The 257,723-nt window shown below is 46.1% G+C and overlaps 1 protein-coding gene across 1 annotated transcript; it reads right to left on the reverse strand.

Annotated features, from left to right (window-relative positions):
• Nucleotides 1-67,875: 67,875 nt before the first annotated feature.
• On the reverse strand, nucleotides 67,876-243,421 carry MICOS10 (mitochondrial contact site and cristae organizing system subunit 10). Its single transcript, XM_086921571.1, has 4 exons — nucleotides 243,269-243,421; nucleotides 91,141-91,188; nucleotides 77,632-77,741; nucleotides 67,876-68,066 (listed from the first exon to the last, which is right to left on the reverse strand). The coding sequence occupies exons 1-4, from the start codon at nucleotides 243,390-243,392 to the stop codon at nucleotides 68,040-68,042; spliced, it is 309 nt and encodes a 102-aa protein (XP_086777697.1). The 5' UTR covers nucleotides 243,393-243,421; the 3' UTR covers nucleotides 67,876-68,039.
• Nucleotides 243,422-257,723: the final 14,302 nt, after the last annotated feature.

The raw sequence follows: 257,723 nt of genomic DNA on the forward strand, positions 1-257,723 counted from the left end.
TTGTGACAAGAGAAGGAAAATTACTTCCTCCACCAAAAACTCCTGCATCATACATGATGACAAAATATGGCTATCATACTTGTATATGGTTGGAGAATATAGTAAAAGTGATGGAGTGTTGGCATTTCCAGAAACAGGTTCATTTAGTTCAGCTGTGTTTAAGAATTTGAGGGAGAAAATGATGAGAGTCGAACCAAGACCTAGACCTACTCAGTTTGAGGCTTTAATGGAATGGAAAGATGAAATGTATGCTAGAGAGGAAGAAGGGTTTAGAAGCTTGAATGGTAAACGTGGGAATTTTAAAGGTTATTAGGGATCAACGCATAAGAGTAGAATGAAAAGATGGAGAATAGCAGATATGTGGGATGGAATGTATCCGGTATGGACTGTAGATGAGATGGTTGGAAGAAACTGTACAGAAAAGATACATAATCAGGTTTCGGAAAGAAGTATGTATGGAATGAGTGATACGGAGGATGAGGTGCTGGAATGCATATTGAATAAAAGACCTCCCCCATATCAATCAATTTCTAGAGAAATACCAAATCCACGGCCAATAGAGGTTAGTATTGTAGAAACCCCAAAAAGATATCTAGAAGAAAGACAAAATTTAGAAAAATCTGAATGTGTATAGAATGAAAAGGCAAGCACATCAGAATTAGAAAAAACAACAAAAGAATTAGCGGAAACAATTAAAGAGTTAACTAAGCATGTAGAAGCTGTGACAGTACCTGTAACAATAGGTCCTGTAATCCCGGTTTTTGAAAATCAGAAAAAAGATGATAATTTACTGGTTGTTCCTCTAAATGTAAGTACTTATCAAAGCAGGGAAAGGATTTATCCTGATTTGAATGAAACTAGGAATACTGTTAGAACTTTACCACCTAATTTTACAAATAATCGGAGTCCAGTATATAATATTCCTATGGGTGCATAATCAGCGACTGTAACTCCGAAGAAAAGTTTCATTGATTTAGATATAATAAAAACTCCAGTTGGTCCATCAGTTGAATAATTAAATGATTGGTTTAAAAACTTACAACACAAAGATACAGAACCAAAGGTTTTAGATGTAGCAAAATTAAAAATAGATATGGAAGAATTAATATTAGGGACTATTGGAATAGAAAAATTAAAGACCTATCAAGATGAGGAGTTGACTTTCTTGAATTAAAGTATAACATGGAGAGCTAGGAATCTTCATACCAGATTAGAAGAGCTTGCAAATGATTTAGACATAGAATTTTCTAAGATAAACACGCTACAGAAACCATATAGAGTATATTTTATAAAAAAGGATATTGATAATATGAATACTGCAGGGAAATTAACCCATATAAAGGAATTAATTGTAATGCTGGGAAAATGGGGAGATTTGGATCGATGGAGAGTCAAATGGATGAAAAAGAAGGAAGACTTTAATAATAAAAACTTGTTAGCATTTCCGGTTAGAGAAAAAGGACTAATAGTAGCAAAAGAATACCTAGGAGAGAGATACCAGGAGGAGGATATTTTTATGTTCCATGGAGTAGACAAGATATTTTGTCGATTACAAATAATTTTCCAAGAATGCGAGAAAAAACAGTTGAATGGTACAGGCAAGTGGATAGATTTGTGAAAGTATCAAAAGTGTTGTGGGAAGATTTAGATAGCTTGTTTGACATAGTTGTACCTGCAGATTTGTGGATGGAATGTACAATTACTGCAGATTGGCCGAAAGAAGAATGTCTGAGAGATGCTAAAACAGGTGCACCAGCTCCAGAAGTTATGAGAAAATATGATCAAGTTATTACCTTTTTGAAAAATAAAATCCCGCCAAAAGAGACTGATTGGCTAAAGATGGATAGAACTACTCAAGAACCAAAAGAATCAGTAAATGCATATTTTGAAAGATTGTTGTTAGTTTTCAAACAATATAGTGGATATGAGAACCTAAGAAAAAAGGATACAAGTCATTTTGTATACAGATTTGTGTTTGGTTTAAGACCTGAAATAGTTGACATGATTAGACATCATATGATGTGCTGGCAATCTATTTCGGTAGATGAGGTCCTGAGATATGCGAAATATTGTAGTGATGACATTGACGCTATACAGTAAAAACTAAAAGAAAAAGCAATGTGGGCACAGGTAAAGGTTGCAGAACAACAAGAAGCACAAATTACTAATAATGGGGTCAAACGAAATTTGAAAATAATTTGAATAAAGAAAAAGGGAAAATGAATCTTGAGGAGGCTAAAAAGAAATGGCCATGTCATAATTGCGGAAAGATAGGGCATTGGAAAAACGAGTGTAAATTGCCACCAAGGGTTGACCAAGAATATAAATCATTGAATCCGCAGGTGCAGAATGAGGTAAATAAGCAAATTGCACTGCAGCAGCAGGTAGTCACTCAACCGAATCAGGTGCCATTACCACCTCTTCCGCAGAGTGTTAATCGTCAAAGATACAGTACAGAGACAGGATTCTACAAAGGAGAACAGGTAAAAGATCACCATGTGTGACTGCTGTTCCCCAGTACTGGTTATGATCGGATGGAAATGAATCAGATGAGAGTTTCTGATGGTGCCTAGGAGAGGAAGTGGAGTGCGTGCTTGGCGCAACTCTGGAAGTAGATCAATCTGGTCCTTTTGTGAATAGTAAAGTGAATGGTGTAAATGTTACCTTTCTAGTGGACACAGATGCTACTTGTTCTACAGTTAGATCAGTAGAAATTGAAAATCTTCCCCTCTCTGGTGAAGTAATCCAAGTTGTAGGTGTGGCAAATAGACAGATTAAAGCTCCATTAACACAACCAGTAGAAGCAAAAATAGGTCATTTTAAAGACATGCATAGTTTTGTAGTATGTGACAGCAGTCCTGTAAATCTACTTGGAAGAGACATATAATGTAAAATGAACTGTGCCTTGAGACCCTTCCGGGTGAGTAGCGCGCTATACAAGTGTCATGATTGATTGATTGTTCCTCAGATGGCATAGCTTTCCAAACAGCAGATGATGATAGTATGTGTAAAATTACAATGTCCATAATTGAGTCAGAAAAAAGTGAAACTTTTCCATTGTTTAATAAAGAAAATATCCCGAGTGAGTTAAAAGAAACAGTCAAAGAAGAGGTGTGGGATTTCACTGGAGAAGAAATAGGGCTAATGAAAGATGTAAATCTTGTAAAAATCACTGTAAAAGAAGATGCTGTATATCTAAACATTCCACAGTATAAATTGACACTGGAAATAATTGAAGGGGTAACTCTAGTGATTAACAAGATGATTGAACAAGGGATTCTTAGAGAAATAATGAGCAGTCCATGTAATTCACCTATTATGTGACTGAAAAACCCAAATGGTACATTTAGAATTGTACAGTATTTGAGAAAGGTAAATAAAATAGTTGTTCCAAGTTGTCAGATTGTGCCAAATCCAGCAGTGATATTATATCAAATTCCACATGATGCCGAATGGTATACTGTTATTGATCTATGCAATGCATTCTTTACAGTTCCATTACATCCAGATACCCAACCGATTTTCGCATTCCGGTTTGGAGAGAGTATTTTGGCTTGGTGCCGAATTCCTCAAGGGTATACTGAAAGTCCCTCGATTTTCAATCAGTTATTAAAAAAGTAATTGGAGGATTTTAACATGCCAGGAAAGTCAGTATTGGTCCAGTATATTGATGACCTGTTAGTGGCATCAAAAACAAAAGAAAGTTGCATTTCTGATACTATTGAACTGATGAATCATCAAGCAGAAGGAGGACATAATGTGTCCCCATCAAAACTACAAGTACAATATTTACGTCATAAAATTGTAAAAGGAGTAAGAAAAGTGACCTCAGAAAGAATAAAAATCATAAGGGGAATGAGTCCATCTAAAACACAAAAACAAGTAAGAATGATTTGGGGCATGGTAGGTTACTGTCGTCAATGGATTAGTGGATTTCCACTGATTGCAAAACCATTACAGAGGTTGACAAAAAGTGATGTAAAAGACCTTATTGTGCTAAATGATGAAGAAATGGAAGCATTAGAAAAATTGAAAACGAGTTTATGCGAAGCACCAGCATTAGGCATGCCTGACTATGAAAAAGAATTTGAACTATATTGTAGTGAAAGAGAAGGATGTGCATTATCAGTTTTGATTCATAGACATAGGAGAATGAGAAGACCCATTGCATATTTTTCAGCAGTATTAGATCCAGTAGCAAGAGCATTGCCTGGGTGTCTGAAAGCTGTTGCAGCCACAAGTATGAGTCTTGAACAAAGTGAAGGAATTGTGATGGGGTATCCGGTCAAAGCCTATGTACCGCATTCTGTGGAGATACTTTTGACCCATACCAAGACACAATACATGACAAATAATCGCTTAAAGTATGGAAAAGTGATTTTGGGTGCAGACAATGTGACAATTGCAAGGTATGTATATGTGAATCCTTCAACCTTGTTACCAGATGCTTTGGATGTGGAAGTGAAAGATGAGGTTGATCACAAATGTTTGGATGTGCTTGAGTACTGTTCCAAATCAAGACACAATATTAAAGATGAACCTTTGGAATAATCAGATTATGTTTTCTTTGTTGATGGTTCCCGTTTAAGAACAGATGAAGGAATTTTGAGTGCTGCATATGCTGTATGTACTGTAGCAGATGTCATTGAAGAAATTCAGCATCCTGCCTGAAAGGAGTATGTTCAACTCAAGTAGCTGAATTGATTGCTTTGATTCAAGCATGCAAATTGGGTGAGAATGTCCTAATTACCATTGTGACTGATAGTCAATATGGGTTCGGAGTGGTACACGATTATGGGCAACTGTGGTATCAGAGAGGGTATATGACTTCTGCTGGATCACCTATACGGAATGGTAAATTTGTGAAAATGTTCCTTAAGGCGATACAGCTGCCTAAAAGTATTGCATGGTAAAATGTGCCACACATAAGAATGGAGATGATTATGTGACGGAGGGCAATCGCTTTGTGGACGCAATTGCTCAATATTGTGCCAAAAACAATGCTTCAATCAATCGGGAAAGGGAAAAAGAACATGTTTCAAATTCTTTAATGCTTACTAACATTGTTGAAACTTGGCAGGAAGTGAAACAATTTCAGGATGAGGCAGATGATGAGGAAAAAGATAGATGGATAAAATCAGGTTGCAGACAAAGAGAAGAAGATGAAGTTTGGGTTTACAAAGATGAGAGACCAGTAATGCCAGATAGCATGATTTCAAATATGGCCTGAATGTACCATGGTCATGCGCATGTAGGGAGAGATGCTATGATCCGTATGTTCAAACAAACTTGGTACAATCCGAAGTTCAGAATAATAGCTGAAAGCTTGTGCCAACGTTGTTTGGTTTGTCAACAATTTAATCCAGGAAGAAAAACTGTTGTGAGTTTGGGAACCATAGGACGGGAGGGTGGTACTTTCACACAAATGCAATTAGACTTTATAGAGATGCCTCCATGCAACAAGTTGAGGTGCGTTCTAGTGATCATCTGCCTATTTTCGAGATGGGTTTAGGCTTTCCCAACAAGACGAAGCGATGCAGTGACTGTTGCAAAACTTTTATACGAGTGATTCCGAGATTTGGATTTCTAGTAACGATTGAATCAGATAGAGGGAGATATTGCCAGAACAAATTAATACAACTAATTTGTGAGGCATTGGATATTCAACAGAAATTGCATTGTGGCTACAGACCAGAGGCATCTGGGGTAGTTGAACAAGTAAATGGAACAATTTAAAACAGACTTAGGAAAATGTGTCTAGCAACTGGATTGAAATGGCCTGATGCTTTGCCACTTATTTTAATGACCATAAGAAGCATTCTAGACTGAAAGACTGGTTTAAGTCCACATGAAATACTGATGGGAGGAGTAATGAGACAAGCATTTGTACCTGTTAACAAATTGCTAACAATAAATGATGATATCATACTGGATTACCATTGAGGACTTTCTGACACGGTTAATTATGTGTTTCACCAGGTTGGAACTGATGCATGTACAAAAGAGAAAAATCCAACTCATGATTTAAGTCCTGGAGATTGGGTCCGGATAAAAGTACACATAAGGAGAAACTGCTTTGTTCCTAGTTGGAACAAACCGAGGCAAGTGATTCTGGTCAGCACAACTGCAGTGAAATGTGCTGGTGTTAAGAGGTGGGTGCACGCCAGCCATACAATACGTGTGCCAGAACATGAGAATCCACAATTGCAAGAAGCAGAGTCTAGTTCAGATTCTGATGCGTAGGAAACTGTTGAAAAGGTTCCAGATAAGAAAGATCGACCTGTGAGGAGCCATCTGGAAATATCTGATACAAGTTCAGCATCAGAGGCAGAGACTGAAATAATTGAAATTCCAGATTCTGAAGATCGACCCGTAAGTCGACATCTGGAAAAAAGAGAAACCAGTTTGGACATTAAAAAAAAAAAAGAACAGAGCAAAACTGGTAAAAGAAAAAGTTCTAAAAGTCAAGAAGAAAGTTCTGAAAAGAGGAATATTGATCTTGAAACTGGAGAAAAGGAATTAACTCACGATGAGGATGAGATTCCAAGTACCAGTTATAAAGAAATTCCTTGCAAAAGAACTGAATTGATTGAAAAAGGACACGATTCAGAAACTGAAAATGAAACAATAAAGTTAACAATACGAGGAAATAAAGAATTCTGAAACGGAGTCAGATGAAAGTGATGGAGAAAGCACTTTAAGAAAAAGTTCAAGAAAAAAGAGCTTGGAAAGTAGAAAGAAACACAAATGAACCAGTGTGTAAAAGGTTCAAGAAATGAGATGTTTGGCCTACAGAAATTAAAGGACTAAAGTTCAAATTGATAAATGTAAATGGAACAACACAAGAACAAGTAAATTAAATTTCTAGTCAAGAAGGCCCAAAAGAGAAAAACAAAGACATTTTGCAAAGACCCAATAGAATAAGGAGACCAAATCAGAAATATAAGTCACCTGAATGGATCTAGATGCCATTATCTGACATACCTGAAATTGAAAGTAATCAGGAGAATCAAAGAGATTCTGGAGAATGAGAGAAATTAAAAGTACTGTAAAAAAATTATTGATGACAAGGTTAAAGAGAAATTTAAGTGGCAAATGGAAAGAAAAGGCCAATTGGAATAAAAGAAAAAAAATACTTTTTGAGTATACATATTTTGAAAGTACACATATTAGTGCGGGAAAGTGGCAAAGAGACATTGCAAGTGACTAAAAAGACATTGTTTGAAAAAAAAATGCTTACTAATAATTCATCCAAGTGTGGGATAATATGTAGATGGTGTAGAATGTGTTTATTCTGTACGGCTTTATTAATGCTTACATGGAGTATTCTAGCACTATTGATTCCATTTCATTCAAGTTTTGAACGCTCATATGAAGATAAAAGTGATAATAATAGTAAGAAGATACATGATGTAGAATTAGTAGACAAAACAGAATTACATAAAGACAGATCTATTAATGATTTTTCAAAAAATGTCTTTTCTAGATTATTGAAAGAGTATGTAGAAACTATGGATGTACAAGACTGCTACGTTTGTATGCAGTTGCCAGCATCTGTATCAGAGGGTGTGACCTATCATCACGTTCCTTTGACGTGTGGAATGACTTGTAGTGTTATTGCTAGTTTGTTTTACCAAACAGGTAAATCAGAATATTACTATTCGGATGCAGATTAAATATTTGCTACAAGTTCCTGAAGTAAATAGAATGAACAAAGTGAAACCTAATAAAGTTTTGGGAGAATTCTTCTTAGAAGTTGATGAATTGACACTAGAATATGCATATTTAAATAACCTTACATGTAGATTGAAGAAGGTAGAAAAAGTATTTTTAGAAATGGCAGAAGACAGAAGACTAGTTTATCAAAGAAAAGCTACTGAAAGTAAACTGAAACCATCTAAATTTAATTTTGATGAAGAAAATTTTGTAAAAGGAGATACAAATGTTGCATTGGGAATTGACTTTCCTCAACAAGGAAAATTATGCATTAGGTGACACAATACAGCATATGACAATGATTTTGTGGGCGCAAGTAATTGCAAAGACACTTACAGAATCATTGGGGGATGAGGATTTAAAGGGGGGAAAGATCCTGTATTTCCTGGTTTCTATTTCATTTACGGAAACAAAGCTTATTATAGATTACCAGACCATTGGTACGGAACTGGTTATGTAGGTTTGGTCTTTCCTAAACATTTTCATGTAGATAGAGGTACTAATGGAGTTCATGAAATAGGTAAACCATTAACACGTAGAAGGAGAGAAAGTTTCCTAGAAATTGTAGGTGATATTTTTTGGTGCACTGATACCAGCAGTGGGTATATCCTTTAATGAATACAAAATTTGGAAATTGTCAACGAAAGTAGATCGTTTATCAACAAGTACAGCAGGAGGATTCCTGTTGGTAAATACAGAAATGGTTGCTATGAGGGCTATGGTAATGCAAAATAGACTTGCTCTTGATATTTTATTGGATAAAGAAGGAGGAGTCTGTGGAATATATATATTCCTGATAAAAGTCTGAATATACAAAAGTATATTTAAAATATCACTGATTTGCATAAAGAAATTATCCCACTGAGGGTTGATGGTGTTCTAGAGAAACTTGGTAAGAGTTTTTCTAATGTAAATAAGTGGTTTGCTGAAATAAGTAGTTCACTAATTGGGAAAATACTAATACCAGCAACAATAATAGTAATGATAGTAATAATGATAAGATTAGTGCATGTCTGTACTAGAAGAAAAAGAGCTAAAGAAAACTAAAAAGAAATGTAGAAATGAGAATTCGAAGAGAACAAGAAATGGGTGAAATTGAACTTGATTAATTAGATCATAAACTAATGGAAGATTCAAGAGGACAAATAATGAGATACTAAGGTCTAAAACTGAAAAAGCCTGAAACATGTTCTTAAAGAAACTTTAGGTGGGATGATTGTGTGGTGATAAAATTACCAAAGGGGGGAAGTTGATGGAGCAGGGGTGAGACAAAAATTGTTGTGTACACCCTGTGAAGTTACACTCGCATAACTATAATCAATCTAATCATTTGAAACATGAATATTTAATCAACAAAATCCCATTTAGACATCAATATTACACGTGGGTACTAATTGCTGACTGCAAAGACTAATTTATTAACAATTATGAACAAGCCATACTAATATACTGTCATAATACGAAAACAGCATGTTTGTTTGCCTTTATAAAATGTGTATGTCTTATCGTGGCAAAAAGAAAATAAACGCATTTGGTAAGTAAATAAAGCTACATGTTCGCCTCTGCTAGGTAATTTACTAATAGGGAATATTAGAGTGGTGGGAAGTAAAAAGGAAGAGCCTATCATTTTATATTTTAACATTCTATTGTGTTTGTTTTTGCACTAGTTCTCCTTGAGGCCTACGTGGCTAGGGCGCTGTAAATGGCTGCTGACTGCAATGTTAGCATTGGCCTGAAAGAAAGAGCCTTTACGCATACACGCGAAAGAAATGGTTGGATCAGCGGTGTGCTTGGTACACTGAGCGAACGATGTCAAGGTCAGCCTGACCCAAGAGTGCAAGAGGATGCCAAGAGTTGTTTGCATCTGAGACTGTGGGAAATGGAAGATTCGGAAGATAATGTTTCAAAGGAAATAACGGACAAGTTTAAACGGAGATGACATCTATGGGAACGGGTGTAAATGACTGTGCATTTTGGAAAACCGGTTCTGCCATGGATAGATGAGGTGATTGTTGTCACCCCACTAATGGACCAATCAGAATGAACTATGGACCCTAAAAAGTTTCAATTTTAGTCAGGTAGTTAGTGAAAAATGGTATAAAAGATCGAGTTCGAAAAGGGTAAGGGGGCTTGCTCCTTGGAAATTATTTTGCACCATGACATGCTGTCGGTTTGAACTATTTTATAGTGCTAGAGACATTGAAATATTTTTGGACTTTAACTTTTGGAGCAATAAAGATGACTGAATGCAGAGATTTTGTTTTGAGGCGTTGAGAAGAATAGAGAGGCAGATTGAGACTCGTGCAACTGTTATTTTTTTATAATAGAGCTAGGTAATAGGATTTCTAATTTTCATTTTTCTTTAACATGTATTAAATAAATGGCTAAATTCTTACTTGTCTGAATAAACTAAGATTTCCGTTTCCTAAATGAATAGATAAAGCTAAATCTAATTTTAAACTCGAGTTGTGGTTTTATTTTATTAAAAATTGTCATGACAGAATAAAATGCTAATGTTATAGGAATCACTATGATTAAGCTGGTCTTGATCTCCATCAACTAACTTTTACTAGATGATCTATTGACAAACTAGTGGAGTACCTTGGTGTAGGGTTTTTCCAGGTAACATGTTAGCATATATTGAATAAAAATAAATGTATATAATATATAAAGTCTAAATCCTAGGTACCCCGCTAGCCAGCAGCTCTACCTCATTGTCACTGATTCAGGTGTAATGTGTATGTGTGTATGACTCACGGTGTTATGGGCCCCACCGATGAGTAAATAGTGGTTACATCAGAGTTAAGTGGATTGTGTATTAATGGATGTTAGAGAGCCGCGCTGTATCACCACCATGTCCCCCTTTGTGTTAGTATAGTGATCTGTTTATTGCTGTTTTGGTACTGCAGAAAGGCTTTACACATTGCCCACATTGCCCTAAGTTAAGCCTTTATGCTCTGTGCCATAGCTACCAGCACATTGAGCTTAGGTTAATTTAGTGACTTTCAGGGTTCACTCTGACAAGGGTTGGGATTATTCCTGCTAATCCAATTTCTTACACTCCATATGCTGAAGCAGAGGCGCATCCAATATACTGAGCCAGGGGTGGTTCTATATCCAGGTGCAGGAACCGTCCCTCTATAATGACGTGGGAGTGGATGCTTTGGCAAGAGCAGAGAGCCAACCCTCTATCCTGAGGCCACAGCTGATCCTTTGTCTTGAGATGGAAGCCGACCTTGTGTCCTAAGGCTGCAGATGAACCTATATCTTGAGGCAGAGATGACCTTGTGTCCTGCGGGTGCAGCGGTTCCTATGCCTTGTGGGGGGTGATGACGTTGTGTCCGAGGCTGCAATTGACCTTATATTTTCAGGTGGGACCCGACCTTGGGACCTTAGCCCGCAGCTGAGTCTATGTCTTGAGGCAGGACCAGGCCCGTTGCGCGAGGTGGGAGCAGACCTACTGTCCTGAGGCAGAAGCGACCTTCTTTCATGAGGCTGGAGTGGGCCTTGTGTCCTGAGGTGGGAAGTGACCTTTGTCTCGAGGCATTAGGTGACTATAGGCCTTAAGGCAGACTCAAGCCTGGGATGGGAGCCACCCTTATGTCCTTAAGCAGAGACAGGTGGGAGCTGGTCCTCCGTCCTATGGCAGGATCGAGCCCTTCGTCCTGTGGAAAAATCTGGGCCCTCTATCGTGTGGAAGGAGTTAGAGCGCTCCTTGTGTGGGGAGCCGGTTTTCTGTTCTATGGTGAGAGATGGGTCTCAATCCTTTGGAAGGAGTTGGACCTGTTGTGGGAGCGGACCCTTTGTCCTGTAGTGTGGGCCTACCATCTGTCCTGTGGAGGGGGCCTACCCTTTGTCCTGTGATGGGGACCTACCATCTGTCCTGTGGAGGGGGCCTACCCTTTGTCCTGTGGTGGGGGCCTACCATCTGTCCTGTGGAGGGGGTCTACCCTTTGTCCTGTGGTGGGGGCCTACCCACTGTCCTGTGGCGGAGGCCTACCATCTGTCCTGTAGTGGCGGCCTACCCTTTGTCCTGTTATGGGGGCCTACTATCTGCCCTATGGTGGGGGAATACCATCTGTCCTGTGGTGAGGGCCTACCATCGTCCTGTGGTGAGGGCCTACCATCCGTCCTGTGGTGGGGGCCTACCCTCTGTCCTGTGGTGGGGGCCTACCCTCTGTCCTGTGGCGGGGGCCTACCCTTTGTCCTGTAGTGGAGGCCTACCCTTTGTCCTGTGGTGGGGGACTACATCTGTCCTGTGGTGGGGGACTACATCTGTCCTGTGGTGGGGGACTACCATCTGTCCTGTGGTGGGGGACTACCATCTGTCCTGTGGTGGGGGACTACCATCCGTCCTGTGGTGCGGGCCTACCATCCGTCCTGTGGTGGGGGACTACCATCTGTCCTGTGGTGAGGGCCTACCATCCGTCCTGTGGTGAGGGCCTACCATCCGTCCTGTGGTGAGGGCCTACCATCCGTCCTGTGGTGAGGGCCTACCATCCGTCCTGTGGTGGGGGCCTACCCTTTGTCCTGTGGTGGAGGCTTGCCCTCTGTCCTGTGGCGAGGGCCTACCCTTTGTCCTGTAGTGGAGGCCTACCATCTGTCCTGTGGTGGGGGCCTACCATCTGTCCTGTGGTGGGGGCCTACCCTCTGTCCTGTGGCGGGGGCCTACCCTCTAATCTGTGGTTGGAGCCAGTACTATATTCCAGGAGAGAATATCCCTCTCTTCTAAGATAGAAGCCCTGAATACTGTCTTCCTGATTTCTTCTCCCTATCGGAGAGTTATCAGTGCATCCCTCGGGACATATGGATTGCTTCCAGATGAGGCAATGACACGAATATAGCATTCCTTGCTGCTCCAGTCACACCCACCAACTATCTGAAAAGAAACATCAAGAGTGCACCAGTGGTCTGATGGGAACCGCGCGCCCTGTGCTCTGCTCCGACAGTCTCCGTCCTCTTCTGCGAAACAGCTACACAGAAAATTGTTCCCCTCTGTGGAAAAAAACGAATGGTAAATTGTGAACACTACCATCCCCCAACGAGGGCCGCTACCTGGCCGGTTTTATTCCGGCATGGCCGGCATTTTAAAGATTCTACCGAGACAAAAATTTGAAAAAAAAATCACCTAGAGCCCTTATTTTGTCAGCTTATCGACTCATACTTTAAACAAGAAATGTTGGAAGAAAACACTTTAAATGTGATGGACAGCTACTCTAATTACCCCAGGCTGATCATTGAAGTTACCAAAGACAGGATTGCCAAATTAAGAATGAACACAGACGACTTCATAGAATCTTCTACTCAAGATTCATGACGGGGCCTTTTCAGAATCTTAAAACGTGGACAGATCGCCGCGCCGGCCTTTCACTTTGGGGGGAAAATTGTAACCCTACCCTCCCACACCCCCAACCCGCTTCGCACATAGGAGGAACTCGCCTTAGTTAGTTTAGGACTTTTCTAAGGGCTGTGCGTCGCTCTGTTTGCACTGCAGAAATCGCATCCTGAGCCCCGCATGTGAGAGACAGTGACTTCACCACTAGGACCCCACAAATTCTGACTTGTTTAACCCAGTGACTTGACTCGTTGTTGTGCTGCACGGATTTAAGCCTCAGATATTCTTTCACCCTCTGCACTAGTGCAGCACAGACAGCATCCCGAGGAAACCTCGCATCTTCTGTACTGCGAAATTGAGTGTTTTATTTGTTAAGAAATGACGTGCAGGGCCTCGAAAATGTTCTTCAGAAGCCTCCCAAGCTTCTGAAAGGGGAGTTGGGGAGGGGAGGCGGGGGGAGCAAGCTGCTTAATCTTCAACCACCTCGTGGGCCTTCCCTTTCATCACCCTTCACTTATTAACTCTTTAACACACTCTTGCATGTTCTGTTTCACCTTTGCCTATCCCTTTCTCACGGTTTTCTTGTCTTTCCCGTTTTTCGATCCCCTTCTGACCTTTCTCTGCTTTCTGTGGCTCAAAGGTTGAAAATAAAAAGAAAAAGAAATCTCAAGTACTCAAACGTACAGGGGAAAAAAAAGATCACAAAATGCTTTCACAAAAAGGAGTGCCTGTACCCACTTCCTGCAACCACCGGCACAAATTAAGCGTCAGCACTCTACCATTGATTGTATTAGATGAAGTGTGCGGTCTCATTTACTCTAAAATCGAACTGGCCCATTTATCTTTGCCCAGTTGCACACTCACAGACTATGACACCCGCCATCACTATTCCTCCATGTCTAATTTTTTAACACTTCGTTCCCCTCGGGGTGGTGGGGTATCGATGTATTGAAAGAAAGTAATCGCTCTTCTTTTGGGGAACAATAAAAAGAACGTAAACACAACCAACCGGGAAATATACCAGCCAACTGCATTTCTACCTGCTCTTGTTGAAAATCATAGAGCAGAACCTAGCTAAGTGGTCGTCACTAAACTAGACAGCACATGGACACTGGATTAATCTCATGCTGGGTTCCAGACAAGATATAATAGGGAGGCAGTACTGGTGGCTACCCTCGACAGACTGAGGGCTAGAAGGGAGACCAGGATGGGTTGGCTGGCCGGTTGCTGTTAAGTCCATTGGCTGCGTTGGACACAGAGGATTATGAAAGCTTTGGTGGCTGGAGAGGTACAACCATATTGATTACAATAGGTCCATATCTTTTTATTATGCAATAAGTTGCACTAATAAGTCGCTGGGAGTATCACCTATTGTGTTGAATTTACAAATGCCATGGTCATACACACTCTGCATGAAACACATGCATGTTTTGTCCCCATATCTCTAAAGGGTCCATGCATTCAAAAGTGAGAGGCATACATACATGTAGAGGGTGTGGTCACGCTGGCGTTTAAAATGGCCATGTAGCGTGGGGCTCCAGAACTAGACCCCGCCACAAATAGGGTAATCTGCCGCCATCCCTGCTCATGGCTGGGCGCTACAGCCAGCTTAGACCCTGAGAAGTCCCCCGCAACTCATGCTGGGTGCGGTGACTGTCTGATGATCCACCCCCGACACATGGCCGCAAGGTTTGCCACCCCACCCCACACCTTCAAGCCCTGATGGTGACAGGGGCTGCTGGTGAGCCTGAGGTCGTGATGGGTGGCTGTGGCCTGATGGGTAGGGGGATCTGTGGGACTGGCTGGCCCCGCTGTGGGGAGTGCTGAGACCCAGGGCGATGGCCACTGGGCTATGGGGCCAGGAGAGGCAGCCTAAGGCCTACAATGCGATGGAGGCCAGCCCCTCGCAGGCTCTGCCACATCGGCAACCATGCAGAAGGAACACAGAGTACCAGCTGTGCAATCTCACCGCTGCCTCCCTCTGTGCCTTCAGCTACAATTCGGGCCTTCTGCTCCAGTCCATGCTGTGATTCCTTGTGGCCAGACTACGCTGGAGGAATAATGAGTACAGGCTGCTCAGTCTCCTGCGCCTTCAGATAGGATTCGAGCCTTCTGCCCCAGCCCATATTGTGAACCCTTACGGCAGGACTGCACCCCCTCCTGTGCTGCTTTGCCAATCTAGAGATGGTTGGGTTGCCAGCACCCCCAGCGAGATTGGCACCTGCCCACTGTGGCCTACAAGACAAGCCTAACCCCTGGCCCCTCAAAGTGACCGTACAATTTATCACAAGGAAAGGGGACCGAAAACAGGCCAAGTTGTACTTTGTACACAAGAAGGCAAAACGCAGAACTGCATTGGGTGCAGATAATGAAAATGAAACTCCATAAGGCTCCACAAGAGGAGGAGATGAGGTACCATTGCAAGAGCTATGCAGCGGGATGCAATCAATTGAAAACAAGATTGGTTACATAGCCTCTAGACTCAACAGGCTTACTGAAAGGCTGGTCAGACAGAATGTGTGACTGAGCAGTACGGAACAGCGCATTTCTGATTTTGAAGATGCCACTGGCACAAATGCAGATCAGCTGAACAAAATGGAGAAACTGTTGTCCCAAGTGGTAGAAAAAAATGAAGACTTAGAAGCCTGCTCGTGTCGTAATAACATACAGATTTCTAGGATGGCCGAGACCACTGACATTGGCTGCCCGACACGTTTGTGTAACAGCTATTCATCAAGCTCTTCGGTGTGAGGGTTTGGGGGGTAGAGAGAAAGTTTTTCTCAACCTTCTGTTTAAGGGCGCATGGGTCCCTCAGACAGCATCCACCTCCTGGTGCCCCCACCATGGCCTCTGATAGCTCGCCTGCTCAACTTTTACTATTGTGACAAAGCCCTTTGCCTAGCCCGAGAGAATGGGCCACTTCAATACCAGGGTTTCACCAGGTCTGTCTTTCCAAAAATCACACAATCAGTGCAGAAGGCCAGTAGAAAGTTCACAGATGTGAAAAAACGACTGTGAAACAAGGGAATAAAACAGCATATTCTGCCCAGCGCGCTGAAGTTAGCCATGTACGACCAAACTAAGGTCTTTACTAACATCGTGGATACCAGTTCCTTTTGCAAAAAACACTCCAAACAGAAAATCAGGCTTGGGGGCTGAAGCAGCAGCCAGATCTAACCCTGGCAGAGACAACAATGGGACTACCACCTGACCCTGGCACTAAGAAACAGATAACATAGAATCTTCCAGGAACGCCCAGAATATGAACTGATTGATGTTTGTAAGTTGCCCACCCGGGCACTTGAAGGCCCCCGTTTATGTGGTAATCTTTAAGGACACTTGTCAAACTAGTGGGAATGGCTTAGCAGAGCGCTGCTCTGCATGATCTCGACATATTAATAGGGAATCAACACTGAAAGTTGCAGTATTCAGCAAGGGGGGATGGGAAAAGGTTTCAGTTCTGATTTTATTTTAAGTTTCGAAAGAAGCGGTCACCTAGATCACACCATATATGACACACGTAGCCCTGTTTCCCTGGATGACTGATACCTTCCTCACTACCATGACATGATTGAGACAGCTCACAAAAAACCTGACATTACTGTCCTGAACACTCGAGGCATCAACAATCCACGTAAAGGTAAAATGGTGTAATAACAAAGAAGGTAGATTTACAGTGCTAGAGGGCCAGAAATGAATACTACTTAATACCTACAGACCAAACATAGATGAGCCTGGGTTCTTCCACTCTGTTAATTTAACCCTACAACATGCAGGCACTGCTTCAGTTTTCTGGGGCAGGGACCTTAACTTGGTCCTCCACCATGATAGGGACTGTACTGGTGCCAGAGGTAGAGCAAAAACATGCTCTACCAAAACATTGGTGGAAATCCTGGACAATAACGATCTGGTGGCTGCATGGCAAACATGACATACTCATGCTCGGGTGTACATCTTTTATTCAGCCCCCCCAGGAGTCCCAATCCCAAGGACTACTGGCACGTCACTGGATCGGCCACGCTGTGGATCACTGATGTTACACATCTTCCACATACCTTATTTGACCACTACTGTTAAATTGATACTTCCCATGCTCTCCCATAGTGTCAGCTGCCCCCTTTGCAGATTCTACAGTGAAGGCCTAACCGATGAGCTCTTCAGGGGTGAAACGCGCAAGGCAATTGAGCTTAAATGAAAGATACGTTTTCACGTAGTCCACACTGTAGGAGGCATTCAAGGTATACACTGGAGGCATGGCAATCTCCAAGCAAGCAGGCATCGTAAAAACCATTCTCCCACAACTCTCTAAAATCGAGCGCAAACTCTGACAGTTCGATTCGGCCAACAGTTTATCAATCACACCTCCCCCCCCCCCTTACCAACAAGAACACCACAGTTTATTACAGCAATACAGGGGATTTTCATATAGTGAGGTTACTGAAAGGTTGTACACAACATCCACTACTCACCTCCATACCGAAATAGGGGACACACTCTTCACCATTGACACCATATAGTGGGAATTTTTCCATTACCATCTAGAAGAATACCGCACTGCCACTCAAGCTAATCTTAAAAATATTGCTATGGCATGGTTCGGCCCGGGAATCCAACACTTCCTAAGTGCTACTATTACACTTGAGAAATGTCTGCCTGCCATTGAAAGCCTAGAGGGCCACAAGGTGCCTGGGCTGACTAGTGAATTTTACAAAAGGGTCAAAACCCTTCTGGCCACCTGCCGCCAAGATGTCTATACTGAAGTGCACAGACTGTGACCCTCACTCTGCTACACAAAGTGGTGACTATCTCTGATCAATCTTGACAATAAGATATTAGCAAAAGGGATTGCCACCAGACTTTCTCTACTTATGGAACACCTGTTCTCTTTTGCCCATTCCAGATTTGTGCCCAACAGATCCATGTCCATCAATCTCCGCACCATAGTCACAGTGCTCGACCAGATAGCTCCAAATGTGCCGGCTGCAGCAGTCCTTGATGCAGAAAAGGCCTTTGACTTCTTAGAGTGGCCTTTTCTCTTTCAAATATTAGCGAAGGTGGAAATCCCCGGTGACTTCATTGCACTCATCAAGCTCCTTTATACGGAACCAGCTGCTCATATCTTGATTAACGGCACACAGACAGACCCCATACCAATTCATAGAGACACCAGACAGGGATGCCCACTGCTACCCCTATTAATCATGCGAGCCATGGATCCCTTTGCAAGTCTTTGCAGGAGCGCCATTCACATAGAGGATTGGTATTCCACACAAAACACCTCTCACTATCCATGTATGTCGATGATATCTTGCTGCTTGTAAGAAACACAGCAATCAATCTCTAGCTTCTTCATTCACAACATAATTCGATTTGGACCGATCATTAATTGGTCAAAGCCGGATATCCTCACCCATACTGACTGCACAACACTGACACAGTTAGACTTCCCTATAGGCTGAGTTACCAACACGGTAATATACCTGGGCAGGATTCTAAACCAAAACAAAAACTCTATATTGCAGCAAGACTATGGCCAGTAATGGAGCGGCTGGAGATGCAGGTGGGAAGGCTGGATTAAACTTCCCCCATCACTTTGGGGTAGGATAGCCATTATGAAGATGGATGTCCTAATCCAAATTTTTTACATCTTTTCGAAAATTCCCATTCCACTCCTCAAGACCTTCTTTAATACATGTCGTGGCCTCCTGATTAAACTAATCTGGACTGTAAAACAACCCTGCATTCGTTGGAACATACTAACACTGCCATAATACAAGGGAGGACTTGACGTGTCAGACTTGGAACTTTATAATCTAGTGGAGCAATGCCACTGTGCGACTAAGCAGGGGATACACTGCTCAAAACCCTGTACCCCAGTTGGCCTTTCCACAAATCCCCAAGAAATAAAAACTCCAGGAAACCAGTTGGGGCTGGCGGAGATTTAGCCGCCGGCTTAGTTATTCCACACTACTCACCGACAGTTCCCCTCCTGTGTAATCCGATACCACCACTCACGACAGACAAATTATTACAGTGTACCCCAACACAGTGGGGACGGAGGAACTGGGAGATCTGTACCCCAACACAGGTTTGCGACACCAGAGCAGCTTTCACATAGCAACACACCTCGCACCCTAGACCGATTTTTATACCTGAGGTTGCGACACGCAGCCCAGACCGCCTGACTGGGTCTCCTGATGAACCTAAAGACCCCCCCCCCCTCTAACCCAGGTTATACATATGGCAGACACCGCCAACTTGGTGTCCCGACTGTTTAAGGTATGTGCCACCTCTCCCACTGATGCCCAGGAACGCCTGCGGAATGCATGGACCAGAGATACGGGAACAGAAACCACTGCGCCTCAATGGACCCCCTGTTGCCTGCAAATCAAACTGGTTTCAATGAATCAAACACAAAGATATCCATTTAACATTTCTGCATCAGCTCTACTTCACACCTGGTCGAGGTGCAAGAATGGACCACTCCAGATCACAGATGCACAAGATGCTTTCGGGAACAGGCCGATTTCATACACCTGGAATGGGAATGCCCCGACAAAGTCCAAGTGGGGGGGAAGTGACAGGTATACTCGCAGGTATATTGATGTACCGTTCGATCTTACTCCGCTCATAGCCCTCTTGTGCTTCATAAAATCATTACCAAAAGGAGTACCCAGATACACAGCAATTGGTTTGCTTCTGGCAAAAAGGATTGCGCTGTGATGGGGAGGCATGGGTGTCCCACGCAAACAAGACTGGATAAAGGATCTAATACAATGTAATATTCGAGGAGGCGTTTATCCAACCCTGCAGCTCTCGACTTCAAGACCTAAAGATATCTGGGGACCTCTGAAAGCCTACTTGGCCCAGTGTATGAACTTAGACATGCAGATTTCAGATGCTATTGCCTCTCCAGAGTCTACCTCGCTGGCTGCGAAGCACAGAAGCCCCCCTACTTAAGGATACATTTTGCAACCCAGCTCTTGAGATCTGATGCCACTTTTCGTAGTGCCAAGATATGAGGACTAACACTAAAAGTTGTACTCTTGTTTACTGAGTGCCCTGTGACATTTGTCCCTCATATGTTGTGGGACTATGCTGCCCGGGAAAGTGTAAGCAAGTTGCTATAATGTGTTTTGTTGTAGTGTTTTGTGACCGCCATGTACCGCAATGCAAGTCTGCATAGTGCTGGCCTGTTTGAGCTTTAGAACATATCAATAATAATAACAACAACAAATACCAGCCATACATTGTGCTGGCTTAAATCTAAAGGTACACACTTCAGCAAGCGGGTGAAGGTGTGGATGTAATACGTCAAGGTTTCTCACCTATAGGTGATTGGCTCATAGGAAGAGAGGGGTAACATGTCCCTGTAGTCACACTCTGAGCATAATATAAATGTACAACAAGGCTATAAGTACCTCTCGGTGTCACAAAGTCAAGTGAAAGCATTACCTGCTCAAAAGGTAGGAAGATATCCATTACTACTACAAGGGTACCACAACATCTCACCTATTCAGGGCCATCCACCACATTCCTGATCGTAATCACCCTGGTTTCATTGTGTCTGCTGAGTTGGTTTCTGCACCCTCCTTGCAGGAGTGTGACAGCATAGCATAATGCGTGGGGTGCATAGTGTCGGGCTGATGGGACATTGGTTCCCTTTCGTGTTTCATCTGTATTTAGAATTGGCATCCGCGGGGGAACCATTGGGTATTCTCCCAACCTTGATCGTGTGCACATGTTCCTTATTATTACCTACATCGTGGCTTATCAAAAATATCTAAAGCTGTTTTGTTTTTCTATAACTTGAACTCCATGGTCTTTGAAGGTGTGATGAAGAACAGGGATCATTCCCAAACAGTACAAGCATTAGAAATGCAATAGGTCTCGCAGCATTAGAGTTAGTGCTTTTAGAATTGTTTATGGGTTTTTTTGTAAATCTTTAGCATGAGGTTGAGGGTGAGTGAGGGTGAGTGAGGGTGAGGGGTTGAGGGTGAGTGAGGGTGAGGCTGAGGGGTTGAGGGTGAGGGTGAGTGAGGGTGAGTGAGGGGTTGAGGGTGAGGGGTTGAGGGTGAGTGAGGGTGAGTGAGGGTGAGGGTGAGTGAGGGTGAGGGGTTGAGGGTGAGGGGTTGAGGGTGAGGGGTTGAGGGTGAGGGGTTGAGGGTGAGGGGTTGAGGGTGAGGGGTTGAGGGTGAGGGGTTGAGGGTGAGGGGTTGAGGGTGAGGGGTTGAGGGTGAGTGAGGGTGAGTGAGGGGTTGAGGGTGAGGTGTTGAGGGTGAGTGAGGGTGAGGGTGAGGGTGAGTGAGGGTGAGGGTGAGTGAGGGGTTTTGGGTGAGTGAGGGGGAGTAGTTGAGGCTGAGTGAGGGTGAGTCAGAGTGAGGGTGAGTGAGGGGTTGAAGGTGAGGGGTTGAGGGTGAGTGAGGGTGAGGGGTTGAGGGTGAGTGAGGGTGAGTGAGGGTGAGGGGTTGAGGGTGAGTGAGGATGAGTGAGAGTGAGGGTGAGTGAGGGTGAGTGAGGGGGAGTAGTTGAGGCTGAGTGAGGGTGAGTCAGAGTGAGGGTGAGTGAGGGTGAGGGGTTGAGGGTGAGTGAGGGTGAGTGAGGGTGAGTGAGGGTGAGGGGTTGAGGGTGAGTGAGGATGAGTGAGAGTGAGGGTGAGTGAGGGGTTGAGGGTGAGGGGTTGAGGGTGAGTGAGGGGTTGAGGGGGAGGGGTCGAGGGGGAGGGGTTGAGGGTGAGTGAGGGTGAGTGAGTGAGAGTGAGGGGTTGAGGGTGAGTGAGTGAGGGTGAGTGAGGGTGAGGGTTTGAGGGTGAGGGGTTGAGGGTGAGTGGGTGAGGGGTTGAGGGTGAGGGGTTGAGGGTGAGGGTGAGTGAGGGTGAGGGGTTGAGGGTGAGTGAGGGGTTGAGGGTGAGGGGTTGAGGGTGAGTGAGGTTTTGGTTCCCCAGTCCTGCCCTGACAATCAACACTTTACTTTGGGACAGAAGATCTGTTCGAAGTCTCCTCTGGGTGGGGTGATGAACAGCTGCTTGGCTACACAAAAACACACCCGAAAGAAGCAGTATTCAAATATTCCTGGAATTTCGCGATTCTGTAGCAAATACCAGGATAAATAAAACTGCCAAAATGCCAACATTTCCCAGAGAACCTCCTGATTACAGCAAAATGTAACTTTGTATTATGTGGGTAGACTTCAAAAGCCACACAAATTAAAAGAGCAGACTAACTTGCACAACAGCCGGTAACAGCATTTCACCCGAGCTTACATGCGTGAAGAGATATTTACAAACAAGGAGGCAGATCAAGAAAGAAGAGAAACACCTGACCTCTTCAAAAGAGCTGGACAAAGCAGAACTGATGGAACATAAAGAAATTACTGTGGAAATAGTAAAAGGCGCTTTAGGCGGAGATGTGCAAATTACAACGTTAAAATTATCAGAACTTGACCTCGTGTGAGTGTGTACCACGACAATCTGAGTAGGTCCAAAAATGTTTCTCCTACTAGGAAAATTCAGAAATTAGGATTTTGTCTACGATTAGCAAACTTTTTTTAATTTCTCAGAGTCCCATTGGCTACAGACAAAAATGTCCGAAAAATCAATGTTTTTCACACACGCCACAAACCAAAATTCTGCTTATGTTCGCTGGTGAACAATCTGCGGGTTTACAGGTAGGGTTAACATGCATCTTAAATTATTTTCTCTTACTCCAGGTTGCAGGAAAAAGTGCTCTTCGTAAGAGCCCCATGGAGGCCCGGTGACTGGTTTCTCCACCAGCACCACCACTGGCACCTCACTCTGCATCGGTCGGTTTTTGGCACCACTGTCCTGTGCATTGTTCAAAAGCTGCAGTTTGGAGCCCCAAGTGTCCACACTAAAATTGTGCTTCCACAACCAGGAAAGCGTTAACTGGGAAAACTAATGATAAAAGGGGACAGTAATAAATCGCAGTACCTTGCAAAACTGCGTCTCGATTCCAGGAAATGTACTAAGCAGCCAAGCGCTTTAGTTAGAGTTCCGAGATAAACCAGGCGCTAGAATCTACCAGTACAAATGCACTAGCAGGGAGGGGAGGAGGCGGCAATGTGGCAGGAGACTTTAGAAACCAACTCAGCCCTGTGCTTTACCTCATAGTAAAGCAAAAAGCAAACAGCAAAAAATGCGTGAGCAAACGCAGTTCAACCTCAAATCCGAACAAGAAAGGGTGGAGGGGGCAGGGGAGGAGGGGTCCGGGGAGGAGGGAAGGGCCAGAGGGACTTGATGGGAGTGGTGGGGAGGAGGGGGAGGGTATAGAGAGAGAGAGGAGGAGAGACAGGACAGGGGGAAGCAGCAGAGACACGGCGGGTAAAATAAACAAATAACACGGCGGGCAGGGGAGGGGGCGGAGAGGGGAGAGGAGAAATGCGACACGGAGGGAAGGGGAGGGGGCGGAGCGGGGAGGGGGCGGAGAGGGGAGAGGTGCGACACGGCGTTAGACGGAAGGAAGAGAGGGGAGGGGGAGGAGAAAGAGAAATGCGACACGGCGGGAGGGGGCGGAGCGGGGGAGAGGGTGTGTGTGTGTTGTTAGGAGACGGACGTGCACGCGCACGCGCTTTTAAGGTCAATGCGCATGCGCATAAGCTCAATGCGCATGCGCATTGACCTTAAAAGTCACGGGCACTGCAAGGAATCGCCACGATTCCTTGCAGTGCAGATAAAGAGTGGATAACTCGCAATAGTCTCGCTTGCTCGATGCGCATGCGCATCGACAGGCGAGACCTAATAAAGGAGTTTGGAAAAATGCAGCATACATAGCGGTAATTTGACAACTAGAATCCCTTGACGCGAAACCTCCCATAAGTTTTTAGATCGGTTCAAGAGCTTTCACTGTAACATTGGATTATAAACATAATACACACACCTCTCCCATCATGGTCATATGGACTATTTACTTTTCCTCTGGGTAATGTCAAACATCTAGGCCTGTAGCATCATCCCATGGAGTTAATCTGATTCCATGGTGTGTCGTTGTTAAGGCTGACCAGATGTGCTTTAAGTCTGCATGCAGAGTGTTTTTCCTTTGTTAGTAGTTTTTTATTGCATTAGTATTCTGGGTTACTTTTTTAATAGTCCAATAAAGATTATTCTCGGAATATACAGCTGTTAGAAAGTGACATCATTCTTGTGGTGTTTTAAAAAAAAAAGTTATTCCGTTGTTCTACAATTCTGAGTGTAATCTTTCTAGATGTCATCACTACATACTTCGGGCCGCAGGGACATGTAACCAGACGGCTGACATTAGTGGGATTGCAGTTCATGCGACTGTGTTGTTTCCATTGATGTTGAAGGCCCAAGGTTTTTGACGAGTATAGAAACTACACAGTGCATTGGCTACATAAGAAATGTCCCATTACAGGTGGCAAGTTCCAGAGGGTGTCAGTCTCAGAAAGGGTAGTTTGTCATTGCTTTGGGTGTTCCAATATATCTCGCAAACTTGTATTCCTTTAAAATGAAAACATAGATTTCTCAAACTGTAATCTGTGTGAGTTGAGGATACTTCAGTGTCTGTTTACAATTCTTGCTATTATGAGTGCTTATGCAGATCAACTGTGTAAGCGGTCTTCTTTCCTTGTCTTCTATTAGAGAAGACAGTGCTCTACCTTTTAAATGGCGCACTGTCACTGCCCCTCCCGAGGGCTGCTTTGACTCTGCGCCCACGTCTCTAATATGGCGCAGGTGCAGAGTCAAAGGAATTCCCTCATTTGCATAGGGCACGCCCCTATGCAAATGAGGGAACGCCCGCTGAAGGTACCGCTGGGGCTTAAAGGGCACCAGCGCTATCAGTATTATAGAAGGGCACTCATTGTAATACGGCCCTAGGTCTTTTTTTTTTCATTGTAAGGATTCCAAAGCATTTATTCCCTCTAGGTATTAGATACTGGGACCGTAGGTTACTGATGTCCATTGCCTCAAGGTCCTTTATGACTGCATGTTTAAATGCCAATAATTCTGGAGGTATGGTAGTAAATGGGGCGAGGTGAAGGAAGGTTTCTTCCTCAAGTATGTGTATCCAGGTTCCCTATTGCAATAGGGATTTCTGAGAGGAATGCCTTTACTCGGATTTGCTTAAAGAGCTCAGGAAGCTTGCATTTCAGCTTACATGTGTCAGTATGGTTAGTAGGTATGAACCCTAATCCTTTATCAGGATGGTTGTCTCGTCAGGTGATAAAGAGGGGTAAGATTCACCACCAGGTTCATACTGCTGGTTCCTGGTTGGTTCTCTTTCATTTTGCTTCTTTTTGGTACTCCCACTGTGTCTTCCCAATGGACCTTACAATCCCTCCTCATGCCCCTCCACCGTCCTCTACTTAATTATAAATAATAAAAAAGGAAAATGCTACTTACCAGTATGCATCTGTTATTGGCATGTAGAGCTGCAGAGTTGTACACTTAGCATTAGATCGCCACCTGGTGTTGGGCTCGGATGATTGCACGTTGTTGTCGTCTTGGAACAAGTCTTTGTAGTCACGAGATAGGTGACTCCTCCCTTGGACGATAGTGCGCATGGGCATCGGCTCCATACTTAAGATTGTTTTTCGCCATGATGGGAAATTATGGATTTAGTAGAAGTAAAGAAAAGGATGTCCATGCGTGTGCATCTAAGTAAGATAAAACTGGAACTGATACAGGTCCCAGGGAGGTGGGAGGGCGTGTACGACTCTGCAGCTCTACATGCCAAGAACAGATGCATACTGGTAAGTAGCATTTTCCGTTCGAGGCATATGAGCTGCAGATTGTACACTTAGCATCAATTGTGCAGCAGTGTCTCCCCTACTGGTGGTCACCTGTATCCGTTGCAATAGTTTGAAAGAGTTTTAAGGACAGCTTGGCCTACTGCAGCTTCCTGCTTGGCTTGCACATCAACACTGTACTGTTTAGTGAAGGTGTGTGTTGTAGACCATGTTGCTGCCTTGCATATGTCCTCTAGAGGTATGTTTCCTAAGAAAGCCATAGAGGCTCCTAGTTTGCGTGTGGAGTGCACTCTAGGAAGAACTGTTAATGTACGTTTTGCTTTTTGATAGCATATTTGTATACATTTTACAATCCACCCTGCAATTCCACCTTTAGAGATTGGGTTGCCTTTATGAGGTGGAGAGACAGACACAAACAGTTGTTTTGTTTTTCAAAAAGACTTAGTTCTAGCTATATAGTAGAGAAGAGCTCTTTTAACATCTAGTGTGTGTAAAGCCCTTTCTGCTACAGTCTGGGTTTTGGAAAAACACAGGTAACTCTACAGATTGGTTTAAATGAAAAGGAGTAATGACTTTTGGAAGGAATTTATGATTTGTTCTTAGAACCACTTTATTACGATGTATTTGTAAAAATGGTTCTTGTATTGTGAAAGCTTGTATCTCACTTACTCTTCTAAGAGAGGTAATAGCAATAAGGAAAGCTGTTTTCCACGAGAGGAATTGCAGTTCAAATTTATGAAAAGGCTTGAAAGGGGGTCCCATGAGTCTTGTAAGAACAACGTTTAGGTTCCACACTGGAGAAGGTGGCAACCTAGGTGGGATGATTCTTTTTAATACTTCCATAAATGCTTCAATTGCAGGTACTCTGAAAAGAAACAGATGTTGTCTGTTTTGTAAATATGCTGCAATTGCTGCAAGGTGCAGGTGTATGGATGAATATGCCAAGTTACACCATTGTAAATGTAAAAGGTAGCAATTGAGGAGCATGTTTGATGACCCCTTTAATCATGGGAAGAATTTGAACAATCCTTTGCGATTGTTCAAATGTGTCTAAGAGAAAGTCTTCCTCTGCCTCATCAGAATGCATAGTGACCCCATGGCAAATGGCAGCTCTGTTCAACAGGTGACCAAACCCAATGTTATCTTCTGGGGGAGAAGGTTTTGATGGGTATGACTGTATGTCAGGAATATCTGGCACATCCTGTGGGTTTGGGTACTCCCAGTCTGTATCATCTATAGGGTATGGAAAAGGCTCATCTGGGTCTATCCCTCTACATAAACTATACTCCTCATCATTTTGAGGTGATTGTGAGGACAAAAGAGGAGAATGTGAAGGAGATACAAGTGGTGAGTTGTTAAGAGGAACAGGTGATGAAGGAGAAGGAAGTACAGGAGAAGAAGGGTGCATAGGAGATGTGGCAGAGTCCTTCTTCTTGGCAGGAACTACAGGTGTGGGTGTTGCATCTGCCTTCCTCTTCTTGTGTGGTGTAGTGGATACATGACCTGTCTTTGGGTCAATGTAGATCTTCTTTTGCAGAGGATCTGGTTGGAAAAGGTCTTCTCCTTGTGTAACCTTTGTCGGCGCCGATTTTTTCGGTTCCGGATGAGGTTGCGGTCTGTCTTTAGCCTTAGGAGGTGTTACAATGTCCTTTGGCGTAGTTTTCGGCACCGTAGGTGTTGTTTTTGGTGTCGTAGGCTGTTTCGAGGGCTTAGGCGCATCTGAATCAGGCCTTGTCGGTTTCGGTGCCGAAGACGATGGCTTCGAAGTGGAAGCTGGTCTTGTCGGCTTCGAGGCGTTGGACGCTGGCTTCCTACCCTTTTCTTTAGAAGTCGACGGTTTTGGAGTCGATACTTCTTTCGGTTTCGGTGCCGAGGGAGCTTGTGGGATCGGCACGTGCGGCTTGCTCTGTACTGAGCTACCGGAAGGCTTAGTTATTTTCTTCGGAGCCGGGCTCGATGGCGGGGCTGTCAAAGTGGTTTTTCGGTCACAGCTGGGCCCCGGAGGCGGAGTGTTGACCTTTGCCTTCGATCTGGGTGCTGTGTGTGGTGCAAGGCCAGTAGTACTCACGCGCTGACCTGATGGTATGGAGTCATCTGAGTTGTCTGCCTCTGGTACGATCTGGAGATCATCTGAATCTTCTTCGGGAACGAGCCGAACCTCCTCGAAGATATCCACCGGTTCTGGAGCTGATCTCTGCATGTCGTGTCGACGGGCCCTCCGATCTCAGATGGTTTTCTTGGATCGAAAGGACACGCAGGCTGTACAGCTGGATTCGTCGTGTTCTGGCGATAAGCACAGGTTGCAGACCTCGTGGTGGTCACTGTGTGGAAACACTGCTCCACACCTGGGGCATCTCTTAAATGGCGTCATTTCCATGAGGTGTAGGCCTCACAGCGTGGATAGGCCCAACGGCCTGCATCGACGACCCAAATCGAGCTGATGGAGTTGAAACGATGTTAGTCGATATTGAAAGTAGTTTGGTAAGTTTTTAGTACGTTTTTTGCGCTTCGAAGTGCTTGAAAAGTCTATTTCTAGCCGGAGCGGAAAACATTCACCCGAACCCAGTGGCGGAAAAAAACAATCTAAGGATGGAGCCGATGCCCATGCGCACTATCGTCCAAGGGAGGAGTCACCTATCTTGTGACTACAAAGACTTCTTCCAAGACGACAACAGCATGCAATCATCCGAGCCCAACACCAGGTGGCGATCTAATGCTAAGTGTACAATCTGCAGCTCATATGCCTCGAACAAAACTATTTCCTTGGAAAAAGAGTGGGAGCTGGCCCATATGTATTCAGACAATAATACATTCGGGGTAGGATGGAGTTGAAGAACACACTATCATCATTTTTACCAAGTCTACTGCTGCCTTTTGTTTATGGGCTGTTCTTGAGTCCTAACTAAACTAACCCTCGGAATCTGAGCAGGAGAACCATGTACCTTGATTTTATGTGGCCTTTCGTAAATGCTTTCTCCTGAATCTTGTTAATGTAATCCTCTTATGTGTAGGGATATACTTTCTGGCTAAACTTTATGATATATTTATGTAACCTGTTCATTTTATTGTACGTCAGGAATCCTTAAAACCTGGCAATCTCTATTTAATCTAGTTTTCTTTTACCCCAGCCCCCACACACACACACTATCCCAACCTCCCTATTACCCCAGAGTATGGTTGCCTACAACTGGACTTTAACATTGTCCTTGCTGGCTTTGATATCTATCAGCATTGCGCCTGATTGAGGTTTGGCTGTACGGATTATGAGATCCGCAAGTCTTGTAAACAACACCAAGGAACTAAAGACCAGTCCTTTTAAAACGGTTTGTCTTCTAAAAACAACGTGTGGTACATTGCTCATGGGTAGGCCTACTAGTGCTACACAGGCTCTTAAATATTATGTCAGTGGCTCCTTGACCTTCTTTACCTGTTTTTTCTTCGTATCTGAAAATAAATAAAACTCCATTCTGTGCAAGTGCTTGAGTGAAGTTTGTTTTGCTTGTAAGGGGCGGTGAAGATAAAAATAGAGATGCATCTCTTCTGAGAAACCAGACTTAATTGTTCCACCATGGCACCTGCAATAATTTCGATCTTCAAATTTAGGGAACCTTCACTTAGATTAAGGTTACATTTAACCGGTTTTGCAGCACCCACCACCCCAACCCTCCCACAGCTGTGCGCTGCTCAAAATACAGAAACACTAGACCCCGGCCTCTAAATGTAATTTGAAAAAAAAGGAGGAGAAAGCTTAGGTAAACGGGATATCAGCATCCTATCTGACTTTATTCATAAATACACAAAAACAGAACTTTGTATCCATTCATCACCTATACTACCCACTGTGCAGCACGGTGGAGTGGCCTATGGGTGGGTAAACAGATTGCTGTTTAAGACCCTCACCCAGTCTATTAGTGGCATGCTTCATCATCACATTTGATGGTTCCTATAAACCAGGATGGGCTCCTCCATATTCCAGGGAGCACTTACAATATTATAAAAGGAGATCCAGCATTTTTCAGCCTATCAAAGTGGCCTCTCAGGGTCCAAGCCTTTCCCCAGGACCTACCTATTTCCCCACAATAAAGTTTTGCTGGGGTAACAATTACAGCTTCTGTGAGGTAAACAGTCATGTTCTTGCGCTTCAGGGTACATTTCAGAACTATGAAGAGCTAGAATATCTGCCTATTCCTTATTGAAATCTAACAGTAAACCATTCCCGCCAAGCTTCCAGCCATTAGGCACGTCCTACAAATATTTCTTTAATGCGGTCTTGATGGTTAGTGCTAATAACTCTCAGTGAGGGACTTCAAGCCATGCTAATGTCAATATCTCAAGATATTCTAGAAATAAGATATCCGAGGTGAATATATAGCATCTTATGGTAGCAGCTGAAACATTTTACTAAGTTTAGGGAAACCGAATGCGTACAACCATCACTGTCCACAACAGAAGCTATATCTCCCTCAGATCACGAAAGTCAGATTAGATTAAAAAGGTCATCCCTGGCCGTTCACCCTCACCATATATCCAGACTCTGGCATATTTACTAGGTATTTCATTTTACGATCCAGCATGTTCTCAAGTTTCTCGAATTTGCAGTTTATGCCCACAAGCAGCAGACTGTCTTCAGTAGCAACAGAGTGTTTCAAGTCTCGGGAGGCCCTGCTTCAGTGTCGACGCTACCCGGAAGGTATTTAAGGATCCCAGACTGCTTGGCAACATACGAACCTCCAATATAGAACACAAAGACCTGCCATAATGTTCTATAGCTTACTACAGTGCCCAAGCTCGATTGTAAATATTCAACAATATCAGCCTCAATGATGGGTCCAGGAGGGTCTCCAACAGGACATGTTAAATGCAGGTCCATTGTAGCCTGGAGGACAGAAGACGTTCACCCACCCTTTGGGCCTACTCCAACACAAGGATGCAAACACTCAGAAGTGCATTCTCATACAAAAGTATATAGTGGAGCACATCAAATGCATAGTTGAGTAAAAGGTGTATTCTTTCACAATGAGGTATCTATGCCACCGTGTGTCTGCTATGTTGCAGTCTAACATTATCTGGTGGATCATAGGTTCAAAGGTGGACCAGCTCTTGGGCACTGCCCTCGATCTGCATAACTCAACATTTGCTTTTATGTTGAAGTTGACTCCTGGTATGACGGTGCATGGATAAAGTCTCACAGGTGGTCTATAGGTCTGCCTAGAACTACAGTTAACCAGTGTCCGGGCCATGTGCAATGAAAAAGGAAAGGATGTCCAACCATTCTATTATGCCTTGCACTACTGGACCTCCCTACAGGATTCCGAACTCTAATCAAGCTGATTTGGGGTGCCATCTTAATCTATTTTGCCACCCCTTGGTATGCATGCCATAAGAGGCAAACACGCATTTCCCTCCCAACCTGACAGATCAAACCTTTCCCAGGAGTAAGAACAGGTGCTTTCCTTGTTGGAATACCACATCAATATAACTTCTCTACAGGTAGAGGTAGGCTGCCTCTATTCAAACGTCTGGGAGTCGATTAGTCCTTTAACGTTCTAGGTTAACAGCTTCAAGGATCCCACTGTCAGCATTTAAGACTCGAGTTAGAGCACAATCACTATCAGAACAGGTCTCTGGCTTTTAGGCTAAATCGGGTCAACCGTTTTCTTCCAAGCCCTAGCCCCTGTTGCAACCACCTTATTAAATTAAAGGTATGCTAATCTAGACCCTCTCCTGATAGAGCACTATAGAGTCAAAAATCATTAATTTAATCCTCTTCCATCTAGGGCTCATGATCAAGATCCACAAATACTCCCCTGTACCATCCAAGAAAATGTCAGTAAGAGAGAGGTTGACTCTTTAAAGAGAGGTTCCTAAATTCAAAGAAAATCTACACTTTCTTCTAAACCACAATGATGCGGCTTCAGAACATCATGGTACAATACTTTCATGCTGGGCTTCATGCAAAATCTTACATAATGCATATCTACTTCACACAACAGATGAAAGTATTGAGCCATATGATGGTTAAAGGCACAGCAATTTCTTTATCAATCTCCCTTCAACCCTCCTTCCATAATGGTGGATGAGCCTTCCAGTCAACTGCTGGGTATTGGCTTCCACAGGTCATAATCAGGAAAGCCAGTAACAACAGCCATTGTATGTGGCTTTAGGAAGAGGCATTAGTTATACTGCTTCATACATGGTCGTTGGTCAAAGTATCTCTCAAAGTATCTCCTAAATCAATATTCTGGACCTACAGAAAGGCATTCAGGTTTTATCCTGAGTTGAGTTTGCTGAAGAAAAGAAAAACCAATCTACCCATTTTTACAAAATGGAAGCAAGAGGACACTATCATTACTAACTTCTACTTCACAAGGATAAGGTGTTCTGTATTTTCCTTCATTGAGCTCACCCCACACAAAGCTTTTTGCAGTTTTAAACAAGTACAACAGCTACAGTGTGCTTCTTGACTGGGAGGATGGTTCCTTTCTGAATTGGTGGGTGAGGATTTTCTATGCTTTTCATACATTAAAATTTGTCTACTTCATCCTCATTCGGATTTGATCACATGAAACTCTAAAGCCAATCTGGAAATCATAGGAGCTTTCAGGAAGCTCACCAAGAGATCCCTGTGCACAAGCAAATTTATTTCAGTCATTGGGCTTAGACTCTGCGTTTTTAACCTACTGACTTGTACAGTTAACCATACCATGATTTTAATTGCAAATCTATTTTTCTGTAGTAGAAGGGGACAGAATGAACAAGTTACTTGCCTTCGGTTTACGGTGGATACGGTCTTAGCACAGATTACCCTGTAGAAGATGCCCAAGCACCAGATGTATCTAAAAGATTTACGAAGCAATGGTTCTGCACGCCAGAAGTTGATGTCACACACAGTGGTGGTTCCTCCTAAAGGGCAAAAGAGTGTCGCGCCATCTGCTGCAAGCACATCAAGTAAATTCTAATTAATTAAATGGTAGCTATCAGTTATAGTGTGAGGGCGGGCTGATTCCTGCAGACTGCAGGATGACTGATGCCACTGTGGAGTGCGCATGTCAGATTGTCCAGCTGTCTTGCGTTCCAGCCTGACATGCGCACTTCAGATCCAGCAATCCCAGTGCTGTGAAACAGCCAGAGGATTGCAGGCACAGGCCCCTAGCCTCAAAGTGAACGCTGAGTAAGCCTGTTCCAACCAATCCTGGAGCTGCTCTCATGCTGAAAACATGAGAGCAGCTCCGGAATTGGTTAGATTCGTTTAACACTTGCCAGAAAGTCAACCACCTTCCGTCCCTTTCGTGCTCATTACTCTCAGGATCCTGCTGGGAAACAAGAGACACAGGACAGAGGGCCAGCGGCACCCCCGTGAGTTTTTTTTCAGCATCGCATCAGGCCCCGCCACATTTTAATGTTATCTGCTGCACCTGGTCACGCAACTCCACACCCAACTTTGTTCCACACCCTCAAGTGACAAATGGAGCTACGTATAAGCACCACCCCTGTGCACTGACATCAGTTTCTTTCTTGATTCTCTCTGCCACCTTGGATGCAGAGCCCAATATTAATCAATGATGTCAGTGTGCAGATTCCTAAATTGAGACCATTTTAGAATGGAAAGAAGACTATTCCACAGAATGAGGGGATGGTCGGGCAGTGAGGAGTCTGCAGTAAGATAGAGTATCCATCTGGAAAAAAGCTGTACTGAAGGTAAGTTCTTTTGGAACCGGGGTTTGCCACTATGTCCGAAGGGCCCAGGTCTACGCTTACTACTCCAGTTTAGGTACAATTCTCACTAACAACATGAAACAGCTAGAATGTGGAGTAAGAAGGGTTCTTCCGATGGATACTCCTAACTGCATATTCTTCACCAGAATAGATTACCAAAGCAGTATCATCACAAGGTGGTGGATGGAAAATCTAAGATCAAAAAATCCTGCAGAACCAAACAAGCAAATGCCCATCACATCAGACTAGGATGTCAGTAGAGCTTTGTGAATGTGTGTACTGACACGAGCGTCACAGTCTTACAGATGTGAAAGTCAGGCATTCTGTGTGCCTGGGCAGTGGTAGCAGACTTGGCCCTGTAGGAATGGGCCCTCAACCCCTATGGTGGATGCTTCTTGGACAGATTTTGGTGCAGAGGACTATCTACCTCAACAAAGTCAATTTTTGTACTGCATAGCCTTTCTTTGTTTAGAGAGAACCCTACAAAGAGCCGATCGCCTACCCAATAGTCGTTGGTGCGATCCATGCAGAAACTCAACTCTTGTAGGGGCCCAGTTGAGGTTTCTACTTCTGTTTCAAGGGGTGAGGTGGGGCAAAGAAGGTTGAGAAAGTGATGGGTTGTCCAGCATAAAAAGCAGTAACAACTTTAGGCAAAACGCCACAGTGGTCCGCATTACCAGTTTGTCTGAAAAGAAAAAGGTAGTGTAAGATGGCTGCATTGAGAGCGCTTAGAGTTCACTCATGCTATGAGCCGAGGTCAACATGATCAGAAACAGTCTTCAAATTCCAGAGACAAAATGGTCAAATGTGCTCAGGTTCAAATGCTGTGCATATGAGGACCAAATTAAGATCACACTGTGGCATAACAGTTTGGGAGGAAACAAATGAGGCAAACCTTTTAGAAACCTCATCACAACAGTGATTTGAAGGAAAGGCCAACAAATAACTTAACAGTGCCTATAGTAATTCCTGGGTGGGTCAATATATCCAACAGCTTGTCCTGTAACAGGCTGGCATTGAGGGCGCCACATAAGACTACAAAGTTATCCCAGCACTTAGAATAGACTGACTTTGTAGAGGGGCACCGTGCGGCAAGGATGACATCCACAATCTAGTGAACCAGAAAGATGGAATACAGTCAACTGCAATGCTCACTCTCAACCCAGAATGCACAAGCTCAGGAGCAGGATCCGAAGGCAAATGCTCATGCCCAAAAGTTCTAGGTACCACAATCTCCTTGACCAATCCAGAACCAGTATGATGACTAAGGCCTGGTTGCTCCTGATCTTCAGAACTCAAGTCAGGAGATGCAGACACAGAAAGGCATACAGAAGTCCGGTGTTCCACTATCTGGAATGCATCTCCGAGCGAAAGTCTTCTTGGCAACTTCAGCGCACAAAAGGTTTTACATTGCACATTCTTGGTGGTGGCAAAAAGATTAAGCCAGGGTTCTTCCCATTGCTGTAAGATACCTTGCACCACCCAAGGGTGTTACCACCATTCTTGATTTGACAGATGAGCTAGTCCGCCCTGGCATTTAAAGATCCCACCAGGTGTTTCACAACCACGGAAATGACCTGGCGCTCTAGCCAGCTACAGAGATAAAGTGCCTCCTAGCATTGACCCAGGATCCTATTATGCATTTCTTTTTGAAGGAACACATGGTGGTTGCGTTCTCCTGGAGTACCTGAACCAGTCTCCCTTTCATGGAAAGTAGGAAGGCCTCCAAAGCCAGGAGAATGGCCTGCCACTCCTACAGGGTGATGTGGAGGCAGGTCTCTACTGGAAACCTCTTATCTCCACCTTTCATAGATTCATAGATTACCTCCCCATACTACCAGAGATGCACCTGTCACCACTGTGAGCTCTGACAGGGCCAGGGAAAGAAGTCTGCCACTAGCATGGCTTTGTCCCCCTATCTCTAGCATCTTGTCACAAGTGTTCGCCAAGCTAAACAATATCACTAAAGAAGCGAAAAGCCCAGACCCGCTCTTGGTCATATTGGGCTACTCTAAAAGAATTGAGGAAAAACCTCAGACACTTGGTTGACATGGGACTTATAGTCACGAAGAGAGTAGCTGCTATGCATTGTTCCTGAGGACCTCCACCCCTTCTTTCCCAATGGTCTAGAGACATGATATTTTTATAACGCACAAACTGAAGCATACAGCGAGCTGCTTCCCCCTAGAAATCGTCTGGCTAATAACGTAACAGGACAAGATAGAAATGTTGGTGTTCGCCAGTCCCGGTCTGGAATGCCCACTGTGTCCTCATGTCTGCGCTGTTATATAACGATGTCTCGCACTTACTGTGATCATGCATAATTCTTGCCTACTTTTAGTTTTTTTTTTAAGTTTATTTTTATTGCGTTTTCCAAATAAAACAAAACATAAAACAAATCATGAATACACAATACACTGCATAGCATTCCACATTGGCCATGTAGGGTAAGTATATAAGAAAGTGACTGTCGCGGTTGAATCTACACATAAGTTTGAGCGGACTATGCGCCAAGAGAAATCAGCGGAGTTTGTACAGTTCTCATGGTCACACATACTTGGAACAAACAGTACATCAGTCAAGGCTCTGTCCTTGGTCCTTCGAACGACGGAGTCCCACCCTCTTCGTCTCCCTCCACCTCCAGACCATAATATTTAATCCATGGGGCCCATAATCTCCGGAATGTTTTACGACAGCTCCAGGCCTTGTATGTCACCCGTTCCGCAACCATGTACAAGTCAAGACTTGTCCTCCATTCGTAAATGGTAGGTATTTGTGGAGCCCCCCAGTATTTAGCTATATCCCGATTGGCTACTACCATCCCCAGGTTAGCTAGAACAAGTTTGCGCCCTGGGTTGTCTACCTCTGTCGGAATTCCCAAAAGGAGTAACCGTGGCTCCAGGTCTATTTAGACTTCCAATATATGATTGAGCTCCCCCACAATCGATCCCCAATAGGCCTGTATCTCATTGCACCCCCAAAGGTTATGTATAAACGTCCCAGGTTCAGTGTGACATAGAGACCCTCCGGACGCTCGGTTCTTCCTATTGTATGCAATTTGGCTCTGTCAAAATACGCACAGTGTAATATTTTGTAATGGAGGAGACATAAACTTAATTTAATTACTACTTCACATGGCTGCATGAGAGCAGCCTCCCAATCTATATCCTCCAACCCAACGGCGACCTTCTCCCATTTTGCATGAAGTGGACCCAGTCTATTGGGCATGTTATTAAGTAATGTTTTGTAGGTAAATGAAATCGCTTTAGCAGGGATTTCCTCCTGGAGAAGATGACCTTCTAGTGGGGCACATTCCTGTAGCGTCGCCCCATCTAACCCCTCCGCCACCCAAGCATGTTGCAAACGGAGATACACATATGTCTGAGTGTCATGTAGTTGATATACAGCTTAGAGCGTGCGGAAAGAGGCCAACCCACCATGATCCAGGACGTCACCTATTTTAGAGATACCTATTAGGTCCCAGTGTCTAAAGCCACTCACCCTTCCAATCTTTTAGCCTAGTACCCTCCCACAGTGGGGTTTCTATGGTGCACTTCTGATCCCACTTCAATTGCCGCTCTGCGCTCCTCCACGCCTCCAGCATCCTCTGGGTCGCTTGGAGCAGTCTACTACATCCCTTACCTCCATAAAGATAGTGAAGATGGGTATGGTCTCTAAACTGTAGCCTTTCGAGCCTATATGTCGGAAGATCCCCAGATGCATGGATCCACTCATTAATGGTAATAAGATGGGCCGCACTATAATATGACCTAATGTCTGGTAGATCCAAACCCCCCTTATAGGAATTCCGCTGCAGTGTTGGAAGTGTAATGCGTGGATGGGCCCCATCCCAAAGGAGTAAGAGTAGATCACTATCAATGCCTTTAAATATCATATCCGGAATCTTAATGTGAGTATTTTGCAATACATAAAGCAACTGCGGGAGCGTTACCATTTTAAACATGGCAGCCATTCCCATAATGGTTAAGGGAAGCTTCCGCCATCTCCTAATGTCCTCTTGAAAGTTTGAGAAGACCCACCTAATGTTGCGAACCAGGCTGGTGTTAACATCCATAGTAATGTAAAGACCAAGGTAGGGGAATCCTTCTATGGACCAGTGCAAGCAGCTAGGGAAAGTTTCGAATAAACCCCCCCCCCCCAACCGGGTATAGGGTAGACTTGGTCCAGTTAATCCTATATCCCGTATGGTGCCTTTAGTCTTCAACGATTCGAGGGATTGTTTCCATCGGATTAGTCACATACAGTAAAATATCATCCACATACAACGATTTGCGTTCCTCCTCTATCTGTCTGGAATCATCCACGAATCCACCCAACCCCGGGAAGGCTCTAACGACACAGGCTAGGGGGGTTCCAAAATAAGGGCAAACAATATGGGGGAGAATGGGCATTCCTGCCAAATCCCCCGTTGGATCGGCCAGGTGTCTGAAAGAGCACCATTGACCCTAACGCACAAGTTACTACTTGTGTAACAATATATCTGTAAGAAACATTAGTTAGTGATAGATTCCTTACCTTAGAATATCCCCAGGTGTCTGACTGGATCTGGAAAGCTTTCGTCAGCAGTACCCCTGCGTGTCGATAGGCATCGTCGAACGGCTCTGCGTGCGTTGTTGGCGCCGTATTCGCCAAGATGACGTCAATGGAGCTACTTGGACTCACCAACGCGCGCGCTGGCGTCAGTTTTGTACACAACTTTCCGCGACAGGAACGCAGAGCCATGTAAGATACTGACGACTGGTGCATAGGAAGTAGGGCCCGAAAGGATGACCTTAACCCTAGAAATCCGTTAGCAGAACAGGGAGGATGGGTGGGGCGGTAATGAATCTATCACTAACTATTGTCTCTTACAGATATATCGTTACATAAGTAGCAACTTGTGCATCTGAAAGAGACACGTTAGTGATAGATTCCTTACCTTAGAATAGATACCCCAGCAATACCAACCCTGGTGGTGGGTCTGCGAATAAGATTACACCAGAAAGTCACAGAGCAGCCAAAGAAGCAGTCTCTTCGGACCCGACTGTAAAGGCAATAATGCTTCGTAAAAGTGTGCAGTGAAGCCCACGTGACTGCCTGACAGATTTCTTGCAGGGGGACACCACGTCCCAAAGCCATAGTGGCTGCTGTTGCCCTGGTAGAATGGGCACGCAGCCCCAGCTGAGGTTCCTTTTTACAAAAACAACAAAATGGATAAGGGTCTCAGGGGAATTGATTAATGACTAAAAGCACCTCTGCTCCCCAATTACAGTCAAACAACTAATAAGAGGTGGTTAGTCAGTATTGAAAGAACGGAGAAGTGCTGAATGCTACTAAGGTGCAGGGACCCAATTCAAATAGTTTGCCCACCACCTGGCTAGAATGTAGAGTCCATCGGCCCACCCTTATTGGCGGAAGTTCGTCATCTGGAGCTCAAGGAGAACTAGATCTAGGACCACTGTGTTGAGCCAGCTTGCTCTACTGGGTACCTGTTTCATGCTCCTAAAGGCTCTTGCCAAGGTGGATGTATCAAACCATGTGAACTCAAGTGAAGTGCAGTGCTCAAGTGTGTGAAAAAAAGTTTAAAATGGCTATCTGGACAAAAAATATGTTTAATGGAGATTGTCCAAATGTCATATTTTAAAATAACCTGATAGTGTGTGAAATATTACTATCTCCTGGCTATGGCTAATGTGGTCAACATGTTTCAGCCGTACTGGTCACCTGACCCGGCTTTCTTCAGGACCTAGATATTAATTATACGCTACTGCAGGAAAAAGCACGTAACTAGTGCTATAGAGAACTATGTGAACTACAAAGAAATAAGTGAAACTGTGGCATTTGCCACCCTACCAGACACGCATTTGTACGTGCTTTCAGGTAAGAGCTACCTCTTATTTCCCAGCTTTATGTGGGAGAAAAACCTCCTTTTTATCCATAGAATAACAGGCTTCGATACACAAGACAACCCTGCGGGAGATAGTCCTCTTGTGAAAAGCCCAGCCTTTCTTGGCGCCTGCATAGCCAACAAAGAGCTGATCATCCACACACAGTGCTTGAGTGCGATTCAGGTAAAAGGAGAACGCACGTTTTGGGTCCAGACGGTGGAGCCTCTCTTCCTCTCTGGAAGGATGCAGAAAGAAAGTAGGCAAGATGATAGTCTGCCCGATGTGGAAGGCAGTGACAACCTTTGGCAAGAAGGCAGGACGAGTGCGAAGCACAACCTTGTCTGGGTGAACCGACAGAAAGGAAGGCTTACAAGAAAGAGCCTGAAGCTCACTCACTCTCCTGGTAGAGGTGATAGTCACAAGGAAGGCAGTTTTCAAAGTCAGAAGACGTAAAGGACAATTGTGAAGTGGCTCAAAGGAAGCGCACATGAGATAAGTCAAAACAAGATTTAAGTCCCACTGAGGCAATATGAAAGGAACAGGAGGGAACATATGCGGAATGCCTTTTAAGAATCTCGGTACAATAGGGGACTTGAAAAGAGAAGGCTGATCTGGAAGCCTCAGACAGGCTGAAATGGCCGAAAGAAAGAAGGACAGAAAGGGGTCCACAGTCTTGGCTGTGCACCATGCCACAAATGTGTTCCACCTGCAGGCGTATACAGATTTAGTGGAGGGACGCCTGGCTGCCAGAATGACATCACAGACTTCGGGAGGCAAGTCAAATGGAATCAACTGTCGCCGCTCAACCTCCACGCATGCAGGTGGAGGCTGGGCAGGTTCAGGTGGAGATCCGTCCCCTGCTGCTGCGACCGAAGACCCTCCTGCAGAGGCAGTCGGATCAGGGGATCCAGGCTCATACTGAGTAGCTCGAGATAAAAAACTCTTCAAGCCCAGTCCGGAGCCACAAGGATGACTTGGGCCCAATCGCGCCTGATCTTCTTCAGTACTCTGGACAGCAGTGGTATAGGCGGAAAGGAGTAGAACAGACCGCAACTCCACTCGTGACAAAATGTGTCGCCGAGCGAGTGCCGCCTTGGAAATTCCATCGCGCAGAACTGATGACATTGCTCATTCTCTTCGGTGGCAAATAGATGTAACCAAGGCTCTCCCCACTGTTGAAAGAGACCTTGTGCCACCACTGAGTGGAGACGCCATTCATGATCCATCAGACACCAGCGGCTGAGTTCATCTGCCCTGGCGTTCAAAGAACCCGCCAGGTGTTGAACCGTCAAGGAAATGCCGTGACGTTCCAGCCATGTCCAGAGGTGCAGAGCCTCCCGACATAGGTTCCACGACCCCACTCTGCCCTGCAGGAAGGATCGCCCGAAGCTCCAGAAGGTTGATATGGAGCCGGGACTCCGCCGGAGACCAGAGGCCTCTGATCTCCGCCTCCCCCATGTGGCCGCCCCATCCGAGGAGGGAGGAATCCGTCACCACTGTGTGCTCAGGTTGGGGAAGGGAGAGGGATCTGCCGCTGACCCAATGCGGATTCGTGAGCCACCACTGCAATTGTCGTGCAGTGCCCTCCGAGATCTGGACGTAGTCGGACAGGTTCCCCTGATGCTGCGCCCACTGGAACTTTAGGTCCCACTGCAGAGCCCGCATATGCCACCTGGCATGGTTGGTCAGCAGGATGCAGGAGGCCATGAGTCCCAGCAGCTTCAAGGTCTTCTTGACCGAAACCCAGGACAAGGGCTGAAAGAACGGAATCATAGCCCAAACGACCAGGGCTCGCTGTTCGAGAGGATAAACCCGAAACTGCGCCGTGTCCAGAACGGATCCGATGAAGAGGAGCTTCTGGGAGGTAATAAGGTGTGACTTCCAGAAAGTGCAGGTCGGCCGTAGTCTGGAAGTGGGAGACCACTGTGTGGGGCGAGCCCGCTTGTTATGTTATGTTATGTTATGTTATAAAATATTTTATTACGCGCTCTGCTACTACAGAGTATCCTGGCGCGATATGTAGGCACTAAACTGACCCAGTCCAAAAAGAAAGAAGCAGAGAACTAGATACTAAGATTAAAAAGATGGGTTTTTAGCCCTTTCTTAAATCCTGCCAATGTGGTTGCTGATCGCAGAGAGAACGGCAAGGCATTCCAGGCCCGTGCTGTTTGGACTGAAATTGACTGACCGCCCAGTCTCGCATATCTGATTTTAGGTATGGACATCAGACGAAGATTGGCCGATCGAAGAGCACGATGAGGCGTGTAAAAGGAAAACCTCTTGTGCAAATATTGTGGGCCTTGCTGATGCAGGGCCCGAAAGGCCAGAACCAATGATTTAAACATAATGCGATGCGCCACAGGGAGCCAGTGGAGTTCACGAAGATGGGCACGCGCACTAGTTCTTCGAGGAAGATGGAACAGAAGTCGTACGGCCGCATTCTGTATAACCTGCATTCGCTTGACAAGGTATTTGGGGAGACCACTATAGAGAGCATTGGCATAGTCAAGCCTAGACAGAATAAGAGCACGCAGAACAGTCTCCTTCGCCTCCCTATGGAGAAGTGGAAGGAATCGCTTGAGTGACTTTAAGGTGGCAAAACAGGTTGCAGTAAGTTTTTTTAGATGGGCTTCAAACTTAAGATCCTGCCCAAACCAGACCCCCAGGTTTTTAGCCGGGCCTCCATGGTAGCTAGGGCATGCAAAATCTGTCGGCCAGATAAGCTCTCTGAAATTGGCCGGAAAATTGCCATAGAATAGTAGCTCAGACTTGTCCTCGTTGCATTTAAGCTGGGCTGAGACAAGCCAACGGAAGACATTGGTCAGACAGGAACGGACTGTCTGAGCGTCTAAGCAGTCCTTAGGCCAGGTGAACAACAGCTGCGTGTCGTCAGCGTATGACATTATTTTGGCTCCCCACTGCTCAGCCAGATAAATCAGCGGAGTCATGTAAACATTGAACAACAGTGGGCTCAACGTCGAGCCCTGTGGTACCCCGGTGGTGAGCCTCTTGGGTGATGAAGAGAAAGGAGGCAACCATACCTGCTGCGACCGCTCAGACAGAAAAGAGGACAGCCAGGCCAGAACCGCACCCGACAGCCCCACCTCTGCCAGCCTAGTCAGCAGCTGGGCATGGGGCACCGTGTCGAAGGCGGCAGATAAGTCTAGCAAAACCAGGACCGCTCTGCCGCCTCCGTCAAGACACTCCCTAATGGCCTCTGAGACTTCCACCAGAGCCGTTTCAGTGCTGAAAGCAGCCCTGAACCCTGATTGAGCCGGGTGCAGGGCGTGAGAGGACTCGATGAAAGCATTCAATTGCCTAAAAACTACTTTTTCGGTCACTTTTGCTAGTGCCGGGAGCAGAGATATCGGACGATAGCTAGCGGTAGACAGGGGGTCCAGGCTAGGTTTCTTCAGCAGGGGAAGAAGCTTTGCCTGTTTCCAACAAAGAGGCACTGAGGCAGAGGCCAGAGACATGTTAACAACCTGGGTAACCTCCTGATACACCAGACTGGCCGCTCCAACCAGAACCCTAGCAGGGCACGGGTCAGAGGGTGAGCCAGACTTTAGCGACTCCAAAATGGACAACACGTCAGCTTGCTGAGCAGGCTCAAAAGTGGAAAATTGACTAACATGTTGCTCCGCATCCATAGCAGTATTAGGTGGAGAGGGCAGAGGAGGACTGTCAGAGTTTAAAAGCTCCTCTTGAATTTTTTTGATCTTATTATCAAAGAAACATGAAAGTTCCTCACACCACAAGTCGGAGGCCGGGAGAGCTGGGGAGACAGCGCATGGTGAGAGGAAGCTCTGAACAATGGCAAAGACTTCTCTGGCATTGTTGTCCGCCTTCTCAATCCTTCCTGAAAAGTAGCGACTTTTAGCGGCCTTGATTTCAGCATAGTAAACTTTCTGCGCCTTCCGCAGCTTGCTCTTAAGTTCGGGGCAGAACTCAAGGCGCCAGGCTCGCTCCAGCTTCTTGCACCCTAATTTAAGTTCTCTAAGCGCATGAGAGAACCAGGGTTTGGAGGGAGACGACCTCGACCGCCTGCTACCGCTCTTGTTAGTCTGTAGAGCGGCACTTTGTTCAACCCAAGCATTGAATGATTCCACCGCAGAATCCAAATTCAATGGCAGGGTCGGCCGGTGGGACGTGAGAGAGTCCGAAAAGGTAGACAGATTTATTCTCTGGGCATGAGAATGAGGGGCAGAAAAATTCTTCGGACCTTTTGACTTTATGGGCCAGGTGAACAGAATTAAGGCATGGTCTGACCAAGTGACCCACCTAGGGGGTAGCATAGAGATCTCAAAGTTGGAGCAGACTAGGTCCAACCAGTGGCCAGCCGCATGGGTGGGGAAGGTCACCCATTGTGTAAGATGCGCCAGCGAGAAGACTTCCGCCAAGCCGATCGATTCTGGTAGGTCCATCGCGTCCATATGAATATTAAAGTCCCCCAGAATAAGATATCGAGAGAATTTAAGGGCGCGGGGGACGATAACCTCCTCAATATTACCGGCAAAACAGCCCGCATAGCTGGGTGGGCGGTAAAGCAAAGTACCTCCCAAGGTGAAGTGGGGGGAGAGGATCACAGCGAAGTGTAACATTTCGGTATCGCCAAGTGAATCGGGCGGTTCACTCACCAAAGTCCAGTGGTCTCGGTAGATTACAGCCAGACCGCCACCTCTACCCTTCGGACGGTCCAACCTGGTGATCTTGAAGCCGCGTGGTATAGCTAGTTCAACCACCGGCATGCATGACTCAGAAAGCCAAGTTGAACAACCAGTCGTTGAGATAGGGGAAGACTGAAACCCCTGACCTGCGCAGATGAGCTGCGACCACCGCAATCACTTTCGTGACCACCCGAGAGGCGCTGGTAAGGCCAAAGGGGAGCACGGTGAACTGAAAATGCTCCTGGCCCACCGTGAATCTCAGGTAGCGCCGATGGGCCAGCAGGACGGGAATATGAAAATAAGCGTCCTGCAGGTCCAGTGCCACCATCCAGTCTTGTGGGTCGAAAGCAGTCAAGACCATAGCCAGAGGGAGCATTTTGAACTTCTCCTTCCAGGGGAAGCAATTGACGCTCCGAAGGTCTAAGATGGGACGCAGACTTTTGTCCTTCTTTGGAACCAAGAAGTAGTGGGAGTGACAACCACGACCTACTTCTAGCGTCGGAACGTGCTCAATGGCCCCCTTGGCCAAGAGGGCCGTAACTTTCTGCTGGAGGAATGTCAAATGATCCCCAGACATGCGGTGGAACGGAGGTGGCATGACTGGGGGGCTAGACTCGAAGGGGAGGGGGTAACCCCTTCGAACAATCTCCAGAACCCACCTGTCTAATGTAATGGTGCGCCAGTGGGGGAGGTGATGACGACTCTTGCCCCCACTGGCATCTGGTGGGCCTAAAACACCGGACAAGGAACGTGGCGAGGCACTGGCAGCGGGGGTGTTGGTAGACTGACCTGCACGCTGGCCCCGTGACCCACCTCTGCGAGCCCCATGTCCCCGGCTGCGCTGGGACTGTTGCTGCTGTGAACAGGTTTGTACGCCTCTTCCGGAGCTTCGAAAGGAACGAAAGTTAGAAGCGGAAGGAGTACGTGCAGCCGAAAGGCCTAAGGACTTGGCGTGGCCCGAGAGTCCTTGAAACGCTTTAAAGTGGAATCCGCCTGAACACCAAAGAGGCTGGTGCCATCGAAGGGCATTTCCATCAATGTATTCTGGACATCCGCAAAAAAGCCAGTCGTCCTCAACTAGGCATGACGACGTAGCGCCACCGTTGAGGAAATCGCTCTACCCAGCGAATCAGCGGTATCAAGACCACAACGTATAGTGAACTTGGCCGCATCTCTCCCCTCCATAAGAGCTCGGGAGAGAACAGTCCGGGCCACCTCCGGACACTGAGGTAGCAGATGCTCAACCACATCCCATACAAAATGGGAATAGCCGCCCAAGAGACAGGCAGTGTTCAAAGACCGCAGTCCAGAACTTGTTGAAGAATAAATCTTCTTGCCAACTATATTGGGCCGGGACCAAGTGCCCAGAAACACATCAGTAAGTGAATCATTAAACAGCAACAGCTGTTCTGTAGAAGAAGAAGCTGGCTGAAGCACTTCAGTCAGTAGGTTGGTCCTGACAGCCACTGTAGGGAGCTCGAGGCCAAGATCCTCGGCCACCCTACGTAGCACAATGGAAAATGTACCACTCTCCTCCATAGTAGCTGAAGGGGATGGTGAACCAGGTGCCGGAGTGTAATTCGGACCACCGGCCTCCGCCTCCTCATCCCAGTCTGGGACAGACTCTCACTGTGCAGCGAGAGGGTCTTCAAACCCTTCCGACTCCTCCCCTTCCTCCACAAGTGGACGAGGACGTGGGTGAATAAAAGGGTAAAAGTCCCCCATCGGCGTCGGGATTGGCGGCGGGAGACATCCCTCAGGCACCGTGCAGACGTCGGAAAAGAAGTCCATGCCGGCGTCGTCTGCCAGCATCGGCGTCTATGTCAGCAGGGGCCTTACGGGGTCCACCAGCAAGAACCGCGAGCCTCTGCTGGAGCCATTGAGGCCTCTGGACGTCTACGACGTCGAGGCCAAAGCCGGCGACGTCGAGGAATGCGGAACAGTGGGACCTCCAGGCGATCCGACGGGCCGAAAATACATTGCCATTGCAGACACAGACGCTTGCAATTTGGCCGGAGTCGCCAATGGACCCGAGAAAGGTAGGTAAGCCAATGGTAACTGCTCAGACTCATTTGGAGCCGCAGGGGCGGTGCCACCTACCCACTCAGCCGTGTCCCGCGACCAGCGAGGGGAGGACGAAGAGCGGAGACGCTTCTTAGACTTTTTGCGCTTCACCTTACCTGACTCAGAGTGCGAAGACTTCGAATGATGGTGCTTGGTCTGCGACCGGGCCCTCGACCTCCCATGGTACCGGGAACGACATGGGGCCGACTCCCGGGCCTCCAGCCACTTTTGGGACTGCTCTGCAAAGTTTTCTGGGCCATGGCCCGGCAGTGGGGCACAACTAGGTGTCGTGATCACGCCCCAGGCAGAAGAGACACTCACGGTGCGGGTCCGTCAGCGACATCGTGCGCGGACAGGCCTCGCAAAGCTTGAAACCGGGCATCCCTATGCACCAGGAGTAAGTTTACTTACAAATATGTATCAAAGAAATACTTTAGTTAACAAATGACGGGGTACCGCTCTTTCTGGATCTGCGATTGCCGGCGCGGAAAAAGAAAGAACGGACGTCAGCGCGCGTGTCTAAGTAGCTCCAGTGACGTCATCTCGGCGAATACAAAGCCAACGACGCACGCAGAGCCGTACGACGCCTATCGATGCGCAGGGGTACTGACGAAAGCTTTCCGGATTCAGTCTGACTCCTGGGGATATTCTAAGGTACGGAATCTATCACTAATGTGTCTCTTTCAGATCCTGGCCTCAGGCGCATTGTATAACAAAGCCACACCTTCCTGAAATCCCGGGCCAAAACCACATTTCTCTAAAGTGTGTCTCATATGAAGGGCAAATGGATGGTGTCAAACACTTTTTCTCCGTCCAGAGAGAGCAGCAGGTGAGCTTCCTCTCGGTCTCTGACCTCATCCATCCACTTGGATACTCTTCGTAGGTTGTAAGGTGTGGCACGTTTCGGCATGAAGCCCGTCTGGTCTCCATGTATCAGGAAAGAGATAACGGATACAAGGCGTGTCGCCAAGATAGTGGCCAGGATCTTAGTTTCTATATTTAACAGCGAAATGGGTCGATATGACCCACACTCATCCGGGGGTTTCCCCTCTTTAGGAAGCACCACCACCGTTGCTAGTCTAAGATCTGCCGGAAGTGCCCCATTCTCTTTAGAGGCCATAAACATCTTAAGTGTGGAGCCAGCAGAGCACTATACTCTTAAAAGAAATTCGCCCGGAAGGCCATAAGCACCCGGGTTTTCCCTGCTTTTAGTCGACCAATGGCCTCTGTGACCTCTGCCAGAGTGATATACTCATCAAACCTCTCCCTCTCATCAGGGGAAAGACAGGGGAGCTCAACCTCCTCAAGGTATTGAGCTATTTGTGTCTTGGTGGCTTGTGTCTAGTTTGCTTAAAGCTTTGAGTAGTATCGAGCAAATGACTCCACAATATCCTGTGGCGCGGTATAAATACTGCCCATTTCTTTGATAGATGAGACCCAACTCTACTCTTGTTCCTTCTTGCACCAACCACGCTAACAGTTTACCCGCTTGGTCTCCAGTCCCATACAGTCTAGTTGGACTGCGAGTTGATACGCCCGAGTCTCTTTGGTAACGAGCACCTGGTTTTCCCTTTTATTAATGTCAATTTGACGGAGGGTATTTTCACTCGAGGGAGGAGCACCCCCTTTTTCAAGTTCTATCAGCCTGCTTTCCAACACCAGTGTCTCCTGAAGTTCCTGTCTTTTTTTGTGGGCTATAATATTTTGGGCTCCATCACGTATCGCAGTCTTGAAAGCCTCCCAGAGAGTGACTGACGATTGCACGGAGCCTTCATTTTCTTTAAAGTAGAGATCAGTGTCAACCCCAATTTCTTTAGCAACCGTTTCATCCTTCAATGCCCAAGCGTTCAGTCTCCATGTCGTGCCCTGACTTCTCAGTTTTCCCCCCACCCGCAGATATAGTGGTGAATGGTCTGAGATGCCCCTGGCTAAGTATTCCATCTCCTTGAATTTGTCAATCTCACCAGCTGGGGCAAAAAGATAGTCTAACCTAGAAAACACCCAGTGTGCCCCAGAAAAGTAGGAGTATGCACGTGTAGATGGATGGTGGCACCTCCAAAAGGTCAGTGAGCCCCAGGTCCGCCTGGAACCTAGCCAATACAGTGGCCTCCTGTTCCCTCGGTTGCGTCGGTGTACGATCCACGGCAAGATCGCTCACATCATTGAAGTCGCCTCTTATGAGATGTGTAACGGGCCAGATTACAGCAGGAGGTCGGACAACATATCCAGCGCACGCTGCTGGAGGCGTGGGGGGAGCATAAACACTGACAATTAGCCAACATTTGTGATTCCAAGTACCCTGGACCACTACATATGTGCCCTCTGGGTCCTACCAACGTCGAGTGACCCGGAAGGGGGGTGACTGATGAGAATTGCTACTCCCCTCAACCCTCTGGTGAATCCTGCATGTGCCAAAGTGATATATTGCCCCCTATCCAGGAAAGAGCAGTGTGGTCCCACGAGATGAATTTCCTCTAGTAGTATGATGTCCGGTTTAAGCCTTTTAATATAGTTCCAAACTAACCCTCTATTGATTTTATTTCCTAGTCCATTTACGTTCCATAACAGCACGGAGTACCCATCGATAGCCATTGTGTAAGATAAGCTAGAGCTTCCCGCTCCCATCTAGGCCCCCCCAACACCGCCTGTGCAATGCCCGTTCACTTAAATGTCAGTATTCATGCAAATTTTCCAAACAGAAGTAACCTCCCCTCCACCCAAAAACGCATTCCAGAACAGTTAAGTGTCGATTGTGTCTCCCTCCCCACACTCTGCAGGTACCCCCACCACCCCCAAGCTTATCAACATGACAACACTGGTGCAAGTAAACCACCCAGAGTTCTGTAGCCCTCCCCCCTCACTCAACAATATAACACTACAAAAATAACAACCCACTGTATACTTCCCTCTCTCGAATGTCCCCTATGCCTCAGGAATAATACAGCGTCTCTAGGAGGGCGTCTGGCCCCAACTCATCATTCCTCCTCGCCATTATTTAAAGGCTGCAACGGTCGAGAGTCCCCACCCAGAGGGCCCGGGCCTGAAGCCTCCAGCTGTTGAATATTCTCCAAAAGAGGGTGTGTATTGTCTGAAATCTGGGAGTCATGCTTCTCTGATTGGTCAGTCTCTATGGCCCACTGGACATCTGAGAAGTTCTCGACACACATTCCAGGGCTGTGTCATCATTTCTGGTCCCTGATCCTAAGAGATCTCCCCGGCGTACCCCTGATAGATGTCTAGTGTTTGAGCATTCGTCTGTCGCTTTACTGGAGGCCGCTCCCAGCCGGGGCTTGGTTGCTTAGTAGCGGGCAGGAGAGCAGGGGAAGGCGACCCACGCATTGGTTGAGGCCGTTCCTCAATCCAGGACCATGCCTCTTCTGGTGTCTGGAAGAAATGCGTAGTGCCGCGACAGATAACTAAGTTTAACAGGAAATAGCAACATATACTGGATCCCAAGGGCACGAAGTTTCACTTTTAAGGGGTCAAAGGTGCGGCGTAGTTTTTGAACATCTCACGAATAATCAGGGAACACCATCGCTCTTGTGTTCTCCTATTTGATTTCACCCTTCTTCCTTAACTCCCTGGAGTATTAGATCCCTGTCCTGAAAATTCAATTATCGAGCTATCTGCGGCCGAGGGGAGGACCCCGGCTGCGGTCGGACCCCAGGCATCCTATGCGCACTTTCTATAACAAAGCACGAGGAGAATTGTGTCTCTGGAAGGGCATCTTTAAGAAAGGTCAATAGGAAATGTCCCGGGTCGGAGTGCTCCGTGTTTTTTGGAATACCTATAAATCGCAGGTTGTTTCTGCAGCCCAGTTTTCAGCGTCATCTGCTCTCCAGGCCACATCCTTCATTGTCGCCATAAGTTCAGTCACCTCTTTTCGCGTGGTCTGTGAGGTGTCCTCGAGCTCCGAGACACTTTGTTCAACTTCGGTCACTCTCCCACCAGCACCCACAGGCTACGATGATGGCTGCAGCAGCCTCAAGGCTCCCCCACTCACCAACGCGGGGAGTCTTACACTCCTCAGGCCTCCTCCTCTCCGTCGGTTTCAGAGGGGTCCCGCTAGGCAGCCACCAGCCTCAGGGTATGCCACTGTGTTGAAGGGGCAGTGCACGGTCTCTCTCCCCCCCCCCCACCGCGGCCAAAGTGGTGTGCGCTCGATTGTTTTGCGCCCCTCACCACCGCTCCGCGTTGCAAGTGGGCAGGAGACTCAAGGAGCCGGGCCCCCAGCATGCAGGCTCCCATCACACGCCAGGTAGCACCTGCAGGCTTCAGCAGTGGTCCCCGCGGCCGCAGAGCTCTGTCTATTGCCAGGCGAAGGGAGGTCCTCTCTCTTCTGACAACTGCCTCCCAAGTCCCATCAGCGCCACTGCGTCAACAGCGGGATTCATCGGGGCAGCCACAAATCGCCAGCCGTGCCGCCGCGGTAGGGGGTCAAGGCAGATTGCGGTGCTAGTCTCGCCTACCGCAGGCCAGATTCGCCCAAGTTCGCCACTGGCACACCGGACGAGGGCTCCACAGCTCCAGCCCACAGCCTTCGTCAGTCTGCCCCGGCCACCATCTTGGTAGCCGCGCACCGACAGTCACACCGAAGAGGTCTCAATTTCTGCCGGTCGGGCACACCACCGCTTGCCCCTGCCCCCGACCACTGGCACGGTGTTGAAAAAGAGGAACAGGATTTTGGCAGGATTTTGTTTGGGGCCAGCAGAGCTTGCAGAAAGCGCAGCTACCCGGTCATGCTGTTGGCCACACCCCCCTTGTCTTACTTTTAGTTGTGTTTAGTTTGTAATTAATTGTGGTCTTCATTTTTGTTTTATGGTAAGTGTACAATATTGTTGAATGCATTCTTTTTTGTGATTCATCATTTTCATTATATGTAATATGATTTTTGGATGTATGGCGTATGTCATTTCAATGAGAAATAAAAAAATAAATAAAAAAAATGTCAGACACCTTAGCAATTGATTTAGGGTTGGTTCGGAGTATCACTTTGTCCTCAGTGAACTGGAGAAAGCGTTCTCTGATCTCCCTGAATCTCTTCCACTCTCCTAGCGGATGTCAAAGCCAAGTGTACTGCTATCTCCCATGAAACAAATTTTAAGTCCTTTATGTATCGGCATATGGAAGGCTGTGGATTTTAACCAGCCTTGCCTTCTTAGCACAGTGTCTCCTGCCAACTGGAGAAAACCTGTTTTTGAAGCATTGATCACCAAATCAATAATTAAAGGTCAGTGTGAGAAGGTGGGTTGGTATATGCGGTCCCCTAATTAAAATGGGCACCTTGTACCGGTCCACACGACCCTTATGATGTATGAGGTCAAAGATAACCTTATTGAAAGCTACCCTAGTGGTAGCTATGGAGAGCAGCCTTTAGGCTTAATCTTGAAGGAATGTAAAGCAGCTTGTTTTACCAGAATATCACCTCCTAAATGACTAAAGGAAAGGAGAACCACACAGTGTTTAAATAAAAATATGTATTTATTAATATAACCCTCTCTACTAGTCTCTATGTGAGACTAGGGCATAAAGCACACAATACTGAATCAATAGAACATTTGTAAATAGCACAATACACAGCGGACTCCAGGGGGAGACAGAACCATATACTATAAAAATGGTATAACAACGACGACGGCTGGACAGTGCTTAGAGCACGTAGAATGGCTGGGACCCCATGGAACCACCCAGAGGAGTGACACAGGGAGCCCATGGAGGACGGGTGCAGTGAGGAAACACAGGCGCGTGCTCCGTACAACTCTATGGAAAAGTCGTGGTTGCAAATTTCAAAGTTTAAGAACACGTTTAAGAGGACTTCAAGAAAACCCTTTGGAACATAGGAGCTTTTAAGGCCAACCCACCAGTGAGTACCGAGGTACCCGTGTTACCTGTCCCAGAAGAGACGGGTGCATAGGTGTCAAGTGGTGTCGGAAACTTTTGTCGTTTTCAATGGAAAGTTGCAAAGTAGTACTGCTGCCAGGAAGGTGTAGAGTGTCCGGTGGAATTCAAGCCTGGATTCAAGTTGAGAGGAACCTGAAAGCAGAGGGGACAGAGTCTGGGTCACTTCAGGTGACCAGGGGCTCGGAAGTCGAATGCCCACTGATGTCGAGTGCTTCAGATGAGATGAAGGGTTGCTGGACTCTGCAGCCACGGGGACCAGGAGATTTCCAGGATGACCATGAACCGGAAGGGAGCTGTCCTACGAAGGATGTCGAGAGCCAAAGGGTCGATGTTCGGCTGGAGCACCAACAAGCCTTGGCAACTGCAACCCCGCAATCAGAGGAAACAGGTTACGGTGTGGACCAGTAAGGTCCAGGGGGACTCTCCTAGCAATGGGGAGTCAGGGCACATCTGGAGCAACCAGGAAAGCCCAAGAATTAACAAGGTGACCCATGCCAGTACCCACAGGCCAACGGACCAAGGATCGCAAGGAGACCTCAAGCAAGTCTGCAAAGCACCAGCCCACAGGACACTCAGAGTGGAGGCCGGTAATCTTTGGTGCAAATACTGCTCAGGGTCAGGACTACACAAAGTACAGGCTCAGGAATCATCACTAAGCATATGCAACGGACGGTCTCCACAAGGGATACTGATCTCAGAATCGCTGAGAGGGCAGATCGACCTCAGGGACCTTCAGGAACCCACCTCCTGTGTTGCTGAAATCTTCGGAGTCCTCAGGAGCTTTGGAGAAGCAAACCGGGTAGATGCCTTTAGGTGCCTGCTTTTGCAGGGGGAGTAACCCCTTTACTCCAAGGAAGATTCTTCAGTCGTCGACCGTCGTGCAGCCAGTCGAAGTAATTGGTTTCTTCTTAGCAGAATTTTATCCAGGTAAAATCTAAAGTCCTGTAGTCAGGTAACCCACAGGCTGGACTATGGACAGGGGTGACCCACGTATGTCCCTTTAGAAGGGTAGAATCATACCTCCCACATCAGTTACTGATGTGGAGGTATGATTCCAATGTGTTTTGACACCAAACACGACATGTTTCTAAGCAGCCGCTTTAAAGTTAGCATTTACCGTAAGGTTATAATGCACTTAAACATATATGTCTGGCTGCATCACAGACAACCCCGGACAATGGTCTCCGAAGGCTGCAGAGGGGCTCTGCTCATGCAGGGGCAAACTCATGTAAAACCCAGCACCCTGCCTTCAGGATTGAGAAGGCCTGCCATAGGGGTGACTGATAAGTATTTAGTGGAGTGATTTAGAGAGATATAGTGAACCTATATCTCAATACGTGGTGCAAGCACCATCTTACAAAGTCTGCAGTAGCAGGCCTGTCGTGTCAATTTAGATGACCTCTCAGGGGTGGCATAATACATGCTGCAGCCCATGGGAGGCCCCAGTGGTACCTATGCCCTGGCTACATGGTGTACCATATACTAGGGACTGATAAGGGTACCCCATTATTCAATCTGGAGTGTACCTAAAGTAGATGAATTGCAATTAAAGGGAGAACGCAGATAGACTGAGTCCTGGATAGCAGGATACCAATCAGACTAGGCCAAAAACAGTGAGACACAGCCGATTTGCAACAGTGAAACACAGCTCAATTAGGAAGGATCTCAAACCCAACAGTTTTTTTTAAATTTCTTTTAACAGTGTGTGACTATAAATACCCTTTCCCTCCCGGTTTGAAGGCTCATGGGGCATTATCTGGGTGATATACGAGTACGTGAACAGCCTAAACTTTGGAGGCTTCTTTATCTGTCACTAAACGTCTTTTGAAGGAGAGATATATTTAACAGATACTCTCAGTAATACTTACTATATGGATAAGCACACCAGGCGGTCCTTAGATATAGAGTGTGTGTTTTATGTTTTGTGTGTGTATGTTTTTGTATTGTTCCATCTCAACGGCATAACAGCACTGATTACCAATTATAACGGATAAAGATAAGAAAAATATATCACAGAAATATATCACTTTTCTTTACAGGTCAACACCACACATGGTGCAGTTTGGATGTGTTATGTTATTTTAACTTTGTTTTTATTCTTCCAGATACCTACTGGGGTATAGTATACTGTGCATGTTAAATATATGTGCACAACTTAGTAAGGGTTATATGTAAATAAACAGTTGTTTTGATTTGAGTGTAGAAGGGATCTCTTCTAGGTCCTGATGAGAAGCCAGGGGAGGGCTTCGAAACATGTCAACACAGGAGACCCTGCTCATTAAAGCATGTATCTCCATTTCATTCCCCACTTTTAACGATACCAGCTCAAAGGAAAATTTAAATTATTTTTTTCCACTGAGCCAGGTATTTTTTAATGTTTTACCTTTCACCATTTACTCACTTCTGACCCTTCCACTCACACTCCTACTCCTACACCACACATAGTATTGTTTTTCATAACCAGTGCTCCCACGTAGTCGTAGGTCACAGCACGCCCCGTCCCGCCAGGTGGCGGGAAGACCTTGATGATGAAGCATGCCACTAGGGGACCTTTTGGTGGGTGAGGGGTATTTAAACAAAGCTGTGTGCTTTCCACCATTGTAGGAGACACATGTAGTCTGGAGGAACACTTCTATACTTTCCCATAAGGGTGGATCCTTTTGTTTTGACAATAGGTCTCTCTCGTTCTCCTGCTTGATTCATTTACCATGGTCAGGCTAGGAATCCCAGATACATTAAAATAGTAGTATACAGTGTAAAATATATAACAAACCGTATATAATGTAAAATTAACATAGGCCTGAAACAGCATAGTATGCTTAGTAACATATTCACTTCATTTGTAAGGACCCAAACTTCAGGCAGTAAGGTGGTAGCTTAAGCACTCCTACTTCCCTTAGAGGCCACCATACCTCAGAACTCTACCGAACATGTGTGAGGGAGTACCCTGTCAAAGCACTGCTATAACCTTTAAGTGGACCTAAAATTGTTTCCATTTTTGTCTGCTATGGACTTGAACCAGCCTTATCTTCAGGACTCTAGTATTGGGAGTTGTTTTTAGGGAAGATTGTTGCCATTTCTGATCCAGGGAGATATTTTAGTCTCACAAGCAATTGTCAACATGGCTGACAAAGAGGAGATCTCTTTTTAAACATGTTTGTCTTGTAGCAGCTAGATAATTTACACCGATGACCCACATTCTCAGTGTATTTGTCTTTGTCCTAAGCACAAGTCAGCAGAATGTAAGACTTGTAATTCTTTCTACACAAGACTCTTAAGAGAAAGGGGTGCCCCCACTTCAAGGGAAGATTCCGTGAGAAGTGAACCCCCAAGCACTTCCATGAAGGCAGCACAAAAGAGGAGGCTTTTGTAGTTTCCTGAGCTTGATCTATTTGGTACAGCTCTTGCAGCCACCTCCTATGCTAACAAACCAGTCTAAGCGCTTCAGAGACTTACTTGTGGCAAAAAAGAAGAAATCACAGGAACTCTAGTCAACTACCAGAACCTCGGTGGCATCAGGGCTGCCAGTCATGCACGCAGGAACAGTACCAACGCTCCTACCAGTCTTATCAGAAAAGAGGAGGATCCGGCCAGCAGCCTGCTCAAGGAGGCAACTTGCAGCTGGTTCAAACCCTGAATCCTGTCTTCCCCCTCTTCCATGTCATGCAGAGTACGCTTAGAGAAGGTTTTACAGATGGAACAGGAGTTAGGAACATGAGAAGCAGGAAGACAAATTATGCACACTCTGCGAGGATCAGCCTTGGCCTTCTTCCTACCACAGTCTGGGCACTTATAAAAAAAGAGATGGCATTTTTGAGTGAAAAACTGCACATTTTCTGTCAGAAAAACGAAGAGGAAGACCAAAGACGTTGAGTGTAGTTATAGGCTAAATTCAGAAGTGAATTTTTAAGAGAAACACCAAATTGGTAGAGCTCAATGCTCCAGGGTCCTGATAGCAGAACTGAAGTAACTGCCACTGGCTGTGCATGATGGGATACTGGTGGCCTCTGGATTCTTAAAGGCACAGTTTATAATTTTAAAACATGGAATGGCTGCCTATGGAGCTATTCTGTCCTTTCCCTTCATCTCCATCATGAAAAAATTGGTTTTGCGAAGGGGATTCTTCTGTACGTTAAACACTACAAAAAACAACACAAAATTTAGTATACTGGCTATCTTTTTTCTATTCAAGATGAAGATGCGGCCAGTGTATCTTATGTATTTAGGCTGCATTATTGTCTTTCTATCTCCTAACTGTCTTTGCAGGCCTTCCTGAACAAGGGCGGAAAATAGTGTGTGTATTTAACAAGGACCCCCTGAGAGTACGAATATAGTAATTCCTAGGTCAGGGAAACAATCTATATGAGAAATAACAACCTAGGCAATTGATGATTAAAATACCCTAATGGTAAACATTAATAAGTGGTTGACTACAGCTGACTAAAAGACAATATTTTTATTTAACAATTTTTAAAAAAGAAGTTAACAATTCATTCACATAACACAAGAATAAAAATTCACAGTATAGTTTATCATAAACATCATGAACAACAAATAAACAATATAAAAAGCTAGTTCTTTATCTGTAAGAGTCAAGTGGCGAGATTATGCCACTTATCTCTTACAGATAAAGAACTAGCTTTTTATATTGTTTATTTGTTGTTCATGATGTTTATGATAAACTATACTGTGAATTTTTATTCTTGTGTTATGTGAATGAATTGTTAACTTCTTTTTTAAAAATTGTTAAATAAAAATATTGTCTTTTAGTCAGCTGTAGTCAACCACTTATTAATGTTTACCATTAGGGTATTTTAATCATCTATTGCCTAGGTTGTTATTTCTCATATACAAGGGCGGAAAATATCCACTTGAGAAGATATATCTAAAGAAGTGCGCCGGAGTCCTCACGCATGGGCAGGACAATTAAAGTGCTTATGACTATACATGGAAATCCTCTACGAGAGAAGTTGTATTAAATGATTCGGCATAAAGACGGACAAAGTAATGACGCCGTTTTGGTGCTGGGTTCGTTGTAAAGGCTATTTGTACTGAAGCCTTATAAAGTTAGTTTTCCCATCCAGACAGAAAAGGTACAATTATTTGCAATGCAATAGGTCTCGCATTATGAAAGTTTGAGCTATTGGTCTTGTAAATGACAATTTTTTTATTTATGTGTTGGTTTTGAAAATAGCTAAATTAATAGCTTTGTCATTTACAATGCCAATAGTTATAACTTTCGCAAATGTGACACCAATAGCATTTGTAATGCAACATGTTTTGTATTTAAGTGATTTAGATGTATTGATATTACAAACAACAATGGCTTTTGATTTTTTAAATAAATACTTAAATAAAAGTGATTCTGATTTATAATGGCAATAGCTTAAACTTTTGTAAATAACTTTTGTGAAGATTATGTTCAGTGTATTTTTTTATGATGAAAATCCAAGAACAGAAGTGAAATATTAACATCTTTTTGTGACATTTGTAATAAAGCTTGAAACCTTGAGTAAACATATTTGAACCAGTTGTTGTTGAATGGTTGCAGAGATTGATGCTGTGATGGCGCCGAGTGATGCTGTGATGGCGCCGAGTGATGCTGTGATGGCGCCGAGTGATGCTGTGATGGCGCCGAGTGATGCAGGGGTTGCGCCGAGTGATGCAGGGGTTGCGCCGAGTGATGCAGGGGTTGCGCCGAGTGATGCAGGGGTTGCGCCGAGTGATGCAGGGGTTGCGCCGAGTGATGCAGGGGTTGCGCCGAGTGATGCAGGGGTTGCGCCGAGTGATGCAGGGGTTGCGCCGAGTGATGCAGGGGTTGCGCCGAGTGATGCAGGGGTTGCGCCGAGTGATGCAAGTGTTGCGCCAAGTGATGCAGGGGTTGCGCCGAGTGATGCAGGGGTTGCGCCGAGTGATGCAGGAGTTGCAAGGGGGGGAAAAATGAGTAACAGGGGCAGAATGGCACAAAAAACGAGTCTAACAAAGGGCAGAAAAACAAGGGATAAACGAGTCTAATAGGGGCAGAAAGGCACAAAAAACGAGTCTAACAGGGGCAGAAGGGCACAAAAAACGAGTCTAACAGGGGCAGAAAAACAAGGGAAAAAACGAGTCTAATAGGGGCAGAAAGGCACAAAAAACGAGTCCAACAGGGGCAGAAGGGCACAAAAAACGAGTCTAACAGGGGCAGAAGGGCACAAAAAACGGGTCTAATAGGGGCAGAAGGGCAGAAAAACAAGGGAAAAACGAGTCTAATAGGGGCAGAAAGGCACAAAAAAATAGTCTAAAAGGGGCTGAAAGGCACAAAAAGCGAGTCTAACATAGGGCAGAAGGGCAGAAAAACAATAGAAAAAACGACCCTGCGCCCGAAAAAAACTGCACGTTTGGGAATACGTTGTAAGTTTTTTTTCAATACAAACAAATGCCAGCCCTGCTCCTGAGGTATGATCAGCAGCAGCACCCTCTGTGAGGGGACATGGAGAGCAGATATTACCTCAAATAGTTAAGGTACTCGGCAGGGAGCGCTGCACAGCCTTAGCAGTGGGATAGCAACCTTGATAGCATCGAAGCAGCCCCTGTGCCCTGCCTCAAAACAGTAAAGTCAACTCAAGAATGCAGATTTACGTGCATCCCGCGGTGATGTGCGCAGCTGGGAAAAAAACAAACGGCAACCTCGGAGAGCTGGTGGGGCAGGCAAACACAGCACCGGGAGAAGCAATATAAATAAAACAACAGCTAGTATCAAATTATAACAAGCATGCCCTGGAGAGGTAACGCTTTTGCCTCCAGGCAGATGCAGTCCACGGAATGTTGACGCCTCTCTAGGATGTTGCGCTTGCAGGCCATCCCTTCTCATCGTGGTCCTCATTGGTACAGTCCATCACCGGGCTGTGGGCCTTGCAGTCACTGTTCATTTCAACCAGTAGGTTTGCGCACATTGCCTGTTATGGCCGGGCGTGTTCAGAATGGAGAAGTCCTCAAACCCCACCCCGTGGAGGGGTGGAGTGTCAGAGAGCACATCACTGATCTATGACTGCAAGGGGGTCCCTCTCCCAGTCATCGTAGGGTGGAGTGAGTGACTTGGTGTCACTCTTCAGGAGAGAGTGAGGTGAATGAAGCTTTTTGACAACTCGGGATATGTGGGGCTAGGGGGAATAAGGTCCTGTTACATTACAAGACAGTATATTGTGAAGTAAATACGGCATTAAAACACATCAGAAAGAGAGTGCGAAGTGAATGAGGTGGTGTGACACCTCAAAGCAGGGGAGTGTAAGGTGAATGCGGCGTTATGATGCCTCAAGACAGGAGAGCATGGGGTGAATACGTACACGTCAACCAGGTGTCTCAGGAACGAGAGCGAGACCAGATGTTTAGGAGGGTGATCCCACTGAAGTAAATTGAGAAAAAAACATTTTTGAAGAGTGAGGCTGGTTTTCCAGCAAGGCACCCTAGTACAACTCAAACCATCTTAACCCGTCTGAACACGGCGATGTGCACTTCCGTGCACGGCTATCTGTCCGAGTACAGTGATTCACATGTGCACTTCGACCAGAGGTGCCTGCCCTGGGGTGCCTGCAGGTTGGCTGCCCCTGGGTGCCTGATGGCGGGCCGAGCTGCAAGTTAGCTGCCCGGGTGCCTGGTGGCAGCCCGATCTGCAGGTTTGCGGCCCCAAGGTGGCAGCCCGAGCTGCAGGTTAGCGGCCCGAGGTGCCCGGTGGTGGCCTGAGCTGCAGGTTAGCGGCCCGATGTGCCTGGTAGTGGCCCCGAGGTGCCTGCAGGTTGGTGGACCGAGGATCCTGGTGGCGGCCCGAGGATCCTGGTAGCGGTCCTGGGGTGCCTGGTGGCAGCCCCCGTTGCGGATCGTAGAGGTCTTTCTCATGCACACTAACGCTCTCAAGAAGGCCCAGTGCTGCTTCCGTGAGCCCACGTGTTTTAGTGAATAATGGAAGCCTCCAAGCTGGGAATTTGTGGCACTTCTTGCTCTGGTTTCAGCCGTACAGTGCAGCGCAGTCACTAAGAGCCACTACCCCGCATCTCTGAACTGCAACCAGGACCTCAGGGCCGCGGTGGATGGGTTTGCAACCAGACAACCACGGAGTTTACAGGCCACTCCCAATCCCGAGGTGCAGTTAGAAGTACAAATAGGGCAGCCGTTGGGAATTAACGATCTGTATGAGGGGAGGGGGCCACAGACGTGCATCTTTACCCGTCTGAACACAGAGCTGCGCACATCCGTTCACTGGTATGTGTCCAAGTACAGCATTCACACATGCACTCAATCAATCAATCAATCAAATAATACTTTATTCGGTTCAAATTTTCAAAACCATAAAAGTACAGACATACATAAAAAAGGTCCAGACATTAGAGTTCATCATTAAAGAAAATGGTTACAATTTAGAAAAGCAGCAAGGTAAAACATTACAGAATAAAAACCAAATGGTTGGAACATTAACTTACACCCAATTGATCTTTTTGCCCATTCTCATTGCAATGGTTAAAAACTTGGCCACATTGTAGATTTCCCAGATGTTAGTTAGCATCTGGAGATATAACACCGCTGGTTTGACCTGCCTAAATCCCTTCCCCTTCAGCAGGGGAATGATGAATTTTTCCCTAATGATTTTAAAATGGGTACAAAAAAACAGAAAATGGGCGGTGTCCATAATTGAGTAACCGTCACAATTGCATACGCTCAGTGCCGAGTCCCTGGTCCAACCAGGGCGACCACAAATTAGCAGGTGAACCTTGTTTAATCGGAACTTGGTGAGGAGGTACCTGTGGGTTGGGTTATTTACAACTTTCAGGTAAAGCTCCGGTTCACAATCTGAGGAAACAATCAATTGGTGTGACCTAACAGAAGATTTTTTCAACTCCTTGCTTTCTCTGTCCATTCCACTGTGTAGCAAGAAGGTGTTTTTAGCCCACTTCAAGTCGGCCTTGACGAGGGCGGAGGGATTGCGGAACAATTCAGGCCTGCCCAGTTTAACACAGGACTGTTCGACATATTTTAGCCAGGGAATCTTATTCCAATGATCTAGTTTTAAACAATCCTTCAAAATTTCGTGGTTGACATCAATCTCTGAATTAAGCCACACAGATATCCATTTCAGGAGGGGGGCCATAGCAATTCGATCCTCCAAGAAATCCACCCCACATTCCTGATGAACAATGAAATTAGCTGTGGATGTTGGTAAAGAGAGAATGGACTTCAAGAAGTTGTCTTCAATCACTTGGAGGGGTTTAGTGGGCATAATGCCCCACAGGTCCGCGCCATACATAGCAATAGCTATGCATTTAGCGGCGTACACTTTTAGGACAGCCTCTATTGGCTTCACCCCGATTTTGCGTGAGAAACCAAGGACTGCGGATATAGCGCGCATCAAGACCTTTTTTTTCTCCAGCAATTGGGGAAGCCAGGTGGAACGATCGTCGAACACTACGCCCAGATAGGGGAATCTTGAGACTCTAGATAGTTTATGTCCATTGCAATGTATAGACAGGGCGCGTTTTTTGGCCTTAACATGAGTTCCGACCACCATTACATGGGATTTGCCAAAGTTAATACTGAGGTCCAGATTTGTCATAAACTTATAAAAGGAATTCAGCAGACTTTGCAAACCCACCGCAGTTCTAGCTATAAGAGCCGCATCATCTGCGTATAGTAATGCGGGCAGTGTATATTTCCCCGCTCTGGGTATATCTTTACAGGCTAGATCCAATGTTCCACCCAAGTTATTAATGTATAAGGTGAACAGCAGGGGAGCAAGAATGCAACCCTGCCTAACACCATTAGTAATATGGATTTTCCCTGTACAATTCCCTTTTCTGTCATAACGAACAGTGGCGGTGAGGTCCTTGTGAAGGTCTGCCAGAAAGTACACAATGTTTGGATCGATGCCTATACTGAGGAGCTGGGCCCACAACTTGGACCTGTTCACTCGGTCGAAAGCCGAGGACAGATCCATAAAGGCAATGAATAGGGAGCCTGGTTTAGCTTGAGTATATTTTCCGATCAGCAATTGTAAATTTAAACTCTGATCGATAGTGCTCCTTCCTTTTCTAAAGCCATACTGAGTTGGGGACAAGGTATTAGTCTCCTCTAACCAATCATTGAGTTTACTAAGGACCACTCTCCCTATGACCTTAACCGCAGAGTCTATCAGGGATATGGGGCGGTAATTTCCCGGTTCCCCCCTGTCACCTTTTTTAAAAATAGGCACTATAACGGATTGGGACCAGGAATCAGGAATACCCGTTTTAAAAATGCTATTAAAAACTCTAGCTAAAATTTTGGACCAGAATAAAATATCCACTTTAAAAAGGTCGGCTGGGACCCCGTCCGGCCCCGGAGCCTTGTTGCTGGTCATTTTTTCAATGGCTAAACCCACCTCTTCCTCATCCACCGTTAAGCTATACGGGAGCTGATGAAAACTAGTCGTATCCTCAGCCCCGTTAGCTTCCTGCTCATACACAGATTTAAAGTGCGAGTGCCATTTATCTTCTTGGATGCCACAATCTAAATCGCTATTGCATGTATCTACAAAATATGGTTGATTTACCACGGCCCAGAATTTGGTGCTGCTTTTTAAGACATCAATTGAGGTCAGGTCGGCCCAGGCATCCTCTCTGATCTCACGCCGCCTTTTCTCAATGGTAGTCTTATATGCTTTCCTAAGGGTAGCCACAAGTTTTCTATCTACAGGGCTAGATTTTAAAGCTAGTTTTAATTTGTGGTTGGCAGCAGAGCATTTACTGTCGAACCAGCCTACCCTATCCTGATTTTTCCTTTTGCAATGTTGTGTCAGATTAGACACGATGTTAATGCATACCCTCTTATATGCGTCTAAGACCTCAGTGTCCCCCGCCTGGTCATTTAAACAGAGTTCAAGATCCTCCTGACTATTTAAACACAAATTGCCAAAGAAATCCTCAGGAATTATTTTGCACCATTTAATTCGCCGTGCCTGATCAGTTGATCGTAAGTCACATTTATTAACCAGACCCAAGCTAGTGTCATTAAGTTCTAATACATTTCTAACTTTAAGTACAACAAGATTGTGATCACTAAAATGGGATCTAACAACGGTATAACAGATAATATGACTACTGCAAATACTGCTCACAAAAATATAATCAATAGTAGACCCGCTACCATGACCCGTGAAGGTTGGAATGTCCTCTCCCCCCCCAGAAGGCAACATTAAACCATTTTCGGCTAACAGAGATTCTAAGAAAACGCCCTGTTCTGAGTGTTCAAAATGGGTATTTTCATCATCAGGGGAACCAAAAAGAAGGTTAGGGGGACAGTCTTCCTGGCAGCCGTGTACATTAAAATCTCCTAATAAAATAACAATACAATTGGCCTTCATGGACTCTTGAAACTTAATTAAAAAAGAGTTTAGCCTCTGCAGGTTGTCAACTGAGTTTTCTCTATCAAAAGAGTTATAGAAGTTCACTAATAATACAGCATTTGAACTCCTATATGTGATTAAAACTGCAAGGCAGTAAGGGCTACCAGTGGGGATTTCTTTATAGGAGCCTGAAATTTTTGCTGATATCAGGGTGATCAGACCACCTCTAGCCCGCCCTCTCAGTGAATTTACGGCAGGGAGGGAAAAGGTGGTGTATCCATCCAATGTAAGCAAGTTTTCGGTCACCCACGTTTCTTGCATAGCAATAATGTCCATGGAGCCTATGAGATCTCTCCAGTGAGGGTCATCGATTTTATTCCTGAGGCCCGCTATGTTCCATGAGGCCATAGTGATCCCCTGCCTGCCTTCTTTATTTCCATCAATTACGGACAAATCTGTCCCCCCCTCCATGAACTGTTCTGCAATGGACATTTGCTCAGTACTTAGGTCAGGGTTTAAATCTTCTGGGGAGTGACTACTCTGTGAGGTGGTGTGTGGGGAAGTTAGAGATTGTGTTGCATGGTGACCCAGTGTTTGTCAATCTACCCAGTCCATAAAGGACGGGTGATCGTAATGATTGAACGTGGGGACATTGAAGTAATTTTCCTGCCCATTTACGTAGTGATGGTCATGGTGTGGATATTTGTTTTGGGGGCCCGCAAAAAAACCACCCTGAAAAGGACCAGCTCTTCTTCTCCTGACCATGGTCCACCCATCTTCCCCCCCCTCCTCCCAGCCACGTGATTGAACCTCCCAGGGGGGATTAAACCTCTGTCTATGATTGAGCTCCTGAGGGCCCTTTAACCAACTCCATCTTTTGTCCGGTTGGTTCCCTTGGACGTAAAAGTAGGAGAGAGGCCTAGCCGTGACCGTACTCGCCTGATGGCGCGGGGTACCGGCACAAATGTAGTTTACTGTTTGTGGGTGCTCAAAGGTGACCACCACGCAGTCACCTTGTAGATTTTTCCTATTGCCTCCCACCCAAGGTGCTCTCTCCACCATTAAGATGTTACTAGGCATGCCGGGCGGTAAAGGAAAATTTTTAGACAGCCAGTGACACACCTTATTTTTTAGGGTTTGGTAAGACTCCGTTTCAGTTTGCCCAAGTTCAGTGACCCCTGTCAGGATGACTACATAGGAGCATGCATCCGGGGGAAGATGGATGTTTCTCCGTGATTCTCTCCTTTCCTTTGGTATCTGATCCAATTTAGGAGTCGGGGGTACAGGGTCTTTAAACTTAACCTGCGGGGCAACCTTAGGATTAACAGGGTTAGGGACTAGTTTAGTGTCAGGAGTTATTAAGGAAGTGCCCCCAGTGGTAATAGAATTAACAGGATTGGTGGGCGCACTTTTTTTTAGGGATGGGGTATTCTTGTTAACCAGCGGAGGCTTGTTCATGGGCTTTTTTACGGGGGGTATCTTATTATCCAGGCTGAAGCTAGGAGCGCTTATATCTTTATGAATGTTTTTTAAGATGGTTTCTAGACAACGCAGCCTTGCTTCAATAGGTTCAAGCAGGATTTTTAACATTTGGAAGATATTATTTACCATGTTGAAGCTATTCCTATCCTCGTCGCTTCTAACATGGTTGTCTACATCGCCACCTAGATCCAAAATTTCCTCTAAACTACTATCTATGACTGTGTCATCTGGTAAGCTTAAAGACATGGCCACATTGGTATGTTTGGGACCATCAGTGTCAGCAGTGTTAGTCGCCAAAACACTGTTGGGGTTTAGGGTCACCAGGTCTGGGGTAGTCTGGTCTAGGTTCTCTGTGTTCAAAGCTTTCTTTCGCTTACGTGTGACAGGTTTGGACTTTTTTTTGGGTATTGCTCCCTCTTTCAGGCCCCTTTCAAGAGCGTTTTCCAACGAAACATTTCCAGGCTCATTTAGTGAGCCACTCTCAGCTAACAAAGCGAGATTAGGTGTTGCCTCCAAACCTTCTTGTGAGCTAATGTCGTCATGAGCCCCCTCGTTATGTACAATTGCTAAGGTGTTAGGATTTGTTACTGCGTGTGGAGTACGGGCTTGTGCTATGAGGCCTAGAGAGGATCTCCTGGCTAATGCCAGATCTTGAGATACCCTTCTATCCATTAAAATAATCCCCTGATCTATTAAAGCATGGGTCCGAACAATAAAATCATCAAGGGTACCCGTCAGTTTTTTGGCTCCAGCAGCTGCCATGCTTCTGGTCTCTCGACAGTTCATTACAGACCGAAAAAAAAATAAAATACAATTACAGTGCAAGGCAGCCGAGGTTACGTGTAAATAATGGGATATGAGTCTCTAATGTTAGTCCCGATAAAAAACACAAATATACCAGTATGCAGACTTACAATTAAGTAGTAGTGGGTCCGTTAGTCCGAAATATAGGGCGGCCAAATGACAAGGGGTGTGGCCCAGACCAGGCTCCTCAGGCCTCTGAGGGCCACAGAGGGCCCGCCCTTTGCCCGGGCTTAGCCCCGGGCGTCCCGCACGCGTCCCGCGTAGCGGATATCAGCTATTGCTAATGAGGAAATGAGGTGGTTGGGGGCGGGGCTACCCGGGAGAGCGTCCAGGTGCAGGGGATGGCTACACAGGGACTCCTGGGAAATGGAGTCCCTGTCCCTCACCTGGTGCTCGCAGCCCGGGCCGAGTGTTTCCTTCTTCGCCCCTGTAGAGCAGCCAAAGTTCTTCCCTTTCCAAAGTCAGCCCAGCAGAGCGGGCGATGCGGGACCCGCGGAGCGGGTTCCGCGAGGTAGGGGATGGAAGGCAAAAGGTCAGTCCAGGTCAATCCGGCAACAGGAACGATGCAGGGGTCATCCACAGAACTCCCTGGTCGGCGGTAGTCAGTTTTAGCGTTTCCCAAGTTGCTGCGGTGGACGGCAGCTTTTACTCCGGCGGTCGGGGGCGGGGCTACCCGGGAGAGCGTCCAGGTGCAGGGGATGGCTACACAGGGACTCCTGGGAAATGGAGTCCCTGTCCCTCACCTGGTGCTCGCAGCCCGGGCCGAGTGTTTCCTTCTTCGCCCCTGTAGAGCAGCCAAAGTTCTTCCCTTTCCAAAGTCAGCCCAGCAGAGCGGGCGATGCGGGACCCGCGGAGCGGGTTCCGCGAGGTAGGGGATGGAAGGCAAAAGGTCAGTCCAGGTCAATCCGGCAACAGGAACGATGCAGGGGTCATCCACAGAACTCCCTGGTCGGCGGTAGTCAGTTTTAGCACTCAACCTGTCGGAACACAGTGATGCATTCACGCGTACGCTGTTACCTGTTCAGTAAAGCTTGAACAGATCACGTGCGGAGTGATGCACTGCACTATGTTACACTGAGGTCAGGTAAATGCTGCAACACTTAGACTGATCGAGAAGTAACATTTTGGGGCCAGTTTGTCCGTGCAAACATGCAGTTATACTGATGTAAAATTGCCCGTAATCTAGTATAAATGCACACCACGGTAAACACTCCCGTGCTCCCGGGCCTGGTGTCAAAAGTGAAATAAGCGCCGTTTACAACAAGAACATAGCCGAAAGAAGCTTTTAGGGGCGGGGGAGCGGATCCCTTTGAAGCACGGCCTTGCGGCCGTGAACAGGGATGTTAATTAGAGGGGAGGAGAAGTGAGGCCGAGCCCCTGGGGAAGCAACAGATGGCGTTGATGTGGACACGCGAGGCAGATGGATGGAAAGCACGTGCAGCAGGGGGCGGAGCGGATCCCTTTGAAGTGCCGCTGCTGGCAGGTCTTGCAATGATGCGAGGCAGGCGGATGCGCGTACTTGGGCACATGCACTCGTGGAAATCCGCCGATGGTTTAGCTTTCCTAAATTGCCCACTATACTCTTGTCCAATTATCCCTTGCGGGATTAATAGGACGAGACCTAAAAAGGAGATGATGGTATGAATTTCTAGCTAGCGCCACAATACAGAAGACAAACCTTTGGATTGAGTAACTGGGATAGTAAAAAGACTGCAAAAAGCTGCAGACACAGATGTGAGAATACGACTTTAAAGAACAAGAGTTACAATTAGCTCAACTACACAGTAGCTCCTGTGAAGTTAAAAACAAGGAACAATAAGGGATGGCTGTCTGCTACACATTGAAATGATCACCTCCATCAAATTGCACTGCTTCTTTCTCATTTTGGTTCATTTTCACAATATTTTACTATGCACCTTTTGCCCTGGGACCATACCCTATGTTTTTATTCCAAACTGCCCTCTCAAACACATCCCCATTTTCCGACGCAGTTTTTATCCTACCAAATAATACACTCGTTCATTTTCCTTTTCGATAACTACTAGATATTCTACATATAATAACTCCAACGTTCCTGCCTTTTTTACACACACACACACAGAGACACCTCTCCCACTTTTCCCATTTGCCTCCTATTGCAGCAATCTACACACTGCCAATCTCTCCACTTCATAACTCCCGTTTGACGCTCATCTTCCACCACTTCCAAAGTATGCGACACAAGGGTGTTTTGCAGACAGCAATAGAACCATTTTATTAAAACTTTGAGGCGCCTTCACAGCACCAATAATACAACAGTGCAGTAGGCCGCTGCCAAGGTAGTCCAACAGAAAGTTTCACTGGCTTGTGTGGGGTGCCCATTTCTTCATGCAGACTGGAAGAGTACAAAATTATTCACAATCATTATGCTGCGCCTCCTGCGGAAGGAAATGAGAAAGAAAGAAATCAGACCGGTTGGAACAGGAGGATTACTCACAGGGCATATACAGGGAAGAAGACAAAAGCATGAAGAGAGCAAGTGAAAAAGAAGGCCCAAAATGTGTTTCAGCTAAGAAGAATAGAGGCTGCAGAGAAGGTGCTCCCAGAGAGCAAGAGAAAGAGGGCTGTACAAACACTATTAGGAGTGTGAGCATTAGCAGCAAAAGCAGAAAAGGGGAAAAAGAGTGCAAAAAGGATGGAAGGGGAGAAAAATAGTAGAGGGAAAATGTGATGGAAACTGGAGTACATCAGAAGAGAGGAGAAAAAAGACAAAGTGAAATCAAGAGCAAGAAATCTGAAGTGTGAAGATGGGGAAAGAAGTGTCCAGAGATGATAAAGTGGGCTACTGGAGTGCACATTCAGCATTAACTAGGGAAAAACACACTGTGACAAACCCATACGCAGCAGCCTGTAGAAAAATCAGGAAATGGCAATCAGAATAGCCACACATGCCAACACAAACAAGCATTGGCAAAGCCAATAGATTGCGCCAATGCAACGCTAATGGGTTTGCCAATGCGTTTTAACCATGTTGTACACCAGTGTGGCTGCTTGTTCAGCATGTCTAAAAGTCTATGGCATGTATTGCGTTGTGGAGTAGAGCATCAGAGTGTCAAGTCAGAGTGTCTAGTAGTGTCTTGTCGAGGAGTAAAGTGTTGTAGAGTGTTTGAAGGACTAAAGTGTCGAGTCGTAAAGTAGTGTTGAGTCAGAGTAGAGTGTTGAGTCTTAGTGTTAAGAAGGGGCGCAGATTGGAGTGTCGTAGATCAATCTGTAGTAAAGTGGACTAGAGGGTTAGAGTGAGTGTTGTAGAGTAGAGTGTCAGAGTGGCGTACAGTATTGCCGATTATCATGAAGTAGCATTGAGGGGAGTAAAGAGGGATAGTGTGTCGTGGAGTAGAGTGCTGTGGAGTTGTGTAGAATTGAGTATGCATCGAGTGTTAGTGCCCTTACAGACAACACATTTTCCATTGAAATTATCATTACACATGCACAGAAAGTTTTACTGATAAAACTTTACAGCACACAAACAATGTGTTTTGGGCACATTAAAATATGTGTTCAATCACACCTCAGAATTACAAATAAGTCCATAATTTGTGCTTTTCTAATTCTGATATATTATGAAATATTTATAGTTGATTTTTAGATTATAAAATGTTGTGTGCTAGAAAAAAATAACTTGCTACAGCATTCCTCTCACATGGGTACCCAGCAGGATTGTCACTTAAATCCTCACACTTTGAAGTCAAAGAAGGAAAAGTAAACCCCAAGCTACCACAGGAGACAAGAGTCTGACATCGGTCTTTGAATGCACAGAAAATAGGACAAGATAAGCAAAAAATGTAAAGGCCTGTTTACAGAAAGCTAGCACTTGTGGGAGAATACAAGGAGCCAGTTGCAAATAGAAAGAAAGCAATCGTGAGTAACAAACTACAAAGATAATGGTAAGCAATTGGCGGAATCCATTCCTAGGGAAGCTTTCAGAATGTCCCCAAGAGGTCTTTGCAAACCAGAGAGCTGTCCTGTCTTGTAGGCTTCGACTTAAAAATAAGAAGATGGGGGGACTCCCGAAAACGAATGGGATAGTGGAGGGGGAGAGAAGATCCTTGAGCAACCAGCGGGAGTAAAACACTGAGTTCCATCACAATAATGGGATAGAAGAAATCCACTAGGAAGCAAGTAGCATGAGAACACTGGGAGAGCATTCATCTAAATATGGGGTGCAGTAGCCACCGGATGTGTGAAGCTTTATGTCACTCTTTGGCTCGTGTCTACAACAGGAACCGAGGGGGAAGTAGAACACGGCAAAACACGAACCAATGACACTTTGAGGTGAGGGTTGAATTCCGAGTAACACATCGCAAACATTCGGGAAGCGGAGCGAGCGTGGGGGGTGCCACATCCGTCAGGAACCGAAAAGCAGGAGGGGAGGGTTGGATCCGTTAAGAACCGTGGAGAAACACGGAGGGAGACCAATCCGAACAAACACGATTCTTTGAGGGAGGAAGGGAGCTGCACAAGAACACACAAAATGGGTTTATGATTTCAGCAAATATTTCTTTAAATGAAAAACACATCAATGAAGAAATCAAACCAAACGATGAGTAAGCGGATGTTTTCCTGGGCCTCGACTTCTTGGAAGCCAATGCCCTCGAGGAGGAAGAACATTCTCAAACATAGAATTCCTGCTCCCCTCCCAGCCCCGGCAGCAGCAAGACACTAATAGTTTCCACACTGCCTCCCAAAAGAAATTAAATAATTAGACAGTTAGCAGCCCTGCAGCTATTAACCATGACAACACATTTGGAGGCAGTTACAGATATTAGGCATTAAAGACGCAGATACCGGGCCTCTCCCCCCCCCATCCTACGTACAAGGCATAGCCAGGGCCTGTTCCAGTGAAAGCACCGGCGCAGAGACTACATCCAGAAACAACCGAAGAAAGCGCCGGTGAGGCAGCCACGCACAAGGGACCGCCGGGCAGAGGGAACTCTGGGCCCAGCAAAGGCAGAAACCGCACGGAAAGCAAATTCAGCGGCAGTGATCGGGCTCGTGGGCGGAGAGGGTTTGTGTCCGGCTGGGTGAGCTTAAACCAACCTCTGTACTCCGGGCATCAGTGCAAGCTCGACAGGCGGGCCTGTCACAGCATCACTAGACCGGGCAGACCGGAGCTCTACGGGTAGCGCAGCTGGGACCAGCTTTCCGATACCGAAAGAGAGCATTATTTATAATTGAAGGGCAGAATAGGTCTCAGATCTTAAGTAAGCGTTAAGGAATTTCAGAGGCAGCTCAGGAAGAACCAGCACACACGGTTGTTTGCGGCACCTTGAGGTAAGGAAGTTCCTTCCTGTTGTAATGTTTTTCTCCATTTTAGTGCGGAGTCGAGTAAACCGCAGCCCAGTGCTGCTGCTGCTGCATGCGGCCCTCGGGCCGTACTTTGAGTATCACTGCTCTAGACTGTGCACGTCTGGGGGTCCCTTACGTCGACTCTTGGTTGCCTCAAAATAGCACTTGCCATCCCTGCATTACTTCAGTGCATCCCTCGGGTATACTCCTCCATCACCCGTGGGCCTAATACCCAGAGCGCCTTCCCGGCAACATGTTCCCTCTGCAAGCCCTTGCCTTACTCCAGCCGCCCTGAGTGGACTCGTCCGAATATCTTCTGTGGCCGTCTGTATCCAGCGCGCACCTCCAATTACAATCGTGCAGGTGGGAAATTGGCATTATTAAATTATCTTAAGTAATCTCACACACCGAAAATAGTGTGGGCTCCAATTTCGTCTGTCAGCCAACATTACAAGTGTAGTTTATTTTTTTATTGTTGGAGTTTTAATACAGCGAAAGCGACCCGAAGGTATCGGAGCGCTTTACATGAGCACAAAAATTAAAAGACTGCTGTAACCAGAGGATTAAACACCATAATTTAACAGCGAATGGCCACATAATTACTCTACTTTCAACATGGTCTCCCTCTCTCAGTATAAAGGTCAGCTCCAGAGGAAACAACACCATGTGTCAGGACAGTGAACCTATGAACAGAGGAAACTTAACATCATTCCTTACTCACAATTGGAATCCTTTAACTATTCCTTTCTTCGTCAACTGCCCTGCTAGCATAAAAACAAAAATCTGAGATTACGGCAGAATATATATATATATATATATATATATATATATATATTTCTCCGCAGGAGAAAGGGAGATGTGAGAGGACAACGCCTCTCGCGGAAGCAGCGCAGATGCAGTAATTAATTTACTCCTTTTGGGACCCTGGTATGAATGCGCTGACTTGGGACAACATGCTGGAAACAATGCAAGATAACAATATTTGAATAATGGCAAGTCCCTAAAGAACTTTCCCGATGCATTATGGTGCCTGTAGTATGGCCAAACAGGCACGTGACTATCAAGTCTATATAATATGCTCACCTGTGAACAAGACGTAAGTAACGTCGAAACGCGTAAGGAAAAGAGCACGTTTCAAAAGGAGGCGACGAATAAAGTCTTCTGCATTTTCAGACGCTGTGGACTCTCATTTTCTTCAAGTGGTTGCACGCAATTCTCCAGGATCTCCGCTCCTGGTGAGAGTCCGCCCTGCAGGACCGGGGGCCCCCGGTAAAACGGAGGTGTTTCTTTGAAATATATATATATATATATATATATATATATATATATATATATATATATATATATATATATATATATATATATATATATATATTGAGCTAACCAGAACCAAGGGGTCAGGGAATCTATGCCGGTGGCCCCAGATTACGAACGAAGAGGGTATAGTGTCCAAGATACCAGCATGATAGAAAAACAGAAGAGAGGGTGAGCAAGTGATATATTCAGGAGCGAGGCACAGTGCCACCATGCCCAAAGTGGCTGCTCCCATTGCTCGAATAACATCGAGGGAGAATGTGCGATCAGTCAATAAAAGATGAGATTAACATAGTTTGCAACCAAGATTAAGAAATGGTACGACGAGAAAAGCAATTACCATACCTTTCCATATCCATACAGCTATGTGCCACACAAAATTCAGCCCTTGATGAGGCCTTTTGGCAGCACCAATACAGACCTCAATCAAAGTCGCTGGGATCAGCCACTGGCGAGGAATTGTGTAAGAAATTTGGTTATTGATTGAAAGGGGATCAGATGAACACCCGACTCGAGCAACAACCACAATCCTAGTCAGCGTGGACTACAAAAGTCACTAAATTAACCTTGCTTGACCCTCTGGAAGCTTGGTACAACAGAAATTAGACTTAACCTAGAGGAAATGTGTAAAGTAGTTACGCAGCACACAAACAGTCACCCCAAACAGATTTAGAAAAAGAGTTCATTTTAATGAATTCAATTACACCAAAACAAATTAAATCCAGTCAGTAAAACCGGAGATATTGAATTCCAATGTTTTAGGTAAGTACAGCATCTAAAAGCACAAAGCTCCACTCCCAGTCATCTGGTCGTGCAAGACCAGGGAAAAGTCACACATTAATATTGACCACAATAAAGCACAGGCCGAAAACAGGGACCAATTTAGTCCAGCTGAAAAAGTTTTGTTCTGAAAGTCCGGCATGAAGAGTCCAGTTCACAGTGGAGGAGATCACAAGGAGCAAGAAGAGGGTCACTGTAGTGGCACAGGCTGTCCTCGCTATAGTGTTAAGTTCCGAACCTGCATTGCCAGAGTGAAGAGTCTGATTCACCGAAGCTTCACGTTGGCAGTTGTCGCGGGAGGCAAGATGTCAGTACAAAGTGGCCCATACGCGAAGACCTCAAAACTTCAGGATTTGTCCTTTTCTTGAAAAAGAGTGCACTTTGATGCCATCCAAAGGTCCACGGCTAGGTGAGGCAACTTTTGGGGATATGGAACTCTCTAGAAGATGCCAGAAGGGTTCAGGCATGTCCAGGCTGATCCAGTTACAAAAGGTCACCTGGGCAGTTGCTGGGAGGCCTCTGGAGCTTGTTGTATCCCTGTAGCTCAGAAAAGCTGGTCAGTCAACTGACCCTTGGAGTCACTCAGGTTAGCATGGAATGAAGGGAGCAGGCCAGTCTTCTATCTGACAGAGCAAGGGAGGCCTCAAACAGCAGGGCAGTACTCTGAGGAACAAGGAAGTCCTACTTCTGTAATGCTCACAGGACCAGTAGTGTCCTCAAAAAGTGTTCCGAGGGTCCAGTATTTATATCTGGTGCCAGCCTTTGAAGTAGGGAGGAATTTTCTAGGCTACCCTCCACCTGGTTCTGGAAAGTTCTTCCCTTGTCCAGGCTCAAAGAAGTCGGAGGTGACAAAAGGCTAGTGTTAGGTTCCTTTGTGTGTGCTGGAGGTAAGCCCTTTGACATGCAAATGGGGCAGAGAACAGTGTGCCCCCTGCTATCCTGGCAGGATAGCCCGTCCTGCCAACACATAGTCCTCCTTTGTCTCACAGTCTGGGAGGAATGCACAGAGCCTAACAGCAGAGCAAATCAGTCATGTGACCCAGAACACTGGCAGCAGGCACAAATGGTTAGGGCAAGAAAATGCAACTTTCCAAAAACAGCATTTTAAGAATTGTGACTTAAAATCAGACTTTACCTTTAAAGAAGCTTATATTACCAATCATTTGGGTCTAAACATGAAGCTTCTACATACTCCCAACCAAAAGTTCTCTAACCAACACACAATTGCCAATCTGATGTAGGTTCAATCCATCATTTAATCTAGATGATCATACACCTCAGTTATGAACATTGCATGATTTATTTCCAGAAAATATTTGTAAATGTTTTCTTTGTTTTTTAGTTTTGCAAAGAACTCCATTATTTCATGGATCCAAGTTATTTAGACATTCAACAATTAGAAAATGTTTACATAACACAGGGACAACACACTTACAAATTGAACCACATGGAACAAAACACACAGACACTGTACATTACATATGGAACATCATAGTGCGAGACACATCTTAACTCCTGGTTCTGTACAATGTAAACAACTTTGAAGTAAATCACCCCTGCTTAAGTCAATTACACATTATATACTTGTATTAGGCAAGGGCAGTGCAGTGACCAAACAGTAGTTCTTAATGTGCTCATCTAGACATACTTTTTAATCTAATAATTAATTTTTTAGTGAGCCACAGTGGAATAGCATAGTAGAACACTTGTTTGGTTCTAAACCAAAGCAGTCAACGCGTTTCAAAACCTTCTCAACAGTTTTGAGGGTTCTCCTCAGAACTCAAGGAGAGCTCTTTCCCTCCGTAGATTATCACTTCCTCCGCCATTCAACCTTAGTCTAGCCACAGTTTTCCTGCAGGTGTTCAAAAATGGCGACCTGTCGCATTTAAGGGACCTTTGAAGTAATTAAGGTGGGCACATGAAACGAGAACGACTGTCCCAGTTAAGATGTTTCGCGGAAGCTGCAAAAATTTAGATACATTCGGCAGGTTGCCATTTTTGAACACCTGCAGGAAAATTGTGGCAAGACTAAGGTTGAATAGAGGAGAAGGTGATGCTCTACCGAGGCAAAGAGCTCTCCTTGAGGTCAGAGTCCTGAGGAAAACCTTCAAAAACGTTGAGAAGGGTTCGAAATGAGTCGACTGCTTTTGTTTAGAACCAAACAAGAATTCTACTATGCTATTCCAATCGGAGGCTCACTAAAAAGAATGCTTAGATTTAAAAAAATATCTAAACAAGCCCAGTAGAACCATTGTTTGGTCACTGCCCTTGCCGAATACAAGTATATAATGTGTAATTGAGTAAAGCAGGGGTGGTTGTTTTATTTCAAAACTGTTTAAATTGTACAGAACCAGGAGTTAAGATGGGTCTTTCACTACGATGTTTTATATGTAATGTACTGAGTCTGAATGTTTTGTTTCATGTGGTGCAATTTGTAAGTGTGTTGTCTGTTTTATGTAAAATTTTTCTAATTATTATATTTCTAAATAACTTGGATCCATAAAATAATGAAGAATTTTTTGCAAAACTAAAAAACAAAGAAAAATAAATATTTCCTGGAAATAAATCATGCAATGATCATAACAACTGAGGTGTGTGATCATCTAGTTTGAATGATGGATTGAATGCACATCAGTATTGGCAATTGTTGGTTAGAGATTATGTATTACTGATTGAGGGCCGAGCCCAATCAAAAGTTAGCACTTACTAAACATAAAATGGCAACCCAAAGTTGGACAATGGGAGAGATTTTCTGCAGCAGTGAAAAACAACTTTAGGAGTTTTGACTGTTAGGACATGTAACATTTGAACACATATGACAACTGCACTACAGGCTGCAGTGGCAGGCCTGAGGCAATGTTTAAACTGCTACTTGAGTGGGTGGCACAATTAATGCTGCAGATCCACTTGTAGTATTTAATTTTACTGGTCATTTACTAGGGACTTACAAGTCAATTAAATGTGGCAATTAAGTGTAAGCCAATTATACTGTGTTTTAGGGATAGAGCACAAGCACATTAGTACTGGTTTGCAGCGGTAGTGTGCACAGAGTCCTAAAAGCCACCAATAAAGGGTTCAGCAAAGGAAGGAAAAAAGTTTGAGATGAGCCTGTATAGATGGTGAAGTCCAACAAACTGCATCCTTTTCACCACTCCCTAAACTATGATCCAGCAGAGGAAAGGGGAATCTAGCCAAACCAAATATGTGGGAGGTCCTGGCAGACCAAACTGTGGATTGGAATCCACTGAATTTCAATGCAGGTCAGACAATAGTAGCAGGTGTTTGTGCTGCAGCATATGCACTGCAAAGCCTGGGTTCTGTGTGTCGTGGCATGGTGGTGGTGGGAGCAGTTCGAGCTAGTTCTTGGAGAGCAGTGCCGGACAAGTGGAAGCACACTAGCCTTTCTCAATTGCCCTCTGGATACAGGGAGAAGGGATCCCCTGGAAGCATTACACAGAGGTCTTCCGGTCTGTACTACAAATTGGTACATACCTTCAGCGGCACCATTCTTTTTAGGGAATTGGCGTACTGCAGCTGCCAGGCAAGTGGACAGCCTTCGGGAACTGCAGATCAGTTTTTCAGTTGAGCATAGGTCAGTAAGACGGACTAGTGATAGGAAGGCCACCACTAAACAAGACCAAAAAGTACTTACCTGCTTTCAGCACTATAAGAGAAAGCAGTAGATGCTTCTAATGCATCAATAGTTTGCATATTACTATAGCTCTGAAGATACTGCCTTGCCTTCTTAGCTGCCTCGATTCTGCAGTTTCTGTTCTGCTGCGATTGGTGGTCTCCCTGCTTTACATGAAAGGTGTTCAACGTAGGTCGATTAGTGCCGGATCCCTGCCAGATTTTAAGGACATCAACCTAAGATAAAATTTAGATACACTGAATTGAAACTGAACTCATTTATATAGTCAGTCATTTTCCCAGAGAGGACATTTATCCAGCCCTCCGGGCATTCGATTTTGACATCCCTGCTTTTGTGGTTCTCTACGATACCCAGAAATGTGTCCTCTAGAGGAAAGGGTGTTTTCACCAGTATACTTCTTTTTCTATAGCCTACTTTACTCTGAAGTTTTGAAAACTGGAAAGCGGCTTTGGGCCATTTCTGCATTAAAATCAGTTGAGGAACGTGTAGCCCAGAAGACCAAAGCACCAATAACAATTCACTCTAAATCCCACCCAGCGTCATCCAATCGCTCACAGCTACCTACTCACCAGTCTCAATAGCTCATGCATTTTCTATTCTCCAAAGGCATAGGAGGCATGCTAATGTGTCAGCTTTATGCATTTGTATAACTCCCAGTCAGTTATGTATTACATATATTGTATTTGTTTAGAGCAAGCCTAGAGACAAGGTAGCACAATGATAGAAATACAATTGGAAATTGACAGAGTGGGACTGAGTTTTTGATAGGGGAGCTGAATTATTTTCTGCACCCCAATGCCTGGCTAAGTATGCAGTGTAAGATGTGTGTAGCGAGTTTTGGCGATGTATTCAGATGAAGCACAATGTTCAGGTCAGTGGTAGAAGCCTACAGACGTCAATATGTCACTTACTTTCACAAACTTTCCATGGAGCAGGTAAGGTGACTTGAAATCATTCTGACAGTTGGAATACGCCATGCCTAGTCCCATCCCAGACGAAAAGACAATGGGCCAAGTCTTCCCTGCAAGGATTAGAGAAATTAAGCATTAAGACAGAATTGTGCGTTTGAATATCCAGGGGCAGAAGGGAGTACACGCAGACAAAGCTGGATCCATGACAGCAAGAGAACATGGTTCAAGTGCTGAGCATTAAGGTTTTTAACACATTACAAGGCAATAATAAACAGCAATACCTTTGAGAACAAAGCAACCGAGACGGCATAGTCTGTACATTGTGTACGGAGAAAGTGAGCCTCTCTCTATAGTTAATGCTAAAGAGAAATAAACTCATTTGATACAATTTGATACAAGCTACAGGAAATGAGGCTGGAAGAGGAATGAGGGACTCAAAGCTTCAAAAATAGAGCTGGAGAGCCTGGGACAGAGGTTGGGGGGAGAGTAAGAAGACAGATGAAAGTAATAGAGAGGAAGAGCAATCTAGAAAGAGACCACAAAAAAGAAAACTGAAGGTAGAGATAAAATAGAAAAGAAAACATTACTTTTAATACTAGTTCGGCATTCTAGGAATATTCATTGGAGTCATAAACCTTAGAATGATCCCCGGCTGTCGTTCTTCAAACAACTCAGCCCCTGGGATAAAACATCTTACCAGCAGAGGGTTCCATTCCCTCAAATGTTCTACCAACATTATGAACAAGGGCAAAAATATCAATAACGGAGACGGGCGAGGAGAAGAGTGGGCTGGACGAGCCAAGATGGCAGGGTGACTGCTTCGAGGCTTCCGGGCTGCAATCTCACTTCCAGGCGAAAACCAGTGGCAACTGGATGCATCTGACTCCCCCGACTACTGCTGGGGACGGGTGGAAGTGGCAGCAGAGCTTAACCCCTTCGCTGCGGCGGCTATTCCGCCGCAGCGCTAAAGGGGCGGGGCGGCCGCGCGGCCGCCGCATGCTGGTGACAGAACCGCTCCGTCACCAGCTACAGTTGAGCTGTGCTGGTGACGGAGCGGTTCCGTCATGACCCGCCCCGCTCTTTAGAACGCCCGCGCAGGCGCGAAATCAGCGCCGCGCAGGCGCGGCGGCCGGGCCATGACGGAACCGCTCCGTCATCAGCACAGCTCAACTGTAGCTGATGACGGAGCGATTCCGTCATCAGCATGGAAGGGGTTAACAGCCTGCCGTGATCGTGCAGTGAGCCTGAGAGAGACTCCTTGAATCAACCCATGCCACTGAACCTGCGGCCGATCCTTTGAATAGTTGAATAGCGGTACCAGTGGTTGGTGATCCGTGACCTCAGTGAACGGGTGTCCGCATATGTATAGGTGGAAATGTCTGAATCCCCATCGGATGGCCAGGGCCTCTCACTCGATTCGAGAGTATCGCTTCTCGGTCGGGGATAGTGCTTTGCTGGCGTATGCTAAGGTGGCCCATTGTCCCGGCACTTGTTCCGGAGCGAGGACGGCCCTAGGCCTACAGGGATGGCGTCTACTAATATTTCAATCTTCGCCGGGTCGAAGCTCTGCAAGGGTTGCTAGGTCCGGAATTAAACTTTCACAATACAAAGCCATTCCCAGAAAGCTGCGTACTTCCGCCACGGAGAGTGAGGCAGCAGCGGTCTTGATAGCTTGGGATTTCCGTGGGTCGACCTGTATGCCTTCTTGGGTAAACCTGTATCCGAAGAATTCTATCTTTTGTTGGAACAGCAGACACTTCTCTCTGTGGAGGGGGACGCCGTGGTCTAGGAGTCTCTTCAGCGTGGCTCTCACATGCCGGTAGTGTTCTTCCGCTGTCTTGGAGTGGAGGAGGATGTCATCACTCACATTTAGGACGCCAGGTAGTCCTACCAGGATTTCTTAGACAGAGTTCTGGAATACTTCCACGGCGATGGATATTCTGAAATTCAGCTGTTTATACCTCCGGAGACCTAGGTGCGTGCTGAATGTTGTGATGTACCAGCGACCTTTGGCAAGGGCTAGTTGGTGATAGCCCGCATTCAGATCCAGCTTCAAAAACCATCTGGATCCGTTCAGATCAGCCACAATGTCATCCATGGTCGGCCTTATGTGGAGTTCGCGCTGAATGGCCTTGTTGGGAATGCGCATGTCAATGCAGACTGATCTTCCCTGGTTGGCGAGGCTTTTCCACAATCACCATGGGTGATACCCACGGCATGGGCCCGGATACTTGCTCTATGACCCCTTTGACTTAGAGTTTCTGCAATTCCTCCTACCAGAGGCCGCAGGTGGAATGGGATTCTCTGGCGTCGTAGGGCCGTTGGCGGGACGGTAGGGTCCATGTGCAGTCGGATGGGGAGCTCTCTTTATCGTCCCTTAAACAAGTCTTCAGTAATTCCTCCATCTGGTCTGCTTGTATTCTCTTGGCAAACATCCCCAGACCCAGGTCTTCAGCTGCATGGCTACTGAGCAGCGTGTCCACTTCTAGGTTGAGGACATGGATATCGATGGTGATCGACGTCTTCTGACCGCACTGGCATGGTCATTTTGCCTCAGAGGGGTAGTGGTGAGTCGCTTCCATACACAAAGATCTGGGCCTTCGACAGTCTGAGCTCTGGTCTGGGCCTCAGTTTGTTGTACTGCTGGACTCCCATTACCTTTACTAAGGCACTGGTGTCTATTACCACATTGACGTCTGTCCCTGCTACCTGGACTGCGCAGTGAGGTTGGGGTCGCCTCTGGCTCTTCAGGGCCCGGGTAAACCAGATTAGGTAGGTCTCTCCTTTGTCATCTGATGTGGACTCGTCTTGTTGGTAGGTTGTCGGTTCTTTCTTCTTCCCTCCAGGGTGCGATGCTAGCGAGACTTGCAACAGTTGTCGGACCATCCTCATGTGTTTTGGTCGGTTCCCTTCCCTGCGCTGGGTTTTCTTTCTGCATACTGACGGGAAGTGGTTCGCGATGCCGCAGGTCTTCCGCTACGCTGGGCATGCCTGTGCGGGATGTTCTTCATACCCACATTGAAACTTTGCTGCGTATCCCAAGGATCAGCTGGGCTCTGATTTCCTCTGAGGCTCTGTCTCCCACGAGATGAGTGGCGGCCAGTTCCATGAGCAGCGCGTGAAAAGCGTCTACAGACTCGTTCTCTCTCTGCTTGGCTTGCCTTAGCTTAAAATGTCGAAGTCTGGGTTCATTTGGGGATCGAAATGGGCATTTAGGGCTGCGACGGCTGCCGCGTAGTCCTCAGGGGGCCCTGTATTCGGTAGATGCTTCAACAAAAAGGTAGATTTCCTCCCCAGCATAGTTGAGTAGCAGAGAGCGTTTTACTGGGCCTTCCTTTTCCCTCGTGGCAATGAAATAGTTCTCCAGGCGGCCTAGCCAGATCTGCCACCTCGGTGCGCCATGGAGGGTCTGCCGACTTACTGAATGGAGGCAGGACTCCTGAGGGCGGGTGATGGGGAGCTGCTGGCGAATGGGCCTGGGGGGCATCATCTTGATCCCCCATTGAGCTAAATGTAGGTGCAGAGGAGTGGCCTAACGAGGACGCTGGTTTCTTGTGGTGCGCCTAGGCGTATAGGTGCTGGCGCAAAAGCACTGGGTAACGTGTGAGCATTACATGTTTTCAGGCATGTGGCACTCCCTAGGCTGGTGTGGGCCAGTGTTGTATCCTTTTGATTTCCCCTGGGTACTCAAATTCACCCCTGTAGCGTGGGGGCGGAGACTCTCTTGGCAGATGCAGAGGCAGAGGGGGCAGCTGTGTCTGTTGCTGTAGCCAGGTGGGACTGTCACACTCTGGAGCAGGGCAGGAGCAGCGTGTGTTGCTCCCCGCCCTCATCGCCAATGTGATAAACAGGGGAGCGGGGGGCACCCTCCGGCAGCGAATACTCGCGCTGGGCCTTATTAGCACCCCGCTAAAAAATGAGGCACACACAGGGTTTGCTGTGTGGCGCGGACTGCCTTGCGGCTCCGCCCATCTTTATTTTATAGACGCACGCAGGAGCAGGGACTGTTCGGTGCGCCCCAGCGATAAGCGTTGGTGCGCTAACCGTCACACTCATGGAGGGGCAGGCGCTTATGGCCAGAGAATCTATGCCCACAGCGGTGAGGGGCCCACGATTGTCTGAGGATCCAAATTGCCCATGCCTTCATGCGTGAACATGCTGGAGGGCTAAAAGTTGGTCATCTTATCTGCCAACCCTGGAGCTGCGTCCTAGCTTGAGACTGCAAACCGCCACCACTCCCTTCACCCTTATTTTTGGCCCCTGGATCTCCCCTGCCTCAGCTTTCCTAACGAGGTTGCAATCAGGAGAGCTGCAGCGACAGAGCGCGGACCCGTCGCAAGGGCACCCGTGAATGCGAAGACCCCTGCCAGCAACGGCCGGTAAAGGTAAGCGCATTGCAGCATTGTTGATGTCGACAGAAATAGAGAAAATTGAATAAATCCTATCCAGTCGTCTGTCGAAATCCCCTATGCGTACCAGAACCGGTCGCTGCTGACCCCTGCCCTGAAACCACCCTCCTTGAGCGAGACTCACTCTGGTCATCAATTACCCTACATCTACCCTAGCAACCAACTGGGTCACAGGAGAGCGGTGGCCCGGACCGAAATGGATGGAACAACTGCTGATTCTAACTTCCACCTCACCTGCCTGGTCGGGTCCCCTTCTCTGAGAACTAGGGGCTTTTTGCTCTCCAACTCGGAAACCTGCTTTGTCCCACCCCTCCCCTGTCCGCCACCCTTGCATTTGCCTGAGTGACACAGATACTCTCTACAATGGGGCGCTCCCGGTCCACTGCTCCATCCCAGACATCACACACTGATTCCTGCCCACTGGGAGGGATGGGGGCTAAACTCCCCGCAACAAGCAGGCACTGCACTTGCCTGCCAAGGACAAATTGGACACAGTGTTGTCAGCAATTGAGAACTTGTGCATATCCATGGAAAACAAGATCAGCTTCCTGGCAGTGAACTTCAACATTCTCCGTGACGATCTAAGGAAGCTGGCGGACAAAGTGGTTGATGCTGAACGCAAGCTGGCTGTTCTACAGCCCACATCCGTAGCCACACACAAGACTGTGCAAACGCTACCCGATAGTGCTAAACACCTATAAGCTCAAGCATATAATGTAGAGTGTTGGTCACGGGAAGCAACTTGTGTATTGTGGCCCTCCTGCTGCAGCAGAGGAGCGCAATGCAGTGAACTGTTTGGAATACTGGCTACGAACTTTCACAGCCCTTGACACAATCGCCCATCTTTACTGAGAGCACATACGGTACCCGCTCGTCTGCCTCCTTTCCATGCTCAGTGGTCCTCAAGCTCCCGCATTTGAAGGACAGACGCCACCCTTCGGGTGGCGTGGCCGCAGGTGAACAACGACCATGTGAGGCTCTTCCAGGCTACACACGAGTAGTACAGCTCAATAGAGCTGACTCCCATCGTGCCAAACGTAAACTGCAAGAAATCCACCTCCAGTAAGTACTCTTTGCTCTTCCCTGCCTGCTTGTGGGTGATAACTGATGAGAACTTTTTCTTCTTCACTAAGCCAGAGGTGGCCTGGGATAGGAAGGAGAGTCATATTTCCAGTGATACAACCTCCTCAACGATAGCCTTCGACTGGGCCACAGTGCCTCGCAAGATGCCGGTGAGCGTGGACACGCTGTGTTGCTTCTCAGCGACAACAGTCACCCTGACCTTCTGACCTGGAGCAGACGAACCGTGAGAGGAAACAGGCTCTCGAAGTTGCAGCGTCTAGTCGCACAGCTGACAGGGTCACAGACTCTTACACCAGCCTCAAACGCTATTCCAGAAGAGACAGCGGTTCATCTACGTGGTGCTGGGCTCTTACACATCTTCCTACAAGTACTGCATGCCCTACTGAGGGAACCTGATCCTGCTACCTTGCCCTCTATCTCTCGCTCTGCACTGTTCGGGGGGACCACACGCCGTCCCCCCGTCTGCAACAGCCATGACTCCACTTGCGGCTGTGCCGGGCTGTGTGGCCCTTACCACTTACCCTTTGGGCCTTCAGACAACTTGCGTCTATACCTACGCTGGACACCTGTATGTTTTTTTACCCTCACAGAGGGTCCTGCCCAGCAACACTCCACGTTGCCTCCCTAGCCAGATCCCCCATGTTACACTATTTGAATGGTGTATAGTTATGCTTAGTTTGGACTGGCTGTCGTTTGTATCCTGCCGGTAGTATTCTTACTCCTGGTCTACCATTCTAGTTTGCAGACTGGCCCTCACACACCGACATGCACGCATCCTTCATCTACACTCGCTACCTCTGTGGTGACCAACACTAATCCATCACCCCAACATGATACATCTGCTCTCAGACATCCTTGCAATGCGGGCGGCATTCCCAGATTACTAGGTGGGAACTTCAACTGTGTCTTAGGCACGGCACTGGACAGATCTTATCTTTCGTTCCCCAATCCCCACGCACTCCAATGCCAAGCGCCTGAGTGCACCACTGGAAATCAAACTAAAGGGAACCCATTGTCCCTAGGTACCCTGGTAAATATAAACAAATAAATGGTTCAGCTTACACCTTAGCTTTCCTAGGCAAAAAAAAATGCACGTAGTTACCAAAAGTGCTGGAAAATCAACCAACTGTTTAATGGATACCCACACAAACTTTCGTGCACAATCCTACGCAGATATAGGGTATACACATTTGCATATTGTACAAATATGCACAATACTAACAAATATGCTGTAGGTGCTCCGTGTGGACTGCACTGTGTGAGTGGATGATGAAATATTTAGCGAACAAGAAGTGCGCATTGCTACACATAAGAAAAAGGCAAATGCTGACTTAAGAATACACAAATTCAGGGTACCAAGCCATGTCTTTTCCTAGACCGGAATCAAGCATCCAAGGACCGGTTTCTGGCTATCAGCCTTCTTCAGCCTGGATAGCTTGATTCCAGTGATGTGGAGAGCCTGGGACTCACGTCTGAGCATACCCAGCCCACTCGGGGTGAAAATTGCAAAAAACACAGTTGATGGACAGAATGCAGAACAATGTCTTACATTCACCCTAGTACAAAGATCCGCTTTAGGCCGCCATTAGAGTGGCAGGGTATGCTCAGACGTGAGTCCCTTGCTCCCTTTGCCACTGGATTCAGGCAAGCCGGGCTGAAGACGGCTGGAATGCCAGAAACCGGTCCCCGGAAGCTTGTTTCCGGTCCAGGGAAGACATGGCTTGGCAGTTCGGGCTGGACTGTTCCCATGAGGCACAGGGTCAGACTGATTTGCATATAGCCATGTCTGAACTGGGGTGGCAGAGTGGGCTAAAGAACGGTGATGGATTAAACCCAGATCTTTTGACTGGGTGTGAGTGTTTGATTGATTCAGATGCTCCGTCCATCACCACCCCCTTTTGTACTGCTTTTGGCCGCCATAAGAGTGGCAGGGTATGCTCAGACATGAGTCCCTTGCTCCCTTTGCCACTGGATTCAGGCAAGCCGGGCTGAAGACGTCTGGAATGCCAGAAACCAGTCCCCGGATGCTTGTTTCCGGTCCAGGAAGACATGGCTTGGCAGTTCGGGCTGGACTGTTCCCATGAGGCACAGGGTCAGACTGATTTGCATATAGCCATGTCTCAACTGGGGTGGCAGAGTGGGCGAAAGAACGGTGATGGATTAAACCCAAATCGTTTGACTGGGTGTGAGTGTTTGATTGATTCAGATGCTCCGTCCATCACCACCCCCTTTTGCACCGTATTTCTATGATCATAATATTAAAGGCATAGTTGCTCCAGGTCCACACAGATAGCGGGAGGTCATTCAGGCATTTACAACCAATGACGTAGATCCTACAATTAACATTGTGATTAAGAGTAGAAGTGTGAGCCTGTGGACATGGGTCAGAGAGTGGAAACTCAAGCAAGGAGTGAAGAAACCATGACCAAGAGGGGAAAGAATGAAAGCAAAACTGGAAAAGAGGTATGAGCTGGGGGACAGGGAGGAGGGGTCGCGCCGCGCCTTAATTAGAGCATGCTCCCAACCAAGAAAAGGGGCACGGAAGAAGGCGCAACCCACTGAAGAAAAAAGGATGTGGGACGAGAACATGGCCGAGCAAGAGGGGCAGATAAGAGGCCGGGCGCATGCAAGCACAAGTTTGAGGAGTGGAGAAGAGCACATAGGCAAGTCCAAGCCAGGGGGAGGCCAAAAGAGAAGGGTAGATTGCCTGCACCTGAGCAGAGGGTGAAACTTGGGGGGAGAGGAAGCTAGAGGGGGAGGGAATGGAGAAAACATAAGCCAGAGGGAGAGAACATGAGCTAAAACGGCAGCCCGCAAGCCAGAGAGGGATGTGAAGGCATACAATGCTTGAGAAAGGAATAAAGTGAGCCTGAGTAGGAAAGGAAAACTGCATGGCACCAGCGCAGAGCCAGAAAAAGTGAAGTAAGAGGCTGTTGCACGCTTTCAGTAAACAATCATCTAAAATTCAAACTACTAAGCCTGGCTGCCTGGGTGCGAGTGGAGGCTCAGTTGTCCGGCTTTGAGTGGGCTCATGGGTTCTCTGATCGCATGTGGACGATGTATTGTTTTTTCCTACCAACTTGAAATGCACAGGCCCGATTGCTGCGTATCATGCAGATCTTTGGTTAAACGTCGGGGACTATATATGAACCCTCAGAAGTCCATCTTGTGGGTATTGGGGGGGGCCAGGGCACGCTCGGTAATTGGGCATAGTCGGTCCGGGTGGTGTATGGGGACATGAAATACTTGGGGGTGTATCTGTGCAATTCTTCCACCACGGTCTGGGAGCGCAATCTTGCACCTGTATAGGAGCGTGTGCCGAGGATATTAAGACCTGGTCCCATATGCGGACATATGTTCATCAATGGCCGATCAGCTATTTTTAAGATTGTGTCGCTCCCGCGATTATTGTATCAATTACAAAATCAGCCTTACCCGATTCCCCCTCGAGGGTTTCAGCAGGTGAACTCTGCCTTAGGTCAGTTTCTTTGGGGTGGGGGAGCAGTGAGGGTAGCGATCCGGACGTATTGTGGGGGCTGGCAACCTCCGACATCTGGCCTTATTATGTTGCATTGTTATGTTATGTTATGTTATGTCATCTGTTTTGTAAAGCGCAAACAGCTGCCCCAGCAACGGGGCGTCCCGGCGCTAGAACCATAACACAACCAACTGAGACGAGAGACGAGACCTATATCTACTAGTCTTAAATAAGTGGTGGTATGGGGACAGAGCGGACCCAGCCTATGTCATGGAACGGCGTTGTATGGTCCTTCACACTCCTTTATTCTGCCCAGTTGAGGTGTCCCTCCTGCCGTCGGGCACGCAGATTGCGTTTCAGCTTTAGAGGCAGGCTTTGCGGAGGACCGGCTGGGGGTGTAGACTGACTCGGGAGACCCCACTTTGGCACAATGGCCACTTCCCGCAGTTGCTGAATCTCTCCGGGTTTCGTGGCTGGGGTAACATTGGGATATCCACTCTGGGAGACGTTGTGCGGGGCACGATTTTAAAATTCTTCAGGATATCCAGTAGGATTTCCAGATGCCAAAGACCCAATTCTTCAAATATCTACAATTTAGGCATGCTATCTCGCCTAACTTGGAGGGCCTGCACTAATTACTGGAGTTTAGCTCCGTAGTGGCTAAGCTATTTATGGGAGACCTCCTAGACCATAAGATCTCTACAATTTATCAATCTCTGGTTACGCACTGTTCTCCCCTCCTTGCAGAGTCTGCAAGAGGCCTAGGAGGGAGATGTAGGTCAGATGGAGGAAGAGGACTGGAAAGAAGCTTTGGCCTCCCCGCGTGGGGCGGCTATTGCGGTTAGCCTGCGGCTTATTCAATTTAAATACCTTCATAGGGTCTATTTTACTAGGGTTAGGCTCTGGAGGGCGGGCTTGGTGGCTTCCCTGTTGTGTCTTCGCTGCGGGCATGAGGAGGGGACCCTGCTACACACTATTTTGGCACTGCACATCGCTTGCACGATTCTGGAGGGGGGTCCTGGCCTGCCTCTCTGAAGTACAGGGGGGGGGAGCTCCCTGACTGACAGAAACTGGTCGTCCTTGTGATGGAAGGGATTGGGGACAACATATGTAAGCGCCACCTTATGCTCCTATGTTTTCCTTAGCAAACAGAGATATAGCTAGAGACTGGAAGGCGGTGGTTGCTCCCTCGGTCTGGAAGAAAGGTCTGGACTTCTGTACGGACCTAGAGATTCCCATTTTTTAAGCTAGAGGGTGCCCCCGTAAGTACTATAAGATTTGGAGGCGCTGGGCGGATTATCGATGCTTGGAATTGGAGCCGCCCAGGGAGAGAAGGAGCCGTGACCCGGAGTGACCTGTTGGCCGTCCCAGTTTCCTACATTCTCTTTTGGGTTGCCCCTATCTCTGCGGCAGGATCCGATATCTTAGAAACTGGGCTTCTATGTAGAGCAATGGTAGTTTGGTTTAGAGATATGTTGTTCCGGAATAAGGAGACGGTGCAATGGGGGTGGGGAGGAAGGGGGGGGGGGGAATTGGGTGTTTGCAGGGTTCACTTTTATATGTATCGCCTTTCATATTCTCCTGTTTTAAATGAGTAAAATGGTCAAAGTCAATTTCTTTTGAATCATACATTTGGCAGCGGTCTCTGGGATTCAGAGGTCTGCATCATGTGTTATTTTGACATATAAAATCTGTTGTAAAAAAAAATTCAAACTCCTGGAAGAAAACAACCCAACCTCTTCTGGAGTTATCATGTACACAATGATGAACCATAATCTACCTAGAGTAGAGAGTGGCATGCTTCAACATTGGGTTTCACCTTTAGCACTAGGAAGCATCTTAGGAGTGCTATTTTTCACTGCTTGCACAGTGTTGTTGTAATGAGCTCCCTAGCGTGGTTGAGTATGTCCCTTAAGTTGATATTCTCCATTTTATAAACTGTCTGCCCTATATTCAAATTATGTGTGCGAGCTAAATTGATTTTTCTGGTATCTCTCTATCACAAGCTTAAAAATAGGAAGGTTGAACAATAGATGCTGCTTCTCTTTGCTCTCAACATGCTTTGGCACTTGAATATTGCCCCTTTAGAGTCAGGCATCTTCCTCAGGACAAAGTGGGGTATCTCATATCACATTGTGAAACGGTCCGTAGTTCATAAGGCATGTTCACCACAGTGTTGAAGCAAATTTCCCATGGCCCCACTCACTGAAGAAGCCCCATGACATGCTACTGGTGAAGCTGTCTGCACCTGAGGCATGTATCACAGGGCAGGACACTCATCAGTCTGTCCTATGAAACAGGTCATGCCCACGCTGTCAAGCTATGCTTGCAGCCATGGGTGTGAGCGCGAGCGCACATGGGCCCGACTATTTTATTAATGACTTATGAAGAAAGGCAGTTTTATTTCTCGTACACAAGTCAATGAAGCAACATTATGGTGTATTAAGCCATGTCCAAGAGAGAATTTGATACAATGCGTATCCAAACTGATTCAATCATGGAAAGGAGATTTAAACCAAGGTCTCTAGGTAAGGGCCCAACAAATAGTTTTGCCCCTGGTCCAAAAAAAGCTTCCAACTGGACCGGCAATTTACGCAAGTGCATTCAAAATGTCCTTTATTTTTTCACATGATGGAGAGACAGCAGTGGAAACACATTTTCTTCACAGAACAGGTACATCCTGGGAAGAAATAGTTCAAGCTTCCCTTATTCAGATGAGAGGTAGAGCTTGGAAAGCAGCACAGAAGCTTTTCCAGTCACAGGACCGATACAAATATGTCTGCAGCAGAACAAGCTTTGCTTTCTCACAGAACAAGAACAATATGGCAGTAGCAAGCAAGCTTCTCTCCCACAGAAGGGAGCAAGTGCAATAGTTCATTCCCTTAGACCAGATTCAGCAGGGCACACTAGTTCAAGCTTTTCATACTTGCAGAACATGTACAGTTGAGAAACATGTTGGTTAGAGATAGATCTGTGGAGAAGGTGCTTACATCGCTGAGAGGAATGTATAGGTGCAAGTGGGAGTCACTAAAAGGTAGAGCAAAAATAGTGTAATCTTGCATATTCTACATCAGCATCCTGATGGTCTGTAATTTCGTAGGAGGTCATAGTTATTTGGAGGAGCCATGCTATAGACAGGCAAATACAAGCCAGTCTCTTCAAAAAGTATTTGAATGCACGTGCGCCAGGCTGTGTGCAATCCCTGCTTGGTGCTGAACCTTTTCAATATATTGTGGGCTGCCAATGGCCGATACTGTAGGCAGACTAGCACCTCTTTGCCAATACTGGAAGCTGGGAGAAGAATTGGGCAGCTCTCTACTGATGCTGGAGGCCGGAAGAAGGACTGGCAACTCAGCTGATGCTGAAAACAGTGCCTGACCGCTATGTGCATCAGAGACCAGGAGAAAGGCTCGCACCTCTGCTGATGCCGGAGGCAGACAACTGGATAATGGCTTTGCCGATGCTGGGGACGGGGAGGAGGAGGACTACATCTTGCTACCGATACTGGTCAGGCACCCCTCTCTTTATGCTGAAGGCCAGAAGAAGGATTGTCCTCGCTCTGCTGATGCTGGGAGAACGAATGGCAATTGCCTACTGATACTAGAGGTAGGGGAAAGACTTGCTGGTCTGTAAATATTGCAGCCAGAGAGCACTTTCATACCCTAGCGACCACTGGAGCAATGGCAGATTCCAGGCAGATTACTCTTGCAATATTGTAGGTTGAGGGACGGCCTTTGTGTAGCTCTACAACAGGAATGTACGCATGATGACGAGAGGCTATACACGGAAAACTGAATGCTTTAAAAAAAAAATAGCTTTTAAACCAGAGAGCAGTTTTTCAGGCATCTACGCATGCAGGAGCAAGAAAGATTCACATAAATCTACCAGTACTTGTGCTACAAAGAAATCCTTTCTTATCTACACAATTCAGGATTTACAACGCATATGATTAAACAAAAATAAACTAGCTCAAATTGTTCAAGTTACTAAAAGAAAGTGCCACACTTCGTGGCAATCAATGGAAAATCATTTGCTAAGGATCATTTTTCACCTTTCAGCTGCAGGTTGCTACATTCAAGTGTTAAACTGGTAAGTATGAAGGTGAACTGTTGCCTGCAAAATGTGCATCAAAATTACAAAATACTGCCCCTGAATATGGCACATTATGCCACATAAGTTACATTTTTCTGCCTTCGAATAGCCACCGATGCTGCCAAATTGGCCCTTGTATTGCTGCACCATTCCATTGGCCGTGCTCATAACTAAGTTGATACCAGAATAAAACAGAGGAGGACAGGCATACTATTCTATAGCCTTGGAAACAACAACAATTAGCCCTCTTTGCAAGTCCTGAAGCCTGGGCGGACTTACATCTTTGAAGATATAGGGGTCAATGAATAACCTGCCTATATCTGCAGTTATACCTCTTGTGGCACTGTTGTCAGGGATGACGACATTTACATATAACTGAGCCGAAAAACAGAGAATCCCATCTGAAATAGTGCAAATTTGGTTTGACTTTTAGGACGTTCTACTTACTTTTAAAGAAGATCACTGAAAAAACGACTCCCAATCCAAGGCCAGCACCTACAAAGATAAAGGAAAGAAATCGTCACATGCGTACCTGCACAACCATTTATCCGCCCTGAAAGGTAAAAAGGTTACTTTAGCATTTACATTAAAGTCACATTTTATCAAGGATTTATACCATCAAGCAACAGGTATTTATAGACAATACCAGAATTCCTAAAAATATAGCTGTTGCCCAATCTAAAGATAGGATTCCATGTTTTGCAACTAATCTGGGTTCATCTAATGCTCAGACAACACACAAGAGACAAGCAGCAGCATCTGAGAGAATGAAAAAGCATTGCTCTTTAGTCCTGAAATGGTCATTAAAAAAAAAAGGACACAAGAGAGTAGGGTGGGGATAACCAAACACCCTAGCCCTTGGTGGAGGGGGTGAGGGGCATTCTAAGAGGGACCCCTCTCTTTCTGCCCCCCCCCACCCACCCCCAGCTTAAAGCTTTATAAAAGCATATTTGGAGGGAGAGAAGTCACTGCCTTTCCATTGGGCTCCTGAGGGACTGGGAAAGAATATATTTTTTTAAGGGGGGGGCTTGGATGCCCACGGTGAAGTGGGAGCAGTGCTAGGCCTCAGGCCAGAGCCTGTGCCCAACTACACCGTGCACAACCAAAGGTTGTGCATGACCTGTCCTGACAACCCACTGGGGATTGGGTATAGTATTAAGATCTTACTATACATAAAAATAAAAAAAAACTGAAATTCAATGAAAAAAACAAAAAAGGTTGAAGTGGCGCTATAGTTACGTGAAAATGTCAGTTAAAATGTAACATTTTAGACCAAAAAAAAAAAAAGAATTCAGCAGTTATAGTTTACTGAGCTAACAAACTCATGGGCCCACTATGCTCTCCTTATAACCTCAGATGCTCTCCTTATAACCTCAGAGACAAACATTCATTATAAGTTCAATGGAGTCATTGATGACGGCACTAGTTCCAATTAGCTCAGTAAACTATAACGGCTGAATTTCAGTTTTTTTTAGTCTAAAATGTTCCATTTTAACAGGCATTTTCACCCAACTGTAGGTTATATATACATATGTGCATGTATGCTCTACATTCACACAAAAAATAAAGGTTAAAGTGATGTTAGTTAGGTGTTGGTATGAAGTCAAAACTAAACTTGAATAACTAAAAATCCCCTGAAATGCAGTTATAGTTTAATGAGCAAACTAGAACTTGGACTCCAACCATGCACCGCTTATGAGCGGACATATTGGATCACTCAGGACCTATATAAATAACTTCAATGATTACATCATGCAAGCTACTGTTCCTTATATTACTCTACAAACCCACTAGTTCGTTTTAGAAAATAAAGTAGGTAATAAAGGGCCTACAAACACATACAGCATAGATTGGCAGTATGTACATGTACGAAACAAAAATAGTGTAAGCCTGAATACAAGTTCGATTTAGTATGGCACATTATAGATGGTGGAGTTTAACTGCCAACAACATTCTAAGTTCAAACACTATTTCATTTAAAAAAAGGTAGAGACTGAGCGCAACTAGTCTTAGTTGCAGACATACATCTCAAATACGTTGTGCACGCAAATATTCAGTGATGACATCAAGGATGTCATTTATGATAACAATCATGACATTTAACAGGTCAGGAGTGATGTAATATGGGAGATATTAATCAGTGCATTGCAGGGGTGCAAGCTATTTTTAGCTAAGTTAACTATAACTGGTGACTTTGAGGGTTTTGGTTTCTACAAGTTAGATTTTGTTTCATTTCAAAACAACTATAACTTCACTTTAATCTTTGGGGTTTTTCAGTGCATTTCTAAGCTTTTTTTCCTAGCATAAGCGAATCTCTTTTTACTAACTAGTTTTTTAGTTAATTTCCGCTTAGTTTCCGGTTAATTGACAACCCCCAAATGACCCTGGGGGTCAGGGAGTGCCCCACTCTGCACTCTTATGAGATTTTTTAATTCAGGATTCTGGGACAGAGTCCCCGAGTCCAGTAATGGCAGCTGCTGAATGGCTGTGTGGCTGTGACCAGCCATTAATATCCCCACAGTACCAAAAAGGCCCAGGGGGAAAAAACTCCCTGGGTTGGTCGCAAGGCTCCATTTTATTAAAAGGCTCCATTTTATTAAACAAAAGTCCTGCAAGGCTTTAGCCAAATACACACAAAAAAAGTTATTTCAGAGATCGTTAAGCATTAAAACAAAAATAAAAAACGAAATACTACTACATAAATGCTTGCTTCTTTCATAGTGTTAAGGTAAATGTGATACGAGGACACATCTGTAAAATGATTTAGGACATTTGTAACTTCATTTGTGGTATCGAGGGTGAGGTCATGAGCACTGAATTTGGTGTGCGAGCTATGTGAGCATGCTTGTTGAGCAAGTTATGAATTGTGGTTCATTTCGCTAAAAATACTAATGTTTAAATAGGTCAGTGAAAAATAACACCATAAAAAGACTGGGTTATTCCTAAAAAGCAACCACCAGCAATATACACATATTCTCGGCAATGACAGAAAAAGAAATGAAGATGAGAAAGGAGAGGTTACAAGATCTTTTCAACGTTACTGATCTGAAAATAAAATATCAAGCACACAACGATCTTTGTAGGCTTAAAAAAAGTTTCTAGTTGCAGTATTCACAACATGGTATTGGAGGCATCTGAATGTATGACTGTACAGTGCAACCCATGCTCAAGAAACTATCCTTAGTGACACATGCATACACCAATCTGAAAACCAGAGAAATTAATTCTTGGTCTAAGACCAGACGGCCTTGGAGCTCATGCCACATGGAAGCAACAGACCCCCAAAAGTCATCAGTGCACTAGTTAGACCCACCAGTACCTATGAAGTTTCTCATAGTACTGTACTAATTTAACATATGCTCCCTATTTAAACAAGCATTGGAATAGCCAATAGGTCTCGCCTTTGGGACCTTATAAGTGTTTAGCCATGCAACAGTTACTGTTGTTGCAGTAAGGATATTGTGCTGCATATCTAAATACTTATAAGGTCCCAAAATCGAGACCTATTGGCTATGCCAATGCTTATTAGCTGGTAGAGGCTGGGCAGAGAACACGCATGTGGTATAAATGGCCGATCGTTACCGTAGTACCCAACGCAGTCACACACATGGCTGCCGGAGACATGGCGCACCTGAACGGACTACAGAGTTAGACACCAAAGTAACCCCTACGATGATAGTGGTATTCAAGCGGGTACCCACTGGGTCTATGCCATAGGATGTAGACTCCGGATTTGATGTGCACTCGCAATGCCTGGTTAGCGACGTGACGTGCAGCTCATCAACGGACCAGACTTACAAACAAGCACATTCTAACCAAGCTCAAACACATTCTGTAATTAAACCATTCCATCAAAAAATAAAAAACTATTCATAATGGCAAAATAAGGAAACGTTTCTCTGCACTCACCAAGAGATGTGAACTCTGAGGGCAACCAGCAACGCCTGATTAACCAGCAGCATGAATGTACAGTTGCCAGCGGGGGGCTGGAGAGGGGGAGAGTGAGAAAGAGAGGGCGAGAGGGCGAGAGTGAGAAAGAGAGGGCGAGAGTGAGAAAGAGGGGGGGGGAGTGAGAAAGAGGGGGGGGGAGTGAGAAAGAGGGGGGGAGTGAGAAAGAGAGGGAGAGAGTGAGAAAGAGAGGGAGAGAGTGAGAAAGAGAGGGAGAGAGTGAGAAAGAGAGTGAGAAAGAGAGTGAGAGTGAGAGTGAGAGTGAGAAAGAGGGAGAGTGAGTGAGAAAGAGAGGGAGAGTGAGAGTGAGAAAGAGAGGGAGAGTGAGAAAGAAAGGGGGAGAGTGAGAAAGAAAGGGGGAGAGTGAGAAAGAGAGGGGGAGTGAGAGAGCGAGAGAGAGAGAGCGAGAGAGAGAGAGAGAAAGAGTGAGTGAGTGAGTGATTGAGTGAGTGTGAGAGAGAGAAAGAAAGCGCCCGGGAGTGGCGCGCGCAGTCTGTTCATTTTCAAGCACTGCACTCATGCTTGTGGCGCTCCCCTGCTCGCTCCCGCAAGGTGGATGCCGCCACAAGCACGAGCGTGTGCTTGAAAATAACCAGAGCGACGGCTAAAGGCCCTCCTATGCAGTGCATGCGTGCTGCGTAGGCGAGACCTAAAATTGTTGACAATGTCAACAACAATATTATGGAAAAGGAAAGCACTTGTGTATTTTAAATTAATCTGGAAGGCGAGTAAGCGACATGCACGTGATCTAGGTGGACCAGTACATCCCAGGGGCTCTCGGCAGTCCCACAAGAGAACAATCTCTGAACCCACAAAATATAAATATGCAGACTCCGCAATACATTGTAAAGCACTAGATCCTTCCACACACTATTACTGGGCTGTGGCTATATGATTTTGTAAGGCCTCTTTGTTGCCTGTACTCAGGATACAAGATTGAGTAACCATTCAGAATACAAACCGTGAGCTCTTGGGTTAATGTTTCATGTGCTCTCGCCCTTACATTGCCCAGTCTATTCTCAGGGCACTGGGTATGGGAGTGGAAACAGGTCAGAGTTCAGCACAAAAGAACTGTGCCCTCACTTCTGACACAAAGAGCATGCATTGCCCAAATTCACTCTCATAATACAGGTCAGGATACAGCCGTGTATCACCCTTTGCCCTTAGGACATAATGCTAAACAATATGCCTTCTTCGCTCAGACTATGGGATAAAGTCATATCTTACCTGCCAAATTAGGACTAGAAATGAAGCCCAAGAGGCTACCAGTGGCTGAGACTTTTAAAGCATCCCAGCCAGCAACTTCCGTTGTTTTAAAGTGATGCCTAAGTGTAAAGAGTATTCCTAGAAGTCGGTCCCGTGCTCTCAGGGCCACAGGAACCAAGTTGCAACTCTCTAAAAACGCCCAACCAGGCTGAAGCCCATATTGGGGAGTTAGTGTTCCTGGTCACAGTGGATGTGGCCTACTATTTGGACTGAACTGTTCCTGCTTAACAGGACCAAGACTGATTTGTAACTTGGGGAATAAGATGAAGTGAACGACTGCCAGTGGCTAACACTTATGCAAGCAACCTACCCATCAGCTCTAGTTTTACCTGCCACGTCCCTTCTAGTGCCAGGCAAAGGGTGATATAGCTTATGGTCTTCTTTGAATTTATTTTCTGTGCACCTTCTCTCCAATAGCCGATTTCAAGGTTATAGAAAGAACAACGTATGCTATATCTTACAGTAGCTTAATAATATTACTTTATTTAATTTTTGTGGAGCCATCGATAGCAGAGATACATTTAAGTGGCCTAGAAACTAAAGACTTAAAAGGAAAGAAAAGAACGAGGATTTGAGTTTGAGACAAAAAGGTAAGAATTGGAAAAATGTCAAGCGGAAGACCGTTAAAGATGGAGGAGAAAGTAAATGAAATGAAAATATTTGAAAGGAGGCATAACGGGGAGATGGAGACTTTGAGCCAGAGTTTAGGTGGATCGAAGTGAGTAAGAAAGTATGCCAAGATGTGGTGAGACAAAAGACGAATAAGTCATTAAACACAGTTAAAGACACTACATAGACATTTAAAAGAATTATTTGACGAAGAAGAAACCAAAGTAGTTGATTGCGACGTGCAAGCTTTACTACATCTGAAGGGTAATGTCAAAGCACATATAAACCACTGAAAGGCTGAAAAGTCAGAGACAGGGCACTAAAATTCCTCTTCAGAGCGATGCACCGTGCATTTAAAAAACAGAAAATCAGATGTAGCTAATGGTTTAGTGTTTAAAACCATGTCAGACTTTCCACTGGGATGTTTATCCCACTCACTCTTTTGTTTACATCCCTTGTATCCCAGTCAAATCCATTACAAGTAAATTGTTTGAATAATGAACTTGGTTGGTGACCTTGGACGTTATGTGGGAACTTCATGAGCTCTCACGACAAAGGGCGTTGACTCCGGAAACGTCTGCTCGAGTCAGAGAAAACTAGCCTTTTATTGGAGTGGTCCAGGGACTGCTCTGCTCCTAATGGCGGTCTAAGGGCGAGGTCAGAGGAATGGGCGTAGTCAGCAGCGAAGGGCTGAGAACGGGATCTATTTACTCCACGGCTTCAACTGACAAGGCAAAGCTTTTAAGCAGCACAAGGGAAAAGCTGCAGAAAGGCATGTGAAATGATCAGACACTGCTGAAACATCAATACCAATCACTACAATACAGTCCTTCTTAGGAGTCTTCCAGGTTTCTTATTCAGGCTAAGTTCACTTTTCTTACTGATAGCTTCTGAGCAATATAGAAATAGAGTGCCTTAAGAAAGAGGAAGTGATATAGCAATATGGTATCCCAACTGGTATGATTATATGGACAGTTACAAAAGGATATGTTATAAACATTATCGGAAAGGAAGTAAGGAGACACTTTTGTAGTTTCAGATGAGCTCATGGCATCATATTTTATCAAAGGACAAGGAAAGGCAGGTTACAGTTGTAGCAGCACTGTAATTTAAACAAATAAATCAAAATAAAGATAATACAACCCTAATTGTACTTGGTGCGCAAATTGGTGCAAGTGATATACACGGTGGCGAAGCAAGTGACAATGTGATCAGCATATACGGCGCAAGGTGACTGGTGCATGAATATATACAGTGAATGGGTGGTACAATATGGTTCCAGCTAATTTGGAGTTTGATTCTGCTTTGAGTTGGCGGTTGTTTCGATGAACCATAATGTGCATTGCGCCTAAAATTGCGCTGAGTAGTCGACAGCGTTTCGATCCGCATTAATAGGGATCCTCATCAGGACTGGGTTGAGTGGTCGACAGTGCTGGAGGAATTCGTATGACTCTGGACGGCTTGGGGTGGATCCGAAGGTGAAATCCTGGTGGAGTTGGATATATAATCCGTATGACGCTGTACAATCTACGGTTGGGTGAAGCGGGGAAGTTAGGAAGGGTTCCGACCGGCGGGATCTGTGGATCAATCCGTGGTCCGATCCTGGCGTGATCGGTGGCGGGTGAATGAATCTCTCTGTTAGCTCGCGGGTCTAGGTCTGAGTAAATCCAACCTTAAGAAAGAGGAGATAGACTATATATGCTAATAGCTGCATGATTAATAATTGAATGAGGCAGAAAGCACATCCTGGGAAATTCGACCTTTTTGTCCTTTATCTAGTCACTGTCGTCACACATCCAAAATTACTGTGGTTTAATCGAGCATAACCAAATTTATATTCCAAGTATGTTAAACACTTATCTGTATTGTTCGAGTTTTAATTTATCGTCCAAAGCAATTTTATACATCTCTTTTTATACCAGGAAAAATAAAACTGAAGGTAGTTATTTTTTCCATAGTTCTTCCATTTACTCGGGACTTTAGACAAGGATACAAAAAGAGATCCCCTTGGTTAGTGTCTCTGAACCGTGAGATGACACTGTGGAACAATTGGCAGTTCCTGGTTTATCTTGTACAGAGCTCTGTTTTGTAGCCATTTGTGTGCTACATAAATATATATATATATATACACGAGTAGAAAGATTAAACTGGACAGTGTCTTTTCAATTAATTTAAACAAATAATGATTAAAAACAGGGAGATCTGGTTCCTGTGGTCCGTATGCAATCATGGGTTACTGGGCTCAGATCGTGACAATTGAGGCGCCTACCATGGGTGTCCTGGGCCCAACAGTGCTATTAGACCCCCAAAGTGGCTAACCACCCACCCCTCTTCACTTTAGAGAAGCAGCACACCCCAGAGTTTATTAATGAAGATAAGTGTTAGATCGTCAGATCACAGTAAAACATAGAACCCTAAATAACTGAAAATGCAGTCAGTGTTTTACTTTACAACACAACTTTTTCACTTTGCTGTACAATTTTAAATACTAGACATAAAATAAGGGAACACAAAGAACTATAAAACTCTTTACTAGTCAGAAATCTGTCCCAAAACAAAATTACAAGACTTCTTCTTTCACATAAAGTTGGATTCTATGAAGAGTACAAGGATAGTCTATGGATGTGTTCGCAATCACCTGCCAACCTCAAGAGCACGGAAAACTGGCAGCAAAAAGCCTTATACAATACCAGTTTTTCACTTGAGATACAGCTCACACGGCCAACAGTTCAGGATGCTACAGTTGAAAATGAAATTTATCACTAGGTCTTAACTGATGAACTTTATGTTACTGTTCAGAGTACCTTCATAAGATTGCAGTTGCTGGTACTGTGAGTTTTAAGAGATCTTTTCATCTCTTCCACAAAACCTTTCAAGCCCAAAACGATGCACCAGAGTCATCCCAAAATGGGCAGTCAAGCCAACCAAACTTGGAAAGATTCAACAGTGACTCAAATATTGGGGTGAGATCTGGTGTCCCAGACTAATTCGAAAAAGTGATTTGGATTCTAAATCCGTCTACACAGCGCGGAACCCACCTGATACAGAATGCAAGAGTCTCATTATAGAAGATTTATCCCCAGAGACTCACCTCCGCAGATCTTTGACGACCAAGCAAAGAAGTAATAAGGGTAGCCCTTGCAGGCCTCCTGCACGGAAAAACTCCCGGACCCAATGGTTTCTCTTTATAGATATTTTGGAGATACGCATCGCCACTCCTGAGCACCTTTGTGGAAGCTCACAGGACCTGGATATTATGGCGTTTATATCAGTTATACTGAAGCCAGGCAAGCCTCCCGATGACTGTGAATCATATCGCCATATATCCTTAATATAGAGGCAAGATATATGCCAAAGTGCTGGAACAGATAAAGGTAATACATAGTCTGTTGGAATTTGACTACAACAGCTTTCTACTCAATCGCATCATGCGACCATCTTGACTTGATCTGTTTTCCCTGGTGTCAAAAGCACCTGAATACTCAATTTAAGGGCTATACGGGGAGCATAGGGTGGTAGCCAATGAGCTACTTAGCCTTGGGGTCACTACACCCCCTATATGACCACTTTGTGTGGGTAGCGGACATAACCCTGTTCCAGAGTTCCAAGTACACCAAAAACAAGATGGTGGAACCCTTCTTTCATGGAGCACATCAGATCAGAAAATTATATGTAGTGGTAGGCTGGATGATACTAGTCATCACACTAAAGGACTAGTAAGTTTTCAGGGGCACCTCTAAGGTAAGAAAATGGCATCAGTATCAATGAAGTTATTATGTAGCTGGGTAACTCGTAATGACCAGTGTCCAGTACATATACTTAAATGGCTTTCCAGTTCACTTGTAATATCTAGTAATAGAACTAGACATCACAGGGGCATATCTTCTCATGCAGATATGTCCTCACAAGTAATAGCATGCACCCTGCCGCTAAGATCACTATCTTAAGGCCTGCTGCAGGAGTAACTTACACATAGTACATGAAGTGTATGGGCATGGCATATAGTGAGTGTACAAAGTTGTGTTGTCAGAAGGCCTTGCGCCCTTTCACGCGGCCTGCAGTGGCAGCTTGCGTGCAGTGTTTGTATGTGTTCCTTTTGGTGGCATAAGGCATGCTGCAGCCCTGGGGGACCCTCTTTAATGCCCATGCCCTAGATTCCAGGGGTACCATTTACTAGGGACTTACAAGGATGCCAAAGTCCTTTCTAGTTGGGTTACAAATTAAAAGGTCAGCTTTAGGGAAAAAGAACACTGGCAGTGGAGCCTGGTTAGCAGGCTTTCAATTCAATCCGTGCACAGCCTGTTGAAAAACCAGCATATAGTAGTTCAAATGAGGGGGAAAAGTGGGGGTGGGCGGGTGGACATCTGTAAGGTAGTTCAGCTTCCTACACAGACTCCCAGGTCACCAGCCTCACACAATGCCCTCCATCATCTTAGGTTGTTTCACACATGTGGAGTCAAAATAGACTCAACTAGGCACTTCAAAAGGCAAGCAGAAGGGGCTCACACTTAACAGACAATGTGTCTGGCATCATGCATACAGTTCCCTCACACATGGAAGTAAAAGACCACAGTTAAATGAGATCAGCAGACATTTACACTTGAGAGACCATGTGGAATCTCCCTCAAGAGGGCACAGGGATGAGAGGTCTGTCCACTGACTAATTCACACTGAACGACTGCAAATCCTGCACAGCTCTAGTAGAGAGAGAAATAACCACTCTCCGAAAAGAAAAGTGCATACGATGTGCCTTCTTGACCGCGGAGCACAGAAATGGGGTCTCCGCTCATTACATTGGGGGAACACAGTAAACCAACATGAGTGACCGGCTCAAACAAAGACAAAATGGGAACCTTATAGGAAACACAGGTTAAGTAAGCTGAGCACTACAAGACATTCAATGAACTTTTTGTGCCAATTGCAACAAAGCAGAATTTGCAAATAACGAGATACAATTTGCTGTTAATAGAGCAGTGCATCGTTAAGTATGGTTTCGAACACAGTTCAAGGGTTCACTTGCAAGTAAGCACAGGCGCTAAAGATAATATACAGACCATGGGTCGAAGTGTTTCAGTACCTTGTGGTGAATACAGAATGTACAGGGGGGGGGGCAGAGAGCAGGAGCATAGCCTTAAGGTGTAATGGGCTGCACCCTTAAACAGCCACGAGGTGCTGCACTGTGGTACAAGTGAAACTAGCCCCTAGGGCCATACCCGCCCAAAAAAAAAACATGCTACTGATATGCCACCAAGGGAATCGAGAGACAGGCAGCAGTAACCTTGCTGTAAACCACCCCCCCCCCCCCCCCCCCCAAAAAAAAACAACTTATCACAGCAAGGTGATGCAAATATGTGTGTGGACAGTTTAAGAAAGCAGGAGACAGATCAAGGCACGGCTATTAAGAATTATCTACATGACTCATTGAGGGATAAGGCTAGCAAATGCAAGGGAACCTTAGAGGCAAACACCGGAAGGTGCGTGTGCAGAATAAACTGCATGCAGGACCGAGGGGCTTAATCCGAGTACAGACAACATCGGGGAGATATTTTTTATCAAGCATGTAAGGTGAAAAAGCATGTAAGGTGAATAAGGTATTGCTGGTATATGCACGAGAACGGTGACAGATGTACAGGTGAACATATCCAGTCCAGCATAAAGTGTGAGTGTGCAGCATATGATGATACACTATGGCTGCGAAATTGGGTACAGGAAACAAAATCAATGTGCTGTTGCCGGCTGGTGAGGGAATATTTTGAGCCTGTTTCACATGTATTGTGGGAAAATTGAGAGAATGGCGATGGTACCAGTAGATGTGGAAAAGAGGGTGTACTGAGGCGCACGTACTTAGCTGGGTCATTTGAACGGCATGGGTTTTAGACTGAGGAGTTATTATAGACAAAGAAAGGTGGGTGGAGAGATTCTAGGACCGGTATTTAGGTTGCAGAGAGCTAGGAGGAATGTGAGACTGGGAAGTATTGTCCGAGGGATGGATGGAAAACAGCACTTGCTGGAGTACTGGGGCACAAGTTGAAGAGGACCTGCAGACAAGAGTGCGAGATATGGGGGTGTGGGCAGAAGAAGTAGGAGGAAAGAGGTTATCAGGGATAGGTACATGGCCCTGGATGGCTCAGGGCGAGGAAACAAGGAGGCCGAGGCACGGATACACAGCTGGAAGAAACATTGAACGAGGATTTGCTCCCAGTCCTGGCCTCTGCTGAAGCCCGACAGCCCTATAAGTGCACAGCTGGTGTTTATGCCATCAGGGATAATTGCTGTTCATGAGAATCCATAAAATGGACAAATTGCCTGACATTTGACCGCCAAGCCCTTCTGGCTCCACTTTCTTGCTATTTAGCTCTGCAAATGGGAATTGCACCTGATCTGGAGACGGAAATGCAGACATGGGCCCTTGGGTCCTACTGGCAGATGGTGCGCGCTGGTCCCAAATGAACAGGTTACTTACCTTCAGTAATGCGGTTTCAAGTGGATACTCTAACCACAGGATTCATCTTCAAAACACCCCCAGGTGCCAGACTGGATCTAGAGTATTTTCTTAGAAATGCTTCTGCACGCAGATACGTGGTGCCATGTAGCTCTGCGATAAAGCCACATATAAGCGCCACCCCTGCGCACTGATGTCAGTTCCTTTATTTACGCCTTCGAAGATATCGGGGGATAATCTTAAATTGAGGGATTTGCAGTTAGAAGCGTCCTTCTAAAATACCATCCTACGATGAAGTTCGAACACCACATGGAAGTATGAACCAGGTTATTATCCAGGAAATGGTGTCCCGAGTACACTAGAGCAACTTCACTATTCATAGTCACCACATATAGGGGCAGAGAATCGGCCTTGCGTACTCTTAAAAATCTACAAACCATCACTTATCCACACAACAATACTTGTAATTAGATCATCGCACCATATAACCCTTACCCAGCCATAACACACGTTTTTGCACCCTATGGAAAATGACTCAGTACGTTATTAGAGCAGATAGGGTGTAGAAAAAGACAAACTATGCAAAGAAAAGCTCTATCATGGCATTGGCAGCAAATCTTAAGGCATGGGTACTTGCAAACGTTTTCCCAGGGGCCAATATGTTTGGTGTGTGATGTGCCAGAGGGCCGCATAGATGTCAGCGGGGTGGCTGTCGGGCGAGGGGATAGGTGGGATTGGTGGTAAGGTGGATGTAGGGGAAGCGAAGCATATACATCTAGTGGCGGTTTTAAACAACGTAAAACCAGAAAACCTGGGATTATTCCCACTTCCTCACTTTACCAAATTGTGTGAACCAAGGCAATTGTTTATTTTCACTTTTTCTTCATTATCACATATAAAAGGACCTCGAAATACATGGTTTGAGGATGTGCGCTGTACAAAACCTCTTGTGTTTAATTTATTAAACTATAATGTTGTGCATGTATAATAGGAACATCCAAAGAAAGCACATGACTTGCCTATTTAGTTCACTATCAGCATTGTTGGCAGGATAGGGGAAAGAAATTATGTTTCTAAATTCATGTTTGAAACCTACCACTTTTAAATAAATACTTGTAAAATGCAGTATTATAATCAGATGTACTAAGGTGAAAAGGGTCTGTATATTAATTAAATATACTTTTTGAATTTTGAACAGACTGTTATACCTTAACCCTTCAGCTGCAAGATGTGTGTAAAAATGGTGTTTCTAAAGTAAAGCGGTGCAGAACTCGAGTTACATCGTTTCTTTAGCACCAATCAACCTTTAAAAAAATGCTTGCATGTTTAACATCTTTTTATTGTTAGTGTCAGTCAAGTAAACAGCAGCCTAGTGCTCCTGTTGACTAGGGAGCCACATGTACAAGTCAAAAGGGCCGCATGCTACCCTCGGGGCTGTGAGTATCAATGTCTTATGGCAAATGTGAGGGACAGTGAAGGATGAGGCACCAGAGGCTTGTGCTCGTGTTCAGATAGATATCACGTGTGGTCCTTGCGAAGAAAGAAGTGAGGAAGAGGTGATATGCAGAACAGAATCCTAAAATGAGGCATAGATGTTCCATACCAAAAGCTCATACAGAACATGGAGAACAAAATGGCAGCATATAAAAAGGTGTCGCGTTCAGAGGCAACAGTAACGCCAAGCAGATGTAAACACTGGAGAGGTGGCTGGAAGCAAGGTACAGCATGAGGACAGGTGATCTGCGGTAGAGCTATTATATGGCACCAGGGCTGGCTTTACAGCTGGTGGCGGCCAGTGCGACAACAGTTTTTGGCGCTCCCCACACCCCATGCCCACCTCCTCGGATTCTCTCATTACCACTGGGCAAAAGTTACCCTCATCGCTCCATTCATAAGGTACTGCTAAACATAATAACCCCCCCAGAGGATGGCGCCACCTCCATAGGGCAGCGCCCAGTGAGGCTGCACCAGTCGTACTGCCCTAAAGCCAGTCCTGTATGTAACCATCTATTCTGAAGGAGGGTAACAGCGGAAGTAACAAGGAAGCAGGACTGGCTAGTATGGAAAAGCATGAGAGAGGTGCACTATAGCTAAATGCCTCTTTAAGACTGGGTGGAAAAGAGGCATTGGTGCTAGGGCAGGAGGGGTGATCCGAGGTGGAGGTAAACTGGAGGCATGGCTGATGTGAGGCAGAGGTACTTGAGGCAGGAGTGGTGGTGGGGGGGGGGGGGGGGGGCGAGCCCTCCACATGTTCAAGTTCTTGCATGCTCAATTTGCTTTTAAAAGGAACATGTTCCTTCAAAGAGCGGCCCGGTGCTGAGGAGCCCCCGGGCCAAGCTTAACTTCAGACCATAAAACATGAAAGGCACGTCTCCAATGAAAGCAAGGAGCCTGGAGAGCCTGAGGAGTGCGTGGTGAAGGGAGAGGAGCACATGGAGAGGATTATGGAGAGAGAGGAGCACGCGGACTGAAGCACATGGGGTGGGGGTGAGCCCACGGGTGCCTTGCCGGAGTAGTCGGCGTAGGGGGCGTACAGAGGGAGAGAAGAAATGGAGGATGTGGCTGGGGAGACAGTAAGGAAACAAAGGCAGACGAGAGCGCAGAGATGTGTGAGAGGCGAGCCAAGAACGGCGAGGCAGGACTGGGGTACTGGTAACTAGCTGCATGATCAGGTGGGCCCACCTGAATCACATGCTCGGTCTAGTCACCCCTGCCTGGAATAGTCCCCTCTCCGTCTGTCTAGCCATCCCTTACCCGCAAATGTCCCCTCTCTATCTCGATTTAGCCATCCTCAGACAGCAATAGTCCCCTCCATCTCGGTCTAGCCATCCACTGCCCGCAATAGTGTCCTCTCTCAGCGGGCCACAATGAGATGGCAGTTTGCCCATAGTAGAACTATCCACTTTCAGAAGAGCTGCTCCTTTCAAGTGTGTCACTTAAAGACACTCACGAACACGTGGATGCAGCCAGGGGTCCAGAAAGACGCCATATCATGCCAGACTGTACGGAACTAGCACACTATTGGCTGGGGTAAGGTTACCAGAAGACTAAGGATATGGTGTTTAAGTCCTACTAAAATAGCTGGTTTCTGGTGTGGGTGTCAAATTGGCTCACTGGAGGGATGAAGAGTGATGCTGGCGAAGAGCCAGAGAGAGCGAAGGATAGAGGGAAGGAGAGGGCGAGCCAAGAGAGAGCATGGGAGTAGGCAGTTTCACGGGGGGGGGGGGGGGCAGGCCCGCTCAATGAAATCCCCTGGCACACTTAGTGCCAACCCCCACAAGTAGAAGAGCAGCCATGTACTATCTGCCCTTTATGAGGCTCTAGAAGGCCCCCAAGCCGGTGCATGGATATAACTAAGTGCAATTCTTTGCATTCATTTTCATCCTAGAAATGCCCCCAATGTAATTTAAAGATCATTTAAACACCTCTAAAGAATTTATGAAGTGATATCTTTATATAGTTGCTGTTATAACTATATATCGTAAAAGTTAAAGAAATGCAGGCTTGTTTCTAATTTCCCGACTGCTTTACTGGGCTTGAAATAAAAACGCGGCCCATGCCAGTAAAATATTGGCACACCGGTCAGTTGGTGATTAATGATGAAACAGGTGGTGTCTCTGAAAGGCTGAAGCCTGGGTCACAGTTGCACGTCAGAGAATATCTTAATTATATTGCTGCCCAGCATATGACTGAATCCGTCCCAGCCCTAGCCCCCTTTCATAGTCACCTGGATTTCATACAATACTTCCTATTTCTTATTGCACTTAAAAAAATTCTCTTTTGGACTTATTTTTCCGGCAAAACCCCTACATTTTCTGACTATTGCTACTGCCAAAAGTCCTAAGTGCACAAGGCCTTTTTTAAAGTAATTACTGGAAAGAAACTACAAGCCCCGTGCATAATGTTGCTAAAATCCATCTTAATGTTTTAATGTATGTTGCTAGCTGAGGATGCATCAAAATGCACCATTCACCATTTTTTTCTAAAATGTCTTAGGGGATCCTGTCTCCCCCATAACTATATATCATATCTTGTTTTATCTATGTTACTTGCCCACACAGTATTTAAAGCTTAAAAGATACATTTTTAGGATTCCATGCTTCTACTGTAGGTGAGAAATTGGTAAGTATGATGCATGGTTTTCCGATCTCTTAGAAGATCAGGTTTTAAAGATGGTGTGAACAGTATTTCGTCTCCGCACACAGGTTATGGCTGGGACCACCACAGAGAAGGCTACAACATTTATGGAAACTGGCTGTATCAATGTTTTGCCCGAAAAAAACTGGTCTTTATTGGTTGATGCAGAGACACTCGGGCAAAAAGGCTGAACCTATAAGGTTTAAGGAAGGAATTTGTCCAACATGGCATAGAAGTGGCACTACTGTTCCCAACAAGACTCAAATGAACAAAGAGTGCATATATTTGTCAAAGCAAACTCTGCCTTGGCTTTTCTGGGTAACTACAACACATGGTATGCTCAAGCAGTGGGGTACCATTATATTTCAATGGGGTAACCCAGTTAACCTCAGAACCCGGTTAACGTTTAATACAGAAAAACAAACTGACCTGTCGGACGAGAACAACTATGTAAAACATTTTTTTAAAACTATTTTGATAACTGTATGATTGGGCACAAGTCCACTAAACGTCAATTATACTTGGAAAGAAACTTTTTAAAGAAAGAAATAAGGAGATATAAGCCATATGGAAAAAATACACAACCAGAACTATTTGAATTACATTACTTGGATGAACTGAAGCAATTGTACATTTAGGCTATTTATATTCAAGCAAATGGAGGTTTGCTCAATGGATGAAAGTTAAAGTGATTGTTTAGTGCAACAAGTGAAAGAATGTGACTGGAAACACAAGTTTCAAATGAAGACATGGAACTTGTTTTTGTGTTATTTATGATCTGGTAACTGTGGTAATTATGTACAACTGTTTTCTTACTCCACATTCATGTAAAGTACTCCAATACATCCGGGTCTACCTAGTGCTATATAAAACTCTTCAAATAAATATGATGCAGTGCATCAACGTCCTGCAGAATGCCGGTCTTAAATAGTATGATTTGGGATCCCATGTGGCCAGGGCAACAAGTAATTCTGCTTTAATACCCTTTAGGTATATGAAATCAATACAGGCAGCTACATAAAACATCGATATTCCAACCCAAGGTATCGTGGGTTACTCAGAACGCTCTCTGCTGGTCTGAATCAGGATGTTTGTGGGCAAACTGGAGTTGCATGAGGCTCAAAATCAGCAGAGGGCTCTGGGAAATCCTCCCTCAAACGGAGGGCTGTCCTGCTCATCTACAGGCTAGGATCCTCATCTTAAAGAGGTCTACAGCTTTAAGTAACATTAATTTGTGGTCATACTGCCCTTCCAGACATCGGGAGAGGGGCTATACTTGCAACACTGGAACGCCCCACCCTCGCTAATTTTGAACCTTATGCAACTCCAGGTTGCCCCACACATGACGAGATGAAGACCCACATAGATGGTTCTGACTAACCACAATACTTTGGGTTGAAACGTTGACGATGTAAATATTTGCCTGTACCGATTTCATATTCTTGAATGGTATTTAAGAAGAATTACCTGTTGGCCTGGGCACATGAGATTCCCAAATCATACTATTTAGTGACAGGCATTTTGCAGGAGATTGATGCACTGTATCTTAATTTGTAACTTGATTTTCCAGTCCCTTTCTTTCACTTGTTGCACTGCACCAGCACTTTCATTTTGCACCCATGGAGCAGCCTCCATTATCCTGTATGTAAATACCCTAAATGTATAGTTGCTTCAACATATGCAAGTAATGTGATTCAAATAGTTCTGGTTGTGTATTTTTTCCATATGATGTATAGGTCTCTGTATGTCTTTCTTTAAAAAGTTTCTTTCCGTATATAACTGCTGTTTAGGGGACTCATACCCCATTCATACAGTTAGGCAGGCAGGTTTCGGGGGGGGGGGGGGGGGGGGAGAAGAGGTAGTGGTTGAAAAGCTTTAGCACTCCATCCATCATCTAGTTGTGTTTGCTATGTTCACCATAAGAGGCCACGGCTATGCCCAGACATGGGTCCCTTGCTCGCTGTGCCACTGGATTCAAGCTAGCCTGGCCGATGATGGGTGAAACCCTGAAACCGGTCTAAGGATGCTCCTTTTCCGGTCCAGGGAGGACCTAGCCTAGCAGTTCAGGCTGGGCTGTACCCATGAGGAACGGGGTGAAGAATTATTTGTATACGGCTGGGCCTAAAATGGGGTGGCAGAGTAAGCAAAAAGAATGGTGGATTAAACCCAGATCTGTGACTGGGGGTTGACAAGTTTCAGCACTCCTTCAATCATCTTGTGTTTGCTAGGTTTGGGTACTCGCCAGGTCAAAAAATTCCTTAGGGGTCCCAGTCCTGAACATTACTTTGTGAAATTAAGTGAAGCTGTATAAATATATATACCTATATATCCACACAGTCTCTTGCTGCTGAGCAGTTTCTTCCACCAGCAGTGCCAATGAATCCGGGGGCGAAAGTCCCAATTTCACAATCGCCCTCGAGGGAGAAATAACGATGAACACTCTGAAGCAGTCAGAATTGCCAATTCATTTAATGGTGAGGCAATAAGAGCTGACAAGTATAATTTTCTTAATTATATGGTAGAAGCTGCAGTCACGGAATCGCATCAATTTGCTCAAGATCAACATTGTTCATTGTTTTATTAATATATTCAAGAAATGTGAAAACGTGTGGCATGTGCTTCATGGAGTGCGGGGATTTTGATTGTGTCAACCCAGATTGGGGAATGGTATAGTTGGCAAGTTCTGGGGCGAGCAGTTGGCGACTGAACCTTAAGGTGTGTGTATGAAGCGCTGTTCTTTCTGTTTCAGTGCTTCCTAAAAGAAATTACCTTGGCCCTTCACTTCTATGTGTGGAGTATTCTTATCTTAACAAAATCCGAAACATTTTAATTTCAAATCAATACCCACTGTTAACTGTACCCTGAAGAAAACCTCGTTTTCAAGCTAACTACACGCAAATACATTAAATAATGTAATATAAAAAATAGATAATTGGTATCACGTATAAAATGATCCTATATTGCCATTAAGGGGTTCTGGTGATATATACAAACCACATGACCTTCGGCCTTGTGGGTTTTGATGTCATCAGAACCTCTCAATGCACCATATTAGATTGTAATATGCGATTTATTAAAAACCGGCGTCCCTATGAAGGCTCCTCAATTCCTCTCAGGGCACCACTTGCTGGCACGGTTTCTTTGAGAGGCTCGGTGGTGTAGCAAGGGAGTCACGGACCCTTGTGCAAGCAAGGAAGATATGACCTCCATCCATATGACATGCATCCACTGGCAGCACCGTTTCAGTTTTGCTAGAGGCCTATCTCGGTGCGTCCCAGGTTGAGGCTGCCCTTTTGGTGCTCGACATATTAATCATGACCATATCGAAGAATAAATTGTGATGCATTTTACTTTTAAAATACAAACAACTTATTTGCCAAACGATTCGCCCCATGCTGTTATTTGTGTGACTATGTTAGCATATTCATTGCTTGCATCTCAAATGTAATATGCAAGTAGATTTCATCCCTGTGTTACCATGCACCAGGCAAAGCAAGCCTGGGGGCCATGGCCTACCTACCCCATTAGCTCCACCACTGTGCTCAAGGATGTGGTGGAATAACACCATTTAGAGATCTGAGCTTGCAGTTATGTGCGTGCTCTTTCTCGACTGGAATGTCAGGTGGATTAAGGGACAAAATGTTTTTTCAGTGGATACTTTTTCGAGGCAGTGGTTTGATTCCACGTTCTGTCAGTCTTAACATGTCTCTCGCCTTTCCCCATGTTTTTCTCTGTCTAGTACAGTAGTGGAGATCATTTTTGAGAGAGGTGGGGTTGGAAATTAGTAATTTCTCAATTAATTTCATATTGATGTAATTATCAAAGGCAGTATGCCCTCAGACAATATACTAAGCAGGGATTTTGCAGAGCATTCTTAAAGACATGTGGTTCTTGTAACTGTATGCTTTTTTGTGTAATTTATTTAAATATTTTTTGAAGACTAGTAAAGCACAATTCGTCATTCATGTTCTTATAAACATTATAGGAGAACTATTAACTCTATGCTAAAGTTTCTTCAACTCTTTCAACTACTTGACCAGCGACAATGTGTAAATAGAAGTCAGCCCAGCAAGGACGGAAGCTGATGATCTCATCTATTTGCTACCCATTCACAACTGAACAGCAGAGTATCTTAGAACACTCCCAATGCAGAAAAACACAAAACATGCAAGCTCCCATTAGATGATAGGTTAGAGTCCCAGACAATAAAATGGGCAAGGGGCATGATCAATAGTCATGTGCCTCAGATCCAAGAAATGCAACTTTTACTTCTTAGACATGTCCATATTGGACGGATGTTGCCAGTGTCTCAATAGCAGATCTCCCAAATCCTTCTATTGAATTCTGCGCACTTCTCCATATGCACTTGCATGGCCCACCTAGGCATGTCATAGCCCTTCTTGATCAAGAATCCTGGAGCTGGTGGCAAAATCGGAATACAAGGTAAATCTGTATAATTGATTCCAAGTTGAAACCCCATTATTTACAGCATAAACAATAACGTCCTGTCTCAGTCATTGCACTCCAGCAACTGCTCTCGGTGTTAAAAAAAAACAAAGAATTTAGAACACCAGGAGCAGCACGTTGAATAAATTAAAGAGGCCATACAAAAGTAAACACATTACACAAGAAATACAGTAGAACATTATAATATACTAAAGTACCAGCAGTAAATAAACAGGACATGAGTAAACATGATCAATGTTTCCCTCTTAAAGAGATATAAAATCACCTTCAATGTCCACTTGTGTCACACCCAATATCCGACATCTACTTGGGTTTTACACATACCCTTCCATTGCGGATTTCCTTTTCCTTCCAATTTTTATCCAAGTTGCCATCTGAACAATTATCAACTGCAGAATTACTCTCCCTGACTGGTAAATTTCTTGCTTCAATCAACTCTGCTACTTCTTCAGTCATTTCGGCTTCAGCCATGCCATTACCACGGTCTGCCTCCATATTCACAGTACCCTCATTCTCGTTACTCACGCCGAGATCCTGACTCTCCCTAACAGGATCGAGCAGTAACTTCACTCGCACTCCTAAAATTCCTTTTGTACAAACTACTGTCCACTTTAAGAACAGCAATTATCTGAGTTTCTAAACCTTACTCTCGTTCATACTGACCGCATTGCGTAAGACTTCAGATGAGTGCAAAGATTCAGAGAATTAACTTTCACTTTTTTTTACCTTCCACATTTAAAAAAAAAAAACTTTTACCCCCATACACTCCCATATCTCCACACTATTTGAGCTCCTCTTGCAATCAAATGTCTCTTTATATTTGTAATGCTTATTATTAATCCTACTTATCACCTCTTGCATAGGCACTTTCAAATCAAATGTCTGCAATAACCGTTCAGGATTGCACTTGGTTCTCCCCCCTCCCCCACAATCACATCAAAAGGAGACCCATCCAACGCTTCATGAATGGTGGTTCTATAGGTCCACACGGTTTTTAGAACTTGAATCTCCCAATCCTCACCATTCTTTACCGCCATTTGTATTGTATCCTTCAATACTCTGTTAAACATCTCAATCATGCCATTTCCACTAGGATTATATAGAGAAGTAGTTCTATGCTTCACTCCAAGTTTCTCGAATAACAAGGAGCAAACAAGACCCTGGGCTTCTATGTAAGGCAGTTCAGGAAGAAAGTAAAGCATTAGCACAGAGAGGGAGACAGTACAAGAGGGAGACAGTACAAGAGGGAGAAGCAAAGGGAGGGGATGAGAGGGTCCTGCCTTGACAAGGATACTCGTGGAGGGAAACAGGTAGGTAGGGGGAATCCAGTGTATGGAAAAAGGGAAGGACATCAGGGGGGAAGAGGGAAAAGGGACAGTTTGGGAGTGGATATGGAGAGGGAGGAAAACAACAAGCACTGACAATACTTGCCAGCGATGGGAGTGTTTGTGGGGGCAGGGTTAATAGTGGGAGTGTGGTCTGAACAGAACAGACATGGTGAGGAGGGTGGTGGGGGCAAGCAACAAAGGGGATGAGTGGGGAGGAGGGAGGGAGCAGCAACACAACAGAGGGTGAAGTAACATGGAAGGGAGGGACTGGAGACAAGCACTGTTACAGAATTCATGCTCCATGGGAGAGACTAACAGAAGAGCCAGCAGGAAGTAGGAGGCAGTGATCAAAATGAAGCAAGGAAACGAGTGACCTCAAAGCCAATCAATGATAAGTAATGTTAAGTTGACTAAGCCCACTCAAGATTACGTTTACGCCGCAAGCATGCTGACTCAGGTGAAAACTAAATAAGGATGTAGTGAAAGCAGAAAAAGGGAAAGCTGGTAGAGGGGCTGTAGGAGAGATCACAATAACAGTCACCAATGCACAAGCCTACCATGATCCCAAGGCTATCAGCGGTATGAGGTCACACAATGGCAGAATGCACGCCATGAGTACACTAACTTAACAAGTCTTTTGCTTGTGTTGCCCTCTAGTAGAAAGGCTAGTAGGAGCCCGCACGGTCGATAAAGTGGGAGATGCTTTGCTACTGCTCTTGGAGGAGTTGGAGCTCAAAGCGTAAACTGAACTTGTGGTTCGTGTTCCAAGGCCAAACGCAGGAGAGATTTTAAGGCTTGGCACAAATGGAGCACCTAGAGTCATCACCTTTTCAATCAAAATAACAGACTAACGTGTCCACTTCTCAGTTTCATATTTCACTATACTAATTCACCACTAATCTTTTATATGGTTTCCAGAGTGGTGTGCTACTCGCCGAAAAAACGCTTCAACACCTCTTCAGGGGTAGCAAGTACTATATAAATGCAAACCTTTTTCCCTCTTCTATCCCTCCCCTACCCTTCTCTATTCAAATAACTGAATGACATATCCACCACTCAAATTACTTTCATATTTCACTATACTAATTTCAAACCTTTTTAGCAGGGTATCTACGTCGGTCCCACCAAACTGTGGATCACAGCTTTGTTTTCACAAGCACAATTTTAAAAAACGATCAACCTTCAAACTGGTGACAGAGACCTTAAAAAACATCGCTATGCCTGAGAGAGCGAGAATGAGAGTGCGTGAGAGGGAGTGCGTGAGAGGGAGTGCGTGAGAGGGAGTGCGTGAGAGGGAGTGCGTGAGAGGGAGTGCGTGAGAGGGAGTGCGTGAGAGGGAGTGCGTGAGAGGGAGTGCGTGTGAGAGTGCGGGTGAGAGTGCGGGTGAGAGAGCGGGTGAGAGAGTGGGTGAGAGAGTGGGTGAGAGAGTGGGTGAGAGAGTGGGTGAGAGAGTGGGTGAGAGAGTGGGTGAAAGAGTGGGTGAGAGTGTCTGTGTAGGTGAAAAAAGGAAAGCGTTTGTGAGAAACAGAACCTCCGAAAAAGTGTGTTAGAAGGGCATATAAGTGGGGTTTTTGAGGGAAAGGAGGATATGAAAGAGGAAAAGAAATGTGTGCAGGTGTTTGTGAGCCAACATATCATTGAGAGGTGAGGATCTATGTGCAAGCAAGACATAACGAATGTAAGAGGAGGGTGTGGAACAGAAAAGATCTTTGAGAGGAAGTTTGAGGAGAAGGGGAAATGAAGATTTGTGAAAGGAGGATGTGAGAAAACAGTGGAGGACATACAAAAGTGAGATGACTGCCAGGAAGAGTAGTTTGCGTTGCGAGCATGAGGGATGTGATGAGGATAAGAGGATGGGCTAACAGTGTGTGTATGAAAAGTGTAAGAACAATATGCGAGATAGACAGGCAGCTGAAGGGGTAATAAGGGAAAGGGTGAGGCTCGTGCATTTAAGAAAAAAAGGAAGGGAATAAAACAAAAAGCTCAAGAGAATAGCCTTAAGAAGAAAGGAGAGTGAGTGACAGGAAAGCAGGGGTAATTACTGGGGCAGAGGAGATTAGGTAGATATCTAGGCTGCTACCAGCAACGACTTTAATATGCCCAGTATAAGCACCATTGCCAAAGTGGGTGGTACAGAAAAATATGCCCTTAACTAGGGAAGGCAAAAGCCTTGCTCTAGCCCTGGCTGGTGCAGACTGAGATGCGTATTAGAGACAAATACGAACAAGAGGGTGCATGTGAGAGATACTGTGGATGAGACCTGGAAAAGTGAGAAGAGTGACGGATGTTTGTATAACAGATTAAACTGGGACAGAAGAGGGAGAAAGAGCAACAGGTGTGAATGGTGAGCATGCGGGCATTAAGATTATGAGAAAAAGGTGAAAAGATAAATGGACCTGAAACAAGAGGAATGAGAAGAGGATGAGAGAAATGTAATTTGAAGAGGTGCACTTGAGAATATAAATTGAAAAGGTAGGAAAGGAGAGAATGGATCGAGGTACAGACTGTATAGAAAGAAAGAGGACTATCTAACAGAGAAAAGGGGAGATGTAAAGGCCAAGAGGGAAAGTAGGAGGAGAACAAAGCAGCAGGTTTTTTTCCATTTGTTTCTTTAAACAAACCATACTGGGCATATTTAGAGCGCTCTCCGTCCTCTTCACGCCGTATTGCTAGAGCGAGCCTTTGACAAATGTGCACGTGAACTGCAGCAGTTGGATCTAAAGACAGTGACAGCCGTAAGACAGCAGCATATTACTTGAGTAGTTACAGCAAGTCTGATCGACGGCAGTAGGACTTTAAGGATACGGACATGGAATATCATGTAAATGAGAATGGTGTCAGAACTTGCACGTTCACTTACTCATCCACTTACACATTCCTCCCAGTGAGTTAAGCACACCTTGCAGCGATCCGTCTGTAACCTACGTTTCACTCATGCCTTAACTGTGCATGTTCTGTGCACGATGAAAGCTTGTACTAGTCTAGCTCACTCCATCCTGTTCTGCAGGGAATGGAAGACTGCACTACCTGCTTTCTGTGAGAGCCGGAAGCTTGATTTGCAAATGCTGTGCTGCGCCTGGTCTGTGAGGAAGCAAAGCTTGCATTGCTCACACTCGATTAGTACGTGTCCTATCCTAGGGGTTAAGCTTGTGTTGCTGCTACTCTAGCTGTCCCGGTCCTCTGGTGGACAGAAGCTTGCACTTTTTCTACCCAAGATGTGCCAGATCTATGAAGAAGTGTAGTTTCCATTGCCGCTGCCCCATCTTATGGAAAAATAGAGGATGTATTGAATGCCATTACATAATATGGCCTGTGAATCAGGGACTGTTTAACAATACTTGATTTGAGATGCCAAGACCAGTAGCACCGAGAATAGCACTTACCATAGGGGACATTTTTGAGCATCAAAACATGGTCACCAAAAAGAAAAGGAGCACCTGTTGCTTGACCCTCGTTTTGAATCTTGCAGAAGGGAAACACCAGTAAAAACATGTTTTCCTCATTCACACACAATTTCAATATGGGTCTCAGTTTAATAAAGGAAGAACAACCGCACCAAGGAAACCTAAAAATAGGAAACTATACAACCAGTCAACTATACTCTTGGATGCCTCCCAGTGCTAGATGCGGACCAAGGTAGGTAACGATTCATCCTCCTTTTTGAGTACATAAACATACCCTATTTCAATAGGAGCTTTGGCTGGTTCTTCCAAAACTATTTTTCTTCTTGTATGGTCATGTCTGTTCAGGGTGTGTAAAACACTAACTCCTAACACTCCTCTTTAGGGTGTTAGCTACAGTTCTGTATTTCTGTATGATGTGATGTCCTTCCTGCAACCTCTGTTTTGCTTATTCTGTACTAGCTTACCCGTTGCGCATTGCTGCGATCTCTGAAGAAAGGAAAGTCAAGGAAACTCATTATGATCACATTCAATTTACGTTGTGTCATTTTTATTGAAACTTATTCATTTTAATATGGAAAACATTTTAAAGTGTCGTTTATTTATTTGAGTGCATGTGGATACACGGTATTTTTTGTTTTTCCGTCTGGTGCGTACACGAATAAATCAGAAGGTTTTCCGACGTGTGAGTTGGCCACATACAGTTGTCCATGTGAGAAGCACGGATTCCCCAAATGTAGTCCACACACTTGCAGCGATTGTCCTTGTGCTTTGTTGATGGTCATTGCAAAAGCGAGTCGCACCGAAAACTGTAAAGGTTCAGTATTGGAAAGATTATGAGGGCCCTGGGCAGCCGGGGGCCGATATTTAACAATTTTTTTTTTTTTTTCCAGAAACCTTCACTGGAGTGTACTCAACAACTTCCCAAAGTTTCATGGCGATCGGATGAATCGTGTAGTAATGCATAAAGGACAAACAGACATACTTTCGTTTTTATATATATAAGATAAAGGCGAAATTTGCAATCCTTGTTTTATTTCTATTTTTTTTTTTTACATGTGCTGGCCTTCTAATTACCATTAATGTACTCACTTAAATAGCAGAAGCACCTGCCTATTCATGGAGGACCAAGGTTGGGTGAGCTGGGGCTACTCCCAATTTGGTTAGAATTCCACTGGTATGCGATCAAACAGGATCATTACTTCCACTTTTAATTGTGGATGTGTGTGTTATATAAGCATTCACCAGCCTTACATTAAAGATGATGCTAGAAAGACCCTGAGGAACAGGGTCGGGACGGGCGTGGGTGGCTCGGGCAGAGCTGAAGAATTGTAAATATCGATTTTACCTTGAGTTTGATCTTTCCCTGAATGTAACCTCTCCATAATCTTTTACCTCCAGGCATTGTTGACAAACAGTCAGCTGAATTATGATAAATGCCTGTAATCAATGGGGGTGTTTGTGTGAAAGTGAACCCAAAGGGGGAATGACTGCTAGATCCAGACATTGGGTCATTTTCCTACTGAAAAGCAATACGGAAAATGGCAATTATTTTCGTGAGAGATTATTGGTTAGAAAAAGAATGATTTATATGTATTAAGACACCTGACACCCCGCCGCCCCACCCCACAGACCATCGACAGACAGTAAGGTTTGTGTCTACACTCCTGAAGGTACATGTTACACCCATTTACAGAGCCACAAATATGTGCACGTTAATTTCCCACAAGTATGCTAGGAAAATGGCCACCCACGCCGCTTAGAATGAAATATCGGAGTCACACACAGGACACTGCTCCCGCAGTTTGATTGGCAGGTATAGCATTGTAAATTGTACAGCAAATGTGCAGGGAGAAACATGTTATTCTTTTTTGTTACTAAGTGGTACATGCTAGTATGCTGCTAATCAAAGGAGTGGGTTGGACACAAAGAACCATGTTATTAAAGAGGGGGAGGAGGGGAATCACGTGCGGGGCGCGAAAGTTAAAGTAAACAAGCTGACGAAAGCCAGATTGCAGCTGTGCACGTCGTGTGCAGCTGTGCACATCGCACACGCTTGTGCGCGTAACAGCAAGCTGGTAGCCAGAGGCTACAGCCTCTGGGTAGCACTTTCAAAACCGGCTTACTAAATGTCTCACTTGAGACAGTGCAAGCGCTGGCTCAGGAAGAGACCTAAAAATTATGAAAAATATATTTTCAAAGATAATAAAAAAATCAATCAATTGTGAAGTAGAATTTTCAAAAAATATTAAGGAACTGTAATGTTTAGAAAGTTAGCTATTCCCTGCCTGAAGTTCCTGGAAGCTAATTTGAATTAATTCTCCACCTCGCTCGCCCAGCCTGGACTTACCCCGAATAAGGTGTGAAATTCCTCCCAGGAGCTACAGAATACATCACTGAGTGACAGGTCCACATGAAAGCTCAGTAATGACTTCTTTGAGCTCAATAGAAGGATGGAGCCGTGAGCATCCCTTTTGACATTACAGTGAAAAATCTTGCTTGAGTGTCAACTCCTGCTTGACAAGTTTGCTGGGTTTACATACAACAGTGGAAGTGCACTTGAAGGGAAAGGAACAAACAGGATGCCAAAGACAATTCTTGTGTATCCAATGTCTGGTTGCTAAAGAACTCCACTTTTTTTCTACTGGACTTCTGCGTCTTGGTTTATTGCAGGTACATGGCTGCTTTAAACTGTATTTTAGTGCGAGATACGAGAGGATATTAGGATTAGCATTATGTGCTGTCCACACACACACACACACACACACACACACACACACTCACTCACTCCTAGCAGTCAGAGCCCAAGTTTAAAATGGGATATGACTTTCGCCATTTTGAAAATGCCCAATGAGGGTAGCGCTGTCCCAAGAACGTATACTGTATTGGTTGGCTTCCGCATGGCCATGAGTCATTCCCATCTACACGATCATGCCAGGCATAAATACGGCATGTTCAGGAATCCACTTCAGAACACTGATGGACCGGCAAAAGAAGAAGACTGGACATAAAAAGCCTTGAAGGACTAGATCCTTTGTTCTCAACAGGGTGCACGAGTGTGCGTGTCCACAGCATTGCATCCAGGGCCCATACTCTCTCAGGGAGTGGGCTTGTCGTTCCCAGACTTAACAGACAAAAGGGAGATGTGAAAACTCCCCTTTTCTCTTTTCATGGCAGGCCCACCATGAGGCCCAGCAAATGCATCAATGGAACAAGCATTTACAATGCAATGGTTTTGCCTTTGTTAAAGTTAGAGCTATTGGCATTGCTCTTGACATTATTTTTATTTATGTTTTTTTTAACATAAATAAATGGCATTGTCATTTACAATGCCAATAGCTTAATCTCTCGCAAATGCCACACACAAACACCCACAGAGAGCCCCCCCACAAACACACACAGCGCCCCCCCACACAACCACACAGCGCCCTCCACACATACACCCACACAGAGCCCCCCCCACACAGAGCAGAAGTATGCTACATTTAATGCGAGTCACAGGGCTTTAGATCTCATCCACAGAGGATACCAGACCCTTCTGGTGTGCATTAGTTATCATTCTGCGCAGTCTGTATTCAATCCATCAATCTCGGCGTCACTGGAGAGCGCGAGATACCCGGAAAAATAAACTGCGCGCGCATGACGCAGCCCCCACCTCCCAATCCTGACAGGAGCCGTTCAACACCCCCTTCGTACGCTGCGCTAGCCTCCGCAAGAGGCTGATGTGGCGTAAAACAATGCAGCATTGCAGCTCTGGTGACCCATAATAACCTCCTGGCTTGCAGGCTAGCGAGGCAGCTCAGCGGGTCAATGCGCCGACTTAAGAGGTTGGCGCAACCGGCATGCGAAAAATTCCAGGCCCAAGGGCCGACTCACTCATTATTTTTAATGTAGATGAAATAAGTAAACGCCTGATCAGTTTTACTGCTCGAGAGTTTGATTTTGGACTTGCTTTACAAAACCGGGGAAAGTGCGTCTATATTTATGATCGCTATTTATTGGCCGAAAAATTTTGTTTTGCTAATAAATCTGAAGCCATTTGACAGAAATATATAATTTTACAACAAACACAACCAAACTGTTGTTGTATATGCAGTCAAAGCGACCACGAGTACGGTTACTACGCTTCAGAGCGCTGTGGAGGCAGGGTCAGAGACAAGGACCAAAAAAAAAAAAACTTTTTAAACATATTCATCAAAGCGCAGATTGCTACAATTCCAATCCAACCCACATAATTCCAGTACACACCACATGCATACACTCCATAACACAATGCTAAAAGACATTGCAATTTACAATGCCATTAGCTCTTACTCAAATAAATCCGAGACCTATTGCATTTCCAATGCTTGTTATTCATGTACTGCAGAAGCAGTTAACCTTCTCTTGACAAAGCTCATTCACCCCTAAATCAAGGACACTAGGAGTTGTTCAATGTATCCATTGTGTTGGTGGAAAAACAATCACGTATAAAGGAAAGTCTTAGGAGTCACAGGGTGGGGGTGAAGGGCAGAAAATCTGTGTGCACAGCGACCTTGCAAGTATTGACTGTATGTTTAGCATTTCCGTACGTGTAGAGATGCATGTATTTGTCCGTCAGTGCAGCAGTTTCTGGGGTCTGTAGTATAGCTTGTGGTTATTTGTCGTGTGCATTATAGCATACTTTTGTTTGTACATAGTGGGGGCCCCGGTATTTACCCATTCATGTAGCAAAGGTTGTGTGAATTTGGCCCCATATGCAACAGAGGCAAGTGATTTCTGGAACTTCTAGTTATTGGTCAGTTATGTGCAGCAGAGCTTGGAGAGGTTTGTATGTCTAACCTAGCTTGTATGCATAAGTCTATATAGCGGAGTTTGCGGTTATTTTGCCATGTGTACAGAGGAGCTACTAGCCTTTGTCCATCTGTGCCGCAGTTTCCAGGTACTTGCCATTGTATATAGAAGAGCTTGCGGGTATTTCACAGTGTGGGCAGCGGACCGACACACATTTGGCACACCATCTCCCATGCCAGAAAAATGGTCTTGTAACACACGTCCGCCCTGACAAGTCCAGACTCAACTCCTCTCTCTATAGCAGCCTCTGCTCCGTCTCCTCCCTGATATAAACTTAACCTTGAAAGAGCTTTGTGAGAGATGTCTGTATACAGCTTGAAACCACCAACTACAAGCCATTATCTGCGACAGCTCACAGACTACAACACCTACCACCTCGCTGCTCTCTCCTTCTCCTTCTCCAATCCTCTGTCTCTCTCCCTCCCTCCTCTTCTCCACTCTCCTACCCAACCATCAAGTCCCTGGAATCATTATCCTCATCACTACAGCCTCCTGGATGCGAGGCCCAGTCTACTTTACAACCGCCACACAGCTCAGGATCCTAGAAGCCCAGGAGCCCAGAAGAACTGAACGTTGCTGGGGATTTTTGTAGCATTTGCTGCAAAACAAAATGCATGTGTGCGCACTTCTACACCGATTAAGTCAGAATAGAAGTAACTGCCAGAATGCTCGGGCAACGGAAAGTGCCACGGGCCAACTTCCATGAGACTGGAGTGCACATAGCGCTTTGAAGCGCACTATGGAATGACTTGGGTATGGGTAATTTTTTTTTTTAATTTGCCTGGTACAAAGGTTTGAAAAAAATACAGGTAAAACACCAGCAGTTTGAAAAAGAAAACCTTTAAAGCCCAAAAAAAGCCAGCAAGTAAACACAAATTAAGATGCACGAGGGTGGTGCTTACAGTCTAAATTTGACTAGCATACCTTTTGAGGGCCACGGAAAGCGAATACATAATGTATTTCGACGCGCTCGGCTTAAAGCTCAAGGCAAAAGGAAGCGTGTAAGCCACAGTAGTTTTATTCATGTTCTGGAAGACTGGACACCCACAAAGCCCGCAATGACGTCCAGCATACACAGTGAACAAGTGACTATTTGAAAGCTTCTCACCACAAAATACACCTACAACACAGAGACTTTCCTCAAATTAGCAGATCCCCAAGCACACACGGGCATATAGCTTAATAATATACTGTATAAAGTAGTAGCTACCAACATAAAATAAAAAAGGCATCATATTTTAAAGAGTAAAACACCCACAACTCACGTGAACAGACGAGTCTCTCAGACAACCCACGCACAGCACAAGCAGGGCACAGGCATACACAACACTTACAGGGCCACACGACTCTCAAACACACAGACAGTGCAACACTCGCAGAACATAGACAGACACCACAAAAAACAGCACACCCCACAGACCCACATACAGGACCATCAATATATTACACCACCTGGTGACACGTAGGAAACAGGACATAGACAAAAAACAGCACAAAACACACACAGACAACCCATCCGATTTAGAGGTAGCATATACAGACACAACACAACGAGATGCACACTAGACACACAAATCAGCAACATGATGCAGACCCCTGGTAGCGCTCTTACCTGGCATGGCCGGCCGGCTAGCTGTGCTGGGTGGGCATGATCTTGAGCCCGTTAGCGCTGGGTCGGTTAGCGCTCGATAGTCAGGTGCTCTTCGGCCATCCTGGGTACCTGGTGTGGCCATGATCCAATAGGAATGGTTTAAAACAGTTTCAATTCCCTGCCTTTAAATGTCCTGACAAAAGTACCTGAGTGGCCAATATTCTTGCCCATAATTTTAAAAAAAATTAACAAAGAATGTTTTTACATATAATTGAATTTAAGGTGGTCTCAGTTTATTAAAGTGAAGCGATTTGCCTAGGATCACACAACGCGGTCAAGTGTTAAAGTGGGGATTTCAAATGCGTTTCGGGTTACACTGTTTTTCAGCGACTAGATTCATTTCTCTTCCATCCCATATTGTGAAAGGACATTGCTTGGAGTTCATATTTCATGTCCTTCATTTGTGCATTATGTTTACTCAGTTTAAGTACTGCATTTGTATTCAGTCAGAGCCCATCGATGCATAACATGTGAAACCTTCCTTGGACGTTAAGGCATGAACTACACGTATGTTAATAAGACTGCCGAACTCCGACCTAAGCAGTATGGGGTGAGCGGATCTGCACCCCAATCAGCGGCAATTGCAATCAGTAGGACAGCCATAAATTATGCAATGAAGCTCAGCTCTGCTGCAGACAAAATGTTTTATAGATGTTATGCGCTTAACTTTATACGTCTAGTACTTTTGATATTAAAACTGTAATCCCTTCCGGCTGCCTAAAATAGAAAAGTGGAAATGTAGCGCCTGGGTGGGCCTGGTTTTGGCTCGCCCCATTTGTAGTCCAGCTAGTGCTTGCCACAAACTAGTGACGCATCAAGGAGGTGGACGAGCCGACATATGAACCAGGAGAGCCGAGGCACGAGCCCGCTCCGAGCTCCCGGGCACGAGCCCAGCAGGCGGAGTATGTGGCATGTGAATCATGCAACAAAAAAACAAAAAAGTAAAAAGAACGTATTTCTTTGACGCGCAAAAGCTTTTGAGTGTATTCCATCAGATTAGCTCCGCGTCAGAGAAGTGTTTATTAAAAGAGTTTTATTTGCAAGAAACAGGGGGTGCCCCCGGACGTTAGTTCCTAAACCAGGGCAAGTTAATTTTTGTTCCTAAATTGTTTATTTTCAAGTTATTAAAAGATGTTTTTTATATAATGGTTTTAAATATTAATTGAGAAACATTGCGGCCCTTGTGATGACAACACTATTGGCAACCTAAGAGGAAATGAATTTGTCTCGTGAACCCTTTATAAGGATAGTTATTTAATTACAGAACATTATCAGCTATTACATCCAACACGAAGTTTTTGCACAGAGCTCTTCCCAAATTCGCACGTTTGAAGGTGGAGTCATGCGTGATGCACACAACGGCTTCGTCAAAAAGGATTTGCTCAGGGTCAAACATTGGTAAACGAAGGAAGCCGGGATTAATCTCGGATTTTTCAATTTCACGCTGCAATTCAGCCAACTGCCATTTATAGCGTGGTTTCAAGTCAGTGGAAAAAACAATTATTTTTTTAAATGAAAAACGTGGTTTAATCAGCAGTATTTAGAGATCACTTCTTAAACATTATTACGCGCCAAAAAGCGTAATAGTAAGTAGCATGAAAGGGTCTCCTTCACTTTTAAACAATATTGGGCACACAGCTCATTGATGGAATTGCGTTGTATTAATTTCTGAACCAGAAAACACGATTAGCAGCGAATCCAGCCGCACTTCAAACGCAGCCTGAACTAGATTTCGCGACGTATTCCATTTCAAACATTAAAGTGTTTCCGCACATGCCAATGCTGAATCCATCCAAAGGGGGCATGTTTAGCAGGGACTACTACATGTTACGAGGGTGCACCTCTTCCCGTCGGGCCACCTCGTCTCAAGTCATTCTTTCCAGGCCAGAGGCCAAAGCGAGCTAAAACTACACATCCCAGAATGCACCACAATGATAAAGAAAACCAAGGCCTGGATACTGGTTGAACTGCCCTTCCGGGCATGGAATTACACGCCAATCGTACAACTGTAAGAGTCAGTAAATATACGCGAGAGTTTGGCCTAGTCTTCTGAAATATGCTCGTTAGAAATGTGATATTGTAGAACAGAAATACACAGATCACATTTGCGCTACCTCCTCCATCTGCCGAGCAGCGACAGGCTGGGCAGCCCAGACAGAGCGGCAGGTTGGAGAGGCACTTCTCCGGTCTCCCCGCGGGCGCCGCCATAGTGCTTGCCGTCTTCCTCTCCTTCTCCCGGGCTGCCGGGGGCGGGCACTTCCGGCCGGCCGCGCTAGGATTGGCCGGCCGGCCAGTCACGGGGTTAGGAGAGACGCAGAAGTGCCGGCAATGCCGGACCAGACACGGGGGCGTTCCCGGCGTCCCGTGACGTCGGCAAAAGCCAAAGAATGTCGGGAACGCCCCCGTGTCTGGTCCGGCATTGACGGACAGGCCCCTCGTCCAATGGCAAGGCTCCGTTTACGGAGCCAGCCAATCAACGACGAGGGCCGAACCAAGCCACACTACAGTTATCATCAGGTTTTCGCCTGCGCCGAAAAGATGCGCAGAGCGCATCTTTGGCGAGGCAAAACCTAAAAAGTGGCTGTTTCTTTGATTGATTTTGAAGTGTTTTACGAGGCCAGCAGCAGGCAGTATGAAATAAACTTGTGTGATTCTGTTTCACACAGAAATGAGAGGGTGTTAGTGTGTGGAATTACTGCCAGAGCTGCTGACTTTGGAACTTGGAAAACAGGTTCCGGTCATGTTTACCACATAAAACTGCAACACAAATTAAACTTTCAGAAGTTTCTCAGTTCAGTTTAATAACTTACTTAATACATTCGTTGCACACAATCTGATGTACTAAGTGCAAGTCCATTACAATTATGATGCTAGGGAGCCCTAAATTATGTGACAGGGTTCACTAAATTATGAAGCAAAAAAAGAAATTATGTGGCATAATGCGGTACATTTATTTTTTGCATTACTTTATTTACACAGGATAAAACTGTCTGTGAAAAGATTTCACCTCATTACTACCAGTTTAACAATCCAATGCAGAAAAAGCAGCTTAAAGAGGACCAGTAAAGAGCCTTCCCCTGCATACGAACACATGTAACCAAATTTTTGGCAACTTTTGATCCGTCTGAACTACAAACATTACATTTTTTTAATCTGAAGATTATGCAGCATATGATTGATTAGGTGGCAAAAATGGAAAATCCATAATTATGAGAAAAAGCCGCAGAATCAAATAATTCCAGTGGCCCTAACTAAGGTGAAATAGTTCCACGATTTATCTTTAAAGTTTTGAAAACACCTTACCATCTTCTTACAAGATCTATGCTGCACGATTGACATGCCACATTTTCAAGGCTCTGCTTGTGTATGCACTCTTAAGCACTAGAACCAACCCTTGGGTCAGCTGTCCCCGTTAATTTGTGGGCTTGCCCACTTGTACAATGCACCATAGTTTGGGCATTGGAATTGTGCAGCAGGAGTGGACCCAATTATGCGTCTGGGTTATATTGTGCGTCAAGAAAAGGCAAATTATGCTGTGTAATGCAGCATATTTTGTAACATAATTACTTTATTATTTTGGCATTTTCACACATGCTAACACGGTCTGGGCAAATGTAGCACCTCATTAGTACCAATTTAATACCCAAATACAATCAGTAACAGAGATGACCAGTTAACCTTCATAAAGGGTCTTCCCTTTCGCAGCACTAAGGGTTGTCCAGTTTTAGTAACTAGATCCATGCGAACTAGAAGAACACGTTACTTTCCTTCGGTCACGCTTCTTCTGGTGGATACAGTATCTGCCTGTGGATTCCTCACCTTTTGAATTACCCCTTGCACCGGTATTCCAGGGAAACTTTTTCTTAGCTCTCCCACGTCGACGAGGAAGTCACATTGGCTCGGCTCCGCTCGAGACTCTGTATGACAACATCAGAGCCATAAGAAGACCTAGTCAGCGTGCTGACGTCAGTTCCACCCATTTTTTCAGTGCCTTTGAGGCGTACGGAACGACCAACAACATAATTGCAGTATACACAGAAAACAATGAATACACAGTATATAGTTGAAGAGGAAAAGCTAAAGCAACAAAGCATTTCCCAACAACCAACAGTATGGCAAGTAAAAGACATAGGAAAACAACCATGTCAAAAAATGACAACTTTTTCGGTATACGAAGGTGGACAACGGGGAGGAGGGTGGGTCAGTGAGGAATCCACAAGAAAAAGCGTTACCGAAGGGAAGTAACTTTGTCTTCTGATGGATACATCTGCCTGTGGATTCCTCGCCTATTGAATTGAATCCCACAGCAGTCCAGCTCCCTGAGGAGGGAGTCCAACTACTCATACCAAAAAGTCTTGAAGCACAGAAAATGCAAAATGTCCACCCCTCCTCACATCAGAATCCAAGCAATAATGCTTTGCAAAGGTGTGGAGGGAGGCTCATGTTGCAGTCTTACAAATATCCACTACAGGAACAACTCTAGCCAAAGCAGATGTGGAAGACTTTGCTCTAGTAGAATGAACTCTGATACCTTCAGGAGGCTCCTTCTAGGCCAGGGAGTAGCATATCTTGATACACAAGATGATCCACCTGGATAGTGTTCTCTTATGGATGATCCACCTGGATAGTGTTCTCTTATGGACGGCTTTGCCCTTTATCTTCCCCACAAAGCCAACGAAAAGCTGGTCATCCAACCTCGAGTCTTTGATTCTGTCCAGATAGAAGCAGACTGCCCTTCGAGGACCCAGGCGGTAAAGTTTATCCTCCTCCTTGGAAGGGAGAGGGGGAGGATAGAAGGTAGGCAATGTAATAGACTGTAGCAGGTCAAAAGTCGAAACCACATTAGGCAGGAAAGCAGCCCTCGTCCTAAGAGCCATCCTGCCGACATGGATAGTAGTGAAAGGCGGCTTAGAACTAAGAGTCTGCAGCTCACTTACCCTCCTGGCTGAGGTAATAGCCTCCAGAAAAATAGTCTTGAAAGAAAGCAGCCTCAAAAGGGGCAACTATGAAGAGGATCAAAAGGAGGCCCCATCAGAAAGGTAAGAACTAAATTCAAATCCTACTGAGGCATTATGAAGGGAGTGGGAGGAAACCTATTGGTGAGGCCCTTAATAAACCTCATAACAATGGGGCACTTAAGGACGGCTGGTCCAGCAAACAAAGGAAAGGCAACAAGGCCGACAAGTAGCCCTTAACCATCGCCACAGCACAAGAGAAAGTGAAAAACTAAGTACATCCAATAAATGGGCCTTCAAAGCATCAATGGATCTCTCTCCACACCACTTTACAAACCTGGCCCAGATAGAAGAATAGAAAGATTTGGTTGAGTGTCTCTCGGATGATAAAATAACATCCACCCCATCCGATGAGAGAGTTTAAGAACTCAGTTTGCCTTGTTCAATGTACAGACATGAAGGTGCAGTCTCTTGAGGTGGTCTTGGCCAGTCCTGAGCGATCAATAGGACTTGGGCCCAGTCTTGGCGATTCTTCCTCAGACTTCAAGGAATCAAGGATATGGGAAGAAACGTGGGAAGAAACGCGTAAAGAAGACAAAACCACCAATTCAGATGGAGCACGTCCCCCCAATGCTTCCTGCATTGGATACTGAAGGCTGCAGAATAACTGGCAGTGTATGTTCTCGTGAGTGGCAAATAGGTCCACCCTAGGAGACCCCCACAACCTGAAGACGCTGCAAGTCACCTCTGGGTGAAGCCTCCACTCGTGGTCGGCTGAGTACTGCTGATGGAGACTGTCCGCATGCACGTTCAACACTCTGGCCAGTTGATTTGCAACTACTCAAATCTGGGAATCCTGAATCCAGAACCAGAGCTGCAGAGCTTCCCTGCAGGGACAATACGACCCTACCCCTCCCTGCTTGTGGATATACCACATCTTGGTAGTGTTCCCCGATCTTCTGAGATGAGCTGCAACCACAGCCATCACCTTCGTGAAGACCCGTGGTCAGCCCGAATGGGAGGACCGCAAAGTGGTAGAGTTGGGATCCCACTGTAAAACAGAGATACTTCTGATGTGACTTCAGGATGGGAAAATTAAAATACACATCCTGTAAATCGATCAACACCATCCAGATTTCCTGTTGCAGTGCCAGAAGAACCTGAGCTAGAGTCAACATCTTGAACTTATCCTATCTGAGATAAAAGTTCAAAATCCTGAGGAATAGTATTAGCCTCAAACGACCGTCCTTCTTGGGGTTCAGGGAATACCGGGAGTAGCAACCTTGACCCTGCTCCTGCTCTGGAACCACCTCTATCACACCTTTCTGTAACAAAGTCAGAACCTCCTGCTGCAGGAGCAGCAGATGGTCCTCTGAACACCAGCCCTGACGAGGAGGGTAAGGAGGTGAAAACTCTAGAAAGGGGAGGGCGTACCCATTTTCTACAAGATTCAAAACCCAAACATCTGATGTAACAGATTTCCAATTTTGTAGAAAATGGGACACCCGGCCTCCTATGGGACCAACATGGGGATCTAAAGATGCTTTCCTGTATTACCAGTGGTGGGGGCAGGAGAAGAGGAGAAGGAGGAGTTAGACTGTTGTCGGGAGGCTCCCCGCAGACTGCCTCTACCCTTCCCTCTGTACGACTTGTACAAAGGGTTTTGCTGCGGAGGCTGTTGACGGCCTGAAAGGAAGCCCCCTTTCCGAAACAATAACCTCTAGGCTGAGATTGTAAGCCCAAGGATCTCGCAGTAGCCCTAATGTTCTTGTGCCAAAAAGCCTGGACCTATCGAAAGGCAAATCAAGAATAGTGGCCTGTCCATCCGGATAGAACCATGAAGACATGAGCCAAGCATGCCTCCTGGTGGCCACAGAGGAACCCATCACTCTGGGAATAGAGTCCGCAGTATCTAGATCAGACTGGATCACTTGACGGGATGCTGCTTGAGTATCTGCCAACACCTCCAAGAAGTGATCACAATCCTACTCGGTCAGTTTAGTAGCCACCGGTTTAGCATAATCCATTAAGGCATGAATATATCTTCCCAACAGGCACGTAGCATTTGTAGACTTTAAGGCCATGCTTGCAGAGGAGAAAACCTTCTTGGCCGATTACTCTAACTTTTTCGAGTCCCTATCCCAGGAATGAATCAGCCGACTGCTTTGTTGAACAAGAAGCTTGAACCATCAATCTCTCCGGCGAAGGTTGGGAGGTTAAAAAGGCCAAATCACCAGGAGCAGCCTTATACCGCCTAGCCACCTTCCTCGATACCACAGGGGTAGGTAAGGGCTGTCACACCTTCATAATTGGCTCAGTCATAGCCAACAAGGGCTTAACTACAGAAGATGGAGAATGCAACACTTCAGCCAATAAATTTGACTTCTGTGGGCAAGTGCAAGTCCTACAGATCAGCCGCCTTTCTGATTACTGAATGATAAGGTGTACCATCCTGTGAAGGCAAAGCGTTCGGGTAAGACATTTCCCACTCCGGGGAAGTGTCCAAGCCACTGGCCTCCTGAAGGCCCTCAAAGTCATACACTGTGTTGATAATTTCCCCTTCTTCAGCCTGGGCTTGCTGGTACTCCTCTTCCTCCAAGAACCTCATGGCCTGCCTTCTGGAGCGCATCATCGGTATCTGCAGCGTCAGTGACATCGGCGTTGAAGGAGGCCATTCAGAAACAGGCAACGGCGCCGGGCAAATCTGGGAAGGCGCCAGCCCAACTCCAGACAGGACTGGTGACTGAGGAATCTGCGTCGAAAACCTCTGCGTCGGGAACTGCCATGACGTGGCCGCCGGCATGAAGGGCACAAACGGTGCCTGGGTATATTGCTGGGGAATGCCTAGTTGAATGCAAGTGGACCCACGGCACCCAAAAGCGTGCCGGTAGGTTAAGCTGCTTTGGCAAAAACGCCAAATATCACATTCAGGAAATGCGAGGGATCCGCTCCTGAACCCGGAAAGGGTGGATACGGATTGGGAACCCCTGGGTTAGGATCAGACTGAGGTTGAGCAGCAGGCTGAGGCGCCAGGGACACTGGTTTCAGCACAGATGCCAAAGGAGCCGGAGAAGACTGGGCGCCGGAGAACCTCTCGGCGTCTGAGAGCGAGACGGAGATGACTGCGGAGAAGGAGAGGGCGACGGTGAGATGACATCTTTAGTACAAAGCCGCTGAACTGGAGAAGCCGACCTCTAAGACTTGCCCTACGATGACCGATGATGAACAGACCCATGTCGGCGCTTGTTTGACTTAGAGGTATGCGAAGTCGACTACCTCGACTTTGACCTCTTACGACCTCTCTTCTCATCTTTAGCCCGTGCCATGAAGAGCTTCGCCTCACGCCCCATTTAGTGGCTTCGGATTCATCTTGCGACAAAACGAACACCCTTGGACATCCTTATACGACGACAAACACCAGAGACTGTCATCGTGGAGATCCGTGATGGACATATGGCCCCCACACTCTCTGCCAGGCTTGAATACAGACTTCTTCGTTGTAGCCATAGCACCAAATAAACCGCAGATACAAAGCATACATGAAGAGAATGGAGTCCCAGATAAAATAACGTTGCCAGTCGAGGGCACGCACAGAAAGGAAACGGATGTCAGCAAGCCAATGAGGTCTTCTTATGGCTCTAGTCTCAAGCGAAGCAGAGCAAATGGGACGTCCTAGTCGGCGGGGCAGAGCTAAGTTACTTTCTGTGGAATACTGGCGCAAGGGGTAATTCAAAAGATGAGGAATCCAAAGGCAGACGTATCCATCAGAAAAAATATTTGGGAATAAAATCTACAGATAACACAGCAAATGATGGATTTTGTGGTACATCTATTGCTATGCGAAAAAGGTCACAGCCTTCATAATTCCAGTGGCCCCGAACTTAGTACAGGGGTGTTCGGATTCTGTCAAGCATAGGTTTTGTACTGGATGGGGATCCTTCCAAGTACAAAAAATATATTTTAAAACATGTCCCACTGTATGTCTGCAGTACAGTACAACACACATACAAAGTTTGAAAAATATGGAGACTTTTAAAAGTTGCTCCACTGTTATGCCTGCCTCGAGGAGACTAAATGTTTTGGGTCAAATCCTGGTCTGTAAATGTGAGTAGATCGGGATTTACCTCAAAACCCACTGGTAGTTTCATGGAAAACATGTAGCTGTGCCAATTCACAAAACTGCATTTGAGTTTTTTCATCAGAATAGTAGGTCAATTTCCACTCTCTTTCTCTGCAGCACCTCATACTTATCGGCAACTAGGTTCACAGAAGCATGTTTGAAACAGGTCTTGAACTTAATGTGCCTCACCCAACATCTCCCATATAGGCCACACTATATCCAACATCCTTATCAACCATGCAGTTCAAAGGTGTGCCCAGAAACTCAATCAAAATCCGAATGCATTACAGCATTGTCCAGAGTATTAAGCACTATATAAATAGAAAAGGACCAAATAACCACATCTCTATTTCTACTATATTGCCATTGTATTGGTGAGGTGTGGATGCAGACTTCCCAGTGGTGTCAAGGGTGGGATCGCCTGGTCTGGCCAAGGCCTCAGTACCTTGTGAGGATTCTAGAGGAGGTTAGAAAAGTGGGGCAGACATGATATTGAGTGCCACCCTGTACTGTGATGTAAACATGTGATGTTAGTCAGGGCGTGGCTATTTTCTGCTGCAGTCAGTGCAGAGGGACCAAGGCCTACATGTGAGAGAGGTCCAGTCGTGTCTGCATTGGCTGCAGATTTTTTTTCAATATCAGACACTCAAGGGGATGAGAGGAATGCTTACAATAAGTCTAACCAATGGCAATTACTCCAGGTAGCATTCCATCCGATTGTTCTTTTGCCTACCATGCCAACTCAGTCTGGACCCACAAACCAGTCTTGATTCTGCTCCAGTAGGAGCGGTCCAGGAACAGTCCAGTCACAACTGCCAGGCCCTACCTGAACCAGAACACAAGCACCCCAAGACCGTTTCACCCTGATAGGGGCTCTTCAGTCGGGAATAGCTTGGTTCCAATGGCACAGTGAGCAAGGATTCCATGTTTCAGCATACCCTTGCCCTCTTAGTGTATTACATCAAGCAGATGAAGGGTGATGCAAGGAACGCTTGCAATAGGTCTAGCTAGCCACTGGCAATAATTAATTAGGGGTTGCATTCCAAATCACTCTTCTGCCCACCATACGAACTAAGTTTGGACGCAGCCATATGCAAATCAGTTCAGAATCTGCAGAAACAGTCCAGCCAAACTGCTAGGCCAGGTCTCCCTGAACCAGAACACAAGCAAGCAAAGATAGGTCTAGCCCTGATTTTGCTAATGATTTTGCGAAGTGTCTCCCTGGGTTTAGCTCTGTGTGTGTTCGCTTACTTTGTGAAAGATTGGGGAAAAGTCATTCAAACAGAGAATGAAACCGGTCCTAGTTAGGCACTGGTAAAACTCAGAACAGAGAATACAGTGGTGCCGAAGCCAAAACTTCATTCAATGGGTCGTACAGGAGCCTGTCGTAAGGTAGGAAAGAGGACACGTAGATAGGGTGGAAGCTGATGGATTAGGCGAAAAAGCAGCAGAAATGAAGAAAAAGAGATGGGTGAGATTAAATAGAGGTGGCTAGAATGAGGACTGTGGAGACGAGATATTAAGGAGGGGAAGAATGGAGGGGTGAGATTGGGGTATAAAGTAGAGAGAATATAGGAAGAGGAGGGACAGCGTTAGAAAATGAACAAGGAGATAGTCAAGTCAGAATGGAAATAAAGATGGGAGAGTAGAGAAAATGAGAAGAAGAATGGGGATCAGAAAGAAAGAAAAAACACTGGATAGGAAAATATAAAAGTAATACAAAGATGGAGAGGAAAGATTTGGGAATGTGCGGGAGAAGAGAGATTTCAGTGTAGAAAGAAAAGGAGGCACCTATGGATTGGATGAGCTATCGAAGGGAGATAGAAAAAGAAACAAGTGAATAAGCAAGAAATGGAAAGGAAAAGAAGGGGTAGTTAAATGTGGAAATGAAAAAGGGAGGGAAATAAATAAAGAAGAAAAGGACAATGAAACAACCAAACGGGATAGGTGGACCAAGTGGTGACAAACCAGGTTGGAGACAAGAAGAGGAATGGGTTGGGTGAGAGCGAAGCATATTCAAGATTTAGATTTCATAGAGTAAGGTTGAAATGAGAGAGAGAACAGGGAGATTAGAGGTAGTCTGTGGGAGAGAGAAGGGGAGGACGTAGATTGAAGAGAGGATGAAGGAGAAGTGGAGAAGAGCGGAAAAAGAAAAGTGGGGAGGGTAAGGAGGAGCAAAGAAGAAAAAACAAAAAAAAAGGGGGGGGGGGGGGGGGAGTGTTGTATGGCGTTTTAGGATCCAAAGTGAATTTTCCCGATTCGTGCCCTTATAGAGGTACAATTCACATTGCCCAAATATAGGCATAGAAATCATTCCCTTATTTAGACATAGCCCATGCAGTCCAAATACAGGCATGGCTACTTCCACCCATACCAAAACGTCACGATTTCTTGGAAAATCGGCTTAAGCAGTCAGGTACCTCCCCTTGCTTGAATATTGATTTGTCCAAGAACTCATGTACTTAACAAAGAACTACTATTCCCTTGGGGTTCTTAACTGACTTGATTATGCCCAACTCTACGTCAAACTAGGCTCCTTCAAGGTATAAATATGCCTTCACTTGCTCTAGCAAGACACAGTAGTTCGGAGCAGTTCGACTATCCACTTGCCCGACGCAGCAAGTACTGAAGGAAGCCGACCCTTCACCTGACGCACTGATCGAGAGGCACCATTTCTCTCAGCAAGAATCCAGCTCCAGTGTTTCCGAGCTCCCCTTGCGGGGGGTTGGGAAATCGAGTTCCGAGACTGAGATACCAGACCTCCTTCATTCTAAACTAAGGTATGGAGCTGATTAGAACCTAGAGAAACCTTGGATAGATGCTTGGCAAAGAAAAACTAAACCTATGCTACACCACACTTACTCCTTCCCGCGTAAATCAAATCAAATGTACCTGACTTAGGTTAGGTACATTGAGGTAGGCGTATTTTAGAAGCACCAGTTGAGTACTTTGAGCCATTGTTATGTATGTATTTATATATGGTTTAGAAACCATACAATGCTCTTACAGTATTATATAATATTGTTCTTGCTGTACACATACTTTACAGTCTGCATTAAGATTGTAGCAGTTCACTTTACTTGCATGAGAAAGAAGACGGTTCAATAAAATCTTTTATTGAAAACGCCCGTCTCTCTATTTCTCTGCACCTCTGTAAAAACGAAGCATGCACGAGTGACTGAGTGAAATACTTATCTATTGTTTCCACGACTCTAGAGATAAATTTCTTATTCTTGGGAAACAAAGTTATCATGTTTATGCAGTTGTCAAAAACGAATCCCTTCTTGTGAATTCGAGAAAGTTTCTAGTGACCTCTGAGCTAGCTGGCACTCACTATTAAGTTTAGTATATTCGATAGAGACCTAGTCGACCTCAGTCCTACATCTAAACTATAGGATATACTATTCCAATGCGCAGAGCCTATTGGGAATATAGGAACTACACTACAGAAGGAGATAAGAACAAGCTAGAGATTGAGTGGAAGAGGACAGGGATATGAAAAAGGTGCAAGGAAGAGATGAAAGCAGCATGGAGATATCAAATAGAGAGGAATTGTATGTAGAACAATTATGCTCCCTCTTGTACCAGGGAGAGAGAAGTGGACTGCAAGGTAGAGTGACTATATTTTCAATATCAAAAACAGAGATATCCACTGATTTAGAATAAGGAGTTAATGTTGGTCCCAGATAGCAGTCGCCGAAGGACTACACTGACTGAATTCTAGATCTGTGTAGGTATGTTCACATAGTTTGACTGGGAAAAAACAAGGTTACAGGGACATTCTAGTTCGAAAACAGAATTTAAAAAACCTTACAAATTCACTGAAATGTTATAGTTCGGCTCAGATTTCACTCGTACAATTCAGCAGTTATAGTTACCAGAGCTAACTATAACTTATGCCACCCAATGCCCTGCTTATGACTTCACGTATTACATCACTCATGATATCTTAAATGATATTACTGATGACATCATCCAGTGACTGTACCAAACATTTGAGACCTAAATATATATACTAAGCCACAGCATACATTCAATTACTATTCTTTCTGTACTAGTAATCAGTAATGCTATTTCTAACATATCTCATCCGAGTGTCTGACTGACTGGATCAGTGTGTGAGTGGCTGTGTGAGTAGCTGTCTGACTGACTGGATCAGTTTGTGAGTGGCTGTGTGAGTAGTTGTCTGACTGACTGGATCAGTGTGTGAGTGGCTGTGTGAGTGGTTGTCTGACTGACAGGATCAGTGTGTGAGTGGCGGTCTGACTGACTGGATCAGTTTGTGAGTGGCTGTGTGAGTAGCTGTCTGACTGACTGGATCCGTTTCGGAGTGGCTGTGTGAGTAGTTGTCTGACTGACTGGATCAGTGTGTGAGTGGCGATCTGAGGGGGCGGTCTGAGGGGGGTGGTCTGAGGGGGGCGGTCTGAGGGGGGCGGTCTGAGGGGCTGTATGGATGTGTTAGTGGGTATGAGAGTAGCGGTTTGGATGTTGTAGTGTGTATGAGAGTAGCTGTATGGGTGAGTGAGTGACTGAATGGCTATTTTGGAGAGTGAGTGGGTGTGGAAGTGGCTGTATGGGTGAGTGAACAGCTTTTTGAGTGTATATAGGTGAGTGGCTGTTTTGGAAAGTGAATGCAAGTAAGGGGCTGCACCACTGAGCAGGTGTTTGAGTGGTTGTATGGATGTATGCATAGGTATGTAAGCGGTTCTGTGGGTGCGCGAGTGGTTGTATGGGTGGGTGAGTAGCTGTGTCAGTGGCTGTGTGGGTGTGTCAGTAGCTATTTTGGTGAGTAAGTTACTGCATGGGTGAGTGTGTGAATTTCTGTATGGGTGAGTTATTGGGTGTGTGAGTGGCTGTAAGGGTATTTGAGTGGGTGTGTAAGTGGATGAGAGTGGCTGTATTGGTGAGTGACTGGGTGCATTAGTGGCTGTATGAGAGTTACTGGGTGTGTGTGAATGGCTCTATGGTTGAGAGATTGGTTGTGAGAGTACTGATATCAGTCTGAATGGGTATGAGGGGTTGTGCAAGTGTGAATGGGTGATGGGGGGTTCTATGGGGGGGTGTGTGAGTGGTTCTGTGGATGATGCCATAAGTGATGTCATTCGAGATGCCATCGGTGATGTCACTGACCATGTCATGAGTGATGTAATATGTGAGGTCACAAGTAGTGCATCGCGGGGGTGGCCGGGCCTGGCCTTTTATTTTAATTCATTTTTATTACAGGAGGGTACTGCTCAACCCCCCTACCCAGGCTGATTTTGGCTCCAGGGACGTCATCCCCCAGCCTCTTACTTCTGGGTGACCCCAATGACCTCTGTTGGGAACTGCGGAGTAGCCTCAAGGCTCCCAAGGTCCCCGCCTCTTGTAGGAGCTGGCAATGCTGTGACAGACAGAGGATTGCTGACAGACAGCATCCTGTCTGTCAGAGCAAACGTTTTCATTTGTTTCCCTACATGCATATTTGAGTGCAAGGAAACAGATGAAAACTTTGCTTTCTACAAGCTGGAGCTGTTTAACAGCTCTGTCTTGGAGAAAGTGGAGTTATGTTTGCTTTCGCTTGTAGCGAGCTGTCAGCTCTCACCAATCAAAAGCAAACCGCTACCTCCAGAGGGCGGGCACCTCAGGAGGGAGCAGGTGCCGGATCTCATGGGGTGGCGGTCCCCATGGACATCCATGGCTCCACAAGGCAGATTGTGAGGACCCCCTTCTAATATGTATTTTAAGCTCCTGGGAGATGGTGGTCCCCAGGGCCGTGATGTACCCCCTTCATTATTTTGTGCTGAGGAGAGCCATGCGGGCACCACGTATTTATTTTACATTCTTTCCTCCGGAAAGGTGGCATCCGTGCACGTATATATTGTCCACAGCGCCCAGGAAAGTGGCAGCCCCTGGGGCTTTTCTCATAAACCCTAGGAGGGGGGGCCTGTGCGCCCCCTCCATTTTTTTTTTTTTTTTTTAAACAATTTTTATTGTAGTCATACCTGTACAGGCCCTTGCACAAATAAGCAGCATCATAAAATTGAGCAGGTATATAATATGATTTGTTGTTCCGTACACAGCCGTCGTGCCCACAACCCGGGGGTTGGGCGGCGATGATGTCTCTGCTCTTCCACGCCTGACGTTAAAGATAAAGGAGTAGTTGGTGTCCGGATTGTGTGCATGACTACTTTTACAGTTCTACTCAACTATGCGCCAAACCTCAACTCCCATCCCCTGCGCAAAACCTAAAACTCCCCCCCCCTGTCCCGCCCCACCCACCACCACCCGTCTAAGGCCCTTGCAGCGACCATTCCTCCATTCCTGAAGTACTGGTGTCGTCCCCCCTGCATATCTGCTGCTCCTAGGGCATTAGCTTGCCTCTTCCGCCCTACCTGCCTCGGGGGCCTCCTCCTCCTCGTCAGCCTCGCTATCCTTGAGTGCCTGTACCATTACTTCCCATGAGGTCGCAGTGTCAGCCGCTGTTTGGCTAGGGGTCCTGCGCGCAAGCAGGTACCTGTGTGTGCTGTCAGCCGTCGCCCATTTTAGAAATTCCTGCCGCCACCTCCGTGGAGTTGGCCCCACCCTCGCCTTCCAGTTCCTAGTGATCTCCCTCTTAGCCACCATCAACCCCATATCAATAAACTTGCTCGTGAGTTTGTTTTTGGGGGTATGGGGAAACCAGTGTAAGAGACATTCCGCTGGTCCATAGTCTATGGCCCTTTCAGTCACCTCGTTCAACACATCCCCAATGTCCTGCCAATAATCCCGTAGGGCCGGGCACGCCCACAGCATGTGCACTAATTCGGCCCCCTCTTCCGGGCACCGGGGACAGGTCGCTGTTATCGCGCCAAAATACCGCCTGATCCTTCCTGGGGTCATGTACGCCCTATGCAGTACATAGTAGTGGATTAGTTGAAATCTAGCGTTTCTCGTGCTGTTGCGAGCCCTACGGATAAGCTGTGCCCACGTTGTGTCAGGTATGTCTTTACCCAGGTCCGCCTCCCACTTGGCTTTCAGGGATGTAAGAGGAGGGATATTCTCTCTAACCATTCGATTGTAAAGGCACGTTACCGCCTTGATCGTGCCCGCCGACATCATGGTATACTGGCATGCTGCTGCCGTCTCGGGTTCCTCCAGTCCTGTGCCCCAGTGGGCCTGCACTGCCCTGGTTACCGCCGCATGAAGTAAAAATCCCCCTCTTGGGATGTCGAAGCGCTCCATTAACTCCTGGAACGGGAGTAGCGTGCCATTCTCATAAAGGTCCCCAACCACCTGCACCCCCGCTTCCTCCCACCCTTGCAGATGCGACCAGTCGCCGCCATGCGGTAAGGCTGTTAGCATGCCCAGAGGGATCTCTGGTGCATATGGGCGCCGAATTCCCGCCCTCCTCTGTGCCCGGTTCCAGCATTGACGGTACGTGCGTTGTTCCAGCGACAAATCCCGACTGTCTAGCCGTTGATGGAGGGTAATATATACGCCAGGACGTGTCTGGGCGTCCCCCGCAAGCTTTCGTCTTCTGGGCCCCGAAACACTCTCGCCACCTCCTGCGTGAAGATCTGTAGTTGGGCCGCTAGATAATAAAGCTCAAAGTCCGGCACCGCCAGACCCCCCTCATCTTTCGGGCGAGAAAGTGTGGCCAGCGCCACTCTGCACCTTCCCGCTCCCCAAATGAACGTCGTAATCAGAGATTTAAGCTGCCTAAAGAAGGAGCTAGGTATCCAGATTGGGAGCGTCCGAAAGTAATACAATAATCTTGGCAGGGCAACCATCTTCAGCAAGGAGATCCGGCCTGCCACCGAGAGCGGCAACGTGGCCCAGAAGGCCATGCAGCCCTTTAGTCCTCGCACGCACCGCCCCAGGTTGCCCTCAAGCAAGTCATCCGCCTTATGGTAAATATGGACCCCCAGGTATTTAATGCAGGCAGGTTCCCAGGCCGCCTCCGACCGGTGTTGCGGCTGAGCAGCGCCCTCCAGTAGCGGGAACAAACTCGTCTTGGGCCAGTTAACCCTCAGGCCCGACATCGCGCCGAAGCTCTCTAGCAGCGCTTCCGCTCCCTGCAAGTCCTCAACACCGTCGTGGAGGAATAGCAGTAAATCATCGGCATATAGCGAGATGAAATGCTGCCCGTCTCGGGCCCGCACCCCGTGGAAGTGCCGCCCCGTCCGGGCCTCAGCCGCCAGCGGCTCTATAGCCAATGCAAATAGAAGCGGCGAGAGGGAGCAGCCCTGCCGAGTGCCTCGTTCTACCGGATAGCGGAGGGACACCGTCGATCCCACCCTCACTCTTGCTATCGCCTCTGCATAGAGGACCTTCGTCCAATGAATATAGCCAGCTCCCAGACCAAATCGCTCCATTACAGCATAGAGGTAGTCCCACTCTAGACTGTCGAAGGCTTTTTCAATGTCGACCGAGAGAACCAGTTCCGTTCCAGCCCCGCCGTCCGACTCGTCCATGAGGCGGACAAGCCTTCTGATATTTATTGTGGTGTTGCGCGTTGGTATAAAACCGTTCTGGTCTTCGTGCACGAGTCCCGTCATGTGAGGCAGGAGCCTCGCCGCCAGTATGGAGCTCAGGATCTTGTAATCTGCGGTGAGCATAGAGAGCGGCCGGTAAGACGCGGGGTCGCTACTCTCTCTGCCGGGCTTCAGCAGTGGTATCACTAATGCCTCCCGCATTGACTGCGGTAGTCGGACCGCTGCCTTGGCCTCTTTATAAACGGTCAGGAGTCGCGGCGCCAGAACGTCTAGATATTTACTATAGAACTCTATGGGGAGCCCATCTATCCCCGGCGATTTGTTCCGTGCCATGCGCCGCACCGCCGACCTGATCTCCCCCAGTTCAATGTCCGATCCCAGGTCTTTCGCCTGCTCTGCCTCCAGCCGTTGTAGGGGTAAACCGCTCAAAAAGGGCTCAGCCAGCCCCGTCCGATCTCCCGGGGCACTCTTGTACAGGCCCTCGTAATATTTCTGGAAGCCGTCAACTATACCCAGCTGAGTTTGTTGCACCACGCCCGATGTATCCCTCAGTTGAAGTATGGGAGAGCCTCGCCTAGTGGGGTTCGAAAGCCACGCCAGGAGGGTGCCCGCCTTATCGCCGTCTACATGGGAGCGCAGCACATATCGCTTATAGTCAAAGGCTCGGAGCCTCTCTACTTCAATGGCTACCGCTTCCCTAGCCGAGCAAAGCATCTCTTGGAGTTCCGGGTGTCCGGGCCGCTCCGTTTCCGCCTCCCTCAGCTTGGCATCCGCCTTAACCAAATCGCCCAACAACACTTTCCGCACGCCTATATAATCCTTGATACAGATACCCCTCACCACTACCTTAAAGGCGTCCCATTCCGTCGCCCTAGAGGCCGCCGTCCCTTCATTCTCCGTGAAATATAAAGCCACCCCCTCCGCCAGGGCCGCCCCGAATAGGGGGTCTTCCAGTGTCTCAGGTCGTAGTTTCCAGATCGGGACCCTGGGCTTCTCCGCTACCCACGCTAGCCGGATCAGGAGTGGATTATGGTCTGAGATCGTTCTCGACAGGTACTCCGATCCAGTAACGTACGGCAGCACCCCCCGAGAACATAGTATCGTAGCTAATCGAACATGCAAATCATGTAGCCCGGAGAAAAATGAGTAATCCCGGTCAGTCGGGTGTTGCCCTCTCCAGACATCCGTCAGTTCCCAGCTCTCCTGCCACTCCCTTCTACCTCTAGACAGCCTGTGTACCGGGGAATCGTGTAGTGGGGGGTGGGACCTATCCAATGAGGGGTCTGCAATGGAATTAAAGTCGCCCCCCAGCAGGACCGGGCCCGCCAGGGAGTGAGCCAGCGTCCCTGACAGTGCCGCGAGGAAAGCCAGCTGGTCCGTATTCGGGGCATATATACTAGCTAATAAAACATCTCTACCTTCTAGCTTCCCCTCCACCACCACATACCTCCCTTCCTGGTCCACCCATTGGCGCGTGAGCTGGAAAGGTGTGCCTGCCCTATTCCAAATTAGTACTCCTCTAGCATAGGCCGAGTAGCTGGTGTGAAAAACCTGTCCTCGCCACCTCCTCTGTAGCGCCGCCCCCTCCTGTTGTGTGAGATGCGTCTCCTGCAGCATTGCAATATGCACTCCTCTCCGCACTAAATAGGCATGCACTTTATGTCTGCGCTGCATAGTATGTAGGCCCCGCACATTCCAAGTAATACAGTTCAGACTATTCACATCAGCCATTGTCCCAGTGATCCGGTTGAAACACTCCCTCCAGTTCCTGCCCTCCGACGGTGGTGGTGCCCCCCCTGAACAAAACAAAACTTCCCAACTGTCCTACCCATGGCATACCCAGGGTCAATAACTTCAATAAGAGTAAACAATCCCCAACTGTGGAGCCCCCCCCCTCCCCCAGAACAGGCCCCAATATCGAGATATCAGTCCCCATCCAAACTCCCACGCCTGATTGACCCAGGTCTCAACTACACAGCCGTAGCTGTGGGTGCCTTAAGGGCCTATGGAGCGCGGCCTCGTCCAGAGGGGGGCTGCGCTGCCCATCTCCCCGCTCCCTCCCCAATTCCCCATGACCTCCCTGCTCTGAGCACCCCGGTGTGTCCCAACCTCCGCTAGGCATGTAGGCACGGGTTCCCCTCCCAGCTACCCAAACATTACCCACTGTCCTCTGCCAGCAGTTCAGATATTCAGGATCTCATCCGCCGTTTGCGGCGTCACCAGCGGCCCTTCAGTCCGATGAATTCCAGAGAGATCCGACTCCGAGCCTGAGGCCGAGACATGAGTGTCCGAGTCCGTGGCCCCCTTAGAGCCGGGGCCCTCCGCTCGCCCCAGCTTCCCCACTTCCAATAACGCAGCCTGCCGTTCTGCTTCAGTCTGGGAGGCCGTCGGCCCCAGCTTCCCCTGCCTTCGTTTCCTCAGCCTCTTCGATATCCGCAGCCGTGTTGGCGAGCGCTCCCGCTCCTTTTCCCGCTCCTCTTGTGCCCTGGCACCGTCAGTTCCAGCCTGGTATGTCTCCCACCAGTCCCAGGCGTCCGCTGACGTGCTAAAGAAGATCGCCTTGTCGTCCACCACCACTCGTAGCCTGGCTGGGAAAAGCAAGGAGTAGGCAATTCCTTCAGTCCGCAGTTCCTTTTTGATTGTAAGGAAGGAGGCCCGCTGCTTCTGCGTCTCGAAGGTAAAATCTGGGAAAAGTGTGACCTTGCTGTTCGCAATCTGGAAGGGGCCATCCTCCTGGGCTTTTCGCAGGAGCAGATCTCTGTCCTTGTGGTGAAGCAACTTGGCTATGATCGGTCTGGTCAGGAGCCCGGGCTTGGGAGGCCCTGAGGGGACTCTGTGAGCACGCTCCAGAGTGAAGAATGGCGAAAGCCCTTCCGGCGCCACCACTGTTTTCAGCCATTCCTCCATGTAGGCAATCATGTCCCTCGTCCCCTCCGTCTCCGGCACGCCTACGATCCGCACATTACTGCACCGGCTCCTATTTTCTGCGTCCTCCGCACGCCTTTCCAGGGTGCGTATGCGGTCCAGGGCCTCCGTTAGCTTACCCTCCATCACCTTGTGAGCTGGTGCAAGGTCTTTGATCACCGTTTCAGCATCCTTGACCCTGTCCTTCAGTTTGTCGTGGTCCGCCCGGAGCAAGCCCAGCCCCGACGCCACCTGCGCTATATCCTTGTGGAGCGCGTCTCGAGTGGCCGTTATGGCGTCCAATATCCGATCCTGCAATCGCTGCAGGTCCGTCTGCTCAGTGGGGCCCCCCTCCGCCACATCAGACGACGCCGCCTCCTCCGCCTTGGTTCTCGGCTTCCCCATTGTAGCCGGCCTCGCCGCTCACGTCCTTCCCGATGGCTTGCTTCCCCCGGGCCTCAGCCACGTGTCCAGCCCCTGTGCGCTATGGAGTCTCGTCGCGCAGATACCGCTCATCAGAAGCAGCGCCTGCCGTGGTGCGCGCCCCCCGGGATCTGCGGCAGTCTGGCCTTAGCCGCCTGGGTTAATGTTTCTGGCTCGTCGCGCCACAGGGAGCCTGGCACCGCCGAGGTCCCTCCGCTGTCCTATGGGCCTCTCCACTTTGTCCCCACAATCAGCTCAGGCCTCCGTGGCAGGGGCGAGGGGGGCCTGAGATAAAATGCGCCGTGTTCCGTCCCCCGTAGTCCACCGCTCAGATCGGCCCCCGCTCACCTGCTGGCATGTCCGGGGCCCAGGGCTGGGTTGCTGTTCGTCTTTCCGCCCCCGGCAATGGAGGCTGCCTGCTAGCTCCGCCTGCAATGGCGCACCCGGGCGGCCTCCTCTTCCAGCGTCCGCGGCCGCCGCGCACCGCAGCCGGGGGCCAAAGAGTGTCTCCCGCTGTGGGGGGTATCGCCGCTGGAAACGTCCGAGCCGGCGCCCGCGCTCCTTCCGAGTGTTCCGGCAGTGCGATCCGCTGTCTAGCCCTCGGTCTTCCAGGGCTCCGCCGCGGCAGCCATCTTGCGCGCTGCTCCCCTTTTCTCCGCTCCGGCGGCCGCTGCGATCGGCGGCCGTTCTTAACTCCGCAGTACCGCCAGCAGCACAAAACTTGCCCCGCCAGTCACCACCGTGTCCTCGTTCGGCGGCGGGGCACACACGGGTTCTCCGGCTCTTTTGACAGGATTATCGTGAGGAAGAGGCACGGAGCTCTGGGCTCACGCCGCCATCACCCTCGGCGCTCAGTGCGCCCCCTCCTTCATATAATTACTCATGTCCCCAGGACCTGGCCCACAGGGGGCTAAGCATTAGAAAAGTGTGGGAGCCCATGCTTTTCCCTCCTTCTGCCCACTCCTGCGTGAGCCACAGATCCAGTGCCACTCCAGCTGAAATATTTTAATAAAAATTCTTTTTCCCAGTAGTAGGGTCCCTCTGGGACCCAACCTCCTCATTTAGGGGGTCAGGGTATTCCTACCCAGCCCTTTCTTCTCTTGAAACTTTTTTTGTGGGACTGAAGCAGAGTCCCAAGATGGCTGCTAACACTTCCTGGTTTTAAGTGCTGGCAGCCAATCAGATTTGAGCATGGGGGCTGTTGGATCCTCAGAGGATCCGCATCCCTATACAAATTGGGATTGTCCTTAATATTTCCAGAACTACAGAATGGATTTATGCTAATTTACAGAAAGGTCATTTCTGGACGAACGGCTACCTTTCGGCCAAATCTGGTGTAATTCCAGTTAGCAGTTCGGGCTATAGTCGTGTCTAAAACCTCTAAGGGAATAAACATGAGGAAAAAGCGTTTTGGGCCCCCCACCCCTTTTTGAGACCCCTGCTTGACAATTCACAAGACTTTCACTACAGCAGGTGAAGTGAGAGTCGTATTAGTTTTGAAAATTTCACTAGAATTCGTCAAACGGCGCCAAAGTTATTAACAAAACAAAAAAAGCTCTTCCTAAGAAAGCCCAGTCCTAACTGTAACTACCGACTTGTAGGAGGATATATATATATATATATATACACATATACATACATACACACACACACACACACACACACACACACACACACACACACACACACACACACACACACATACATACACACACAAAAGCAAAGGTTAAAGAAACGTTCTAGTTCTGTGAATTTGTCAAAAACAACTAACTTTAACAAAATAAACATCCTTCTCATAAAAACGAATGTTGACCCGGAATTGGGCTGTTATGGGCCTCTAGTGGGCTGGGGGGTAGGGTATGTGTAGCTCCTTCCCATATTTACTGTTTTAGGCCCCAGGTGTAGGCTCCCCAGCGACTATGGCGGCTCGGGGAGGAGGCCACATAGTCTCCCTCCCCTATATGAAATCTGCCTCTGAAGACGGCTCCCCCGGGAAAGGCATTTAAATGCAGCCTGTCTGCCATTTCTTTCTGCAGATCGTGGCATTTTTTTGTTGTGTTATTTTCTTTTTTGGTCGGGAAGGTGTAGGGGGTTTCTCTTGGTCCCCCTTATGGGGCCTAGAGGATCAGGTTATCCTTAACCTGACCCCATGTGTATTTTTTTTTTAGAACTTCAGGACAGAGGTCTAAGTCCCGAATCCTGTAATAGCTGCCAGCAACATTTTTCACATGTTCCTGGGGGCCAATCAGAGCGCTCGCTTGAGAGAAGGACTCCTGTGGGAGCGAGACGTCCTATTGGAAATAAAGCTCCCTCAGCCAATCACACAGCTCTATGTATATATTTGGCACTCCTGCAGAAATAGGACTTTCCATAATATCTATTATTTTACAGTTAATATCTCAAAAACTACGGAACAGCTTTACACCAAAAGCACAACCTGAAGACCAAGATCTAGCTTCCTGTCAAATTTGGTGCAATTCTGTTCAGTAGTTTTTCCTGTAGCTCGTCTTAAAGTAGTCTTTGGAAAATGCATGGGGATTTTGCGTTTTTTGGTGCCCCCTTTGTTCTCTGCCCCTTGCTTGACAGATCACCCCAAAACATTCCAGGAAAGAGCGGAGGTAGATGACATTTTTTTGGTAAAGTTTTGTGAAGATTCATTAAACTGGGCCAAAGTTATTACCAAAACCAAAAACACGCTGTTTTTATAGAAAAGCAGACATAACTATATACACATATATATATATATATATATATATATATATATATATATATATACACATACACAAATATATATATATATATATATATATATATACATACACACACACACGTATATATATATATATATATATATATATATATATATATATATATATACACACACACACATATGTATATATATATATATATACACACACATATATATATACACACACAAATATATATATATATATATATACACATACACACACATATATATATACACACAAATATATATATATATATATATATATATACACACATATACATATATACACACATATACATATACACACACATATACATATACACACACATACATATATACACACATACATATATACACACATACATATATACACACATACATATATACATACACATATACATATATACACACACATATACATATATACACACACACACACACACACACACACAGTTAGACTTAAATTAAATAATAAAACACACCCTCCCCCATGCTGTGATGGGTTCCAGACTTCCGTTGGTTCCAGACTTTGGTCATGTACTCCCCAGACGCTGATTCACTCCTCACTAAATTCTTCAGTGTGGTGTCAACGAGGCAAGTCAACACAGTAGGGGACTCTCAGCAAGTGAACTTCGATCCCTGCTTTGATCAGAGGGCCGGTGTAAACGTGACACCGCACAACATTGTGATTAATGTGCAAACAGTGACCACATCAGAAAAGATTACGTTCGTGGCCACCATACGCAAGAATACTAGCAGTGATTGCCTTGGTGTATCATGCAGGGTTGCCAGCAATAATGTAAAAAACACAAACTGTCAATTTTTAATGCCTCGACATGGGTAAACTTAACAGCCACAGCTGTAATGCCGCTGGCACCAATGTAATTTTAAGTCTTCCCTATGCTACTTTATACATAAGGGCCATAGCTCTGCCAAGTGATTTATCACTGCACAGCGGAGTGTTACTTACAGGTAGCTTGAGACCTATCAATAGCTCACGAGCTACTTGTTGGAGAAGCCTGGTCTGAATAGACACTGAAAAATAAAAAACAAATCTAGCACTCCTCGTTCTGATCCCAAAATCGGCCTAGAGGTTGGTGTGATTTAGGTGGAAACAGGTCCTGCCACAAATAAGTCCAGCACGTGCGGCCCCACGAGGGCAGCTGCCCTGGATCTACCCCTTTGAAAGGGACACTGTGGCTACAGATGAATAACAGGAGCTGTCCTAAGATACAGTACTTCATGTCTTCCACCAGCAAAAAAAGAAGGAGGGCATTTATCAGTTGGTGCCTCTGTTCCAAATACAGTAGCCACTAGAGGGCAACCTCCCTTTCCTCCGCCATTCCAATCAGCCCAGCCCAATCAAAAACCAACCTTCGTTGAGGAACAACTTCCATGAAACCTACAGTTACTATCAGAGATCACAATCCGAGATAAACGAAACCTCTTAACTAGGGTAGTGGACAGATTTAAGTTATATTTGTCTACAGACAGGAGAGGGAAATAGCTTGCAGTACTAGAATGGCAAAAAACCCTGGGGATGTTTTAAGAAAGGTTTATTGGCAGAGAGAGAATGTTCTGCAGTGGTGTATCCAACTGTGGTTTATGGAGTCTGGATATTTTTTTCAAACTGGGATTAGAATTCCCGTTTTTATTTTGACCTTAATCCAGCTCTGGGCTGCTAACATTGCAGAACCCGACAACAAACTCAAAGATTGCTGCACTTTCAAATAACGATAAAGGTCAGTGATAAAAAGGTGAGGATAGAAATGGGATTGCAATGGGGACATTTTCCAATTGACCTATCATCTGGGATCTTGCTAGACCCAAGAACCAGAGGGCTTTATACTTTAAGGGCAGGATTCACCGGAGGAGGTGAGAACTGCTCTTGCAGCGACACCTGCTGGCTGCGGCAGAGTGTGCAGCTGACTAAGTAATCTGGTCAGGACACTTTACTGCAAGCCGAGAGCCCAGGTGATGGTCATTTGGCGGCCTTTCAGGCCCCTTATTATTTTTTTTGTCACTGTTATGCAATGATCACTGTACTAAGAGCTGGTATTGTTTTCCTTTGCTGCAATTTACTAAATCAATAACACTTGAATAAAAAGAAAGTCTAAGCACCTGGAATACTGGGACAGAACATCATTGCTTGGTGTCAATATCAATAACAAATTCTTTGTATCTTATCACTTGTTAGCATTCAACTATTTTAACACGTTATACAAGAGTCTGCATAATCGCCCAACTCAATGGTCTTAATAAGAAATTATTAGAGTAAAAATCGGGATACCTTTTTACCGATAAATGTACAGGGGGATGCTCCAGTTGATGCAGAACCAAAGGCTACAACAGCGTGACTTCTGCTAGGGTTAGTGGCGTATTTTAAGTCAAGGCTGTTTCAGCGTCACGTGAAATGATTTCAGCGCGGAGCTGCTAGGCACACAAACAGTTGATACTGAAAATGCTGTGCTATTAACACCCTCTTACAGACACCCCATTAGTAATCATTGCAACTGCTGCCCAACTAAACCATACAGGTCCGTGCACTCTCTCGCCACTTACATATACGCGTCGTTTATATTCATTTCCTGCCTGTCTCAGACGAACGCAGCTCCCATATTTCCCGGCCCCCACCCACATTGTAAATGCACCCGCTATAGTCGGACCCTTGATATCCAGACACAGTATCTAGAGTCTCATGGGAACCTCACTCTGGCGTATGTCCGCCCCAACACCCACACCGTGGGCACAGCACCCACTGGTGCACACAAAGGTACACGCGCGGATCACCATGCAGGCTCCTGTACACCGCTATGCTACACAGACATCCGCAGGCCAGTTCGTACTGTACTCACATAGCCCCCTCTCCATCACTACACACACGGGTCCACGCACAAGCATGCTTGCATTACACACAACAGCTGTTCTAACGGTTCCCAATTATTCGAAGAAATATTATCCCTGACTTTATCTCCTGCGCTCGCAGCGCCAGCATTTAACTTCAAACAGAGGAATGTTGGCTGGCCGCGAGCTGCGTGATTAGATGAACCGATCGGACGGGAGCCCGGTTTGAAATGTGCGTGCGCTGGAGACGGGTCCTCGACGCAAGCCAATAATTAAGACGAAACTATTCGACGTCTTTAGACACGTAGGGGGCTAGAGAGACGTGAACCACACGCCAAGAAGCGTCTGCGAGGTCTTGGCCTTGGACAGCCCACGTGCAAGGACCAGGGCCATCATGAGTGCGCTACACCGGGGCAACTAGGGCAGGCACTACAAGGGCCCTGCAAGTCCAACATAATCCATGTGAGGGAGCGTATAAAAAAATTACTTCACACTGAGAATGAATGAGTACTTCTCCAATTTGAATTGTACACCTTGAAATTGCAATTACAGGTTAAAATCCCTAACATCTAGCGAAGGATCACTAAAAGGTAGGGGTTCACGACAGGTCCCCCAATTAGATCTTTGGGTGGGACAAAACTAAAATGCTAAGTTGGTCAAGTTGGTCCAGTGTGAGAGGCAGCTGGGCCATTAAGTAAAAGCAACAGGAGCCTTGACTCTCTGCCCCTGCTTTGGTCTCCCACGAATGGCATGGCTACAACGCACCTTTTCACATTTCTGGCAGCACTCGCTTCACAGGTTCCCATGACCAAAGCCCTTCAAAATTAAAGAACTGCCATTGGGGCACTGCTGTTGGCATTCAGCTACCCCTAAATCACCGACAGGCACTCTCCCATCATCAGCACACTTCAAGGAAGGGAGCGCTTTTTATTAAGGCATAGGAGGGGACACGTCGAGCCAGACAGGGATCCCAAGTGCAAATTACTAAACAATAACCAACCCAAGACCCTGGCAGCTTTGATTTTGAGACTGTCAGGCTGTATTTATTGATATCCAAACAAAACCATATTTGGAAATATCACAAAAATAATATACATAAATTAATGCCATGGTCGGTATAGAAAAGTAGACAGACATTCTTATTGTATAACCCTCCTGGGTCCTTGCAAAGTTGGCCTTCTGACTAACCAACCAACTGACTCCCCCTGCATGACCTATATGGAGACCCTTGCTGTAACTAGGGAGAGCGGTGAGGGTATCACCTTGCTGACTTAAAGATATACTCTTTGCTCCCAAACCCGCAAGAAGTACTAACTCAAATACTGACCAACACAACTGCAAGAGGGATTCCTGTGAGGATCCTCCAACACCCTTTAGGAGATGTGCCCCAACAACTAGACGATAACTTGGTACGTTGGCACAATCCCAGCTCTCGCATTGCCCAGGGCATTATTAATGTGGAGGATCTGCAAAGGGCTAGGAACAGTCAAATCCCAGCACCCCACCCAACACCTTGTTGAACAGCAATTCTTGTTCGAACAGCAATGCCCACACTTGGGGTAGAACAACCACACAATTGCACTAACTTTAAAGTCCTCCCCCACATGTAGCACACCTCCTCAAAGCATCATCACATCAAGAGGGAAGAGATGCAAAATCTAATGTGCTTAGTCTTCAATACAAGGTCAATGAAAAAAAAAATAGCTTCAACATATTTGATCTACACTCTGAAATCATACCATACCTCACCGTTGTTGCAAAAATGTGGCTCAGCAAACAAACAACACAAAAATGCCACACTCACATCCCACCTGACAATGATTGGCATAATGAAATATTGCATTGGCAAAATTGGAGGAGGGCTGACAGTCATCCATAGAAAATCAACAAAAGTAGCACATCGAAAACTTTTGCTGGTAAGAGATCACCCAGTGATCAGGACTTTTCTTAAACACCACAATCTATGCATACCATGCATACCAGTTAACGTCCACATATGGTATAAGAAAAATAATTAACTATCGACAAAGCCATCACAGCCAGGGTTGAGGCTTTCAACTGCTAACAAATTCTTTCTGGCCCAACTCAATCCAGCAGCCATATTTGTGCCCTTGGGATAGCCACAGTAAAAACCCAATTCCTCAGTAATCTGGAGAGACCACAATATAATTCCCTTCAGGATCATCTCTTCTATCAATAACACATCAATACACCAACAACCACTAACGAAAAAAAACAACTAGCGTTCAAAAACCAAAACTCATCTCGAAAGAACCTCATTAACTATGCAACGTCAAGATATACAAGCTTCTCCAACTCGATCTCCACAGCACTAGACAACCAGATACCGATCAACAACAGATACAGGTCTGGACACAAAAGGAAAATAACACAGATTTATTACACAAGAAGAATAAAAACATTATGGCTGAGATACCCGCCACCCCCTCTCAACACAATCCCCAAGGATGGGAAACCGGAAACAGTTCTGAAGTCTTTGGAAGACGGGAGGGAGTAACCCTCCCGGCCGTATTTATTAAAATATGAAACAAAATTAAAACATTAAATAAACAGTTTCATATTATGTACAATTTCATTACCACATTGCGATGTTTGGCTAACCTTAACAGATTCTCTAATACAAAGGTTCTCCTAGCCGAACTAACATCCTACAAAACATTTACTTGAAATTTTGAAATTGTACATCCTAACGTTTAAGGGCCAACGGCAAGGTCGTAACCGGTGTCAAGATCCCTAACCCAGAAATATCGCCCTCACTTGTGAGGAGCGGCCCAGAGGCGTACCTCAAGTGCAATTACCAATTTCCCTTGACTTGACGGGGGCCCCAATAAAACTCGACGCCACTTAGAGGTCGTACGAGGACTCGTGTGAGGTATCTAGAAGGTAGCGTAGACCCCCCCCCGAACCCCACACAACTTACCACATCTGCCGTCGCAGACGTCCTGGCCCCGGGAAATTCCCCAGGAGGGGGCTGTAACCCCTCCTACCCAGGAAGGGGCCTTGACCGCCTTTCCTTTTCTTTCGGCGACCCATCCTTAGAAGGGACCGCCTCCCCGTTGAGGGGCCAATGGCCACCTCCCCCGAGCGCTCCCATCCGTGCTGGGTGACGCCCACTCATAGGGATCTTCCAATTAGTGCTCACCGATCATGACCTTACCGCCACAGGCCGGATAGTTGACCGGCTATCCGGACCCCCCACAACACTCCTACCTAAAGGTCATGGTGTAACGTTTTTAGCCATGCTAAGAAGTCTCCTATGAGTAACTCATTCCCCACCCGAGACAAATGCACTCCATCCCCCAAATACATACCATCATCATTAATACACCCATGTGGAATAGAATGCAGTGTCTTGGAACGGAACAACCTACTCACTTTGTTATTAAGCTTCCTCACAGAATGATTTAAAGCAGGAACCGAAATGGCCCCCCGCCACACTTTTCGTGGGATCATATGGGACCATGCAATTGTGCACCCTGGAACTCTCCTCGCTAACCAACTTACAGTGGCAAGCATCGCCTCAAGAAGAAGTCGTCTACCAGTGGTGACCAAATCATTACCCCCAAGATGTACTATGACTACAGACGGCGGTGACCTCGTCCGCCCTAGCAAACCCTCAAAAAATGATTGGAACTGGTCAATACAGAGACCGCCTCTTCCGTAGAAGGACACACTGTACCCGTATTCCCCAGCTACGTGAATCATATCACCTGCCTTGAATACGTCCGCGGCACGTCTCACGTATGAGTGGCCCACAACCCACACCTCCTTTTTCACAGCCGGTGATGTCTGACCGCTGGCCCGGTGTTGGGTCGACTGCAAAGTCCGCCCCGCCTCGTAGGCTTGCGCAACTGAAACCAAACAAAAAACAAGAAGCGTGAGTACATTGCTACAGCTTCACAACATGTGCAACCGCACATACCTTTTATAACAATTGGAGGACCAACGCCCCACCCGTTTAACTTGTTCCACATTCAGACCCCTGGCTGTAGCTTCTGTAGCAGCCCCTATCCGAAAGGAATGGGTCCCAAACTCGCCCGGGTTCAAGCCCGCAGCGGCAATCGACATCGCAAGCACCCGCTGAAACTGAAACTTTGTCAGTGGGGTGGCGTCAGCGTGTCTCAACAAGGTCCCCCCCCATGATGCCACCCTTCGTGCTAAATAATCTTCTAGACACCTTACCGGGCACATGGAGGACCCGGGCACCCTGCGTATGATTACGCAGTCACCCATCCCACTTTGATCGGTCTTGGACCTGACAAATGAGACCGTCATCGTCTCCCCTCTGATCTGGACGTGCTCCTGGCACAATCCTCCTGTCACATCCTGCTTGTTCCTCGCCACTAGTTCGCTTACCCGCATAGCCCCATGGAATGCCAGCGTAAAAGCGGCTCGGAATAACACGGTCTCAAACTGAGATGAACACGTAGCAGGGAGTCTGGATAGTAACTGGGCCAGCCTATCTAAACCTATCGGGCGCCTCTCATCTACTCTGCGACCCTCAAGGCGTTGCCACCCCCGTAGCGCTTTCTGTACCACGAAAGACGCTGTCGGGTCAAGGATCCCGTGAGCCCTAGCAACAAAGGAAATGGCAGCCCGATGCCTCTGAGCCGTGGCCACCGATTTCCCGACCTGATCTAAGGACATCAGAAAATTCACCACCCACTCTTCCTGGCCCCAAAGCTCCTCTCTATCAGTCCCCAAAAAGGCCAAATAGGACCGGAACGCCCCTTCATATGCCTTCCTCGTCCTGGGGGCTAGACTCTCTCCCACGAGGTTACGAAGTTCGGGGCACCGAGAGACCAGAGAGCTTCGGGAAAGGGTGCCGGCTCCGGGTCCGCTGTGGGAAGAAAACCCCAGAAAGCCTGCATACGAAAACGAGACAGTGCATCAGCTGCCTGGTTCATTACCCCTGGGACATGTCTTGCTTTGAATAACACATTCAATTGCATACACAGTAAAACAATTTCTTTGAGTAGTCTCAAAATCCATTTGCATCGTGCTGCCTGGCTATTGATACACTCGACCACGGTCATATTGTCAGACCAGAATACCACAGAGTGATCCATGAACCCCTCGGGCCAAGTTCTCAGGGCCACTAAAATGGGGAAAAGTTCCAGGAAAGCAATGTTACTTGTCAGCCCACTGTCATGCCACCATGTCGGCCACTTTTGTGCAGACCATCTTGTGCCGAAGATGGCACCAAAACCTATACTCCCTGCCGAATCCGTCCACAGCCCCAGCTCATCAGAGGACACGGCTGGTTTGTTCCAGACGACTCGACCATTGAAATCCGCCAGGAATGCCAACCAAATGCGCATGTCCTGGCGGACCTCAGCCGAGAGCCTCGTGCGATGATGGCCCTCCTTTAGGCCAACCATGGCTTGAGCAATCGAACGAGAAAAGGGGCGGGCCATTGGTATAACCCTCAGGGCAAAATTCAACTGACCAACTAGCTGCTGTAACTGATGCAGCTTGACCTTGGATCCATTTATACATATTTGCAGGGATGTCCTGAACTTTGACACTTTTTCGGCAGGTAAACGAAAACAACCTTCATCGGAGTCCAACTCGACCCCCAGAAACTCGAGGCAAGTGGAAGGCCCCACCGTCTTACCTGGTGCCAATGGCACGCCAAACTGATTCATTAAAACACAAAATTGAGCCAAAGCCTGCCCACATTCCGGATCCCCAGCTGGCCCCAGGAACAAAAAATCATCAAGGTAATGCATCACATGTTGGAAACCCGTCTTCTTTGTGAAGACCCATTGTAGAAAACTACTGAATTTTTCGAAATAGGCACAAGATATAGAGCACCCCATCGGCATACACCTATCCATGTAATAATGACCCTGAAACATGAAACCTAGGAGCCGCTGATCGGCTGGATGTACCGGGAGCAACCGGAACGCTGACTCGATATCAGACTTTGCCATCAGCGCCCCGGGCCCCAGGCGATTCAAAATGGCTACGGCCTCATCGAAGGATGCGTACCGCACCGAACACACTTCCGGGTCTATCGCTTCGTTCACGGAAAGACCACGTGGGGCTGATAAATTATGTATCAGCCGAAACTCACCCGGGTCCTTCTTAGGGACCACACCTAAAGGGGAACAAACAAAGTTAGGAACCGGGGGTACAGTAAACGGGCCGGCGACTCGACCTCGATTCACCTCCTTCCGGATTTTATCCTGTACCACGGTCGTATGCTGCAAGACCGATTGCTGATTTTTACATTTCTCCACACCTTGAAAGTCCCCCACTGGGATGCGGAAACCATAAGAAAACCCGTTCCGCAACACCCCAGCAGAAGTACGATCCGGGTATTCACTGAGCCAGGGGATCATCGCCAGAGTATCAATCGGGGAAGGTAAAGGCGCCCCTCGGACTATGTTAGACCTGTTTGGCGCCTCCCCTCCCCCCATTATCACCCGTTTTGGCTCTGCACGTGGACTCAGGATGGGATGATTGCCCACACCCACTACATTCGTGTCTAAATTTGCACGATCCCTGGGGCCTGGTACATTTACCCCTGTTGAAGTTCCAACAAACCCCCCTTTTTCCTGTATTTCCGGCAGGCCTCGAGTGATTGTCGATACCCGCACCTGATCGAAAGGGCGTCCCCGCATACTGGCGGGAGGATTCGCCAACGTTGCTCCCTACCAATGGCACTGTCAACATACCAGTCTCCTTCATTTTATCCCAAGACACAGAATCATAACAATCCCAAGTTAAGTTTTTATCATGTTCTTTAGCCTTTCTAAACAGATTATCATAGCAGAACCAATGATTACCCTCATGTGATACCGAGTACCCCATGATTCGTGACTGATAAATCGGCAATTCGTGTAGCAGATCGGGCCTTCGTTCCCCCAAGATCGATGTAAAGACCCCCCACGCTTTGCCCCAATTGCCAATGTTTTCGTTCACCTTAAAGGCGGCCATTTTTGCGCGCCAAACACTCGGATGCATGAGATCCTTCTGGCCCTTAACATGCTCCATCTCATAGTGATCAGTAAGTAGCGAGAAAATGTTTACATATTCCCCCGCCCATATCTTCTCCTTAATAGCCAAGGGAACATGCTGACCCACCCTTTCCCTACGAGAAGGTGCTGACTCATCCCTTGCAATCGGCAATGGCCGCTTACCTGAACCGGACGGTGTCTCCGCGACCGAACCTGTTCCCTGTGGCCTCTCTACTGCCGCAGCCGGCGTGGATACCTTTGCTGCTTCCCGTGACTCACGCAGTTGCTTCATCAGCACCTGCGCTTCGACAGCCGTGGCGCCCTCACTATCTTTACCCAACCACGCTGCTAATTGTGCTGCCAGCTCGGGCGGCATATCGTCCCCGGACACGGGGGTGACCACCACGGGAATCGGATTCCCTCCCTCCGGCACGGGGGTGGGTGCCTCTAGCGGGGTACTGGGGCCCGGGATATCTTCCACGGCTCTCCCTCTCCTGGGCCTTTTGTTTTTCCCTCCAGGGGCTGCTCCCGCCAAAGGACGTTTCGGTCCCCCTTCCTCGTTTTCATCCATTCGCCTCTTTAATTCAGTCATCTCCTTCATAAGAACGCGCAGCATCTGGTCAGTAGTCATGCGCTTTCCCGCCTTCTTCGGCGCACAGGAACAAGAGGATGCCTTCGGATCTTGCTTCTCCTTTTATCCGTCTTCAGGGCGGGCGTAAACCCGCCCCTGCCTGCCCCTAGGGCGTGGCCAGCCGCGTCAGTGTCTAGGCCAACCCACTCTAGGGCGGGAAAAGGCGCGCCCCGGCTACGCCGCTTCGGGCATACCAGCCGAGACTCGCCTCCCGCCCAAGATGGCTTCCCGGGGGGATCGTGGTACTCTGCCATACGTTCGGGGGGACCGAGTGGTCGCCCCTTTCCAAACATATTACAACACAAGTGGATAGAAATCAAGAGACGAAAAGGACAATCTACTACACTGGTATAATAGAGCATACAGAAGAGTCTTCAGAAACACAAAAAGGCAACAATATATTTTATATATATATATATATATATATATATATATATATATATACACAGATTTCCATTTTAAGGAAATCCACAAAATTCTAGCAGAATTTCAGAGTCAAGACTGCCAAACACAAACACTACAAGTCTTCTGTGCCAAAACTACATGGAATCTAAGCTTAATGAGATCACAGCCAAATCCCCCGGACACCTGGCTCAACAACCATAAAGAAGGGCAAAAGCAATTGTCCATCGCTTAATACTTCCAATACACTCTCAGAAAAAGATTTCCGCAACATCTTCATAAGTAGACCAACAGGATCATCTTCACACGTACCACCTCCAAAAAAATTTAAACATTCTTTTTTTTGCAGGGGCGGTAGCTCGAAGCTTACTCAATAAGTCATTGGAATAAGGTTCCTTCTCACCAAAATTTAAACCGTCCTCTTCGGTAGAAGATTGGAAAGAGCAGTTTTTCCTCAACATTCCAGGTTTACAGAGTAAAACGGCTTGATATCAGACCAAGAATACAGATTCAAACCAGGAATAATCAGTCAGCCCTCGTATTCATTTGGGATGACTAGAACTCACTGTGTACATAAACAGAGCAACCATCCTATTACTTCTTGACCTATATGCACCATTTGATGCTGTCCACCAGCCGACACTACTTCAAAGACTCCATCAGTTCAGATTATATAAAAATGCTCTAAAATAGACTTCCTTCAAATGTCAGTCAAAGCTAGGTCTAGCTACCACCTATCACATCAACTCCTCACACCCAACACCATGGCATTTCTCAGCTACTCATTAAATGTCTATTATCCAAAGGCTACCTAACAGCCTTGTCAAACACATTTGGTGTGCCTAATTTTGAATTATATTATATCAGTGCGCAGGCCCACTATGCATATTTCTGGGTGCACCAACAAAGATATACGCCACAAGTGGCGGGAGAGCACTGGCTCGCACATCCCATTCCGACTGAGGATGCACTGTATGACGCACCTGCTGTCAGGTAACAGACACAGACTACTGTTACCTGCACCGTCGCAGCATGGCAACGTATAGGTCAAATGTTGGACACCCCCTGCTCTATTCTCTGCTACTGCCTCTCGCATATCATCCCACTATGCCCCTTCTCCAAGAAGCAATATTTCATGCTTTCGCGGAGCGAACGCACATTAAAACTTGGGGGGGGGGGGGGGGGGGGGGGGACATGTATCATGAAGGTCAGTTTCGAAAGGTTGAGCATGTCTTTCAAGGCTTGCAGCAGACTCCGCTGGATATGTTTTTATACATACGTCTCAGACAGGGCGTGCGCCACCTTACTCCGGACTTTACGGCTGAGCCCCCGGTACTTGCTCCTCTACAACTGACTATTAGAAGTGCGTCCGCCAAACGACTAGTATCACTGATATACCGCACAGTGCACACACAAAGAGAGGAACCATCTGCACTAGCTAGAATGCTCTGGAATGCGGAATTGGGCTTTGAAATGACAGACCAACAGTTGGAATTCTGCTCCTCGCAGACAAAGTAGGTCTCGGCCAGCAGCAGGCTACGTATAATACACTACAAATTCCTACATAGATTGTATTACACCCCGGCCCAGATGCATAGGTACAAACTGAGGGATACAGATAGGTGCGACATATGTCGAGCCCCGGGAGCAGATTTCTTGCATCTAGCCTGGGAGTCCATGACTACTGGAGGAATGTTTTTGAAGCCCTGAATTTGATGGTAGATGCTCATATTGAGCTCACACCACTACTGGCCCAGCTAGGATATGTTAAACCGCTGAAGGCAGCACAAATATGTGGCCCTTACGTTACTGATGGCTAAAAGGCGGGTGGGCATGCCGCCAGGGCAGGGGAAGGGCGCCCAAGTTCAAGGTCTGGATTGACGACTTAGTGTATTGTCAGAACAACTCACTACATACGCGGAACTGTTACCAAGCGCCTCCAGGTCTAAGGACATTTGGGCCCCCCTAAAGTGCTATCTGTTAGTGCACCCACGGGCAGACCCCACAACAGAGCAAGAGGTGCCTGCATTCTGAGGGGTTCTGAACACACACACACACACCACTATTGCATTTGTATTCCCTTGAGGCTTGGGATACTGTTGATCTGAATGGATTGAATTGTATATTGATACGTTTGGACTGTCCGGATACGTCAGAGATTGGACACTATCGGGTCAACTGAACAGCGGCTTCTTATTGATGTAATGTGTTTAAGATACATGGTAATACTTACCAGACGGTGGACATGTGTGATGCTTTGATAACTTGTAAGCAAAACCTTGATGTTTCTGTAAAAGCTCCATTGTGCCTAACTGAACAACGGCGTGTACTCCAATGCTCCTAGGCGTTGTGAAATAGCTGTACTGATAATGTGCCTCTTATTAGAAGCGTAAATGACACGCATGTATGGTTTGTTTGAAAAACAAACAGAAGTTTAAAAAACAGACTTGTCAAACACGATTAGATCATTCAACCTCACTGGTTACAAATATGCAGATGAAATAATTCTAAAAAAAGGGCAGCCTGGAAGAACTCGGCAAATCAAAACTTAACTACCTTCAAGCCACAAATGCAGGGATGAGTAATCTCTTGACATTAAGTTTACCGGCAGGTTGGGCTGGATGGTACTAAAGCCTTCACCTATATATTTGTGCAATTATAGCCACAGTCAAAGAGGCTGGCCAAGAACATTTAATGTGGGAAAGGTAGACTGGGACATTTTGGCTCTTTGACACCTTCAGGACTTTAAGGTCCTCTTGGGCACTTTTGCAAACTACGGGCCAGTGCCTGGGCCTCAAATACTTTGTCAGAATGGTGAAGGACATTAGCTACCTATTGTACTGTAACATTCATATAGTGTATAACTATGCAAGGTGCTTAAGCACTTGCCTACATGGGAAGCATGCTACACTGTTTATGGTGCATGGTTGGAAGGGTGTTGTCTTGATACTATATGGGAAAAGTTTCCATGGTGCACTTGAGGAACTCTAGGGTGCAGTTATAGTGTTATGGAACACAATGCTTAGCAGTGTGATGGATCAAAATGTATGAGATGCATGGAAATTATGGTCTTCCGTAAGATAGCAGCTCTGAACAGCCCAGCCAGTCCCTTTGTTGGCATTTCTTATTAACAAAGTCCACTTAGCTGGTTACTGCACTGGTTTGTCCTTGCTGAGATTATTAGGGCTTTGGAAAAGGACAGGTTGTTGCTACGCTGCTGACAAGGTAGTGATTACAGGCATCCATACTGGACTTGAACTGGCCTGGCCACTCCTCCATCTTAGTTTGGTGGACCTTGGTACCAAGCCTCAGCAATGCTGACCGAACTGGCCTACTATGGTGTGGAACAGTCTGTTGAGTCTGCTTCTGCTGCTATGCTGTGCGCGGATGGCCCAACCTTACTTCACTCTTTTGACTGGTCTTGGTCAGGACTCTGGCCGTGATGTACATACCATATGGTTGAAGGAGACACATAGTACTGAGGAAGCCCAAAAGTCTGTGAGTTAGTGCTGTGCTGCTCGCTTCTTTAGTGACCTGTTCTGTAGCTGGAGCAGGATGTTAACAGGACACAAATACAGGTTTTTATGAATATCCAGCAAAATAAAATCTGGAGGGGTTGGCTTTCTACCCACATTATACCTTTCTAAAACACCTTTCCTTGTCAACAAATTCTCTCCTCAAATATGCTAAGAAACAAACTGTTAGCGCTACACACTAAAACCAAATAAGATTGCGCTGCACTGTTTCTATGTCTCTTTTCCATTATATCCAAACATTTCCTACACTGTGTTTGGTGTAGATAATCTCCAACTTCTTTTTTCAACCACTTTATTGAAAAGGAAAGGTCTTCAGAAAAGAGAAATTGTGGTAAGAAAGGCAGAAAGACATCTTCGTCGTTCGATTATCAAATAAGCCTTACTTGTTCTGCCATTTCCCATATAGTGTTAAATAATATATTTATAACGCTCCAAGGATTGCCCTAATTCTCAGCTCCCAACTTTTTGACATGGATGGATACACTTCTATGCCTGGGGTCCAGTAGTGGCAGGGAGCTGTCTTTTTTGTTTTACCATGCAACCAAAAACAGAAAAAGTAACCAGTGAAACTTGGCTGACCGCTCAGTGCCATGCCCCTTGTGTACCCCAATATAAAATATATGTGTGATCAAACGCATAGGATTGTCAGTTCCATCTTCTGGCATTTACTTCACATGGACGCCCGATGCTTAACTGTACACAGGGCTAAAGCACTCCCACGACCTCTTTCGAGACTCTATACGCTAGAGGTGTATCAACAAATCCTCCAACAGTAACATACATTCATTTTTGCAGATGGCAGATACATATTCTGACAATCTGATTTAATCAAGTATTTTTGCTTAACTGCTGACTGGCGAACTATAAAATCTGGCACTGATCAAATGTCAATTCTATTGGAAGACTGGAGGCTCCATTGTAACCAGGGCCGCGGGCAAAAAAGCAGTTCCGCAGTCGTGGTTGTCCCCCATAAATGTGAATTTGCTGCAATTCTACACACCCATCTGCAAATTATGCAGCAGACGTTAAATTAACAAAACATGTTTCCAGATCAAATGGATAAAAATTTGAGAAAAATCACTGAATGGAAGGAAGGTAGAGAGGAAACGGGGAGGTGGAGGCACTCTGTGGTCGGCACTGCAAAACTGGACTTGTCACATATTAACAGCTTAGATGCTGTGCTTAAGGGTTTTAAAACGGTAGTAAATTGTGACCATATTGTGAAAAGTCCCCAACTGACGAGTGCGGAAGCGTTTTTCTCTACAGCATGAATAAAAGTTGACTTAATTATATAAATGCGATTCAGTTAGTGTACCCAGACCCCACTGCGCAACAGGATGTGCACAAAGTATGTAAGGCCCGGAGGCAAGGATTAGGCTTGTTTTTTTTTATTTTTGTAATTCAGCAGCTCAGTTTAACAGTAAAACATCTGGCCGTTTCCACGCTCCATACTCTGGGTTTACACTCTTTGATACGAGTCATTCAAAAGACAGCACATTTTTGCACACAATTCGGAGTCTGTTTCTACAACACCCATGTTGTTTCCTACAACATGGTAGGAGGAGCGTGTGCCATACACGCATCATCCCAACATTTCCTACATAGACCCAACTGCACTCACACACTCCATGCATACACCAGCATCTACTGCTCAAGCTGCCTACCGTAGCTCATTTTTTTTTGCTTCTAATTCACGGGTAAGAACAGCGACAAAAGAGAAGAGCAAGACTAGTTCTAAAGCACGTCGAAACACTCCCTTGACAGGGCATAGAACATGCATCAGTAGCAATCCCACATGGTAGCATGCGTCCTGTCTGCAAATTCCCTTCTGTGCCTCATGAGGTGGTCTGAGTAGCTTTTGTTGGCTTAGTGTCCGGGTCAAGGTTCTGCTCAAACAAGCTCACTCATAACAGAACGTGTATTTGTAAAGCGCACGTTCACCCCCGACGGGGTATCTTGGCGCTGAATAACAGATGTTTATTGTTACCCAACTAAATTGTACTCATTTTAATTGACCTCAGTTGGATCTTCAATATAGGAATCAGGAGTGTACCACAAAGGAAAAGGATGGCACAGCGGTGCTGTGGACCGTGCACTAATGGGCTTGGATGTCAGTTCTTTGCTAACCGTACCAGCCACCATTTCATGAAGCTGCCATGGTCTTTGGAGGAAGCAGTTTGCAGTTTGCAGTTTGCCAGGGCAACAGCTCTGCTGCAAGTGAACAGTCCTACTTGCCACTAGGTTCGCAATCTTATTTTTCATTCACAATGCCGCTAAGCATGCACACCAAATGTGGCAAACTCTGAGCTTGCCTTGCCCAGTCATACTCCAAGTGCCACTTCCGGGTTCAAACTGCACCAGCAGGCAGGAGACACCTTTGAAAATAGAGGTGAGGGAACTGTAGTGTTTGAGAGTACCCTTTGGTGGCACCCGTTTGTATCTCTTTTCATGGTTTCTACATTTTTGAAATACGGGCCCAACGTCCCAGAATGGAAGACAGGTGTATGTTCAGAAGGAGTACGTGTAAGAAGGACCTAAAGTGGAGGCCAGCCTCTGGGCCATCAGTGCTTTCGTTCAACAGTCTCACAGCAGTATTAACGCCTTTTGGCAAACAACTCAAGGAGTCGATCTACCCTAAGCCAAGCCCACCCAACCTGCCTTGCCTGGAGAGAAGCAGAGATGCAGGAGCCGGTTACTTCCAGGGACCCAGACAGCTGGATGGGCAGGCCAGCATCAAAGTGCATATGAAACGTAAGCATGCAACTCACAGTGTACCTTTTTGCCTGACCAACTACCATAGTGACTGCTGAGAGGGAGACCCTTACTGGGGGAGAGGATTCCCATTATTCCGAGGAGATGGGAACAGAGAATGAGAAGACTTTGGACAAGTCCTGCCCAACAGTTGCAAGAATGCATATGTGGTGCTTGGCCCACCCTGGCAAGTTAGCAAAGTTCGATGCTTAGGAGCTTCAAGATGATAGCAACCCAGAAGGATAGGATGAGCTAGCACAAAGAAAGTAAAAAGGACTGTTAATTTTGTCTCCTACCATTACCCTTGCTTGCACACCGACTCCTCTTGGTTTTTGCCAGCTCTGAGGACTGTTCCCTGTTGAGCCTGCTTATACCGGCCTGCCCTTTCTATGGCAGCTGAATCTCTCCCAACAGGTCCACATCATCCCTTTCCCTCCGCATTCATTTTTTCCCAATGTGTCCATGTCTTTCCTGCTCTGCCCACGCTCTTTTTCTGCTAGCCCCTTCATTTTAGACCTTGTTGGTGAACGGTTTTTGATCTATTTCCCCTCTACCTTCAAGGTTAGCTGCTCTAGGGATATAGGCGCCTTATGGCCTCTTTAATTGTGCCCCTTGCCAAAGCGCTCCCTCTCCCCTTGTTGGGGAGGGATCCAGCATTCTTGCCCCGGAGTCTCAGATTCCCCTCTGAGAGAGTCCACAGTGCTTGGGATTCACATAAAATTGGAAAAGGCCTTCATTGGCCTCCTTTAAATGTACCCCTTGCCAAAGTACTCCTTCTCCCCTTGTTGGGGGGGGAGATCCTGCATTTCTGTCCTGGAGTCTCAGATAACCCTCTGAGAGAGTCCACAGTGTTTAGGGAATCTCACATAATTGGAGGTTTAGGAATGTTCCCATTATCGCTGGGAACCCATTCACCTTACATCGTGATAGGCCCCCTCCCTGTAATTTTTGACGATCCATTTAGGCTGTTATCTTTACCCTTTGTTGTACTTCGGTCTACCGAGCAACCTCTGGCCGATGGAGTTACCCTATGTAGCTTTTGAGGAGCTTGGCTCTGGTCCCCCTCCTGGACCGTCTCCTACCCATCCATTGTTTTGACTCTGTTTTTTCTCTAGTCGCCCTTGCGTTTCCCAACCCCTCCCTCTCCTCACTCCCCCCAATTTCTCTCTCCCCTGCCTGCTTTTCCTCTCCCCACACCTAACCCATGCATTTAAATAACTCCTATTTCTCCTTCATTTTTGTTCCTGAAACTGTTGTGATTATGTAACTACGTTCGTGAAGCAACTGTACCTCGTTATGTAAAGCGCTCCGATACCTCCGGGTCTGCCAGCGCTATATAAAACTTTTCAAATAAATAAATAAATAAAATAAAACAAAGTGGCCAGGCACGTATAGGCAAGACTTATGGAGGTCTTTTAAAGAGGTTTGGAACCATTTGGAGATGGAGGTGGAGATGTTCTAGGCGATCATTGGATTGCATAGTGGCGTACACTACCAAAAGTCAATAAGATGCCAATGTTTTAGAATATAATTTTGGGGGATTTGAAAGGAAAAAAAGAAAAGCTCTTGGCTAGCTTGTCAGGCTGATCTATAATCAAGAATGCCTAATCTAAATCTTGGACAGGTTAAAGAAGCAAAGGAATCAAAGAATTTTGACTACACAGCAACTCAGCGCGAGCCTCCAACTGGGGGACCTGCCACGTCTGAGGTAGTCCAGTTTAAACGTGTCCTCTGCGGCCACCTCACAAACTAATTCCAGAAGGCTGTTTTCAAATTGTGGCCTGGAGAATTATAGATAAAGATGGCATGTCCCCAGTACCTTAAAATGAGCTTTGATCCTTCTGCAACACGTTAAGACTTTATGCAAAATTAAGAGTTACAACTCAGCCTTCGATGCAGGTATCAAGAAAGGAGTATTGAACGTTGGAAGAAAGACGTTGTGAATATAGTATATTTTCTGTAGGAGCAGTCAAAGGATGGAATGGCTGACAGAACTATTAGTTCATTCACATTACCCAATTCTGCTGGCTACGGATCGGAAGGAGGTCTAGTGGATGAAACAGCTGCTGATGTGCAGATTAGTTCAATGGATATTTGCCCAATGCGCCAGAGCCAAAATATTTGCAACAAATCAATGCTAATGTGGTTCTACATTTATTTCTTACAAGGATCCTAAACAAGTAACTTTTCAAAAAAGAGTTGTCATGTAACCGGATTGTACGGCTCTAATTTCTTCTAAGAGTGTGTTATATGACCGAGAATGGGACTTGTCCAGTTGGATGTTTCCTGATGATGAAGTTAAGTTTACCATTATAAGGAGGACCAAGTTCGATAATCAGTATATCCGTTAGATGTTTGTGATAATACAACACTGCACAAAGTGAACGTTCTCAAACCCTAACATATTACAGGGAATTCTAATTCAAGGGACTAACAGGTTTTGAGAGCTTTGAGGAAACCTTTCCTCCCAGGGCCGCAGCCCACTTTGGCCCAAGGAGTGTCTTGGGTGATGTGGAAGGCTGGTAAAAGTACAGACTGAGGTCACATTTAATTAGGGGTGGGGAGGTTATACTTGCCATGGCTTATTCCTGGGGCTGTTGAGTGGAGGACTTCATTAGGCAGGCTGAATGATCAAGATTTTAAAGATTTTATTTCAACCAGTGGCCGATACGGCTTGAAAGGTAGTTAAAGAATTTTGCAAAACATAATGCATGCCTTCAGTCCTGACACAGAATGAAGTTTCCTAGCTACTGAGAAGGAAAGTTTAGATTTTATTAAGGATACAGAGGCAAGGATTATCCCAACGTATGAAGACTCATTTGAACATCCCCAACCCTCTATGTAATCGTAACAGAATGCTATATACTATGCTCATGCAGATACTGTAAAATCTAATGTCCTGAAAGATTAGGTTGGGACAGGAATGGTTCATCCATGGTGTACAGTCATGGTCCCTTGCCCCAAGTATCCGGCTCCGTGTTTCTGGTAACCTGGTTTTTAATATTGGCCTTAGTCATGCTCATCTAGTATCTGCACAGATGTCAATGCCTGTCTCTTGACAGGAGTATGGTTGCGGGCCTATCCTGTAATTCGGAGGGGCACATCAAGCATGCCTTCATTGACAGTGTACTTAGCGCATACTGTGCTGGAGGCAACGTACTACATTTTATGAATTCATAGTTGTGACCAGGCCTTTTAATCTGGGTCACTGGAGTTGAGGACTCCAGTAGATTTACTATTCTGTGCACTGACCCAGACCCTAGAGCCAACAACCCAAGTGTAAGTTGTTCATGTTTGTGGCCTGTGTGGTACATGGATGGTATGTATGAGTGAACCAAAGAGATACTCTGGAATCCATAGTGGGTTATCCCTGGCCTGGCCTTTTGCAGGAAATGGAGCTCAGGTTGTTTCCCAGACAGTGGAAATGTATTGCTGACATTCTTGAAGCTGGAGGGAAGGACCTAGAGAGTTAAGCCAGTTAAGAGGTGGCATGACTCCTTTAGAAATTAAATTAGTCTATTTTTTTTATTAAGGAGCTGACTATTCGTTTTTGGGGGTATGCCATATGATGAATGCTAGGGGTGAAGAACGTGACTGAAGACACTGCGTGCAAGGTGGTAGGACCCTTTAGATGAAACCGAGTATTTCCCCGATTACACTTTCAGATGGCTGCCAACACCCACCCAGGTGCAAAAACTCACACATCCTTGTGCCTCTCGAGGGTGCTCCAGGCTGGAGGCAACTCTGCTGTGAGAAGTATCACTCTACACAAAGGAGAGCAGCCTCCAAAGGACAACCACACCAAACTGCTTTTAAAAGTGCAAACAGTAGGTACACATCTCTCACCTGTTTTTGTTGTGTATAGGTGGTACCTCACCATACCTAGTCGTTCGGTTGCAAGTCCTCTATGGCCAGAAAGGAAGTGCTCCAAAGAGCACTCAGAAGACTGCTCTGCAGCCAGAGTTGGAGGCTTCCTGACAGCCAATTTACCCAGAGGTGATTGGTCATCATCGGAGTCTGAGCCTTTGCTGAACAAGATGTATAACTTTACTTAAGCACCTAGTAGTCAGCCTGCCTACTGAAAGAGGGAAGGAGTCTGCCAATAAAGCAGAACAAGTCACTATTCAGGAGGACAAGTGGTTTGGTTCTCCGGTGCTGTCAAGACTTCCAGACAAGGATAACAGCTGTGAACAATCTGAATACCTCCTTTCTTGCGGCCTGCAGACTCTACAAAAGCTGTTCCTGGTACAAACCGTGACAACTCACCTAGCTAATCACCAAAGCTCAGTCAAGGTTGATAGCCGAATCGGTCTGTGGGTGGATGTACTGCCCCGAATAAGACTGGCCAATGCAAGGCTTTACTGTACAAAATATGAAAGGCCTGTGTGTCTGTATTTTACATAAGATCAGCCTGTATATGGCACATGGCAAGATGATAATAGGCCTACAAGTGGAACTACTGCCCAGAAGGAGATCATCCTGTGGGTGGCCACCTCACCAAAAGGATATCAGCTAGTGCATGGCACAGCCAACTGAAGAAATTCGGCCTTCGAACCGAAGAACCTTCTTATTACAACCAGGGTTCAAACCTTCTTTGGGGATTACTGTCCTAGTTATCTAGAAATGTTTCCATTTACAAAATCTACTCTGAAAGTAATAGTCATTTAAAGAATTCTTCACAAGAATCGTAAATTGTTTTAACTTTCTTTCACGTCAAACAAGTTGAATCCCAAAGTGTTATTCATTTATAAAATAAACACAATTGAAACATACTGTCCTTCTAGGTAGTTTCCTTTGGCAAAGTGGTGCTTTCAAGGGTCTCAGTGTGAACACACGGTAACCAGGAAACTGAACACTAGCCTAAGAACATAACTGGGGTGCACCAATTCATGAGGCCATCTAGTGTTACAAGAACAGAGCACATAAAACTTGTTTTCTGCCAAATAGAACATCACTTAATATGTGTCTGCACTACCAAGCTCCTCTTCAAATCCAAAGTGAGCGTCGGCTTCGAGTGCCTCATCTTTAGGAGCATCAGACTCATTTCCACCTATGTTGGCATAATTACCTAAGAGAGGAGAAGGTCCCCCTCAATGGAGAATTAAACCTTAGTTTAGCACAGCAGAACAGAATCATATCTGCAGGATTTATATTCCTCCCCGTGTGCTTAGTGGATGAGGGTGGTCCCTTACACACCGCCATGGGCATGTAGTCACCATTCTGATCGCGAGTCTCAGAATAAGGAATCCCTTCTACATTGCAACTGTGTAGTCTCAGGGCACAATAAAGCAGTTAGAATTGAAAGCTCTCTGGTTTGCATTACTCTTGATAGGATGCAAATGGTCTGACCAGGTGAACCTTCTTCAGATGCAAATGGTCCGACCAGATGAACCTTCTTCAGAAGAGGTAAGATTAGACACTTTGGAACGGACAGAGAATGGCCAAAGACACCCCACTGCCATGTAATTATACGGCCTCTTCTGCAGTATGGAATTATCTTCTGAAGCGTCATTCAAATGGCTACCAAAGCGGTCAAGCTTACACCAGAGACTTGTATATGCATTCTGTACAACAGGTCAACGTCAGACACAACCAAAAGTGACCTGCAAAGGTGCCTTCTTCAGCCGGGGTATAGTTAAACAGAAAATATCCAGTCCACTTTAGAATGTGTATCACTTCTGTGGCAGAAGCCCAGTATTTGCCACTGGCAAGTAAGTACATTCAAGTTAAAATGTTGCTTTTCTGGTTTGCAAAGGAAAATAGTTTGTCACTTGTCAAATCATTTCATTGTGTGCTGCCTCCTTAGCTAAGCAGATGGGGCATAGACACGGATGTTGGCCTGGTTTGTGCAGCAGTCACAGAATGGAAGGGGAGAGGGAAAGGACTGCAGAAGTGACAACAATTTGGTGCATACACTTTGGACTGTTGTTGCATGGTAGGTACCAGTAGCATGCTGCTGTCTAGCACAGACACTACTTGATGCCAATAACTGGGTGACCATATGGAAAAAGAGCCAAACACTAGAGGTGAGCGAGCCACTGCAAGCTTGAGCCAGGTTGGAGCAAGATACCAGGATCTGCTCGAGGTCCTCTTGGACCCTCACACCCAAAACAAACAAAGCTTTCTGCCTGCCACCCACACTGTCATGTCAGGTGCCATGCATGAGAGAAAAAGCATTATGCTTGGATTTAAAAGCGAAGGAGAACTACATCTTTTCATTAGAAACGTAGGTTTCCTGGCTAGACTAAATGATGTAAGACTATGTGAACACTTTAATTCAAATTTTTTTTAACATTACAGTATAATATCAAATTCAAATATGAGAGTTCAGGATGCGCGATGTACAAAAATCTTTCGGGATTTGTTTTAATGGACTATAATATTGCTTCACCTATAAAAAGTATGAGCCTCATACAGGGTACACAAAACAAGCTTGTGTTGTAGTTCACTAAGGCATTGTCTTGGGGTGGTGGGCATGAATGTTTAAGTTAATGTTGTAAAACGAGCAATTCTAATGAACCCCTATCTATGTACAGTTATAATTTGATGTACTGAGGTGAAACGCTCCCTTGTGTTAAACAAACACTTTTGGGATTTTTTAAGCGATGTTATCTGTTTTATTTGAGGTTTGTTGCACGATTTACATAGCAAACATTTTCAATACTCGGCTCGTGCAGGAGCTCTTAGAGCCAAGTCAGGTCCTTGGCTCAGGCCTCCTACCGCTACTAGACCCAGCTTCCTCAGTCCCTTCACGGGTTACATAGCAGTGCCAATCAGAATTGCTTTGGAAGTAGAGAGGACATTTGGCTCATGTGCAGAGCCACCAGCAGTGCTGGCATACCACAAAGACCTTGCAGCTTTGATCCAAACTGGGTATTTCCTAAGATTGTTACACCAACAGTATGGTCTTTTTTTTTTAAAACAATAAGTAATGGTAAAATGAAAACCCAGCCATTTAAAATGCTATCACTTGACTTTGAAGATCAGGGATCGTCATCAGCTACAAGTATTGCATGCTGCCTTTAGTTTTAAGGTGCAATGAAGCATTTTGCCAGGTTAAAGGAAATGCAAAACACTGTCACAATCTGCACCCAATATACTGGGTCTTGCATCTTTTTTGAAAACTTAAGGGATGATTAAAAGAGTCAGGCCCTACAAGTTAGCGGCACAAGACTGAACAGCTAAGTTAAGGGTATGATAAGTGCTGGGAGTTTCCAGGATGCCATTTTTAGGTCTCGACTGAGATAGCACATGCACCCTCACTTGCAAGACATTGTTTCCTGCAAGCAGCTTTGCACTCTCTCATTGCTTACGATTTGTTGGCTTCACAGTCACTTATTTTCTACCTCCTAATTGGCTGGTGAGAGCTAGTTTCACTTCCTCTTCTATCGTTCGGAGCATGGACTAGGTATTTATTGTTTCATCTGGATTAGGGACTTTCTACTGTGATTGAGACACTTTATTTCCTCGAACCTGGTCATTGTTGCCTGTGTTGCTTCTTCTCTCCCACCTTCCATTGTCTGTGCTGCTTCTTCCCTCCCACCCTCTCCGTGTCCGTTTCCAATTACCCCCCCCCCCCCACTCTCCTTAGATCATGTCCTTGAGCACACCCATTGTAGGCAGTTCAAAACCCAATCAGTATTCATATTGTCCTTTATTTTCGATCTTCTTTAGACACCCAACACATGTTTCGTGGTGTAGGCATTAACCCACAACTTCTTCAGGGCTTTCTTAAATCTTGCAATCTGTATAGAAATCCTTCACACCGGTTTTACTTCTGTCCCTGTATTGATTAGATTAGTTTCTTGGCCATTGTTCTGTCATGAACAAATGGAAATGTTCTTGAGCCAATGCTACTCCGATTCAAACCTTGTGTGCTTAGGTCTCTGCAATAATCCAAAATGTGCATGGTGAGTTTACCCTCTATAATCGGTTTCTGGCAATGCACAACCTGCAGGAGAGTACGCTTGCACGTTCCGATCTACGTGTATCGATCGTGTTGTCCTGCACCCCACTCTACCCCATAAACTAAACATTTTTAAGATAAAACAAAAAAGCCCCGTGACTCAGTCACCACTGGCCACTTCATAGTTGTGTTTTTTGTTGTTGTTGTTGTAAGACAGCACTTTGTCAGTGTTACTTGCTCCCTCTCACCCTTCCGTTGTCCACCTTGCCTCTCTCTCAAAACGGACAAAGGCAAGACCCATTGGCTTTGCCAATTCTAGTTAGGTCAGGCTTCATGCTGCAGCGCTCTGCTGGAATGCCAGAAACCGGTCCTCGGAAGCTTGTTTCCGGTTCAGGGAAGACATAGCTTGGCAGTTCGGGCTGGACTGTTCCCATGAGGCAGAGGGTCAGACTGATTTGCATATAGCCATGTCTGAACTGGGGTGGCAGAGTGGGCTAAAGAACGGTGATGGATTAAACCCAGATCTTTTGAGTGGGTGTGAGTGTTTGATTGATTCAGATGCTCCGTCCATCACCACCCCCTTTTGTACCGCTTTTGGCCGCCATAAGTGTGGCAGGGTATGCTCAGACGTGAGTACCTTACTCACTTTGCCACTGGATTCAAGCAAGCCGGGCTGAAGACGGCTGGAATGCCAGAAACCAGTTCTCTGAAGCTTGTTTCCGGTCCAGGGAAGACATGGCTTAGCAGTTCGGGCTGGACTGTTCCATGAGGCACAGGGTCAGCCTGATTTGCATATAGCCATGTCTGAACTGCGGTGGCAGAGTGGGCTAAAGAACGGTGATGGATTAAACCCAGATCTTTTGACTGGGTGTGAGTGTTTGATTGATTCAGATGCTCTGTCCATCACCACCCCCTTTTGTACCGCAGCTCTCTGCTAGGCACATGGTTACCATATTTTTTTTATCTACATAGAGTAAGCTTTTTCTCCATCCAAAGTAGTAAATCTCTCACTTCAAGCTACTGACTATGTAGTGTATAATTCCGCCTTCAAGGAAGTGATTCCATTTAAATGTATGGGGAACTATTTTACACTTGAAAAGTACGCTCAATGACACAGTTTGTCACATTCTATTCTATATATATTATAAACAGAAAGAACCCTTTGTTGCTACTCCCCCCCCACAATCACAAAGCAAATAGGTCTGACTTTAATTTGCGGATTAGTCCATGCAACGCAAACAAATAATTTTTGTGAATTCCTGCGCTTACACTGGAATTCTCCATTTTAAAGCTCACTTTTTTTTGCACACAAAAAAATAATAACATAGTAGTCCGAGAGTAATCACCATGATAAATCATTACGGTTTAATATCAGTGATTAATCAACCCAGATAATCACATGGAACAGGTGAGACAGGATGCCAATTATCAGGCTACAGTAAGGTCCGGGTTAGCTTGAAACTATTTGGCCCTTAAAGTCTGTTAGTCGAGAGACGGGCTATTTAGGACAGGAGTAAGTGGAGAACATGCTGTCCTTCTGCCCACTGACATGACCTCGTGGGGTTTCTGCGAGGGACGACATTTAAAGAATAGGAATAATCTTCCCTAGAGCTTTAATTCTCTTTTATACTAGTTTATGGTGCACACACAACACCGAGGAGAAAGAAGGTAAAAGTGCTACATGACCATGAACTTCAGTGCACTGGTTTCAATTTGCAGCACACAAGTCGGAGCAGGCCCCAGAGCCTGTGGAATCCAGGCTGCTGGGCCAAACGGACAGGGCCTCTGTTCCAAAAGTGGGGGAGAACATGGCAAGCGATGAAGGCTCGGCTCAGGCTGTTTACTCTGGTATTAACTGACAAAGCCAGAATAAGAGGGAGAGCGCTCAGGAATATAACAGAGGAGAAGCAAAACTTGCAAATTGGTTCCACACCCTTCTGTGCTTGGGTGGAAACTATGTGAACGGGCCCGTGCCAGCTCCGGACCTGCCTGGAGCGGCCTGCGAGAACAGGTGTGGAGGCCCAGAGAGCCCGTTCGTGGTCGGAGCAACAAACAGCCACACTCTGGCCAGCTTCCGCTGTAGGTTTTATATGAACGTAGGGGCTGAGCACAAATGTGTATAAACAAAACATTTTGCAAGCCCGTGGCGGAGCTTTTACTTCGAATTCTTGAAAATAAGAAGTGGCTTTTCTGAATCAGAATAAGAAAAAACACCTGCTTGTACCTTGCTTGTAGGCTGAACACTCCTGGCAAAGCTCGCTAGGATATTCACACCATCTGTGTGAATATGTTCGTGCTGCACTCAATTGGTTGGTTCAACACTACGTTGAAGTAGCTTGGTACTTTCAAACAGAATCTGTTGAAGTTGTTGGGAAAGACAACATGGTTTATGGGAATGGAACTAGACCGAAGCCCATTGGTGATGGCATCCCTATCGTGCTGTAACCTTTCACAAAACTGTTAATTATCAACTACTTAGGACTGTAACCGCATTGCAGCAAACGAGATCTCAATCTATTTTATACTGTACTCTGGAGAAGTGGTAGAAAGAAAAGTTTGTATGCGTTTGAAGTTCAATAAAAACTCTGATTAAAAAAATGAAAAATCTGTCGAAGTGGATATGGGAAAGAAATCAAACAGAAGGTGTAAAATAAGCAGTGCCAGTAATCCCACCCATGTGCCGCCAATCATCAGGATGTATGCCTCATGCCAGTATGAAGTAGCCTCAGAGGATTAAAGGCTGTACTCAGTACCGCAGTGACAGGAGTAATGTCGGTATTCTGTATCATACTGATGTAGATTTGTATTCAGTGCCACATTGCAGGGTTTATCCCACTGAGGACCTTTGTTAATTATTCCATAAATTAATGTATTCCATGTGCAACAACCCACTGAAGAATGTTTCAGTGTTCAGTACTTTGTTGTTGGCCTTAAGCAAGTATACAGCATTCCAACAACTAAATGGTGTCAGTATGCAGCGCATACAAGAATGCAGTTACCAATCTGAGAAGTCAGTCGGCAGTGTATTTGATGACTTACTGTGGCAGGCAGTGTAAAATGTGCAAGAATGTATTGCCATACAAGTAAGTGTTCTGTACTTCAATCGAAGGTTGGAGAAATTCTGTAACATATTTAACACACAACCATAAATGGTAAATAAGTGCCACGAGTTTGCGGAGACTGGTGAGCATGGTTTCTTCTGGTCATGGTAGCAGTGAGGAAACCATGAGATTCAAAGAGCAAAAATATCCTTCAAATCCGTGCCCTAATAGATTGTGGGCCTACTCCAATGACTGCAGGAGGTGATACATATATATCTATACTAATATAATAAAGAGAGCCCAAACCTTTGAGGCGGGTAATCTCAGGAACCACAGCACCAATCACAACACACAATACAGCGTTGGAAAGGGCAGTTGTAGCAGAAGGACATAGGCTATGAAGACGCCCACCATATACATTTAAAAGGTAAAAGAACCGTGCCAGCAAAGTAGTCCCTTGTGGGCATGTCTGCATTGTGCTGTGGGCGTGTGCTGGGGGCGTGACAAACTCTGGTGGCGTGTGGTACATTTCGCCCTTAAAGCCATGTCTCATATCGTATGCTAATCCCACCCTGCTCCCTTTAAATACCCCTGCACCCCATAATCATAACCCACCCTTACTCCTTAAAATACCACAACACCCTTAAACACTAACCCATCTTAACCCTATCAATATACCCTGTACCCCAAACCTATCCCTAAACCCTAAAAATACCCCTGTACCCAAAAACCCAAACCTAGCCCTGAATCCTATAAATACCCCTGTACCCAAAAACCCAAACCTAGCCCTGAACCCTATAAATACCCCTGTACCCAAAAACCCAAACCTAGCCCTGAATCCTATAAATACCCCTGTACCCCAAAACCCAAACTTACCTCTGAACCCTAAAAATACCTCTGTACCCCAAACCTAACCCTGAAAATACCACTGTACCCCAAACCTAACCCTGAAAATACCACTGTACCCCAAACCCAAACCTAGCCCTGAACCCTATAAATACCCCTGTACCCCCAAACCTAGCCCTGAACCCTATAAATACCCCTGTACCCCAAAACCCAAACCTACCCATGAACCCTATAAATACCCATGTACCCCAAAACCCAAACCTAGCCCTGAACCTTAAAAATACCCCTGTTCCCCAAACCTAGCCCTGAACCCTAAAATATCCCTCTACCCCAAAACCCAAACCTAGCCCTGAACCCTAAAACTACCCCTCTACCCCAAACCTAGCCCTGAACCCTAAAAATAACCCAAACCTAGCCCTGAACCCTAAAAATACCCCTGTACCCCAAAACGATTTCTGAACCCTTACAATACCCCAAGACATATACCCCTACTTACCTTATCTAAACATTAAAAAAAAATATGCTTTTACCATTCATGCATTTACAACGAATTTCGTTGTAAATGTATGCCTGGTAAAAGCATATAAAATGTAATGCCATGCGTTATAATGGCATTGCGGAGTCATGGTACTTTCGTAATGAAAGCATGCGGAGTGATGGTATGCGGAATAATGGATATAGATATATATATATATATATCTATATATCTTCATTGGGGATTTGTCCAACAACATAAGCAGCACTCCGGAGCAAACCAGCTTTTCCCCACAGCTTTATTAGGTATGGAAATGCGTGCACAGAGTTAATCCCCAACACCCGACTTAACACATCCGACGCGTTTCGTTTGCTCACTTATTCATGGATGACTAAAAAAGTCAGAAAGGTGCATTCTGGGTGTGCTAGTGCCCTCGTTTGGCTTTATCGTTTCCTCAATAGGCTGCACGTCGTCGTAGGACTAACAATCACCATTTCTTTCCACAGATGGATGCACCTCCAATTTAGTGTCATTTAAGGCTCCGCATGAGCGCCTCCGCTGGCGCACGTCCCAAATCCAAGTTTGTTACCCACGTTGTCGAGCTTCTGTTTTCTACAAGTTCGGTGGCCCCCTCGCTCCAGGGGTGGTGCCTGCTCGGTGGCAGGACGGCCGCCTTTACATCCAGCTCCTTTGGGGATTTGTCCAACAACATGAGGGGCACTCCGGAGCAAACCAGACTTTTTTTAATCATCCATGAATAAGTGAGCAAACGAAACGCGTCAGATGTTGTAAGTCAGGTGTTGGGAATTAACTCTGTGCACGCATTTCCATACCTAAAAAAAGCTGTGGAGGATAGCTGGTTAGCTCCGGAGTGCCGCTCATGGTGTTGGACAAATGCCCAAAGGAGCTAGAGATAGAGAGATAGAGAGAAGGAGAGATAACAAACCTCCCACTTCTCCTCTAAAATATAATCTATTAAGTATTAAAGGACATCTGCCTCGAACCAAATGCCTGTGGCACATCACTGGCCCCCTCTTGTTCTCCGGATAGACTTCATTTGCTAAAAGTCCCTCCACTTTTAACCAGTCTACTGACATCACCAGCTCAGATTCACTATGTATAACAAAATCTAAGTCTTTACCAAGTCTAAGTAAATGACACTCGTTGCTCCGACCTGAACCACCGCTCATCACCAAAAGATTCCATTATGTTTGATTGGTAGTTGGATGAATGGACTTAACTTCTCTTTTAGGGAAGTCTGACTTAAAAGTAACCCTTTTTAAAAGCCACTATAGTGTTGAATTAGAACACATTAACAACGGATGAAACTCTAAAAGAATGAACGAGGAAATAGAGACAGGCACACAAATTCAGAACAGGCTAAGATTGCGAAGTTCTAAAACAGCAAACCACAGAAAACAGGAAGAGAAAAAGGGTAGAGGAAAAAAGTGAAAAAATGACACGGAGGAGGTGTCCAGCAAGGGGGTGAGGAGGAGAGACGAATTAAACCTAAAAAATTAAACCCAAAACATTGCAACGTAGAGCTTCCTGCCATTCCATCTTATATTCTCCAGGTAGACGAAGTGACAGAAGACAGCACCATCATCTTGGAAGAAGGATTTAGTCATTCAGAACAGGATGGCCTCTTGGAAACTTTGTGAGATCCAGCGAATACCATTGTAATATGAAAGCTTTGCTCTCTCCAGTGGCATGCCCAAATACTTACCAAAGGCCAAAGTCTCTATTTTCCCAAAAGCCTCCAAGCACCGAGCCTCCAAACAAGGTCAGGAAGTTTGTGCCAAGATGCATCGTCCAGGTAAGATTAGGGCAGACACCTTTTGAAATATTAGCCTCCAGCAGGTAACCATTACTGGCAGGCTAGCCAACACACGCCCTGTCTTGCACAGGTGACATTGCAAGGGTCAGGGTGAGGAAAGACACCATTTCTGCAGATCCTGTAAAACGCAACCATTTCGAGCAATATATATAATGACATAGTTTAATAAGGTTTTATTTTCTGCACTAGTCTGTCAGATAAATGCAACACATTTTTAAAAAACGCGTCTCCAATTCTCCAAATCCACAATCAAAACCAGCAAACACATTGATATTCACCACGCATAAAAAGTACCCCATTTCAATCCAATTCGTCATTCCTACATTTCGTCTCAAAATGAATACAACATTTCAGAACCATGTGCCCGGTGACAGCTTGAGTCACATTATTCCTACTGGCAGACTTTTTGGAAGTAGACACTGATATAAATCTCATTGAATCTGTATAGCCTAATCATTCCTACGCTCTAGTCCAGATCATCTTTCCACAAATGTTTTATTTAAACTCACTTCGACCATCAAGGTTATGCAATACTGTAACTTTAAGGATGGCCAGTACTGTGCTGGTAAATAGGCAATAGGGACATAAGAGTAGATGCTCTTGAAAGAATAAAGAAGGCAAATGCAGAAGCCTTGCACCGCTAGTAATCAATAGGGCACCAAGTGATCAATGTCAGCAGGGGTTGTAGGTCGCGGTACAGGCCTTTTATTTTCATTTTCGGTCTTCAAGGTAAATTCACACCTGGCACCATCACGCATAACATGCGCACAAATACCATGCAGCAACCTCTTATGAAAATAAAGCAGCATTTTTAACGGTACAGGGAAAGTCTCTGTTTTGAGTACTAAGGAGCAATAAACCTATTACATCAAAAGAGATGGGCCTTGTTGCAGTTCAAGCCGGCATTCTCTTAAGAAGTACGCACATCAAACTAGGGTACCGAGGGCCTCTGCTGTCTTAAGACAGTAAATGCAGCCTGATGAACAGCAGCCAGTCAGGCAGTAAACGGTCTGCGAGCCTGAAATCAAGGGTGATTTAGAACGGACCGTGCATTTATAGTAGGAAATACCAGAGTACAAAATAACCGCCCTTCCCCCAACACACGGACACTAAAAGTCACATCAACGAAGCTCTGTATTCGAGCACAACTCGCAAAGCAAATGTTTAGACTTGCGTCATCTTGCTAAATGGAGAAGGCCAAGTTGTGTAACCGTGAGCTCCCTTACATAACACACTACAAGTCAGCAAATCCAAAGAGGGAAGAGAGCCCGAGTCTTCTGTGTTGAGCCAAGGCACGCGCCAATCCAACAAAACGGTTCATTATGGAAATCAGGCAGCAAATGTCATGAACAAATAAGGTATAGATTCTATAAAATTAAAATATTTACTTTTTCTACGTTTCTAAGAGTCTCAATTAAGCACTTTCAATAAAATCGTATCTATTTTTTTTAATGAAATATTGAGAAATTTTTAAGAGAGGCTCAACACCTCAATGACTGCACGTAAATAATTTGAAAACCGAAGAGATTCATGGAGGCCCACCCCAGAGATTGTTCTGTGGTTAACAGCCCCTGAAGCATGCCAAGTGCAGCACAGTTTCAGACAGAAATGTTCTATCACTGTGTTCGAGCTCCAGTTTCTGTAGAACTATTCCAAATAGAGCACACTTAAGGACTTCAGTCAGTTCTACGTTTTAGCAGTTTTTTGGAGTAAACTTAATTGGATCGAGACAGGGGCCGAGATGTTTGGCTTGGCTCAATGTGGGCTCAACAGTAACCAAGAAACAAGGTTGCAGAGCCAGAACCAGACACTAGGCTCAAGCTTGGTTTGGCTTGCCAACCTCTATACACAACAAACCTCCAGTTGTCTCCAGCCAAATTTAAATTGTTTGTGGACCACAGATGAGAGCTTCGCTGGCTCTGCTGCCGGAGCAGTGGGAGATTTGTGACCTACAGGTTTCACTGGCCAAAGACATCCGCTGCCTGGCTTCAGTGTTTCCATGCTTGGCAGTCGTACCTCAATGATTTGAGATTCTTGAAGGGGGGGGGGGTGGAGGGGATAAGAAGGCTGGAGTGAAGGACGACAAGTGAGGATAAAGAGGACAAGGAAGATTAAAAAAAGGTCCGGAAAAGGAGAGGGAGGTGAAGAACTGGATGGATGAGCAGGAAGAACCAAAAAGAGGCAGACCAAGCAGCACAGAGATCCAATACTATGTGGACCAGGACAGCAACCAGGGCAAAAGCAGGAGGATAAATATGAGAACCAAGAGACCACAACAACAAGTCACAGATCTGGAAGATCCTTAGCACCAGAACTGAGCAGGCCAAGACCAGGAAAACCAGAAAGAGAAGGAGGACTAGTACTATCAGGATTGGGACAACATAAAGGGCCAGAATGACCAGAAAAAGACCTTAGGACGAAAGAACAGGAGGAGGAATGACACGCAGGAGAAGGGATACCAGGAGGATCATGACTAGGAGGACCAGAAGTGCTTCTAAGCCACACAGATAAGTACACACTGTTAGTTACCAAGGCCTTTCTTCTTCTGAACAGTTCTTCCTTAGGTTTCTCAGGTAACACCCTTCTTTAGAAAAAACGTCTCTTTTCAACAATACTAAGTAAGCACTGCATAGAATGCAAGAGACAAAGTGCCAAAGTAGCAGCAACAGAGTGACAGAGTGGGGGGAAAAAAAAGTCTGAGTTCGGCCTCAGTAATCCAGATGACAAAGTCATTGATAGTATCTTTATGCACCCCTGTAACTGGCGAGACTCAAATTCTCTTAACAAGCTTGCCAAAGTTGCAAGCCATTTTATTGACAATACATCACTACAAATTTAGTCAGTATAACATTGGACTTCATTAAACCCACCCGTGGGGATTAGACTTTAAAAATAAAAAATAAAATACATTTGGCGATCCAGTAAATGCCATCTCAATCTTTAACCTCACTCTGACCAGTGAACCTAGTGTTTCTCATTAAGATTGCTCTCTATCCTATCCTCCACAGCAAGAAAAGACAGTCTGACCCAAAAGTTGTGCTCAGACTTCGGAATGATTGTTATGTTAATAAAATTTGATATAGCGCAAACGGATCGCACACAAAGGAGTATCTCACGCTCAGCACAGTACTAGACAGGAGAGATAATCAGAATAACCAGGTCATTAGAAGATTTTTTTAAACTGCTGAAATTTGAGCATGACCGGATGTGGAAAGGACGTTTGTTCCAGTGCAACAGGACTCCAGGAGACATTTTGCACACAGAGCAATTTGTTCCCCAATTCGTAAACTTAGGCTACTGGGAGGATTTCACAACATTTTTCATAATTCTGTAGCTTTTCGGTTATCCCCAACTCCACGAGAAGCAGCAAGTCACCATGAATCAGAAAAGTACTGCATATGTGGAAAAAAGGGAGTTTGTCACTTTTTATGTGCCTGAATTTCACAAAAAAAGAAAAATCCTGAAGGCCTCCTAACTGCACAGAGAGCAAAGTGGGAAAACAGGCTCGTCAGAGTACTATGAGAGCTTACAGTGAGATGGGGGCAGTAAAAGTGTAAAGTATGGGAGAAGAGGAGAGGACAGAAGGGTGGGAGTAAAGATGATTGAAATGAAATGAAATGAAAACGGGATTTCTAAAGCACATGGCTGCCCGGGGGCGTCCCAGCGCTGAAGGAGAAAGGGAAAGGCGGACATTGTAAGGCACAGCTATAACGAAAAGGGGGATAACATGGGTCTTGTAGTATATAGGTAAGTATGACAGTTTTGTTATGACAACAGCTGCAATGCTAGTAGTCTAATCTCTACATAAGGACGTAAGTGGCGGGTAGAGGGACTTCAAGACCAGAGGTATAGGGACGGGTGAGAAGTCATAGAAAGCCTAGGAGAGCAACCAGAGTGGGTTGGGTTTCTTTCCTTTTTTTTTGTAAAAGTATTGTAAGAGAAGCGGGGATAGCTGAGGACTACAGCGAAGCCATCCAGCCATCCAACCACCCATAATCAATCCATTTTTAGGGTTACTAGCGTGGAGGTGGTATACCAGGTGCAAAATCCCCAATTTATCCATGCATTCACATCATGGTTTGAGGGTGAAGCCTTCTCCAAATTGTTAGGGAGCAAGACACGGTCTCATGACCTATTTATAGACAATTTATAAAGCACTATATGCTGCAGCGCCATTTTAATGTCCTCAACGGTGGGAAGGTGGAGACTCAAAAGAAAGCAGAGACAGGAGAAACACAAGAAGCAGCTCAAGTAAAGTGGTGATGTTAGGGGGTGGAGGGCCTGTTTGATTTACTGTTCATGCGGAACATTCCAGAACGGGATGAAAGAAATATTACAACCAAAAGTCGTCTAGGGAAGCCAATAAACAGCAAGGGAAGGGATAACCACAGAAGTGACCTACGACACTGACCGAGGATACAGACAAGCCCTCAAGTATATTCTTAGGGAAGACATGGCAATATAGGATGTATTTCAGTACCTTCCTGAATCTGAAGTGCTACTACTGATGCCAGAGTTCCGGGAGGAGATAATTACATAACTATGAAGTTCCACAAATGCTCAGCAATTTTCTTATAAGTGTTTTTGTAGACTATTATCCAGCGGAGATCTATGTGGGTGTGAATGCTTGTAGCTTGGGTACAATTTCAACAAGTTTTTAGTGTCCTGCGGCCAGCATGCTCTATAGAGAGTGCAGAGCCACTTGAAGGATATCCGTTGGTTCATGGGAAGGGTTAAGTAGTGTGCTCTGCTCGTTTATGACCCACTCTTGCTGCTTGATTCTGAATTAGCTACAGTTCTAGGTCCTTTGTGTGAAGGCTAGTTAACATTGTATTTCCATAGTCAAGCAGAGACTACACCAGTTCACAAATGAGTAAATTGGGGTGGAATTGTGAACTCCTGGTCATTGTGTTCACTTGGGGAAAAGAAATCTTTCTCATTTTGCACACCGCAGAGGGATGTTCTCTCCGACTGTCTGGACATTTTAACGGGAGGTGACTTGAAACAAGGTTGTTCAGGATTAGAACTTCAGTTTTAGATTGGTTAAGGAACAACATGCTTAATCTCATCCTTCTTGAATAAAAATAAGGCATAAGGTGATGCCGGTTTTGTTGAGGTTGTTCTTTTGGCACCCAGGTTTGGAGGATCATCGGATTAATTCGGGAACAGGGTTACAAATTTCTCAATAATAGCCAACAAAGGGCACACAAACATTGAATAGCCATGGTAGAGGAGATGAATACTTGGGTAGGCACAAGGAATGAGTCATATATCCGATCCAGCATTCGGGGCCCAACAGCTAGGGTGACAAGGAAAGGTTGGGGTCAGGAGTGTCATGTTGCGCTCAAAGAGGTGGCGGTGGAACAGCATAAATCAACAAGCATTTGCAATGCAATGGTCTCGGCATCATTAAAGGTAGAGCTATTGGCATTGCTCATGACATTTTTTTTCTTTAAATCAAAAATAGCACTCTGCACTCTGCACTCTGCACTCTGCACTCTGCACTCTGCACTCTGCACTCTGCACTCTGCACTCTGCACTCTGCACTCTGCACTCTGCACTCTGCACTCTGCACTCTGCACTCTGCACTCTGCACTCGCCACTAGGTAGAGATAATACTAGCACCCTAGCCCGCTCACTGCCTTTTGTATCTGAAACCTGCAGGGACTTTTGTACAGGCTGCATGCAAAGCTTGACATACATACATCTTGGAGCACCTTGGAAGTGTTGCAGCAGAAAGAGCAGTCGTTTTAATTTAAGTAGACTTAGGTCATTTAATATTTTGAAAATGGTTGTACGTCCTGAAGTAGAAGCAAAGATGCTTTTCATTTGCATCAGTTAATGTAGTAGATTCTGCCTGTGCAATGTACCAGCGTGTTTGTGATTGGGTTATTTGCTGTTGTGGGTCTCCAATCACGCTCCTACATAGTTTCTGAAAAAGCTTTCTAAGTATCGCGGCAGCAGCAAGCACTGAACGGAGGTCTCTCACTCACAGGACAGCACGGGCACCCCGCACCCCCTCTCAAGAGCAGGCACCGCGCGCCGGGGGAGACATGGAACATCAGCTGCTGTGCTGCGAGGTGGAAACCATCCGAAGGGCTTACCTGGATGCTGGAGGTTTGTGAAGAGCAGAAATGTGAAGAGGAGGTGTTCCCATTAGCCATGAATTACTTGGACAGATTTTTGTCGGTGGAACCGCTGAAGAAAAACAGATTGCAGCTGCTGGGGGCTACCTGCATGTTCGTGGCCTCAAAAATGAAAGAAACCATTCCTCTAACGGCGGAAAAACTTTGCATTTATACTGATAACTCCATCGGACCCGACGAATTAGTGCAAATGGAGCTGTTGACGCTGAACAAACTCAAGTGGGACTTGGCCTCTGTCACCCCTCACGATTTCATTGAACTCGCGGCCGCCCCGGAAGTCAGGCACGGTCGCCTGTGACGGGGGCGGGGCCACGTTCACACCGGAAGAGGAGGCAGGCGGAGTCGTAGCGTCTCGCGGCCTGGGGCTCCTGTGAACGGTGTAGAGCCCCGGGGCCGCGCCAGCAGGAGGTTGGGCGCCGCGTGCTGAGGTAAGGTAAGTTCCAAAAGGCTGGAGCGCGATTGGTGCACTTGTGTGTGTGTATGCTCGTGTGTGTGTGTGTGTGTGTATGTATGTGTGCGACGGTGACGGCGGGGGAGGAGGGGCCTCGGTGCACTTGTGTGTGTGCGCGCGTGTGTGTATGAGTCAGGGGTGGTGTCTCTGTATGTATGTATGTATGTGCGTGCGTGGGCGCGTGTGTGTGTGTATGCGCTTGCGTGTGTGGTGCTTGCGCTTCCCAGGAGACAGCGCCTGGCCACAGCGCGCGTTCCAGTTACAAATCGCCTGGAAGGATGCGCGTAGCCAGGACTGTCTCCTGGGAATGATAGTCGCTGACAAAAGATCTCGGCGGAGACGCGCTTCAGCGCGTTGACGCCGAGACCTAAAAAGGGAGCAGCACGTAGGCAGAAAAAGGGGAAGCAGCATGTCAAAGGATCTTGCCAGGTTTCTGCAGATGTATTCTAACAAAACGATATTGCTCAACTCTGGTCAAAGGGGCTTCCAGCGCAAGCATATTAGCAGTCAATGCCTGCAAAAGATTCAACTTGACGACAGCACAGAACTTGCAAGTCCATTAACCCCTTCGATGCTACTGACGGAACGGTTCCGTCTGAGCGTCGGTTGGCCTGTGCGCATGATGGAACCGTTCCGTCATGAGCCCGTTGGCCCATTAGAACGTTCAGCACAGCGCAGGAATCTGCGCCGCGCTGATGTGGTTAAAAAATTGTAGCACAAACATGAGGCAGAACTACAGGCTCAGAAAAATTCAAAGGGCCCTTCTGGATTTACATTATACAAATAATAGCTACCTTGAAAATTACGAAATCCAGCACTGCTGAAACAATAACTGAAAACGGATAAGTGGGGAAAGGCAGATGTGAGCCATGGGTCAAGGAGTTCACAGGCAAAGCACGGTTATGTTTTGAGTACATATTTTGGAAAGTTTGCTTGGTATTTATCCAGGATGTAATCTCCAAACAAAACAAGGCAGTATAATTAGAAATAAACTGGTTCATTCCGCTCATGAATACCACATGAAAAACAACTGTTAGATGACCAGGGTTTGAGTTGCAGCAAAATAAGTGCACAAATATATCAATAACCTTGCCAAAACAAAAGTATGTCTTTCAGACCACAGTTCGCTCCCTGTGAAAACCACAGGACAATATTGCAGTAAAGTTCACCACAGCAACTGGATGAGGACACAGTGAGAGAGATACTATGCAAAGCAGGTTCTGCAACTTAACCCTCCAGTTAACCGCACAAGACCCAAAGTCTGTAGTTTTCTTGGACGCAAAACCTGAATGGCAGCGAAATGTTCTGTAAATCTACTGCACGATAACGCCTACTTTATGGATCTCTCGCTTGCTGAGGCCGATAAAAACAGAACCTCAACAGTTTCAGAAAACATCTGAAAACGGGACCTCATAAAAATAAAAATCAGTAATCTACTTAAGCACCTAGGGGGGTGACAAAATAAACATGAGTGAACCCAAACAAAACGACTGCAAAGAATCTTTTTTCAGGTTTGTTTTGAGGACGCAGAACGGACATTCCCTTCAGTTTCAGGTAGGGCCCTTCTATCACATTTTTCAAAAAATACCAGAAAAATCAACTACTTCTGAAACCGATGCCCACATCCTAGGCTTCCCCTAGAGGCCAGAATCCAATTTAAACTGGCCTGCATTACTCACAAAGCCCTTTTCTCCAATTCCCCTTCATTTCTCGCACAAAATCTTGTGGTCTCCGGAGGAGCCAGAAACTCCCGATCTGCCAAATACCTGCTGCTGCAACCAGCACCCTTCTGGAAGAAAAACCCCAACAATCGGGCCTTCTCTGGGGCCGCGCCAAGAATTTGGAACTCTTTCCCACCCGCCATGAGAAGACTTCCGTCCTTGGACTCCTGGGCATCCCCCCCCCCCCCCCCCAAGAGCTGAGACTGCGTGCCTTCTTGTATAATGTATCTACCCGTTTTAATTTTGAGATCACATGCAGCCTGGACTTTAAATGTGCCGCATGCTTTTCCTGCATAATGTATCCCCTACCTTTCCCAATTTGATCCCTCCCATCCCTACGCTTGTATACTACCCCTTAATCCTGTAAAGCGCTCCGATACCCTCACAGGTCTGGTTCACGCTCTAAAAAACGATCAAATAAATAAATAATAAATAGACATTGCAACATTCATGCCACTTAACAGTGTGCAATAAGAATACCTCTAGATCGTCAGATAGTAAACTATAAGGACCTCTGTAAATATAGAGCTTAATGTAATGTTTTGCCTGGCACGCAAGAGGGTGTACCTACCTGCTTGAAACACTACTCGGATTTTTTAATTCGTTAATTTAACAAGTTTATTTCTATGAAGTGCTTCAACATTCTCTTGTAGCATGTTTGTGGTATAGAAGAACCAGAGATAATGTAGAAAAAAATCTGGGATCCATGGCAAAATTAGGTAAGTGGGTAAGCCAGGTTTTCAAGGAGAGTGGCCAAGACAATCAATGCCTCAGCCAATCAAGTTCACAAAGAACGTGGTATGACTGATTCTCAGCAAAGAACTCCATGAACACATTCACACAACTCTGCAAAACAAAGGCATATGGACGGAGGAGAAAGCCGCAACTGAATAATGCAGGTGTAAGTTGGTATGATACTTTACAAAACTACTGGAGAAAGACTGCTATTAAAATAGTAGAAAGAAAAAGATCTACATAGTCAGAGAGCACCAGCAAAGCAACTGCACAAGGACCACAGCAAGTCCATGCAAACCAATTGGATGAAGACCACAGCGAGAGCCACTGGTAAAGCAACTAGAGGAAGGGGAAAGCAAGAGTATCTGAGAAGCAACTAGACGAGGAGTGCAGCAAGAAGCTCTGCAAAACCTCCGGATGAGGACTGTAGTGAGCCCATACAAAGCAACTGCACAAGGACAACAGTGAACCAACGCAAAGTTACAAGGCAACAACAGCAGTAAGCTTCTCCAAACGGGTTGTCAGGAGCCCACACAAAGCAACTGCAAAAAGATCGCAGTGAAACTATGAAAAACAGCTAGGTGACTAGGCGTGAGCGCCTCTGAAAATCAACTAGATGTCGACCCCAGCAAAAGCCTCTCTAAAGCAATAAGATCTGGACCTCAGTGAGAACCTCTGAAAACAACTGCCCAAGTCTACCAGTGCATAGCAACTGTACCAGACTGTGGCAAGCCTAAGTAAAGCAACTCAATGACAGTTCCAAAGTAGGTAGCTGGCAGCAGCCGGTGTAAATTACTGCTACAGGAACAAGAAGGTGGTTGTTTTAACAAACACAAGTTACTAAGAATCAGGAGCACAGAACCAGCAAATGGAAATAAAAAACAACCATTTGAAATGAAATAGGTCTTGCATTAACGAGAGTTTGAGCTATTGGCAATGCAACAGCTTGATCTCTCGCAAATGCAAGATCTATTGCATTGCAAATATTGGTTTGTTTACTAGCGCCCATGTGGCGCTTTCACATTCATGAAGGTCATGCCCCTTTCTTTAGTCAAGCAGCGTCTTAAGAAAAAGGTGTGGCGAACATTAGACTGAAACTGCTGCATGGGGCGCTTTAACAAAAAAAGCATTCGTTTGTCAAATTGACAAACGGATGTTTTTTGGGTTTTTTTAAAAAGCACCCATGCCGCGTTTTCCCTTTAATAGCGGCCGCGCACCTTTCTTCGGATGCGGCTTGTCTAAAGAAAGTGGAGCGGCCTCCATTAATGTGAAAGTGCTGCATGGGCACTAGTAAACAAAACAATAAAAAATAATAAGTACGCATGGCCGCTATACTTAAAGCAGACTGCGCTGTTAAAATAAAGAAAAAAACTTGGCCGCTATAGTTAAAGCTGATTACCATTAGTAAATAAGATAAAAGCTGGCGGCGTGCTGCGACGTAGTGGGTGGAATAGGGGCAAATCAATAAACAAAATAGTGCTCACAGCCAAGATAAAGCAGACCGTTTAACAAGACAAGTAACAGGTCCAGTCATTATGGGAGGTAACAAATGATGGGATTGTTATTCCAACGCACTGATTATGAATGTACTCTAGGTATCAGTATATACACATCACAATATTAATACTTGCATATACAGTTCCTAATGTGATTAAAAACCATTGTAAGGTTTTCGAAAGCTGTAAAGGATGTATATTCCAGTAAGAATCACTAGTACACACCAAAACTGTAGAATTGCTAATATGTCAGACTGTTTTGTACGAAACTCAAAATATGTTTTTTAAACAAATGGGAGGTACCAAATGCAGACAAGGCGGTACCAAGGAGGGACTAATGAGCCTACTAACGACTGGAAGCCAGCGTTTACGAAGGACAATGGCACATGCCAATTAATATGGGCTGAGAGTGGGGTGCTTCAAAGTCACACTCCTATACAGCATGCCTCGCAGCAGCGCATTCTGTGCCCAGGCTCGACCTAAAAAACTATTTGTTAAGCACACATTATTGTGCCTTCAAATAGGCAGACCATTAAGAAATGCAGCGTTTGGTAAAAAATCTAGTCTGCAAGTATGCGAGTTGGCACCCTTTGTACAAGGTCTCCAAAAGGGTTTGGTTAAGGAGCGGGGACTTAGACGCATACAAAGAACTGTGATGGGAATGTAAAGATTACCAAAGGGGGAAATGAGTGGCTCATGTTATTTAATGAGAGGTATAAAGGATGCAAGTTCAGTGAGAAACTTACAACAAAATGCTAATGTGCTCGGTGTGAGATGCATAGATTGTACAGACCACACATAGTTCAATTGTTTTATTTGAACAGGAGTCATATGACCAAAAATATATGGTACACAAGATCTGTGGAAAACTAATATCCAAAAGAAAGAACAAGAAACGAAACATTCCAATTAAAGACAATGGAAGCGGATTTACTTCAGAGCACCTACTGATGCCCCTGCCCGCCGCACATCTTCCAAAGGGCCGCCACTGCCATCGCACCCGAAACTTGCCGAACTATCAACTGCTCCCTCAATATTGCCACATTCCCCGACAATTGGAAACATGCCGAAGCCAACTCCCCCCTCCTAGAGAAGCCCTCTGCAGACCCAAAGGATCTCAAGAACCTCAGGCTCTTTTCCCTGCTCCCTTTCGCTGCCAAAGTTATCAAAGGCAGTCAACACCCAGCTAGCACACTTCATAGAAACCACCAGCATCCAAGACACCTCTCAATCGGGATTACGCAGCAACCACAACACCGAGACCACCCTCATCACCACCACCGACATCTGCGCACTTCGACCAAGGCCACGCGGCATCCCTCATCCTACTGGACCCATCAGCAGCTTTCTACACCATCACCCTCTGCACACTAGCCATCAGGCTCCACAACGCCGGCATTCGAGGAATAGCCTCAGACTGAATAAGATCTTTCCTCTCAGGCAGAACGCAGGGGTAAGACTCCCACCCTTCCTCTCAGAACAGACAGGTCAGATACGGAGTACCCCAAGGAGCCTCCCTCAGCCCCACACTCTCCAATGTCTACATGGCCCCCCACGCAACCATCATGAGAAACCACTGACTCAACAGTCTCCTATGCCAATGACACCCAGCTCATCCTCTCCCTCACCAAGGAACCAGACATCAGACGCAATTTCCAAGAAGGGAAGAAAGCTGTAGTGACCTGGATGAGCAACAGCTGCCTGAAGCTCAAGGTGGAGAAAACAGAAGTCTTATCCTTGGCTCCACCCCCTTTGCATGGGATAACACCTGAAGGCCCCCGGATCTTGGAAAGCCACCACCCCAACATACCACAAAAGCAACCTCTGCATCACACTACTCTGCACTCACCATGAATCACCAGATCAACGCTGTATCCTCCGCATACTTCCACATCCTCCGCATAATTCACAAGACATCTAAGTGGATTCCCCCCCACCCCTAACTCCACGAAAACCGGTCGCCACACACTCATCACCAGCAGATAGGACTACAGAAACAAATCTCTATGCCGATACAACAATAAAATCCTCCGCAAACTTCAACTATCCAGAACGCCGCAGCCAGACTTATCCACGACATGACATCATCATCATCATCCAACTACACCGAAATTCCACTGGCTACCTCTCAAAAGAAGAATAAAATTCAAACTGCTCACACACACCTACAAAGCACCCCACAACACTGGACCACGATATGTCAACGACCGAATCCCCTTCCACGCCCCCAAGAGAAACCTCAGCTCAGCCGACCTCGCCTTAGCCACCGTCTCTAGTTTCTACAGGACCAGAGCAGGTGGAAGATCCTTAACCTACCTCTCAGCCAATAAATGTAACAAACTCACTCTTCACCTCCGACGAACTCCGACATTGCACCAATTCAGAAAGGACCTCAAGACCTGGCTCTCTAAATGACCCCAATGGAGCTGCTCACACCCCCCTCGAACGCCTTGAAAACCTCACAGGTGAGTAGTGCGCTTTACAAAACCCTGATTGATTGAAAATTTTGTTGGCAGAGTTAGCAGAGCTTCAAGATGGCCTCCAAATAAGGAGGCTTGTGCTGTCACCTTCAACAATCTGCCAAGCTATTCTTTATTCCCTGCGAGTGGAAAATAAAAACAGGGCTCTGAATCAGTGCCCTCTCCCACCGGGAATTGAAAGCCGTCCTTATTTCTGGTTTAAAGGACTACTGAAGCCAGATGATTTCAGAGCGATGATGGGGCAGATTCAAGCCTAGATTCACTCCATAAGATAGGATGTCCATGCAGGTAGAATCTTAGTCCACAAGAAGCAGAGTGGCTCACTGTACATGGGGTCTGCCATGGCTTGAGCCATGGGAGAAGTGGAACACCTGTGGCCCTGGGACAAGCTGCAGTGCCGACCACAAACTCTGCCCATCTGGGTAGAAGTACCAAAGACCAATCAAGGGATGCAGATGGTCTGTCATGGGTCCCTGAAGACTTCCAAGGAAGGAACAAGTGAGCGACTAAAGACCCATGGTATGCAACACAGGTGAGCCCGTGGGGGCATGAAGACTGCCCTGGCAGCCACAGAGCTGGTGATGGGTGAGACTGGACATCACAGAATTGCAAACTCTAGCGACTGAGGGCCCAGGTGCCAGCAAATAAACGCTGACCCTGCATATTTAGCACAAACAAACAGGTGTTGCTGATATATCCACTAGAGGAGCTTTAAGCGACGATACACTTGGTTGAACTATACATAAGCTGTAACTGAGCTACCACACAACTCAGGTCACCAGCCCACACCAAGACAGTACAGGTACTCTATATAGCCCTGCCATCATTTGTGCCAACTTCATACCGCTCACTGCATCCTCAATTTAAAATATCAGCGGGTAAGAACTGGTAGCAACAAGAGACACAGCCAGCAACAATGACAGAACCAGATAGCACACATCCAGCCCCACCCCCTTTTAAAATCCCAACAAATTGGCACTGGACATCAGCCATGATGAGAAAAGTGGACAATAAACAGTAGCTGGCCTTTAAGTCAAAAATAGCTGGCAGGATAACGGACAAGGAGTAGTATAGGTAAGGACAAGCAGAAACCACAGATTCTAATGCTGCTTCTGAGAGAGACGTGCAGGACATACTAAAAGAAATGAGCAACAGCCTTACGAGTACAGACCGCAAAATGAACTCACTCACCCCAAGAGTCGATCAAATGTCTGAGAGGCTGGACAAGCAAACTTCGAGAAAGTACCTCGCTGAACAAAGAACAAGATTGACGTCTATAGAGAAAACCCTTGAAACCAATCGGATCTAAAATAAAGACTGAGAGCTAGATCATGGAAAAACAACATACCAATCGTGGGGATTCCAGAATCCATGAACACTGGTAGGTTGAGACATTAATTGAAAATATGTTCAATAAACTTTTTAGTAGGGAGACCTTTTGCCCAGATTTCATTGCATAGAGTCTCCATAAATCGCTCACCTGATGCTGGTACCGGGTGCTATGCTGGGGCCAATTATTGCACTACAGTTCAACTTTATCGCCTCAACTGCTTCGAAACGTTCCGCGCCAGTGCAGAACGTTCTAATAAACGGGCGGGGCCGCGTCGGCCAACGGGCGTGCGCAGCACTACCAAGGTAGTGCTCGCGACAGCTGTTGGTCGATACCCGCAGCGAACGGGTTAAAGATAGAGACAACAATCCCAAAACTGGCACGTGAGATTAGAGACCTACAATTCCAGGGCTTAATACAGCTATCTACTCCAAAAATCCAAGAAACAGGACTACAATGCATAATGTTATATCCTGCAGGCTGCACATCATGTGGAAAGACAGCTAAATCCATAATGAACCCACAAAGAACATAACCAACTTAGACATAATCCGATCCGACAAATAGAAAGGACAAAGATTAGCTCAACCGTAACCTGGTAAAGCAGAATAGGAGTGGATCCTGCTGCTTGGTAAGGTATAGCAAGAAAAAGATTCAAACTACAGAAGGACATGGTATCAACCCAGCTAATAAGAAAAAAGCTGTAGAAGGTTATTCCCAGCTCCCTGCCTGTTACTGAAGTGAAATATGCTGGCCTATACAAGTCTTAAATGTAAATAAGTGGGCCCCAACCATGGTTGGCCTTAGAATAATCAGCCAGTTGGGTACCAGACCCCACAAGGAAAAGTGACTTCTCAGTTTGTATTGTAGATAATAATAATAATAATAATAATAATAATAATAATAATAATAATAATAATAATAATAATAATAATAATAAAGGAGTTTATAAAGCGCCTGGTGACGCCATCCCGGCGTGTCCCCGCGCTGTGGAGAGAGCAGCAGGAAAAAGTGAGAGACCTATAAGGTAAAAAGGTGGGTTTTTAAAAGTTTCCTAAATATTATCTCTGTCTCTGCAAGTCTAATGTTCAGAGGGAGAGAGTTCCAATTTTTGGCCGCCAGCGCACGAAAGGAGCGCCCTCCCATTCTGGCCTTGTTTATCCGGGGGGCTTTCAGAAGTCCAGTTCCCTCGGAGCGTAGTGCTCTGTTGGGCACATAGGGGATAGCAAGATCCTTTAGGTATTGAGGGGCTTTCTGAGAGGTTATCCTGTGACATATTAGGAGCGCTTTGAACAGGATCCTCTTTTTTATAGGGAGCCAGTGAAGGGCAGCCAGGGTGGGCTTAGAGGCAGCTCTTTTGGGTAGCCTGAGGACTAACCGTGCTGCCGTGTTCTGGAGAACCTGCAGCTTTCTGATGTTCTTCTCGGTAGTCCCTAAGAGTAGAACATTACCGTAATCGATACGGGAGGTGACTAGAGCTTGGGTCATCGTGCGTCTGGCCTCTAAAGGAAGAAGGTCCAGAGTACGGTTTAGGGTCTTCAGCACCCCAAAGCATTTCCCTACTAGCTTCTGGACGTGGCTATCAAAGGAGAGTCTAGGATCGACCCATACACCAAAGTTCTTTGCTTCCTTGCAAGGAGAAGGTAAAGGGCCTAAACAAGGAGGCCACCATTCCTGAGTCCAACTAGCAGTGTTTCCCCCAATCACAAGAAACTCTGTTTTAGAGCCATTGAGCTTCAGGCAGTGTTGGTCCATCCAGCCTGCAAGCTCCTGCATGCAAGTTTTAAAATTTGCGGCAGCTAAGGTGGGTGCCTGGGATAGGGAGATGAGGAGTTGGGTATCGTCGGCATAAGATACTAATTTTATGCCGTACGATTGGACCACATCCGCCAGCGGGGCCATATAAAGGTTAAACAGGGTGGGGCTCAGGGCAGAGCCCTGAGGCACCCCCTGTTCTAGGGCAATGCTGTCTGAAAGGGAATTTCCTCTCTGAACCTGGAAGCTGCGATCTATGAGGAAAGCTTTGAGCCATCCCAGTGCAGCCTTGGTGACCCCAGCCTGGTTTAGACACTGTAGCAAGATGGAATGAGCTACAGTGTCAAACGCAGCACTGAGGTCCAGCATTATGAGTGCCATCGTATGACCCTCGTCAGCTCCTGCCCGAAGCGTTTCAGTCGCTCTCAGGAGGGCTGTCTCAGTGGAGTAGTTGGTCCGGAAACCAGACTGGGAGCTGTGCAGGGATTTATTAGCTTCTAGGTGAGCCATGAGTTGTTTATTGGCAATTTTTTCGGTCACTTTTGCAAGGTATGGCAGGAGAGAGATCGGTCTCAAGTTTTCCAAGATATCCTGACTTACATTAGGTTTCTTTTTAATTGGCAGTACAATTGCCTTCTTCCAATCTAGCGGTAGGCAAGCTGAAGAGAAAGATAGTTGGATTATGTGCCTAAAGTAAGGTTCTAGTACCTGTAAGCTCTCTCCGAGTACTTTCGGGGGGGCGGGGTCACGAGGGGAACCCGATTTGACGCTCTTACAGATGTTTATAAGTATTTCAGGAGGGGGAACCGAGAAGCACTGAAGGCAAGACTCAGTAGAACTAACAACTGCACTTTCCATAAAATCATGGCCAGATGTCAGGTTGTCAGAGAAGCTGGCATAGATGTTGGTGATTTTTCCAGAGAAATAATGTGCAATTTTATTGCAAGTTTCCACTGAGTTGTTGCATGATACATTATCATTTGTGAGCACTGAAATCTCTTTAAAAATTTTAAAAAGCTCTTTAGAGGAGTTCTCTGCCTCCCCAATGCGCGTCTTGTAATGCAGGGCTTTGGAAGTGCGAATTTTATTATTGTATTCCTTTTGCGCTTTTTTATATTGTAATTTGATGACTGGGCAGAAATTGATACGCCATTCGCGTTCTAATTTTTTGCAAGCAGATTTAATTGCCTGGAGTTCGGGCGTGTACCAAGGAGTGGATTTTCTGGCGTTTTTGAAATTGTTCATGCTGCGAATAGGAGCCGTTTTGTCTAGGGCCATTAAGATTCGATTCTGCAGCTGACTGTATGCTGTTTCACAGTCAGTGCCTTCTAAAGAGCCTCCTGTTACGAGCAGTTTGTTAAAGGTATCCTGGGAAAAGCTTTTCCATTTCCTGCGCTGGTACCGGTGGACCGTGTCATTTTTAGGGTCATACTCAGATCTCTGCAAATAGAATGGAATAATGGAGTGATCCGACCAGGGTACCGGAATAGGAGGAGAAGCATGCACTCTGGAAATGTTCCCAAAGATAGGGTCAAGGAGGTGACCAAGTCTGTGAGTAGGATCTAGGTTTATCAGGTCTAGCTGCAGAGACTGGAGAGAAGACCTGATGTCCTTAGCCTCGGAATCGAGGGGGTCGTCAAAATGAGCATTCATATCACCGAGCACAAGGAAACTGCTTTTCCTTATTGCTAGGTGAGCGGTGGTTTCTAACAGGCTAGATGTAAAATCATACAGTCTCACAGGAGGTCTGTACACGAGAATGCCTGAAATGGAGAGTTAGGGGTTTATGATGATGGTAAACGATCCTGCTTCACTGTGATCAATAGTAATAGGCGATAGGGAGCATTGAATGGGAGTTTTAGTGGCAATAGCAATTCCTCCTCCCCTGCCATCCCTTCCTATCCAGTCTGGACAGGGAGTAGCCAGGAGGCATGGCTTCTATGATGTCAGGGTCTGAGAATTCCCCTAGCCAGGTCTCCGTAAAAAACATAATATCAAAGCCATCATCCTCCAGTAGTTGATGTATTTGTATACTATGCTTGCCAAGAGAACGGCAGTTAATCAATCCCGCCTTAGTCTGCATATTGGAGCCTGCCTTAGTGGATGGCTCGTCAGGCGTGAAAGAGCATATGGGGCAACTATGCAAAGACAGCGCCTCCATAGTATGAGTACATGATAGGGTGACAGCGGGACAGAGATCTAACAGCTCCTGTCTAGCGTACCGTATCTTGTGGGATGTTGAATGGCCAGGAGTCGTGGCCCCGCGCCCCGTCCGGCCACGGACGGGCGCAGACGGGCTGGACTTTGGCTCGACTTCGGCTCGCATCCGGCGCGCCCGCTGCACGCGTCCGCTGCGCGGTTGCGGTCCTCTGCACATTTATAGGAGGGGTAGGGGCGACTAGAGCGCTGAACATGCAGCCCTGAGCCCGGATGTGTTGGGCTCCTTCTCCACCCTCCGCAAACAAACGCCCAAGATGGACGCGGCGGACCGGGGCGGGAGTTCGAAGTCAAAGTGCCCAAACAAGTAATGTCAGCCTACAGGTGAGGCGCAGTTTTAAAATATAACACAGCAATACACTGACAAATAAAATTAGCATTCGTCCCCAAAATTAAAAAACGCTAAAGATTCAGCGTCCCCAGTGCATGCTATGAAACACCAGCGTTAGCGGATAGAATCAGCCACTGCCACCGGCTGAACTCATCTCCACCGGGAAGGGAAGTTACTTACCTTCGGCAATACTCTTTTGGTTTATACTCTAATCAATCGCAGATTCCTCACTTTTAGAATATTGCACTGAGAGAGCCTGGATCTCACTCACGTAATGAATGAAGTTGATCGGAATGAGGAAGATGATTTGAGAGTCAGAAGATGCAACGTACAGCTGTGCTTAGGAACGTCAGCACCAAAATAAGATCCAACTTGGCATCACAAACTGTTTGGGAAGGAACACGTGTCAAACGATAGGGAAGCGCACCACTACAGGCAATTTAAACAAGGACAGCTGGTTCAGCAAATGTAAAGGCCAGACAAAAATAACCTTCAATGGTGCTCACTACCAGACCTTGCTGAGCCAAAGATAAAGCAAGCAAACCATCTGGCAATGTGGTTTGTAAGGGATCTTTACTGCAGATTCCAAGCCTGGCCACATGTTTGTCCCAGAACCCTGCATAAATTGACTTTGTGGATGTCATCCTCGCAGTCGGGCATCTCTCTACAACCTCAGGACATAGATCTAACATAGTCAATTTCCACCACTCAATCCCCACACATGAAGCTGTAGATAGCACTGGTTTGGGTGCAAATTTATCAAGGACATTTTGTTGCAGGATCTTCTTCCAACAAACGCATTATTTGGTGGAGATGCTGCACTCAAACAAGTAAAGCAAAACTTGTACAAGAGCTCAAACAAAACTTTCACCAGAAGAATTTCAATTAGAAAAGATGTCCTCATTGAAAACTGCGGTGGTTGTGGACTATATGTCACAATTGAGAATGGTCAAGATTTCAACCATGCAAAACTTTGGAGAGGTCGATCAGGCTGTTCTACAGAAATTAAAGTCAGTGTGCACCTTGCAAGAACTGCACATTGTCTTTGACAGTTATCTTGAACTATCTGCCAATGAATATGAGGGAATCAGACGAAAGTCTAAAAGTGGAACAACTGACCTTGCCTGCATCAAATAGTCCACACCTATACCCGTGAAATTTGATAAATTCTGGTCATCAACATCGAACAAGATTAACTTGGAGAAATTAACTCGCCCAAACATTGCTGATGCTTCAGTAAACACAGACTATCCATTTTTTGCAAATGGAATGATAGTTAAGGAGAAGTTCAGGTCTGCAGAGATACATTTAAAAGTTAAACAACTTAACAGCAAATTGGAGAATGTTGACCTTTGTGTTGTGCCACATGTCAAGTGGGCTGTTCAAAATGATCCTAAATCGAATCATTATACTGTCAAATGACATGTGTTAGGATGGGTAAATACGATCAATGAATTTCATGAAATGTGCAGGCCTGACAACGGCAGTATCAGTATATGCAATATGAACGTATGCCACGCTTGTACCCGCACAGCGCCTGTCAATGCAATATCAATGTACACCGTAACTTGTGCCCGCACAGCAGTGTCATCAGTACTAATGATTCCAATGCATTCCGTGCTCCCTGCTCATTCAATATTATTGTTGTAAATAAGAACACTGTAAACGTGCGTTCAGACCAGAGCAAACAATCTCGTTAATACCAGTTGATAATAATGTGAAAAAAATTTATATCGACGACTGCCATATTATTTTTAGGAGTTCCGATGAACTCACATCATTGTTGTTGGATTCAGCCAAGGTGACCTCTCCATCAACCCTGAGTCAGACATACGCGGTTGGCAAGTCCTGCGAATCATGCCCTTGCCTATCGAGTAACGGGTCATATGTGGGGTCCCCCATAAACCAAAGAAACACGCACCCAGGGAAAACCCTGATTGATTACACAGATAGATAGTTTCATCACACACAAGTCTGAGATAATCGGCCCCAATAAAAACAAACAGTTTGGCCCAAGGCTTGCGTTCCCCGCAAAACTAGATACCACATGTAGATAGGCACACTCAACTTATCAGGACACAAAAGGCACACCACACGTAGCCATGACACGCTCCTCATGCCGGACATCTGGACATTTACAAACTGGGAAACACAAGCTTTCCCTGAGGTCGAGAGACATCTGTGTCCTTATCAGATGCCCGTGTTTGTTGATTTACAACTGAGATGTTTTTTTGGAATGCAGCAAAGTATTCTATTGTATAAATGGACAGTTAAAACTTTGAACATCGAGAGATTTTGAAAAGACACATTTTGTCTAGGCTCTCCCAACCGCAGAGTTTATTTATCCAATTTGTTCCTGTTTTGCAAAACGTCTCTTGTCTTTTCATTTAAGGTAAACTCATATCCAGCAAGAGATATTATTGTGCTACTTAGGTTTGTTGCAATGTTCATAAGTCAAGGATTGCCAGAGTTATAGATACCTTATGGACAAGAGGAGAAAAGACCCTAAATCTTGCTTTATATTCTGTACAAGAAACTTGACCAAGAGTTGCCCAGTGTCCAAGGCACATATTCTTACAGCTAATGAAGCTATGAGCAAAATTGGAACAAAGCTTGGAGCTTTAACAGGGAACCTGTGAAGTTTCTAAAAGGATTTGCTGAGACAAAGAAGAATTTGACTTTAAAGATGTAAAAAAAAAAAAAATATGTTGTACGTGTGCTGATTTTTTTTTCAGACTGTCGCACATTTGATGATATTCGGTACAGTGAGTTTAAAAGATCAGTCCCACTAAGTGACCTTCCACCTATGTCATATTCTGTAAGTGAACACATTAAAAGAGTGTTCTACTTGATGAGAAGATGTGAACATTTTTGGATCATGCATATGTAGAGAAAAATCCATGTGAATTTGGTTGGGAATTTATTAATAGCGTGCCAAAATCTACAAAATTTCAAAGACTCTACCCACAGAACAAAGAGGTCCCTGTTGATATGCTGTTCTCAAATGTTCCAATTCTGCAAATGTACCACGAGTGATTGTAATATTTCATTTAATTGTTTTGGCAATGTGTCTAAAACAGAAGCGATAAAACATTTATTTTCATATTTAGATCATGAACAATGTTTGGTGTATGCATAAAAGGAATTAAAAAACATTTATTTAATTACTATATGCTTCTTCTTCCTCTAATATAGCCTCCATTTCGAAAGATGGCAGAAGGGTTGCTCTGAGGAGTTATTTTCTATCTCTACAAGATACATGACCTCGAAAGCCTTTTTTTGACACCAAAATGAAGTATGTGAATCTCATGGTTCGCAAAATATTACATCATTTCAGCACAATCGCCATTCTAAAAAATATCGTCCAGAAAAATATGGCCCAGATCAGCAATGTCTACCCAAGCTAAACTACTTCTCTAATGATCCAGAAACACAAATCAAAAATGAAAATCTCTGGAAAACACTTTTTTTTTTTTTTTTTTACAGAGGTAAATCAGGGGGCCGGGATTATGCCACTTATGTAACACAAACTCATAAGGGTGACCATTTGGATTAGTGGAGCCTTACCAATGCAACTGTTGCGAAAATAAATAAATACGATGGTGACCCAAAAAAGAAATCTGAAAATATAGGGTCTCATTGAGGGGCAACACCTAAGGCTGTTAATACAAAACAAGCTAAACCGGTATTGCCCACGATTCTTTGACGTGATCCACAAACTACGTTCTTAGGCAAACACATGATTGGGGGTGGGGGGGGGGCGAGTGGAGGCAGGGATTTCAACACTATACTGGAATAGCATACAGAGAGGCCTTACTACCTCAACCAGAACTATTATAGAGACTGAAACTACTTGAAGACACTTGTACAGTAACAGGGAGTTCATATCATACACATCAGTCCATAGGGTTCATTCATGCAGCGATTAGACTTCTTCCCAGAAAATTGTGCCACGTAGTTGAGAACTGTAAGCACACTCTCTATCAAGATCCTGGTGATGCTTTAATTATTGATTCCTGCAATCACACACAGAGCAAGAACTAGGTGTTTCGCACCAGAGGCACTACTGGATTCAGCTTTCAAGGAAGAGAAAAAAATAAACTTGTTTTGAAACCAGTGTTGTCTCAGTAGAAAGAAACCATATTGGAAACTTTCAAGGTTTTTATTTTTTTGTAGTCGTCATACAGCAATATTTTAAAATTAGAGGTGTCGGGGGTCCTCTTTCCCTTTCGATCTGACCTTCTGGGAATTTTGAGGTTTCTCCTGGGTGGGCGCACCATGTGCGTGGAGTTTCTAGGTTACCTCTAAGCTTTTACCTCCTTATGTCCGCTTCCAATGCATTCGGTACTGGGTTGAGCTAGTCATTTTGACTACTCATTCAAGTTTTCACTTGAGACGTTACTGCATTGCTTAATCATTGGACCATGCAGTATTTGTTGAAGTAAAATTTTCCCAGATATCTCAATATGCATTTCTTTTACCCCTCTGTCTGCCGGTTTCGAGTTCGTATGTTCTGTTTATAGAGACTAGCCACTGTGTTGGTGGTACACTTTTTACCCACTTTATGCATATCTCCCTTCTTGCCAATAAAATCAACATAAACAGAATTCTCTCTTGATCCCTACTCAATTTTGGGGTTTTTCCATGGTCATATCATACCCCAAAGATAACCAAGTTTATACTCCCCTCCGTCTGTTGGCAGAGTATCTTAGATAAAGTCTCACCAGTTTCTTTCCAGAAAACCTCCAGTTGAGGGCACTGCCGGAACATATGGAGATCTGCACCCTTTTCTCCACATTTAAGACTTCTCCTCTCTCCATGGCCATTGATCTTTGACAGCCTCTTTGGCGTCCAATAAGCTCTGTGGACAGTGAATAAGTGGTTTCTTCTTAACGGTGCAGATCTTACAATTTTCCAACATGTAGCTACAGATACCAATTAGGCTGTATATCTTCTTCCGACAGTACTCCTCCCAAAGTCTCGTCTGGAGTTTTGTCATCTTCCTCACCTTCCTGAATCAGGGCCCAGTACCAATGTGCTTTCTCTTTTTTTTATGGGGCTTATTTCCCTGCAGCATTTCTTCAATTTTTCCCGATCCTTCTTGGCTATCCTTCAGATTTTTTACCCAGCTGACCAGTTGGTAGTGCTAAAATCGCAAGATTGAGTCTTTTGTGCTTTCTTTCAGCACTTCCCATTCCAAGACGGCGTTTCGGGTCTTTAGCTCTCCCCATTTTGGGATATAGCTTTCCCTCAAGGGGTTTGCTGTTCCAGGGGAGTCCCAAATTGGTGCATATTTGCTGTAATATGGGATTTTAAAAAATCTTCTCATTTTATACCAAAGTAAGGCTGCTGCCTTCTGCGTTTTCAATTTTATTTTCTTGAAGTACTTCGGGTGTCCGAACTTGTACATATAAGGACTTCCTTCCTTGCTAACTTTGCTTGGAGGTGCTCTGGGAGTAGTTCAAAGTCCAAGCATTGATTTGGTGTATTTAAACTGGAAGGCTCTACAGTATTGTAGTATATCGGGGCTGGAAAAAGCCCCTTTTGTCTTGTTTCTCTTTATCTTCCTCTAGACTATCCTGGCTCCCTTCACGTTCCAAATGAAACTGCTTAGTTCTCCCTGTAGTCTTTAGCTTATCCTCTTTGAATTCCAGCGGGATAGTACTGAATAGGTAGGTACATTTTGGAAGTATAGCCATCTTTATTATGTTCGATCTTCCCATGAAATACAGTGGCAGGCCCCCCAGGCTTTGAGCAGTTGTTTTACCTCTTTATGTACTCTGTCAAGATTTAAGGTTGTAATCTCTATATCCGTTGTAAATTCTATACCCAAGTATTTTATTTTACTTTTTACTCTAGGATCGTGAGATACTGTATTCCATTGGAGAATTTCTGTCTTTGATTGGTTCGCCAGGTATCCTGATACTCTTCCATATGATCTCACTATTCCTTCAACTGCTGCCAGGGAAACTTCAAGATTACTGGTAAACACCATCAGATCGTCTGTAAACAAAGCAACCTTTTTTTCCCCCACCCTTGGTGCATAAATGGTACTATTTCCTTTGCTACCCTCAGTAGCTCTGCTAGAGGCTCTATATATGAATCGAATAATAGGGGAGATAGCGGGCATCCCTGCCTAGTGCCTCTTTGTATCATTATTTTATCTGTTATTGAGTCATTTACTAAGACCTTAGCTAAGGGACTTGCATAGATTTCTTTAATTGCACTCAAGAAGGTCTCCCCTAAATGGAATTTAGCAAGAGTTGCATTTAAGAAAGGCCAGCTCACTATCAAAGGCTTTGGCAGCATCCAGAGTTAAAATTGATAAAAGGTGATTTAAAATGTGTAGCTAGATCAATTGCGCTAATGAGTTCGTGAGTAAGTTCCTGTATGTGCCCATCTTTAATGAAGCCTTTTTGATCTGTATGCACTACAGTCCCCACCACCTTTCCTAATCTTTTGGCTAAAATTTGTGTATATACCTTGTAGTCAGTGTTAGGAGTGAGATTGGCCTATATGATTCCCCTCTTGAAGAGCTCTTTCCAGGTTTCAGTAAAAGACAGATAATTGCTTCATTCTATGAGGCTGGAAGAGATCCTTTCTCTTTGAAAAGTTTATTTAGGAGGGCCGTCAGTGGCGAGGCCAATACTTCACGTAGATGGATATATAGCTCATTTGGAAGAGCGTCTGGGCCTGCTGCCTTACTTTTTCTAAGTCCGTTCAGGGTCTAGTACTACTTTACGGATAGTCTGATTTAATTCCGCGATTTGCTCCTGTGAAAGTTTTGGTATATGGTCTTCCCCCAAGAATGCTTCAATCTGCTCTTTAGTGGCCATTGTTTCTTCTGTATATAAATTGTTGAAACACTTCTCAAATTCTTTTCTTATTTCTGCGTCCTCTGTGGTGTACTGTTGGTCCTCCTTCTGTATATCCTGTTGAGAGTTGTGTCTGTCTTCAATTTCCACGCTAGCAGCTTCCCACAACCTTCACCGTATTCAAAGTGGGATATTTTGCTAGCCTCCCATTTTTCCTTGACTATTTGTTAGAGGGTATCGGCCAACTCCATCTTTTTTTTCTTGTTTTCCTCTTTTCCTCAATGTCAATCTTCGCTTGTGGAGTAAGATTGTTTTTGACTAGCTCTGTCTCTATCGGAGCAATATCTCTTTCTCGCTCTCCAATCGGGACTCTTTTTACTTTATTTTTGTATGCAGAGAGGCTGATTCTTTTCCCCCTGATGGCGGCCTTATAGGCCTCCCATGCGGTCTGCTTTGTGATTCCTTCATTGTTCATGCGGAAGAAGTCTTCCGTCTCATCTGATACCTTTCCAATGCAGGTCATGTCTTGAAATATGGCTCCATTTACTATACATCTGGGGTTAGTGGCAGGGCAGCTTATCTTTAGGTGTAGCACCACAGCTGAATTGTCAGACAGATGTGCTGGTATATGTTCTACTGTCTGCGTAGAATTTAATAATCCTGTGTCTATCAAGAAATAGTCTATTCTCGAGTCATGTCCCAATCTTTTGTTTTGCAAGGTGAATTTATTTGTTTCAGCCCCTTTTTCCCTCTACATATCCATAAGACCTAGATCCTTAATGCAGAGGGTTACCCACTCCCTCATTTTAGGTAAATTAGGGCCATGCTTGGTTGGGAACCTATCCCTTTTGGGGTCAAGTATGATGTTGAAATCCCCTCCCATTATTATGGGTGCCCTAGCTGATAAGCGTTGAGTGTAGACTTTCTGGAGTGGCTCTGGGTCATCAAGATTTGGACCATAATACCCAATACTGTAAGGGTTGTTTTGTATCCTTACATAGATTATAACCCATCTTCCTTTGTCTACTTCTGTAGCTTCGACCCTTGCTCCCAGAGACTTCTTGAACAGAATAGCCACCCCTTTCACCGTAGTCTTGATTCGTGCATACACATGACTATCCATCGCTGACTTTTCAGGATCTTCTCCCATTCACCATTCGGTAGGTGCGTCTCCTGCAATATCATGACTTCGCAATCTATAATTTTCAGGTATTCCATTATCTTTGCCCTACGTTTCCTTATCCGTAACCCATTTACATTCCACGTCAAAATGTTAACTGCCATTTACTCTGCATTTTTGTGCACACTTCCCTTTTTTGAAACCTCTTCTAGTCTTCACATGTATGGACCCGTTTCCCTTAACATCATATTGCTTTCTTAGGACATTTTTATTTTTTTCCCCTATTTTTCTCCCCATAATGTGCATTTTTTTTTATTTTTACAAATTTTTTCGTGCTGCCTTCCTCCCTTTTTTCCCTCCCTGGGAAAAGCCTCTTTCCATTTTCTTTGGGGCATTTTCTTTGCCCTCAATTCGTGCTCCTTACTCTTCTACTGGTTTTTGAGCAGGATAACTACATCTTTATTTACATCTTTATTTATCCTTAGTTTTACTTATTTGTCTGTTAGAGTCTTTAAATCGATCTATGAAACACTCCACCTCCTTTGGGTCTCTGATGTTATACATTTTATTTTCCCACATTATTATGCACCGTCGCTCCTAGTGTTTTCAATCGCTGCATGTATTGACCAAGCTGCCATTGCCTGTCGTGCTTTGATCTTGAGATATCAGACCTAATTCTCCATGACCAGTTCTTTTGAGAATGACCCTGCTTTTAAACCCTCACTTAAAATCCTCTCTTTGAGTGTGTACGTTTTGAAATTAATGAGGATTTTTCTAGGATTTTTTCTGGCCTTGTTTTTCCCATAAGGGCCACTGTGAACTCTTTGGACGTCTTCAGCGAGTTCCACTGATTTCACCCAGGGTATAGATTCCTCAAGTAATTTCAAATTAAAATTCATTCAAAAAGCTGTATTCAATATTCAAGAATGAATTCATAAAAGCATACAAGTTAAGAGAAAACATACAATCGCAACATATCACAGAAATACAAAAAGATAAAATCAGTATTGATTAAAAAGCGGGCAAGTCCGGTTAAATGAAGACAAAATATTATAAAAACTATATAAGTGTACAAGATTAAAAAGCTTTACATAGAGTTTCTGAACCTAATCAATAATTTTAAAAAACTAGATATAGCCTGAGCCACAGAAACATTTTCCAACAAGTAATTTTACCACAAAGCTTTTAACATCCTCCTCTTCCAAATTTCCAGGGATGTTTAGAATTCTTAGGTTGTTCCTCCTAGCCGGGTTTTCCATGGATTCCAACCGGTATCTTCTCATTATATGTTTTTTTAATCACATCAATTTCTTTCCTATTTCCATCCACTTTTTTGTTTATCACCACCATTTCCTATTCTACTAAAGTGACTCTTTCCATGAGCATGTTCATTTTTTGGTCAAGTACCTCGCATGCTTCCTGAATCTTGGTCTGGTTTCTCTCAGACGTTGCAAAGTTCGCCCTCATTTCAGGGTGCCCATCATTTTTTCTATACTGGCGTGGGGGCGAAGGCTGTCGCTATCTGCCTGGCCGTGTTGCTCTGATACCATCAAGGGAGCAAACCTGTTATTTTCCATTGGGGCTTCTTCCACCACGTCAATCCTACTTGCTTCTGACTGGCCCATATTCGAGTCCTTTTCTAGGTGGAGCTCCATTTTTTCTTGATCTTTAAAGTAGGACCTTAAGGATGGAGTTATTTTCTGCTTCGTGGATTCTAGAGTCTTCAGCTTCACCAGGCTAGCTCTAGACAACGGAGCCTGTGCTTTGGTTGCAGTTGTGTGCCTTTTCTTTCTTTTCGTGCTCTTTGGGACTGCTTGAGGTGATGTGTCTAATTTAGAAGACAAGGATTTCGTGTTGGGCTTCTTTTTAGATCTACCAGTCGTGGGGTGATGGTCTGCCTCCTCCACTACCAGCGGTCGATATTTACTCCTCAGGCTGTATCCTGTCTCTTCCCTGGGGTGTTTATAACATTCTGGCTTTGCCTGATCCACTTTTAGCTCTTCCCCTACCACAGCCTCCAGACCATCCAGCCTTAAGGGGTTGGTTAATATATTTTTCTCGGTTTGCTTTTCCTGCTCTATTCCGAGATTTGTGGGCTTGTTAGTATTTGTCTGGTTCCCCTTTGCCTCTTCCAGTTTTACAGAATTACACAACTTAGCAACCGCCTTAGCAGCGTGCACAGAAAATTCAGTTCTAGCAGCCTTTCTGTCTCGCCTCGTTCTCACTACTAGACTTTGCCCATTCCCCCTTTCCTTTACTCGATAACCTCTCTGGACGGCTACACCAACAGCCACTATCCCGCTCTCCAGGCAGTATTCACAATTTTCTCTCAGCACACTTATCACACAAGGAGCCTTACCTCCAAGTGGCATCCTAGCGACTGCTTTCCTGGCGCTCGTGCACGCAGGGACTGCCACTGCCCACACTCCGCCCAGTAGATGACTGCTCCGCTGGTGGGGTATTCCTTTATCCACAGCTTTTATTCCTGCCCCTACCAGGCTCATTCGGACCTCTTGTGCCCGCTTCGCACTGCTCCACACTGCTCCTGTTATGTGAACTTCACTTTCCCCTGCTGGGTCTCACCGACCTCCAAACTTGTGCCATCTGCATTTGGCTTGCCTTCTCCAGACTCCACCCGCACGTCCAGGCTCTGCCCCTGCACTTGCGGCTCCTCTCCTGATGCAGTACGACCAGACACGATCGTCGCGTACGTTCCCCGATGTCTATCGAATTGTTAAGTTCAATTTGAGTGCCTCATTTGTCTAAGTTTAGAATTTTGGCATTCCCTGCTCCCTACGCTGTTTTTGTGTGTTGATTTCAGTTAGAAGAGCACGGAGCTCACAGCCGAGATCCTATCCAGCCGCCATTTTCCCCCCCTCTTCAAGGTTTACATTAGAGGCTTGTACATCGGGGGGAGTAAATCAGATATACTTGAATGAATACAAAACTACTTAAACACACCAGGAGATCTTGAATATACACTCCTGCAAACACCACCATCCAGTAGTAACTGGTTGAGTTCAGAGATGATGCAAGTTGCCATTTAAAATATATTCGCAAATATGCAAGGGATAGGCAGTACAGGGAGGGGGAGAATCAAGGGAGAATGCTAGCAAGGATTCTTAGACCAAGGTAAACCTCAAATGATGCAATTGAGATTAAAATGTAAAATGGTAACTTGGTATTTGATACAAACATACATACCGGAGCACTTCTAGGAAAGTTATGATAAATGATGCTCCTCGCAAATCAAGTATAACACTACAATTGTGGAAAAATACATCAACAGAGTAGCACTTGCCTAGAGATTAAGTAGAGAATTTGGTGGACATCTAAAAATAATAGAAGAAATAACTCATTCAAAGACAAGGCCCAGCGGCACGGCACCAGGCTCAGAAGGGCCAACGGTGGCGTTTTACAAACAATACATGGATACCCTGGATCCATGTATCCTAAATATACGAATATATTTAAATATACTAATGCTGGCATGCAATACCAGGTGCCTGCCCCCTTCATGAAGAAACGATCACAGGTGCAATACTTAAACATGATAAACCGAAATCTTAATGGGAATTCTATGAACCGCTCTCTTCTGAATACAGAAATCAAGATTTAGCTGAAATCATCGCCAGACTGCTGCAGCGATTCAGGACTGAAATTCTAGCGGATCAGGTGGGGTTCACTGCTCGAGTATCAACAATATATAATCTAGATCATTTCTTGGAGACGATGGGTGAAACGGCCACAGATATGCAGGCAGCAGTAGCTAGGAGTAGAAGGAAAACGGATGGCCTGAAATCACTATTATATTCAGATCTGGTTGCAAGAATTAAAATCAAAGGTGTAGAGAATCTCAAGGGTCACTAGCCAGGGCTGTCCCATTCCCCTTGGAACTGGCTATGGAGCCACTGGCATGCAAGATTAGACATCACCCGTAATGGTGAAGTCTCAAATTTCAGAGGAGACACACAGCAATATCATTATACACAGAAGATCTATTACAATTTCTTAGATATCCCGAAAAGTATTCGGCACCAACAATACAGGTAATCACAACATTTGGTAGTGTAAGGGCTAAAAATGTACTGGATAAAATCATTCATATTCACAATGACCGAAAACAAAAGTGTTTTTATTAAACGGTCCACTACAATTGGCCAATGGCCCACCAATGTACCGGGGTATTAAAGTCAAAGTCCCTGGAGTAATCTGTAGAAAAAAACTATGTTCCGCCATAGACAAAACTATCAGAACACAATATCACTGGATCAAACTACCACTATCATTAGATTAGTGGGTTGGATACCCATCATGTAAATGGTAATATTGCCTACATTCTTAGATCTATTTATCAACAGCCCTAACACGGTCATTCTTTGAAAACGTATAAACTTTAATCATTAGGATGCCTACTGCCAGCAAGGGAGACTCCGACATTTTCGAAACACAAAGTCTAGCAGGGCAAAACCTAAATACCCATTTCTATGTTGTAGAAACGCTTTCTGTCCATTTCTTGTAACACCGGCATTAACAAAATCCCACACACTAATCGGAAGAGAAAATAGTAGCTATGCTATGGACTTACTACAGCAATCGTGAAGACTAACCGAGGTAAAACAGTAGGCAAGATTAATATACAGTAAAGTGCATCAACAATATATAGCAGTGGCAAGAGTGCACACAAAGCATACCCATACTTTACTCAACAAACCATACAAAACTCTACAATGTATGGATACCGTGGCACTTGAATCAAAAGCTGAAGTACCATTGAGAACATTGGTATTTACAAAACTGAGACTTATTCCTAAATGGTACATTTAATGAGCTAAAGCAACACAAAAGGGAGTAGGGATTCCTAAGCCCACTTCATATTTGCCTCTATTATAGTATCCACAATAAGCTAAGAGATAGATTAAAATGCTGAATGCACCAACTTGTAAAGTACTCAAGAACGTGTTAGGCAGTGCCGGACTGGCCAACGCAGGCACCGGGCGTTTCCCCGGTAGGCCGCTTGGGTGGTGGCGGTTTTGGGCCCCTGGGGGGCCGTTTTTGTTACCGGGGTCGGCAATATCAGGCCCCGAAAAAACAGAAAAATGGCTGAAACCAGTCCTCGCAAACTGCTCGGCTGCAATCCCCCTCACCCAACTGAGCAGTTGGCCAAGGCGGGTTTTGGTTCCCAGTCCAGCCCTGGTCATAGGTGCTTTAAATTCAAGAGTTATTGCATTAATATACACAGAAGCGAGTATGAGACCCATAGGTCTTAAACGTGCTAACGTGAGGTGCTTTAGGGAAAGGATTAGGTCAGCCCATCAAAAACTACCAATGGAAGTAATGCACCCAGACAAAAATTCTCTAAACAACAAACAAAGTCTTCAGCCTTTTAACCCCATGCCCACGGCCGGAATTCCGCTCCTGTGCGGCACATTCTGATCGCGGGCGTGGTCATGACGGCTGGGAGCCATCAGCACACGAGCACTGTGTGCCATGACGGCTCCCACCCGTCATCAGCATCGAAAGGGTTAAAGTTTTTAAAAGAGTTTATTATACACCTGATAGTCTGCTTGTTATAAAGATCAAACTAGGCTTCAGATGCCTGCCAACAGCTTAATATATTATAAATGTGTGGATAAGAGACCGGATATATAGTAACTATACTGCTGATACATACACTACACTGTTACCCCAACAGCCCACCCTCAAGAAATATGGTTCCCATTGAGAGTATTTAGCATCACCAGATCAAGATGCATAAATCTAAAATCTTGAAAGCCATGGAGGTGCACTAAATGCCATAAGATAGACGCAGTAAAGTACATGACAGTATTTTATAAAGCTGGCTACACTGATCATGATGGATCACAGCGGATAGATAATTGGATAGTGACCAAGGGATCCCTAACCATGGGGCACCCCAATAAACACACTGGCATCATAACTATTGAGTCTGAATTAGTATCATACTGAGTTTGTTACATAGCACACATTCTGTGTCATGGCTCACTGAAGACGAATCTATGTTGTAAATAATTCATTTTGAAAGTTTTATAGAGCGCGAACAAGATCCTGGTGGATATCAGAGAGCTATACAATCAGTAAATGTTACTTATACAGTAAATAAGAGCGAATCTAAACATATGTACAAAGCATATTGTAAAAGCACCATAGTAAGATGCAACATCAAGTCTGTCTTGTGGTTGGGAGTGCGTGTGCATCTCGTCACAAGGTTTCAATATACCATATTCATGTGAATTTGGCATGGAGGATGGATTTTACTTCCACTACCTCTTTTAACAAGCATTTACAATGCAATGGTCTCGGCATTATTAAAGGTAGAGCTATTGGCATTGCTCATGACATTTTTTTTAAAACATAAATAAATGGTATTGTCATTTACAATGGCAATGGGTGAGCATTAGAGAGTACTAGAGATTATTCGCGGGCACAGAGCCACACACACAAAAAGCCACACACACAGAGGCACCCACACACACACAGAGCCACCCAAACACACACAGAGCCCTACCCACACACAGAGCACTACCCACATACACAGAGCCCTACCCACACACACAGAGCCCTACCCACACACACAAAGCCCCCCCCACACACACACAGAGACACAACAATGCACCCACGGATTCCTCAGGGGCAGAATGCTAATAGTTTCAAAACAAATCCTTTTCGTCCCTGCCCAACCTCGAGAATTATCTCCCTGCAAGTAACAAGCACCAGTGTATTAAATAATTGCAGTCACATGTGAAAATGTAACAGTCCGCGTGAAAGGCAAAAGAAAAAAAAAGTCCGCTACTGGTTATTGCAGCTGGAGCAATGTTAAAACTGTGAGGGGGTGCAACCACATCAAGTATGAACTGCAAACACAAACTCTGAACAACCACGAGCATGAAGGTGGCTGGATAACGTAGAGCAAGCTCAACTGCAGTCACCGACTATTTATTCAGTGACTGAGCCTTGTAGTGCTTCAGAGTCCTGTCAGCAAGCGAGGAAGGACAGGGGATTTGGCGCAAAAATTGGAGCTGCTGGTATAGACGGGGAGACCACAGACGGATGTAGGGAAAACATACACACTGGGGCACAAAGTAAAGGTGCTCACAGAATGTGAAAGTTGCGGCAAGGGGCCCCTAAAGAGCATGGACATGGGTTGCAACAATTGTTTTAGCAGATAACTGTGCAGAGGGCATTGAAGCAGCGTTTACATGCAGCTGGCACACACTAGGGGTGTAACGAGCAGGTGAACAAAGGGACAGAAAGACCTCCGCAATACTGGGGTCTCAGAGGGACAAAGAAAAAATACAAAGCCCGAGCGTCGCTGGTTTAAAAAAAATAATTGAATCCCCACAGGTGCCCCTGTGCTCCATGCGGAGCTCTGGTGGTTCTGTGAGGGTTTTTGCTGGTGGGGGCTCCGGACCCATTTGTGGTGGTGTGCTCGAGACCCCCGTTTTTTTTTTAATTAAACCCCGGAACCCCGCTGTGCTCCATGTGAGGGCTCCGGGCTGTTGAGGCGGGTTGGGCGGGCATCCAGGCCCAGTTGCAGCGGTGAGGGGGGGGGGTCAGGAGAGCAACACAAAAACAGGATCACAGACAGGGGAGCACAGAGGCACACAAACCGGAACACAGACAGGGGAGCACAGAGGCACACAAACCGGAGCACAGACAGTGGAACACAGAGGCACAAAAAACGGAAGACAGACTGCAAATAACTCCTTCACGACCCCAGTCACTACATTCCCGACACACAGAACTCACCTTGTAATTGTTCCTCACCCTCGCTGAAATGGCGGCGCTGCAGTACTTGTGCTTCTCGCCGTGCATGCTCTCGGGTTGGGCAGAAGGGAACTTGGAAGGGGGATCGCAGGGAACAGAAGTGAGCCAGGGGCATGCTCTCGGGTTGGGCAGAAGGGAACTTGGAAGGGGGATCGCAGGGAACCGAAGTGAGCCAGGGGCATGGAAATATGACCCCGAACTACACCGATTGACCGGGGAGGGAAGGAAAGCAGAGATGCGGACTCCTCAACCGGTGAACCAAAATGGCGCCAGCAACTCCGAAATTTTTTTCCGATTTGGGGGCGTGGTTTTGATGTTCTGAGTGACAGGCAACGTCACTGTCTAAAGAACATCAAAAATTACGCCCCCAAATCCGAAAAGGACGGGGCTTGTTTGGAGTGACTCATCTCTCCTCCAATGGCTGGCCTCCGTTTAGGAAGCCAGCCAATGAAGGAGAGATGGGGCACGGAGGCGGGACCTTCGGCGCTACTCAGACTCATTAAGTCTCCGGCCTAAGACTGCGCAAGCGCAGCCTTTTAGGCCTTCGACCTAAAAAGGAAGGGTTAAGTCTGGTTTCTGGGGGCAAGGCATTCCAAATTCTGGGTGCCATCCCAGAGACAGTTCTGTTATAAGTTTTTTTCTTATTGAATTTTTGTAGTTTCAGTAGTAGTTTTTCTGCATTTCTTGAGGGTCTGATAACTCCTGAGATCGTCAGTTTCTGTGACAAATAGCTGGGTGCCTTGTGATGCATGGCTCTAGGCATCATGCATGCAATTTTCAGATGAATTCTCGCCTCCAGGGGTAACCAGTTAAGGGATTGTAGGTCCGGGGAGATGTGAGAGCTAAGTTTAGAACCAGTTATGAGTCTTGCTGCTGCATTCATTGAAGCTCTTAATGGTGCAGTTGATGCTTTGGGTAGGCCACAGAGAGAGACACATCCGTATTCCACTCTGCGTATAACCAGAGCCTGTACTGCTTGCTTGAAGTCATTTTGTGGTAGGAAGGGTTTCAGTTTCCTCAGTGTGTTTATCTGGAAGTTTGCTCCCTTTGTAGCACTGCTGATATGTTTTTGCATGTTGAGGTTACTGTCTAAAGTTATTCTTAGTGACTTCGCCGAGTCCCGATGGTAGGTTGAACGCCGTAATATGTTCGATCCATTCTTGAATTTTGGGGATTTGGGCCAATGGAGCTATTAGAAGGAATTCAGTCTTTAGGGCATTCAGTTTGAGATGCTTTTCTGCCAGCCAAGTTTGGGTATTCCTATGCTCTGTATCAAGTAGTTTGACGTCCTCTAGGGTGTGGATCTTGAGGTATAGTTGTGTCGTCTGCATACATGTGATATTGGACGTTAGAGGTTTGTAAAATTTTGTGAGAGGTTCCAAGAAGAGATTAAACAATGTTGGGGATAGTGAGAACCCTTGCGGGACTCCCAAAGATACTGGGACGGGCTTGGGCAGGGTGTTATTGACTTTGAATTGTTGTGTCCGGTTTTGGAGAAATGAAGTAAACCAACTTAGCACTGCCCCTGATATACCCATTCTGATTTTTAGGAGGTCTAACAGGTTCTCATGCTTGACCGTATCAAAAGGCAGAGGAGAGGTCTAGTAGGATGAGTATCCATTTTGATAAAGGATTTGCAGCGCATCTTCAATTACGTGTGTCATAGCTGATTCCGTGCTATGGCCTGCACGGAAATCTGATTGATGTTTGTTAAGGAGGTCAAAGTGATCAATGCTTCGTCAGTTGTAGATGCACACATTTTTCCAGAAGCTTGGCTAAGGTAGGGATATTGGAGATAGGGCGATAGTTGGTTAGGTCGGTGGGGTCTGCCGTGTGCTTCTTTAGAATGGGTGATACCTGGCCTACTTTGAGGGTATCTGGGATGCAACCTTGTTAAAGTGAACTGTTTATTATCTTGGACCAGAGAGGTAGAAGCAGTGGAGTTAGGTCTTTGAATGTGTTTGCCGGGAGCGGGTCAAAGAAGTGGTTGACGGGGTTCGGGACACTGAGTATTTTGCCTATGGAGTCTTCGGAGTAGGAGGTAAATGATGACCAGGCTGCATAGTTTTTTAGGTTGGGCTTTGATGCGAGTTGGCATGGCGCAGTTAGGAGTACTGGAGGGGTTTTGTATGCGGAATCGCGTATAAGGTTAGGTCATTTAAGAGGTCGTTCTTGATGGTATCGGTCTTCAGGGTGAAGGTGGAGAATTCTTCACAATTTGGCTGTTGGATTCTATGCCCAGTGGACGTTGAGGTGCCTCCTTAGATTGGGTTTTGATCAGTTCAAAGAGCTTTTTGGGACGATTTCTTGCCTGGTCAAGTTGTAGGCTGAAAAAGTCTGCTTTGGTGTGCTTGATCGGTAATATGTGTTTCTCTTTGTCCTGAGAATCTGGAGGTGGTTGGCGGATGGTATTGCTCTCCAGGCACATTCCGAAGTTCTGGGCGAACGCCTGTCCTCGTTGAGTATGCCGTTGTACCAAGGTTTCAAATCTTTTATGGAGACTCTTTAGTTGAAGAGTTGCGGCCTCATTTATTATCGATGTTTTAGAGCTAACAAAGGTCCTAAGCTTTTGGTAGATATGATGTATAATGATAAGCACAGACTTAAGATGAAGACTATGTATCTTTTCCTCCAACTTCCAGCCGGACAAGGAGATTTTTATTTTAAAGATTGGGTGAATATATACAAGATTTGGGAAGTGGAACAAGCCACAGTTAACTGGGCACAAGACTGTACCGAGTCAGAGGAAGAAAGGAGAGACAATACATGGGGGGGCGGGGGGGGGGGGGGGAGGATAGAGTAGCAGGCAAACAAGGTGGAGAAAAACAGTGGCTTATAACGAAATATTACATAAGCTCAAAACCGACAGTAACTGCAACACATATTACAAGATTGAAAAGGGAAGCAGAACTGCACAAACTGTCGACGTCACGTTTCGATCCCTGTCTCCAAAAATTAAATTGGGATCATCTTCAGGACTACAGTGAACATTTTGCCCGAGTCTCTCGAACTTGAAATTACAGAGATCCTCAAACAAATATCTGACTCTGACCCAACACCTGATGCCAAAAAGTTGCTTGAGCAGATCGTTAAACTGTTGCTCATTTTCACAGAATCGAACAAAATAAAATAAAAAACTAAAAAATCTAATAAAGTTAAGAAGGATGTAAAAGCATACAATATTGAGAATACATACCCTTATCAGCTCTAAAACATACAAATTACCCGAGGTCCCTCGCTACCTTTACGGGTCCCCTTGTATTGTATACTAATCATTTATTATCAATGTCATGACCGAGAGGTAATGGTTGGTGTACGTAACAGTAAAAATAAAGTTTTTAAATAACACAAAATAGTGCTGCACACAATAGATATACAAACAATGGGATTCTATCAATGCGTGCAGAAAATATAATTTTTTTGATGAATTTTATTTATACAAAACAAATGGGGGGTGGAGGGCTAATCTTTGCTGATGGCAAAGGTAGGCACTATGTGTTTTTAAAATACCCCTCACACACTAAGGATCCCTTAGTGTCATGCTTCATCATGGGGGTCTTCCCGTCCCTCTACCGGGCGGGGCATGCTGCGACCTACGAACTACGCGGGAGCACTTGGTATTATTGAGAATAGGCTATGTGTGATGTGATGGTTTTGTAAGTGATTAGGAAAGTGTAGGGACTAGTGTGTGAATATAAAAGAACTTTAAAAATTTCCTGGCTAGTAGAAAAAAATGATTAGCTTCTCTTGCTGGAAATGTTAAAAAGGTGTGTGGTAGGGCTGGAGTGCGCCCTACTTGGTCGGCATATTTCATAAGCAGTCCCCACCCTGTAGAGGGACGGGAAGACCCCCATGATGAAGCATGACACTAAGGGATCCTTAGTGTGTGAGGGGTATTTTAAAAACACATAGTGCTTACCTTTGCCATCAGTAAAGATTAACCCTCCACCCCCCATTTGTTTTGTACAAATAAAATTCATCAAAAAAATTATATTTTCTGCACGCATTGATAGAATCCCATTGTTTGTATACATATTTCAGGAGGGTGATTCTATCACCAATACCTCTACACTTCCCTATCTGTTTATTTTGGCACAAAATAGATATACAGTTCCCAGAGGCATACATAGATCTAAAATTGGACATAGCAATTCCAAACAGAAGATTATTCAACATGCTTAACGTGCCACACAGTCAATTTGCAAAAGGGTTAGATGTGGGCACCATTCCAATCTCTAAAGCAGAAAGGAAGGTGTGTGTACTGGCCACACATTGTTGAACCTCTCCTTTATATAGCCTAAATACAGCAATGTTACCAATTCGGGAATACTGTGTAATTGGAGCCTAGACCACCCTGACAATGTTAGTAGAAAAGGCTGCATGCATTGCTGGCTCCCTCCTATATACGTTTGTGCTGTTAACATTGTTTGATTTATACGACAACATAAAAAGAATCTGATTATAAATACTGCACAAACCAAAGATACAACATCTTCTAAGAATTCTAGTTAGGATAACAAGTCAAGTTCAGGACATTATGAAATGGCTCGACTACCTTATTGAGTTAGATTTACTTCTAACTCAGGCTGCACCCAACCGATGGAGAAAAGCTCTAAAGACAGATCAGTCATATTGCGGCTGTTTTATGACTGAACAGGAAATTTGGTGGTAATCTTATTAAACTCAATTAAGGTTTATTCCGCCAAATCAATTGCAGCTGCTTCATATGGTGCACAAATTTGGGGTAACTTTAGCTCCAATTGCCAAGACCTGTAGAATGCAAATTCTTTAGAAGTCTAATAAAACCTTCCAGTGGCAACACTCTCCATATTGGCTGAAGAGATATTAATACAATTGTAACTCAGGCAGGTTTTTGGACAACAGACGCACAAGAGCAGATTCTGTGTCAGGACCGGAGGCTCAGATTATACTTTTCTCTCTTCGCTTTATTCTGTAACAACTTTTCCCAGCAGTCAGAAAAGCTATAAACGTCATCGTTTTTCAAAAGAGTGAAATAAACAACGAAAATGAAGCAGCAACAAGAACAAAATCCAACTCTGACTGCAACTCCCATGGTCCCCAAGGGCAATGTCCACACAATCCTTCTATAGTGTCCATCCTCCCTACATAGTCTCCTTGTCCTGGCTGTCCTTCCTCTTTCTTCGCTGCTTACACAGCCAGTTAAGTGCATATTTTCTTTCCTCATTACGTTAGACCTGAGGCAGTTTTTCAGGTGACGGGAGGCGCTGTGGGAGGGGGTGTGGGGTGGCATATTGCATTATTTGTTTGGCTACAGTATTGTATTCTGCGGAGTTTCTTTTTTCACAGAAACCTAATCGGCCGTGGGAGCGCTCCTTAAGTGGCTACGTCCCACTTGGTTGCAGTGTTCCAGTCTCGTGGTCGTGCAGCACGGATCCTCAACTGGGGAGCCGCTCTGCGTGGAGCTTGTCGCGAGAGCCTTGTCCCCGAATCCGCCTCACTGAATGCTCTTTTCTAGGGTCAGTACTTCCAGCATTGCCTTACTTTTTATCACGAACGCCCCAGTGGGGGTCCGTATTCTGGTTCGACCGCACTTGTACACACAAGGGCTGATTGTTCCTTTGAGCACCTTTGTGGTGCGCTGGAGGCGGTGAGAGGCCGGGTCCTTTGTTAGGGTCTAGAGTGCCTGATGTCAGTGCCTGCCCTTATTGCATAGTTTCTGCTGCCGCAAGAAGTTTAGCAGTCCAAAAGTCTGTCCATATTATTCCCTCTGGTAACTCAGAGGGCCTTAGATTGAAGTTACCGCCTCAGTTTGGTGTGACTGGCTCCCTACTGTTAAACCCATGGTGGAGCAAGATGATGTCCATGTTGAAGAAGAGACGCAGTACCTCCCTTAGGATGATGAGGCAATAGATTCATACATTTACAGGAGTGTTAATGAAGTTGTCGGGCCCATGGAGCAGCGCCTCTCCAAACAAATCGTCCAGGAGTGTGCCAAGCTGGCACAAGCACGTTTGAAAATCCCATCACAGGTCTCTGCCACCAACCCCCTGGGGAGGGTCCCCCACCCCCTGAGAGAGCCTGTAGTGAGGGTGACCCCAGGGACGCTCCTGCGGTTGATAAGGGGGCATTTGAACGCGCTTGCGTAGCGCATTCTTAGCAAGGGCAACTCCACCGCCCCTGTCCCGCCTTCGACCTCCAAGCCAGTCCTGCTCCTCGCGCTTGATTCCGGGATTCCCCGGAGGATTCAGACTATGACAAGGGGCCTTCGCGTTCTTGGCGCCCAGCTAAGTCTTCCACCTCTCTGCCGAAGGACATCTCCGGCATGCTGGACCCGGATGAAATTATTCATCCCCGGTCGGCGGCCTGGGCCCCTACGGAAAGGGTGGCTAAGTTCGTGGCCGGCTGCCTTCGCAAGACCCTGGAGAAGGAGGCGAGGGGTTGCCTGCGGTCTGAATGTCCGCGCCCTACTTTGGACGGGAAGGTGGCTTGTACACCAGAGATGGACTCCAAGATGGCAACCTTTCTGGTCAAATATATGAAAGGCCCGTGGAAGGGGATAGACCGCTCTTGGCGTTCATGGCAAGATAAACTACTGGACGCCATAGAGCCTTTAACTGAAGTGAAGTGAAGTGAAATAACTTTATTCAGTAAAAAATTTCACCATAAAAGTATACAATTTATACAATACATTTTAAAATTTAAAAATACATTAAGTAGGTACCTAGTTCAATAAAATTTCATCAAGAAATGTGCATATTATACAGTACACATAGTATGCTAAGGTCCAACAACCATATATGCATGTGACCTCACATAACTGCCCCATTACATAATGGTAGGGTAGAATACAATTTAAAACCAATACTAAAGACCATCAAAGCATCCTACCAGAGAGCCGGCTGGCTATTAAGCGGGGTGGGGCGGGGCTTCATCCTCCTCATACGTGTCAGCCATGCACTACCCAAATATTTAGCTACCCCGCATACCATGGGAGTGGAGGACGTATCAGTACAAAGAACTCGTAGGGCCATTTTGTGGCATCTGAGACCCAACCCCATACATAATGGTTTTAGCCAAACCTTCCTGGCAACTTTATATGCGGGACAAGCAAAGAGGAAGTGCGCCACAGACTCATTCGGGGCAGCACAGCCGGGGCGGGGGTTCGGCGGACCACCAGCGTTGGTCCACCCCGAGGTGAAGTCATGCACCGGGAGGGTCCCAAACCTGAGTTTCAAATAAAGTGCTATATCCAGAGGCTTTGATATAAGGTCAGGGAAAGGTTCCAATTTTCTTGACCATTTAAACTCTAAGAACCGCTCCATGAGCAAGCCCCCTGCGCCACTACGTATTGCCTCTGCCTGAACCCAATCCCAGTACAGTTTCTTCATCACTAGTTTAGGGGGTGGCATTTGACTTGCCCATGCATCGCTCAGGCCCAGTTGCACAACCAGCTGCCTCAAGTTGCTCAACCACCTGATCTTATTACTGGTATTGAGCAAAATAAGTTAGTCTAAAACAGCAGCATAGTTTGTAAGCTCCCTGGTCCTTCTCAGCCGTACCCAAAATAGTAGTGGGCGCAGTCGCACTAAGTCTTTAAAGGAGCGCCTGCCTAAATCTAGCCGTAAAGGGATTAGCGGGGTAGAAACTGTGAGAGCCACCAGGTCCCTCAAAAACTTATTTTCGGCTGAGACTAACTCCGAGACATTCTGGAACCCCCACAGCTCGGAGCCATATTGGGCGGCCTGTAAAATCTGTCCCTCATAGATTGCCAGAGCCGGTGGCACAGGTTTGCTCATCGACTCAAGATGTTCTCTCAAGGTCACCCCTGACACTCTTTTGTGGCTGAGAAACATTTTGGCCAGGTGATCCTTCCAGTTCATCCGACTATTTACCCGAACCCCCAAATAGTCGAAGGAGTCTACCAGCTCCAGAGGTGCCCCGTTGAGCGTGAAATTGTTCCTAAATCTTTTGGAGGGTGAGAGGGCCATAAGCTAAGTTTTAGAGGTGTTAATGGTAAGTCCTCTAACCGTACAGAAGATGCTAAAATGGTGCAAAAGCTTTTGGAGGCCCACGGGGGATTTAGAGATCAGTATGGTATCATCCGCGAAGAGTAGAGTGGGAGTTTTTTCCCCCGCCAGGGATGGCGCGTCTGCCTCTTCCTCTCTCAGATTGTCCACCACACCGTTCACAAAGAGACAGAAGAGGGTCGGCGCCATAACGCAACCCTGGCGGACTCGACTCCTCACGGGCACCCTGTCTGTCAGTTGCCCCTGGGTGCCCCATCTAATCCTCGCATAATTCCCCTCGTGGAGCCTTACAATCAAACCCAAAAGAGGCCCAGGAAAGCCCATCTTCTCTAGCGTGTCCCACAGCCTTGCTCGAGGGACCAGGTCAAATGCGGTCTTGAGATCTATGAAAGCCAGGTAGAGACTACCCTTATTGATGGTCACAGACTTCCAGTAGATGGCAAAAAAGCGAAAGACCTGGTCCATCGTGCCCACCTTTTGGCGGAATCCTGCTTGGAAACGGGAGAGGACATGTTCCTCTTCCATCTTCCATCCAGATTCCTACCCTCGAGATAATGACCCTGCCGACCACCTTCTGAATCACGTCTATCAGGCTGATGGGTCTATAATTGGCAGGGTCATCTCTGGCCCCCTTTTTGAACACGGTGACCACCTCTGCCCCCTTCCATGAGTCTGGCACGGGTTGTCCCTTAGCAATCAGGTTCATTATAAGGGCAATAAGTTTGGCCCAAGCAGCAGGATCTTTTAGCAGAAGGTCCCCTGGGATCCCGACCGGGCCAGCCACCTTCCCCGGGGTCAAATGTCTGATTGCCACTACTAGCACCAAGGGTGAAAATGGATCCTCAAACACTAGTGGGAGTTGATCCCTTTTAGCTGGGGCTGGAGGGGGACAAGAGGGCTCTTCAGCTCCACCGTATAGTGCAGAAAAGAAGGGAGAACCATTGTTGGCTTGTTATGTGGGTAGCTAATGGTTGAGAGCTCTTCTGTCTAGCTTTATTAATGAGCTCCCAAAACATTGCATTCCTCTTACTCACTGCAGAATTAAGATCCTTCCAATATTGTTCTTCCCACTCTCGTTTGGCCAATGCCATTATCCTTGCATAGTCCTTCCTGGCCGCTCTAACTAGTGAGAGATCTTTATTAAGCAGGGCAACTGTTAGCTCTTTCTTTTTTTCCCTGCACTGGACCGTATACCAAGGGTTGCTGGATTTGGGAGATGTATTATTTAGTCTTCCACTTTTCCCCTTGGATAGGAAATATTGGCCCACTTCTTCTATTGTGTTTTTATATGCTGTAGCAAAAGCAAAAGGCGACTCCTGGGCACTTCCCATTCCCAGTTCCAGAGCCGCCAATTCCGCGGTCAGATCTGCCACATGTATCTTGATACTTACAAGTTGATCTTCCTGCAGTTGGGCCTTGTCCCATTTCAGCCTTCGGTTACCATTATAAGGGATGACCTCATTGGTTGTCCTCAAGGGAGCGCTCTTCACACATCCCTTTGGGTTGCCCCACCTTAGCTTGGTACAGAGGGGGTTGTGGTCACTGTCCTGTGTAGATACCACCTCCATATCTACCAGGTCCCTCCACAATTTAACATCCAATAAGATAATTGGATTCTTGACGGACCAGTTAAAAGTCATCGCTCCAGCACGGTCAGACATAGTCCTACCGTTTAGTGCTCTTAGATTATGTTCCCTAGTGAGGGCATTAATTTGTATTGCCCTTGCTGACCATTTTCTAATTGGGGCTAATGTCAAGGCTGGAATAGACCATCTAGAATCTTCCTCCTCGATACCCAAGGGATCATCCCCGCTAAGGGGCTCGAATGTACAATTAAAATCCCCCCCCACTATAATTTTAGAGGATGGGGGGCAGTTGGCTAGGGCCAAATCTAGACTCGTTAGTGTGGAAGAGGCTGTGTCCCCCGGTGTCCCTCTGGAGTAGACATTGAATAAATCGAACCTACTCCCCTCAGTTTGTCCCCTAAATGAGAGATGTAGGATGTCCCTACATGCAGAATCGTGGCTAACATCCCAGTTCAAATCAATTTTAATCCAGGCCAGTAAGCCTCCCGCTAGTCTACCCATCCCACAGCTTAAGGCGGGAGAGAAGAAGGTTGTGTACCCAGATTTATGTAATGGAAGCAGACTCCAAGTCTCTTGGAACAGACACACATCGAACTTCCCAATAAATGTGTGCCATTCCGGTAAAGCCATCTTCCTTTTTAACCCCGCCACATTCCAAGATAACAAGTGGACGACCCTATAACCTATGGCGGTCGCATCAGGGGCCCCCTTGTTCCCACTCCTCCCCCGAGCAGTGGGCTTTGGGCTGGCCTCCACATAGTTAATTAGATTTAGGGCTACATTTCTGCAGACATTGGAGCCCGTGCTCAATACCTATGTAGTAGCTGTAGTTACACTACTACCCGTGAAATTGGCTAGTATGGGACCCACTTTCACATTGTCATAACAACTGGCCTCTCTTGAAACCACTCGAGCTGTACCCCCTAGTCTGGCATCACATGATCGACTGCCCATGCGCAACCTCGACTGTGATCTTCAATCGCAGTCTTCCATACCTGATAACACAGTACCTGTTCCCTGACTCCAAAGGTGTAAAGGGTCTCAAGTGGTCCATTCTCCTGCTGGTGTTTCTATTATAACTCGGGGGTACCGTATTCCACCCGAAGGGATCGACCACATGTGCAGGGTATTGTCCGTGAGGTGTGTGCATAGTATTATATCATGGCAGAGGGTTTGTATGAGTGGGGATCAGCCCACTTGTAAAGGTTGGGGGAAACACCAGGGATCTAGGGTAAAAGTATGTCAGGGCCAGAGGGGTGATGCAGTTGTCACCACTTCCCGTGGGCCAATTTAATATGTAATCCACTGCACGCGGGTCTCTAAAATTAACTCCCCCCAGATCGCCCTCAATGTCTTTGCATCTACCACCCAGCCAGGTGAGTCGCCTAACGTGCACTCTCGCCATCAATGTTATGTGTGATGGGTCTATATGTACCCAGCCAGTTCATGATTTTATTCTTCAGCTGGGCGAACCCTTCCCTCTTGTTGTCTGATAATGGTGGAACCCCCGTCAGAACAACAACAAAAGGCACAGCTTGTGGGGGTAGTTCCACTTGTGGCCCTTTGTTCACTGGGGCTCTAGAGTGACTAGCACTTCCCCATTCCTCCCGCGTGTTCCCTGTGGGAACCATTACCAAACCCCTTGGCAGTTCACTAACCGGAGCTCCTACCGGCATGTTTACCCAACAAAGGCCACAGCCACAAAAGCATGTAGAGTCGGCCCTACTAGCGGGCTGTGGAGTGGCTTTAGTAAGTTGGGATGGAGCTTTAGCGACTGTAACAAGGTGCCCAGTATACAAGGGAACGAGAAAGGAGGCGGACTGGTGGACTCATACTGACGAGGATCCCCTTACTCCTTCCCCACAGGACGAACAGAGTTCCTGGCGCTCAACCACGGGAGGAAATCAGAACGGCTCCTTTAACTGGTTGTATGACCCGGACGAAGGTCCCTCCCACCGTGACGTATGCTTCGGGGCATTGGATAAAAACCCGGATATCCCTGAAACAGCGTATGACATCACAGGAGGAGGAGAACGGAGGGCGGAAGAATACGCGAAGGAGAACCGGAGAGTGCGTGGAGTCGAGGACGCCGAGCAAGGAAGAGAAGCAGACGTGCCCCAAGGAGAAGTAGACGCGCTACAAGGCAAAGCAGACGAGCCAGGAGGCCAACGGGACCGCGCTGCGCAGTGCCACACTCCCGAGGGAGGAGTGTGGCTCAGACAGGTACGGGACAAGTTTGCAAGTTGGGTGGGACGTCGGGGTGTAGTCCCGCGTTAGTAAGAACACCTTGTTCCCTAGTGTTCCCGCACCTTCCTGGTCCCTATAGTACCCTCCCCCTCACCACGACTCACAGCAGCGATAAAGCGTCACACCAGAGGTGTCCCTCACTTCCCCGGTTCCCTTGGGTAAACAGTTACGAGGACAGAAAATAATCAGTCCCTTTCTTTTGTTGGTTTCCTTTCCGGACACCACGAGAGCCACCCCACCCAAGGAGCCCCATCCACGGGCGAGACGGACTCCTATACAGCACCTGTCCCAATAGGCACCACGGATCCAGCCGAATTCGACAAGGAAAGACTGACATTTCGACAAAAGAAACTGTATATGAAAATAAAACCCGCGTTACCTAAATCTCGTTCCCAGTCCATTACCGACTCCCCGTTACAGCGACATTGGTATAATGTAGCATAACTGAGGTTGTGGGCGGAGCAGCCACACTCACCTGGGCCTTAGATGGAATAACCTTACTACTTATGGCGGTCTCTAAGATCGTAAGTCTAATCTCCACCCTTTGTAAACTCTCAATGATGGGCAGAAGGAGAGATCTAATTAGGTGTTCCAAGTTTCCCTGTTGAATTGTGGGGAGTACTACATTCAGTAATGGCTCCACAAGGGCGGGGTCAGGCTCAATGATGTTGATATCCATGACAGGTGGTGCAACTACTGGGGCAGTGGCAAGATTGGGAGACTTTCTGGCACCTCCACTAGTGCCAAGACAGGTTTAATAACGGGCTTTATAGATTTACCAAAATCAGAGTGGCTAGTTTTAGTTTTGAGCAGCCCTCCCCCATCTTTCGTTTTCTTTTGCTAGGGGGTGGGCCATGGGTTTTTACCAGTGCTGAATGCTTCGGTTTCTTCCTGATCAGCTTAGCACGAGTGGGGATCTGGGTAAGTCAACAGCCGTACAGCTAGAACTTGAAGGGGGGGAGGCACTTACAATCTGGTCAGTAGGATCCCAAGGAGTGGGGGTACAGTCACGCAACAGAAATGGGACACTATCCAGTGATAATAAATCTTCATTACTACTTGGACTACCTGCCTCCTGGACAACGAAGTGGGGTGTAGAGTCGGCAAGAGACCTATTTTTCAAACTTTCAACAGAGCGTCGGCGCTCTGCCAACAAGTTCTCCCTATCGCCATCGGCCGATACCCTGGTGAAATAATGGTCAAGTGTCCCGTTTCTAGACCCCCCCCCCCCCCGGCTTTCCAATGGTGGTAACCTCGGGACTCAGAGCCATGTCCATCAGTTGTATCAGGGACCACAGTTGGGAGACGCTACGGAAGTAAGAGGATAGGCCCAGCCCAGCCTCCTCTGGCCTCAGAGGGCCCGCCCTTAGCCCGGGCTTCGCCCCGGGCGCTCCCGCGCGCTGCCGCGCAGCTGTCTTACAAGTTGTTTAAGTAGAGCTAGAGCGGGGGCGTGGCCGGCAGGGAGAGCGGCCCAGGAGTTGCGGGCTAATCGAGCAGGGACTCCTGGGAAATTGAGTCCCTGCTACACTGCTCGCAGCCCTGCCGGTGCGAAGATGCTTCCCCCGGCAGTTCACTTTCCGACAGCCCCTTCCAAAGTGTCACGCTGCTGTCCCTCCCGCAAGCACAGGAGGCGAAGCGGGACCCGCGCAGCGGGTCCGGCGAGGCGTTGGTGTGCACCCCGGCACACGAGAAACAGTCCAGCAGCAAGAAACAGCCCGTCCAGCGTCCACAGGGCATGTCACCAGCAAAAGGTATCCCACAAGCAGGGGGAATTGAGGCAAATTAAAATCAGGGCGGGGGGGCGTTGCCGGCAGGGAGAGCGGCCCAGGTGTTGCGGGCTAATCGAGCAGGGACTCCTGGGAAATGGAGTCCCTGCTACACTGCTCGCTGCCCTGCTGGTGCGATGATGCTTCCCCCGGCAGTTCACTTTCCGACAGCCCCTTCCAAAGTGTCACGCAGCTGTCCCTCCCTCAGGCACAGGAGGCGGGGTGTTGGTGTGCACCCCGGCACACGAGAAACAGTCAAGCAGCAAGAAACAGCCCGTCCAGCGTCCACAGGGCGTGTCACCAGCAAAAGGTATCCCCAGACGATGACAAGGGGTCTTCGCGTTCTTGGCGCCCAGCTAAGTCCTCCACCTCTCTGCCGAAGAACAGCTCCGGCATGCTGGACCCGGATGAAATTATTCAACCCCGGATTAAATTATTCAACCCCGGTCGGCGGCCTGGGCCCCTACGGAAAGGGTGGCTAAGTTCGTGGCCGGCTGCCTTCGCAAGACCCTGGAGAAGGAGGCGAGGGGTTGTCTGCGGTCTGAATGTCCGCGCCCTACTTTGGACGGGAAGGTGGCCTGTACACCAGAGATGGACTCCAAGATGGCAACCTTTCTGGTCAAATATATGAAAGACCCGTGGAAGGGGATAGACCGCTCTTGGCGTTCATGGCAAGATAAACTACTGGACGCCATAGAGCCTTTAACTAAGATCTTGGACATGGTGGAGGAGGCCAAAGATTTAGGGACTGCCATTTCCCCGGAGGCACTCTCCAATTGGGCGCAGTGCACCGGATTATTCCTGGGCAACACCAACTGTGCCCTGTCGACAGAGCGCTGTCAATCTCTAATTAAATTGGACCCCCAAGTTGGGGGATCTGGCCTCTTCAGAGGCTGGGGCAGGGGACTCTTCGGAGACCCCTTTGTAAAGGAGCTAGGAAGGTTTGTGGCCACGTTTACCTCGCTGGACAAGGCCCAGTCCAGTATCAAGAGGGTATTCCAGCCCCGGGTCTCTCAAGGGGCCGGTCGCAGTAGGGGCCTCGCGACCGGCTGTGGTGTGCACTCCATTCCCAACAGAGGACAAGACTCCGGGGCGTGGTCAGTACTCCACCAGCGCCACTTACTTAGAGTTCTACCACCGAAGGGGCAACGGTTCAGAGGCCGTGGTTTCAAGAACAACGCCAACGGAAGAGGCAACAACGGTAAGTGTCTTGCCAGCTACGCATCTTTGTATCGGAGGTCGACTGGCGCACTTCCAAGACGCTTGGGCAGGTATTACAACTGATGCTTGGGTTTTGCAAACAATCCAGGGGTTTCACAGAGTTCTATGACACCCCACGTCAAAACGCCATCCAGATCCCATCTCTTTCTCCACCGCGGATGCTCAGTTGGTCGACGAAGAGGCGTTACTCCGCAAAGAGGCCATTTGTCGTTCAGAAATGCATCTTCCCGGTTTTCTCAGCAACATTTTCCTATGGACAAGATCGATGGAGATCGCCGGACGGTCATCAACCTAAAGGAGTTCAACGGGTGGTTGGTGTACCCACATTTCAAGATGGAAGGGATTCACCTGCTCTGCGATATTCTCCTTCCATCCGACTGGACCTCAATGATGCGTACTTGGTGGTCCCCATTTATCCACTGCACAGGTAGTTCCTCCATGTCTGCTAGAAGGACCAGGTTTACGAGTTCACCGCCCTTCGGTCTTTCCTCTGCGCCTTGGTGCTTTACAAAGGTGCTCCACCCAGTGGTGGAGTTTCTCAGAGCTCAGGGTATCTAACTGATTGTTTACCTGGACGACATCTTAATTATGGCACAATGCCCCGGAACTTTGTCAGTCCAGCTCTGTCAGTCGGTGACTCTTTTGCAGAGTTTATGATTCGTGATCAACACGGACAAATCTGTCTTGACACCGACCCAGAGCGTAACGTTTCTTGGCTTCATCGTGGACTCGGTCAAAGCTTCCTTGAGTTTGCCATCTCAGAAGATGGCCAACATTTGGCAAGAGTTACAGCAAACCATCTCCAAATCTCATGCCTCCCTCAGGCAAATTGCCAGGGTGGTGGGTCTTAATCCTCGTCCATCCATGCAATCTTCCCGGGTCCCCAGCATTATCGGGCCATGCAGCGATTGAAGGCATCACACCTTCAGAAAGGGTTGCCCTATGACCACTCTGTACCCATTTCTGCAGAAGTGAAGGAAGAGATGGTGTGGTGGAAGCGTGAACGGTCGAGCGATTTTTCGATCAGTTCCGGACTTGGTCATAGAGTCAGACTCTAGCTAGATGGGGCGCTCTCTGCGGATTTCTCTTTACAGGCAGCGTCTGATCTTCTGAAGAACAGACGTTGCACATCAACTGTATGAAGCTCCTGGCGGGGTCCTTCGCCATCCGGTGCTGGACCAGGGACCGGGTTTAATCTTGTGCCCTCCAAAAGATGGACAATATCTCCGCGGTCTGGTAAGTCAATCATCTGGGAGGCCCGCGCTCCCCAGCCTTGGCGAATCTGGCAAAAGACTTTAGGGAGTACTGCCTTGCACATCACATCTCGGTGATGGTGGAATACCTCCGGGGCAAGCAAACCAGGTAGCGGATTGGAATTAGAGGTATATGGTCGATTCCAGTCAATGGAAATTGGATCCTGTGGTCTTCAGGTGCCCGACAAGCCTCTAGGGACCGTTTACAATGGATCTCCTTGCGGCATGCCTGGACCATCAGCTTCTGCATTTCTTCCGCTGAAGGCCGTTCCCTCTCGCGGAAGCCACAGATGCTTTCCTGCAGGACTGGAGTGCGGAGAAGGGTTATGAGTCTCCCCCCCCCCCCCCCACCCCCTTCTCCATAATCATGCAGATAGCAGCCCAGATCCGCCGACAATTGGTGGTGGCAACACCATACTGGAGGTCTCAGTTTGGTTTCCGATTCTTCTGTCGAGGGGACTCTCCACCTCATGGCGGCTTTCAGGCAACATTGGACGCTCCCGGCCTTTCAGGACCAGCAGCGGAGCGCTTATCCAAGGCCTGGGCAGACAGCACCTCTAAACGTTATCGCTCCCCTTGGGCGAAATGGATGCGTTTGTGTCTTTGACGGGGTTTGGATCCCATGGTCACGGGAGTTGTTCCCGTCTGTATATTTGGCAGAATTGGCAACAGCCGGGCTAGCGTATCGCTCTATTAACATGATTCGCTCGGGGATTTCAGCGGCACATTGCCCGGTGGACCGCTCACCTTTAGGGGAACACCCCTTCGTATGTAAGTTGTTGCAGGGTATTCGACTTCCATTACCTCCGAAGCCGCGCGACTCCACCCTCTGGGATGTCAACTTGGTCTTGAATCTTTTCGTCTCTTGGCAGCAGAATAAGTATCTTTCTTTGAAAGAGCTTTCGACCAAGCTGGCCATGCTTTTGTGTTTGGTTTCCTGTAGGAAGGTGTCTGATGTTCGCGTTATGGACATCTCAGCGCTGGTTTTTCCCCCGGACGGGGTGACGTTCACAGTGGGTCGCAGGACTAAGTCCCTGACTCGGTCTACCTCTTAACCCGCGTTTTTGACAGTTCCAAGTTATGTGTGGTTATTTTTCTTAAGGCTTACGAAGACCTTACTTAAGAATTCCGCCCTTCGGGCAAATGTCAAATTCTGACTTCCTTATGGAAACCGCATAGAGCAGTCTCCTCCCCCACCATTGCCCGGTGGGTGCGTTGGGTCATGCAGAAAGCGGGTATTGACACAAAACAGTTAGAAGCCATTGCGCCTCTGGCTGAATGAGCATCAAAGACTTTTTCTCTGGGAGCCCGATTGGAAGATTTATTGCGAGCCACGGACTGGTCCTCGGACTCCACCTTCAAAAGTTTTACTTTAAGCCAGTCTTGCAGGTTGCTCAGTTGGTGGTAAGTAAGCCTAAAACTAGCATAATCGGAGCCTCCGGTCTGGACATAAAATCCCAATTTGCCTCGCATAAGTAACGGTAAGTTTCAATTCTATTAAGGACACGGTGGCGAGGATTATCCCACCCGTTGGATGTCTGAGCGAACCCGCACGTATGAGAGTATCTCTTTTCAATTTTCACCTCTAAGTGGTGTGGTCATTAGTTTTGAAGAGTGGTGTTTTACATTGTGCTTGTGGTTCTTGCACAATGGGGTTGTCCGTAATGTGCCTTACGCTATCTTTGTCTCTTCCAGGGAATGATGGTGCTAAACAAGGCCAGTAAGGATGTTGCCTGGTTCGCGCGAAGAAAGAGGAAGGACAGCCAGGACAAGGAGACTATGTAGGGAGCATGGACACTATAGAAGGACTGTGTGGGCATTGCCCCTGGGGACCATGGGAGTTGCAGTCAGAGTTGGATTTTGTTCTTGCTGCTGCTTCCTTTTCGTTGTTTTTCTCTCTTTTGAAAAACGATGAAGTTTATAGCTTTTCTGGCTGCTGAGAAAAATTGTTACAGAATAAAGCGAAGAGAGAACAGCATAATCGTCGCCTACGTGTCCTTAATAGAATTGAAACTTACTGTTACTTATGCTAGGCAAATTTCGATTCAGACTGACTCATATTGTGAACATTAGAGAACCACACAGGATGATATTAAAAAGCCAACAGGTACCACCCTGAATTGACTTGGTATTCAAAATAGCTTAAGTCCGTAACCAACTCAGTAATTCCTTCCTTTAAAAAGTGGCTTTCAGGACATGGATGTAGGAGGGAAACCTTTGCTTAGCCGCTGAATATTAAAAAGCAGATCTTCAAGCTTTGAACCATACCTGAGCATGGTAACCCCTAAATTAACACACAGATGTAAAGTTTAGTTGGGATATGCCCTCACTCCTCATACAGGGCTAAAAGGTTGTATGACTTGATACCATTCAATTAGTGCCAGGTATGCAGAAAATGTACAGAGATTATGTACAACTTCCTATGTCTGACCAATAAGCAAATTAGGCAGAAATAGATTGCCCAGATTCCTGCAACAAGGAGTACATAGGGATTTGAGATCAACACCAAGTTGCTTGCAACACAAACAAGTAAGGGTTACTATCTTATTTGCTAAGAATGTTAATGGTGCAGGTTTAACCGGATAAAGATCTCATAAAAGGGTTATAAATTGTTACATCGGTATGAAATTACCATCTGGGGAACATTTACGTATTAGATTAATTCAATTTTAAAGTATGTTCAGTGGATAGCCGGACAGGGCCTTTAACAATTGGAATCATTTTAATTGCATTTGTTTCGATCATTGTATTAAAAAGATGGCAATGTAACAAATGTGCAGCTTACTCACCATCTCTGAATGTCAAAAAGATTGTAGAGATCGAACCACGATAGACCTTGAAAGCTCAGACTCCAAACTCTCAACCTCACTTTCCCTGCAGCCGCTTCAGCTTTTTCAAACTTCCCTCAGTAGGGATCCAAACTTGATGGCCCTCCCCTTGACATTAGGGAAACAATTAAAACACGTTTTCTGCTTCTTCCTGTGTGCTCGAATCTGGATCTCCTTTATATTGATTACTATATCCAATTTCTTATCAGCTTCAAACCAGTCTTTCACCTCACTGTAGCCTCCTTTGTTTTATGCTATTATCACAACATGTAAAATACCCGAATTCAAAGCTGTGAAGGCGTGCTACGTGCAAAGGGCAAATCTATAATGTATATAATTTTATGAGGTCTGCCATCAAAGCACGATGATTACTGAATCATCAAGAAGTACATGGTTCTGAAAGTTCCCTAAATGGAACGAACTGCTTTTACACAAATACAAAATATACAATCTTATAGAAAGGCATTCAGCCGTCAAAAGTTGACACCACTTGACAGTTATTTTAACCTGATCACTGCCTTTATAACATACATATAGATCATAAAATAACTTACTCAGTAGGTTTTTAAAATGTATTTAGTCACTTGATAATTGCATTCCAACTGAAGAGTCCTACACACTTGACCTTGGTCAATATAAATGCCAGAAAAAGCGTTGCTTAAAAGAGTTTAACACCTTACCAGTTAAAACTTTTCATAACTCCATTCTCAGATTATTTCAACAAATGTTTCGTTTACATACATTTTTTATACACTGACGGAACTAAATATTTTTCTAGAGCACAGAGGAGTTATGTGGCTCTTCTTCCATCAGTTTCAGAGTTTCTGTGTCAGTAAAGACTTAGAACTAAGCTCAGTTTTAGTTAACCAACATGGTTTTGAAAGAAATGTGAAACTGAGATAATATTTTTCACATACAAAAAAGGTCTATGAAGAAGCTGCTGCATTTTCATAGGCTCCTTCAATTTCTTGGCTATGGTGCTCTTATATGCAGAAGCTAAACAAAAACACTGGCTTGCTTGACATACATGCTAAGGAAAAATAACCCAAATCATTAAGTTGTGTTAAGTCATGAGTCTCCAATACATTGAAATCAGCTATGGGCTGCCCTTTACAAGACAAAAATGAACGCAACAACATACCCTGCTGTCCAAGACGGCTTTTTTCACAACTTACTGTCAATGTAAATCACAAAAAAGCGCCAAAGAATTGTTTGAGTTCAATATATTTAATTTCATATACTTAAAACAGATCAAAAGTTAATTATACAAAAGGAAGATACAAAGGTTGCTCAAGGGACGGGAGAAGAATAGGTGTGCTCGTGATGGGAAGGCAAAAGTGAATAGTCACTAATATTCAGAGTTTATACATTTTTAATGCTTTGGCAATGGACTGGTAAAGAGACCAGTACAGAAAGGCCTATTCTAAACAGATTTATAACATTTTTTACAGTTTTTTGTAAATGCATAAATGCAACATCAAGCGAAGGGGATGGGATAGGATACAACCCGTTGATGGGTGGGGTGCGTTGACGTTTCGACTCTGCTTGTGCATAGAGGGTGACTTACACCTCCGCTGCGAGTCTTCTTCAGGACAAAAGGGGGCGGAGACAACCTAATCCTGGTGCCACACAGGCATCTCAGGTAAATCCCTGGAGGTTAAGTAGTTAATGGCTCTGTCAGGGTTTTTCAATAGTAGTGAGCTGAAATCCACTTGTGAGGACCCACCTTGTGAAGTCCTCACCGGTATTTAAATTATCAATTAATTAGAACATGGTCTTCAGACATTTGAATTAATCTGTCAAGACCTTGAATATAAAGCCAGGCGTCGCCCGCCTAGTAGAATCCCTTCTATGAACTTGGCAGACAAACAAAGTGTTTGTGGTGCTAAAATCACCATTTTCAGAGCTTTCAGTAACAGGCAGACTGTTGGAAAACCAAAATTCTCTAAGTTTTGGCATTTTGCTGACCCATAGCCTATTTTTTGTGCTTTCAACCTCCTTCCAGTTAGTGGTGGAGATGTGTGTGAAATCAATAATGGATCCCGGAAAGCTATACATTTCTGAAAAGCAGACAAAATTCTGAATTCAGCAAGGGGTCATTTGTGTAGATTAGGGTCGCCAACCTTTTCTGTACTGAGAGCTACTTATGTTCAATGAAACCTATTGAGAGATAACAATATTATTAGTGTTGTATAATCTCAATTATTTTTATATGTATATTATTTAAACCAAGCAAAAGCTTTCTACTTTAATAAGCTGGGCTGCACACATGTGAACCAATTAGAGGAATCTGGAGATCTACAGTAGCTCATAAACTACTGGTTGGAGACCATAGGGTTTTACTATAGAAATTAACAGTTGAAATTAAAAAAAATATTGAAATTTAGTTGGAAACAAATAAACCGGCCATTCATGCCTACACATTTACCTGTATCTTCGTCTAACCATGGAAGATTTTTGAAAGCTATCTAATATTACGTTTGCGGAACCCTTCTGGTTGCGGGTATATATGAGGCCTGTAGGTTCACCAAGACCCCAAGGTACCCAGAACCAATAACTGAGTTGCCCCTTGCAAAGGTTTTTCATTGTGCAACGGGTACACAGAAATTCATTTGGTAAAATATAAAGAGTGAAAAATAAGTATCAAGGAAACCTATGTATTTCTGAAATGGGAACAGGACACAAGGTTTAGAAGCAGTGGTTATTTGGGACTCTCTGAATTTGTGGGTACCCACATTAGCATGCGAGTTAAAGTGTATTGTTCAAAATTAATAATTTTTTTTATTCACATGGTCTTTTTGGAAGACCGTAATGCACAAAAAGACAAATGGTAATAACATTTGTTCTACTATTCGGGGGTCTCCTTAGTCTCCTGATAAAACTGGTACCTCACTCACGTGGGTAGGCTTAGTGTCCACAACAGGAAACGGCCAAAAATGCAACATGGACACATCACATTTTTCCTCTTAAAACGGACCCTTTTTTTGCAATGTGACTAGCTGTGGATTTTGGGCCCTTGCTCAGCGGGCACCTAGGAAAAACGGTACATTTTGTAAAACTATACAGGAGTGGCTGATTTATGTGGCTCTCACCAGGTTCTGTTATCCAAAATCCCTTGCAAACTTTGTAAAAGAAATACAAATAAAAAAATAAAAAACACATTTCTGTGATGTTAAGTTCTAGAATCTATGGGGAGCCACAAACTTACACACACTCAGCAATTCCCCAAGTCTGCAGATAAAAATGATACCTCACTTGTGTGGGCCCAAAAACGTATTGTGGAGACATAATTCTGACCCGGGCTCGGCGGCCAGCTATGGAAATCTACCAAACCCAGAGATTTCTGAAAACTAGACACCTGGGGACTCAGTCGATGTGTGGCTTGTGTGGATCTCCGACGTTTTCTTACCCAAAATCCCTGGAAAACCTCAAATGTAGCTAAAAAGTCAAATTTCCTTACATTTCTGCGAGGGAAAGTTGTGAGACCACCACCCTGGCACAAATTTCCCACCACGCAGCGTTGCTCTTAGTCTCCCAATAAAAGTGATGCCTTACTTGTGTGGATGCCCAAAACAGAGTCAGCCTAATGAGAGAAAAAAAACGGCCCTTTTGGACCCACTTTGGTTCCCTCTCAGTTTTTCATTTTATTCGTTATTAGGTTCTCTGCTTTGGGCACTCACACAAGGGAGGTATCATTTTTATCAGGCGACCGAGGTAATGCTGGGTGGTGGGATACTTGTGCTAGCGCAGTAATCCGATAACTTTTCCACACAGAAATGTGAGGAAAGTGTGAACTGTTAGCTAAATTTGAGGTTTGCAGGGAAATCTGGGTAAAAAAAACACTGGAGGATCCATGCAAGCCACACCACCAGCCAAGCCCCATTCATGCACATCGCCAGCCAAACACCATCCACACAACCAGTCAGCAAAGCTACAGTCCACGCACACTGCCAGTCAAGCGAAAGTACAAACAAGTAAGCGCAAGTACACACACCACCAGCAAAATGCATTTTCACATACAGCCAACCAAACACCAGTACACAAAGACCATCAGCCGAACTCAGGTTCAAACAGAAATGTTTGCTAGTGTCTAGTTGTTTTCTGCTCCCTCCCCCCTCCCCCCCCCTTGTGAGCAGATGAGCCTTAACATATTGCTATTCTGCCTCCAAGGTGGGCAGAAATGGCTGAAATTAGTGCCCAAGGGGCCGCTTGCCTCCTGACATGCCCATAAACATATCTTTGGTGCCTAGTGGGCGTTCTGCACCCCCCCTCCCCGGGGGCACATAGGGGTCTATTGCCCCAAGGTGGCCCCCAGAGGGGAAAGGAAGACTAAAGCTATTTGGGGAGGGGGGGAAAGGGGGGGGGGAATTGGCCCCCTATTTCTGGGCAGCCCAAACCCCTGAACGATCACATAAAAAAGAAGATGCTGGCTTCCAGGTGGCAGAAAGACTTTGCATTAGTTTTTGGGTGGGGCCATTTTGTGCAACCCCCACCCCTACTCTGGCTAAAGAAAATACTCCCTGGTGCTTAGTGAGCTTTCTGCCCCTTCCCTCCGGTGGAGCAGATTGGAGGCTATTGCCCCGTCTGCTCCCAGGGGGACAAAGAACGTGGCCATTTTGGGGGATTGGGGCACTGGCATGGCCATTCTGGGCAGGCCCCACCCCTAAAATGTACATAAAAATGTAATCCCTGGTTCCTAGTGTACTTTCTGCCCCCTCCCTCTGAGGAGTAAACCGAGAGTTATTGCCCCTTTGTGCCCTCCAGGGGATGGGGGGGGGGGGGAGCAGAAAGGCTGTGGCTATTTGTCCATTCAGAGGAGGCCCCACATCTAAATTTACATTTTTTTTAAATCCCTTGTTCATAAAGGGCTGTCTGCCCCCCCCCCCCCCACTTCCCTGGGTGGCAGATTGGGGGCTATCACCTCCATTGGCAGAAAGACTGGCTATTTTCAGGGGGAGTTGGGGCATTGGCATACCCATTTTGGGCAGCTCCCAACCCTACACCCACAACCCTAAACACACCCCTGCTAAGTTTTCTCTCTCTGTACGCTCCACAAAACAAGAGACTCCCTGATATCAAAGTGTGTTTTTCCAATGTGCATGTACTGTGAATGACATTTTTTGGGCTTGTTCAAAATTTGTAACAAGCCAATGTCTTTTCTGTTCTTCGATTGTACTTTTGCTCAGCTTAGCATTCTTGGTGTATGTATGGTCTATTATGTAGAATTTTTGCATTTAGTTGAACTTACTATGTCGTTGTGTTGTTGAGGCTGCTTAATGCTTTCTTATAAAATGGGATAGTTCTATCATGTAATGTTATAATTACTTGAATTTCTTAGATTTGTCAAAAGAAATTTTACACAGGATCACACCATGCTAAAACTGTGGTTTGCTAATTTCCAAAGCTAAAATTGTGTATAAGAATCTCTCGATTCTGGGGGTGAGCCGGGTGAATTAGGAGCCTTTCCTGTTCTAATAGGGAAGCGGGCCATTTATTCAGAGAAGAGGTGTTCCTAAACACCTAGCTAGATATACTGTCTGTTCCTCTTATGATTTTGCTGTTCATTTGTTCTAAAAAGAATTCAGATTTTTTACTAAGTATTCTGTATTTGGTCCTTCATGGCATGTATCTTACACCGCTATATGCAGCTTTACTTAGGAGATTTTGTATTAAAACTTACATTATTCCTCTGATCTATAACTCAGTTCATGTGTGGTCCCAGTTATTTATTTACTACTCTGCTAAACTTATGTTTGCGTAATGTTGAGCAGGTTACCTCCTATCGCAAGACCAATCTCTCAAAAGTGGAACCGCCAATTTGAATTTCTGGGGTGTCCTAAGTTTGGGGGTTTCGCTTCCAAATAGAGCTCCTCCAACCACCTTTTTCTTCCTCACAAAGGGGGTTTCAAGTGAGGACCCACACACGTCTAGCATCGCAAACCAGAGACATCAGGTTTTTTTAAAGGACAACAAACTCGATTTTAAATATTAACTGGGCATTTAGTAGCTTTTGCTGATTGAGACATGGTGAGGTGTACTGTCGGTGAGTTCCTCCCATCAAAAGGGCACACAATAGGAAGCTGGTTATCTGCAAATTTCAGAATATTGTTCCATAACTTTTACTCCTTCTTACAAAGTAAATAGCACCGAGGAAGTACATTATATTGACAGAATGCACCATTCGTACACCATATGCTTTTATTTGAATAATACATCATAGTAATAAAGCAGTTTTGCAATTTGGATATCAAGCCACTGAACGGAAGCCTACGCGACAGCACTCCTAAATGAACTTGTGAAATCAATCTAGCTCAATTCTCCTTTTGACTTTGAGATTGCAAGATGTTTAATTTTATTTTTCAACGCTTCCAAGGAAATTCTAAGTCATAACCTAAAATAATGTATTTAGAAGGGGTGGATAGGAAAAATGGAAGGAAGTGAAATGCAGGAGTATGGATAGACATCTTTGTAAACGACTGACAGATTTCTCATCTGCTTATATCAACTGGACATGTTGTGTTATTATAAAGAAATCGTCCTGTAAATGTACTGTTTGACTAAAATATGCGAACAATTTTTATGGGTGTGAAATCAACCACACCGCCACCATAAATGTCCCTTTTGGAAGTCTGGCTCACAACCCTGCTTCCATTGCTTGTTTGGTGCCATTCCAGTAAGTATTACACACCACCAATTTCAGCGATCCCTAGCTATCAGTGAAACTATGACCATCCAAACGATCCCTTCCCTCTAAAGCTGCAGTTCTCAACTTAGGTTGGGAAACCAATGGGCATCAGAAACACCTACTCAGTGGGCCCACAACTGGCTTATTCATCTACCAATATTTAATTTCATAAAGTACATACACAAAAAAAATTAAAGTTTTAAAATGCTCTGATTTTGAAATTAGAACACAAACTTTAAGTTGCCATTATCTTGATTTGCGGGAGCAGCAAGTACAGCCAACAGAATACAAAATTAACTGATGCGTCAGCCAGTTGAAGCAGGACTGGTATGCACGGACAGAAAAAATATGCATTTAGAGCAAAAAAGATAAAATGAAATGCAAGAATCTAGCATTTAGCTTGGTCTTTTACAAGAAACTACATATTGAAATGCTCTAACCTTTACATTAAAAAAATTGATTTGTTCATTTTGTGAACTGAATTAAATATATGTCATAATTTGTGTATTTGTTTGAATTACACTTATTTTGGTATTTTTGTATACTTCTTGATGTTTAAATTGTAAAAATTGTTTAGGCGGGGGTCCCTGGCCTCCAGTACCGATTCAGTGGGTGTCTACAGAAGTCAAAAAGATAAGAATAGCTGCTTCAAAGTATTTCAGTGGAAAGTTCAAGTAGGGCTAGCACTTCCAAGTTTGAGAATTGGATCAACACTGCTGCTTTGTTACCACCTCTTTCCAACTATTATCTGTATAAAAAAATAAGGTTAAATTAAGTAGGAATTCTTCGAACTGACAATCTTCGCCAACATATGGCTCATATGTGCAAATCCACAAGCTCCATTTCCATACTCACAATCACTGTTACTTTACGCACGGTGTTCACCCACAGCTGTACAACCCCTCTGGATATGCTATGTGCCACTTTGGTCCCCTAAATTCACTTTTCTGCATGTCCAGTAGAACCGCACAGTTCTACTATGTAAAAAAGCAGCAATTTGTAAAAATTGGCTACTTTCTCCGAGCCCAGACCTACTTTAGTCCAAATCTAACCCCCAATTCACTCTTTTTAAATATATGTTAACTGCATTTCCATGGTACGTCTGATTGCTGCGTGGCTTGAGTGCATTATGTATAAATCTAGAGCTAAAGCTGCTTCCAGGTAGGTCGCTCCCCACGCCGCGCAGCTCCACCTGTCTGTGCCAGTGTCCTGAGCCCAGCTGCTGCTAACTGTGATCGAGGCCCGCCTCCACCCGCACCTTATCCCTGGTGGCCAGTGGTTGGCCGTAGGTTTGCTTCTGATATCTGCACTGTATTTGGTTTTACTGTTCCTCTGTTCTTTTTCTGTTATTTGCACTGTATTTTGGTAATTATCGTTTTTCATTCTCCTCCTTTTTGCCTTCTGTTCTCCTTCAAATTCCATCCTCTTGTTCTTTCACGCCGCTGATTCCCCTGCGGCCCCGCCCCCCGCTCTCCCATTCACCCGCTCCCCCCTCCCAGCTGCTCCTCCCTCCCACCTCCCCTTCTTATGGCAGCCGCAGGCGTGCCAAAGGCACGCCTAAGGCAAGCCCATCTGCGCCCGTCCTCGCCTGTACAGCACCCGGCGCCAGAACCCCTGGCACCGGGGACCGCTATGACGCCCGTCTCCGCTACGCCTCCACGCACTAAACGCCGGACGATCACGCACCTGCTGCCTGGCAGGTCAGAAGCGCACCCAAAGACCCGTTTCCTGGCAGAACTGCAGCTTCACCAGCAGCAGACCCGCCTATCCACCCACCAGGACAGGACGCAACCACCTCAGATGCATATTCCAGAACACCCGCTCCGCACGCAAACATACCGTCGAACTCGGGACCTGCTCGACGCGTCCTCCCCGGATGTCACCTTCCTGACAGAGATCTGGATGAACAACTCCCCGACATCGCCATAGCCATCTACAAGATCACCTGCAGAGACCGACCAACGGAGTAAGAATCGCCATCATCCACAAGTCCATCCTCAAGGTCTCAACCAAATCCGACGACACCCTCAACACCGCCGAACACCTGCACTTCCAGATCCACACTGATCCCAAAACCACCCTCAGAGGAACTCTTATCTACAGGACCACCGAACCCAGGCCACAGTTCAGCGACTCCATCGCCGACTTCGTCAGCATGCATGTCCTTGCGTACACGAACTACATCCTCCTTTGGTTCTGAACTTCCTCCTCCAAAAAAACGACGAAACTAACTCCACCACCCTGATCGACAACCTCGGACTCGGCTCAGACAGCTCATGACAACGCCCACCCACTCCACCGGCCACACGCTTGATCCCATCTTTTCCACAAACTCCCATGTCTTCTTCAGCCACACCACCGAACTCGCTGCATCCACTTCACCTTTGAGAAGCCTACCACGCACCACTGCACTGAACAGATGCCCCGCCGCTGCTGGAACAAAATAAGACCAGCTACACACCACCCTCACCCGAAGCCCACCCACAGACCCCACCGACCCCCGACGCCGCTGCCAGCAACCTCAGACGCTGGATCGAAGACTGCACCAACACCCTCGCCCCGATCAGGAATCCCTCCAACACACGCACCAACAAGACTAACAGCTGGTTCACCGCGGACCTCCAGACCTCCAAGCAAAACTGCCGAAAGCTGAAGAATAAATGGCGCCACAAACAGACACCGGAGAACCAAGCAGCCCACAAGAACGCCATGCACCAACACCATCACCTCATCAGATCTGCCAAAAAGACCTCCTTCAAGGACTGCCTCGACAACATACACACACAACAGCAAAGAGCTCATCAACATTGTAAAGGAACTCTCCAACCCCAGCTCCAACACCAACGACATTCCACCATTGCAAGACCTGTGCAACTCCCTGGCATCCTTCTTCCACCGCAAGATCACAGACATCCACAACAGCTTTTGACAACCAGTCCACCGCAGCAGCCAACGACACCTCAGACCCCACGGCCACCACCCACGGCGACCCCCTACTCACCTGGACCAACATCAACGATGACGACACCATCAAAGTCATGAGCACCATCCACTACGGTCCCCTGTGAGACCCGTGCCCTCACCACATCTTCAACAAAGCCAGCGCCACCATCGCACCCCACCTCCGCGAGGCCATCAACATCTCCTTCGAGACCGCGACCTTCCTGGAGAGCTGAAGCACGCCGAGATTAACGCCCTGCTCAAGAAACCCAAGGCAGACCTGAGGGACCTCAAGAACTTCCGGCCCATCTCTCTGCTCCCGTTCCTGGCGAAGGTCATCGAGAAAACTGTCAAATAGTTGACCCGCTACCTAGAGGAGAACAACATCCTGGACCCGTCCCAGTCCAGGTTCAGCAGCAACTGCTGCACTGAAACAGCCCTCGTCGCCGCCACCGATGACATCAGGGCCCTGCTGGACAGCGGTGAGACCGCGGCCCTCATCCTTCTGGACCTATCAGCCGCGTTCGACACAGTCTGCCACCGCACCCTACGCACTTGCCTCCACGACACAGGAATCCGAGGCAAAGCACTGGACTGGACCACCTCCCTCTCCGGCAGATCAGAGAGCGTCTGCCTCCCTCCCTTCCGATCCGAAGCCTCCAAGATGATTTGCAGCGTACCCCAAGGATCCTCCCTCAGCCCGACATTGTTCAACATCTACATGGCCCCACTCCCCCACGTCGCCAGACTGCACGACCTAAACCTCATCTCCTACGCAGACGACAAACAACTGATCCTCTCCCTCACCAAGGACCCTCTCACCGCCAAAACCAACCTCCATGAAGGAATAAAAGAGGTCGGCGAATGGATGAAGAACAGCCGTCTGAAGCTATAATCGGACAAGACGGAGGTCCTCATCATCGGCTCCACCCCATCTGCCTGGGATGACTCCTGGTGGCCGAAGGCCCTGGCAACAGCACCGACACCCACCGACCACGCACGCAACCTGGGATTCATACTCTATTCAACACTCTCCATGACCAAGCAAGTCAACGCCATCTCATCCTCCTGCTTCAACACCCTCTGTATGCTCCGAAAGATCTACAGGTGGATCCCCACCGACACTAGAAGAACGGTCACCCAGGCCCTCGTCAGCAGCAGACTGGACTACGGAAACACCCTCTACACGGGAGCCCCAGCCAAACTACTGAAAAAATAGCAAAGCATACAGAACGCCTCTGCATGCCTAATCCTCGACATCCCTCGCCACAGCCACATCACACCCCACCTGAGAGACCTACACTGGATTCCCGTCAAGATGATCACCGTCAAGCTCCTCAACCACGCACACAAGGCACTTTGCATCGGACCAGCATGCAACAAACGACTCACCTTCTACACCCCGAACCGCCAGCTCTGCTCCACCGACCTCGCCACCGTCCCCCGCATCCGAAGAGCGACCACCAGCGGCATATCGTTCTCCCACCTCGCCAAGTCCTGGAACACCCTCCCCATACTCCTACGGCAGACCGAAGACCTACTAACCTTCAGGAGGCTACTCAAGACCTGGCTATTCAAGCAGTAGCAGCATCCCCGCCCCCCCACCCCCAGCACCTTGAGACCCTTGAGTAGCACGCTTTACAAATGTCTTAATTGATTGATAGCCGCAACGTCTTGATTATATGGATTACTTAAAAAGTGCTCTGTTCCCACGTTCTGTTTACCCCAGATGAGTTTTATCTTTGGTTTACCTTCTTCAATTAGAGCAGCAGTAGAAAAGGGCAACCTTTTACTTCTTAGGCCTCGCTGATAACCTCAGCTTGAGTGCCTATAAAAATGAGTTAGTGACCTTGCAAAAGCACTTAAGTAACAACCTTAAGTTTCTAAACCATTACACTGCTCAAAATATATATAAAATGTCACACGTGTGTCAACTGAAAAAAAGTAAATGTCGTTCAGAAGCAATCAGACAACTCGTGACCTAATGTTGATATTTTTTGCGAGTATCCTATCCTTAAATACCCACCATTTAAGGATTGCATCGGTTTATGCCGCACTTTCTGGATCCCGTTATCTTTCTACACCCGTGCCAGTTAATCATACAACCCACACCTTCCTCCTAAATTCTCCCAGAATACTCTATGTTCATCCACCCTACGCAGCGTCCTTGAGGATACCTACGCATCTACCATCCATCTACATTACAAACAAACCTCAACAAACCGTTACCCCTCGCAGAGTACCAACCGAAGGCCAAGCACATGGCTCTCTCCTCAGCAGGACACGTATTCGGCGTTCTGAAATTCTCTCTTTTTAAGACTTCAAATGTCACGATATGCCTACCATCCCAGCGGGACGCAGCCTCTAAGTAAGACATTATTATTATTTTTATATTTTGGTGCAGTTTTATATAGCGCAAACTCGACCCGAACGTATTGGGACAATGTACATGAATACAAGTTACGTTAGAATGGGACACTGTTTGGCAGGCACAGGGAGATTAAGTGGTCCGACCAGATGTACAGGATGTGGAGGCCACGCACAGATTCACACCTGGTTCCCAAGGTCGGCAGCGCTTGCAGTTGCGCCACAGCCTCTTCAATAGGAACCACCAATTAAATATAACAGTCCCAAGCTTGCCCAATCGCCCCCATTCAACGTAGGGCCACGTCACTTAACCCACACTTGTGTCACCATGCCTTTTGATGCCTCACCTAGCTTCACGGCGGTGTCCCCCAAGCACCGGTCCCATTTCCTCCCAAGCTCTTTTTCCGCCATCTGCCTGCTCAACGCCGGTCCTGATCCAAGATCTCGCGAGCCTATCGGCTCCCTTAGCATGAAGAAGGAGACATCGCGAGACTTGCTCGTCCGCTATTGACAGGTGGGTTCCAAGGTTACCCTGAGATGCATCCGGGAGCCTGCGTTTCAAGCCTCGATCTCGCTTTTTCCAAGTTTATTCTGCTAACATTTCTGATGTGAGGTCTGACCGAAAAAGTGGTATGTTCGGATAAGCATTCGTTCGAACTTGCAAGAAGGTTTCGAAGATGAAGAACTGAGTACCGGAGACTGCCTTGGTAACTGGTGGGTGACTGCGGGAACAGAGTTTTGGTGTGGCAGATAGTGGCAGAGTCAGCACAGGCAATTAAAGCAGACGGTATACGAGTGGGTTTGACTGCCAATGGTAGGACTTTAGGGTAGGACTTTTAGGAGAGCAATAAAGAAGAGACTCGCATAACTGCCAAGTACTCAGATTGCTTATGTGATACATTTCCATTATTTCAGCATATGCATGAGTGACATTAAATTGCCAAACGTGTGACATTTCGACTGACATTTTGTCGAGATAAAAAAACAGCAATGACGACCATGCAAAAACATAAATATCAACAATTACGTGTTGTGAGCAGTGAGGGGCTTGAAACTGCAGCAACCCCCCCTGAAATGAAGGTCAGAAAACCAACTTGACGGAGAACTCTATGGGTAATCAACAAAGAGAGAGTAAGGGTATTCAGTGGGTTCCTACTCCTTGGTCCCCTAGAAATCAATTATAGTAAAACAAAAGAAAGGAGTATCCCCAGGATTCAGAATCCTAGTAATTTAGCACGGAGATAGAGAATTGTTGGAAGAAAGAGAGATCTTTGTTTTAAGAAACCCCTCACTCACCGACCTGGTTGGTGACATGTTACATCATCGGGGTCCACCCGAGTGACTGAGTGCCACTCAGGTGTGCTGCGACGCCTGCAACTGCAACGGAGTTGGTTTTTTGGGGGTGTGGAGAGATTGTGAGGTTAAAAAGTGTACTACATGTACTCCTTATAGACTTTATTTTGGAGTCCGTATAACACTATTAAAAACAAGTGTGATACTTCTATTGGTTTAATTGACCAGGTCGTATCAAAATGTGCATAAAACTATGGTCAACATGTTTCAACCTTGTATGATTCTAGGTTTTCTTCAGGACCACGAGGGGTGAGCCGGGAGGTCTGCACACGCTAAGGTGCACCCTTCCCTGACCCGCCTGTGTGCTAGACCGTCTACTTACGGTTTAGCTTTCTTACAGCATTGTGTGTAAGGAGAATTCGTAATTAGTGATGGTCGAGCCCCATGGATGCCGTGGGGGGGCCGCTTTTGAGCGTTTTGTCAAGAAGTGTCTGCCCACTGGAAACCTTTCCTAACCGCACGGCGTCCTGAGGATCTCTATGGGTAGCCAGTCACACATTTGACTAAGCATAACATTGCATAGAGGGTTAAGGCACCTGCTGCAAAACACAAGTTATAACATGCAGGTCAAAGATGATATTTTATGCTTACACTTCAGCGGGTTACTGCTTTTGCTACAGGATTTTTCTGTGTTATCTGATCTGCAGGTCTCAGGTTATAATTATTCTACTACAGTTCAGTGAGTTATGAACTGGCATCAAGGAACTGCATGCAAAGTGAAATACATAAGTATAGAATGTTACAATTTTTTTCTCATGCTTTCATTATGCTAAGGTTGGTGAAACAGGTTAATTGGAGTAATATGTATTATCAAGTGCTATAAATACATATATATTAATATACACACCAAAGCATATATTCAGACAAATTCATGTATTGGTTAGCTATTGATGATATGAGTTAATAGACAAGTTTTGGAAGTTTTCTAAACCATATTTTGAAAAAACAATTTGTCAATGTATACGTTACACCTATAAAATGTGCATTCTTAATGGACTGTACATATCTATTGCAATAAGGGCCTGCTGTTCGTGCTTTGCATATTAAAGACTATTAATGCAGTTACTCTTTTCTTACTACAATTTTTATCTCCAACCATATACATATACAAGCCGTAAATTGATCAATGCGATTGACCGGGTAAAAAGACCCTTGCTTGTATGCAGTTGAAATGCACATCTCACTTCCAGGTGTCACATATCACTCACTACACATGACCACAGCTATCGTTGTCATTTGCTGCACACTTATAAAAAAAATGCACTTTCTTTATTTGATCAGTTTAATAGGGACAGCTTAAAGAGATATCTTCTTGATAACAGGCCCGGGATACAGACTGGTACTGGCCTGAGCGCAACACTTTCCGCAACATTAAGTTACTTTTTTATAGCCCCTTCTGGCTCCAGCAGCCTCTGAATAATGTAAATGCCTGCAATAGACTCCACTGTACCCAGCACTCTTCCTACCTCCCTATTGTGCACCAGCCAAGAAAGTGGGGTCTTTTTTTTCCAACGCTTTCAATGGTGACTGTGGTGAGTTAGCGTGCCAGCTTCTTGTGCTGACGCACGTGCCGGAAATGTCCGGTCTTAGCGCTCGCGCCTGAAGGTGGATCGCATAGATAAATAAAACGGGGCATGGCCGCGTTAGGCAGTCCGCCGCAAACACAAGCTGAGTGTGGGTGTCTAGTTATTTCTGCAGCGCGTCTGCATAGCGCGCCAGACCTCACGCGTCTCTCGGCTCGGATATTACACTGGGGATGAGGAGCAGAACGGCACACACTCCTGGGCGCCCTGCAGTGGTTAGCTGCAACACATCCCCACAGTGTGCAGTCCACATAGAGGACCGCATTTGAAGCAGGCCAATGTCACGAACGGCACCACGAGGCAGGAGGCCTCTCGCCTGTCTTCAGGAAGTACCGGGAAGTTGTGCTATTGGGCAGAGTACACCCACTGGTTCCGGACAGTAGAACAGCAGGACACGCGCATACTAACACTGGTGAGTAGCGCAGGGCGTGCAGTCGAGGTGCCCAGGCGTTTTCCCGCTCGACAGAGAGTACCCACGTGCCACAAGGCCGCGCTCTCGGGCGCTGACTGCGCAAGTCCCCAGTAGTGCCGGTCCCACTGGCCAATATGCCGGATCCATTCCTTTGGGTACTGCACTCTCGCTAGAACGTACAGGCCCCTCATTAGCCAGCATCATGGGAGATCAGGGAGAAGGGGTGCAACCCCCAGTAAGAGCCACCACACAACATCCTCCCTCAGGAGTTCTACCTCCTTTTAATGAATCGGCAGACCACTCTATGGCCTTGCCGAGGCGGCAAGTCTGGCTCGGCTGCCTGGAGAATTATTTTATCACCACCAGGGAGACAGATGGTGCCGTCAAACGCTCATTACTTCTCCACTACGCGGGATAGGAAATATACCTGCTCTTAAAACACCTCCCCGCCACCGGACCCCCCGAGGACTATGCAGTAGCGGTGGCTGCATTAAACGCACACTTTGACCCGCAACTAAATCCAGACTTTGAGCATTTTAAGTTGAGGCAAGCGAGGAAAAGGGAAGGAGAATCAGTGGACTCTTTTCACACAAGGCTGAGGGAGCTCGCTAGCACTCACCTCATAGGGGACAAAGCAGCAGAAGAAATCAGGGCAAAACTGATTCTGGGGATCTGTAGTAAAGTCCTGCGAGGCCTTATCCTAAGACAGCCGAACATACCAATGAATGACATACTGGTGCTAGCACGGTCCATGATCTTCCAGCCGTGTGTGCAGAAGAAATAGACCTTGCGCTCATGTGCAATACAGAAAAGGGCGTTGCAGTCAAGCCTGAACATGCAGATGCCGTTAGGATGCGGGACAAGACCAACAAACCAAGAGATCGCCCACCGCCAGCCCCAAAAGGCCAATGTGGGTACTGTGGTTATGAGGAACATCCCCCACAGTCATGCCCAGCACAAGGGGAAGATATGCACCAACTGCGGGATTGCAAACCATTTTGCCTTAGTGTGCAGAAAGAAAGCACCATGCAAAGAAGGCAAACGACCTAAGCAAATTAGGAGGCTGGTCCGCTAACTATCGAGTGTCTCGCTATCATCCTCGCCAGGAAGAAAAACAATGTGCACAACTGTCTACCAAGCAGACGACACCTCATCAGATGAGGAAGGGGAGACATACCTAGTCTCTTTCACCCAAGCCATGAAAAGACGGAGACGTCCCCAACCCCGGGGCACGGTGCAGATAGCAGGGCCAGAAGTCAATGCAGTGATAGACACAGGAGCATCTGTCACCGTCATGGGAATCCAACAATACAACAAGTTGAAGCCCAAGCCAGAACTTCGACCCTCAAAGACAAAGATCTTCGCCTATGGAAGTGATTCGCCATTACCCCTCCGAGGCAAAATGACCATGCCTGTGCGGTCAGAAGACCCCGAAATCACAGTTGACATCCATGTCATCAACCAAGTGGCAGTGGCAGACACTGCTGAGTAGCCATGCAGCAGAAAACCTGGGACAAGAGAAGTTCGCCAGAAGCGTGCAAGATAACCAGACCAATGAACTGCTCAGCCAATTTAAGGATCTGTTTAAAGGGCTGGGACAGATAAAAAAAAGCTCCAATCAAACTGCACATAGACCCAACCGTCATGCCGACGGCACTGAGGCACAGGAGGATTCCCTTCCACCTCCGACCGCAAATGGAAGAAGAGCAGCAGAAGCTAGAAGATCAAAGGGTCATAGAGGAGGTCTCAGGGCCCACACCATGGGTGTCCCCGTGGCGATCGCTGAACAACCTCACCAACCAGGAGAAATAAGACTCTGCATTGATATGCGCGTCCCCAATAAGGCCATTCGGTGCGAAAGCCACATTACGCCAACCATGGACGACATTTGGCTGACCTGAATGGGTCCAGGTGGTTTTTAAAACGGGACCTGAATGCAGGCTATCACCAGCTGGCGCTTGCAAAAGAAGGGGTATATAACCACAGTCAACACGCACCTAGGACTCAAAAGGTACAAGCGCCTGAATTTCGGCATATCCTCAGCCGCCAAAATCTTCCAGAATGCAGTCAAAGAGATCCTGGTCAGGCTGCCTGGTGTACTAAACGTGAGTGACAACATCCTCATCCACTCACAGACAGCCGAAGAACACTATCGGCACCTGAGGGCCACACTGCAGAGTCTCCAGGACAATGGGGTCACCTTACATCTGGAGAAGTGTCTGCTGTTCCAACAGTGCATAGAGTTCTTCGGCTACACCTTCACACAAGATAGAATCCAGGTCGACCACCAGGATATCCCAGGCCATCAAAAGCGCGCCTGCACCACTCACAGTAGCTGAAGTTTGCATTTTCCTTGGGATGGCCACATACTGTGGCCGCTTCATCACGGACCTAGCCACAATCGCGGAGCCTCTTCAAAACCTCATGCGAGCCGACACCATGTGGCAATGGGTCCTGGCTGAAGAAGCAGCATTTCAAGCAGTCAAGAGTGCTCTCCTTGACCACACGATGCTGGTGTATTTCAAACCCACTAAACGGACTGAAATACTAGTAGACGCCAGCCCCGTTGGCGCGGGGGCTGTCCTAACTCAGGAGCAAGAGCTTGGACGGTGGGCTGCCCTGGCATAGGCCAGCAAAGTGATCTCCCCAACCGAGAAGCAGTATGCCCAGATTGAGATGGAAGCCCTAGCCATCCGCTGGGCGTGCCTGCATTTTCATTTGTACATATGTGGGCATGCATCGAATGATGGGCCACTGAGCTCCAGCAGTACGAGATGGACGTGGCATACCAGCCGGGCACCAAAAACACTGCAGACTTCCTCTCCAGACACCCAGGGCCAGTGGAAGACGGATGTGAAGAACAGGGTGTTGATCCCAAGGAAGCCCACCTGAACATGATCACGGCACTCACGTGCCCTCGAGCACTGACCCTTGAGGAGGTGGTAGCTGCAGCGAAAGCAGACCCAGTTATTGCCAAGGTCCGAGCAGCCATCCAAGGATGGCACTGGCGTCAATTACTACAGTCAGCCAACTCATGGGCGGGCCCAGAGAAGCAAAATCTAATACACATGTGGAGGGTCAGGAATTAACTGAGCATTACCCAAAAGGGAATCCTCCTGAGAGGCTCTCTAGTTGTAATCCCAGCGTCACTCCAGACGCGAGCGACGCAACTCGCCCACGGAGGACACCAAGTGGTAGAGAAGATGAAGGCCTGCATGCGGGAGAAAGTCTGGTTCCCAAGTATGGACGCCCATGTCGACGAGACAGTCCATAGGTGTGCCTCCTGTCAGGTGACAAGTGGCCCCGAAAAACCCATACCCATTCATACCAAAGAGCAGGGGAAGAATCCATGGGAGAAGCTGAGCGTGGACTTCAGGAGCTTTCCGGATGGCAGAGTCACTCTGGGTAGGATCGACAGCTACCAGTACCCACTTGTGGAACTTGTCACTTCAACGGCCTTCTCACATTTCGGCCCAGTGCTAGAAAAGATATTCGCCATGTTCGGATGCCCAGAAGAACTCCGAAGTGACTACGGACCCCCATTCCAAGGGCATGAGTTCCAGGAGTTCCTGCAACGCCATAGCATCCGGCACAGGCGCATCACCCCGCAATGGCCCCAAGCCAACGGCAAAATCGAACGATTTATGAGGACAATCAACAAAGCCCTACACATTGCTGTGGCTGAGCATGCCGATCCGGAAAACCACCTGCAGAAATTCTTGCAGGAATACTGAAGCACCCCTCAAGGCTCCACACGTCAGGGACCATGGGCGCTAATGTTCAATGGGGCCTGCCGCACTGGCCCCCCTAACACCCCAGGTTGGACACCCCCTCCCTTTGATGAAGAAGGCGCCCTCCAGAGGAGGATACAATGCAACATCATGGCCAGCCAAACCAGAAGAGCTGTGTATCGTTAACTGCAACGAGGGGACACCATCATCATGAGGGACCAGAGGCCGGGGCGGAAGTTCCGAACCCGCTATGAATTGGGCTACTGGACTGTGACCAACGTGAAAGGAACCATGGTGATAGACGACTAGGAAGAAGAAGTCGTAACCCGCAACATCTCATGGTTCAAACAGGTGAGAGAGAGAGAGACACCCCAGTTATGGATGGTGGGGTCTGATGGAGGACAGATATGTGTGGAGCTGTGAGAAGTGGGACATTTTAATCAACCCACTGTGGCTTTTTACTGACATTTTAGAACTTTGGAGTAATGGTGTATTTGGAAATATAAAATGGTGACTGCGATGTTTGTTGAATTACTCCATAGACTTCCTGTGATCAAGGGCGTGTAGCCCGAAACGCGTAAGGAGGTATGAATTGACCTGGATACTCACCTCGCCACAACCTCCATTAAAGGATGATAAACCCACTGGTGTATGGTTTTCCAATCCGGGTGCAACTATATATATATATATATATATATATATATATATATATATATATATATTCAAGAAAACTCGTCCCAAATCCACAAGACTGCAAAAATCCTGCACAGCTCTGGACAAACGAAGAGAGGAACCCAGGAATGGTGCCAAACAAGTGTGATTTTATTTCAGCTCAATCTCGCTCAGCATGCCCGCCATTACGCGTTTCGACAGTATCCACTGTCTTGATCACATGATGTGATCGCAAAGTTACATGGGATTTTATCCATCTGGTCACAGACACTAAAGGTGGACTAAATTATAACCACCACATTTAAAACATAGCATTCATTCAAAAGGGTACATGGAAACAACAGAAGGACTACAGCTATTTTGTATAGTCCAGTTCCATCTTGAATGTAACCCATAGTGGGTAAATAAACTGAAGTATATACATGTGCAAATACGCAAATAAATAGCATGTACAAAAAAACACTTCATAAATATATACATATAAATATATAAATATATAATTCATTTAAAACCATTGTTGAATTTCATGATTTACAAGAGGACAGTGTTTCACAAGCCCTTTTTGAAAAAACGTTCAAAGAATATTTCCCAAGTGGGAATTTCCAGTAAAGTGTCATGTGCTGTATGTAAACAAAGACCATATGTAAACACACATATTTGAAAGTATCAAATTCCCATCTTGTAACAAGGAGCAGCCATCATCGCAAAAATTGCAAATAAAGAATATATTGAAAGTGATTGAGTGCAAGTATCTCAGTTTTTTTAAAAAGGGAAGAGCCCCTCCCTATTTCATATTCATCAATCTGACAGATGTTAATACACAGCAGCAACTAAAAAATGCAAAACAATTCTATTGACTGCAAATTTTACAATTTATGAATTTAGAACAGTCTACTCTAGTAACTAAACAGTATGGTTGAGTCCAGCTCTGGTATAGGTACACCTTATTTTCTGAAAAGAACTACAAACAAGTGTATAGGTCCTCACTGGCGTTAAGACCTCCAGGGGCACGACTGTTAAGTTCTAAGATGTACCTAGTTTCAAGTACCCTGAGCAGCCCATCCCTATTTCCCCCTCTCTTCAGGGGTGGCACACAATCTATAACAAAATAGGTAAGATGTTTGGGATCACTCCCGTGTACCGCCTGAAAATGGCGTGCCACAGGGTAGGCTTGTTCATTATTGGTGATTGCCCTCAAGTGCTGCAGTATTCTCCTGTGAACCGGCAGCCGGGTACTCCCTACATACCTAAGTTCACAGGGGCACTGCAGCACATAAACGGCAAACTCCGTTTTGCAAGATAACTGTTTAGTTATCAGAACTGGATCTTCCTTGAAAGGAATGAGGTAGCGTGTTGTATTGCATCCGTTTTTACAGGCTTTACAGCTGGAACATTTCAGAAAACCTTTCCTCAAATTCATAAAGGTCTTAGATGTTGGGAGTTCCAAATGATTTTTCACTAGCCTGTCTGACATGGAGGTAGATTTCCTAAAGGAAAACTCTGGCCTTCTGCCCACTGAACCCCCAATGACGGGATCCCCCGTCACTAGGTTCCAGTTGCGGCTGAAAATCCGCCTGATTTCCCTATGTTGCTGGTTGTAAGTAACCACGACTCTAGAGCTATCTTTGGGTGCTGCATCTGACTCAGTGTCATTCTTAGATTTAGGCACTAGAATCTCTGCCCTGGTCAGATTATTGGCTCGCTCTATGGCCCTAGTGACCGTATTAGCTAAATATCCACGTGCCAAAAAGCGCAAACGACTTTCATCCATAGCTCTAGTGCACTCCCTCTCATCACTGCAAATTCTTTTGATGCGAAGCATCTCCCCAAAGGGGATGCTTTGTATCAAGTGATGCGGGTGCTGACTTGCCGCGTGCAAAATAGTGTTGCCTGCAGTTGGCTTTCTATATAATCGTGTTGCTAGTTTACCTTCATGTACATAAACCTCTATATCAAGGAAGCATAGTTGGGTTTGACTCATAGAGGATGTAAATTCCAAGTTCAGATCATTACTGTTTAACTTTTCTACAAATTCCTGGGCCTCCAGCATGGTACCCTGCCAAATGAGAAAGAGGTCGTCTATATACCTCAAATAGACCGGTACATTCCTCTCCATGGTGGCCTGATGCTGCACCATGAGGACCTGTTCCTCCCACCAGCCCATGTGCAAGCACGCTAGGCTGGGAGAAAAACAGGCCCCCATAGCTACCCCTCTAACCTGCTGATATACTTGACTATTGAACAAAAAATAATTTTGCTCCAGACAAATTTTAATCATCGCAGTGAGCATGGAATTATGAGCAGAAAAATTCATAGATCTCCTATTTAGGTAATAATTCACAGCCCTGATGCCGTCCAAATGACGTATAGACGTGTACAGGGATGTAACATCCAAACTTATGAGTATACAATTTTCATTCCAAACAAAATTGTCCAATTTTCTGACAAAATCTGAAGAGTCCTGTACATAGGAGTCCAAGCCCCTAACACTGTCCTGTAAAAAATAATCAATGTAAGTTGACATTTTTTCAGTGGAACTATTAATTGCAGAAATTATAGGTCTGCCAGGAGGGATTTGTGTATTCTTGTGGACCTTTGGAAGTAAATAAAAAGAGGGTATAACAGGGAATTCCTTCTTCAAAAATCCCAGCTCCTCTTTGGTTATTAAATTGCCACATTTCCATGCAATTAGTTTGGCATTCTGATCTTCCCATGCCAACCTTACTGCTCCCAAATTACTCCTCCTGTAACAAGAATGGTCTTGTAATTGCCTTTCCGCTTCATCTATATACATCTGGCGAGGCCACAGTACAATGTTTCCACCCTTGTCCGCTTGACGGACCAGGATGGTGTTGTCCGACTCAAGCACTGGCCCCCCTAACACCCCAGGTTGGACACCCCCTCCCTTTGATGAAGAAGGCGCCCTCCAGAGGAGGATACAATGCAACATCATGGCCAGCCAAACCAGAAGAGCTGTGTATCGTTAACTGCAACGAGGGGACACCATCATCATGAGGGACCAGAGGCCGGGGCGGAAGTTCCGAACCCGCTATGAACTGGGCTACTGGACTGTGACCAACGTGAAAGGAACCATGGTGATAGACGACTAGGAAGAAGAAGTCGTAACCCGCAACATCTCATGGTTCAAACAGGTGAGAGAGAGAGACACCCCAGTTATGGATGGTGGGGTCTGATGGAGGACAGATATGTGTGGAGCTGTGAGAAGTGGGACATTTTCATCAACCCACTGTGGCTTTTTACTGACATTTTAGAACTTTGGAGTAATGGTGTATTTGGAAATATAAAATGGTGACTGCGATGTTTGTTGAATTACTCCATAGACTTCCTGTGATCAAGGGCGTGTAGCCCGAAACGCGTAAGGAGGTATGAATTGACCTGGATACTCACCTCGCCACTACCTCCATTAAAGGATGATAAACCCACTGGTGTATGGTTTTCCAATCCGGGTGCAACTATATATATATATATATATATATATATACAAAACACTTCCTAGTGTTCACCGCCACACGGATACCAACCAGGATACGGACCACACGGCAAGATTTCAATTTTCAAAGTGCTTTATTTTCTCATACCAACAGACATGACGCGTTTCGTCGGGTTAGCCCGGACTTGATCACATATATATATTCGACATTTGGCACTGAAGTAGTTTTGTTTAGCCTAACGCATTTCAGACCTTTCTTGGTCACAGGCAGTGCAGAGCTTTGCAAAAACACTCCTGCAGCACCTCCTGTTAGCATGTTAATTAGAAGTATTGCCCACAAGTGGGTCTCCCAAGTCAGCTTTTAAACTTTACAAAGCATGCTGGAATTCGTAGTGCTAGCAGTTTTTGTATTTCCTTTAGAAGCGTAACGTTAGGCTAAACAAAGGAACTTCAGTGCCAAATGTCGTTTTTAGCCTCATCACACACATTACCTGCCTGTAAATGTAAATGTAAATGTATAGGCATTTATATAGCGCACTACTTACCCGGAGGGTCCCAAGGCGCTTCGACCGCTGCGAAACCCTTCCTGGCTTCCCTGAGAGATGGTCCCTTAATGGGTATCTCCAGGGTGAGACCAGGCATCCCCGGCGGTCTGGTGGGGCCGTTAGTGAAGATGAGGCAAGCTAATGCCCAGAGTTGCCGAGTGTGATCGCTGATCAGAGTGGGCACTGAGGCGAGAGAATTATCGAGTCCGCTGACCCTGGTCCAGAAACCTGCCGCGCCGGGAATCGAACCCTGGTCCCGGGCCGTCCTCTGCTCTCGGGTCTGCCGCCTCTAACCAGTGAGCCACACTACTTCACCACGCCTGATACTCCTGGGGGCCATGCAGCTCGGTATCCTACCGGGTCGCTATCTGGGACAGCGGCTTAGGATTGAGGGCAAGTTCCGCCAGCGGAGATCTATCCAAGGTCTCTACAATCCAGCAGTGTGATTCGTGCACCCATCCAGGGTTTGAAAAGGACACTACAGTTCCCAGAATGCTCTCGGGCATGGAAAATTTAAAAGAACTATGAGTTGACTACACGCACTTCCTTTGCCACGCCTCTGAGGAAGAAGACTTTGCTTCGAAACGCGTCAGGCGGATGGCAATTCAGGGCTGCAAGGATGCAGTTAGCGGGACTCTGCCCATACCTAATAAAGGTTTAACCTTCGAAGCTGTTGTCTGAGTGCTGCTTGCCAGGTGGGCACTTTGGAGCGAACATTTTCACACGGCCGCCCAGCCGTGAAGCGAGCACCACCCTGATACTCCTGGGGGCCATGCAGCTCGGTATCCTACCGGGTCGCTATCTGGGACAGCGGCTTAGGATTGAGGGCAAGTTCCGCCCGCGGAGATCTATCCAAGGTCTCTACAATCCAGCAGTGTGATTCGTGCACCCATCCAGGGTTTGAAAAGGAAACTACAGTTCCCAGAATGCTCTCGGGCATGGAAAATTTAAAAGAACTGTGAGTGGACTACACGCACTTCCTTTGCCACGCCTCTGAGGAAGAAGACTTTGCTTCGAAACGCGTCAGGCGGATGGCAATTCAGGGCTGCAAGGATGCAGTTAGCGGGACTCTGCCCATACCTAATAAAGGTTTAACCTTCGAAGCTGTTGTCTGAGTGCTGCTTGCCAGGTGGGCACTTTGGAGCGAACATTTTCACACGGCCGCCCAGCCGTGAAGCGAGCACCACCCTGATACTCCTGGGGGCCATGCAGCTCGGTATCCTACCGGGTCGCCATCTGGGACAGCGGCTTAGGATTGAGGGCAAGTTCCGCCAGCGAAGATCTATCCAAGGTCTCTACAATCCAGCAGTGTGATTCGTGCACCCATCCAGGGTTTGAAAAGGACACTACAGTTCCCAGAATGCTCTCGGGCATGGAAAATTTAAAAGAACTGTGAGTGGACTACACACACTTCCTTTGCCACGCCTCTGAGGAAGAAGACTTTGCTTCGAAACGCGTCAGGCCGATGGCAATTCAGGGCTGCAAGGATGCAGTTAGCGGGACTCTGCCCATACCTAATAAAGGTTTAACCTTCGAAGCTGTTGTCTGAGTGCTGCTTGCCAGGTGGGCACTTTGGAGCGAACATTTTCACACGGCCGCCCAGCCGTGAAGCGAGCACCACCCTGATACTCCTGGGGGCCATGCAGCTCGGTATCCTACCGGGTCGCTATCTGGGACAGCGGCTTAGGATTGAGGGCAAGTTCCGCCAGCGGAGATCTATCCAAGGTCTCTACAATCCAGCAGTGTGATTCGTGCACCCATCCAGGGTTTGAAAAGGACAATACAGTTCCCAGAATGCTCTCGGGCATAGAAAATTTAAAAGAACTGTGAGTGGACTACACGCACTTCCTTTGCCACGCCTCTGAGGAAGAAGACTTTGCTTCGAAACGCGTCAGGCGGATGGCAATTCAGGGCTGCAAGGATGCAGTTAGCGGGACTCTGCCCATACCTAATAAAGGTTTAACCTTCGAAGCTGTTGTCTGAGTGCTGCTTGCCAGGTGGACACTTTGGAGCGAACATTTTCACACGGCCGCCCAGCCGTGAAGCGAGCACCACCCTGATACTCCTGGGGGCCATGCAGCTCGGTATCCTACCGGGTCGCTATCTGGGACAGCGGCTTAGGATTGAGGGCAAGTTCCGCCAGCGGAGATCTATCCAAGGTCTCTACAATCCAGCAGTCTGATTCGTGCACCCATCCAGGGTTTGAAAAGGACACTACAGTTCCCAGAATGCTCTCGGGCATGGAAAATTTAAAAGAACTGTGAGTGGACTACACGCACTTCCTTTGCCACGCCTCTGAGGAAGAAGACTTTGCTTCGAAACGCGTCAGGCGGATGGCAATTCAGGGCTGCAAGGATGCAGTTAGCGGGACTCTGCCCATACCTAATAAAGGTTTAACCTTCGAAGCTGTTGTCTGAGTGCTGCTTGCCAGGTGGGCACTTTGGAGCAAACATTTTCACACGGCCGCCCAGCCGTGAAGCGAGCACCACCCTGATACTCCTGGGGGCCATGCAGCTCGGTATCCTACCGGGTCGCTATCTGGGACAGCGGCTTAGGATTGAGGGCAAGTTCCGCCAGCGGAGATCTATCCAAGGTCTCTACAATCCAGCAGTGTGATTCGTGCACCCATCCAGGGTTTGAAAAGGACACTACAGTTCCCAGAATGCTCTCGGGCATGGAAAATTTAAAAGAACTGTGAGTGGACTACACGCACTTCCTTTGCCACGCCTCTGAGGAAGAAGACTTTGCTTCGAAACGCGTCAGGCGGATGGCAATTCAGGGCTGCAAGGATGCAGTTAGCGGGACTCTGCCCATACCTAATAAAGGTTTAACCTTCGAAGCTGTTGTCTGAGTGCTGCTTGCCAGGTGGGCACTTTGGAGCGAACATTTTCACACGGCCGCCCAGCCGTGAAGGGAGCACCACCCTGATACTCCTGGGGGCCATGCAGCTCGGTATCCTACCGGGTCGCTATCTGGGACAGCGGCTTAGGATTGAGGGCAAGTTCCGCCAGCGGAGATCTATCCAAGGTCTCTACAATCCAGCAGTGTGATTCGT

The sequence above is a fragment of the Lissotriton vulgaris genome, chromosome 5 (genome assembly GCF_964263255.1).
Source record: "Lissotriton vulgaris chromosome 5, aLisVul1.2, whole genome shotgun sequence".
NCBI classification, from domain to species: domain Eukaryota; kingdom Metazoa; phylum Chordata; class Amphibia; order Caudata; family Salamandridae; genus Lissotriton; species Lissotriton vulgaris.

Excerpts from the sequence above, each read along its gene's own strand:
- MICOS10 (XM_086921571.1), bottom strand. The coding sequence starts at position 243,392 with ATGCTAAGGGAGCCGATAGGCTCGCGAGATCTTGGATCAGGACCGGCG. Across the intron at positions 77,742-91,140 it reads TTCAGTGATCTTCTTTAAAA|GGAAGACTTGGCCCATTGTC; the intron begins GTAAGTAGAACG and ends TAATCCTTGCAG. Across the intron at positions 68,067-77,631 it reads TCCATGGAAAGTTTGTGAAA|GAGGCGCAGCATAATGATTG; the intron begins GTAAGTGACATA and ends TTCCTTCCGCAG.